The sequence below is a fragment of the Mastigoproctus giganteus genome, chromosome 5 (genome assembly GCF_048544385.1).
Source record: "Mastigoproctus giganteus isolate SK-2022 chromosome 5, ASM4854438v1, whole genome shotgun sequence".
Taxonomy (NCBI): Eukaryota; Metazoa; Arthropoda; class Arachnida; order Uropygi; family Thelyphonidae; genus Mastigoproctus; species Mastigoproctus giganteus.
In genome coordinates this window covers 56636419-56924776 of record NC_143579.1, presented here as the reverse complement: position 1 = coordinate 56924776, position 288358 = coordinate 56636419, and the positions used below count along the sequence as shown (strand labels likewise).

Sequence of the window (288358 nt, the reverse complement as noted above, 5' to 3'; positions counted from 1 at the left end):
ACCGAAACTAGACCCATGGCAAAAGAGTCTGCATCTTTGTTAATGACGCTGGTCTGTATATGATAAAAGTAGCTTTTGCATTAAGCGTTTTCTTTCCAAAACTCATCCACATTATTTCCTTAGTGCGTGTCTTACACAGGCTTTCTGAAACAATTCAAAAGAATTATTTCTTATATAAAAAGGTAGTCGTAAAATCCCCTATTCTACAAAAAAAAGTTGTCGATGCTTTGGATACTGACGCTGTTGGGATGTTTTGGACACTGATGCTTTACTAAGGTCATCTCTCCCTTTCCAATTCTTTGGTTATAAAACACATCCATCGAGACACATTAGTAGCAGAAAATGATGCAAGGAAGCATATACAACATCAACCAAATATATTCGCATCATTTGTCCGTTCCCTCTAATAATTTGTCTAATCTTTCTTTGAATTTATTCAAACTACCCACTTCCACAACATCAAGAAGTTGTTACAGTTTGTTCCAATTACTTATTCTCTCGCCAAGAGAAAATTTTAGCATATCTATCTGCAACCATCTTTTTTTTAAATTTAAATTTACGTTATGTGTGTCGTCAGAGAAGGAATAAAGATGCCATCAGTAAATTTATTCCAAAAATTTCAGAACTGAAGACTTTCTTATTGAGAGCACCCCTTTGTCCCGCTCACCAATCTCGTTGCCCTTCGTTCCAGCAGATCCAGATCCTGCTTAAAATTAGGCCTCTAGACCTGTATGCTCTACTCAAGGTGAGATGTGGCCTAACCATCGCCTTATACAACGGGACAATCACCTTGTTCCTACTGTCTCATTTTTTTATATCTTGTTCCAGTAGCTTATCCTAATTACTGTCATTATTAACTACCCTCCCAAATTGTATCATCAGCAGACTCAGACATTAAACTTAATATTCCTACACCAATATAGTTAATAAATACTGAAAAGAGTAAGGGATCCAGCGTTGAACCCTGAAGGACATCATTAATAATAATCGTCTATGAAGTGCTGTGTATAACCGAACCTGAAACGACGGGACTTTATCTTCGCGCAGTGCAATTGAAGAGGAGAGAAAGTTCATTTAGAAATTTAAACTGCCCAAGAAAACGTAGGAGAGGAAATAAGAAATAAATTTGAAAATATTTTTAAAAAAACCTCCGAAATGGTTATTTTAAGGATAATAGAGGACTTTTTAATGTAAATGAACAGAAACTTTCATTCTCAAGTGGAGTGTCGAAGGTTCGCGTTTTAAAAATTTAACCAAGCCGCAGATTTACACATTTTCTTTTTTTACTCACTTACGTTTATTGATTTGTGCATAATATTTACATAAAGGACCACATTTTTTACTGTAACAAACACTGTCCCACGTGAGAATTGTAAAATAATCCTTATTTTAAAAACTTTTCCTTAACAGTTTTGTTGATTTTAAATATTTAACACAAAGAAACTGTAACTCAATTAACTTTGAACCTTTTGGTGCATATTTTTGTTTATTTATCGCATATTTTGCGTAATTTTAGTACATATTATCCCATGTCCAGTAATTAGCATAAGTCGTTGCATTCATTATTTTATTTATTTATTTATTTTAGTATCTTTCCTTATTTTTAAATATTTGTGGTGTCGCTGCTGTTGTCTTCTGTACTGATTTGCACGCTACGCGTCTGCTCGTTGCTATGGGCTCTGCCATGTTAATAATCAAGAATTTTCTTAATTGCTTTTTCCGTTATTAAAGTTTCAATAAGGAAATGTTCATTAATTGAGATAAAGTTAGAAAAATAAGAGATTCTAATTGAAGCAAAGACTGGAGCTAAAATCCAATTACTTTCTGCAGAAAGGCGCTCTTAATTTATAGCAACAGCGAAAGTGCTAACCAAAACAGAGCCTGCAAATACACGAAAGAGAATGCAAACATACTCTTGAATAATGAATTCCATAATATTCTTTAATAAAATAACATTCTATTATAAGCAAAAATTAACCTAAAAAAAATCTATTAACCCAATTTATATATCGGTTTGTCATTCATTTTTTTTCCTATAAGTTAAAAGCAGGGGCTCACATCTGGTGAGTATGGGCTTGGCACACCCAGGGTCCTGAGCTGGATATCATCATTCTTCTCTTTCTTGGTGATTCCTTTCTACTTCTCTCTCTCTCTCTCTCTCTCTCTCTCTCTCAGGGTAATAGGGAAATTTTTTTTTTGGCCGGTGCAGCATAAGCCTCAGGCTTCCTTGCACCATATGGCTATTAATAATGATAATGATAATGATATTTAAATTCTCTACCGTACATTCAAACACCATAAAGAGTCTACCATGATCTGAAACTGAATTTAATATTATTTATCGATTTATTTGCCTATTAATACGTTCCAATGTAGATTTTTGTTTAAATTTTTAGCATTTTAACTAAATATTAATTAAGAACATAATTTAACAATAACAGCAATAAGGCACATCAAATTAATGCAAACAGAACGAAGCAAATAGACAAAACTTGCATAAAAAATATTTTGTAATGCTAGTTATTATTATTATTATTATTAGCTTATTAGCCACAAAAACAGCGGGTCACCCAGGACGGCAATGTGCCAAGAAGATAGCTGGTAGCAGCTCTTAAGGATTTCCTTTCTGTAGAACTTGTCCTCACAGAACTTATCTGGGTGGATACCCAATTTATTAAAGATCTGGAGGCAATTGGCCTGAAACATGTCCCTCAGGGAATCGATATTTGTAAGCGTAAACCGCAGAGGGAGACAGAAGTCTGTGTTCTCCTCTTGCTTTCTTTGAACCAGAGATTAATGGGGATACAGTTGGAGCATCAATTCGGTCAGTGATGAGCCCTGCTAGCGTGAGGGCATTCCTTGTCGTGATGGAGTCGTAGTTACTGGAACACGTGCCAAGCAAGGCACGCAGAGTGGAGTCTCAATAATCTTAATAAATCCTCCGTAAACAGATTGCCTTAATCCGTGGTGAAATCCTAACACCCAACAAGTTAATGTACTTAGTGCGTTACATTTCAGGTGCATTAGCCAATAGTAATAATTCAAGATTCCTCGAACCAGTTCATGGCAACAAACATATCTAGTGCTTCAGCTACAATATACGGTATCTGGTTAGCCTATGTTGTTTATGAAAAAACTAAATAATATATGTATTTTTATTGGTCTTATTTTGATGAAATTTGGAAACAGAAAAATCTTTCTAAAAGGCGCAAATATAAAATTTCATGAAAACCGCCCACTCAGAGTAGAGTTGTTACAGGTGGACGGACAGACGAGCATGAAGACAACAGGTGTATTATGTATATATGGTAACGCGCCTAAAAACGGAAGTTATACCTATATTATAAAATCGTAATGCTTTTTTAGTCTTTCAAAATTGGGGAAAATTAGGTAGTTTCTCGTCCTCTGTATCGTTTTTGTGACTGGCAAGCATCCAGGGATGCCAGGATCCCCATACAAAGAAATCCATAGGTGTGATATCCGGGAAGGAGGAGGTCATGGAATGGGACTATCCCGGCTGATCCATCGGTTAGGAATTTATTGAGGAAATCGAGCACATGCAAGCTCCAGTGTGGCGGTCTTCCATCTGGCTGATCGAACACATGTGGATGCATATCTTCCAGCTGGGGCGCAGCATACAGTTCGAGTTGTGGAGTTCAGTATTTTTGTAGAAGAAAAATAGCCCAATCACCTGGCTGAATGACAGTGTGCACCACACTTTTACCCTGGAGACTATCACGCTCGCGTTCACGAACTGAGTGGGGATTTTCAGATCCCCATCTGCGATAATTGTGTCTGTTAATTTTACCAGACAGGTGGAATGTCGCTTCATCACTGAAAACCACAGTTCCCAGAAAATGCCCATCTTCATCCATACGTTTGAGAAAGTGAGCAGAGAATTCCTCGCGTTGTGTGGTTTGTCGTGATTTGGTTTGGTTTGGTTTTTAATGGCGCATTGGCAGCTAAGGCCATAATGCGCCAAGACAAATTTAAAATGTTATTAAACATTTTGGTAGCAAAAGCTACCACGTCAAACAAAGAATTATTACGTTAACACGGTATAAAAGTAAAACCATAAAACTTACATCTTTGTATAAACATTAATAGATTGTAAGAAGTTAAAAACGTCAGACATATTGTCTCTGTCACCTATAATCTGACTGAGTGTAAATGGCTCAGTCAAATTATTAAAATCAGTAAAACACAAGCGTCGTGCTTCAGTAATAACAGGACATTCTACAAAAAGATGACTGACGGTTAAAATAACATTACAATTCTCGCACATAGGTGGGTCATCCGCCCTCAGCAAATAGGAATGTGTTAGATGACTATGACCTATGCGGAGCCGAGCAAGAACAACTTCCTCTCTTCGGACCCTGCGTAGACTGGACTGCCATTGCATAATTACAGGCTTAATGCGATGTAATTTATTTGTGGCCTGTCCATGCCAAGAATCTTGCCATTGGGAAAGTAGTTTAGAACGTATTATTTGCCTGTAGTCTGTATAGGGGACTGACAGGCAATAATTATCCAGGGAAATGGCTGATTTGGCAGCGGCATCAGCTGATTCATTTCCCCGGATCCCAATGTGGCTTGGGATCCAGCAAAAACGAATATCGAATTCTAATTTCTTGAGGGAAAAAAGAATCTGCCGGATCCCGGACAGGATCGGATGAGGATTAAAACTCACCGATGCCAGAGCCTGTAACACGCTCGACGAATCACAATAAATCATATACCTCTGGTAGTCGCGATTTTTAATGTGATCTAGGGCTGTTTGAATTGCATGCAACTCTGCAGTATAAATGCTAGTTTCCTGTGGGATCTTATAGGATAATCTTTTGTGAGGGAATACAACAGCAGATCCCACATGACATTCTAACTTTGAGCCATCTGTGTAGACTGGCAGAAAGTCAGAATACTGCTGTCTATGTGATGCAAAGAGTTGCTGGTAGACTGATGGCGGTGTAGTAGCCTTCTCCCAGATCTTAAGGGAGAAGTCGCAAGTTGGAAGATAAGCATGCCAGGGTGGAAAGAATTGCCTTGGTGACTGGGCAACGTTGTCTACCGTCAAGTTTAACTCATTCAGCAGCCCTTGAATGCGAATACCAAAGGGTTTGTTGGCAGTCCGACGGGTGTTGTAGAGGTTGTCCCAGCGCGGCTCAAAAACGGATCGCCACGTGGGATGATCGGGCAGGGATTTTAATTTGAATGCATACTGTAAGGACAACTGCTTACGTCGAAGAGACAGAGATGGTTCATTTGCTTCAACGTAAAGGCTTTGGACAGGAGATGTGCGAAATGCTCCAGTGGCTGTCCGGATGGCTTGATGGTGGATTGGATCTAACCACCGAAGTGCACTATCTCTAGCAGAACCATAAACCTGAGACCCATAGTCAAGTTTGGTGCGGACAAGTGCTCGGTACAGGCGAAGAAGGGTAGAACGATCTGCGCCCCATGAAGTTGACGAAAGGGCACGAAGGATGTTAAGCCCTTTGATACACCTTGTCCTCAGCTGACGAATGTGTTGTAAAAATGTCAGCTTTTTGTCGAAAATAAGTCCAAGGAATTTGAATTCTGCTAAAACTGGGATGTTATTTTGCCCAAGCCTTAATTCTGGGTCAGGATGAAGATTACGTTTGCGACAGAAGTGTACACAAACCGTCTTCTGTGATGAAAATCTGAACCCATTAGCCAAAGACCAAGCTGTAAGATGGTCAATGGTTTTCTGCAGTTGCCTTTCAATGACCCTCATATTGCATGAGTGACAAAATATAGCAAAGTCATCTACATAGAGGGCATTGTTTACAGTGGGTGGAAGTTGTTCTGTGATAGAGTTTATTTTGATTGCGAAAAGCGTGACACTTAGAACGGATCCTTGTGGGACTCCCTCTTCCTGAGAGAAAACTCGAGAGAGGGTGGATCCTAAACGGACTTGAAATTGGCGATTCGAAAGAAAGTTTTTAATGAAAAGAGGAAGGTTACCTCTAAGACCAAAGTTATAAAGGTCTTTCAAAATCCCAAATCGCCAGGCTGTGTCGTACGCTTTTTCAATATCAAAGAAAACTGCTACCAAATGCTCGGATTTAATAAAAGCATCACGAATGGACGTTTCCAATCGGATTAAATGATCCAGAGTGGATCTATTTCTTCGGAAGCCGCACTGTGTCCTGGAAAGCAGACCGTTTGTTTCTAAATACCATACCAGTCGTGCATTAACCATTCTTTCCAGGACTTTGCACAAACAGCTTGTCAGAGCAATAGGCCGATAGTTACTTGGATTGCTAGGATCTTTTCCTGGTTTTGGGAAAGGAAGGACGATAGCCCTTTGCCAGGAATCCGGAAATTGTTTGTAAATAAAAATTCTGTTAAACAGAATTAAAAGGTGATCCTTAGATTGTGGTGAGAGGTGTTTTAGCATTTCATAGTGGATGTCATCGGGCCCTACAGCACTTGCGTGTGTGAGAAAGAGTGCAGCATTTAATTCCTCCCGTGAAAAGGGCTTGTTATATGATTCAAGCCCTTTTGAATAGAAGTTCAGGGGGTTTTTCTCATTTTTCTCTTTCAGGGCCAAAAACTCTGCGGGAAAAGATGTTATTGCAGATATTTTTGCAAATGTTTCCCCTAGAGTATTTGCTACTGCAGTTCGATCTGCAATTGGACATCCGTTATGCTCGAGGATCACAGAAGGGCATGGTGGATATTTTCCCTTCATTTTCCGGATCTTATCCCAGACTACCTTTGAGCTAGCAGCCTGAGTTATGGAAGATGTAAAACGAATCCAAGATTTCCTTTGGCTCTGACGTCGTACATAACGTGCTTTTGCACGTGCACGTTTGAATGATATTAAATTTTCAGTGGTGGGATATCGGCGGAATATCCCCCACGCTTTGTTTTGTGCTTTTTTTGCTGCTGTGCATTCGGAATTCCACCAAGGTTTCGGAAATAGTGGGAACCGGCTGGATGATTTTGGGATTGCAATTGCAGCTGCTTGGACAATTCTTTCTGTGACGTACATGACTGCATCATTGATTGGCTCCTGACTGACTGTAGTGATGTCAAAGTTTGCCAGATATTGAAAGGCATTCCAGTCAGCCTGATCGATCTTCCACCGCGGTAAACTAATTGGCAGACAGGGTCTACCATTAGTTAGGGTTGTTATCACGGGGAAGTGATCGCTTCCATATGGATTTTCTTCTACCTCCCAAGTAAGTGAAGGAAGGAGAGAAGGGGAGCAGATAGAAAGATCAATGGCAGAGAATGTACGGGTAGGCATGTGGAAGAAGGTGTTTGTTCCCACATTTAGGAGGGAGAGATCATTGTCAGTGAGCATATGCTCTATGACTCGTCCCCTTCCATTGATGTCAGCACTACCCCACAGAGTGTTATGTCCATTGAAATCCCCAAGAATTAAACAAGGGGAAGGCAATTGCATGATAAGATCATCAAGGTCTTTCTGGGGGATGTCAATCCCAGGTGGCAAATAAACAGAGCAGACAGTTAATAAGAACCCCACTGTAAGGCGAATTGCTACAGCTTCAATGCTAGTTGTAAGCTGCAAAGCCTGAAATGGGATCTGGTTGCCGACGAGGATTGCGACTCCTCCGTGGGCAGAACCATCCACAATTCTATCCTTACGAATGATGGTAATGTTATGCATGGTGGGGTCATCATTTGCCTTTAAATAAGTCTCCTGTATGCAAAAGCAAACTGGTTTGTGCTTTTGCAGGAGTGCCTTGATGTCGTCAGTATTTTGCCGGAATCCACGACAATTCCACTGTAGGAATTTACCCATTATTTGGGCTTGGTGGGTCCGTCAGGCGGCTTCCGAGGTGCTGAGGGCTTAATTTTGTCAGTCTTGGATTTATCTTTCTTGGGGAAGTATGGACGCTGTCCTGTGTCCATTTCTTCCTCAGCGAAGAGTTCCAAAACTGACTCATCATGTACCTCCTTCTGCTCGACATCCATGTTTTCCTGGGTACTAGGTGTTACTTCCCCTTTCTTATTCTTTTCTTTTGCTTTTGTTACTTGTGGAGCATTAGGAGGTATCGATATAGGAGTGGCAGCTGATTGGTCCCTTTGTGCAGGTTTTTGGGAGCTTAAAAGATAACGTGCAATGGGAGTAAATGATTCTTTAGGAGGGACAGACATGTCCGTCTGAGTCCCAATCGAACATCTCCCTGCTACCTTCTGGGCGTAGGTAGGTTTTTTGATGTTAAGAGGTTTCACTGCTTTTCTTGCCTCCTGGTACGATATGTTTAGCTCTGCCTTCAGCCGTTGAATTTCTTTTTCTTCTTTCCACCTCTGGCATGCCCTTGAATAGGCCGGATGTTCTCCCTCACAGTTAATGCAGGTGGGTTTAGTGGCTGAACATGCTGTTGTTTCGTGGTCCTTTGCACCGCACCGGGCACATGCAAGGACTCCACGGCAGGCCATTTGAGAATGTCCATACTTCTGACATTTAAAACACCGTAAAGGGTTCGGAATGTATGGACGTACTGGACAGTTGATGTATCCAGCTTTAATCTCATCAGGAGGTTTGGGAGAGTTAAAAGTCAGGATAACACTCCTGGTTTTAACAGTTTTCCCATCCCTTCGCGCAGTGATTCTCTTGACGGCAGTAACTCCCTGTGGTTGTAATTCGGAGCAGATTTCCTCCTCGGTGACGTCGAGAAGGTCCCACTCCGAAATGACACCTCTCGATGAATTTAGTGTTCTGTGTGGTGTCACTGTTATGGGTATACCTCCGATTGATGTTACTCGGAGTAGATGTTCAGACTGCCCGTCATTTTTTGTTTCAATCAAGAGGTCCCCAGAACGGAGCCTCTTAACTGACTTGGGTGTACCTGCTAACCCATCCAACCCTTTTTGTATAAAAAAGGGCGACATTTTACCAATCGGTGTTTCATTGGTGGAATGCATTATTAAGAACCTTGGGACAGGCCCTGGTGGTAGTTCGGTTCGCTGCCTCTTTGTAGCAATAATGCTATCTGCCTCTCCGTCGTTATTTTCAGATAGGGACCGGGTTGGGGCCCCTGAAGGAATACGTTTATCAGGATTCATGAAGATTTTTAAATTGTTCAGTGCCCGGGCTCCCCACCCACCACGGAGCCCAAAGGGACGCCCACTGCCCGGCATGCAATAAATGCGCTCGGGAGTGGGACGCCAGGGCTACCCAGACACTATACCCGCACCGCCGCCAGCCTGAATCCTGTCCCTCGGACCATGAGGGTAGGGGCGTGGCATTGACACGGTTGACCCTCGCAGGCGAGCCTACTAGCCGATTGATCCTAGCCGGGCCTTCCAGGACCACCCGTCTTGTCGAAGCAGGGGCCAAAGTGGTGTATTGAAGCTGGGCCCCTCAACCACCAGGATCCCCCTTTCCGAATTTCCACGGGTCGCAGCGCACGGCAAACACGCCGGATTCCATTGATGTAAGCCCGGAACCTAGGCTGTGGGCGTTGGATCCCAGTGATGCTAGTCTGGAAGTCCAGCAGCGTCACTGGGAGGTCCCCTCACCACGTACAGGTGCCCACGTCGAGGGGTGGTTTGTCGCGAGACTTAATTTCCTGGATGATTTGCACTTTGTGAGCATAAAGTTTCAATCTCTTGCGAACCACCTGTGCACATTGTTTGCGCTACTTGGAGCTGCAGGGTTGCCCGGAGGATATATTAGGGTAAACACTTCCTGAATTTCCAAAACTTTATCTGCAAATACACTAAGCCTATCTGGTCCTTTCTGGTGCAGCACATTGCCAGTTTCTTAAAATTATTTCAACATTGCCTCATTGATTGTTCTGTAGGTGGATTTTTTTGGAATTTCGGTTCAAAGCGTCTCTTTACACTCACTGGAGTTTAGTCCTCTATGTAGCGTGACTTGTACTGTTGTTTAGTGATCCCAGCTAGACAACATCATCCTAACTAAAGGCTCCACAGTTCAGTCTTTGAGAGAAGACTCACTGCCACTGTAAATATGCTAATAGGACTTATTTCTTTCAGCTCTTGATCTGTGGGATACTGTTAACTGGAGGATCCTACTCTAACTCTTCGGGCAACTCCTTTCCTAACCACCAATAGAAACAGGTTGGTTGCATATGGCTAATAGATTTCTCCGTTGGCAAATGCTGAAAGTTGCACAGTCACTAGATGTGGATCTTTATGAATTCGCTGCCGAAGTATCGCCGAAAATTCTTAGCCCAAAGACCTGTTCTTTTGCGCTAATTGAGCCAGCTCTATAAATTTAGTCATATTGTAAACAACATAATTGAATGATCTCTTGTAACTTGCTAAATGCAACATTCCCTATTAACAGCACATCGAAGAGAATATAATGTTTCAATTTTCCTAACCAACTAACTTACTATCTCTATTGACACCTAACGGGGAGGCCGCAGAGCTCCCAGTGCGACTCTACGCTGTCTGTCCACCATACTCTGACTGCTCTCCGCCAGGGTGTCTCTTGGGCTTCCTGATGAAAAAGATTTATTTAAATCGCCACAAAGGCAGGCAAGTATTCCCACTGGAATCGGTATATCCCAATAAATGAGTTTCAAAAATCGCCACTCATCTCCTACGATTTCTGCAAATTAACAGCTGGTAATTCCTCGCTGTAATCCATATACCAAAAGATTAATCACGGCAGGAAGAACGCTAATTCAGCAATACCAAAAATATGCAATTCCTAACTCAATGCCAAGCGGAAACATGTTTGAATGATTGAGGAACACTGTTTACATTACAGAAAAGTTGATCTCGATTAACTACTGATTACCTCTTTTGCTACAGCGAGGGGACGAAATCACCTATGGATTGCACTACATATAAAAATAAATCAATTATCTTAATGCGCAATAAAATCCACGTGTTTTGAGTTCAACAATGGCTAAATATATTTCCACATCTCCATGGGCCATTAAATAACATAAAATTTAAATTAGTCTCCAGCATATGTACAATACAAATCCACTCTACTGGAACAAAATTCATGGAGAGCCCATAAATATACAAATATAAAAAAAGAAAACTGCTTTCAACGGTACAGCTGATAATCTCAAAAACAACAAATCCTCTTGATGCAAAGTTCAGCCAGCTGAAGACATTTTTGGAGTTTACACACTAAATAACGTTTCTTTGTTTGCTGTGTATGAATTGGTTATGTCACACGAGTTACATAAAGTACTACAACTCACAAATTGTGCCCTATTTCTAAAGAACATCCTTCTTCCATTATCAGGCAACAAACTGTCTGGCCTATAATAAAATTTGCATTCTCTACTAACTCATTTTACGCTCTCGAAGATCTCTCTCTGTAATAAAATTTTATTAAGTGCTAACTCAATTTCATGCCCCTCTCTCTCTCTCTCTCTCTCTCTCTCTCTCTCTCTCTCTCTCTCTCTCTCTCTCTCTCTCTCTCCAAAATATAAAGACACTATCTTATTTCACGCATTCCAGCTCATCCTCATATTTATTCGAAACCGTTAACGTTCAGGAATTTCAACAATTTTTCTATTTATGGAGCTAATTTAGTAATTTTACTTTTATTTTAATTCTTCTTAGTTTTATACGTTACAGTTCCAACAGCATAGTAAATTATACGTGAGGTTTATAGTAAAATATATGAATTCCTTTGAGGATGCAAATAGCTGTACGCCAAGCGGTATACCAAGTTGTGTGATCAACTTGGTTCCTATATTTGGTCATCCTTACAGTATCAAAGCGCTGCTGTATATAAACAACATTAAACGTAGTAGATGAGCATCATCGGATTGAAACTCTTATGGAAAGGCTTGATAAATGAACGTACCATATCAGCATCATTGACAGCGTTGTTTAACTCCCTATTTAATGAGTAATGTCACGCAATAATTTTGATAATAATGGCAGTAAGAGTGGTATTTTAAACAACGTATGCAATCCACGTATGCCCTCACGAAAATTGCTAAAAGAATCGGTTCATCCTGACCCTCTTTTCCGCATTGACACCAGCTCGTCCCATTTCCAACATCTGCTTCAATAGCAATTCCAATTTCCTATCGGCGTTCTGGGAAATCGAGGATGTAAAACTTGGCTGGAGACCAAATGTCCTGGTTTCAATTTCTTGGCTTCTTTTATTACGATGAGTGTGCAATAAGTTCTGAACTTCTCTTTAATTCAACGCAACTAATATAGAACCATCTAGAATTTTCAACGAGCAAGTCTTCACTGTATTGTACAGAAATTATTTTTTAGGGATTTTTTTTTGGCTCTGGCTGAGCTACTTGGTCTTACGCGACAGTTGTACGAATTTAAATTTTTTTTCTCTCTCTCGAATATCGAATTATTTTATCCTGAAAATAGGATCTGTAGACAGAAAAATTAAATCTATGACCGAGAGAGAAATGATAAACTGAGCGTACTGGTGTGCGTCGGTGATGAGTTGAAAAATTAAACTTCAAAAATTTTAAGCTGGCTGAAGCGATGAAGTAGGATCTGCATGGTGCTGAAAATAAGGGGGTCAGAGGCTATAAGATGGAGAGAGGGACTGCAGAATTATGTGAGGATAGATATCAGAACTGTGTAGTGTATAGTGTAGTTTGTTCGTGTCTAACGGCACCAGGACTTCAGTCAGTGATTCAAAGCTACGTTGTGAGTGGTACTGTACAGTTCTCAAGTTTGTGTCCGTGGAAGCGCCCTACGTCGGATGAACAATTCTTGAGCAAAGTGCACGAAGGCAATATAGTCTTTGGAGTTATCAAGGACGTGCTGTTCCCGGTCTTTTGGAAGATAGTGGATTTTGGTGAATAGAGTACATCTTAAGTTCTCATAGAGCTCGCAGTCATACATTAAGTGGCTCCAGCTTTCCGAAGAACCACAGTACATAGGGGGTCATCAATAATGCCTAGTGCTTGTAATTTCCCTTTGATGGGTCCATGGCCAGTTAAGAAGAACGTGGGATGGAGGCCGGGGGAAAACCATTTCGGCATTTCCGGATAAACCCTAGTAGTGTCTGGAATGAACTTTCTCGTAATCTCTCCTTTAGAGGAATTGGTCCACCTGGATTGCCAGGTTTGTTGTAGGTAGTGGGCTAGGCGTTGTTTCTCTGCTTTAGCTGTGTTAGCTGGGTCTGTTGTGTAATCCATGATTGATACTGCTTTGCCCTTAGAGAGGTGATATAGCAACCCGCATCTGACGACCTCAAGGTCCAGGGGTTGCACGCCGGCCAGCACCTGAATGGCGTGGGTGCTGACCGTACGCTTGCTACTTTCCATGCACTTGGGAAATATCCTACTTGGAGATTCCTGCTGTGTATGTGATTATTGGTACAAAGATGGCTCTGTAGTATATGGAAAGAATTCGTTTCTTCAATCCCCAGTCGCAGCGAGAGACTGTTTACTAGTGAGGTGTAATTACGGTTCTTTTTAGGTAGATACGTCAGATGAGGGGGTAAAGAATAGATTCTTGTCCAAGATTATGCCTACATACTTCATTTCGGTGGCAAGCTTGACAGTTCTGCCCTGTATTTTTAGTTGTGGAGGTCTCCGGATATCCAGCATTCCTTTAAGAAGTATGGAGCAGGTTTTGTCCGGTGAGATCTGGAGGTTGTGCTCATTAGCCCAGTTCTGTAGGGTAGCAAGTGCTCTGTTTCCTATATCTTCAAGCTGGGCTCTGTTATTGGCTTCCAGGGTAAGGACCAGGTCATTTGCATATGCCTGAGTATTGACGTTTGCTAGGTTGGTAGAGACGAATTCGTCTAGGACGACGCTCCAAAAGAGGGGCCCCAGCATGTACCCCTGTGGGCAGCCCCTGTATATTTGTCGGGTTATCTGGTGTTTTCACTGTTATGTTGCGGTTCGAGAGATAGCTGTGGGTGCAAAGATATAGGTTTTGGGGCAGGTTTGTGGCTCGAAGTCTACCCAGGATTCTTGACGACCAGAGTGATTCAAACGCCCTGGCGAAATCAATTGAGATTGCAAGGAAATATTTCTTGGTAGAGCTTTTGGCGGTTGTGACGATGTTATCGAGGGCATCCACAGTTGACCGTCCCTTCCTGAAGCCATACTGGTTTTGTGACTGGAGATTGGCGTTGATATATTGAGTTGTTATTCTGCTATGTAGGAGATGTTCAAAAAGTTTGCTAAGGCAGGAGAGAAGAGCAATTGGGCGGTAGGAGTCTGATCTATTTGGCGGCTTGTTTGGATTTTTTAGGATCAAGCGTACACTTCCTACTTTCCATGCACTTGGGAAATATCCTACTTGGAGACAGTGGTTGAAGAGGTCCAAGATATGGTGTGGGGTATATTCAATTAGTTTAACAATTTCTGGCTCGAGTTTGTCCACACCAGGTGACTTACGTGTCCTAATTCTTGCTGCTGCTAAGTTAAGTTCCTCCAAAGTAAATGGTGGTTCCGTTGTTTTCGTGCTGTAGTCATCATTTCTTCTGCATAGCAAGAGCTGTTGTGGGGTTGTTACCATTGCCTGCTGCTTAAAGATTGCATCGAGAATATTATTTATCGAGCTGGTCTAGGTGTTTGTCATACTTCCCGTTGGTGTTATGGTTGACGGGATAACTTCTCTGGGGAGTTTGTTGGTGGTAACCTTATATACCAGCCCCCCAGGGGTTTTGATTTCCAACTGAGGTGACAAGATCTTTCCATGATTTTTGTTTTCTTTTTCTAATTAGAGCAGTGTACTCATTTCGGATATTCCTGTATTGTTGTCTTAATTCTTCAACCTCATTGGCAGGCCAAGATCTCTTGGCACGCTGGAAGATTTTCCTCTTCTGGTTCACCTCCCGTCGAAGATTCTGTAACTCTGCGGACCACCAGGGGATAGCACCTGGTCTAGGATTTTTCTTCTTTATTGCTGTGTCACACGCACTGGTAATGAGGTTGGTGACAGTCTGCCATTGATCTGGTAGCAAGGGTTACATCTATGGAAGTCTCCCACAGGGTGTTGGAGAATGTAGGAAGATTGTGGGGCAGATTGAAGACTGTAAGAGTGGAATTAGCCAGGAATTCTTCCAGGCGCTGTCCATTCCCTGTTCCCAGTCGGTCTTCAGTGTTGCTATGCCAAAGCCTTGAATGGAAATTGACATCTGCACTAATTAGTAGTCTTGCTGTCGGTAGTTGCGCCAGAGCTGTTTCCAAGTATCTAATGGCTGGCAATACATCTTCTCCGGGTCTGCAATATAGAGAAATGACATAAAAATCCCCAAGGGGGGGTCAAGAGCTGAGCACACGCCGCCCAGGTCGAGCAGAGATGTGCAACCTTCATTACTGGTTTATCGCAACCCAAAATCTTAATATGAGAATGATATGTTGAAAAACATAGCTTAAAAGAATGTAAACAAGGAACAAAAATGAAGGATGATTGGGCATGTGATTCAGAGTGAGTTCAAGATCACGAGCCATTGAAAAAAAAAATATCAAAGGAAATCAGATCTAGGTTTCCAGTATAACCTAAGAAAAAAGAACTCGAGTAAGGATGGAAAACGCACACTTCTCCGTGACCAAGTACAGGAAAGTTAAACAATTGTTGAACTAGAAATAAATTGAAAACACTGTCCAGGTTTTGCTGCATGGATACAGAACCTGAGCAGCGAGTTGTCAAATATCTATTGCACTGCTTTTTATTAATTAAGAATATGCATCCTAATCCTAGCTGAGACAGCTATTATAGATTTTAAGCGACAAATATTTTAAAATTGATCTTTAAATAGTCAATATTTGAAAATTTTCCCCTGGATTCCCTCTTTAAGGACCCGTATACATCTTGACCCTTCAAAATTTAAGTTCGGTCGACATCTAGGGGAAATTTTTATGGGTTCCTTTCCACAGCACTGTGGTCAAGTCAGCTGGTCTCTGGCCACTTTTTTTTTCTTTTTTAACACTCGGAGACTCAGGGGGATCCTCAAGATATGAAAACCCTACTTATAATACACCTATTACTGATATAATACACATGGCAACCATAGCTGATTGGCGCTTAACACGCACTAACTAATAACCGCCCAACTATAGAATGCAATCAGTTTACTCAGAGTGATTACTTTTAATACCTAAAAATATAAATCTACCACCATTGCTTAATAGATTATGGATTACAGCATCCCAATCACAGATTACACACTAAACCTGAAACTTAATTCTACAGTCGATACGTAATTCATAACGTCAGACCACACTTCAGGTTTACCATTCCCAGTACATTCCATTCAATGTTTTTCGCCAAACGTTTGGTGAAATTCAAGCAGTTGCCCTTCACATTTCAAAGGCTTTTTATCGTGTTTAGCATAAAGGTCTTCTAAATAATTGGGTATCCAGTTTTCTCGCTGACCGCTCATTGCGGATGATTGTAGACTGGTATCTATCTTAACTTCTCCCCTAATGCCGGTGTTCCCCAAGGTTCAGTTCTTCTTTCAACTCTTTTCCTGTTGTATATTAATGACCTTCTTCCATTGACCGGAAATCCCATCCATAGTTGTGTTGATGGTAGCACGTTGCATTCTATTTTCCAGTCTGAGAAACTTTCCCAGCACAAACAGCTTCAACTTCTCGAATATCCACTACTAATTCCATAAATGCTGATCTCCAGGTAATTCTACAGTAGGGTTAGTTTTAGGATTCTTCTATTCGTATTCTTTTCTTCGATGACACTTTAGATTTCTAGACAAGATCACATATCTCTATTAGGGATTACCCTGGCTTTTAATCTCTCTTAGCATAAGCACATCACAAATATTGCTTCCTCTACATCTAAAAATCTGCGTTTTCTCTTTCGCTCTCTGCATTACTTTTCTTCCAAACAGCTGTTCACATTGCAAATCCGCCCTACTATGGAATATTGTTCCCACATCTGGGGCGGTGTCCCCCAAAAGCTCTCTCAGGCTTCTAGATTCCATTCAAAGGAAAGCAGTTAGTTTAATTAATGACCCGTCCCTAAAAAAGTCTCTCCAGTCTGTCTCGTAGGGGTTCTTTTTCTGCTGCGTGCTTTTTCTTTAGTTACTTTTATGGGCACTGAACCAGTTCAGTGCCCATAAAACCAGTTCTCCTGAACTGGTTTCTGTAATTCCCGCTCTCTCGCTCTCTCTCTCAAACCAGCACAAACCTGTTAGTATCCTTTCACTGTCCAACTTCTCAAATAGCCACAGAACCAACTTTTCTTTCTCATTTATTCCTTCAACTTCCGTTTTCTGGAACAATCTTCTTTCATACATATTTCCTGAATATTACAATCTACAGAAGTTCAAGCCTAATATCAACAAGTATCTTCTTTCGTCTTCTCGACCTTCAACCCATTCACGGTATTAAGTACTACAGATTCTAAAACCTCTCGTGCTTGGGATTTTATATAAAAAAAATAAGATTATAAAGGAGAGTCCAAGAAAAACGAGTTCTAAAGGTTATAGATGACCCCCCTCTGCTAAAACTTCTGCAAACAAACCGAGGCAATTTCATTAGTTGGATTTTCGATGAGAAGTTTGTTATTCAAGGCATAAAACTTTCTACGCGCTGGATAACACCTTTTATTCAGTTATGGAACTATCTTTAGTCGAAGACAGCTGAATACTTTAATTCTTCTTTGGAAAATTTATAAAATAAACGCTTCGTTAAGAAGACAGTTAATAAAGCGTACTGTTTTTTCACACAGCAGAATAACACTCGCGGAACAGCAACTATCGATGATTTCTCTGATCTTTGCACAACGTCGGCACCATTCATCTCTTACTGCAGTTTCCCTGCGACTCCTTCATTGAAAATCACATCCGCCTGCGCTCGGGGGTTGGAAATACCACGTGCGTGTAGTCTCCCGAGTATTTAATAACTGGTTTCGGTACATTTCCTGGATATGCAACATCCAAGTGTCGATCAGAGGGAGGTCCCATCATCAAACAAAGCCGACGCGCGCCTTGCAGTCCGCAGTCAATTAAACGTTTAATGATTAAACCTTAATGAGCGAAGCCCCATGGACTCGAGTTAATTATATTTACACATCGTTAGGTTGGAAATATTATTTTCCCGGCAACGTCGGCTAACCGCACCATCCACCAAGCGGCACAATCCTAATGGAAACAGGACAATGATGGAACATTACAGTGATTGATATTTGTTAGTCTCCTCTGAATTGTACTGTTTTCAGAAAGATATACACAACTTTGTTTATAAGGGGGTAGGCCAGAAAAGCCAAACCTGATCTTATGAGATGGACAAAATATAACCAAGGTTTCGTTTCCCGCTGTCCAGTTCTTTACTTACAACTTCGTAGTATCTAATCACATTAATCGAACATAATCGGTCCTTCAAAAAGCAATGCTTTGATTCCCTTATAATTCCATACCTGTCCAGATGATACTGTATTTCATCCTTAAATAAGGACTCCATAATCTTCCTTGGCACTTCATCCTTTGAGCTACCTTTGTGAATAGAAGAGACTGCACATTTCTAATCTGTAGGGATAACGCGCGAATCCAGGGTCGCTCTCACTTTAATCTTTGGTCTAAAGCACCTGGATATGCTGCAATGATTTACTGACTGAGTACTTAATTGTCTTTTAGAGATTAGATTTATTACGAAATACCTCAATACAAATAAATCCTTTTGAACCACAGTCTGCACTTGTCCATTCTTTTCCAAGTCTTGAATCGGGAGTGCATCACCAAGCAGGTCACTAGATAGTCGAATCTCTAACGAGTCCTCAGTTGGTTGTCCTTGAAACATCCTCGCTATTTCAGTTATTTAGTTTCATCTAGCAAATGCACCAAAATTTTATTTTAATGTCCATAAATACCTGTTAAATATAGATCTGGTGTTGCTCCAATTTCTTATCCATTCAAAAACAAAGTGTTCCGTTGCTCAGAAAAGGTTTAAAACATCGCGATAGATTTTCATATTTCAAGAGAATCCATATTAGTCTTGAACACAATCGCTCAGTGCCATCATAACCCGGAATGGGGTTTATGACAAAAAAAAATTAAACTCGTTCCATAATAACTGAACATAAAATGGTTCCTTTTGGGTTTGACAGAAACGTCCTTATATCAGCAACATTTATAAAGACATGGAAATTTTGCCTTGCAGGAAAATACCTTAAACTGCTAAATAACTGTGAAAACTTGTTGACGTTACTTATTTGGTTTCTGAGATTAATGACAGCCCAATCGATGAAAATAAAGCTTGATATTCCGGCGCAGATATTTTTGGCTCAACGTGGATTACTCTGACTTCAATATCTCATCCAATACTTCGAAGTTTAACGTTTACAGGCTCTCAGAACTGCCAGCAAACTGGCTGTCATCGTACAAACGGCTTCGCTTACTGCTTGATCAGATTATTTTATTACCACGAACCCCGTGATAAGTTTTTTTATGACTGGTAGTAGTACTGTGGTATGCGTGAGATTTTGTAATGATCAGTGACGTATGTAGGGAAGGATTTCAGCAACTGTGACTTCACTGAAAATGAAGCAAAAAACTTTCGATTTTTTGCCCGTTGAGGGCAAAAAACTGCAAAGGCTTCATTATTGACCTTTTTTGTAACATCCTTTCCCCGACTAACCCTTTATATAAAAGAGCAGAACATTTTAAATAGCTTTTAGTCCAGTCGTCTAAAAGCTAAGCCACTAAAGTCTAAAAGGCCATAAAAGTTTGAATTCATAAAGGTCAAACCGTGAGTTCAGTAGCAGGGATTTAAGTTTCCAGTTGAAGTAATACAAGTGGAATGGGCAGAAGTATGGTCGTCGGTTGAACATATTTGTTGAAAGATCTGGTAGCTTTCAAGAAGAGATTCTTCTTCTTTTCCAGGAGAAACGTTTGCAATCGAGGAGCTTAATTATGCTCTTAAATCACTGTATAAGATGTGCTTCCAGTCTTCTTTCCCTCCACATGAATATAAATCCGTAGAGCGAGAAAGCCTAATGTGAACTGTTTGTTGTTGATCGAGACATGTTCAGTTAAAATAAAAGAAATATATAAACCAAGGTAAAAACAAGATTTTTTCTTTTCGAGAGGAAGATGGCCTGAGGAACAAAAGACCTTTTAACTTGCCCACTGAGTGACGTGTCCCATCTTGTTTGCATCTCCTTTTATAATATTGTTGTCTAAATTAATTCTGATACCAAGAAATTCCGGTGGAATGTTTCCGAACCTGTAACAGAGTTCTCTAAATGCCAGATGTAAATCCAGAGATAATGTACAAAAGAGCACCTGCGGATGAGCCATTGAAACTGTACTGACGGCTCTAACTGAAACCAAGAGCTTTACTACGTTGGAGGGAGAATAGCTTTGACTGAAGTTCGTTATTATCTGCTCGATGAAACCCAGCACCAGCACTCAAGTTGTCACAGAGATGAATACTGTATTATAATACAAAGCTAAATTCTCCTGGGCAAACTCCAATCTTGGTGTGAGATCTTGATGTAGGCACAAATAAAGCTTTAAGTCTTGATAGGCAGATTATTAAGATACGCGTTAAAGTTTTAACTTGTCGTTCAAAGTAATACCTAAATATTTGATCTCGGAAACAAGTCACATTTGCATATTATTTTAATCTGCGGTGGTCTAGCATAATCCAATATTCCTTCGAAAAAGACCATTTGTCTTTGCAGGATTGATATAAAGCTTATTTAATTGTCTTCAAGACATAAAATTAGTAAGAACGGTTGGAGCTCGTTTGTCCAATGCTAATCTAGATTCAACATAAGGTCATCAGCATAAGCTGACTATTTTGAAAGGGGAGTAAATCCAGTCCGCAATAAGAACGGATGGGCTTATTGGGCGTATATGCTTCACACACAGAATAATCCCATTTTGAAACAATAACAGATGTTGAAATTTTACTTTGAACTGTCCATGAAAAGATGCCGCTCTTCTGGATTGTAAATGCTAATTTCCCCATAAAGGCCAATAAAATCAAAACACAAATGGATTCTAGAATTGTATAAAAATGAACATAAATGTTGTCTTTTTCAGTATATGGAAATCTTGTAGCTGGGAACCAGCACGTTCCACTTTAATACATTTGATATAATGTAGTTAGTCTTTGCAATGAAGAGTACTTTGTCCTGCTTTCCAACTAACGCACAGCAAACATTAGGAACCCAAAAATTCTCTTGTCATCCTTAAACATTTCAAAATAGGCTTCATATGCGCTACAAACCTGGAGACAACAACGCTGTTAATTGTTCACCTGCTTCGGACTCATATAATATCCACAATCATATCAGATAGATTCTGGAGGTAACTTAGCCTTCTTTTGGTAGCCCCAAGACCACTACAAACTTTCAAATAGCACAATATCTCTAAAACATTACTGGTATTTGCACAAGAAACAAGAAGTCCATTGAGAAATGAAAAGAACGGTTCTTAATTACTTAAATAAACAAACGTTTCCTTCTGCTGCTTTCTGTAAAGTACAGTTTCTCAGAGTTAGTGCACTTTCGCCTAAAATGTGTTCTTAAACTTCTCCAAAAGAGTGACAAATAGCGAACCCACTTATGGGGAAGACATAGCGGGAAGTCCTGACTACGAATATACCGTTTAACTCAAAGGAGGTCAATATTTCGCCAGGACATTCTGCACGAAAATAAAGACAAAAAATGCAAAGGCATTTTTGGATCTGAAACAGCGTTATCGAGGTATGCAACCTGGAACTGACATTGCCCAGGAACCAGGTATCCCATGAAATCTGTGCTTTCAGTGTACTGTTGAAGTGAAGGATATTTTAAAAGATATTGAGTCAGCTTTAAGTGTTTAGAGAAACTATTAGTTGCAAGAGGATTCGTGGGTTAGACTACTAAAAATGGGGACAACAATACATGTTTTGTAACTTAAGATTAAAAAAGATTTGTAAAGGGATTATACCGGATTCTACTGATAAATAATCCTGCGGTTGAAATTGAAGCTGGAGCTATTGAAGGCATGGAATATGATTTTAATAGTAACATCGACGTAGTCAGAGATTCTCCAGCGAATCACAGAATATAAATTATACCGAAGGCACAAATAGGCAGTAGAGTGAAATTAATATGGCAGAGATTTGAGAAACAGTAATGGGTTTATAATAATCCGCTGGGAATAACTTTAATGGAAAAGTAATCTGCAACAGCGAAGAGAAGACAGTGATAGAACGAACTACGGTTCTAACTGGACGTTTATGGAGAAAGGCTTAGCCGCAGTCGTTATGCTCGTCCTATTAGAGTTGCAAAGAACATAAGCATGCAGACACACGCTAATGAGAGGAACACAGTAAACAAATAAATGCGATAAGTTTAGAACTTAGTGTCATTCTGTTGTTGTATGTACGTGAAGTATTCAAATTGTCCTTCCCTTACAGTGGAATGACACCATGTTTTTAATTTGTTGCATTTATACTTCTGATCGAGGAGCTTAGGTTAGGCAAGTGTTAAGCTCCAAAGCAACTAAGGCTATGAGGAGTCAGTATAATGTGTCTTCCTGTCTGAATCTGTACGAAAACTGTCCAACATTCTAATTCTCCTTCTTGGTCACTCTCCCCACCACTTTCCCTTCAATTATACCTCGTAACAAACTTTTCCTTTCAAACGTTTAAAACTGTGTCCTTCTCAATACTCTTATCATTTTTAACCCTATCTATCCATTTCAACTATTAAAAGTAAAGCTTCTGATATAGCAATATGGGGCAGTAGTAATTTGAGGGTAGTAGTAGTAGTGGCATGTGATGCAAGAAAGCAAATGTATGAGCTTATGCAGCATCAGCCAAAAAAAAAAAAAAAAATCACACCATTCTCTCCAAATGCCTGTCCAGTTCCTCCTTAAATTTATTCAACCTATCAACTTCCACAACGACAGATGGAAGTTTGTTCCAGCAATTAACCACCCGCTGGCTAAAGGCAAATTTCTGCACATCTATTCTACATCTGTCTTTTCTTAATTTGAATTTATGCCCCCTTAGGTTCGTAATCTGAACAAGTGGAAGGATCCCATCAGAATTCAGCGTGCTCAACCCATTCAAGGCCTTATACACCTCAATTAGATCACCATGCAGGTGCCTAGTCTCCAGCTGCTGCAATTTGCAGAACTTAAGCCTCTCCTGGTAAGAGGATCCCTTCGTTCCCCTCACCAATCTTGTTGCCCTTCTCTGCACATGCTCAAGCAAATCCACATCCCTCCCAAAACTAGGCCCCCAGACCCGCATGCAGCACTCAAGGCGCGGCCCGACCATTGCCCCACAAAGAGGGACAATCACCTCCCCCTCCCTGCCAGCAAAACTCCTATATATCACTGACAAAACCCATGACCCGTCCCGGCAGCCCATCCGCACCGCTCAGAAAACCTCATATCTGACTGCACAACCACTCCCAGGTCCTTTTCATTTTCCACCACCCTAAGCGTAGTACCACACAGTTGGCACGTTTCTCTAGGGCCACCTCCACCCATACGCATCACTTTGCACCTGTCAAGGTTAAACTTCAGTTGCCACTTCTTAGGCCATCTGCCCAAATTATCTAGATCCTGTTGCAGTAGCACACTGCCATTACTGTCATTAACAACCCTGCCAACCTTTGTATCATCTGCAAACTTCGACATTAAGCCTGATATACCTTCATCAATATCATTGATAAATATACAAAACAGTGGACCAACACAGAACCCTGTGGGACTCCACTAATAACATTAGTCCACGAAGAGCAGCACCCATTGATTACCACCCTCTGTCTTCTCGCACTTAACCATCCTTTTATCCATTGTAGCAACTTACCCTTAATACCATTCTGCCCCAATTTGTACAATAGTCTTCCATGCGCAACAGTGTCAAAAGCTTTCCTGAAATCCAAGTATATGATATCAAAATTATCAAAAAATTATTAATTATAAGGTCAGTTAGTTTGACTTCAGTGGTAGGGAAAATCTTAGAGATAATGATTGAGTACAATCCAGGGACATTTGGATAAATATGGCATTCTGAAGGACACATAGCATGGTTTTGTTAAGGGAAAATCATGTTTAACTAACTTAGTAAACTATTTTGACACAGTTACTCATGAGCTGGATATAGGGAACAATTTCGACATAGTTTATTTGGATTTTAGCATGGCATTTGACTCAGTCTGTCATAAGAGGTTACTGTATATGCGGAACATGTTCGAAATACTGGAAAGATTCTAAGATGGGTTGTTTGGTGGTTGTAGAGCAGAAGACGATAGTGATTAATGGTATTCTTTAGTTTGGTGTAATGTCAGGAGTGGAGTCCCCTAGGATTGGTTCTTGGATCATTTTTGCTTCTGATTTTCATAAACTACATCGATAAAGGGATAGCATTAGTAGAGGCATTTGATGCAAGAAAGCAAGCTTATGCAGCATCAGCCAAAAAAAAAAAAAAAAAACCACTTCCACTTCAACCCTCTGTTCGTTCAAAATACCTGTCCAGCTGAGCTTTAAACTTATTTAGGCTATCAACTTCCACGACAAGGGATGGAAGTCTGTTCCACCAACCAACCACCCGCTGGCTAAAGGCAAATTTCCACACGTCTATCCTGCATCGGTCTTTCCTCAATTTGAATTTATGCCCTCTCAGGTGATTATTCTGAGCAAGAGGAAGAATCCCATCAGCATTGAGCATGCTTAACCCATTCAAGGCTTTATACACCTCTATCAGATCACCTCGCTGGTGCCTAGTCTCCAGACACTGTAATTTGCAAAACTTAAGCCTTTCTTCGTAAGAGCACCCCTTTGTTCCATTCACTACTCTTGTTGCCCTTCTCTGTACTCGTTCCAGCAGCTCTACATCCTTCTTGAAATGAGGCCTCCACACCTGTATACAGTACTTTAGGTGTGGTCTGACCATTGCCTTATACAAGGGAATAATCACCTCCTTATCCCTGCTGGAAAAATTCCTATATATCATTGATAATACACCATGAGCTACTCTTGCAGCCCGTCTGCACTGCTCAGAGAACTTCATATCTGCCTGCACAACCACCCCCAGGTCCTTTTCATTCTCTACCACTGTCAGTGTAATACCACAGAGTTGATACGTTGCTCTGGGGTTGCTGGGGGCAGCGAAACCTTACAAGTCACGAATATTATTTAGATAATGGGTCACTCGCTAGGAATTAAATTAGACAAGGTTAATAGAAGGGAGCTGTAAGCTGAAAGGCTAGTGGCAATAGGGGTGCACTTCAGTTCCCAGCACGCAGGAATAAACCAAAACAATGGAAACAGGTAGCAACGGCTGTTGGTAATAGGTGTTAACTCTGGAAAACAAAGGCGCGGTGGACCGTACTGTCTGGACATTTCCTTGATCGGTGACACCTGGAGACAGGAAGTAAATACGGGACAAATGCTCGAATTAGAATTAAGACTGGCGTCTGGCTGTCGGTGATGGCAAGTCTTGTAGATCTTGTGAAATAAACCTGCTAAGTATAACCAGGGGTGGCTGACTTCAAAGCGATGGACTGCCTGGGAAAATTACGAATTTATTAAAATGAGGAGTTGGATAGAGCACTGAAGAGACAGCTTGAGAAAAGATAAAATGGGCGAATAGGACAGAGTGTAAGTTTGATAAAATGAGAAGATTGGTTAAGACTCAGAACTAGGGCATCTCTCAATATAGGGGCGGTACGTAATTTAGATGAACAAAGTGAGTGAAAGGGGGGAGCGGGACAGACAGTTGAGTTTTTTTCGTCGGTGTAAGTAAAAAATGAGTTAGTAAGACACTGAGTTTGAGTTTTTGTTGGCGTTTTGTGAAGATGAGTTAGTAAGACAAGAGTTGTGAGTGTTTATGGAAATGAGTTAGGGGAGACACAGTCGAGGGTTTTGTCATGGTAGAAAATATGTGTTAGTAACATTGACAGTTGAATTTTGACGTGTTAGAATATATGGAGTGTAAAGAGAATAAGTCTGTCCGTTATTGGAAGGCAAGGGCAGTGGCTGAATGCAGAAAGTCTAATCCGTCATGGAGGAAGGCAAGAGTAGTGGCCCGTATGCAAACGAGCGCTGTGAAATAATTTTTAGTGAACGAGTTTTAATTAAAAGGTGGAGAGACAAAAGTAACGGAGAAAGTAAAGGAATGGAGTGGTAGAAATCAGCGAAGGCGTAAGTGCCTGGAAAACGAAGAAGCCCGTTTTGATGAAGACATCGAGTTCCGATGTCCCTGACAGTAGGAAGCATCCCCTGTATCGAAACTTGCAGGTGGTGAGGGCAAAGTGCCAGCCCGATCAGACGGAGTGTAGCCGCGGAATTAGTAGCTGATCAGGTGGAGGAAGGACGCCATACCCATGCAGCCAAGAGTTCCGGAAAATTATCTGAAGCAGATTCAGGAGATTCTCAGAAGACAGCCTGGAGAGCCTAAGATGGAAGCTTGAAACCTCCCTGGAAAAGAAAGGAACAAGATAGGAGTAGGTGAGCGATATATTAAGTACAGTAAGTTAACAAGAAGGACTGTTAGTGAAATAGTATAGTAATTAATTAAAAAGGGGGTAGCACTAGAAAGTAAAATGAAAGATAAATTATCTCTGAAGTAAATTAGATATACTAACAGTTTATGTTAAAAAGGGTTAATATTATATAATGCAAGGGAAACGAAGGAATGAGTAATGGATCAAATTGATGTACAAATAGCTATAATGTGTTAGAAGAGTAGTAAAGTTTATAAAGAAGGATTCTGACTATGTTTTAATGATAGATAATTGAGTTATATGAGCAACTCTGAATATAGTGTTTTAATTGATGAAGATTTGTTGGTTTATCTGAAAGTCTAATAACAAATAGAGACTTTAGGAAAGTTAAGATTGGTCTACAAGTATATTGTAATAGTGTGGTGAGAACACAGAGCTGAATGACGAATGCAGCATATTTGATTGTTAATATATGAAACAGAGTTGTATCCAGGAGTAAGAGAAATAGGTATGGTGAATGTATAAGTGTTAGGAGTTAGATAGGGCAAGAAGAATGAATCAGGTGTTTTCATATAATGGTCAACTCAGATTAGCTAGTGAATGGAAACTGTAATCAGAATAATATATGCAAGGTATCTCTGATTTATCTTTGTATGTCATATTACATGCTATCTAATTCAGTTGTATCTCATGTTGTATATTTATATGTAAATAAACATTGTTATTTATTAATTAGAGTTTGTTATTCTTGAACACTCAGCCTTTCCGAAGGGAATTATACATAGTTGAGAAGTTCCCTTGAACCTGAAATTCTCCTGTGAAGCAAAGTCAGATGCGTAAGTGGGGGTGTAAGTAAAAGAGGTCTATATAAATAATAGGGAACAAAATAAAGAATATTTAATAACATATTTAATATTAATATTAAATAAAAACAACAAAATAAGAATCAAAGACTTCCTCTTAATTTTGTCCCCCCACACATTTTCTGTTTTCTCTTTTCATCTGCTTCCTCTTTTAAAATACTATCTTACCTATTGCAGTTCCTGTTATAATTGCTTGGCTACCTCCCTCGTGGTAGTACAATAGTTATTATCACTGTCCCCTCAAACGGGATGTAAAAGACCCGAGTTCAAATTCGGTCAATGACGGTTGGAATTTTTATTGGCTTTTTTTAAGACGTGACTCGTTTAGTCAGTCTCAGGTGAAGGTTGCATAGTTTTCTCCAGGGAACGCGAGTTTTTCATCCCTCCTAACAGGCAAAGTGAACGAAGAACAAGCAATTAGACAATATAGTGATGCCTCATTGCCTTAGTTGCACTCGTTCTAAACACGCACCCAACATAACCTAAACTAACTTGGATACTTTTCCTTTCGCATGTTAGCAAACTGCCGAGATATCTGTACTAATCGACTCGTATCATTCATTTTAATAGTTATTCCTTTCCATCCTTTCATAACTTTAGTCTTATCAAAATTTATTCTCTCATTACATATTCTTCACAGCTTTCTCTTAATCTTTCCAGCAAAATCTTCTGTATCAGTTTTCAGAGCAATTTCATCTGCAAATCCCACTCCCTGTAAATTTTACCCACTATCTTTACACCTTTAAAATACTCTAGCAATTTCCCTTGGATTCATATTGAGTTCCAATTAATCCTTTGCTATCTAAGAACCCAATGTTTGTTGTTTCTGAAGAAAAAACATTGATAAAATGATACAAAACCAGGTCCACCTCTTTCACTTCTCCATTGATTTTGGAGTCTAAATGCCTTGTATTCGACAAGTGTGTGTGTGTGTGTGCCCTTTCTTGGAAAATTTCCTCTTGTACATTGCCATGTTTATTAACTTGACATTTCTACTAAATGCTTATGTATATATGTCTCCACAGTGACTGGCGCTCCTGTTAAACAGCTTTCCAAGTTACCACTCAGGCATTAATGGTGAGCTATAAATAACTGTGTGGACCTTGTCGCTGACAATCGTAATGAACTTAACTAAGTTCCCTGAAATTTCTCTGGCATATCGGGTGAAATTGCATTTGGAACTGACAAGTAAATTTAATTAAAAAACTGCATTCGTTGAAATCAAAACTTACTGCTTCCCCTGTAAAACGCAAAACATAGCTAACGATTATTATTATCCTAATATCGATAACTGCTAATTATTATTACTATGATGTTATTCTATCATTTGCAATTAGCAAAGCAATATAAGGGATGAAAAACCAGCTTTCGTTTTTTCATCCCTAAGTCTCTTAAACAACTGTTTGCGGAAACCGAGTTTTTAAGGGTAAAAATTCAAATTTTTACCCTAAAATAGCAAAAGGAATTTTCCATAATAGATGACACTTCTAATCTCCCATTTATATGTTGATATGAAGGCTCCTCGAGAAATGTTAATGACTGAATATCATAAATCGGGCAGTGAAGTAAAATACGTATACAGTCCTCAACAAGACCACAAAAATCAGAGACGAAGAAGAAAGTTTAAAGGAAGATAATTTGGCGTTAAAGGAACCATGATCTACAAGAAAATAAAATTGTGTTCATACATCTGAGACTGATTTTATTTACAAAACAAACGTCAAGAATAAATTGCTTTGTGTTAAGTCCTTTAACAGAAATAAGTCAACGAGATTGCCACTTGGCCAGATGATTGAGACACCTTAATTTTCCGTCCCTAAGGAAGGTATTAACGATAATACCGTCAGCAGCTGTAGGAACACCTTTTCTGATATAACAACACAGTCCGCGATAAATTAGAAAGAGATCAATGGGCATCAGACTGGTAAGTACTTAAAGCGCTGGAGTAGACAATACGATATTCTCTCAGCAGACAAGAAAGAAACTTGTTTGTATGGAACCTAACTTTTTCTGTATGGTGAGAAGTTTGGCTGGACGGAGTCAAAGTGCTGCACATACGTAACTATGGGAACTATAACGGCTTTATATAAGATAGGAGTGTGTGATGTTCAAGACCCCAGTCTAGTCCAGTGATACAGAAACCCAAAAGGAAAATTTTTACTTTACTGTCTAAGTGCCATAAACGGGAAAAATGCGAGACGATTATCAATAGCAATACCTAAGTATTTAGTTATACAAACCAAAAGGAACAGAAATGCCATTGATCTTAATTAGAGTAAGATGGGTGTTAGATTGATGGCCTTTGAGTAGAATCATTTTAGTTTTAGAATTTGAAAGTCAAAATTCTAAACCCATATTCGTTAAATTGAGAAGCATTGTTTATCCTAATGGAAATTATTGATATGAAATGAGATGAGTCCAGTACCTTAGCCAAATTGGCCAATAAGATCCATGTTCAATAAGAAGGTGTGCAAACTCTGTATTGAGCCACGCAGAAAGATTCCAATTCATTTTGCACAATGGTAAAAGGTATGTGAGGGACAGAAGGAATCGGAGTTTAGATCAGAAATATAAAAGACCAGAGCTCTTATGTTCTGATTGAGTTCCGATAAACACAGAAAAATGGTGAACCAAAGAGAGTATGGAAGATGAGGCTAAGGTTAATATTAGATTGAACAGAAATACAAGAATATGCGAAGCGAAAACCTGGTTGGTTCAAAACAAATAAATTATGTAGTAAAATAAAGTCAACTAAACGGCCACGTGGATCTGTAGTGAGACTATGACAAGATGACGATTTGGAATTAAAATCTGCACAAATCAAAAATCTAGCAGGGTTGAGCTGAACATTGATTGATAACAATAACAGTAGTTCTACGATGTGGGTGATCATATTAAATTACACGTTTAGTCCTATTACTTTACTACGAAGGTAATAGTTTCTGCAATAGAATGTCTGTAGATTTGTCAACAATAAATTGTTCAAGTTCATCAACCACAATTCTGGATTTCTGAGCATTGAGCGGAAAACATTTGATGAAAGAAGAAACATTTGATTATTATTATTATTCAAATTAAGATTAACAGGATTGATTGTATTATCCATAAAAGGTTCTATTTCTTACAATTTCCAAAGCGTTTACGTGTTCTGAACAAGAAGAATCCGGCACAGTTTTCAACAAGAAGGATCCGGTTTTTAAAATCTTATTTTTCTTTTAAATTAGCACAACACGGTAGTTGCTCTTTGTTAGGACAGTTACTGTACAAGTGCCCAGTACGGCCACAATGTCCACAAGCACTATCTTGAGAACATGAAGTAGTGTGCCCGTAACCAAGGCAGGAGCAACAACGAGTTACCACAGTAAAAGATTTACATTTATGCATAGTGTTCAAATATCCTAAATAACTGAGGGCTGAAGCCCAGCATCCAATCTGGAGGAAGTATGAAATCTGAAACAATTCGTTGGTGAACTCAAAAGAAATATGACCTCTGTGGTCTTTATAATATAAATCTTTAGCAGTATCATTTTTACTAAGATTTTTATCAATATTTTTATCAACACTTGAACAGCAGGATTTAAGACTTTTGGGAATTCAGATTTCAAACCAAGATCTGAGAAATCCGAAAGAGAGGAAATTTTATTTACTTCCTCCTTCGAGGCGGTCTTGATGAGAACACCTTTGTTCTTTATAAGTTCAACTGTCATTTTGTCATGTTTAATGTCATACCCCTGATGCCTTTAAGATTAGATTTTAAAAGTTTTGGTAATTTTGTCTCTGATGAGGTTGTGAATAACAGCACAGGTGTTAAAATTGCTGTCATCAGACGACTTAAGAATAACAACATTGGCATTTGTTGACGAGGTACCAGAAGGAATAATCCTGCGTGAAGGAGGGCTAAATGACTCTGCGGAGGCAACAGTAGGATTAACAATGTCTTTAACTGAGGTTGTGATTGTGTCAGCATAGGAGAGAGGCTGAACACCTGAAGGAACATTTAAAGAAGAGCTTGACGACTGAGCCAGACAGTGAATATGAATCAAGTCTTTTGAAACTCTTCAGCCTTTACTGTTTTTTTTCATTGTCAGTAATTAAGTTGTTTATAATAAAAACAAGATCATTGAGTTTACCAAGAAGGAATTAACTATGAAAGAAGGAATTACCTCTATGATGTCCTGTAGAACACTACAATACTAATCCTCTCCGTAGTTGTAATGAGTGTAAAATTAATTTAAATGAATTCTTCCCACTCGAATACAAAACTAATGATCCAGTGCACCCGGAATCAAGGTCCAAGTACCACAGGATAGCCTAGCTGTGACCATAACTAGTCGAAAAGCCCTGTCAGCTTCAGGAAATTAGAAAATTTTAACGAATTTTTAAATATTATTTTAGCATTCGTTTTTTTAAGTATGGACTTAATATCTTCTTGAACTCGTGGATTTTGATGGTTTGATGTATTTGTGGTCGGTGGTGGTTTGATGTATTTGTGGTCGGATTTGGGATTCTTGGACCTTTATTCCGGGTGCATTGGATCATTAGTTTTGTCTTCGAGTGGGAAGAATTCATTTAAATTAATTTTACACTCATTACAAATACGGAGTGAATTGCCATTGAAGTGTACTACAGGACATCATAGAGGTAATTCCTCCTTTCATAGTTAATGAAATATAACGTAGAACTTATTGAGCCGATGCAGCTCTGCTATCTATTAATTACCAAGAAGAAATGTACTAGTATTCTTGTTAATAACGGTTACTCTGAACCCTGTGTTTCGAACATTAAGAAAGTTAAAATTACCAACACAAGAAGCATTTATCAATACAAGCCGGGTACCATTAGAAATTTAAGAAATTTTTTCAACATCTTACTTGGTCGTAGCTGATTCATTTCAACATCTGAATCAGCTGTAGCGTTAAAAACCCTTTTGTGAGTATTATCTGAATTCTTATCACCTCACAAGACTCAAGAATTGTTCAATTAGAGGCTTTCTTGGAAACAGTAGGATTTAACGAAGCTTGATAACTAGAGAGAAGAGGAAAATCCTCAACTGTTACATCTACATCAGCAATAATATCTTTATCCATACTTTACAGATAATAAATACAAATGTTTTCAACATAAGTCATAAAATTACGTATTTCTGAACGTGTCATAATATAAATAAAGAGAACTACAGAAGTTCAGAGCATCAAGGTCCACCTGAAACGGTTAATTTCAAGAAGGTTCAAGGTCCTCTTCATCGGTAAGAGATTTCAATCAGCTGTAAGTCATCAAGCTAGACTTATCTACAACCTAGTAAGACTACATGTCATTTTATACAACAGTATTCAACCGTAATAACCTGTGGCCATGTTAACTGACATGGGACTAATTGAAAGTGCTGAAAATGACAGTTTAAAAGTGGTGAAAATTTAAGAGCTTTAAATTATTAAACAACCCACCAGGGGAGCAGCGAAAATAGCTCGAAGTTAGGTAATTAGGAGGATAATCAACGTAAATTATTTCAAAACTATTCCACTAATAGGCAGGCTGGAACGGAAACTTAAGATTTGCCCAAGTATCAATTTCCTATATACCCTTCTAGAAATAAAAACAGTCTCTCACACATGAGTGGACTATATAGAATGTATTAAGCATAGTAGAAAACACAATAAAAATTCAATATTTAATTGAATTAACCATTCTTTTACAAATTCACAATTAGACCACAAGGAGTCCCAAAATGCTAATGGCGACTTGCAGTAACGATGTTTACCGCCAAAATCTGATGACAAAAAGCTTTTTCCCGCCTAAAAAATTAGAATAAGGGAGTAATGGCTACAGTATCATTTTGTATTTAAACTAAAAATAAAATCCTCCATCACGATAAACAGCCAACTTCAAATATTATAAAAACCCAACGAAGTTGGCTCACTGAAGAGGTCCTTGTGTCCAAAATATCACAAGTAAAAAAAATCGAGCCAGTTTGTCTACCCCAAGGGAAGACACACAAAGTATTTTACAAAATAATCAAACTAGAGGGTAGCCATATTACCAGCAGAAAGCATTATATTATGACAGAGATAAATAACAGGGAAAGATCCCCCCACCACAAAAATACACCATATTTTTGCAACAAACTCATCGCATATTCATAAAACAGATGGTAATAAATATTGACTGGGGGACGGTCAAAATACACCAGAAAAAAGTACGTATCCAGGGGCTAACTATTCAAGCTAATCACTACGTCAACGGGTGAGCCCACTCCATAGAGAGAGAGGATTATTGTTGTGTGAACTATAATCTCTCTCTCTCGATAGTTCACCAACGAAACGGCCAAACTACTCACCACCATCATCGTGGTATTCCGCAACCCATCGGATATTTTTCCACACTCCTTGTGGTTGGGTCGGTGGTTACGACCCAGATTGAGTACTGCGGATTTAAAAACTAGATATCGGTCAAGCTTATCCTTTATTAAAATAAAATCACCTGTGACATCCTTTTTTGCTTACACTATACATTAAATATCTTAGGATTTCCTATGTAGTTAATTTGATTTTAGCTTATATGAATTTAAACATTTAAAGTATATTCAAGTTTCACGGGGCAGTTATTTTTAGACTACAGAAGAGCTAACCTAAAGCTTATATTTTTCAGTTAAGTTGGTGGAATGTTATGTTAAAAATTTTCTTCTGTTCATAACCCAACAGTAATGACCAAGAAACCTGCGGCTCTGTCTAAAGCTAGCCGAAATAATTTCAAAATTACAGAGTACTGCACGTGGACACCATTAACCCTAATGTCAGTTGGTTAACTTTAGCTCTTCACGCATTCCCCGTGTGCAGCTTTTAACAGCAACGTGTTTGCAAATGAAGAGACTTTATTACGTCGCGTTCCTAAACGTCTCTACACTTTGCAGATAACTGCTGAATACATGGACAAGTCTATTGACTTACTTAATCAGGGTGTGTGTCTGGCTGCAAACACTCTTACGTGTCGTAAACAAGAGGGTTGTAAATCTTCGATGGAATTTTCCGCCTAACAACTGTTGTTGTTGATAAGATGGAAGGATGAGGATATAATCTTCGTTGGAGCATTTCGACCTTTTAAAACTGCTGGCAGACGATTGAATAACTTCTGGGCACCGTTCAGACGCCTCTGTTAAGGTACGAATAATGAGATGAGATGGATACAAACGTCACTTTGCTCCTAAGGTTAAGGATGCGCGAACATGCTGCTTCTCACTCTCTCTCCTCTAATCTTTAAATATAATTGCTGCTCATGGGTTCATTGCGATTTCTTTAACAAAAGGATAACAGCTTTCTGGTTTGTTACCATGACGACAGCACGTGTGTATCGAAAAGCTATGAAATTAGAGACATCTATCACACCAATACAGATTTTGGCGTGTCTGTTTGAAGGATCTGAACTGCCTTTGTGATGTCCAATTAGTTGACAGCTGTCACAAACGTCCTGCTTACAAGTAATATTAACGGTAGCAAAAGCAACAGTTAATATGCTCTTTCTTCCATCTTGATATGGATAATGAAAGCTCCAAATAAACTATTTTCTATCCATTCACAGACAGGTTGACTGAAGAGAACAAATTACGCTTTTGAGAAAGACATCTTATTGGACTGGACACATGATGTACTATAAAATCAGAATATATAAAGTATTAAACAACATTATGGGGGCTGAAATAAAGGAGGGCTGAACATGGGTACAAACGAGTCACTGCATTACGGGCTTGGCCGAATTTGGGACAGATTCAAGCAAAAGAAACCATCCCCACAAAGTGGTACCCATGTTTTGGAGTATAACCGAAAGGAGTTTATTTTTTAAATTTAAAAAAAAAAACAACTAATTTTACTAAAGAAAATTATGTTTTACAGTTCTGTAATCATCATCAGCCATTTTCAATCCACTGCAGGATGAAGGCCTTCAGCAACTTTCCATTTCCTTCTGTTGTGAGCAATGGCCATCCATTTACTACCCACGAACTCGTGGATTTCATCTGTCAATCGCCGTTGTTGTCTTCCAGGTTTTCTTCTAGCCCCTCTTGAGTACCATTCTGTTATTTTCTTAGTCCATCTGCCATCATGTCTTCGAACTATGTGCCCTGCCAAAGTCCATTTCAGTTCTTTAGTTTGGATAAGAATGTCCTTTATCTGAGTTTGCTGCCTAAACCATGTTTCTCTTCTTATCTAACGGTCCGATTCCTATTGTTCTGTGATATATGTTTTGTAATACTGATCATAAATTACTTAAAAGAATTAAATTTAAGAACCTAAATCTATACATTTATTTCTTTCTAAGAAAATGGCGGTACCTAACACCATTGCTTTTAAACATTTGTCCATGTTATTCCAAAAAAAAAAAGTGCATGCAGCCTGTTTTATCCACTAAGATTTAGGTTTCAAATAAAATAATTCCCAGAGACATATTCCCTGCCTAGATATCTTTTATTTGTTACATGCCTGTTTGTTTTTTTTTCTTCCTTTACAATACGAAAAACAGATTTACCGCTCGGCTCTGCTTTGAAACGTTTCTTTCCTCCTTTGAGGCTTTCACTCAAAGTGTCTCTGGTTGTTTCTAGTAAATATCCGTGTAGAGTTTAAAAGCGTATCAAAGCTGGAAAGAAAGATAAATATTCCACCTCCGGGTTGTTGTTTAAGAATTCGCCAATGCGCGTTTATTTTGTTCTGTTTGTTGCTAGGACAGCTCCATGCATCTGTATTAAGGAAGCCAAAGAGCTACCATTGCGATCCAGTAATGAAAAACTAAACATTTAAGCCTTACGTTTCTGAACTGGCGTTGTCTAGGCAGCAACTTCTCAATAAATTGTTTCCAGTTACCAAGAGGATGGTAAATGAACGAAAGCGGCCTAGGGGTAAGATGGACTTGTAAACGGACATGGAGTGTACTGTGAAAACTAAGATCGTTTCCTGATATCTGTAATTAAGAATGCGCTACTTTGACGATCGACCTCTTACCTTTGCGTGTTAACAAATAATGAAATTCTTTATTACGTTTAAATTGACTCTTATGGGACATTCAAGACAGCAGTCAAGCATTTATAGTAAAAATTACTGAAGCGAAGGATAGCCGATGAATCGTTTCAAGTTGGTGGAATAAAAACCGTTTAATATTGGAATCGACTCGGGAGGAGACTTTAATGTCAAGTATTTTCTTTCTTCTTTTGTGGTTAAAACCACAGTTTGGCAACGGATTATTAAAGAAATGTTTGTCCCTTTGTAAATCAACTTCAGCGTTTTTATTCGCCCATCTGGGCCATAGCCTAAAATAATTATTTTTATGAATTGCTGATTATTAAAATGCAACTTGGAATAAAAAGTTAGGTATAGATCTCTCTTTTGGAAATGAATATTGCTGTTTCATAGCAAGGAGTACGATTCATTCCATTCAGGATCATGCGATTTTTGAAGGGACTCAAACAGATAACACCGGTATTACTGCTCGAGAGAAATAAAGGTTGGGCACACTTGACCACTTAGAAAAGAACTACGATAGTCACGCACAGGAAGACACGACTATTGAAATTTTAGGGGTGTTCTGCAGCAAAACAATTTTCGACCGATATTTAATATTTTATAGGCACAATTATTTATTCGTCTTCAGGGACAATAACAAGAATGACACTAGCAAATGAAAAAAAATAAAGTGTACTTACTTTTTGTTCCGAGTGTAGTTCATTTTCCAACTTGCACTAGTATCGGAGTGGGCTGAATCGCAATTTAGAGCAACACTAATGTTATCAACGGCCTCATAAAGAAAACTATCAATGTTCCAGTATGTATCTTCAGTTTAAATCACATAATTGCAGCGTATTTTCCATTGAGTTGAGGTATATTGCGAGAAATTCATTTCCCAAACTAATTGAACAGGATTAACGTTGCCATAATATGGAAGAATTCATAAAAAGTCATGTCCACAGGTTGAAATTATCTCGTCTAAGTTGAATGGCTGCAACCGCACGATATTCAAAAGCTCTGGTTTTTCTGAATTTCCGGTAATATGATATTTGTTTGAATAAAATCATATTGTAGACAAGACAGACTTACCAATAAGTTATTTTGGACACACCTAGATCTTCAATCTCTTCCCACCCCCCAACTTACTCTGATAATTTGAACTATTAGTTAGAATTTGCAATCGGGAACCAGCCTTGATTTATTTTTGCGAGATCTCAGTTCACCTTCATCGTACCGAATAATCAAAAATAGTGGTAAAAAATATCGCTCAGAGACAATTCTGTGAACTATAGCACGCGCCACTCGTTAGCACAACGAAAGCGACAAGCAACCACCTTCCTGCGTCGTAATAATCCTTTTCGTTGAGTTTGGCGTCCTGTTAAAATGCCCACCCCTCCTTGACGCGCAGCAAATGATTTTCTAATGATTTTTCAACAAATTTTGATGTCATCAAGCAATTTAACGTGAACAAAAATACTTTACAGTATCATTTTGGTACGGATTCATTTAAATATTTTCGTAAATTATTTCATAAGAACAGTTTTATATAGGTATTATACAGATATTTTCTTTTGATATTGCATTAATAATCTTTATTTTGTGGTGCAATCTTTATATTCACTAGGCATGTGCTGCAGCCTAAAAAAATACAATAATGCACTTCGCTCCTCTCGTAGATGATTATCCAGTTGACCTTTGAATTTCTTAAAACTGTCAGCCTTAATTACCTGAGCAGTTTTGTTGTTGTAGGATTTTAGGAGCATCAGAGACTAAGGCCATGTTGCTCCATGTATACCGATACTGTCTGTAAATTGCGTGTGTTCTGATGTCGATTTTCTGTTTGCTGGATGAAAAACCCGAGTTACCGGGAGGAAACATCATGCTGCCCTCGCGTGAGACCGACTAACAAGCTGCGTTGTGAAAAATGCCCATAAAAATTCCTCACGTCATCGACGAGACTCGAACCCAGGTCTTTTCCACCCGTTGTGGGGAGGACGGCGACCTCGTGGTAGTTACCTCTTGGTTAACACAGTTACCCACGAAGGCACCCTTGGAGACAACGTGTTCCAGTATTGAACGACTCGCTGGCTAAAAGAAAACTTCGTACAATCTTTCTTTGTCATTTGAATTTATGGCCTCTAGTATAAGCAAAAAGGCACAATACTTTATTGAATGGCCTCTGTTCCTGAATTATTTATAACACTGAAATTTCCCCTTCATTCACTTACTTAACCCTTTCAGAGCCTTATAATGCTCAATCAAGTCCTCCTCTAAGGTGTCTGTTGCCAAGCTTATAGCCTATACAATTGGAATCTTTCGTGGTATGGTCACCCTTTTGCCGTCTCACCATGCGAGTTGCCCGTCTTTAGACCCTTTCAATGTCTTTTTCAGATGAGGTCTCCACACTTGGATAGACTACTCCAAATGTGGACTTACAATTACCTTATACACTAGGACTATGACCGCCCTATCTCTTCAGGATATTGTTTGATAAATCATCGATAGGATACCATGGGCTTGTCCGGCTCTCTGTTTACACTGTTCATAAAATTTCATATCGCAACTCTCAGATCCCTTGCTTCCGCTACTGTTTTAATTCAACACCACAACGTGTATAATTTATTCTTGGGTTGTTCTTCCCCAAGTGTAAGACCTTACACTTTGCTGCAATAAAATTAGCGGCCACTTTTCTGACCATTCCTGTAGCCTGTTCAAGTCATCCTGAAAGAGTTCTGCTTTGAAGTGATCATTAACAGCTCTTCCAATCTTTATCTTCGTCTGAAAATTTTGACCTCACGCCCTGTATCCCTTCGTCGATGTCGTTTATGAAAATGAGAAACAACAGTGGTCTAAGAACCGATCCTTGGGGAACCCCACTTCTGACGTTATACCAATCTGAAGCATATCCATTAATCACAATCATCTTCCTTCTGCCCTGTAGCCACCCTGTAATCTATCTTAGAATCTTTTCAGTAATCCCAACATGTTTCAGCTTATAGTAACCTCTCATTACAGACTGAGTCAAATGCCTTGCTAAAATCCAAATAAACTATGTCAAAATTGTTCCCTACGGGTAACTGTTTGAAAATATCTTACTAGATTAATTAAACATGATTTTACCCCTGACAAAACCAGGTTGTATGTTCTTCAGTTTCTATCTAGATATCGATGGACTGCACTCTTGATTATTACCTCTAAGATTTTCCCTACCACTGAAGTCAGAATAACCGGTTTGTATTTACCGACTTCGCTGTTAGAACCGCTTTTATATATTGGGATTAGTTGGCACTTCTCCAACTCAAAGGAATCTATACCTAGTGCAAAGATGCTCTTACAATTAACCTCAATAGTTCAACGTACTCTCTGGCCGCTTTCCTCAAAATTATTGTGTATATTCCATGAACTCCAGGAGTCTTACTTTCCTTTCCTCTATACTTGAATGTTTTTTCCTAATAAATAGTCATCTGTAGTTAACAAATCACTAATTTTATATAACTCAGCCTCAATAGTCCACCCTTTCCTCAGCATGAAGGATATTGCCAGTAAAGACGATGTAAAGTACCTATTCAATTCATCAGCAACGTTAGCTGGGTTATCTAAGACTTTTTCATACCCAGTACACAAGGGTCCGATCTGATTTGTTTTCTTCTTTGTATTCACCTGACTGAAAAACTCCTTGTCCCCATCCTTTGCTCTCTTAGCCAGTATTTTCTCATACTCAGCCTTGGCCTACCTAACTTTATCTGTGATAATATTACAGATCAACATTTTAAGAAACAAAACTTCATACGAATACAACAGGAGCATCAGCGACTAAGGCCATATTGTTCCTTGTATAATCTGTAAATTGTGTGTGTTCTGTGGTCGATTTTCTATTCTTTGTAAGAAAAATCCGAGTTTCCGGGATAAAAAAACCATGTCCCCTCGCCTGAGACAGACTAACTCAGCCACGTTGTGAAAAGGCCCATAAAAATTCCTCCCGTCATCGACGGGACTCGAACTCAAGTCTTTTCCACTCTGTGTGGGGAGGACGAAGATTCTACCAACTGTGCTACCCAAGAGGGCTATAAACCATGTATAGCGAAAATATGTAAATAATAATTGCAAATTGGTGAAATTTTCTCTTAATCAAACACTTCCCTTTCTTTTGTATGTAGTATATTTATAATTGATTATCCGAACAATCGACTGTTTAAAATAAGACTGTTTAGAATAAATTTTTGCGTCGTACAAAATGCTTGGCGGATGAATAAAGGAAAATACGTTTTACTTATGTAACTTAATTCTGACAGCATCATTCGATCCTGTACAGAAAGAGAGAGAATAAGACGTTTGCTGATCGAAGAATTGAGTGCAGATGGAGGTCGTGCGTTATTAACGGTTTGTGCCATCAGAACACAATTAATGGAAGCGTTTGTTTTGGTATATTGGATTTCCTCAACAACATCCGCCTAAATGCATTTACTGTTGTCGTAATAAAGGCTTTGTTAAAATTCTAAATATATAGATACTGGACAAAATATTAGTCGCTTGTGGTGTTTAGAGTATAAGGTTATCCCGTTTTCCCTCTTTACAGGTATAAGAGCTGTGATTGAAGAAGCAACGGTTTCCACCACGAAAGATGGGCTACAGAAAAGGAGTGATGGAATTTGGCAGATCTATAAGACTCGTTGTTCAAGAAATTTCTGAATTTACTGGTATTACAGAAATAACAGTAATAAGAGTTGTAAGGCATGCTATGAGTCAAACTCAAATGAATGATACGAGTCAAATTCAACCAGAAATCAGCGACAGAATTGTGATTGGAAGTCTGTTTAAGTGATCAAGGCGACAAATATTGCATCTAGTAAAGGAAATACATTGCAAATATAATTGTATAGAATGGATACCTGGAGTAGAGTTCCTGCTGAAAGACTAATATTAACAACTGCTCATAAAAAATCTGGCTGATAATGGTTAAAAGGCACAAAAACAGATCCTTTGATGATTGGAAAGCTGTGATGTGGTCTAACGAATACAAATTTTGCCTGTACTCTGGCAAATGATACCAGGTACCGAGTTCAATGGGAAGTAATGAGGCATTTCGTCCAGATTGTCTTCAAGGTATCGTACAAGGTGGTGGTGGTGTATCGTTGCTTTGGAGATGTTTTAACTTTAACGAAGTGAGTTCTCTACTTGAAATACCAACCGGGATGACTCAGGCTAGCATTGTGGGTGATCAGGTTGTTCTTCTTGCTGAAGATTTGAGGGACATTTATTGTTTCGATATTTGAGGATGACGGGTAACCGGTTAACAGGGCTGCAGCTGTTTTAAATTGGCATGAGTAAAGCGAGGGAATGGTTAAAAGATTAATTAGACAGCAGCGTTATGAGATTTCACTCTTTTTCATTTCTTTAAAGTATCCAGAGCAATGGTATCGAAAGTGATGTCTTCATTCACCAAGTGGAAAAACAGAATCTGATAAATCTGAACTGAAAAGGACTGTGGCCCGAAATATAAATCTACTGCCTCAAAAATAACTGTAGAATTTAATCGAAGTCTGAGCAATTCAGTTTCTAGCAAAACAGTCCCGCGAGAACTTCATATAGCTGAAATCTATGGCAGAACCATTATTATCAAGCCACGCATTACTGATGGTAATGCCAAAAAAAGAGGATGCAGTGGTGTAAACAGCACAAAAAGTGGTCACTTGATTAGAAACGTCATATTTTTAGACAAATCATCATTCAGACTTTATCCAACATCAGAGAGAGTTTGCGCTTGGCGAATGCCAAAGGAAGCGCATCACCTTGACTGTCTTGTGTCAATCGACAAACATGGTGGAGGATTCACAATGGTTTGGGCTGCAGTTTCTTGGTATTCTTTCGGTCCTATTATCATCCTGAATGGGCAAATTACTGCTACCGATTGCGTTAATATTCTGAGTGACCAGCTTCATCCCATGATACAAACGTTGTTTTCCACAAACGTTGCCATGTTTGCGATAATGGTTCACTATACACAGTGAAATGTGCTTAATCTTGATTTGAGTAGCATGAAACTGAGACCAAGCATCTCCCATGACCTGCACAATGATCAGACTTAAACGTTATTGAGCCATTGTGGACTCAATAAAGAGGAGAGTAAAAAGCAAATTTCCTCCACCTTCATCACTCAAGGAGCTTGAAACGTTCCTTCATGAAGAATGGTCAAAATTCCTCTTAAGACAAGATTTATTTGAATGTATTCCACGTAGAATACGAGCTGTTTTAACAGAAAATGGTGGCCCAAGACTATATTAGTACAAACATGAAACTCTTATTTCAATTATTTTAATAAATAATCCTGCCTCTTATAATAAGAGGCAGGATGTACCTATGTACCGTGTGCAAGTAACAACGTTGTAGAATAAATAAAACTATGGGGACAGGCAGGTTTTAAAGCAGATAACTGCGTTTATGTATTCATTACGTATTAACCAAATTATATGCTTTTTTAATTTAATTTTTAAGTAAAAAGATGGCTGTAAGACTCCTTTTGAAATATCGATGTGCTTAGTATCTTGTAATAAACCCTTACAACGACTAAAATAAAAACTGCATCATATTATGTAAGCTGAATTAATGCACTCTGATGAGACTCATAACCCACGAGAGCATCGATTCATTAGCAGCAGGTTATCAATAGTGTCAGGTGTTTCTTAATTGGCTAATTCTATGAAGTATGAAAAAATTCTCCTTTAATTAAATGAGCCTTGCGTTCTTTATGTTGTTATTAATTGCTAGATAAAAAAATGGTAATCTCGTTAATCTTGTTAGAACTTTGAATCTCTCTTCTTGGTTTATAGATAGCTTCTGGCGACAAAAATAATAGTTTTCATATAATGAAGAAGCCTTCCTCTTCTCTAAACAACAAAAGTAATTCACCAAAGAAGAAAGTTAGGTTGATAACTAACCAAAGAAGCTTTAGTCAACTTGTGGTTGTAAGAAGAAGTCCTGTTTTCGGCTTATCCTTGATTCGTTAAGGAGAGAATAATTGGATTTAAGTTCTAACAACCGAATTTTGTTTCTTTTGAATTCTATAATTGAATAAAATAAAGTCTACAACAAAAGCTTCAAAGGCTGTCATCGTAATTGAAAATAAACTACTATTATTTAAAAAAAAAAGCAGTGTGAGGATTAAAGTTTATTTTGTGATTCTTAAAATTAAGAAAGAATATATTGAAGAAAGAATTTTAAAGAAAGAATTAAGAAAGAATATTTTAAGCCTACTTTTCCCAAATTAACTTAAATAATTGACACTTTTTTTATAAAAAAAGATTAAGAATAACCTTCTATTTCTCTCTGGTTCCATCTTGATTTTCTGTCTTCAGAAGAGAGAGAGTATCTCCACAGGGATCAGGAAGTGGTTCTCAGCAGTTGGTAAAAGGGATTATTGATGCGTTTCACGTGACCAATATCACTCAATCCATTTCGACGCATGCTTCTAAACATCGGGTTAATAGAAGGAAGATGAATCGGTCCACTTCTGTCAAAGTATTATTGCCGAAGCATTCTCTTCCAAGGACTGTCAACTCGCTGGAAGACGTCATATTTCTTTCAGCGAAGAAGACCAATAGTAAGACGCTCTTAATATGGAGATCTCTTACATTCCCACATGCCCGATCTAAGAAATTGATCGTCAAGGTCAAATCCTTATTTCTGTCGCGACAGTTCATCCAAATGCTGTTTCTCCTCTTATCGAAGTTCCATTTGAAATATTCCACGATGGGTAAATAAGGACAATATTGCTTTATTACTCTTGAAATGAACTCTGAGTTTCGAATTCAGAAACTAATATGAGTTTTCGCTGTGGCTTTTCTCTTCTGCTTTCACTCGGGCCTGATTATTAATGGAAAATTTTTCTTTGCTATATGGTAACAAGGAAATCCAGCATATGAAGTTCAACTGAGTGAATAAATAGATGAAATCAGAGATTAAATTTTTCTCTTTCCACCACATAAAATAACGCAGGTGGCATCGCTAAGATTTCATTTAAATGTATAAGATGTAAATTCGGAAAAATGAGAATAATTTATAACTTACTCGGATGAAATGTGTGATATTACGTTAGAAGTAGGCTGAAAATAATTTCAGATGGATGAAATGTTTCTGAAAACTTTCTTAATAACATGGCAGCTTGTTATTAAGTTCCAAATGATAGATTTAAGCAACAGTGGTGCGAGGGAGAAATACCGGAAAGATAAATGTTATTTCTTGTTATCTTCAAGAACGAAAACTCTTGTCGATAGCGCAGTGGTTATAATCACCGCCCTCCCACACTGGCTGGACAAAGCCCGGGTTCGAATCCCGTCAATGACGCGAAGGGCATGGGCATTTTTCAGAAAATGGCTGAGTTAGTCGGTCTAAAGCGAGGGTCTCGTGGTTTTTCATCACTCTAAACCGGTCCAAGGATACACCTAATTATACACTAATGCCTCATGTCCTTAGTTGCTTCGCACAAGTTCCAAAGACCATTTTGTAAAAGGGATTGCGAGCAAAACAACCCAACAGGAATCGCCCTAAGAGAGAGCTGATTTTAAAATTTTTATACTCCGAAATTAAAAATGTTGCGATTTAAAAGAATCGAAAGCTGTATGGTTTGAGTGAACTTTGACTTCTTCTTCTGCACTTAACGGATGTTGAGAGCGTCTTCCCGCGAAGCTATATGTCATTTTCCCCGCTGACCCCCATTGCCTACGTGCATATTCCCGACTCTCGTTTCCCCCTCGATTTCGTATCCGGTGGGAGTCTCAGAGGGTAATTCTCTATGATTTGTTTTCGCAACCTCCTTACGATTGGACTGATCAGTATTGGCTTTGCTATCTCTAGGGAGATTAGAGGTCGATGGTCTGTTGCTAAATAAAGCCACTCTCCCGCTTCTGTTGTTTTTTTTTTTTTCCTTCCAATGCTGATTCCTAATGAAATTTGACTTCATCATCGAGTCTGCAAATTAACCTTCACCAGTATTGCTAAACGAAATTTAATTTGTGTCTGAAAGTTTCTACTGATTATCACAACTATGTGCATTCACCCACGAAAGAAAAATACGTAACTTTGATCAACTGCGACCCGGATAACGATGTATTACTTAATTTATATAGTGCTCGTTATTTGAGAGTTTAAATAATTGCATTACGTTTATCACCTTCCCTTTGTGCAGTGTAGCAGGGCTGTTCAAAAAGTAGTGGCAACACTGCTGTCTATAAGCACTTATGAACAAGAATCATATCACTTAAGTATATGTGATGGAATATTGTTTCGCTAGACAGACAGGTATAGCTGCGTTCCACTCTGCGCTATTTACGAAGAATGGTTGTAGTGGGATTTTAAGGGCATCAGCAACTTAGACCATATAATGTCTGTAAATTGTGTGTTTCTGGAGGACTGGACGACTTTCCAGGAGATAAAAACTCTGCTACTTCACCTGAGACCGACTAACCCAGGCAAGTTGTGAAAAAGGCCCATAAAAGTTCCTCGCGTCATTGACGGGAATCGAACCCAGTTCTTTTCCACCCAGTGTGGGGCAGACGATGATTATACCAACTGTATACCCAGGAAGGCTACGAAGATTGATCAGTGATGTTGATGGATGGATGGAACGGAACAGCAACTAGCTGCTAATTTGGTTTGTTCTATATCAATATTAACTATATCAGGCTGATGTCATCAGACCCCCACCATATGTTTAATATCGATATTTAAAGGAAGCGGAGAGAAGATACAAAAGCTAAATACCTCTCAGGTGCCACTACTTTCTCAACAGCCCTGGTATTACTTCAGTTTTCCTTAACGTGCATTTTTATTTTGTCTATGAATATTGATTAATTCTTCTGTCAGTTTTCTCTCTCCCTCTCTCAGATTACGATACTTATCTTTCTGCAGTCGTTAATGCAAATACCTTTCCAGAACACAACTTGCTGATGTCTTTGTAATGTTTTCGAAACTGACACGAACTCCTGGTGGATTAGTTCCACACAGGTCGAAACTGATTGACGTATTAGAAGTTCAACGACACGTTTAAGACACACAAATGTAGCTCTTCTAAGTTTAGTATCACATTTGAAGTGGAATGTCCCAGACTAAATAGTTAGGACTAATGAGATTATTAGTGGTCGAAAAAGCCGATAGTTACGATTCTGTTTGAATAAAATAAAAAAAAAAAGAAGAAGATGGCTTTAGAGGACTGTAGATGGAAATGGCCATCATTGAAATTAAAACCGAACGTATATTATATTTTTAAAATGAATTAAAAAGTTTTTGGGCAATTTCTTCCATTGACTATTAATAATGTTGGAGATGAAATAAATTGTTGGCGTTGTTTGGAGATGAAATAAAAGTTGGGCTGGAGAAATATTGTAGCTGAAGCGAATATTTTAGATGTGCCTTACACACGGCAGGGTATGTCGAGCTTCTTCTCTGTGGCCTCAGGGAATTTCCTCGCCGTATAAACACCACTCGAACTCTCTCCAAGCACAGCTGGCAGAGTAGAGGCAACAAGATTATTCACTTGCAAATCCAGATGCGTCCAAGAACGTTACCAGCAAGTCCAGTCAGTGGATATCTATCAGCCAGCCTAAAAAAACCGTTATAAAGTTTTTCTCTGAAAATATTGCGTGGTACTTTTATAAAACAAAGATATTTTTATTCTTTATGTTTGTGAATAATTCTATTTTAAACAATTTTTTGATTTATTAAGATACCTTTCCTTTTTCTTCTAAGACATTGTATATAACCAGGCTAAAAAGGAGGGTTGAATTTTTATCTTTTAGCGCTGTCGCTAATCCTGGTGAAGCAACAAGCCTTAAGATGGCTTCTAAAATGTTGTAGAAACTCAGTTAGAAACTCAGTTATACAAGTTAATCTTCTTCCAAAAGTTATACAAACAAAATGTATAAAAGCCATAGAACTGGTTTAAAAATAACACATTTCGTGTTGATTGATTAGTTCCGATATCCTTGCTAGTAGTGCAATACCAGCAGATTCTGTCCCACACTAGATTCTTGAATACCCTTCCCCATACCTGTGCTCTTTAAAAACTATACCAAACCAAACATTAGGTCCTCTCGAGGGTAGGGAGATTTCATCAGTATCTCCCTGCCCCATCCAGGTGGCAGACTTGGTAGTATCGCGAATTCGCGACTGAATACAGTATTTTCCCAGGAATTGCACTACTCTGCAACAAATGACACGTCGTAATGGTGTGTCTCATTAAAATAAAAAAAAGAAGCCAGATTTATCTTTTGATAATGCAATTTACTTCAAAACGTAGTGCAATATCAAGGTAACTCGAGGTAAAGGTGAAGTACATCCTTTCAAAAATAAGACCATTACATTTACTAGAAAAGAGTCATACTTTTCATAATAAAAAGTTAGTTTTATTTCTATTCTGTTTATTTAAAGTTTATCGACTTAGCATTAGTAGAGGCGTATGACGCAAGAAAGCAAGCTTATAAGCTCACACATCCATTTGCTCTAAAAGTTTGTCCACTTTTTCCTTGAATTTATTTAAGCTATCAACTTCCACAGCGACAGATGAAAGTTTGTTCCAGCAATCAGCTACCCCAGGGCTAAAGGCAAATTTCCGCGCATCTATTCAACTGTCCTTCCTCAATTCGAATTTATGCCCACTCAGGTTCGTAATCTGAGCAACAGGAAGAATCCCATCAGCATTGAGCTTTCTCAAACCATTCAAAGCCTTATACACCTCAATCAGATTACCTCGCAGGTGCTTAGTCTTCAGACGCTGCAATTTGCAGAACTTAAGCCTTTCTTGTTAAGTGCACCCATTCATTCCCCTCCTCAGTACTCGACTTTTCAAGAGTCGCAAATACTCTAGAATATTGGGGATACGCGTAGGTTTGTCTCTTTCCTTTTCTCTTTGTAATTATTTATTTTTTTAACATTTTCTTCTTATTATTATTATTTTTTTAAAATTTTTCTTGGCTGATGCAGCATAAGCTATAAGCTTCCTTGCACCATGCGGCCATTGCTAATACTAATCTCTACCAATCAAAATGCATTAGCCACAAATTGTAAGCGATCAGCTCGACTATTCTGACGTCACGTTAAATTATCACAAGCCATCACATTAGTATTGAAATAAAATAAATGGATAGTCAACTGTGAATTTGTTATAATTTATAAAAATAAGCTGCTACACAATAGCATAATTTTATTATTATCAAAGCTTTTTTGCTCGAGCATTTTCTTCGCGTTGCACGAGTTTTATCAACTTAGCAGAAGCTCAACGGAAGTGACGTTACCACTTTTACCATATAAGGAATTCTGACGTCACGGGAAATTATAACAATACCGTCCAAATACGTTAGTATTGAAATAAGATGAGTAAATTCGATGGTCAGCTGTTCACTTATAATTAAAAATACTGTATTTAAAATAAAAATAATCTGCTGCACAATAACATTTTATATAAAAGGTGTTTGTTTAAACATTTTCTTTTGTTGTTGCAAGAGATTTATGCACATTTTTACTATCTAGTTTAGAATCCATAGCTTTTCTCGCCATTTTCCATATATTTTGCGCGTAATATTTTACCAACTAGTCATGCGGTCTGCATCCAAAGCTCATTTGTTTTGTGCAACACACTTCGTTTTCTCGAATCCCAAAAGCAATTACAGTTGCGTTTTGCTCAGCATATTTACATCACAACGGGGATATCTTCGAGAAAATAGCGTTTGTTTGTGACAGTACAACTGCGAACGATAACTATACATGCCCTCACTAACTGCAACGCGTGGAACAAATCGATAAGTAATGGTGTAGAAAAAGAAAAAAATCGATCTAAGGGACAATATGAAGAAAAAGTAGCTTGGCAAGAAAATAAAATTTTCTTCTTTTGCTTATTTTGACTGGAAGTTGGAAGACAGGCAGAGAACGTCGTAGTTGATTAAATAGAGACTGGAGGATCTTTTCGTGTTCCTCAGTATTAATAATATCCTTCTGAAAGTTTCTCATCTCCAGCTTACCCTAGGGACAAACATATTTTGTTGCATAAGGGAAAACATTTCCCAACAAAAATATTGTCTCTTGGATTTCTAAATGAACCGTGAAGTACTTGTCGCAGTTCTAACTGACAAATGTTAATTCTCTGAGTTGTTTGCAAGCGTATCTAAAGTTTAAACTTTCAGGTTCCATCTTATTCTAGTTTTGAGTTGATGTAATAATTCGCTAATATTTTTTTTGTCCAATGACGATACATTTTTTTAGGATAACCTTGTTAGAATAATTATTTTAATAATTGCACGTCTTGTTAATCTTACTAGATTAATTTATTTTTATTAATATCGTGCCTTGTTAACCTCATTAGACTAATTTATTTTATTAATTTCACGCCTCTCTCCAATTAAACTTTAAAAAAATCAATTCTGTATCATCGCGTGTCTATTCTTAACATTTTGTACTGTGCTTGACGTTAGATGGCGCTTCGAGCTCTTCCTGTCATAAACAAACCAGTGTGGAACTGTAACTGCGAATCTTATTTTGTTAGAAATGTTCAATCCATCTTTGAGGTCGAACAATAATGGATGCCCTTTTTTTTTTCGCTTGACTAAAAAGGCTCTTTTCCGAATTCCCAAAAGCCTGTAGAAGAAAAATTTGATTTTCGTTGAATCGCTTTTTGAAAGTCTTCAGGAAATGAGATAGTTCAATGTACTAAATGGGTGTCTTGCTTACTACGAAGTTTCTGTGGAGGTCAACGGAAAATGAATGTTAAAAGTGCATCCAGAAATAGCACGAGATAGTTTTCTCTCCTATAAGGTGACCTTCTTGACATGATAGAAGTTGAAGCCAATAAAAATGTATACTGTAGTTGTTTATTATTCACTAAAACAGGAAGTAAGGAAATTAGGGAAATATAGGGAGAGTACAGAACTGCGTAGAAAATTTTATTTTTACCGTATCTTACTTAAAAAAAAAAAAACGCTTTTAAGGAACTGTTTTTTTATTTTTATTAGCTATTTATTATTGAATCCACGTGCCATTGTTTTAATGCAAGGAAAACTGTGATCATTATTCAGCTGGATATAAGTTTCAAAATGGCAAAGGATTTTGTGTCTACCATTGGAGCGTGACGCATGTACGCTCAATGATAAACAGAATGGGACAAGGACAATACATTTTTTTAGTGGCATATCGTTTTATTAACTATGTTTATTCCTTATTAAGGTTCTTATTTATAAGTTACAAGACATGGTTAAAACCTAACTTGTCCAATGATGACACACAATGCGTAGGATTCACTTACGATGTGATGGCACTTGGTTGGCTGTTTTGAAAAGTTTCCCAAAGTTCCACTATATGTCCCAGGTCTGAAAATATACTAATCCTAAATTTACTACTACATTCTTATGCATTAGTGGGTGGTGCAGTGTTTACGGTTTCTGTTTTTCCACACCGTATGATTGTTATTGGTATTAGGTTTAAACGACACATGGGCTGCTAAGGCCACATCGTGGCCTCAGTAGCCCTTGTGTTTCATTTCCTGGAGAATGACTGGAAAGGTCTTCAACAGATTGTTAAATAAAGGGGACAATCAACCAGTAAAAGGCCGACCGTAAATTGAGCATGACAGAATGAACATTATAATGAATTAACAAGATCCAATAAGAGGAACAGATATCTAAGATGGGTGTGTGCCTAATTCTGAGCTTTGCTGATACCACTTCCTCTGGTCTGTTTCGTCGGTAGCCAGAGAGACGCAGCTTGTTTTATCTGGTAAAGTTCTTTGTTGGTATTATTTTCCAGCTCTGTGACCAGTTATCGTAGCAGGCTTTGCGGATGAAAGGATTATAGTCAGTGTAAGAAACCAACCATAGAATACTTAGTATTACAGACACAGTATATGATCGCTTAGTGCCCAGTATAAAATTAAAAACAACCAACTTAAAGTACAAACGCTAATTTTATATTAATAATTGTATTTTTATATTACGCGTATTATAAGTTAGAAATCATAATTAAATTATGAGGATGGAGTTAAGTACTTAAAATAATAATAATGATAGCAAAAATAAGAAAAAAATAATTTTCATTCTGTTTCAATTCTATGTCTGTCTCAGTTCGGAGATCTTACTTTGAATTAACAAGATCCTAGAAAACACATTGACGTGAATTTCAAAATCTCTCACAGAACGCGAATTCATAAAAATTGATAAAATTATTTTTAACAATTCCGGTGAAATTTAAATGAATTTTTCTAATCGCTTCTTGATACGATACCACAAAAAATTGAAGTGGAAAAAGAAAATAAATAAGAAGAAGAAAATTCACACCATCCTATAACCACAGTAGCTAGCGCTGATTTCTTAGAATTATTGGTTTGTTAGGCATCGGAGAGCTACGACATTTAAAGAAATGACACTCTGAACCATCTGTTACCAACTTATGAATCAAGCAGCTGGTCAATTTACGATTACTGCTGTACGTGGAATCGCAGGATGGAGAAATGATGGTTACACGTAACAGAAGCTGTCGCATCTGCTATTTCAAAGCGCAAAGAGGATCGGTGTAAGTGCGTGTACGCATCTTCTAACTTTGAGTCTAACAGCTTGCAGAATAAATTATGATTGTCTTCCGATGCCCTGTGGTTGTCCCAGGGTTAGGGCTAAATGAGAACACAGGAAAATAAGAGGTTACGAAAAGTATTATTATCTTCAGAAAGTTGAGGAATTATAACGGCATTATGTCGCGAACCGTAACAACTCTAGAGAGGCAAATAATCATTTTCAATAGAGATTGTCCTTAAAAAATCTAATTGCTCAAACGAGACCATCATTGGAATTGTACAATTATGTAATCATTGGAACAGTTGTAATTTTGTTTTCGAGGGGAATTTTCCAGGAAAATGTTTCCATGGTGATTTTTCTCTTAGAAGTATGGTTTTAAGGTATACTCTGATAATGATTATGTATCAATATTATTCCTTCTCTATACAAATATTTAGATACTTGAAATCGTGTAAAAACTTGAGATTTTTAGGACATTTTTAAGATTTCGCTAGCTATCGTAAAGAAGTTGTGCGCACTTTAGAAAGCACGACCGACCGTATTCAGGAATACACTGACCTACTATTCTGCACAATGTGGAAAAAGAGTCCCCATCTAGCCAGGATGAAAGTAAACGTCTAGACCATCCCACTGATTATTCATCGCCTTGGGTGCCTTGGAGCAAAATGAAGGCAACAACCAAATAAACATTATTTTATCACATGGGAAAATGCTTCTTAAATGATGAAAATTATCCAGCTGGTAAAAATTGTAATATATATTTAAAAATCAAAAATGGATAGTTAGGAACCTAATTTCTTGACCATACTGGGTTCGCCATACGATGCAAAAGTGTGCGGTAGGTAGTCCAGAGTGTATCTTTTGTTGTGGAATACTCAGTCGAAATTTGATGAATACCTGCCTTCTCTGCAATTCCACAGAGCCCAAAATACGCGGTTGTGAGAAACAGAATGTACAAGCAAAAAGTACAACAGAAGAAAGCAGTCATGAAAATTGAAGATTCAGCAAGGGAAAAGGGAGTAGGGGTAAAAATAAGTCATCAAAAGAATCATAATAACATCAAAGAAGCAGAACACCTAGGCCTAATTCCGAAGTATACTTTTCTCTCTTCTAACAATTTTGAAACAAATTATTCTCCATATTCTTGTAACACAGATACTTCCTAAACACCACTGCAAATGCACTTACCCAGACGTTAATATTAAAAAAAAAAAAAGATTCTTGCAGGCCACTGAGTTACATTGATTTACCTGAACATCCTAACAGTTTTTGGTGGATATTCTCACTTCTCACCCTCTGTGAGACGTGCTACCACATCAACAGCGGCAATCTTTCCTTCATGACATATGTTCTCTTAAACAGAATGTTGGATGTCACAATTCGAAGAAGAAATTGCACCCGTAAGCCCATACAGGAGTCCCACATGGAGAGGTACTGTTTAATCTCGTGTTCACCCTTGTTGCACCTCTTTACTGCTCACAGAGAGGACCCTAAGTTCAGCAAATGGGTGAAGATTATAACTCCAATTTGTTCCTTTATTTTTATTATCTAATAAATTACTGAAATAATCAACAGGTAACCAAGAGGTATCGCCACCTAATCATCTATTTATTTACTTAATATTATTTTTATTCAATTTTTATTCCCTTATTATCATTATTTCATTTTTGTTGATTTTTTTTCACTTACCATTTTTATTGACTTAGCTTTTGGTATTTAACTTTTCTTTAATTTTTCTTTCCTTTTATTTTATTTTCTTAACTTTTATGGGCAAAATCATTCTAGAACGTGATGTAGTTTGTGCGGATGATATATTTCGTATTGTGTACGAGATAAGGAGGTATATTTAACTATCTCCAGAATCTTGAGGTGCTTAAAAACAAGTTACGCCTCCTAAGAAATTTTCCGTCTTAAATAAAATTTGAAAGAAATTTGTCCGATCTGGTACAGCTACGAGCTATTTGCCTCACTGGTTCTTGTCTATTATGGAATGTACTCAACTAACTTAATTTGTTAATGGTGTGGTGACAGAAGCAAGTGAGACAGACTCAGTGAAAAATAGGATTCATTAGATTCGTAGGAAAAACAGAGCAAAAGAAGTGGAGTGTAATGAGTGGAAGAAAAAATCTGTTTGTATGAAATGAGCTTTTTTTCTTTTCATCATCCGGATTTAAGTGTTCTTTTGAAGAGTACTTCCGAGAACTCCTTTCCTATTTGAAAGTTTTCTTATTACGGCGAATCTAGAAACTTAGTAGGAGAGGATTTGTTCTCATCGAACTGTAAACATATAAAACGCAAAAGCTTGCTAGAGGATTGTTCCCGTGCATTTGACAAAAAGTAATATCTTCTTATAATCGAGTATATTCCGATCATAAATTTATGAAATCCAAAAAGAAACTTCTAATAGACTTTTATTTCTTGAACTGTGCTTCTTTAGAAAGGTCAGTACACCGAATGGCTTCCACTGGAAAGAGAAAAGAAAATGCAAATGTACCGAAAGGTCGTGAAATTAGTTTCATCATTCAAACGTTCTCCTTTTTTTAAATTCTAAGAAAGAGCAGCTTCAGAACTTTCTTAGCTCATTTCCTTTTACTGACCGGTACGCAAATAATATTAGGAAGGATGTCAGAGAATCGGCAGTAAGTAGGGGACGCATTATTTCTGAATGCTAATGTAATCCCTGAATTTCCTTTTATGTTTTCGGGTACAATTACCATCAACAGTCATCTGAAATTCTGACACGATTATTTCCTTCTTCACTACCTTAAGAACAAAAGAAGCACCCTTACGAGTCTTTTAACATATCTTTGTTTTTAAAACGCAAGAAAGCGTGACGTAAATACAACCCATCGACATTGAATACTTGAGAAAACGTCTTCGAATATTCATATTTTAGAAGATAAAAAGCTATAAACTTGGCCTCGCACACCACCCTTACTGCTAATAAGTAAAAATACTCTTCAGAAGCAGTTTTCAGTACACTCGAAACAAATCTGATGTCTGTTAGCAAAGGAAAATAAACGAGATATGTCATTCGCTTTTAATGTCAACAATTCCGATTATTTGAAAAATGTCATAAACCGACGATAGGTGGCGAATTGTAGTATCTCAAGTAACTTCTGCGTATTTACTCAATATAAAAAATAGTGCCTAGAAACTGCAAATAATATTAATTATTTATTGTTTTTTTAGGCAAGATATCGCTTAAATACAAGAATATTTCGTAAATTGTTTTATATATAGAAATCATTATAATTAGATTTATGTTAATTTAACATAATATAACTTTAAAAAAAATAGAAAAATCTATATTATTATTATTATTATTAGCCATATGGTACAAGGAAGCCTGAGGCTTATGCTGCACCAGCCAAAAAAAAAAAAAAAATTCCCGAGTTACCCTGAGAGAGAGAGAGAGAGAGAGACAGAGAGAGAAGTAGAAAGGAACCACCAAGAAAGAGAAGAATGATGATATCCAGCTCAGGACCCTGGGTTTGCCAAGCCCATACTCACCAGATGTGAGCCCCCGGGGTTAATTAAACATTGAACTTGTAATTGTAATTGGTTACATCTGTAACCAATAACAAAACATAGTGCTAGTGGATACAAATGTAAATGTTAAATGCATGTCTAATACAGTATCAATGAATGTGCTTAAGAAGAAAAATATTTTCACATTAGAGGATAAAAAATTTTGAACAGGCTAAGAATAGAAAATTGGTTTAAACTGTAGTCAAGCATTCTGGTCTCTTGTCAAAAGTACTGGGTGCAATTTCTGCCCATCTGTACATCCACTTCTGTTAAAACTTGAGGTTCTGTTGTCTCCTCAGCTAAAGATGACATCAACATACTAGAATCCTACTTTTCTTCTGTCTTGTATTGATGAGCTTGGTAAACCAATTCCTACCATTCCCAGTAAACTCCACTCAATATGGTTATCATTAAAAGAATGCCAGAAGAATTTTGAACAATCTTGATAACAAGAAACCTCCAAGCCCTGATGGTATTTCTCCACTTGTTCTCAAAACCTGTGTGCCTGAGCTTACTCCTGTTCTATGATACCTTTTTACCCTTTCCTATTCCACTGTTGTTTTTCCTTCAGCTTGGAAATTTGCTCAAATCCAAAAAATGATAAGAGCCTATCATACAATCACCAATTCATAGCTAATATATAGAAGCATATGAATCCCCACTTGCTCTTTGCCAAAAACTTTTTGAATATTTCAAAGATAAGAAGCTTGTGAAATCACCCAATGTGGAAATAACTTAATGAAATGAAATGGGAAAACATTTACCAAAAGACAACATAAATAAATAAACTCATTGGTATTTGACAAAAAGAGATATCCATACACTGGAACCTAACTTTTAATAGACCTAGACACATTTGTTAGCTTATTTTTAAACTAATTAAAGATTTTGTAAGTTACAACTTAATATTCATAGAGCCTTTGTATTGGTGATTTCAACATGAATATTGCATTTCATAACTATTAACTTGTAGTGTGGTAGTTCTAGTGTTTTAATTTTGTTAAATAAGTAACTCAAAGGGTTCTAGTCATAGATTGGCACATTTTTTGATTTTGGCAAAAAGAATATTAATAGTGGCAAATGATGCAAGAAAGCAACTTTATAAAGCATCAGCAAAAAAAAAAAAAAAAACCCCTACCCACTTCACCCATTCATCCCCTCCAAGAATTTGTTTAGTTCTTCCTTGATTTTATTCCAACTACCCACTTCAACAACAACAGATTGAAGTTTGTTCAACAATCAACCAGTCAGTTGTTGGGTGAAGGCAAACTTCCACATATCTGTCCTGAAATCTTCCTTCCCCAATTTGAATTTATAACCCCCCCCATGTGTGTAGTCTCAGCAAGAGGAAAAATGTCATCAATATTGAGCTTACACCAAAGCCTTAAGCATGTCATCACATCTCCTTGTAGGTACCTAGTCCCAGATGCTGCAATTTCCAAAACTGAAGCCTTTCTTGGTTCCCTTCACCAATCTTATTGTTTTCTCTGCACCCATTCCATCAGATTTACATCCTTCCTAGAGCGAGGCCTCCAGACCCGTACAGAGTACTCAAGATCAGCAAACCTAACCATAGTAACACAAAGGGATAATCACCAACTTTTCCCTGCTACAAACGTTTCTGTATATCATGAAAAAACCCCATGAGCTGGATGGGCAGCCTGTCTGCAGTGCTCAGAGAACTTCATATCTGACTGAACAATTACTGCCCCAGGTCTTATTCATTTTTTAGTACCATGAGTGTAGTACCACACAATATGTTAATCTGGGATTACTGCTACCTATATGCAGTACCTTGCATTTGTCAATGTTGAACTTCAACTGCCATTTCTCAGTACATCAGTCTAATTTTTCTAGATGTTGCAGTAGCTCATCCTCAATTACCAGGTTGGCAGGATGGTTAATGACCACCCTGTCAACCTTTGTATCATCTGCAAACCTGGACATTAACCTTGATATGCCTTCATCAATATCATTGATAAATATAGAAAACAAAAATGGGCCCAGCACCAAAAACCTCTGGGGCTCCATTAATAACATTAATCCACAAATAGCAGTGTCCATTGCTAACCATTCTCTTTTTTCTCCCACTCAATCATCCCTTTATCCAGAGCTGTAACTTACTCTTAATGCCACACTGCTCCAATTTGTTCAAGTCTTTTATGTGCAACAGTATCAAAAGCTTTCTTGAAATCCAAGTATACAATATCAAATTTATTTTTTGCATCCAGTTCCTTGGTTATAGCATCACTATATCCAATCAAATTGGTTAGCCAAGAACACTAGTTAACAAATCCATGCTGTAAATATATTATAATTATATTCCTGACTAGACGGTTCTGCATTACTTCTTTATCAAGTGATCCATTTATTTTCCCTGGAATAGAAGTTAAGCTAACAGGTAATTACCCATGTAACCCTTTGATCTCCTTTTGTGAATTGGGGATACATTAATAAATCTCCAGTCCACAGGAGCCCCCTGTGGACTGGAGATATATAATTAAGAAATATTTGAGCATGTGTGTCATTTCCTAAACTTAAGCTTCAAAGATAATGCAGATATTGAATGTTTCGGGATATGCACAAATGAAGAGGAGCTCTTCATTTGTGCTATTCACTCCTCTGAAATTTGTATTGATGAAGATGAGGAACCTACTGTGGTTGAACAAGAAGTGTCAGTGAGAGATGCTCATCAAGGATTAGAACTTGTACAACGATTTTTTTCAAGCACAGCCTAACTGTGAAAGAGTGAAATGACTGCTTCATGCACCTTCATAAATCTCTTTTAAAACATTCTCTACCATCGAAACAATGTTTTGACAGATTATTTTAAAGTATGAAACAATTCTCTTGTTAGGCCTTCATAGGTATGTAGCCTATATAGTTAAATTTACATTTTAATTGCAATCTTACTGCACTCTACAATTAAAACAAAATTTACAATCATAATTTTCTTGTGTAATATTGTAGTATATATTATAAATAAGATTATACTATATTGTATTAGTAGCATTACATTAAATGTTCAGGTATTTATTGTTTTGTTGATGATTTTATGAATGATCGATATAACATCCTTCCCATATTACGACCATTTTTCTCATTCCCCTGGAGGGTTGTTATATAGAGCTTCAACTTACTTCTTAACTAAGAGTATAACCCCTTATCTTTTATTACTATACCACCCCATATGTTTAAGTGGCACTACATTTCCGATATCCTTACAATGTCTGTGTTTGATGACATAACCAGTACTTCAGATTCATAAAATTTTTTTACGAAACATTAGTAGTGTACAAACAAGTATAAATGCACCTGTTTTTGTTTATAATAATCCTAACATGACCCATGTATTTCCTTGCTAGTTGCATTATGACTCCTATCAGTGCTTGTTATCTCCAGCACACTGCTTTCCAGGCTGCCACATGTCCTAGTAGAAGCAGTGAAAAAAATCACCTGCACCTCTGCCTGGAGCTGCTATTAAACTATTAGTCTCAGTATCACCACCCCCTCAAGATAGCAATTTTTCAATCTGCCTACAGCAGTCTAACATCAAAAACAAGTCTCTTCTGTTAACAAGCACAGACCATACTGGCACCTCCGTAGCCAGGTGGGAAGGAGCAGCAGTGCGTAGCACACGCTTCTTGATTAGACCAGGGTTCGAGCCCGTCGCCACCAAATACGGAGGATGTGGAAAGGTCAAGGGAATGACCACTGCATATTCCTGGAGTAATATGGCCTTAGTTGCTAATGCTCCTAAAAACCAAATAACAAACAAACAAACAACCATACTGAGAAAAATTCTATCTCATAAGCCTTGCACAATCGCCGCAGGGCCAAAATGATTAATATGACTCTTAATAATGTATTCCCTCTTTTCACAGTCGGCCAGAATTGCAAACACTTTCAAATATAATACTAACTCATAACTTTTTCTCAACATTTCCCTGCATGTTTGTACCAATACCTTTGGTACCAATGTCCAGAACAACATCAATTCTTGTCCCTGGCAGATATACCCTGGTTCTATACTGTCAATCCTTTTCCCTAACTATAACATCAGTGGCAATATCTACGTACTACAGGACTGTGCATTCTGCTGTGTAGGATGTCATTATGTTTGTATGATGTATAAGTGTAGTGTCCAGCAGCATTGTGATAGGCGGCTGATGGATCCCTCTCTTATTCCTTTGAGGGGAATCAACACTGTGCTTCAAGCCCTCATGTAAGCCCTTCAGAATTGGTGCTTAAGTTTGTCACACTTCCTGCAACGAAACCATACTAAGACACTTCCTCTGACCACATCATGTCCCACTAGAGATAACTCTCCAAAAAGATGGAAAGAAGCACACCATATGTAGCTGTGATTCACAAGGGAACTGCCACTGATAGTGCTCTCTCAAACCAAAGTATTAGTACTACACTGAGATTTTGCTTTGCTACATGAGGCATGATTTTTGTATAGTTTTAATTTAAAAACACCACATACACTAAGAGATAAAAGTATAATAATACTACACTTCCAAATGGTGAATTGTTGAAGAAATTGCAGTCCACAGTGAAATTGAACCCAAGAAATAAACAAGGTAGGAGCAAAAGACATAAGTAAATATAAAAGTAAAGTTGTGTAATTGTCTTGAGACTGCTAATTAGACCCTAGAGAATCTAAATTTGGAGTTGCAAGTGGCAAACCTGTAAGTGTCTCTATGACAGAGAGCTGTACGTCATGAATTTTCACAGAACTATATCCCACATATCTTCGATAACAAAAACAAATGCACATGACTGATTAGCATGGTAACAACATACCAGAACTAAGAATCAATGTAAATTACATACCAATCTGCTGGAAATGTTTGGGTATGGAGATTGATTACTGCCTGAGTGTGTTTTTTTAGTTCTAAGGCAGGAAGGAAAAGATGTCATGGTCTCAGGTGTTTCTCAGGGAATAGACTAGGTTTGCTGATTATAATGTGTATATCTATGAATCCTGTATCTGACACTGATGATCTGGACAATTCTGTGTACTCTACATTGTGGCAATTTTATGGACACTTTATACATATGCTCCGCATCAGAAAACAACAACTGTGGATTGGATGCACGTGGTTTGCAGATAGAACACTGCTGCAACTGCCAGCACACTAACCCTAACTGAGCTAGAATGCAGAATTAGTGCAAAATGAAGTTAGCCCTCTTTTTTATGGAGCTTATAAATGCTTAGAAGCAGAGCCCAATACCACTCTCTTTCTGCCAGAAATTAACAGTCTTTCATGATGTATTGAAGCAGTCATTAAAAACAAAAGTGGACCAATATTCTATTAATTTCTTTGAATAAATGCACATTTTCACGTTTCATGACTTTAGGACTGCTTGTCTGTCTGTTTGTGTTACTTAAAGTAATTTCCAAAAAAATGTGCAAATGTTCATGGGAATAAAAATTTCTTTTGGCACCATAAAATTTAACTTTCCTAATAGCTGCAGTTTCAAAATACTTATTTGATCAATGCAGTATCAGAAAATGATGTTTCCACAACCAAAGAGTTATAAACTGAGTTTTGACAGAAGAGAGTAAGTCAGTGGGAAACATTCACAAAAAGCTAAAGACTATCTGTGGAGTTGATATTGCAGCGAGGAGTGCTATTAATTGCTGGGTGAAGCAAATCAGTACCAGAGAGAAAGTATGAGGAGGAGTTGATCTTCATGATGCACCAACATTGGCTACCACACCACTAACTGCTGCTGCTGCTAACTCTAGGCAACACAATTATTCATCAAATCTTATACACTATGACAAGGAAATTGGCATCCAACTTGATAGAAACAAACAAAGTGTAAACACAATTACCAGGGTTATTCAAAGGTGCATTCAAGATAAATGAACAGCTGGCACATTACTGAGGTGATGCAAGACAAAGTGAAGCATAACTGAATTCTGTATAATATTGCTTGAACCACTCACATAGTGTCATATTTACTATTATCTTTAAAGTGGCCAGTTATATCACCTTGGAATCTAATGATTCAAATGTTTGGTGAATTAATAAATTTCATGTAGCTTTTACTCCAAATTTCCTTCAGCTGATAAATTTCTTAAATACATGGTGGCATTTTGCCATCCTAAAGTAGAAGTAGGTCATTTAGCATTAGTAAAGGCATATGATGCAAGAAAGCAAGCTTATGCAGCATTAGCCAAAAAAAAAAAAAAACCACTCATATTTCACCCCTCCGTTCGTTTGAAATACCTGTCCAGCTGAGCCTTAAATTTATTTAGGCTATCAACTTCAACAACAAGGGATGGAAGTCTGTCGACCAACCAACTACCCGCTGGCTAAAGGCAAATTTCCACACATCTATCTTACACCTGTCTTTCCTCAATTTGAATTTATGCCCTCTCAGGTGATTATTCTGAGAAAGAGGAAGAATCCCATCGGCATTGAGCATGCTCAAACCATTCAAGGCTTTATACACCTCTATCAGATCACCTCCCCAGTGCCTAGTCTCCAGACACTGTAATTTGCAAAATTTAAGCCTTTCTTCCTAAGAGCAACCCTTTGTTCCATTCACTAATCTTGTTGCCCTTCTCTGTATTCGTTCCAGCAGCTCTACATCCTTCTTGAAATGAGGCCTCCAGACCTGTATACAAGGTGTGGCCTAACCATTGCCTTATACAAGGGAAGAAGCACCTCCTTATCCCTGCTAGAAAAATTCCTGTATATCATTGACAAAACACCATGAGCTACTCTTGCAGCCCATCTGCACTGCTCAGAGAACTTCATATCTGCCTGCACAATTACCCCCAGGTCCTTTTCATTCTCTACCACTGTCACTGTAGTAACACAAAGTTGATACATTGCTCTGGGATTACGGTTTCCCATATGTAGTACTTTACATTTGTCAATGTTAAACTTCATTTGCCACCTCTCAGCCCATCTGCTCAACCTTTCCAGATCCTGTTGCAGCAGCATAGTGTCAGTAGTGTCCTTAACAACCCTGCCAACCTTTGTATCATCTGCAAACTTGGACATTAAGCTTGATATACCATCATCAATATCATTTATTGATATCAAGCTTAATGAACCCTGAGGAACACCACTAATAACATTAGTCCACGATGAGCAGTGTCCATTGATTGCCACTCTTTGTCTTCTCCCCCTCAACCATCCCTTTATCCATAGCAGCAATTTGCCTCCAATGCCACACTGCTCCAATTTGTGCAGCAGTCTTCCATGTGCAACAGTATCAAAAGCCTTTCTAAGATCCAAATATATAATATCAAAGTTATTCCCTGCATCCAGTTCTTTTGTGACTGCATCATAGTATCCAATCAAATTGGTCAGGCAAGACTTTCCCATAACAAAACCATGCTGTGTCCGAGCTATAACTGGTCTTGTCTAGATGATCCTGCAGTGCTTCTTTATATAGTGCCTCCATTAATTTTCCTGGAACAGAAGTTAAACTCACAGGTCTATAATTACATGTGTCAGCCTTTGATCCTCTTTTGTGAATTGGGGTCACATTTGCACATCTCCAGCACATCTGCCTTTGGACCCATGGATACCTCCCCTGAGTCCAAAGAAGCTCTCATAATTATGGATAAGAGTTTGCTTACTTCCTTTGCTACCTCCTTTAATATAACTGGATAGATTCCATCCACCCCGGGTGCCTTTTTTATGTTTATCCTCAACAATTTCTCCTCCACTTTCCTCTCAGTTATTATAAAATCATCTAGCTCACTGCCAGAGTTTACTTCACCTCTGGCATTCCCCTTCCTGAATAACTCTTCATGTGTGAATGTAGATGCAAAATACTCGTTTAGTTTGTTAGCCACCTGAGCAGGATCCTCAACTGTTGAACCATCAATATCCAGTGGACCAATCTGATTCATCCCTTTCCTTCTAGAGTTTACATAGGTAAAAGAACTCTTTTCTGTTTTTCTTTGCATCCTTTGCCAAGGATTTCTCATAATCTGCCTTTGCCTGCCTAATCTCCTTTGTAACTTGGTTACAGATCAACTTGTATCTATCATAGGCTTCTGTGTCACGCATTAATTTGTATGTATCCCATGCATTTTTCTTCTCTGTTATATGTCTCATGAGTTCATCTGACATCCATTTAGGCCTAAACCTTGAACAATATTTCTTAGTTGGTATGTAAAGCCTAGTAGCTTCCAAGATAAGTTCTTTGAATGCTTCCCATTTTGAGTTTGCTGTTGGTAACATCATCAGTTGGTCCCACTGTATAGAATTTAAATACTGTCTCAGACCATTGTAGTCGCCTTTACGAAAGCAAAAACCCTTCCCTTTACCCCTGATGGTAGTTACCTCTTTGAGTAAATCCCACTTCAGCACACTGTGATCACTGCCACCTAGTGGTTCCTTTATCTGCAGATTTTTAATGCATGAAGAATCACTACTGATTGTCCATGTCTGTTTTAAGCTAAATAGTTCGTCTCATTTTTTGACAGAAACTTAATATTTGACAGTCTTCAAGCTTTATATATTTCCAGTTACATCTACGTTGAGACTTAATCCGTGTCTATTTATCCAATCCAGAATATTATTAATGTCAATTCCCAGCTCATTAATGACTTATATATTTTTGTATTATCAGCAGTTTTTCTCCACTTAAGAGAAAACAAGTATTTATAACATTGAGAAATATTCCAAAGAATAGTGGTCCAAGGGAAGAACCCTGAGGAACTCCTCTTGTAATAGGAAAATAATTACACTTTGTAAAGATTTCAAGGTGAGTTAGATAAGTGATGAGGTATCATGAGACAAAAATGTCATTATTAGGATTGAATAATAAAAAGACGAGTAAATAACTTCTTTTTAAGTGCAGCTGTGAGTAAAGCGCCTATTAGATAAACAGTGCGTGTCCCCACTTTCACCGGAATTTAAAGATCTTATTTCAACAAAGCTGATTAATACCCGGTCCAAACTTTTTTGATCGTATTATAGGCGATAAGATATAAGTTAAAGTTCTCCTCGAAGAATCATTTCTTTCATAGAATTAGTGATCAATCATCGGACATTTTTCCGTTCGTTAGAGGGATAAGATATCGAACTCGTGCTGTAAGACGATAGAGGGTCAGAAAAATCCGATCTTCGAAAGGTTAATGGAACGTCTTGTTCTTAACTTCCTCCAAACCTCAACACGTAATTGATGATCCCACAAACTCCTGCTGTTTCACTCTTCTATCTCTTCATCGAAGTTTCGTCTGGCTTTCTGTCACTTTGTTTCCTGGTTCAAAAAGCAATAAACAAATACACTCAGAATGATAAATAAAAAGGTCACCGTACGGTTGATAATCCCCTCGGAAAGGTAAATAACGTAACTGGGATTCGATTCTTTCTTTTAAATGGTTGCAATTTCGGAAGTTTCAATAAATCTCTTCACTATTGACAATTGAAAATCTTGCCTTAAACTACTGCAGCAATTTTTTAAAAAATAACTTCCACCATCCCTCTTATCGGAATGCACCGCAAACAATAAATAATACCCAACTTCGAGACGATAAATGTGTTTTTATCTTTAGTGCGTGTCCCCTTTATGTATCCATCCAGTGGCTAGCAAGCCAACTGCATCATTTTGTTTAGATAACAGCATTCATACGCATCCTCTTATGGACATCTTTTATTCGGACGAGACATCTTTTACAAGTCACCGAAAGACAGATAGATAGATTTTTATAAATCTCTCTATCTGTCTCTATCTAAATAGATAGAGAGAATAGGGACAAGGAAGAAATAAGCGAATCAGATTGGACCCTTGTGCGCTAGGTGTGAGGAAGTCTTAGACAATCCAGCTGATGTTGCGGATGAATTGAACAGGTATTTTGTATCTCTTTACTGACGAAAGCCCCTCCATGATGAGAAGAAGCTGTGCGAGTGAAGCTAAGCCATATGAAATTAGTGATGTGGTAATTGCAGGTCACTGTTTATCAGAAAAACTTTTGAGAATAAAGGCAAATAAGGCTCCTGGAGTGAGTTGATGGCACATACCCTGTACTTTTGAAGGAGAAGACGAGGAAGTGTATTGAACCATCGAGGTTAATTATGAAGATATCTTTGGATTCAGGGGAGATTCCTTCGGATTGGAGAAGTGCCAATGTATCGCCAATACATAAAAGCTGTTCTAAGAGTGAAGTTGGTAACTACAGACCGGTTAGTCTGATTTCAATGGTAGGAAAATCTTAGAGTTAATGTAACAGAATAATCACGGATGTAACATCAGGATGGCTAATAAAAGAGAGCCATCATTTAGAGGGCGCATGAAATTTCAAATTTAAATCATTTCTCTGCCAGTTCTGCGTTTCGCCCAATAAGTTTTAATTTTATACAATGTTCTATTGTCGCTGGATATATTGTTGCTAGTTTATCTCGAAAATGGAAAGTTGAGGGTTTCTATAGTGGAAATTTTCATCATACAGAAAATAACACCAGCGAATATTTCCAAAAATAAATTTTAAAAAATGTAGTATTAGAAATAATGAATGAGAACGAAAATTGTTAGTTTAGGTGATGATTGGTTCCTGTAAAAACTGAATTGCCATATGCATTGTAATAAACTAGATTGGTTGCTTGTTGGATTATCTCGCATCTATTTAAACCCACAATAATAATAAATGAGTTGATTTTCTGCTGATGTTATTAGGTTCAATAGTGTATGTTTGGTTAATAATAAAACTTTCCTGGAAATAAAGACAAATAAATACAAAGACAGATAATGGATAGTGGAACTGAAACGTGAAGACAGAAAGAAAAATGTATGAATTAGAAATGGCATCTACTGGCTCCTAGGAGAATATACAGTAGATCTATTTTCATTTGGAGTTTATCCACTGACCCGGTATGATTCCTCAAAAATACATAAAGATCTTAAACGCTCAAAAACACAGTGGCATCATTAGATAACATCTCAAATTGTGAAATCCTTCGCAACCAATTCCCTATCGCATTATACCTCAAATAAGTAACGATAGTCTTTCCCAAATAAAGAAGAAAGACAGAAAATATCAACGTTGAACATGGAGTGAACCAAGGATGTGTACTCCTCATCCCCCATCCCGTTTAACATTTACTTGGACGTTTTGTTCAAGAGAGCATTAGATGGAAGAAATAAAGGAATATCTGTCAATGGTAAAGTGATTAACAACCTTCGCTATGCCGATGGCACTTTACTTTGTACAACTAAGACGCAGCACTTACAGATGCCCCTCAGTCGTGTGAGTGAAGAAAGTGAAAGAATGGACCTCGGGATTAATATCAACAAGACTGAGCTCATGGTCCTTAATGGGACAATGCCAACACGTCCTATTAAACGGAAGGTTGATGGACAGAGTTAAAATCAAATATCTAGGCTTTTGGATCAATGACAACAACGAACCGAATATGGAAATAAAAGCAAAGATTGAAATGTCCAGGCAGTATTTCCTTAAAATGAGATCTGCATTGTGAAATGGAAACCTGGATCGCCATCTTAAAATCCGGATGATGAGATGTTACGTTTGGTCAGTTTTGTTGTATAGTGCCGAGACATGGACCCTGAAAACTAACACCTCAACGAAACTATTTGAAATATGGACGTACAGAAGGATGTTGAAGATACCATGGACAGCAAAAGTGACCAATGAGAAAGTCCTGCAGAGAATTGGAAAAACCCGTGAATTGCTGAAGGACATAAAGAAAAGAAAAATGGCGTATCTTGGACACCTGATGAGGAACAACAAATATGCAATTCCACAGCTAATTATTGAGGGGCAAATGGAAGGAAGACGAAAGCCTGGGGGAAGACGTACATCATGGCTTCATAACATTAAGAATTGAACAGGACTGAGCACACAGAGAAGAAGAATAAAGAACACTGTTATTACTTATTCCTATTTCATAGTATAATAAATAAGTATCAAATAGGAACAATCCTCCCTCCCGCATACCCTCCCTTACATAAAATAATAAAAATGGTAGTTCTAACCTGAACAGTTGTTGTGCTGAAATTACTCAGCCTCCTTCCCCAAAGTTTGGGGAAGGAGGCTGAGTAAACTTTTGTACATTCTTGTAAAGGCAGCTTTCCTTAACATATATCAAGGTTATTACACACATTTATAAAACTCAGCTGTCTACCCTTTCTGAAATCTGTATTTCAGTGATCAGCCAACAGGACGACAAACCCGCTCGTGATATCGAGTTCTTTCTGTCCAATTGAGTGATGCTGTGCGTAGAACCCAAATATTTCCATTCGGTCTGTAAAGAGAATGATTGCTACCTAGCAGGACCACTTGCTGCTAGGATGATAAAGGATCTTTCAATTCCAGGTTTGTCGGTTATTATGAGTTTGGTGCACTGTGTTTGCACTTCATGGAATTTCTACAACATGTACAACGGGCGAAAAGTAGATTACATGCGAGCTCGACCCGAGATATTAAAGCAGAATTTTACTTGGATACAAAAGATTGAAGTAATATACATTAAGTAGAAAATATTCAAGTAAAAAACAGTTTGACAAATTATACACAGAATCTGAAGTTATACAAAATTATTTGTAGAAAGGCATTCATTGGTCGGGCGAAGTTGTCCATCAGAGATTCATCAGCTGATGACAATTCGCTAGGGTTTTACTTCTGTAGAACTTATCTGCCCAGGATTTATCTGGATGGATGCCTAATTTGCTGAATATCTCAAGGTGGGTGGGATTGGTGGGAAAGATCTCTTAGAGACTTCAGATTTGTAGGAATTGCCCGATCGGGAGACAAGAGTCAGGTTGATATCTTCTCGCCTTCTTTGGTCTGGAGATTAAAGATGATACTGTTGGGGCATCTATCCACACCATTTTATATAGCATATATTACGCGCATTCAGGAAAATTTCATTCCAGTTCTACTTTTATTAGAATTTTTAGGTCATTCAAACTCAATATAAATGGCAAATTAATCTTCTATGGTTGCAAAGTCTTTGAAACTAGTAAAATACCAGAGCAACTCATTGGGAAGGCAAAATTTGTTCTCAGCGGCAACACTATTTTATTAATTAGGCAGATTAAATCCTGCTGGCCACAGAAATACATGAAAGGACAAAAACTGGCCTCCCAACTTCTTATATTTTCAATAAAGTTTACGACACCTGCGCAGATAACTGCTGGCACTGAAACAGTGGGAGATTGCTAGCTCCTCTCCTGGACCCCTCCTTGGAGGGCGGGATTTGATGCTAACCCATAGCGAGTAGGATATTGCTGGCACTCGTCAGGGTGCGGGATACAGAGGTCTAGGCCAAATGGCGATCATACAGGGGCACCTTCCCCCTATAACTTTAACTGGTCATAGCAATAGACTTTGCTGGGGCGTTTGACACTTTATGGTGGCCAAGCGTCCTGGCCCGACTCCGGAAAGCCAACCTACCATCAAATCTGTATCAAGTCATCAAATCCTACCTGTCGAATAGGTTCGTGACAGTCAGAGCACCATATTGTTCAGTAACAAGAGAAGTATTCAGAGGATGCCCACAGGGCTCAATCCTGGGCCCACTCCTATGGAACTTGGTTCTAGATGGCTTTTTGAACCTGGAACTCGGCGACGTCGTTCCCCTAGCCTATGCGGATGATGTGGTTCTGATGCTGCCTGGGGGATCTAGGGCGCAACTGGAGAACACCGCCAACAGAGCAATAGAAACTCTAGAGGACTGGGCTAACAACAATAACTTGAACATCTCATCCTCGAAGACAAGATCTATATTATTAAAAGGAGCCCTAGACACCAGACGACCCCCTCAAATCAAGATACAAGGTAACACAATCAAGCTTACCACCGAATTAAAGCACCTTGGAGTCGTACTAGACAAAAACCTGAGCTTTACACCACATATAGTGCACTTACGGAAGAAAATTAGAGGATACTCCGCACTTTTTGCGCGAATCACACGCAAGGAATGGGGTTTGAGGCGGAAAACCCTCAGCCTCTACTATAAAGCTATTTTCCTGCCAGCGATTACATATGCTTCTGGAATATGGTATCGCAAGGCTACCACTGCAGTGAACCGGAAAAAATTGGAGACTACACAGCGACACATACTCTTAACCATCTCGAGAGCATGTAACACTGTAAGTACCCACGCACTCCAGGCTCTAACGGGATCCCTCCCTCTGGACCTGGAGATTGTTAAGCATGGGCTACTCTATCAACTGACCAAAGGCAGAACGGCAACATGCCTCGACTACACCATAGATCTGTCAAATGATCCCAAAGTAGAAAGGAGCCGTCTCTCCGCTTACCTCCAACAAACTTGGCAGGCCCGCTGGGAGACCTCCAGCAAAGGTGCAATAACTAGAAAATTTCTACCCAACATACGGCTGGTATACCCGAATTATCCACCGTGGCTCTCACCAGGACTCTACACCACCTACCTGCTGACGGGACACGGGGCCATTAGAGACAAACTACAAGGATTTGGACTGAGTGATACACCGTTCTGCCTCTGTGGTGAACGTGAAACGTGGGAGCACCTAATGTACAGTTGCCCACTATATGAGGACCTCTATTGCAGGTTCATTACTAGAACACAGCTTAACCTCCGTAATCAAGAAGACCTCGCCATAACTGAAGTTGACACATACAAGGCATTCGCGCAGCTGGCCCAGGACCTCTTCACAAGGAGAAGGACGCTCCCACAGCCTCAACCACTGCAGTAAACAACCATGCCGTGCAGGCCAGCAGAATGTCTACACAACCACGGAAACCTTCCCAGATACTACCATGCAAGGGATCAGAGAAATGATTGCAGCACATTGCTGCCACCTAGCCATATGGCGATCTGGGCTGGCAACCTTGACCAGCCTGCTTTCACTCCTATTCCTTGGCAGGGGGGGGGGAGATGGCTCGCTGTCTTCTCCTCCTCCTGCCATCCCCCTTTCCCTCTGGTGGGGCATGGGCATGCCCCACTGACTGTAGGGGCCATCTACCCTATCGGCCCCTTACTTCTCTTTCTTCCCCCCAGCCTTCAGTCTCCCTACCCTTCTCTTTGACTATTCACCGCGAAAGCCCCACGCATCCAAATTTAAATTAGCACCAAAATTATTGCCCGCCCCATTAGGCCTCTAGAACTTGTCATTTTAGCGTACAATCCCATGGTAATTTCGGGGAACAAACCCCACATACCAACTTAATAGCGATTTTGCAATTATACCACCGCGATTATCTATCTTCTTTTTTTTTTTTTTTTTTTTTTTCTATAGGACCCAGCCGCTGAAATCCCAGGAAATTAGGCGGCGGGACCTGCCAGAGTATAATAAATTTCAAGGTACACCTGGCCAGCCTCCTCGTTGGCATAGTACGGACAACGTCGGGTCTCATCAGGGGCTCGACGGCCAATAGGCCAGAAGAACAATGGGCACAACATACTACACAACACATGATCCACACACTTTTAAATCTCTGGTCTTGACAGAGTACTGTCCCTCGATACAGCGAACACTCGCGGAGATGGGAGAAATTCCTGGTGCCGTTTGACCCTCAACATACTTTGTACTTTGTATAACTTTAACTCCTCAAACCCATCTCCTACTTCACCTTACTCAAGGCGGGCTACCTCCTTACCTAACAGTTCGACTTCTCTTTTCCTTTTTAAAACCCAACTTTTCTATATCCTACAATCATATCTTCCTTTCTTTTTTTAACTTGGTCCCATCAGGAAGCTCAGGCGACCCTCGCGACGGCCAACCAGAGTATGATAGGCAGCCTGGCTAACCTCCCAATGGTGGTGGCGGGCAATACGGGGCTCCACTATTTAAAATTTTCAATAGTGGAGTTTTCAAAACTTTCTTTTGAAAATTCAAGATTTTCAAAAGAAAGCGATTTTCTGCTGATGTCATTCAGTTCAATAGTGTATTTTTGGTTTAAACCATTAAAATGTAAATTATGTCACTTTTCGCTCGAATCGTGCAGTTGGATCCTCTGTCTTTACTCATTTTTAAGTTAAGAATAACTCAATTTTTTTAGTTATTTATTTCAGATTTAAATTAAATTAAATTTATCAAGTATTTATTATAAAAGTCAAAATTCATAAAGTGTATCACGGTTATCAATCTACTTGTTAAGCGTGCTTTGAAAAAAAAAAAAAAAAAAAAAAACCCAATCTTTATATTAAATTCCATCAGTGTCTAGCCATCCTGTGAACCGATAAAGTTATTTATGAAAAGTGATCATAAAACAATTGGACATGAAATAGGTTTGACCTTGAACCTACAAAAATGGATTGAATTTAATTCGGATTCTTTTCAAACGTATGTATTTCTATGTGAATTTCAAAGAGGTCCAATTGTGTCTAGCAATAATTTGTTACTTATTGTTACTATTTCATAGTATAATGATATAATTAACAATAAGTAATAAATAGGAACAACCCTCCCTCCGTCCGGCCACAACACCTGTGCAGTTTAAAAAATAAATAAAAAAGTTATCACGGTTGTATTACAAAGAGGTATTAACTGCAGTAAAATTAACGCATCCGTGTTATAAAGAACTAGAACATAAATTATGCATTTATATTTAATGATATAATGTATAATATATTTTTAAATATGATATTAAAAATATTATATAAAATACAGTAATTTAAAGAAAATAATTTCTTTACAATTAGAAATGGAGAACACCTACAATTCATATTTATAACGCTGATATTTCAAATATTTCTGAAAATGATATCGAAATCGAATGGTTATGGTAACTTCTATTAGTCGTCACTTCTTCATTAACTGTCTCTATTAGATTTATAAATCGGATGGTGAATGTGATTGATACTCTTCAGCCATTAAATGGCGCCCAAAGTTTTGGATTGGAATTCCCCACATGGACCCATAAAGTCTCCTCTGTTGAGTCAAGTGGAGAGATAAGGTTGGCGCTGCATCATTTCATTCAATTCGAGCGTTCCTGTATTGAGCCAATATTCGAATTGAATGAAATTATGCAGTGGCAAACCTATCTCTCACGGGATTAAGATTTTTAGGAGTGAACCAAGTGGAAGGCAAGTGTCAGGTTGATCTCTTCTCGCCTTCTTTGGTCTGGAGATTAAAGATTATACTGTTGGGGAATTTTTCTGCAACGTTGGGAGTCATGTTACAGTGAGCGTATTCATTTTCTTCAGTCATATCAGTATCAGTGGCTTAGCTAGAATATTTAAGCTCCTCCCAGGAATATCAAAACAACTTTTATACAGCATATCACACGCATTCAGGAAAATTTAATTCCAGTTCTACATTTATTAGAAATTTTAGGTTATTCAAGCTCAGCATAAATGGTAAAGTAGTCTTCTAGAGTTGTGAAGTCTCTGAAATAATTGCAATACTAGGGCAACTCGTTGGGAAGGCAAAATTTGTTTTCGGCAATAACAATAATTTTATTAATTAGTCAGCTGAAAATCCTTAAATCCCTGCTTAAATTAAATAGCCACACAGAAACACATGAAAGGACAAAAACTGTCCTCTCAACTTATAATTTCAATAACGATTACGACACCTATGCAGATAAGAAATTTCAGTATAGAAGAGTCCATTTTCGAGCGAATTCTTGACCAGTGAATACGGACAAATTCGTCCACTGGTCCAGCAAATTCTTGACCAGTGAATACGGAGGGTAGGGTTCATATTCCTTTTAGAGCTAATTTTATGAACGAATTTAAGATATGTCTTTTAAGTATTGTATAAATTGATCCCTGGATGTGGGCACCTGTACGGTGTAAGTGTGCCTCCCTGTGATGCTGCTGGACCTCCAAATTAGCATCACTGGAATCCCACAGCCACTTAGGTTCCAGGCTAAGCCCATAGGAATCGTGCGCTGCAACCCGTGGAAATTTAGAAAGGGGGATCCTGGTGATTGAGGGGCTCAGCTTCAACAAGACAGGTGGTCCTGGATGGTTCGGCCAGGTTCAATCTGCTGGCTAGTGAGTTTTCCTGCAAAGATCAACCGTGCCGATGCCATTCCCCTGCTCCCATGGTCCGAGAGACAGTATTCAGGTTAGAGCAGGTGCGGGTATAGTGTCTGGGTAGCCTTGGCGTCCCAGTCCTCAGCGCATTTATTGCTTCCCGGGTGGTGAGCGTCCCATTTGGGCTCCGTGATGGGTGTGGAACCTGGCCACTGAAAAATTATAAAAACCACAATGAATTCTGATAATATTTCTTCTTCTTCGAGGTCCCTACCAGAAAAATATGCCAGAATCGTAGAAAATGGCTGTTCTTCTGAGGAAGGATGTTCTTCCCTTCATATTGCTTATAGTGTCTTGTAATCAGTGGACAGTGAGTAGATTTCTTTCCAAACTCAGGTATACAGGTTCTGCTGATAGGAAAAAAGGAACCGGACGCCGCAAACGAGTCACTACATCAAAACAGGACAGCGTTTTGAAGCACTTATTCCTTAAAAATCGTAAAGCTTTTTCGTCTGTGCTGAAAACAGAATTGGAAGAACATACGGGAGTGGTAGCAAGTGTAGTAACAGTCAGACGACGCTTCTTCAAAAATGGTCTTGTAGCCCGTCGTCTTAAGAAGAAGCCTTCCTCACACAAAAAATGAAAAAGGCCCGATTTATTTGGTGTAAGAAGCATGTCAAATGGGAGACAAACGATCCGCCGTAGAAGTGGTGAAGAATATCATTCACACTGTTTGGTGTCTACAGTGAAATTCCCTATCAGCCAAATGATATGGGGGTGTATTCCATATCGCGGAGTAGGTCACCTGCACTTTATAAAAGGTTCCGTAAATGCCAATGGATACCTGGCTATAGTGGAAGGCAAATTGCTGCCAACCATTAGAGACCATTTCAACCTGCCAAGTAACTGCATCTTTCAGGACGACTCTGCTCCCTGTCATCGGGCGAAAAGTGTAAGTAGGCACTTCTGTAGTTACTTTAACTTCATTTCTGCATTACAGGTTCTACAGTAAAGTGTTTATATTTGTTACAGATAAAAAAAATGGTTGGAAGAATAGTCCATTACAATTTTTAGCTGGACAGGACACAACCCGGACCTGAATCCTAAAGAGAACTGTTGGCATCGTGTGGAATCTGCAGTTGCCAGAAAGAAACCAAAGATCCTTCGTGAACTTCATAATTCGTGTTTGGAACCACGAACTATCAGTTGACTATTTTCAGAAATTGATCTTGTGAATACCTCGACGGTGTGCTGCTGTCATCAGGGCCAGAGGCATTTCAACTAAATATTAGTTTGCACCTGGTGAATTTTTTTTATTTCGTTTTCCATTTAAAATGATAAACTGAAGCAAATTGAGGGCTTCTGATAACATTTCAGCCATAATTGTCGTGTTTACCAAAATGTTGTATAAAGGTTGCAAATGCTTATTTTGGAATATTTTGAGAGCACCTGTCAAATATTACTTAGCCTTGCCTTAACTATTAATAAATATCTTTTGTTTATATTTCTATTTGTGACGCTAGTCATTAATGTAACATACCATCGCGAAAAAGGGTTAGAAATGTGAAATTCCTAGGCGATGCACTTTATTTGAACACCAGTGTAACAACAGAACAAAACACAATACTTCATAAACCAGACTACACTTTTTCTGGCTTTGCAGCAGTCTGCATTCCATCAGAGTACATACGGCGCACATGTGGGAAACCACTGGTGGTGCTTTCCACAGAACACAATGTCGTTGGATATATTATTGCTAGTTTATCTAATATGGCCTTAGTTGCTAATGCTCCTAAAAAAAACCAAATAACAATAATAATAAGCTAGTTTATCTCGAAAAATGGAAAGTCGCGGTCTCTATAACGGAATGTTTCATCATTCAGAAAATAAAATCAGCGAATATTTCCAAAAATAAGTTTTAAAAAAATGCAGTATTAGAAAGAATGAATGAAAACCGAAATTGTTAATTTTGATGTTGATTGGTTCATGTAAAAATTGAATTTCTTCTGATTTCATCCAGTTCAAAAGCGTATGTTTGGTTAATAATAATAAAACTTTCCTGGAAATAAAGAAAAATAAATACAAAGACATGGATAGTGGAACTGAAACGTGAAGATAGAAAGAAAAATGTATGAATTAGAAATGGCAGCTACTGACTCCTAGGAGAATATACAGTAGATCTATTTTCATTTGGAGTTTATCCACTGATCCGGTATGATTCCTCAAAAATACATAAGGGTATTCATTCCCCAAAGAATGTCACTCAAAGCTTTATCTGCTCTAAAAAAAACTTTTTAAACCAACACACTCTCAATCAATAAACCACTTTACTATCAGAGGATTAAAAAAATTCTTTATAAACTTAAAAGAAGCGCAGAGTAGATTTATTCATTAACTGTACTGCGTACTTCTCAATCCTTTAACAAAAAGCAGTAGATTCCATTCAAGGAATTCTTTATTAAGCTTTAGTGAACCTTGGAATTTTTTTCAGACTTTTTTTCTGGATAGTTGTCATAAAAATGCATTCTTCATAAGGACTTGGCTAAGCGATTTTGAAATATTAAACTCATTTTTGAGGGAATTGCAACTTCTAAAGGCAGAGAAAGAGGGAGAAATTTTACGAGCATGTTCTGAAATAATATAATTGCGTTTTATGTGCATTATTTAAGAAATTAGTTTTATTTGTCTACTTGAGAAGAAAAATAGATGAAATATAAAGATAATATAAAGCAAATTATCTATAAATAAATTACTGAATTTTTCAATTATTCATTTATTTAAAATTTTGTTTATTATAGTCATTAACATCTTATTTATTAAAAGATTTATTTCTAATCGATAGTACCAAAATTTTAAGAATTGTCGATAGATAAGGAACAGCTGCTGATTTCTTCGATTCTTTTCAATTGTCTGTACCAGTGGTATTAATAAAATGCTAAATTCTAAACCAATCAGAGGATTTAAAAAATTATTTACAACTTCTCTCGTTCAAAATCAAATACAGACGTAAGAGAGAGAAGGATACTTCGAACAAAAATAAAACAAAACAAACAAAAAAACGTGTTTGCCGTGCACTGCGACCCGTGGAAATTCGGAAAGGAGGATCCTGGTGGCTGAGGGACCCAGCTTCAACACACCACTTTGATCCCTGCTTCAGCAACACTGGTGGTTCTGGATGGCTCGGCATGAAGGGCTTGCCTGCAAGGATCAACCGTGTCGATGCCATGCCCCTACTCCCATGTTCCGAGAGACAGGATTCAAGATGGTGGACGTGCGGGTACAGTGTTTGGGTAGTCCTGGCGTCCCAGTCCATTTATTTTTTGCGGGGTAGTGGGCGTCTCATTTGGGCTCCGTGGTGATTGGGGAACCTGGGCACAGAAAATCATAAAAACTACAATGAATCCTGATAGTCAAAATTCTTCTTCTGGAAACTGTACAAAGTCCCTGCCAGAAAAATGCAACAGAGACCTAGAAAATGCTACATCAGAAGAAATACCCAGAAGTAAAGGTACAACTGGTCCAACACCTGATGTATTCATTCCATCAGTGAAAAGCGCATAGCATAATTATCACCCTTCTTCATACAGAAGGGTTTAGAAGTACTAGCAGGCACACCGAAATCGATAAAACGGCGCCATTCTAGTTGAGACAAAAAAAGTGATAGGCATTCTAAACAACTCCTCCGAGCAACACGTATTGGTGGCATACCAATTTCAGAAATCCTCACACAAGACGCTGAACTCATCCCGAAGCATAATCTTGGAATGGGATCTCGAAATGTCTGAGGAGGAAATCTGTTCGTTACAAAAAAGCCGAACATTGACAGCAAAAAATTGAATGTTCGTAGGTAGGATGGAAACCTAGTCCCAACTAGAAATATCATCTTTACTTTTAACACACCTGACTGTAATCTGTCAAACACGGAGGATGAAATTAAAATGGTTTGGTCAGCAATATCCTGTATAAAGTTCTATTATCGTCCATTCATGGTGATGTTAGAACCTTATACAAGATATTGGGGCTCAAATGATAGAAACCGAAAGAATAATAATATGTTGGTATTCTTTCAATTCCATCATCACCCTGAATGGCAGAATTACTGCCACTGAGTACCTTGAGTGACCAGGTTCGTTCCATGGTTCAAACTTTGTTTCCCACAAACAATGCCATGTTTCAAGGTGATAATGATCCAATACACAAATATGTCCACTCTTGGTTTGAGGAGCTAGAAACTGAAGTTGAGCATCTCTCATGGCTTGCAGATTCGTCAGACTTAAAAGTTATTGAGCTACTGTGGGCATATTTGGAAGTGAGAAGCAGATTCACTAGACCTTCATCATTCAAGGAACTCGAAACATTCCTCCATGAAAAATGGTTCAATATTCATCTCAAGACACTTCAAGGTTTATTTGACTCTATTGCACGTGGTATAGATTCAAATGAATTTCGTCTGGCTTTCAAACGCTTTTTTTCCTGGTTAAAAAAAAAATTAACAATTATACTCAGAATGATAAATGAAAAGGTCATCGTACGGTTGATAAGTCCCTTCAAAGGTTAAAAGTAACTGAATTCGATTCTTCCATTTAAATGGCTGTAATTTTGAAAGTTTCAATAAATCTCTTCACTACCGTTTATTGGCAGTTTAAAAGTTTGCTTAAACTACATTCAGCAGTTTTTTTTAATTTCCATCCCTCTTATCGGAATGCACCAAAAACAACACGCAACATCGAGACAATAAATGTGTTATTCTGTTTAGGTCGTGTCCCCTTTAGGTATCCACCCACTGGCCAGCAAGCCAACTGCATAATTTTGCTTAGCTAACAGTATTCATACGCATCCTCTCATGAATATCTTTTATTCAGATGAGACATTTTTCCTACAATTTGTATTCGCTTGACTAAGTTGTAAAACAGAAGCGATAAATCATTTTAGGGACGCAGTAACCCTCCATCCCAGTCCACGTTTTATGCATAAAACTGCTATTTACGTACACCAAATCCTTTTCTCAGAAATTATTACGCAGAAATAAATTTTTGGTGTTCTTTATTATGCAGAAACAATAGATTAAGTACAAAATTTAAGATTAAAATGAAACAGTGACCTGTGTTTATGGTCTTTTATTACTTTTGGACATAAAATTTCCCTTGTAAGATAAAAAGTAATTCTGAAAACAAAGAAAGAAAGAATACGCCTCGCGGACGTTCACACCGTATCAATCAATCTCAGGCGAGTGTTTCTTGGTGTTTTTTACCCCTCGGAAAGTCTGATTTTTCGTCCAGAAAATCGACCGAAGAATACGCATGAGAGACATGATATACTGACGCCTCACAGCCTTAGGGCATAATACACAGTTATCCCCAGAAAACCGATGACCTAATCCATGCTGTATCTTGAAATTTTCCAGATTTAGAAAGCATATCACCCACATAAAAACTTCAAAAAATTTCAAATTTTATGCTCAATTTATAGTTCGTACTGTATAACTGTTGTCAATGTTGTTTTGAACAAAAGGGTAATATAGTACTATTATTTCCTTTTCCAAAATACTGTGTATGTTTGAAGTAGAAAAGTGAAGAGCGACGGAGGACGTTAGGGAAAGCATCCTCCGCAGGTTGGGTGGAATTTCTTCCAACTAGGCGAAAAGTAGAAGTAGGGAGCCCTCGAAAGGGTGGAAAAAACAGTCAGGTATAAAGGGAAATACGGGAGATCCCCAGGTGGCTTGGAATGGTGGTTCTACCCTAGGTGTATGGTTTTAAACATCCTACCCTGGACTTAACGTGAAACTACCAGGATTAGCAATTCAAACGAAATTAATCAATTCCAGTAGTTAGAAGTGGTCACAATCTAGGTGAAGATGGTCACAGTCTGGTTAAGACAGTCGAATCTGGTGGAAATGTTCAATATCTGAGAAGAGGGTGTCAATCAGTGTGCATTGGTTCCTGTACCAGTGATCTTCTTCTGGTGAACAGATCATGGGCGAAGACAGAGAAAGTGTGGTACTGGTCTTCCTCATTGATCAGAAGATGTTCACTTCCTCGAGGCGAGGCAGGTTTTCATATGAGCAATATTCACAGGCCCTCGAATACAGCGGGAAAACATAGAATAGATGAACCCAGTCTCCGCTTTCACCCAAAGGTGGTGAAGGTCATCCAATATATTCATAGAGGCAAGTTTGTGATTTATTGATCCATGTTCTGTTGTCAGGATTGTGGTATATAAACCAGGTCTGTATCATGCTTGAGTTTTAGGGTAGATCTAGGCTATTTGAGGTAAGAATTTTTTAGTGATGGAGCTTTTGAGAGTGGTATTCCAACCATTTTTCCAGTCATTAGGAAGATTTTCGCAAGGTATTTTTTTCTTTGATGGTGTGTGATGGGTTAGTAGTGAAATTCAGGATGGTGGCAGAGAGCCTCTTGGCAAACCGGTATAAGGTATTGACGGAAATGCAGTGGGTTGATAATGGCTGAAGTTTTATCTTTTTTATCTGGCACAATCCACTAGCTTTCGTAACACGCCAAAAAAAAAAAAAAAAAATTCGGACGATTTTGAGTCAAACCAGTTGTTGACTGCATCCGCCACAGCATCGTCTCTGTCGAATTTCTGTCCTTTCAATATTTAGAAATAGAAAATAGCCCGATGGACCCAAACCCAGTAGGTAGGGCCAATGAAGAAACATCTCGAATCCACAGTCACTCTACTGAAAAAAGAAGTTTGCAACTCTTTGCACGGTAATGTTTTTAGTTTGCTGAAAAATTGGACTTTCCTGCCTCCTCTTTTTTGTGTTAGATGTAATGGTGGAAATTTGTTTTGCTTGTGGTATACTTCCCTACCTACTGTATCTTGCCGAAATAATTTTTGGGGGGAAGGCTGGGAAATTAGTTTTTTATTCTATCTAAGTTTTCTTCTCAAGACAATCTTTATTATTGATTTATAATTTTAATTTCACTTTTTCCGGGGTGTGTGTTACAACATTAACTGCAATAATTATTCTGTGTTCTTACAGAAAAAAATAAATAATAAATAAATAAAATAATATATATATATATATATATATATATATATATTCAATATTTATTTATTTATTTTATTATATTTTAACTTTTGTCATTATTTAAATTATATATATATATATTCAAATTTTACCAGGATTAATGTGACAGAAATGTCACTGATAAAAATCATTTTCTAGATTATAGAAAATAACGGATATTTCGATTGTTGCGCCCTCTAAATCATGGATTTCTTTTATTAGCCATTTATGGCTAATAAAAGAAATCCATGATTTCTTTTATTAGCATTTGGCCTAAAATATTTCATTTCATAGAATGTTCTTTTGTCGCTGGATATTGCTACTTTATATCGAAAAGTGGAAAGACGCTGTTTCTATAATGGAATTTTTTATCAAAAGAAAATAAAACTAGGGAATATTTCCAAAAATAAGTTTTAAAAAAATGCAGTATTAGAATAATAAATGAGAACTGAAATTGTTAGTTTTGATGTTGATTGGTTCTTGGAAAAAGGGAATTTCCATATGAATTGTAATAAACTAGATAGGTTCCTCGTTGGATTATCTTACATCTACGTAAATCTGCAATAATAATAAATAACGGATGGTTTTCAAACTAAAGCGATTTTTTGTTGATGTCATCCAATTCAACAGTGTATGTTTGGTAATAACACAATGGTGGAATTGAAATTAATAAAAAAATCTTAAGTGTTTTTCAGTAGCTTGTATTTTTAAAGGTCACCAGTTTTGGTATCCAGGATTATAGGAAACATCTTCAAAGATTTATTTCTAATCGATGTACCTAAATTTTAAGAATTGCAAATAGATCATTTCTTTGATTCTCTTCAGTTGTTTGTATCAGTGGTATTAAAAAAAACACAGATAAATTACATTGGTGTCTAGCGTCAACTGTGAACCGATAAAATTCTTTATGAAAAGTGATCACAAAACACCTGGACATGAACTAGAAGGGGAACCAAATCTTGAACGCGCAAAAAATGGATTTTAATGAGATTCCTTGCAAAAGTTGAAATAAGTGTTTTTGTTAAGGCGATCAAGTGTGATCACCTTTAGAACAGCTCTAATTTATATTTATAAGAATATTATATCAAATATTTCAGAAAATGGTAAGTGGGTTCAAAGGTTTCGCTGCGCTGAGACTCGTCAGTCATAATTTTCTCCAAAAACCAAACAATAAGTTCTACCTGGATGGTGATAGGCGATGATACTCCTCAGTCACCATATGGCGCCCAAATTTTTGGATGGGAAGGTTCACATATCCTCATAAAGTCTTTTTCATTCTTACGAGTGGACAGATAAGGTTGTCGTTACATCATTTTAGGTCATTCAAATTAACTATAAATGGTAAATTAACCATATATCCTTTCCAAGGCTTAGACCTTAAGGCAATACCAGGGAAACTTGTGAAGGTAAAATTTGTTTTCAGCAATAACAATAATTTCATTAATTAGGCAGCTTAAATCCTTGGGTTAAATTGAATTGAATGACCACAAAATTGAATGTGCTTAAATTGAATTGAATGACCACAAAATTGAATGTGCTTAAATTGAATGGACATAAAAATACACGAAGCGACAAAAAGTCTCGTCCCAACTTAATCAAACAAAGCAAATTTTTAACGCGTAAATACGGAGGGTAGGGTGCATATTCCTTTTAAACTAATTTTATGGGCCAATTTAAGATATGCCTTGATAAGTATTAGATAAATTTATCCCTGTATGCGGGCTGTACGGTTGACGGTACCACCCAGTGACACTGCTGTACCTCCAGATTAGCATCACTAAAATCCAACACCCACAGCCAAGGTTCCAGGCTAAAACCATAGGAATCCGACGTCTTTTCCGTGCTCTGCCACCCGTGAAATTTCGGAAAGGAGAATCCTGGTTGTTGAGGGGCTCAGCTTCAACAAGACTGGTGGTCCTCAATGGCTCGGCCAGGATCAGTCGGCTAGTGGGTTTGTCTGCAAGGATCAACGATGCCGATGTCATGCCTCTGCTCCCATGGTGCGAGAGACAGGATTCAGTCTGGCAGAGGTTCGGGTATAGTGTAAAAAACCAAGCATTGACACCAGCAAAGTGAATGTTCTTAGCAAGGCGGCATTATAAATGAGAAACTCTGGATACCGCACTAAAAACAAACACATTATTCGTAGGTAGGGATGGGAACGTAGTCCCAACTAGAAATGTCATCCTTACTTTTTGTTACCTGACTGCATTCTACCAACTGTCAAACACGGAGGAGGAGGAGGATCAACAATGGTTTGGGCAGCAATATGTTGTTTAAGGTACTATCACATCCTGTTCAGGGTGATGATAGAACCGAAAGAATAGCAATATCTTGATATTCTTTCAGTCCTATCATCACCCTAAACGGCAGAATTACTGCCACTGATTATCTTGAGTGACTAGTTTCGTTCCATGATGCAAACATTGTTTCCCATAAACGAAGGTCATGTTTCAAGGTGATAATGGTCCAATACACAATATGTCCATTCTTGCTTGCAGGAGCGAGTAACTGAGATAGAGCATCTCACATGGCTTGTACAATCACCATACTTAAATATCATCGAGCTATGTGGGCATATTTGGAAAGTAGAAGCAGATTTCTCCACCTTCATCATTTAAGATGCTTGAAACATTCCTCCATGAAAAATGGTCCAATATTCCTCTAGATTTATTTGAATCTATTCCACTTGGTATAGCTTCAAATGAATTTCGTCTGACTTTTAGACCCTTTTTTCCTGGTTAAAAAATAAATAAATACAACAGAATGACAATTGGAAAGGTCACCGTACGATTTATAATCCCCCCCCCGCCAAAGTTAAATAAAGTAATTGGATTTAATTCTTTCTTTTAAATGGCTGTAATTTCGGAAGTTTTGAATAAATTTCTTCACTACCGTTTATTGATAGTTGAAAAGCTTGCCGTAAACTACATCCAGCAGTTTTTTTAAATAATTTCCATCCCTCTCATCGGAATGCACCACCAACAATAAATAATAAATAAAATCTTCCCTGGAAATAAAGACAAATAAAGTCAAAAAGGGTATATACTCCCTAAAGAATACCCCTCAAAGGTTATCTGCTCTAAAAAAAAAAAAAGTTTTTAAACTAAAACATTCTCAATCAACATAGTATCAGAGGATAAAAAAAAAGCTGAACCTTGGAATTTTTTTTTTTTATTTATTTCTCTACCTGACAGAAATTTCAAAAGAATGCAAAGCATCTCATCTAGTAGTATCCGAAATTTTTTCATATATTTATTATAATTTAAATTATTTAGTATTTATTATAAAATTTAAAATTCTTAAAATGTATCTAAGCATCTTGTATTTTTAAAAGAGACTAGTCGCGGTATTAAGGATTATAGAAAATATCTTGAAAGATTTATTTCTAATGGATAGTACCTAAAGTTTAAGAATTGTCAATAGATAAGGAACGTTTGCTCATTACTCTGATTCTCTTCAGTTGTTTGTATCAGTAGTGTTAAGAAAACACTAAATTCTAATCCAATCTAGTTATTAGGCGGGCTTGGCTTCAAAAAAAAAAAAATTTACATCTCTCGTACATATTCAGAATCTGGAAATAGGAAAAAATGATACATTGAATAAAAAAAGAAAAAGAAAATTTCTTTATATTAAATTCCGTAGGTGTCTAGCCATCCACCCTAAACCAATGAATTCTTTATGAAAAGTGGTCATAACACATTTGTATATGAACACATCTGGACAAGTGTATAAAGAAGTATTTTTTTTTGTTGAAGGGACCAAATATTGACATCATACCTAGAAAATTGTTTGTTTGTTGTTTATTTGGTTTTTAGGAGCATTAGCAACTAAGGCCATATTGCTCCGGGATATGCGGTGGTTATTCCCTGACCTTTCCGCATCCTCCGTATTTAGTGGTGACGGGCTCGAACCCCGGTCTAATCAAGAAGCGTGTGCTACGCACTGCTGCTCCTTCCCACCTGGCTACGGAGGCGCCTATACCTAGAAAAGAAAACTAGTAGCTGTTTAGAAGTGTTATTAATGCACATTTGACGCAACGAAAAAACTTAATCGGTCGGATTTTACAGGAAATTTTTTAATAACTTTGCTAAATATTATTTTAGGGATGTTCACCATGTGTTAATTATACGGCTATCTATATATGAGAGTGGGCAAAATAATGGAAACAACTGATATGATAGTCGTCGTATGACGTCTTTATGAACATGCAGTGATGGTTTTCTTTTTGTTTCTTACAAGTAGAAGGGTGAAGTACAGATGATGAAAGCTCTTGTTCATTTAGAGGCGATATAAGGAGGTGCATGAAAAAAAAAAACGCCCGGCCTGGGCCTGTCTGAATTCCAAAGAGGTCGAATTGTAGATGCAATTTTAGCAAGAATTTGTTACTATTTCATGTTTTTTTCAATATATAAATTATTTATTTTTAATATTAAACAATATAAACATTTGGAAATCGAACAAGTTAGTGCCAAGCATCATTTTAGTTCGTTGCAAACCACCGAATTAGATGAAATAGAATCGTTTTTGATATTCATGTATCTCATATTGTGGATGCCTTCACAACGAGTTGCCCTGATATTGCACTACCTCCAATAAACAGTGAGGTGGCTGTATCCACCGAGAATCCATTGATGGATGTGAACAGTTCTGAATTACCTTATTGTAATTGTGACCACCTTTTAAGTTAAGTTGAAACTCCAAAGGAGCCAGTTCTTCCAACTTGGTAATGCATTTAATGAACAGAATGTTAAGCAATAGAAATCCCAAGTTTAAAAATGTTTCTCATAGGCAGAGTAAAATATTTATAAATTCTGAAATAGTACTTAAAAATGATCTTTAACTTACATATATGTATCTTTTCATTTTCATTTGGGAATTAATATTTCATACCCTTCCCGTGTTAGAAGTTTTCTTCGGTCATATCAGTTGATTCGTATCAGTGGAGTAAATAGAATTTTTCAGCCTCTTCCAACAACATCAAAACAAATTACATACATATCATTCAGGAAAATTTAATTCTGCTCCTACTTTTATTAGAAATCTTCGACCATTCAAACTCAGTATAAATGGCAAATTGAGATAAGTTCTAGCATTGCCAAGTCTTTGAAAGTAGTACAACAGCTGAACTCCTTGTGAAGGCAAATTTTGTTCTCGGCGATAACAACATTTTATTAATTAGGCAGATTAAATCCTGCTTGCCACGAAAATACATGACAGGACAAAAACTAGCTTCCTAACTTCTTATAATTTCAATAAAGTTAACAACACCAGCGCAGATAACGAACTTCAGTTTCGAATAGTCCATTTTCGAAAACCGAATAAAGAACATTCTTTATTCGTGATTATGGAGGGTGGGGTGCATATCCCTGCAAGAAACCCACTTCTCAAATTTAGCAGACATCCAGCAGTTTCAAAACAGATAGCGGTTATTAAGATTTTGGAGCTTTAAAAAGAATCGATCGGCAGGGGTGGGAATAGTAGCGGTTGCTCCAATTTTAGGGACTATAAGACTGGAGGGTAAGGATGCAGAAGGTCGGGTTGTGGCAGTGGATTGGAGTTATGGGGTGGGGGCGTACAATTAGACCAATCAGTGTCTATAGTACAAATTCCACTTTAGAAAGGAAAACTCTGTTTCAGGGACTCTTTGAAACTTTTAGGGGAGTGCAGTTCAGCAGATGACAGTTTTCCTTCTGTAGTGATTATCTTCGCAGAATTTAACTGGATGGATGCTTAATTTACAAAATTTCAAGGCTATATGACCTCCTGAACACATTTTATTAATTATAAACATGTCTCTCAGAGGATTAAGATTTTTAGGAGTTCCCCGATCGAGAGGCAAGAGTCAAGTTGATCTCTTCTCTCCTTCTTTGGTCTGGAGATTAAAGATGATACTGTTGGGGCATCTATCCGCACCATTATGAGCCATGCTAAAGTGAGCGTATCCATTTTCTTCAGTCATATCAGCTGATTCGTATCAGTGGCGTAGCGATAATTTTTCATCCTCTTCCAAGAATATCATAACAAATTGTACATAGCATACACATGCATCCAGGAAAATTTAATTCCATTTCTAGTTTTTTAGAAATCTTATGTCATTCAAACTCAGTATAAATGTAAATTAATCTTCTAGCGTGTCCAAGTCTTTGAAAGTAGTACAATACCAGGCAACTCAATGAATGCAAAATTTGTTTCCAGCGATAACAACGTTTTTTTTATAATTAGGCAGCTTAAATCCTACTGGCCACAGGTACACATGAAAGGACAAAAACTCCTCCTAACTTTGCGCAGATAACGAATTTCAGTTTCGAAGAGTCCATTTTGGAGAAGAAAAATAGAGGAAATTTGAAGATAATGAAAAGCATCTCATCTATGTATAACCGATAATTTTTCAGTTATGAATAACTGAAATTTTTTCATTTAGTTATTAAAACTTTTATGTTTATTATAATTTAATTTATTATTGTCTTCATTTAATTGCTATTTACTTCACACTTTTTCTAAATGCAGTATTTTCTAACCTTAACATTTACCATATTCAAAAATTAATTAAAAAATTTTCATTTTTCTCTACCCTAGGTACATTTAATTCAAATAAATAATTTTCATTATATTCGTACTCTTGCAAATCCTCAAACATACGTCAAAGGATATTTACACCTGAAAGAATATCTACAAAGCTTATCTGCTCTAAAAAAACAACTTTTTAAACTAACATATTCTCAATCAACAAACCACTTTAGTATCTGAGGATAAAAAAAAAATCCTTTATAGACTTCGGTGCTCTGAGTAGTTTTTATTCTCTCCCTCCAATTCGTCTTTCCAATTTAACAAAAAAGTAGACTCCATTCATGAAATCCTTTATTATTTAAATTGAGCTTAATAATGGAGGGTTTTTTTTTCAACCCTTTTCTGAATTATTCTCGCGGTTATATATAAAATAATCATACTACATAAGAACTTGGGTAAGGGGTCTTTTTAAATATTAAGTTCAATTTTTAGGAAACTGCAACTTCTAGAGATAGAGACAGAGAGAAATTTTATGAGCATATTCTGAAATAATCTTATTGCGTTTTATGTGTACATTATTTTAAAAATTTAGTTTTTAAAATAATGAATAAATATTATTTTAGGGATGTTCTCCATGTTTCAAATATACGCCTGTCTATATATAAGAGTGGACAAAAAATGGAAACAACTGATATAATAATAGTTCTTTTTATAATGGCTATATGACGTTTTAATTAACATGCAGTGATGATTTTCTTTCTGATTCTTACAAGTACAACTGTGAAGTACAGATGATAAAAGCTGTTATTCATTTAGAAGTGTGCTAAGAAGTATTCATTTATGCTATCGTACGAAACATTATTATATATTATATTAAAAATATAATATAAAATATTATATTAATATAGATTTTGCCATAATATGAAGGACAATAAATTTCTTTATAACAAGAAATTTAGAACGCCTCTATATCATAGGTATATGACTGGTATATCAAGTATCAGTGAAAATATCAATAACGTCGTGAACGGTGGTCATTATCGCCGTTATTGGAGTACTAGGTACGTGTGATTGTCTCATCCATGTCTTGGCATTAAAGTTATGGAAGGAAGTGGCAGTAATCGAGGCATGTGATTCAACCACATGTTCATTAACAACTCTGCCAACCTTTGTTGGAGGTTGCCACATGTCCCCATGAAGTCTTTTCCGTTCTGTCGAGTTCAGAGATAAGGTTGTCGATGCATCATTTCATTCAATTCGACTATCGAGTGTTCCCGTATTGACCCAATATTCGAATTGGTGAAATTATGCAGCGGCAACCTCATCTGTTTTAATGAAAACGGCTTCCTTCCGGTTTGATATCTAGTGACAATGAAACCGATTTCATTTTCTAGTAGGTGCATGAGCTGGTAAAACTTGCCTAAATCATTTCGTGCAGTTCGCAAACAGGATAAGTATATATTCAGGTAGACAGACATAAAATTATGTAAGTAATAGCCGGTTATATACTGCGATAACGAACCTTTCAGTTCCAGGTTTATTGGATATCATGAGTGTGGCGAATTGTTTGCCCTCCATGGAATTCCTGAAACATGTACAACGGGCGACAAGTAGATTACATGCTAGCTCCATCCGAGACTCTACGCAGAATTTTACTTGTATACAAAAGGTTCAAGTAATAGACAAAGTTTCACAAATTGTACACAAACTCTGAAGTTAAACAAAATTACAGTATCTGTAGAAAGGCATTCATTGGTCTGGCGAACATGTCCATCTCAGATTCATCAGCTGATAATACTTCGCTGGGTTTTCCTTCTGTAGAGTTTATCTTCCCAGAAAGCAGAGCTAATTCATTCAAGATCTCAAGGCTCTTGTTGGGAAACATATCTCTCAGGGGGTTGAGATTTGTAGGAGTTTCCCGATCGGGAGGCAAGAGTCAGGTTGATCTCTTCTCGCCTTCTTTGGTCTGGAGATTAAAGATGATACTGTTGGAGCATTCAAACTCAGTATAAATGCAAAATTAATCTTCTAGCGTGCCCAAGTCTTTGAAAGTAGTACAATACTAGAGCAACTCGATATGAATGCAAAATGCGTTTTAGGCGATAACAACATTTTTTTTTAATTAGGCAGCTTAAATTCTACTGGCCACAGAAACACATGAAAGGGGTAAAAACTCCACCTAAATTCTTATAATTTCAATAAAGTTAACGACAACTGCGCAGATAAGGAATTTCAGTTTCGAAGAGTCCATTTTCGAAAACGAAAAAAAAAAAAAAAACAACAACAAATTCTTGACCCATGAATACCGTGTGTAAGGTGCATATTCCTTTAACTGCTCATTGTATGGCGAATTTAAGATTCATCTTGATAAGTGTTGAATAAATTTACCCATGGACATGGACACCACTACGTGGTGAGAAGTCCTCCCAGTGACGCTGATGGACCTCTAGATTAGCATCACTGGAATCCAACGTGCATAGCCTAAGTTCCACGCAAACACCATGGGAATCGTACGCTGCAACCCGTTGAAATTCGAAATGCGGGGGAGGAACCTGATGGTTCAGGGACCCAGTTTCACCACAACACGTTGTCCCCTGCTTTGACAAGTCGCGCTGTCCTCGATGACTAGCCCAGGATCATTCGGCTAGTGGGTTTGCCTGAAGCGATCAACTGTGTCGATGCCATGCCCATACTCTCATGGTCCAAAAGATAGGATTCAAAGCTACGGAGATTCGGGTATAGTGTCTGGGTCGTTCTCGCGTCCTACTTCCGAGCGCATTTATTGCTTGCAAGCAGTAGGCATTTGACCTCCGTATTGGGTGGCAAGCGCAGGCACTGAAAAAACAGAGAAACCACAATGAATCCTAATATTCAAAATTCTTGTTCTGGGAATTACAAGGTAGCTACCAGAAAAATATACCAGAGATCCTGAAAATGATACCTTAGCAAAAAGACCCAGAACTGAAGATACATCAGGTCCAATACTGCCATACCTGATGTATGCAGTCCACAAATGAAAACCCCATTGCAAAAATATCAGCCTCCTTCATACAGAAGGGTTTCGATGGGCTAGCAAGGGCACCCAAATCTGTAAAACGGTTTCGTTCCGGCGACATTCTCGTTGAGACAAAAATTGATAGGCATTCTGAACAACTCCTCTAAGCAACACCTATTGGGGGAATACCAATTTTAGTAACCCCTACACAAGACACTGAACTCATCTTGAGGCGTAATCTCGGAATGAGACCTCGAAATGTCCCAGGAGGAAATCTGTTCGGAACTAAAAAGCCAAGCACTGATAGCAGCAAAGTTAATGTTCGTAGGGAGGAATGGGAACCGTAGTCCCGTCATCCTTACTTTTAACACACCTGACTGTACTCTGACAACTGTCAAAGACAGAGGAGGATCAACAACTGTATGGGCAGCAATATCTTCTATAAGGTTCTATCATCGCTGTTTCAGGATGATGATGATGATAGAACCGAGAGATTATCAATATCTTGATATTCTTTCAGTTCTAGCATCACTTTGAACTGCAGAATTACTGCCTCTAATTAGATTGAGTGACCAGTTTCGTTCCATGGTGCAAACATTGTTTCCCACAAACAGTGCCACTTTTCAAGGTGATAACAGTCCAATGCAGAAAGATGTCTAATCTTGGTTTGAGGAGCGAGAAACTGAGGCTGAACATCTCCCATGGCCTGCACAATCATCAGAATTTAAATTTATTGGGCTATTCTGGGCATATTTCGAAGTGAAAGGCAGATTTACTCCACCTCTTTCATTCAAAAAGCTTGAAATGTTCCTCCATGAAAAATGATCCAATATTCCTCTTAAGATAGTTCAAGATTTGTTTGAATCTATTCCACGTGGCATATTGTTACTTTAGGATATACAATTTTCTTTCTAAGACAAAATAAATTAATTCTGAAAACAAAAAAAAAAAGAAAGAAAAACACAAACTTTATGTTAAATCCCGTCGGTGTCTAGCCATCCAGGATTAACCGATAAAATACTTTGATAAAGTGATCGAAAAACATCTGGACATGAAGTAGAAGGTCAGGAATTAAATGCCCAAAAACGGATTGAATTTAATTCGGATTCTTTACAAAAGTATAAACAAGCATTTTTTGTTGAAGTGACCAAGTGTTGTCGTCATACCTACAAACGAACACTATTAGCTATTTAGAAGTGCTATTAGCGTACATTTGAGTGCAACGAAAACCTTAATCGATCGAGTTTTACAGGTAGTTTTTTTTTTTTAATAACTGAATAAATATGATTTTAGGGATGTTCACCATTTTTCAAGTATACGCCTGATTATATATGAGTGGACAAAATAATGGAAACAACTGATATGATAGTAGTTGTTATTGTAATGGCTGTATGACGTTTTTATGAACATGCAGTGATGAGTTTCTTTTTGTTTCTTATAAGTAGAACTGTGAAGTACAGACGATAAAAGCTGCTGTTCATTTAGAGGTGATATAAGGAGGTACATTGAAAAAAAAAAAAATGCCCGGACTGTCTGAATTCCAATGAGGTCGAATTGTGGGTGCAAGTTTAGCAACAATTTGTTACTTATTGTTACTATTTTCATACCACAATGATATAGTAACAATAAGTAATAAATAGGAACATACAAATACAGTAATATACAAAGCTTGACAAATTACACAGATACTCTGAAGTTATACAAAATTATTTGTAGAAAGAGATTCATTGGTGTGCCTGAGTTGTCCATCACAGATTCATCAGCTGATAACAAGTCACTAGGCTTTTTAATTCTGTGAACTTATCTTAGCAGAATTTATCTGGATGGATGCCTAATTTGTTGAAGATCTGAAGGCTATTTGCAGGAAACAGAACTCTCAGGGGATTATGATTTGAAGGAGTTAGCCGAGCAGAAGGAAAGTGTCAGATTGATCTCACTCGCCTTCTTTGGTCTGGAGAATAAGGTTGATCCTGCTGGAGAATCTATCCTAGCTAGATATTGTTGGGAAATCTATTCTAGCTATCCTAGTGGCGTAGCTAGAATTTTTTTAGTTCTTCCCAAAAATATCAAAACAAATTTTATATAGGAATTAAATTTAATTCTTATTCTACTTTTATTAGAAATCAAAGGTCATTCAAACTCAGTATAAATGGTAAAGTAACCATATATCCTTTCCAAGGCTCAGAAATTAGTGCAATACCAGGGAAACTCGTTGTAAAGGCAAAATTTGTTTTCAGCGATAACAATAATTTTATTAATTAGCCAGCTTGCTTAAATCCTAAAAACCCAGCTTAAATTAAATGGCCACAGAAACACACGAAAAGACAAAGTCTCATCCCAACTTCTTATAATTTCAATAAAGTTTACGACACCTGCGCAGATAACGAATTTCATTACTGAAGAATTTGTTTTCAAAAACCAAAAACAAAGCAAATTTTTAACCTGTGAATACTGAGGGTAGGGTGCTTTTACTGATAATTTCATGGGCTAATTTAAGATATATCTTGATAAGTATTGGATAAATTGATCCCTGGACGTGGGCACATGTACAGGTTGAGGGTAGCTCCCAGTGATACTACTTGACCTTGAGATTAGCAACACTGGAATCCTAGCTGGGCTGACACCATAGGAATCAACGTGCATCTCGTGCGCTGAAACCCGGGTAAATTCGGAAAGGGGGATCCTGGTGGTTGAGAACCCCAATTTCTACAAGTCTGGTAATCTGGGATGACTCGGCCAGGATCAAGAATCAACCGTGTCTGTGCCATGCCGCTAATCCCATGTTCCGAGAGACAGGGTTCAGGCCGGCTGAGGTACGGTACAGTGTCTGGGTAGCACTGGCGTCCCAGTCCCAAGCGCATTTATGGACAGTTGAAAGGTTTGCCTCAAACTACATTTTTAATGTAATTTCCATTTCTCTTATCCGAAAGCACAACAAACAATAAAAAATATACAACGTCGAGATGATAAATGTGTTTTTGTGTTTAGGTCGTGTCCCCTTTAGGTATCCACCCAATTCCCCAGTAAGCCAAGTGCATAATTTTTCTTAGATAACAGTATTCATACGCATCCTCTCATGAATATCTTTTATTCAGAGGAGATAATTATCTTTTCCTACAATTTGTATTCGCTTGACTAAGTTGTAAAACAGAAACGATAAATCATTTTAGGGACGTAGTAACCATCCCACTTTTTATGCATAAAATTACAATTTACGTACAACAAACCCTTTTCTCTGAAATAATTATACAGAAATAAACTTTTGGTGTTCTTTATTATGCAGAAATAATAGATTAAAATGCAAAATATAAGATTAAAATGAATCTATGGTCTATTATTACTTTTGGATATAAAATTTTCCTTCTAAGACAAAAAGTAATTTTAAAAACAAAGGAAGAATAAGCCTCGTGGACGTTCACACCTTATCAATCAATCTCAGTCGAGTGTTTCTTCGTGTTTTTTTTTCCCCTCAGAAAGCCTAATTTTTCGTCCAGAAAATCGACAGAAGAATACACATGAGAGACATGATATATTGAGGCCTCACAGCCTTAGTTGCTTTAGGGCGTAATATACATTTATCCCCAGAAAAGCGAGGACCTGATCTTGGAATCTTTCAGATTTAGAAAGGATATATCACAATCATAAAAAAGTCGCGCAAAATATATGAAATTTTTATTCTCAATTTGTTGTTCATCGTACTGTACAACTGTTGCCAATTTTGTTTTGAACAGAAGGTAACATAGTATCCGGAAAATACACTATATATTTTACAGTAACGTAAATATACAGTACCATAAAAAATATTTTTTCCCTTTCGAAAATATGCCACACTTTGTACGTTTGAAGGAGAAAAGTGGAGAGCGGCGGAGGATATAAGGGAAGGCATCCTTCGCAGGTTTGGGGGGAATTTCTTCCACCTAGGCGAAAAGTAGGAGGAGAGAATGTGAAACTACCAGGGTTAACAATTCAAGCGAAATGAATCAATTCCAGTAGATGGAAGTGGTCACAGTCTAGGTGAAGATAGTCACAGTGTGGTTAAGACAGTCGAATTTAGTGGAGATATTCGATATCTGAGAAGAGAGTATCAATCAGTGTGCATTAGTTCCAGGACGCTCTACCAGTGATTATCTTCTGGAGAACAGATCATGGGTGAAGGCAGAGAAAGCGTGGTACTGGTCTTCCTCATTGGACAGAAAATTGTTCACTTCCTCGAGGCAAGGCAGGTATTTTTGTTATGAGCAATGCTCACAGGCCCTCATAGAGCGGGCAAACATAAAATAGGTGATCCTTCACCACAAAGGCAGTGAGGGTTATCCACTATATTCATAGAGGCATGTTTCAGATTCTTGGATTCATGGCTTGTTGTCAGGATTGGGTGTAGAAACCTGAGCTGCACCATGCTTGAGCTCCAGGGCAGATCTGAGCTATTTGAGGTAAGAGTTTTTTAGTGATTCAGCTTTTGAGGGTGGTATTCCATCTGTTTTTCCAGGCATTAAGAAGATGGACTGCGAGGCGTTTTTTTTTCTTTGATAGTGTTGGCTGGGTTACTACTGAAATCCAATATGGTGGCAGGGACCCCGTTGGCGAACCCCTAGTGCACGCCTTTGAGAATTACTTCCAAGTCCAGGGCAAACTCCCGCCAGGACTTGGAGCGCTAACGCAAGGATGTGAAAGCTCGCAGCAGAACAAACTTTGCCTTTAAAATGATTTGCTCTGGTATTGCATTACTTCCAAACAGATGGACTCGCCATAAGGTGAAAATTTGTTTGAAAGAAAAGCCACTGCTATGGTAGTCTGTCTCGGACCTCACTGGCATCACATCAAATGGTCTTTTAACCTACTGGCAAGGACATTGTTTGAAAGAAATGGTACCCGGGCAACTCGCTATGAAGGCCAAGTTTGTTCTGATATGAGCATTGAGACCATCGCATTGTCCAAGCAGTTTAAATTCCTTGCGGCTGCAAAGCACATGAAAGGATAAGATGGTCCTGCAAGCTCTTTACAATTTCTCTGAATCCACATGATATTAGCTAAATTATAGCTTCGAAATTGTTAAATTTTTAACAAATGCAGTAAACAGCAAACGTGTTTCGTGAATCATTGACTAATATTTCATATCCGAATTGTGAAACTGAAAAACTCCTTCATCCTTTAGCAAATGGCCATTCCTAAAACTAAATTTGCTGATTTTCGGATAATTTGTTGTATTTTCCCTAAATATAGCTGGAATAGTAGAAAACAGTCCTATGGAGCTAAATCTAGAAAGTAGGGCGGCTGCTCAAATATCTCTAATCCACAGTCAGGCAACCGGAAAAAGAGTTTGCAACTAATTGCACGTAATGTAAAGAATGGATGGTTGAAAGTGAAACACGATGATAGAAAATAAATGTATGAATTAGAAATGGAAGCTACTGGCTCCTAGGAGAATATACCTTCGTTTGAAGTTTATCCACTGATCCGGTATAATTCCTCAAAAATACATAAAAGGGTATTCACTCCACAAAGAATACCCCACTCAGAGTTTATCTGCTCTACAAAATACTTCATAAACCAATTTTAAATTCTTAAAAGTGGTATTCCAGTAGCTTATATTTTCAGGATTATAGGGAACATCTCCAAAGATTTATTTCTAACGATGTACGTAAATTTTAAGAATTACAAATAGATCGGCAACAGTTACTCCTTTCTTTGATTCTCTTCAGTTGTTTGTACCAGTGATATTAATAAAACGCTCATTCCAAACCAGTGCAGCAGTTAGACGTTCTTGGCTTGAAAGAAAAAAAAAATGAAAGATTTTTTTTACGTTTCTCGTACATAATAAAAATGCGCAACTAAGAGGAGAAAAGGATTCTGCGAACAAAATAAAATAAAACAAAATCTATATATTAAATTCCGTCGGTGTCTAGCCATCCACAATGAACCAATAAAATTGTTTATTAAAAGTGATCACAAACCAGCTGGACATGAAGGAGAAGGGGGAATGCAAAAATATGGATTCAATTTAATTTGGATTCTTGAGGCGATCAAGAGTGGTCATCATACCTACAAAAGAAGAGTATTTGTTGTTTGGAAATGCAATTAGCACACCTTTGAGTGAATACTGAAGAGAAAAGCTTAATCGATCGAGTTTTATGGAGGTTTTTTATATGATTTTAGGAATAATCACTATGTTTCAGTTATTTTATAGTAGAAACATAGTTCCTGTCTATATATAAGAGTGGACAAATTAATGGAAACAACTGATTTTCGTTTCTTACAAGTAGTGAATTACAGACGATAAATGCAGAACACCACTAGTTTCTAAGAAGGGGATGAAAAAAATGCCCGGCCTGGCCGAAATTGTGGATGCAGTTCGTTACTTATTGTTACTATTTCACAGAATAATGAAAAGTAAAAATAATTAATAAATAGTAGTAGTAGTAGTAGTAGTAGTAGTGGCATGTGATGCAAGAAAGCAAATGTATGAGCTTATGCAGCATCAGCCAAAAAAAAAAAAAAAAAAAAAAAAATCACACCATTCCCTCCAAATGCCTGTTCAGTTCCTCCTTAAATTTATTCAACCTATCAACTTCCACAACGACAGATGGAAGTTTGTTCCAGCAATTAACCACCCGCTGGCTAAAGGCAAATTTCCGCACATCTATTCTGCATCTGTCTTTTCTTAATTTGAATTTATGCCCCCTTAGGTTCGTAATCTGAACAAGTGGAAGGATCCCATTAGAATTCAGCGTGCTCAACCCATTCAAGGCCTTATAGACCTCAATCAGATCACCGCGCAGGTGCCTAGTCTCCAGCCACTGCAATTTGCAGAACTTAAGCCTCTCTTGATAAGAGGATCCCTTCATTCCCCTCACCAATCTTGTTGCCCTTCTCTGTACACGCTCAAGTAAATCTACATCCTTCCTAAAATGAGGCCTCCAGACCTGTACGCAGTACTCAAGGCGTGGCCTGACCATTACCTTATACAGAGGGACAATCACCTCCTTTTCCCTGCTAGCAAAATTCCTATATATCATTGACAAAACCCCATGACCTGCCCTGGCAGCCTGTCTACATTGCTCAGAGTACTTCATATCTGACTGCACAATTACTCCCAGGTCTTTTTCATTTTCTACCACCTTAAGTGTAGTACCACACAGTTGGTACGTTTCTCTGGGGTTACTTCTACCCATATGCAGTACTTTGCATTTGTCAAGGTTAAACTTCAGTTGCCACTTCTTAGCCCATCTGCCCAAATTATCTAGATCCTGTTGCAGTAGCACACTGCCATTACTTTCATTAACAGCCCTGCCAACCTTTGTATCATCTGCAAACTTCGACATTAAGCCTGATATACCTTCATCATATCATTGATAAATATACAAAACAACAGTGGACCTAACACCGAACCCTGTGGGACTCCACTAATAACGTTAGTCCACGAAGAGCAGCACCCATTAATTACCACCCTCTGTCTTCTCCCACTCAACCATCCTTTTATCCATTGTAGCAACTTACCCTTAATACCATTCTGCTCCAATTTGTACAATAGTCTTCCATGCACAACAGTGTCAAAAGCTTTCCTGAAATCCAAATATATGATATCAAAATTATTTTTTGCATCCAGTTCCTTTGTAACCACATCATAATATCCTATCAAATTTGTCAGACAAGACTTTCCCTTAACAAACCCATGCTGTGTCTGAATTATTGCTGCAGTCTTGTCTAGATGATCCTGCAATGCATCTTTAACCAGCGACTCCAATATTTTACCCGGAACAGAAGTTAAACTAACTGGTCTGTAATTACTCGTGTCACCCTTCGATCCCCCTTTGTGAATTGGGGATACATTTGCACTTCTCCAGTCCGTGGGAACCTCCCCTGAGTCCAAGGATGCTCTCATAATTATGGCTAAGGGTTTGCTTAGTTGCTTTGCCGCCTCCTTTAATATAACTGGATAGATCCCATCCACCCCAGGTGCTTTTCTTACGTTTAACTTCAACAGTTTCTCTTCCACTTTGCTCTCAGTTATTACAAGGCTCAACGCTCTGTCCTTCCCTCTAGACAGCAACACCGTATGGTTTTAAAAAAAATAATAATAATGATTAAAACGGCTGTATTACAAATATGTGTTACAATATAACTGCAATAAAAATAAAACATCTGTGTTATAAACAAGGACAGGTATTCGGTATTTATAATGTACGCAATCGTGTATAATATATTACCTCTATATACATTTAAAAAATTTTCCTCATAGTGATATTTATTAGAGCCAATGGAGAAGAGGGCGACGCAATTACGTCACTACAAATGCAATTAATTATTGACAACTGTTCTGGAGATTTACACAGATGTACACAGTTCTGGAGATTTACCGTGATATTTATTCGACCTTGAGAATGCCGCGCACTACAAATGCACATGTAAATAATTACGTAGGTCATTTGCTGATTAGATATCGACCAGTGCGTTTCGACAGGTGTGTCTTTTACGTAGAAATGATTTGACTTACTCCATATACGTCTACATTTTGAGCAGAAAAGCGTGCACGGGGTAAGCGAGCGAAGCGAGCAGGTGGCAAAATCCCCTAGTTATGCATTATAATAAAAATATTATATTAATGGAAATTGTAGTATAAATATCAACGCATGAAGGAAAATAAATTTCCTTATGACTAGAAATTTAGAACACCTCTAATTTGTATTTATAAGACCAATATATCAAGTATTCCTGAAAATAATAATCTTAGTTGAAACGGTCGCTATGCTAATGCTAAGCGATATTTTAAGTGTTAAAAATAGTACTGTATTTCTAACTCAGCTGAATGTTGGCTATGCTGTTACTCCTCAGCCCCAAAATGGCACCCAAAGTTTTGGAAGGGAGGTGGCACAATTCTTCACAATATCTTTTCCATCCTATCCAGTGCAGGGAAAAGGTTGCCCCTACATCATTCCATCCAGTTCGACTATTGAGTATTCCCGTATTGACCCAATATGCGAATTGAATGCATCGGCAACCACATGTCTTTTAATCAAAATGGCTTCCTTCCATTTTGATTTCTAGTGACAATGAAACCTATTTCATTTTGTTTTGTAGTAGGTGCATGCGCTGATACCACTTGCCTAAATCATTTCATTCAGTTCGTCATGTACTAACAGTTCCAAGTTTACCGAATATTATGAGTTTGGCACACACACAGCTTGGGTTTTCCTTCTGTAGATCTTATCTTCGAGGAATTTATCTGGATGGATGCCGAATTTGTTGGTTATCTAAAGGCTATTGTCGGGAAACATCTCTCAGGGGTTAAGATTTGTAGGGATTAGCTGACCTGGGGGAAAGCGTAATTTTGATATCTTCTCGCCTTCTTTGGTCTGGAGATTAAAGTTGATACTGTGAGGACGTCTATCCGCACCGTTATGAGCCATGCTTAAGTGAGTGTATTCATTTTCCTAAATCATATCAGTTGATTAGCATTAGAAGCGTACCTAGAATTTTTGAGCCTCTCCCAAGAATAACAAAACAAATTTTATATAGGAATTAAATTTAATTCTTGTTCTACTGTTATTAGAAATGTCATTTAAACTCAATATAAATGGTAAATTAACTTTCTAGCGTTAGCAAGTCTTCGAAATTAGTACAATACCAGAAAAACCGTTGTGAAGGCAAAATGTATTTATTAATTAGGCAGCTTATACCATACTGGACACAGAAATACATGAAAGGACAAAAATTGTCCTTCCAACTTCTTATAATTTCAATAAAGTTTAAGTAGGGTAAACAGATAACGAATTTCATTATAGAAGAGTCCATTTTCGAAAACCAAGCAAACCAAATTCTTGATCCATGAATACGGAGGGTTGGGTGCATTTTCTGGTAGGCTTTTACTGATAATTTTATGGGCGAATTTAAGATATGTCATGATAAGTATTGGACAAATTGATCCCTCGATTTGGGTACCTGGTGAAGTACGTGGTGAGTGTACTTCCCAGTGACATTGCTGGCCTTCCAGATTAGCATCGGTGGAATCCAACGCCCACAGCCTATGTTTCAGACTAACACCACAGGAAACCGACCTGTTTTCCGTGAGCTGCGACCAGTGGAAATTCGGAAAGGAGGATCCTGCTGGTTGAGGAGCCCAGCTTCAACACACCACTTTGGTTCCTGCTTCAACAAAACTGGTGGTCCTGGATGGCTCAGCTAGGATCAATCGGCTAGTCGGTTTGCCTCCAAGGATCAACTGTGTCGATTCCATACTCCTACTCCCATGGTCGGAGAGACAAGATTCAGGTTGGCGGTGAGGATATAGTGTCTGAGTAGACCTGGCGTCCCAGTACCGAGCGCATTTATTGCTTGCCGGGTAGTGGTCGTTCCATTTGGACTCCGTTGTGGGTGGGCAGCGCAGACACTGAAAAACCATAAAAACCACAATGAATCCTGATAGGCAAAATTCTTCTTTTGGGACCTCTACAACAACCCTACCAGAAAAATGTTCGGGAGGTCCAGAAAATTCTACTTCCTCAAAAATACCCACAACCGAAGATACATCGAGTCCAATACCTCGATACCTGATGTATTCATTCCACTAGTGAAAAGTTCACAGCAAAAATATCACCCTACTTCATACAGGAGGATTTGGAAGGGCTAGCAGGCGCAAATCGGTAAAATTTGCGCCTGCTAGGCGCAAATTTTACCGATTTGCTTCGTTCAGGCGACATTCTAGTTGAGACAAAAACTGGTAAGTATTCTGAACAACTGCTCCGGGAAAAATCTATTGGGGGAATACCAATATTAGTAACACCATATAAGACACTAAACTCATCCCGAGGCGTAATCTCGGAATGGAATCTCGAAATGTCCGAGGAGGAATCTGTTCGTAACTAAAAAGACAAGCATTTAAAGCAGTTCGTAGGTGGGGATGGGAACCTAGTCCCGACTAGAAATGTCATCCTTACTTTTACCACACCGGATTGTATTCTGCCGACTGTCAAACACGGAGGAGGACCAACAATGGTTTGGTTGAACAGCAATATCTTGTATAATGTTCTATCATTGCCAGTTCAGGGTGATCGATATTCGTTGAAACTCGCTCAGACCCTTCGATATTCGGAAAATGGTAGACTTCATTTACGAAATTCTTTATCATGTAAATTAACGTTTAGCAAACCTTTTAATTTTTTTCCTGCATTATTGTCATGGCCATGTACAAAATAAGCAAACTTCATTATTAAGCACATCGGAATGCGGTATTTTTAAACATTAAATTAAATATTTAAACTCATTTTTGAAGAAATTGCAAGTTCTAAAGGCAGAAATTTTAAGAGCATATTCTGGAATACTTTTATTTTGTTTATATATACGTTATTTAAGAAATTAGTAGCTTTTATTTCTCCACTTGAGAAGAAAAATAGAGATAATCTTATCTCATCTATAAATAAATGAAAATTTATTTTATCTATTTTTTTTTAATTTTTATGTTTATTATAATTTAATTTATTTAGTATTTATTAAAAAGTTAAAATTCTTGAAGTGTATCCCGGCAGCTTGTATTCTTAAAGGTCACCAGCTGCGGTACTCAGGTTTATAGCGAACATCTGCAAATATTTATTTTTAATCGATAGTAATTTTAAGAACACGCACTGCTGCTCCTTCCCACCACGTAGCCAGGTGGGCAGGAGCAGGAGTGCGTAGCACACGCTTCTTGATTAGACAGTGGTTCGAGCCCGTGCCCACCAAATACGGAGGATGCGGAAAGGTCAGGGAATGACCACCGCATATCCCCGGAGCAATATGGCCTTAGTTGCTAATGCTCCTAAAAAAAAAAAAAAATAATAACAATAAGCCTTGAATGGATTGAGCAGGCTGAATTTTGATGGGATTCTTCCACTTGTTCAGATTACGAACCTAAGGGGGCATAAATTCAAATTAAGAAAAGATAGATGTAGAATAGATGTGCGGAAATTTGCCTTTAGCCAGCGGGTGGTTAATTGCTGGAACAAACTTCCATCTGTCGTTGTGGAAGTTGATAGGTTGAATAAATTTAAGGAGGAATTGGACAGGCATTTAGAGGGAATGGTGTGATTTTTTTTTTTTTATTTTGGCTGATGCTGCATAAGCTCCTACACTTGCTTTCTTGCATCACATGCCACTGCTGCTACACCGAGCGCCATCATCGTCTGAACATGGAACTAACGCTGGCATCAAAGCCCACAGAGTACTAACACGCATGCCCAATGCTTGATTAGCGTTAGCTTATCATAGGAAATTCCATTTCTTTTTCCTTTTTTTTTTTTTTTTTTTTTTTGTTAAAGAATTATAATTACGGTCGAACCGGGGTAAGAAGGTTTCCGAGGGACTGAGGGTTTAGAACTTCTTACGCGGGAAAACCTCTTAGAAGGGAAAATAACCTAAGGGTAGGAAATATTAACTACACAAATACACATACATAAGTTAAAGATCATTTTTAAGTACTATTTCAGAATTTATAAATATTTTACTCTGCCTATGGAACAATGCATTTTTAAACTGAGGATTTCTAATTACTTAACATTCTGTTCATTAAACTCATTACCAAGTGGGAATTTTCTTTTGTTTCTTACAAGTAGGACTGTGAAGTACAGACAATAAAAGCTGTTGTTCATTTAGAACTGATGACCCAGCCTGTCTGAATTCCAAAAAGATCGAATTGTGGGTGCATGTTTAGCAAGAATTTGTTAATCATTGTTACTATTTCTTAGTACTGTATAATGAAATATTAACAAATAGGAAGGTCATCATCCTTTCGGTCGCAACATCCATTCAGTTAAAAAAAAAAAAAAAAGTTAACACGGCTGTATTACAAAGAGGTATTGTAATATAACTGCAATATAATTAACGCATCCGTGTTATAAACGTCTAGAACATAAATTATGCATTTATATTTTATGCTATCTTGTATAATATTGTATACTATATTAAAAATTTAATATAAAATATTATATTAATTTAAATTTTTCTAAAAATATACAGTAATATGGAGAAAAATAAATTTCCTTATAATTAACATTTTGACCACCTGTAATCTATATTTATAAGTTGAGTATAAAAAATTATTACTGAAAACATTTATTTTATCCAAAATGTCAAATTGGCAAGTAAAGATATGTTGATGGGTCTAACAACAGGACAACATTGCGAATCTCAGTGGTCAGTTACATGCAGCGCCATCATTGTACGAACATGGAACTAAAGTGGGCGTCACAATCCACAGAGTACTAACGCGCATGCCCAATGCTACTAAAGTGTTATCTTATCTTATCCTAGCAAGTTCGATTCTTTTTTTGTTAATAGAATTATAATTACAGTAGAACCCAAATAAGATTTCCAAGGGACTGAATGTTTAGAACTTCTTAGGCAGGAATACTTCTTAGAAGGGAAAATGGCCTATGGTTATGAAATATTAACTACGCAAATAAAAATGAAAGATACACATACATAATTTAAAGATCATTTTTAAGTACTATTTCAGAATTTATAAATATTTTACTCTGCCTATGGGAAATATTTTTAAACTTAGGATTTCAAATTGCTTAACATTCTGTTCATTAAACTCATTACCAAGTGGGAAAGATGAGCTCCTTTGGTGTTTCCCTTTGTATTTTCCTTTTGGATTATCCCTTTGTATAAGGCAATGGTCAGGCCACGTCTTGAGTACTGCGAACAGATCTGGAAGAAATCATTTCAGGAAGGATGCAGAGTTGCTTGAGAGAGTACAGAGAAAGGTAACAAGATTGGTGAGGGGAACGAAGGGGTCCTCTTCCGAAGAAAGGCTTAAGTTCTGCAAATTGTTCGTTTGTTATTTGGTTTTTAGGAGCATTAGCAACTAAGGCCATACTGCTCCGGAGATACGCGGTGGTCATTCCCCTGCAAATTGCAGTGGCTGGAGACGAGGCACCAGAGAGGTCATCTGATTGAGGTGTATAAGGCCTTGAATGGGTTGAGCAGGCTCGATTTTCATGGGATTCTTCCTGTTGCTTAGATTACAAACTTGAGTGGGCATAAATTCAAATTGAGGAAAGACACTTCTAGAATAGATGTGCGGAAATTTGCCTTTAGCCAGTGATAGTTGATTGCTGGAACAAATTTTCATCCGTTGTTGTGGAAGTTGATAGTTTAAATACATTCAAGCAAGAACTAGAAAAACTTTTAGAGGGAATGGATGTGAGTAAGTGTAAAGTGTGTTAGTTGTCAGACGGGACCAGAGGTTTCCCCCCATCTCCGTGCGCTATACATTGTCATGTGAAACAGAACACTATTGAGGTCTGAGATTTAAAGTGTGTGGATATTGTATATGTGTAGTGTTGTGCACCGTTGTTCATCTGACCTTTTCTCCTTTCAACCCCTGTTGGGGCCTACCGTTGTTCACACTTGGTCCCATAAAAGCAGACCAGGCACACCAGTATTTTTATTTAATTTCACTCTGGCAGGCCCTGCCACCTAGTTTCCCGAGATTTCAGTGGCTAGGGCCTAAGGATGTGAGTAATGGTGTTTATCTTTTTTTTGTCTGAAGATACATAAGCTTGTTTTCTTGCATCCCATGCCTCCTCAACTACTACTGCTACTACTTCGCAATATGATTCTCGGCGGATACGACCACCCCACTACCGCCGAGAATAAGTACCATTAGTCTTCTCCATTGGCGAAACGTTGCTTTCTGGAGGTAGTGCAATATCAGGGCAACTCGTTGCGAAGATATCCACAATATTAGATACATGAATGCCTGATTCGGTGGTTTACGACGAACTAAAATGATGCTTGGCACTAACTTGTTCCATTACAAAATGTTTATATTGTTTATTTTTTTTTAATATTAAAAATAAATAATTGCTATATTTAAAAAAACATTAAGTGGGAAAACGTCATTATAATAATACAGTGTATATTCTTTATCACACTTTTTATGCGGGAAAACCTTTTACCCGGGAAACTTCTTAAGCGGGAAAATAACACCTTACAACATACAGAGTTGAAATTGGGACTTAAGAAACCAAACTTAGTACAGCGGAAAATGTCTTATGCGGGAATTTCTTATCCGGGTTCTACTGTACATGGAAGGACTAAAATTTTCTTCCAACCTTATAACTTCAATAAAGAATTCTACCCAATATTAAAAAAACTACCTCACCAAACTGGTTCTCCCCAGATCTACAGGTAACTTACCTCTTAACTGGACACGGAGCGATTAATGCCAAACTGTCTCTACTTGGGATCCAGGATGATCCAACTTGCGCTTGCGGGGGGCTGGAGAGCTGGCAGCTCCTAACGTATGACTGCCAGCTCTATGAAGACCTGCGTGGTGTTTTATTCACCAGGATCCACTACTTACCACAGGGACAAGAACATCACCTTCTAGACACGAAGGAGGAGTATCAAGCCTTCTCGGATTACGCGCAGGCACTGTTCGCGAGGAGGAGGAGGAGAAACCAAACCGCCGCAGCCCGCAACCCACTGCCACTATAACCAAAGAACATCTGTTCTTCAGCTCTCTTGGACTGGGACACCAGAAATGACCCACCCCCAAGAATTAGAAAACTCAGGAAACAAACTATGCCAAAGTAGACTAACATGGACGGGACTCATGTCTTATGAATGACAAATGGGAGTGACTACCAAACTCAGACACCCCACCAGCTGGGTCTATGTGAACAAGACACATTCCTGAAAACTGGAAGGCTTAGGAAATAAACCACACTAAGGTGAAGGACTAACACGGACGGGACCCCGGTCCCACGGATGACAAATAGGACATGACACCAGATTGGACACCACCAGCAGGGTCTATGTATAGTTTTCCTGCAGACGCCTGTTGGCGACCGCACCGGGCTCCCTTGCCCGGTGCCTTTTCGCCGATGGGAGGACTGCAACCCCTCCGGCGCCCCCTACTTTCTCCTGGTGACGCATGGGCTTGCCTCACTGACTTCTGGGGTTGCCTGCACTATCATCCCCACCAGATGAACAAAGGTACATGTCACTACACATATACAATATCCATACACTTTTAAATCTCTGGCATTCCAGCGAACTGGTACACCCACAATGAAAACTACGCGGAGATGGGGGAACCCCTGGTGCCTTCTGACACTAAATACACCATATAGATTGCACAGATAACGAATTTCAGTATCGAAGAGTCCATTTTTGAAAACCAAACAAAATTCTTGATCGGTTAAAATGAAAGGTGGGGTGCATACCCCTTTTACTGATAATTTTGCGGGCGAATTTGAGATACGTCTTAAGTATTGGATAAATTGATCCCTGGACGTGGGCACCTGTACGCAGTGAGAGGAACTCCCAGTGACGCTGCTGGACATCCAGAGTAGCATCATTGGGATCCAACGCTCAGGTTCCAGGCTAACCCCCATAGGATACGCGTTGCTCATTTCTTTGATTGTCTTCAGTTGTTTGTACCAATGATATTAATAAAACACTAAATTATAAACTAATCTAGTTGATAGGCGTGCTTGGTTTGAAAGGGAAAATAAAAAGATTTACAACGTCTCTCATACATATTCGAAATCTGGAAATAGGAGAAAAGTATACGAGGAACGGAAAGAAAAACAAAAAAACAAACAATTCTTTATATTAAATTCTATAGGTGTCTAGCCATCCACTGTGAACAGATAAAATTCTTTATTAAAAGTGGATCATCCTTCTGGTCGCAACATTCGTGTGGTTAAAAAAAAATAAAATAAATAAAAAGTTAACACGGCTGTATTACAAAGAGGTATTGCAATATAACTGCAATACAATTAACGCATCCCTGTAATAAACTACTAGAACATAAATTAAAAGAATTTCAATTATAAAGTGTGATGTTTGCGTTTTTTTGTTGTTGTTATGCAAACTGAAATAAATAGTGATCTAAAAATGAAAGAATGCTAAATTACTTTTGTTTAGGAAAATAACTAACTCAGCAATAAAGCACTCAAAATTTAGTCAATGATAATTGTCTTCCAAATTTTTCATTGATTCCAGTTTTTTTTTTTTTTTTTTTTTGTATTGGAATAACGATTAATTGTGAATATCTCATGCTAATCAGTGAATCGACATATTGTCCATTGCACTTACAAAACTGGGAAATTCTCTAAGAACTCTGCTCAATGTTCCAGCCTTTTCTATGTTCATTGATTGGTGGCACCAATTTCTATGCTTTTAACATGTAATAGGAATTAACATTATCGCCCATAATAATAGAGGCATGTGATTCCAGAAAGCAAGCGTATGAGCTTAAGCAGCATCAGCTCATACGCTTGAAAGTTTGTCCATTTCCTCCTTGAATTTATTTAAGCTATCAACTTCCACAACGACAGATGGAAGTTTGTTGCAGCAATTAACCACCCGCTGGCTAAAGGCAAATTTCCGCACATCTATTCTACATCTGTCCTTCCTCAATTTGAATTTACACCCCCTTAGGTTCGTAATCTGACCAAGCGGAAGAATCCCATCAGAATTCAGCGTGCTCAACCCGTTCAAGGCCTTATACACCTCAATCAGATCACCTCGCAGGTGCCTAGTCTTCAGACGCTGTAATTTGCAAAATTTAAGCCTTTCTTCGTAAGAGTATCCCTTCATTCCCCTCACCAATCTTGTTGCCTTTCTCTGTACACGCTCAAGCAAATCTACATCCCTCCTAAAATGAGGACTCCGGACCTGTATGCAGTACTCAAGGCGTGGCCTGACCATTGCGTTATACAGACGGACAATCACCTCCTTTTCCCTGCTAGCAAAATTCCTATATATCAATGACAAAACCCCATGACCTGCTCTGGCACATGTCTGCATTGCATATCTGGCTGCACAATTACATATCTGGCATTGCATATCTGGCACATGTCTGCACTTCGTATTTGGCTGCACAATTACTCCCAGATCTTTTTCATTTTCTACCACCCTAAGTGTAGTACTACACAGTTGACACGTTTCTCTGGGGTTACTTCTACCCATATGCAGTACTTTGTTTTTGTCAATGTTAAACTTCAGTTGCCACTTCTTAGCCCATCTGCCCAGATTTTCTAGATCCTGTTGCAGTAGCACACTGCCATTACTGTCATTAACAACCCTGCCAACTTTTATATCATCTGCAAACTTCGACACTAAGCCTGATATACCTTCATCAATATCATTGATAAATATACAAAACAACAGTGGACCCAAAACCGAACCTTGTGGGACTCCACTAATAACATTAGTCCACGAAGAACAGCACTCATTGATTACCACCCTCTGTCTTCTCCCACTCAATAATCCTTTTATCAATTGTAGCAACTTACCCTTAATACCATTCTGCTCCAATTTGTACAATAGTCTTTCATGTGCAACGTGTCAAAAGCTTTCCTGAAATCCAAGAATATGATATTAAAATTATTTTTTGCATCCAGTTCCTTTGTAACCATATCATAGTATCCAGTCAAATTTGTCAGATAAGATTTCCCGTTAACAAACTCATGCTGTGTTTGAATTATTACTGCAGTCTTGTCTAGATGATCCTGCAATGCATCATTAACCAGTGACTCCATTATTTTACCCGGAACAGAAGTTAAACTAACTGGACTGTAGTTACTCGTGTCACCCTTAGATCCCCTTTGTGAATTGAGGATACATTTGCACTTCTCCAGTCAGTAGGGACTGGAGATGTGCAAATGTATGTACTGGACATGTGGACTTACCCTGAGTCCAAGAATTCTCTCATAATTATGGCTAAGGGTTTGCTTACTTCCTTTGCCACCTCTTTTAATATAACTAGATAGATCCCATCCACCCCAGGTGCCTTTCTTATGTTTAATTTCAACAATTTTCCCTCCAATTTGCTCTCAGTTAATTCAAAATCACCAAACATTGTTATAAACTTCTGGCATTTTCCTCCCTTAATAACTCCTCCTGTGTGAATGTAGAAGCAAAATACTCATTCAGATTATCAGCTATCTGAGCAGGATCATCAACATTCGAACCATCAATATGAAATGGACCAACCTGATTCAACTCCACTGTTCTAGAGTTTATATAAGTAAAGAAGTCCTTGATGCTTTTCTTAGCATCCTTTGCCAAAGATTTCTTGTAGTGTACCTTTCACTTGCCTAACCTCCTTTGTGAATTGATTACAGACCAGCTTATATCTGCCATAGGCTTCTGTGTCACCTGATAACTTATATGCATCGCATGCATTTTCTTCTCTGCAATGACTCTCATTAATTCACCAGACATCCATTTAGGGCAAAACCTTGAATAATATTTCTCAGTTGGTATGAAAATCCTAGTAGTTTCCAAGGTTAATTCTTTGAATGATTCCCATCTTGAATTTTCTGTTGTTGACACCATAATTTTGTCCCACTGTACAGAATTTAAAAACTGTCTGAGACCAGTGTAATCACCTTTACGAAAGCAAAAACCCTTCCCTTTACTCCTGATGGTAATTATATCTTTAAGTAAATCCCACATCAGTACACTGTGATCACTGCCACCTAGTGGTTCCTTTATCTGAAAATTCTTTATACACGAATAATCACTGCTGTTAATAAGATCAAGAGTATTATCCTCTCTGGTTGCCTCTCGAACATGCTGTAGAAAACAATCATCCAATAAATCCACAAAAGTATTGCCAGTGTGCGAGTGACCAACGCACAAGGTCCAGTCAATATCTGGAAAGTTAAAATCCTCCATTATAACACAATCTGATTTATTGGCTCGTTCTATTTCTCTGTACAATTGTTCGTTGTACTCATCACAGCCAATTAGTCCTATAATACACTCCCACTCATTTTTTCTTCTGCAAATATGCAAAGATGCATATTTAGCAAGAATTTCTTCCTTATTGTTATTATTTCATAATATAATGAAATCATAACAATAAGTAATAAATAGGAACTCCCTCCCTCCGTATAAAAAAAAAAAAAAAAAACAGAAAAAAACAGAAAAAAAAAAAGAAAGAAAGTTAACTCCGATGCATTACAATATAACTGTAGTAAAATTAACGCATGCGTGTTATAAACTCGAAGAACATAAATTATGCATTTATATTTTATGCTATCGCGTATAATATATTATTATACTTTATATTAAAAATATAATATAAAATATTATATTAATTTAAATTATACTATAAATATCCAGTAACGTAAAGGAAAATAAATTTCCTTATAATTAGAAATTTAAAACACTTCTAGTCTATATTTATACCTCAGATATATGAAATATTTCTTCAAATTCATTTGAATCTAACCAATCGCTACGCTGATACTTCTCAGCTATAGAACCAGTTTCCTCCTTTGCACATATTCGTTTAGAAAAAATTACTGTGCCAATTATGGCCCAGTTCTTTTTTTTGAGAAAGAACCTGGATGCTGATACCCATCATCACCAAATGGCGCCCAAAGTTTTGGCAGGGAGGGTGCTACATATCCCCATAAAGCCTTTTCCATAATCTCGAAAGGAGACATGATTGCTGCTGCTCTCTTTTCATCCAATATTCGAATTGAATGAAATTATGCGGTGGCAACCTTATCTATTTTATTCAAAATGGCTTCTTCTGGTTTGATTTCTAGTAACCTAAATCATTTCATGCAGTTCGCAAATAGGACTATTATATGTTCACGTGGACAGACATAAAATTATATAAGTAATAGCCGGTTATATACTGTGATAAAGGACCTTTCAATTCCATGTTTGTCTCATATCATGAGTTTGGTGCATTGTTTGCCCTTCATGGAATTTCTGTAACATGTACAACGGGTGACAAGTAGATTACATGCGAGCTCGACCCGAGACATTTACGCAGAATTTTACTTGTATACAAAAGGCTGAAGTAATAGACAAAGTTTGACAAATTATACACATACTCTGAAATTAAACAAAATTACAGTATTTGTAGAAAGGCATTCATTGGTCTGGCGAAGATGTCCATCTCAGATTCATCAGCTGATAAAACTTCGCTGGGTTTTCCTTCTGTAGAGATGATATTGTTGGGGCATCTATCAGCACCGTTAGGAGCCATGCTAATTGAGCGTATTCATTGATTTTTTTTTTTCAGTCATTTGACTGTTCCAAGAATACCAAAGCGAATTGTATATAGCATACACACGGATTCAGGAAAATTTAATTCCATTTCTAGTTTTATTAGAAATCTTAGGTCATTCAAACTCAGTATAAATGGCAAATTAATCTTCTAGCGTATCCAAGTGTCTGAAAGTATTACAATACCAAGGCAACTCAATGAATGCAACATTTGTTTTCAGCGATAACAACGTTTTTTATAATTAGGCAGCTTAAATCCTACTGGCCACAGAAACACATGAAAGGACAAAAACTCCTAACTTCTTATAATTTCAATAAAGTTAACATGCGCAGATAACGAATTTCAGATTCGAAGATCTCATTTTAAAAAAAATCAAGCAAAGGAAATTCTTGACCCGTGAATACAGTGGGTAGGGTACATATTCCTTTTACTGCTCGTTTTATGCGCGAATTTAAGATGCATCTTGAGAAGTATTTGATAAATTTACCCCTGGACGTGGGCACCTATACTGGTGAGAGGACCTCCCAGTGACGCTGATGGACAGATTAGCATCACTGGAATCCAGCGCCCACAGCCTAGGTTCCTTGCAATCCGACGCGTTTGCAACGCTGCGACAAGTGGAAATTCGGAAAGGGGGGGGGATCCTGGTGGTTGAGGAGCCCAGCTTCACCATGACACCTTGTCCCCTGCTTTGACAAGAGGGGTGGTCCTGAATGGCTAGGCCAGGATCAATCGGCTAGTGGGTTCGCCTGCTGGGATTAAGCTTGTCGATGCCATGCCTCTACTCTCGTGGTCCAAGAAACAGGATTCAGACTGCGGAGATGCGGGCATTGTGTGTGGGTAGTCCGCGTCCCAACTCCGACAGCATTTATTGCTTGCAGGTAGTGGGCGTCCCATTTGGCCTCCGTGGTGGGTGGAGAGCGCGGCACTGAAAAAACACAGAAACCACAATGAATCCTGATATTCAAAATTATTTTGGGAACTACAAGGTCGCAACCAGAAAAATGTACCAAAGACCCAGAAAATGCTACCTCAGCAAAAAGACCCAGAACCGAAGATACATCAGGTCCAATACCTCGATACGGGATGTATTCCTTCCATCAATGAAAATCTCATAGCAAAAATATCCCCCTTCTTCATCCTGAAGGGCTAGCAGGCGCACCCAAATCTCTAAAACGGCTTCGTTCTGGCGACATTCTAGTTGAAACAAAAACTGGAAGGTACTCTGAACAACTCCTCTTAGAAACATCAATATGGGGGAATACCAATTTTAGTAACCCCAGGCAAGACACTAAACTCATCCCGAGGCGTAATCTCGGAATGGGATCTGCTCGAAGTGTCTGAGGAGGAAATCTGTTCGGAACTAAATTTCTCTTAAGATTATTCCTCTTAAGACAGTTCCAGACTGATTTGAACCTATTCCACGTGGAATAAAAGCCGTTTTAAAAGCAAAGGGCGGGTCAAAACCATAGCAGTTTATACCTGTAACCCTCATCACAGGTGTTTCCATTATTTTGTTCACCTCCTGTATGTATCTGTATGCTTACGCATTGTACCGGAGACAGATTAATTAAAATGGTGGCTTCTTAGTAACCTCATCTGAATGGAGAGAGCGTCTTCTCTTTCTTCTTTCATTCACAGTTTCGCGGTCTATATTTGTCCACACCTGTTCTACCAAACGCTGCTCTTTCCTCACTAAAACCTTTCACAATGCCTTAGAAAAGTTTGTTTCTAGAAAGAAAATAAAATAAAAAAGGTGTCAACCGAAGATAAATTCTTAACTACGAAAGGATGGTTCGCTGCGCGAACGATTACACTCAGTGTCTGGAAATGTTCTATCCAGCATTACGAAAGAGCAAGTGATTGATGGTGATAATCGTAAACTCTGACACAAGGTGTTTCTCCATTCTCCAGAATATTAAAGTTGCCCGTCCCTGCGCAACTTTCCCACACTGTGGTTCTTCGAAAGAGCACCTTTACAACTTTGTCTTCTACGCTTAAGAATCGCAACCGTTTTTTGAATGAACATTCTGAATAAAAAATGTCTTCTTCATATTTATTTTTGGATTTTAACTTACCAAGCTTCCAGACCACATACTCCAAGAATTTCTGTATGACTTTGGCCTATTTATTTACTGAAAGAAAAGCTTATGGGTAATTAAGTATTCTTTCATGAGAACAAAGACATTATCGAAATGCCCTCGCCATTTTCTGCTTGTATTTTATCCCACAATTACTCCTCAACTGGAGGACTTATCACAGAAAGGCAAACATTCACTCGCATTTAAATTGGTAATTATTTGAATCCTACTGGACAATTTTCTACAATGGCATCCTTTGTAACATTAATTTGGGTGTTTAAAATAGCTTCGGCTACAAGACAGCCGAGATAGTTTAAAAGGTGTAAATTATTCGGTGGATGCTTTGGTGTGTTTCAAATGTACAATCTAGAAGCACAGCTGCCTCTTGAACAAAGATAGCGCCATCAGAACCTAAATGCATAGTCTCCAAGAGAATGAAATGAGCTTTAAGGACAGGAAATGTTGCAGCCATCATCAGAGAACAAAAATCCCCATTCTTAAAACGAGTTCATGACCTCAAAGAAATATTTAACAATTTCAAATATTAATCTACAGTCGAATTCGCAAGATAAGAAAGACAATCCTTTCTACTTTCTTCCTAAAATATTTAGATCTTAAAGGAAAAGAAGTCCGCGTGTTTCCCACGATTCGAGAGAATCCTAAGGAATTTATATTTCACCTTTCCATTTCTTTCATCTTTAAGTTCACTTTGAGATATGATGGACCTTACTTTGGGCAAATACCATGCGAAATAACCTCATATTTCTTTGGTAGAGTAATCAAAAGAGCACTTCCTTGGCCAGGTTTCATGCCCTGAATGGAATTTCCGGATTTTATTAAGTATTTTTAAATCAGATAAAGATTTCAAGGTTCACTTATAACTGTAAACTGACAATAGGAGGTCGGGCAAGAGAGAAGAATCTAAGATCCAGAGAAATGATGACAGCTGAATATATATCTTAGTTTATCTTGGAGTGAGCAGATGTCTAAACTAATATCTATCCCGAGACATATGGATTTTCAAAGTTAATCCACTCTCTCCATCTTTGTTATTTATGTCAGGACAAAGATAAGGTTTGTTGAAAATATTGATGGACGCTAATTCCAAGAGACAAAAGACAGAGGACTGAAAAACATTTTGAGTCAACAGACGAAAAGCAAAATTGCTTATTGCAAATATTATTTTATCAATATATATATTAAAAACAAAAATTGGCATTTTAAGATTTCCTGAAAAGAAAATCAAAGAAAAGTGAGCTGAAAGGGCACCTGAAAGGGTACCATGCCATTCTTAATTAAAAATCCTAATAGTTGCAAAAATGGTGGAGGGGAACCTGACAGGTTCTCGCGTCCAGTTTCTGCATGAAAACCACTTAAACTATTCTAGTAATAGTTTAACTCTATTTAGGCATTAGAGAATTTTCAGAATTTTAATCATCGATTAACGGTTAACGCGGAACGCTATTTTTAAAGAGCACCTGTCAGGTGTCCTGCCACCACCACCACCCGGTTATTAATAAGATTTAAGTGAATATAGGTTGAATGAGCTTTGTTTTTCTTTTCTAGAATGATAATGCATTTAAATTTCGTAATATTTGTATGTTCAGGAGAACTTTTAAATGTTATGTGAGACTCATTAAAATATTTTAGATTGGACGCTTTCAGATGAGTGTTAGATTCAATAGTTTTCTGCAACAGTTCAAAACGAGCATTATTATTATCTTTGTTATATTATTTCTCCCTGATGAGGATCGGGGGGTCCACACCGTGATGGGTACTGCTACCAAGTACACAGGGTGGGTGTTGTCTGGTGTTGGTTGAGAAACTCTCCTGTCCTACTTGACTATATTACAGGTGTTCAGGACTGCGACTTTCTGGAGTTCCTTGTAGGTGTTCGCTGGGAGACCTGTTGCTGCTAGGCTGTCATGTGGGGTCTTTGGCACCATATCGGTGGTTGACAATGATAGGGATGGTCGTTACTTGTTGCATATGTCACATCTCTTTGATCTCCTGTCTTAGGTCCATGTACTTCCTGAACTTTTCCTCGTAGGATTTCTGGAGGTTCCCTGTGTTGGGCACTGCTATGTCAATCAAATAGGTGACTTTTCTTTCTTGTCCACAAGGATTATGTCTGTTCGGTTGTGCAGGATTGTCTTATCTGTTATTATGGCGCGGTCCCAGGACAGGTTGTCGGTTGGGGTCTCTGGTACTGCCTGGGGTTCATACTTGTAGTATGGTACACTTCCTTTGATCAACTGGTATTTCCTCGCTAGCTTCTGATATATTAACCTGGCTACCTAGTCGTGTCTACGAGTGTACTTAGTCTGGGTGATCACCTTGCATCCCGCGGTGATGTGTTGGATCGTTCCTGAGGTCAGATGACATCGTCGACATGTCATATGACATTTAGGGCTGCTTGGCGATGTATTTTCTATAGTTTCAGGTGTTGATTACCTGGACTTGGATGGGGCGCATAAATCCTTCAGTCTAGGGGAAGAGCGTCTCGCTCGTGAGCCATGCATTGGAAGCAATTTTATCTATATGATCTTGATGGAGATCATTGTAGTGTTTGCCATGGAGTGTCTTCTCTGCCCATCTTTCTAGATTCGTTTGTGCCTCCTGGTTGGGGGGACTGCTCGCTTAGGTTGAGTGGGATATACCGCTTGTATATCTTCCTTATGGCCTGGTAAAGTGCTGCTGCGTTTTCCTGGAGGTAATCCTTCATGTTAGCTATCGCTGTTTCCTATTGCTCCACGAGGTCTATCAGGCCCTTCCTCCCTCTTTTCGAATTATTGTCAGTCACTCGACGACTGACTTCAGGTGCCGTTGGCGACTCTTGGTCATCATTGTCCTTGTCTTTCTCATGATATCCTCCAGCTTGGTGTTAGTTCAATCTATGATCCCGAAGGAAGTGTTGGCACTGAGACTGTATAGGTGTTTATGGATTAATTGTGTTCTCTTCATTCAGCTTTGCTTTGAGCAGGCTTCTGAGTCTCTGATGGTATTTTTCGGTCAGGCAAGCGTTCATCTCTTTGTGCTCTAACTGCTGATCCTGTATGATACCCAAAGTATTTGCATCTCTCTCCCCTGTCATGACTTCGATCTCTTTACCAGTCTGCAGCTGGTAGTTTAACGGCTGGCTAATTTCTCTTGATGCAATCCCTAGGTCTTGCATTTGTCTAGACCAAATTCCATCCTGATATCATTGCTAAATTCTTCAGTAATAATGGAGTATTGCTGCAGTTCTTGCTCTGTTACTGCATAGAGCTTGATGTCATCCATGTTCATCGGGTGGAGAAATGTGTATACGTTTTTCCCTCCTTCTTTGAGTTTATATCCACACTTGTTGTTGATGATTATGGCTGATAGTGGGTTGAGTGCTAGACAGAACCACAGTGGGCTCAGGGCATCTCCCTGAAAGAGTCCTCTCTGATGAGGATCGGTTTGGTTGTGAAGTTCTCGATCTTGATGGTGGTACTCCATTTCGCCATCGTTGCTTCTAGGAAGTTTGTTACTGTCGAATTGACTCTGTAGATCTTCAGCGTCTCTATTAGCCAGCTATGAGGCACGGAGTCGAAGACTTTGCGGTAATGATGTAGGCGGTGCAGGGGTTGTGGCTTTTTGTAGGCTTACTCTATAACTGTGGCATCTATGGTTAATTGTTCCTTGAATTCTTTGGTAATCCGCTTGCATTCCTTCTTCTGCTCAGCCATTATGTTCTAGCTCTCCAAGTGGTCTGATATCTTCTTGGTTATGCAGCTGGTCAGGATCCGCACTCGGGCTGAATTTAGGACTGTATTTCGCTGGGTTTCTTGTATCTTGGTCTATAGCCTTTAGATATGTGATTCCTCAAGTAAGAAACTCTCAGACTTTCTCTGGGTGCCTTATAATTCCGGTGAACTGCTCTGCTAGGCGCTTATGTGTGCAAATGAGCTTCTTGTACCAGTAATTGGACGATACCTATTACTGGGTTTCGCCAGTTGTGGGACTATCTGATCGACTGTTGTACTTTCTCCTCCCGAATCTCTCATCTCTTGTACGTACTTGGTTTTCTTCTGTTCTAGTTCTATCCAGGGAGGTTCGGCTGTTATGTCTTACTTCACTGCTGCATGTATTGCCTCAGAACTCCTCGATCGTCTTCTGCTCGGGTGGTCCGTTTCCGTCTTTCCCGTCTTACACGAGACTCCTTTAGAAGGCTCTTTGGTTCTCATCGAAGATTCGGTTGTTTATTTTCCTCTTGGAGCTCTGTTTGTATCGGCGTAGTTTCTTGTTGAGTGCGAGGAGGTTCTGCTTCAGTGTTTCTAAGTCTTCTCTCTCTCTGATTTTTTGGTCTAGTGTTTCCTGTGGACGCTATCTCTCTCTTGAGGATGCTTTCACTTTTCCAATAAATTTCTTACTCTTATTACCCCGTTGGTACTGGGTCAATTGGCCTATCTTGACTCTTAATTCTTCTATCTTCTGCTGAAGTCTTCTTTCCCAAAGTGGAGCTTCCTTGTTTTTTTTCAGTTCTTCTGCTTTATGTTTCTTTATCTTCCATTAATCCTAGTGGCTTCTATGGCAGCATAGTACACGTCTGTGTGGATAGGCTCCAGTGTTCCAACATTGTTGTGGAGATAATATAGTATTATTTGCCGATTGAGGCGGTCTGTGACTCTCCACAAAATTATGATTTTGGTTTCCCCGTAAATGATTACATCTACGCATATATTTATTTTGTCTGTAAATTGCGTATGTTCTCTGGTCGATTTGCCTGTTTATTGAACGAAAAAAACCCCAGTTTCTGGTAGGGTAACCTTGCTATCTACGCCTGAGACCGACTAACTCAGCCACGGAGTGAAAAAAGCCCACTAAAGTTCCTCGCGTCATCGACGGGATTCGAATCGTGGAACTCTGTGGGGTCGATTTCCTTGAATTCTGTTACACCGTCATTCCACTCGTCTTCTACTCTGAATGTCATGATGACCTCGTCTCTTTCCACTTCAGCTGCTCTGGGTTATATTTCATATTGCACTTCGACCTCTGTTGTCCATATTCTTTGTAGTTGGTCGCTCAAGTCCTGCTTGTTTTTTTCCAAGATTACAAGAGCTATCAGATTCTTCGTGACTATGGTCCTTATCTGGTCCGCCATTCGCTGACCTGTATATCTGGGAATCGTTCCAACCACTCGGTATGTAATATCGACTTGTACATTGTCATATCAGTCTAGCTTAGTTATTTAGTTGTATGCTCGCATGATGAAAACGTATTCATTTCGATGCTCCACTTCATACGTTGGTATTTTCTTCCTTCCTAGGTGGTCACTAGAGCAGGAAGCCCGTCCAGTAGTCTTGTCCTTCTCTTGTGGTAGCCATGTGGAGGACAGTGCCACTTACTCAATTGCCTTCCTTGGGAGACAGTCTCCAACTTTTCGACCAACCACTCTGCCTTAGGCCTGAAAGGAAGTTACTTTATCCTGCGCTACACTTGATGCACGTGATTACTTGTCTTCTTCGACATCATCATCCATCTCTGAAAATGGACCTGTTCAGCTTCGGCTTATATCCAGTGGTAGTGTTAGTTCTTGAGCGCGACACCATATGGCGCTACTATCTCCATCGGCCGTCATTTCCACCTTGGGGGAAGTTGGTGTCCTCTGAAGCGACTTTCGCGATATTCTTTTATTATTATTATTATTGTCGTTATGCTGGTCTTTTTGCGTGATGGAAACATTCGCTTCCTTCAATGCGGACGCGAACCCAGGTCTGTCACTCTGGTAGTCCACTGTCTTAAATCATGGACCATTGCTCCCCTTTTATTATTATTGTTGGTTACAGTAGGGAAGAAAGGGAGCTTCGTCACTACTCGTAATTGGAACTCCAAAAAGCCATTTAATAAACGAAGTAGAAAATTGCTACAAGGGAAGGGGCAGAGAGAGAGAGAGAATAAGATGTAATACTGAAACAGAAAGCGATTTAGTTTTATCGTACTCTCGGGGTTTCTTTGTTATGAATTTCAGATGTTCCCATCACGTATGTGAATCGCGATGCGTGACAGTTGTATAAATACGTGCTTCGCGTGAACAGAATCTAAAACGTCTTTTCAATTGAAACACCATCCATTCGTTACCCATAAGTAAAGTTACGATGTCCTTGAACTGCTTTTGCGACTGTGAAAAATACATTGCTTAAACTGCATCTGCACCTACTTCTAAAATCTCATTGGTATTCGCTGAATTATTCACGAATAATTCGAGGAAAGATCAGCTCTCAGGTTCACTGAATCAAGCAATGGGCCAAAGCGAAATGAAAGTACTTCAACTGACAGTAATAAATGAACACGTCCAGATATCCATCATATTCTCAGCGTACATGGAAGATCTCAACCAAAAACGAGCTCGAGTAGCTAGAGACAACACATGCGTCATTTAATCAAATTAAAATAAAAGATTTAATTTTTGGAGTTTTATTATCAATGGACTGCACAGTGTCCCTGAGCGAATTTGATTGCCATCGACTTCTTTGGGAAGTCAACATTATACGAAACTAAAGCGATATATACCCTCTATGTTTACTTTTATATTAGCTGATATTCAGGAAGACTGGCAACCCATCGCATTAGAAGATATCAAGTTTCGTTCTATATTAGCTGCATCGTGGATGCAGTGGCAAAAGAATGCGAAGAATCACCAAAAGAAAATAGAATAGACACTATTGCTTCTTTGGTCAAGAGGACAGTAGCCGCTTACTCAGTATACGAAGTTATGAGAGAACAGAAGTTGGAGTAATATCCCAGGCAGGCAGCAACTTCAATATTATTTCTGTCTTCTGGATGGGGAGGGGTGTAAGCATACCACCTTTTCCTAAGCGAGAATAAAAACGGGTTCTAAGGAGCCGCTTTTATCAAAAGAGTACAAAAATAAAAGATTCTTTTTGAGTTCTGCCGCTGGGCCTACACACGTACACTGATGTCAAAAAGTTAAGTTCACCCTTAACATCGGAGACGTCAAATTGCCATTATGAGCTGCTTGGCTGTCATCTTCCTATTGGGATCGCGTGGTGCTTATCTTGCACCTTGTAACTTTTTATCGACCTTGAACTTGCCTTCGAGACACTTTTTGTTGTTGTTGTTGTAGGGTTTTAGGAGCATCAGCGATTAAGACCATTTGTATATTGTCTGTAAATTACGTGTGTTCTCTGGTCGATTTTCTGTTTGCTGGATGAAAACCCCGAGTTCCCGGGATAAAAAATCAGACTACCCTCGCTTGAAACCGACTAACTCAACTCAGCCACGTTGTGGAAAAGGCCCATAAAAATTCCTCACGCCATCGACTGGACTCGAACTCAAGTCTTTTCCACTCGGTGCGAGGTGGACGGCGATCCTATCTGCTGATGTACTTCTGATGTACTTCCATAACCACGAAATTACCATTCTTGACACGTTCGTGGATCTGACTACTTCCGCTTTTGACTATCCGGCAAAAGGCGCTACTGGGAATCTTCCCGGCATCTAATTGATTTATACGGAAGGAGGAATCCCAATCAAAAGGACGAATTTTTCAACCCGGTGGTGTGTGAAGATGGTGATTACAACCACTATATTACGCGAAGTCAAAAGATCATTGTAACTTACATTTTGGAGACCAGTATACATCTCTCAATTATCATCACTATTCTAAATTCCTCCTGCCTCTAACGTGGGAATCCAGTAATGAGAACTTTGTCTTTATTTTAAGATCTACCTAATTATGCAGGTTATGGAAAAAGTATTGACAATGACGCCAAGGATTTTTACGGCCTTTTTCACAACGTAGCTGAGTTAACAGGTCCGAAGTGAAGCTTTCATCCTTTTTTTTTTTCCTCCCCAAAAGTCCGGTTTTTCATCCAGCAAGCAGGCAAATCAGCCAGAGAACACACGCAATTTAGAGATACAATATATACGGCTCAATGTGATGTAAGTCGCTGATACGCCTAAAACAATACAATCAATTAATCATTAACAGGGTGTCCCTCGGGGCTCTGCACTGGTCTCACTTTCCTTTCCCATAACCAATAACGAATTTCCACAGTACTGAACTAGTTATGGAGTGCGTTAAGTTCCCTTTTTATGAAAATTTGTTTCAATGCTTAGTGGTTCTGGGTTATCCTGTCTTCAGTTTTGCCCCAGCCAGATGCACTTCGAACCCCGCCGCTTCTGTGACCTCTGAAATATACATTGAAGCATACCGAGATCAATTCCGCTTCCACAAAACGGTCTTTATTGATGGATGTATTTGACAAAGCGTAGAGTAATTATGCGCTATTTTGTTTCAGAGTATTGCTAACCCTAATGATGTTGGCACGAAGTTAATTATCAATCTGGTTATTCGGCTAATCACGCGGTTCCATTATTCCTCCGCGAATGTCTTTAAATGATAACACCATTGTCTGAAGCGCGTTCAGTTTAAATGCATTCGGTACGTATTTACTAACTAATAATACTTCTGATAATTTGCTAATAGTCTCTGAGTTTGAGTTTTAATAAATGGGTTATGTTCGTATTTATAGATATCAGTTGTATTTTAAATTACTCGGTTTTCGCAGTCAGTTATATCTAATTGTTTCGTTCCGATGTCTTGCTGATAATTATATACAGGATTTCTGCTAAACGTTTTGATGAGCTGGCGCACTGTCGTGGTGAAGCAACCATTCATGTAGCCAAAGACCTTTTCTTCTGTGTTAAATAGTCCTTTAACAGTTTAAAAACATCAGAATTATAACTATTTCACCTCTGAATGACAATTATCGTTTATATCCAATATATCAATACCGTTGGTCAAACCATATTAAAGTCCATGATCAGCCGTTCCACGTTTTCCGTCTATTGGCCCAGCCACTACTGCTTTGTTTAAATTCCATCCACTCTTGGAACACCTTGACTACAGCACTCCGCGAACAAAACCGACAATCATCCCTTTTGCGAAGTCCGACAGATTACTTTCCTTGCCCATGTCGATCAAATATTTAGGATCAACTACATGGACCGCATTCCATGAACCTACAGTATCATACTTAACAGGTCTCACTGCGGCACGTGTGCCACAGGTGGAGAGGAACGATAGACAGCTGAAACCCAGAGATTGTCATAATGTTTTCATTGGATACGTTTCATAGCATAATTCTCTACCACTTCTTCAGTGTCTTGTTGCTGCCTTTTCGCTTAAGCTTTTATTCAGCCTGTTTGCCTGTAAGTGAATAGAGGTAGCAAAAAAGACACAGAAGAGGTGGTAAATAATAATAATACCAAGAAACGTATGTTTTATATACACTGAGTGATCACTGAATTATGACCACCCCATTCGCGCAATGGACTGTGCCGTTTTGCTAACAGTACAAAAGGCCGAGCAGCTTCTTAGCTAGACGTTATGTCCTTAGCGAGCTAGCAATGGACATTAATCCTTGTTTTAAAAAACAATTATTGATTTTCAAGACACAAAGTAAAAGTGACTTCCAAATCTCAGTCAACACGCCTAATCACTCTGGAGAAACCGCACGATGAAACCAGACTTTGATTTATTTTCACATTTCGCATAGAAGGGCTGTTTGGAAAATAGGGAACAAGATGTTTTGATGGAAAGTTTCTTTTCTCCTTGTTATAGGACGCTGTACACGTTCCTTGACATTAGCTGAATAATCCAAAATGGCTACCCTACTAGAAACATGGAAAAATGAAGAGCTTGCAGTTATCAGATTTCTATGTGCCAAAAGGATATAGAATGCATGGTTTTCTCTGCCACGCCTGAGACCGACTAACTCGGCCACGTTGTGAAAAAGGCCCATAAAAATTCTTCAAATCATCGACGGGACTCGAACTCGGGTCTTAAATACATTTGCATAAATATTGTCAACAGAATGCAATGGAAATGCCAAGGTCCAATTCATTAAACTCTTTTCTCCAGAAGCATATATCCCGATTTCCCTTTACTATTACAGTAAGCAAGGATCTCTATCTGCATAACTGCTACCACATGTCAATGCTCATTCTCACAGACCTACTCACGAATGTATAACTTAGGAAATCTCTGACAGGAACTGCGTAATCAACATCGAGGAACAAACTACACGTTAAGCCCCCTCTGTAATTGATGACGGATTTCCGGGTCGAAGCGTGTATTACCAAAATAAGTTCTCCTACGCTGTGCACATTCTCTCACTCTCACTCTCTCTCTCTCTCTCTCTCTCTGCAGCAATCAATCCAATCGATATGAAAGCCCTATTCAGTTTCACCTCACTGAACAGCAGCTTGCATTTCCGCTTGTATAAGAGGAAACACCACACACTCTCTCAATATCCATCTATCTGGAAACAGATGACAGCTTTACTCCAAGAACCTTTCTGTACGCGTCTCTTCCTTTAAGGGATTCTCTTCATAATATCCGACCCTTGAAAAGCGAATAATGTCCACAAATTCACCATCGAATATCACTTTTAGTCATAAACATCTTCAGCATACGATTAAGGGAACACGAGCCACTTAATTGTCTCTTGTTAGTGGAATAACAAGATCTCAATAACTTCTATTGTTGGTAACCTGTGGGTGGATTGATCTTCTCTTCGGCCCAGTCTATATCCATTACAGCAAATAACAATTTCTCAAGTTATCAGTAAGTGGAGTAAATAAACAGACATTCGATAATACTGTTTATTCCTTTTGGGGGTGTTTAATTAACGATATTCCAAGGAGGAGAAGAAGAAGGGTAGGGGGTTAGGAAGAAAGAAAGATGGTCCTGATAGCATAAACACCATATTTGAAATACTTGTTCGTGACCATCTTATAAAACTAAAAGCCAGATTAGATGGCAGTGCCATCTTGTGACAATATATGGAACGAAAATTATATAATCCCGAATATTTGTAAAACCTAAAAGTAAGGGGTTTATGTCGATGCTGGTTGTTAAAACGGATATTAATGACAGAGCTTATTCATTTACTATATATGAACATTTTTAATACAGTGCTGGACAAAAAAATCTTACTTAATAAAGGCAGGGGGTGGTAAAGGGACATGGGGGTAAATTATCCCCCATGAAGTCCTCAAATGTCGTTTTCCAGGTAATTCTTCAGAGGGGCAAAAGAAAATGAATTTACTGTAATCCCCCTAAAATTCAATCCAATCTCATTTGTCGGAAAAGAGAGAGAGTACTGTTAGTTTTCTCCTAAACAGCTACTCAATGCCAGAGGTTTAAAAGTGTATGGGTTTTGTATATGTGTAGTGTCGTGTACCGTTGTTCCTCTGGTCATTTAGCCGCTGGGTCCCTAATGGGATCCAACGTTTTCCACACTTCGCCCCATGGAGGAGATCTTTGTAAAGCGGGCAGTAGTAGTACATAAGGTGGTCCCAGGTTTCCTGGGATCCACAGTTACACACAGGGTTGTCTGTTATATGGAAATAAGTCAGTTTTGAACGAATGGAACCGTGCCCTGTGAGAAGGAAGGTGGTTTGTAGGCCTGGGAAGAACCATGTCGGGCATTTGGGATAAACTGTTTGGACTTCTGGAAGAAATTTTCCGGTTATGGCCCCCTTTGTAGACTCCTTCCACCTAGTCTGCTAGACTTGCGTTAAATGGGTGATAAGTCTCTTTTCTTCTGCAGTCCTGTTGTTGAGTGGATCAGAGGTGAAGTCTAATATAATCTGTATGTGGTCACTGGTCGATTTGCCCGTTTTTATGGGGCACAAAACCTTGATCTTTCGGGTGAGAAAGTTTGCCACTCTCGTTATAAACCGCCATCTTGGCCACGTTTCAAAAAACCCACAAGAATTCCTCGCATCTTTGACACGATTCAAACCCTCACCATTTCTACGTAATGCGGGAGGACGGTGGTTATAACTACTGTGCAAACCTAGAGGGCAACTTTTAGGGAGGTGTTGCTTTTGTAAGGCGACATCTAAGGATTACTTTATGTATTCTTAACTTCAACTGCGTCATGGGACACTTTTGTGATTATCGCAAATTGCAAATCGAAATTTGCAAATGTTTTGCCCGATAAAAAGCGATCATCAGTTAGCCCACAATTCCTTTCAAACGCGTACGCAGAAAGATAAGTACACGGAAAGAGATAACAGAGTTTCAGAGGGGTGGAATGGTAACCCTAGCAAACAAAAAAAATTTTTATTACACCTCCTCAATGAAAACGTGTGACTGTGGAGGAATAAACGCGCTGATTCCTAAAATCACCATAAAAAGTCTACATAAAAAGATATACCAACGTTTAATGTTAAAATAAAGGGATATATATTTTTTTTACAATTCAAGTTTGTAATACAAGTGTAAAAAAATATTATACGCTCTCTATAACTCACTTAAATTTGAAAAAAAATATCATAAATCATTGCGAAATAGTTCATATTTCAATAATATATAATCAGCATACCTGTAATTGTCCTTAAAAATGTTTGCTTCTCCCTTACAAGGAACCAGCAATCCCCCATCATTACAGGATCACACGACCTTGGTAGCGCTTTCCCATCGTGGAAATATCTTGATGAAACCGACCCCTTGGTCATCGCTCACATCTCCCAGATTTTCGAGGGGAAATTCGAGATGGGAATGAATTTTCAATGACAGCCCATGTTTTTGTAGCACTCGAGTAAATTAGACACCAACATTTCAGTTTTCTCCTTTCCTATTACCCAAGAAACCATGTACCACCTCCTTAAATGATCGCCAAGCCGCCAGTTCAACCTCTTTTAACTAGGTTTCAAACACATCGTCTTTTAGGAGTTTCCTCATTTAAGGTCCTACGAAAATTCCCTCCTTAAGTTTGGCATATGTTAAATTCGGAAACACACTTCTCAAGTATGCAAATCCGTTACCTTCTTTATCTAGACCCTTCACGAAATTTTTCATCAATCCAAGTTCAGGGGTGGAAGAAGAACTTCATTTGGTTGCACTAAAGGAATATATTTTACATTACATTGTTCTGGTGTGAACCCGTCTCGCATGCCCCAGTGTTGCACAACATAATGTTCTTTTGTCGCACGGCTATCCTCCCACAAACACAAAAAAAACCAGCAATATTTTATGAACCCCCCCCCCTCCCTGAAAACCTTAAGATCACTGCATATGTCCCAACCATAATCCTGGTATTTTATAGCATGTAGAGCCTTAGACAGGCTTTAATGACTTTCTTAAAGTCCAACTGAATGAAACAGGAACTGATGGACGTTCGTTGCAATTATGAAGCTAAACTTTTTTTAAACTTGTTTGGAGAATAGATTTACATTAATACTTGGAAAACCTTGGCACAGCCTACAAAAATCCTCACCAAAAACGCTAAGTGTGCTCTCTTCAAATTGTAAATTGTCGCATCGGAAGTCGAACCCAAGAACCCAAGTCTGATTATGTTTATCACAAGAAAACAGAGGCCAGAATTTGCTAAAATTAAAAGAATTAGTTTATATCTGTTAAAATAAATCAGTATGTCATGCATTACTGGTTAGATTATTCGAAACTGGGGTTAAAACGTAACTCACTCTATATTTAATAACTGTGACGCGAGGTGAAACTATCATGGTGAATCTACGCATAAAAATGCGTTAAAACAGCATTTAAAACCTTGGAGGTAAAAATCCTGTTGGCTCGTGTAATTAGGTGTCCTATGGGGAGGGGGGGAATGTATATGCGTTCTTGTTTCCACGATCCGAGACTTGCATACCATGAACTTCCACGAAAGGGCTGCAGCCCACAAGCCTTTGATAACAAAAACAAGTACGCACCGAACCTGGAACTGTGGATGAATAGAAATCGGTCTTGTGGAGGGGTGATTCAAGCTACATTCTCTTACAGTCTAGTGTATGTGTTTAATATGGAGGATAAATGGAGAATGCTTGCAACCTGATTGTGTTGTCCCAATTTTGAAGGTTGGGATGATGAGGAGGGAATGATGGGCTTGAAATATTTCTCATTGTATGGACTAGTCATAGTCCTATATTGATATTCTGGACTATTCCATGGGCTCTAGATTATTTACAGCTTCCACCCGACGACGCTCCTTGTGACAGCAAGATTGCGAAAGCTCAGTTTGAAGAGAACAATTGGACTTGGAACATTGCAGTGGCCAGCATAGAGTAATGATCTAAACCCAACTGAACAATCTTTGGAATGAATTGGAATCCAGAATTAAGGCAAGGACACGAGGAACCTTTTCATTAGTTGCACACGTCAATGCTTTAAAGGGGGCGTAGAGCGTAATACCACCAGATTACTACTAGAAATTAGTGGAAAGTCTTCCATGAAGCATTGAAGCAGTCATTTGGACAAAGGTGAGCCAATACGCTATTAATTTAATATCTTTGAATAAATAGGTTTTGTCCATACCTGCAAGTGTTCCTTGACTTTTGATATGACAGTGTATATTGCTGAAATTATTGATAAGTGTTGATTGATAGAGAAAAAAACAAGAAAGAGGAGGTGAAATGGAAAAAAAAATAAAACAAAGAAAGATTTCTGATAGTAGGTAGACCTTATTTAGAAAACTGCTCGTGATCAGCGTAGAAAACAGATAGATTGTATCGTGGTGCCATCTAGTGAAAATATTAGACAATGCAGTGTATTTTTAGCTGTTCTTTGGATATTTAATAGTCGTTGACAGTTTACTTTCCAATATATATTTCCAAATGAATTCATTCAAATAGTGGACAAATCTTAAAAATCCCTTTAAATGCGTGAACTCAGATCTCGGAATTTTTTACCAAAGAATTTATTCTGGATTCACAACACGCAAATAGTCTTTCGAACATACAGTTGCCCAACTAAAACACAACCACATCTAATACTGTATGAATTGGCTCACTATAAACAAACACCAAGCACTCTTTCTGGATGATCCCACGCGTTCTTTGTTGGACTCGAATTCGGAAACTTCCAGGCTTTAGAGCCTTGAAGGATTATAAGATACTGGTACCATTGCATGTAAACATTTCCAGCCAAAACTAAACAAAAGACACGATGCAGCCTGGATAGCCCTCGAGGGAGCAGAATGAATACGCTCACCATACTTCGCACACCAGCTGGAAAAAGTCAGATTTCGAGTCCCTTCAATGACGAGATGAATTTCGTGAGTCCCTAGTTCATACAACTTGCCCTTCAAGGATCCGTGACCAGTTAATAAGTAAGAAGTCTCCATTCTCAAATTAAACCACTCGTTCTTCTTATAATCTACATTAAAAAAGTTACATCAGGAATAAACCTCCTGGTCACAGCTCGGTCACACTGGAATTCCATCTTTCCTGCCAAATTTCTATTAGTTTTGACATAATATTCTTATTAGATATCTTTCGATCAACCTTATTAATTAAGAAACACATAAAAACCAAGGAAGTGAAGCTAGTCGACATCGCTGGACAGTGCAGTGTGGAGTCAGTTTGGTGTGACATAAACATTGGGAGATCAAAATTGAGAGTAGGAGTGTGCTATAGGCCTAATGACTCTGATGAGTATAATAAGGAACTGTACAGGGAAATAGAGTGGGCCAGTAAATCAGAGAGTCTTATAATGGGAGATTTTAATTTCCCAGATATTGACTGGATTTTGGGGGCTGGTTACTCACACACTAGCAGGGCTTTTGTAGATTTATTGGATGATTGTTTTCTACATCAGCATGTTCGGGAGGCAACTAGAGGGAGTAATACTCTTGATTTGATTATCGGTAGTGATTCTTCATGCATTAAGAATCTGCAGATAAATGAACCACTAGGTGGCAGTGATCACAGTGTGCTGAAGTGGGATTTACTCAAAGAGGTAACTACCATTAGGGGTAAAGGGAAGGGTTATTGCTTCCGTAAAGGCGACTACGATGGACTGAGACAGTATTTAAATTCTATACAGTGGGACCAACTGATGATGTTACCAACAGCAAATTCAAAATGGGAAGCATTCAAAGAACTTATCTTGGAAGCTACTAGGCTTTACATACCAACTAAGAAATATTGTTCAAGGTTTAGGCCAAAATGGATGTCAGATGAACTAATGAGGCATATGGCAGAGAAGAAAAATGCATGGGATACATACAAATTAACACGTGACACAGAAGCCTATGATAGATACAAGTTGATCTGTAACCAAGTTACAAAGGAGGTTAGGCAGGCGAAGGCAGATTACGAGAAATCTTTGGCAAGGGATGCAAAGAAAAACAACAAAGAGTTCTTTACTTATGTAAACTCTACAAGGAAGGGGATGAATCAGATTGGTCCACTTGATATTAATGGGTCAAGTGTTGATGATCCTGCTCAGGTAGCTAACAAACTAAATGAATATTTTGTATCGACATTCACACATGAGGAGTTATTCAGCGAGGGGAATGCCAGAGGTGTATTCAACTCTAGCAGTAAGCTACAGAATCTTGAAATAACTGGGAGTAAAGTGGAGGAGAAACTGTTGAAGATAAACACAAGAAAGGCACCCGGGGTGGATGGGATCTATCCAGTTATATTAAAGGAGGCAGCAAAGGAAGTAAGCAAACCCTTAGCCGTAATTATGAGAGCTTCCTTGGACTCAGGGGAGGTACCCATGGACTGGAAATGTGAAAATGTGACCCCAATTCACAAAGGAGGATCAAAGGCTGACACAAGTAATTATAGACCTGTGAGCTTAACTTCTGTTCCAGGAAAATTAATGGAGGCACTGGTTAAAGAAGCACTGCAGGATCATCTAAAGAAGACTTCAGTTATAGCTCGGACACAGCATGGTTTTGTTAAGGGGAAGTCTTGCCTGACCAACTTGATTGGATACTATGATGTAGTCACAAAAGAACTGGATGCAGGGAATAACTTTGATATTATATACTTGGATCTTAGAAAGGCTTTTGATACTGTTGCACATGGAAGACTGCTACACAAATTGGAGCAGTGTGACATTGGAGGCAAATTGCTGCTATGGATAAAGGGGTGGTTGAGGGGGAGAAGACAGAGAGTGGTAATCAATGGACACTGCTCATCGTGGACTGATGTTATTAGTGGAGTCCCTCAGGGCTCAGTGTTGGGTCCATTGTTGTTTTCTGTATTTATAAATGATATTGATGATGGTATATCGGGCTTAATGTCCAAGTTTGCAGACGATACAAAGGTTGGCAGGGTTGTCAAGGACACTACTGACACTATGCTGCTGCAACAGGATCTGGAAAGGTTGAGCAGATGGGCTGAGAGGTGGCAAATGAAGTTTAACATTGACAAATGTAAAGTACTACATATGGGGAACAGCAACCCCAGAGCAACGTATCAACTCTGTGGTACTACACTGACAGTGGTAGAGAATGAAAGGGACCTGGGGGTGGTTGTGCAGGCAGATGTGAAGTTCTCTGAGCAGTGCAGACGGGCTGCAAGAGTAGCTCATGGAGTATTGTCAATGATATACAGGAATTTTTCCAGCAGGGATAAGGAGGTGATTATTCCCTTGTATAAGGCAATGGTCAGGCCACACCTAGAGTACTGTATACAGGTCTGGAGGCCTCATTTCAAGAAGGATGTAGAGCTGCTGGAAGGAGTACAGAGAAGGGCAACAAGATTAGTGAATGGAACAAAGGGGTGCTCTTACGAAGAAAGGCTTAATTTTTGCAAATTACAGTGTCTGGAGACTAGGCACCAGCAAGGTGATCTGATAGAGGTGTATAAATCCTTGAATAGTGTGAGCATGCTCAATGCTGATGGGATTCTTCCTCTCGCTCAGAATAATCACCTGAGAGGGCATAAATTCAAATTGAGGAAAGACAGATGTAGGATAGACGTGCGGAAATTTGCCTTTAGCCAGCGGGTGGTTGGTTGGTGGAACAGACTTCCATCCCTTGTGGTGGAGGTTGATAGCCTAAATAAGTTTAAGGCTCAGCTGGACAGGTATTTTGAACGAACAGAGGGGTGAAGTGGAAGTGGTTTATTTTATTTTATTTTATTTTTTTTTTTTGGCTGATGCTGCATAAGCTTGCTTTCTTGCATCAAATGCCTCTACTAATGCTAATGCTAAAACCTGAATATCATTACTAATACCAATAATAGTAAGTGGCCTACACTTCCTGGTAAAATAACAAAATGCCTTAAAAATTATAAACAAATCCAATGGAAGAGCACCCGCAATAACCTGTATTTCTATCCAAAAACAAAGATTCCAATCTTAATAGTATTAATTTCTCAATTTTTTTTCTTAAATTTGCTAGTAATGAGATTGGGCGAAATCCCTTGGGATCAGTTAAAGGCTTTCCCGGTTTCTGAATCAACTTCAATAAAGCAATCTTCCAAAATGAGGGAAAAATCCCCTCAAGAAAACATTTATTAAATACATTTAATGACACATCAGGACACCACTGTGTGACTCTAATAATGCAATTATTTTCAATTTCATTCAACCCTGGGGTCTTATTTATATTTAACGTAGAACACAAAGCCATTAACGCACTTAAATTGAACAAGTCTGTGTCGTTAGAACCCTGATAGGGTCTGTTCCCCCACCCCCTAACCATAGCTTGATACGCAGTATCCTGTGCTTCTACTTAATTGGTAAGAAGCCAAGGTTATATCAATATTACTCCCACAATATATCGAACCTGTTTTCAATCATGACTACCCTGGCTTCATCCATAACAATTCTAGCTCTCTGTCCATTTAATTGTATACATTTCAAATATTCTCCTGGAATATCAAAGCTAACATTTACTGAATTCAAACTCTCATTACAGATACGAGTACTTGCAACTTCCATAGCTATGAGAAACTCAGGACATTCTGGATCTCTAAAAGAATGATCACTTATCCTTCCACGTCTTTTACAATTAATGCAATTTGCCGGCTGATCCTTACTCTGGCAATCCTCGTAAATGTGCCCTGATTGGGCACAATGCCTACAAGTCACAGTTTTATGAGAACAAAATGCAGAAGAGTGTCCATAACCTAAACAGTTAAAGCACTTTGTAACAACTATGAACTTCCGGAACTTATGAGAATTATAACCAAGATAGATTCCATCATTGCAAAATAAATACTTATACATTTTTGATGGTAAACTAATGACACAATTGGTTACTTTAGGTTTTAACCCAGTGTTAAACCTAAAGATTATTCCTTCTTTCACCTCCTGCTCACTAAAACCATAGGCAACTGAATTCTTGTAATACAGATCCTGGAGCATTTCCTCTTTACTGATTTCTTTGGGTACATCAAAAATTAATATAGTTGGGTCTGTCAGCTTTACCTTATCTGCTTTAATACCTTTATCATGAAATTGCTCCAGACTTGCTATTCTGTTTAAATCCTCCAATTTCTCTGTCTCTAACAGAACCCCTTTATTTTTAACAGTACGTAGGTTCCTAACTTTAACTTCCTTAAAGTTCTGTCTCAGGGACTCCACCACAACTTCCTGACTAGTACCATATGATGAGCCTTCGTCAGCTCTCAATATCAAAGTATTATTAATTTTAGACTTCACAACCTTTGGTTTCATATTGTTTATTCTAACCTGTCCTCCATAGCAAAGATTTCCCTTATCATCGACAAACATCTCCTGGACGACATCAGATTTAAGTTTATCTGCGTAAGAGATCTTCTATTCACTACCCCCCACTCAACACAGCTTGACCCCTGACTAAATCCTCAAACAAACCTGCCCTAACGTGTAGCTCATCAATCTTTGCCTTTAAATTTTCGTTGTCTATCAACAGCGCCATAGTGATGGTCTCCATATCCACCCATTTGTTGTGTAATCAACATTAACTTCTTCAGTTTAGACACCAATTCATAAAGAGAGTTAACGTCCACATCCAAACAACGCTGTTCGTGAATTTTTGAAACAATAATGTCACTTTCCTTGACGTTTGTGCCAATGTTTCTCCTGCCAACATCTCCAAAAAAACTATCTTCATTTACACCCAAAAATTCTGGGTGTATGTCTGGAATCTTTGTTTTCTGTATTTATAAATGATATTGATGATGGTATATCAAGCTTAATTTCCAAGTTTGCAGACAACACGAAGGTTATCAGGGTTGTTAATGACATTAATGACAGTACACTGCTGCAACAGGATCTAGAAAAGTTGAGCAGATGGGCTGAGAGGTGGCAAATGAAGTTTAACATTGACAAATGTAAAGTACTACATTTGGGAAACAGCAACCCCAGAGCAATGTATCAACTCTGTGGTACTACACTGACAGTGGTAGAGAATGAAAAGGACCTGGGGGTAATTGTTCAGGCAGATATAACGTTTTCTGAGCAGTGCAGACGGTCTGCAAGAGTAGTTCATGGTGTCTTGTCAATGATATACAGGAATTTTTCTGGCGGCGATAAGGAGGTGATTATCCTCTTGTATAAGGCAATGGTCAGGCCACACCTTGAGTACTGTATACAGGTCTGGAGGCCTCATTTTAGGAAGAATGTAGAGCTGTTGGAACGAGTACAGAGAAGGGCAACAAGATTAGTGAATGGAACAAAGGGTTCCATTAATGGAAGAGAAACGAGAGACCAGCAGCAGAAGAACGGAAAACAGAAGTAGCCGCCAGCTTGGGAAAGAAGACTTCAGCAGAAGATAGAAGAATTAAGAGTTAAGATAGACCAATTGACCCGGTACCAACGGGCAATAGGAGTAAGAAATTAATTGGAAAAGTGAAGAGCATCCTCAAGAGACAGCGTCCATAGCAAAACATCAGACAAAAAATCAGAGAATAGGAGAGTACTTGGACACATTGAAGCAGAACCTCCTTGCACTCAGCAAGAGACTACGCCGATACAAAGAGAGCTCTCAGAGGAAAATAAACAACCGAATTTTCGATGAGGACCAAAGAGGCTTCTACAGGAATCTTGGAGAAGACGGGAAAGAAGGGAACGCACCACCCGAGAAGAAGACGATTGAGGAGTTCTGGGGAAACATATGGAGCAGGGAAGTAAGACATAACAGCCGAGCCACCTGGATAGAACTAGAACGCAAGAAAATCAAGGACGTACAAGAAAGGAGAGGAAGAGAAATTCGGGAAGAAGAAGAAGTAAAACAGACGATCAAGAACTCTCACAACTGGCAAACTCCAGGAATAGATAACGTCCACAACTACTGGTACAAGAAGTTCACTTGCACACATAAGCACCTGGCACAGCAGTTCACCTGAATGATAAGGCACCCAGAGACAGTCCCGAAATTTCTCACTCAAAGAATCACATATCTGAAGCCTAAAGATGAAGATACAAGAAACCCGGCGAAATATAGCCCAGTCACCTGCCTCCCAACAATGTACAAGATCTTGACCAGCTGCATAACTAGGAAGATATTGGACCATTTGGAGAGCCAGAACATAATGGCCGAACAGCAGAAAGGATGCAAGCGGCTGAGCAAAGGATGCAAGGAGTAATTAACCATAGATACCAGGGTTATGGAGCAAGCCTACAAGAAGCGCCGCAACATGTATACAGCCTACATCGATTACCGCAAGGCCTTCGACTCCGTGCTCATAGCTGGCTAATAGAGGCGCTGAACATCTACAAAGTCAATACGATAGTGAGAAACTTCCTAGGAGAAACCATTGCGAAATGGAGTACCACCATTAAGATCGAAAACATGAGAACCAGGCCAATCCCCATCAGGAGTGGAATCTTTCAGGGAGATGCCCTGAGCCCATTGTGGTTTTGTCTAACACTTAACCCGCTATCTACCATGCTCAACAGTAGTAAGTACGGATATAACCTAAAGAAGGAAGGAAGATCCTGTACACCCTCACTCACATGATGTACACGGATGACATCAAGCTCTACGCAGGAACTGAGAAGCACTTCCAGCAACTACTCCAGATCACCGAAGAATTCAGCAATGATATTAGGATGAAATTTGGTCTAGACAAATGCAATACCCACGGATTTGCACCAGGGAAAATTAGTCAACCGAAACTACCAGCTGCAGACTGGTAAAGAGATCGAACGGTGGCAGAGGGAGAGGCCTACAAATATATGGGGATGATGCAGGCTCAGCAATTACAGCACAAGGAAATCAAGGCCTGCCCGTCCGAAAAATACCATCAGAGACTCAGAAGCCTGTTGAAAGCAAAGCTGAACAGAGGGAACACATTAAAGCCATAAACATCTATGCAGTCCCAGTGCTAATCTACTCCTTTGGGGTCATATATTGGACTAACACCGAGCTGGAGGATATCATGAGAAAGACAAGGACAACGATGACCAAGAGCCGCCAACACCACCTGAAATCTGCCGTGGAGAGACTGACAATTACCTGGGAAGAAGGGGGAAGGGGCCTGATAGACCTCATTGAGCAACAGAAGAGAGCGATAGTTAACCTCAAGGATTACTTCCAGAAACACACAGCAGCACTGCACCAGGCCATAAAGAAGATAGACAAGTGGTATACCCCACTCAACCTAAGCAAAGAGTCCCCCCAAGCAGGAGGTACAATCGAAGCTAGAAAGATGTGCAGAGAAGACACTCCATGGCAGACACTACAATGATCTCCATAAAGATCACATAGATAAAATTGCTTCCAATGTATGGCTCACGAGGTATGAGGTATATTGAGGATCTAGCAGGTCCTGGGATTTCTCCCATCTCTGCGAATGTTCTATGTATCGGTGACAGTACCCTGTCAAAGCCAGAGATTTAGAAGTGTGCGGGTCATGAGTAGTGTTATATGTTGTATCCATTGTTTATCTGGCTTATTGGCCGCCAGGCCCCTAATGGGACCCAACGTTGCCCATACTTCGCCACATGGAGGTTAGCCGGGTGTTACCAGTGAGTCAATTGTACTCTGGCAGGTCCTGCCCCTTACTTTCCTGGGATTTTAGTGGCTAGGACCTAAAATAAAATTGGAACGAGCGCGGTTGATTTTTAGATAATTTGCATTAAAGCACTAATATGGGTTATGAAGTTGAAGGCCTGTTTCTGAAGTGCCTAAAAGGTTGGGCGAAATTTTTTTTGGTGTATTTTAAATTTGGACATGTAGGGCTATACATCATGCAAGAGAAAGTGCTGGGAGGGGAGAGCGAAGGCTGAGGGGATGAAATAGGAAGAAGAGGGTCGACAGAGTGGGTAACCCACCATTATTCAGTGAGGCACGACCATGCCCCACCAGAGAGAAGGAATGGTGTGGCAGGGGAGAGAGAGGAGACAGCAAGCCGTCACTTCCCCCCTGCCGGGTGTGGGAAAAAAGGGTTGCACCGCACAAGAGAGTGCAGAGCTTTGAGCCAACATGGCTCCGTCAAGGTGGCAACTTGTCATCGGTAGCTTTTAGTATTCAGGTTTGTCCTCCTCAGCTATGAACACTGGTCAGGTCCGTTATCAATGGCTGTGGTTCTCTTCATCATGGGAAGATCTGCATCTCCATGGGATTATTCTTGCATTCGTAGGTATTAGATTATTAGTAGTGAGCAGGTTCTGAGGGAGGTTCTCCCTGAGTCCTCTCCACGCGTGTTCCGTGTCTCATTTTTTTTTTTTTTGTCTGTTTCTTCTGTTGATGGCTATCAGTGTTTTACGCCTAGCAAATAGTTTTTGTGCATATTCCTTTAACGCCCTATATTCCTCTAGTGATTCCAATAGATGTGATTTCAGGTTCTTGGAGAGGTAGTGCACCTGAGGTCCTCATAATGTGTGCAATCCTACATAATGTGCTCCCAGCACTCAAGCTCCCCACAGGAGCAGCTCGGATCCTCCTCAATTCCCAGCGCTGTTAGCTTGGCTTTAAAGGATGAGACTCTTTAAAGGATGAGACTGCTATGACAGCATGTAGGGGCCAGACGTGTTTAAAGCCGCTAAGTGGATTTTTCTTATTTATTGATTTGAAATTATTGTTTTACTAAAACTTTTGATTTACATTTAGTAGTATAGCATTATTTTGGGATTTTCTGACTAATTTGGTGTATTTATTCTTTACTCGGCCTTGCAATTGTATCGGCAATTGCATAAAAGTATCGGTAAGGGTATCCACGTGTTGCAAGTCGCAACTCCTCTGAACGAGAAATTTTTTAGCCATATTTAGCCGCTTATTGAATATTTTTACATCAAATTATTTTTTGTATGTAGTTTATAGACCTAGTAAGGATCGTTAGTTTATTCTGAATTGAGACAGCGAGATTTGAAAGTTAATTAATACTTAAGTGTCCATAGATTTACCGTCGTAACTTCCCGCCGTTGTCTTTGTCATACGATCGTTATATATCGAACCTAGATAGCGTTAGTATAATATTTTCAGTGATCGGTAAAATCTATTAAACTTGTTGAACTTCGTTGGCATTTAAATTGTACTTTTAACTAAATACATATACCGACTTAGATTACAAACGTCACATAATTAATTAATACATAACTGATACGGAAGTTCCGGGCGCATAGATTCTGGGACCGCAAGTGGCTGGAAAGTCTGTGGATTGGATCCTCTGGTAACAATAGCATAAACAGAGACAGGGGAGTTAGGCTTCACCCCCTTTTTGAGGCGGTGGTTTTGACAAGAGATAAACGTTTTAATTTTCCACGTGTCCAGACCACTTCCGGTTCTGGTACAAGTGAAAGGAATGCTGAGTATGCGCCTGGTCATCCACGTGTGCCGTGAATCTGGTATTTAAGGATGTGTCTTTTAAGTCTCACTATTACTGAGGAAGGAGGCAGACACCTCCGAAAGCTTCAATAGTGTTTTTTATCGTCTTTTTATCGCTTTTATATTTATATTTTAATGCATTTTAACTTATTTACTTATTTTATTTTTGTTATAGTTTAGTTTTTTGTAAATAATTAAAAGTTTTTTGTAAATATTATTTTACAGTCTTTTCTATCATTTTATATTATTTTTTCATTATTCAATCAGTCATAAACGGTTGGTGTGTGTGTTTAAAATTGGTGATACGGAAGTTATATAAAGGGAACTCGGAGATAATTAATACTTGACACTAAAAAATATATATCCCGTTATAACTGTGTTGTTGGGAGATAAGTTAGGTTATAAACTGAAATTGAAATTTTATTTAAATTAAAATAAAACATGACTCAGACCAGAGCAGCAAAACAAAAGGCTCAAGCTAATGGAAGTGCTGTGGCTCAGAGGAGAACTGAGGGGGGCAGTTGCCTTCTGAATCACAGCTTTCTAAAATGCACAGCTTGCATGATGTTTGTGGAGCATTCAGGTACGGGACATGATATTGCCATGGGGGATGTCTTTGTGTGTGCGCGATGCAAGGAGTGTATCGAAATCAGGCAACAACTCAGCGTTCTTATGGGCCTATATGAGAGCTTGAAGGACAAGGTGGATGCCCTCGAAGGAACTAAATTGAGGGGCCCATCAAGCTCTCAGCTGCCCACATCAACGCCAGAGCTTGCACTTGGTCGTCGCGCAACACCGCGGCAACCCCCAAGGCAGAATGCGCTGGTCCCAAAGGAACTAGTAGTTGTTGGTGACTCTATTGTCAGGAAAACGGGGAACATGCTTTGTAAAAAGGATAGGTGGAACAGGACCAGGGTATGTCTGCCAGGGGCAAAGGTTGATGACGTTGTAGAGCAGATATCATCTTTTACGGGCACAAAAGGTGATATAGTTGTACACGTTGGCACTAATGATATCAAGAGTAGGAGACCGGCAGAATTGCTTAACAAAAGCCGTGAAATAGGGTTGAATTTGAAAGTGTCTGCAATTCTGCCCAGACACGATAGGAGGGAGTATATGATGAGAGCCTTGTCGATCAATTCGGCCCTGGAAAGATTGTGCAAGGCTCAAGGGGTAGAATTTTTCTCAGCCTGGACTGTACTTGTTAACAGGAGAGATTGCTTCTACAGGGATGGGATACACTTAAATAGAAAGGGTGCAAGAATATTTGCTGATGCTGTCGCGGCAGAGTTAGGTGGGTCGGAAAACTGCTAGCTTGGGGGGAGACAAAGACGAATAGATTAACAGTAGCCACTGGCAGAGGTGAAAGAGATTCTTGCACTGCTTCTATTGGAATGAGCAGAAGCCTGAAAAACAAGATTCAGGATATTTCAGAGACTGCCGGGAGTCATTGCGGTACAAGTAAACACATGGGTTGTGTCAGGGTAGCTAAGAATAGAAATAGGTGCATGTATACTTGCGTGTACACCAATGCTAGGAGTTTAGTAAATAAATTTGATGAATTTGAGGTATTGCTCAAAACATCAAAGGCAGATATTGTTGGGATATCAGAGACGTGGTGTCACACAGATATAAGGAATGCAGAACTGGAATTTGAGGAGTACGACGTCTACAGAAAGGATAGACTGGATAGGAAGGGAGGAGGGATTATGCTATTAGTTAAGAAATACATAAAATCCAAGGAAGTGAAGCCAGTGGACATCGCTGGACAGTGCAGTGTCGAGTCAGTTTGGTGTGACATAAGCATTGGGTGATCAAAATTGAGAGTAGGAGGGTGCTATAGGCCTAATGACTCTGATGAGTATAATAAGATACTGTACAGGGAGAGAGAGTGGGCCAGTAAATCAGAGAGTCTTATAATGGGAGATTTTAATTTCCCAGATATTGACTGGAATTTTATTGGATGATTGTTTTCTACATCAGCTTGTTCAGGAGGCAACTAGAGGGAAGAATACTCTTGATTTGATTATCAGCAGTGATTCTTCATGCATTAAGAATCTGCAGATAAATGAACCACTAGGTGGCAGTGATCACAGTGTGCTGAAGTGGGATTTACTCAAAGAGGTAACTACCATTAGGGGTAAAGGGAAGGGTTATTGCTTTCGTTAAGGCGACTACGATGGTCTGAGACAGTATTTAAATTCTATACAGTGGGACCAACTGATGATGTTACCAACACAAATTCAAAATGGGAAGCATTCAAAGAACTTATCTTGGAAGCTACTAGGCTTTACATACCAAAGGAATATTGTTCAAGGTTTAGGCCTAAATGGATGTCAGATGAACTGATGAGGCATATGGAAGAGAAGAAACATGCATGGGATACATACAAATTGACACAGGACACAGAAGCCTATGATAGATACAAGTTGATCTGTAACCAAGTTACAAAGGAGGTTAGGCAGGCGAAGGCAGATTACGAGAAATCTTTGGCAAGCGATGCAAAGAAAAACAGCAAAGAGTTCTTTACTTATGTAAACTCTAGAAGGAAGGGGATGAATCAGATTGGTCCACTTGATATCGATGGGTCAACTGTTGATGATCCTGCTCAGGTAGCTAACAAACTAAATGAATATTTTGCATCCACATTCACACATGAGGAGTTATTTAGCGAGGGGAAAGCCAGAGGTGTATTCAACTCTAGCAGTAAGCTAGAGAATCTTGTAATAACTAAGAGTAAAGTGGAGGAGAAATTGTTGAAGATAAACACAAGAAAGGCACCCGGGGTGGATGGGATCTATCCAGTTATATTAAAGGAGGCAGCAAAGGAAGTAAGCAAACCCTTAGCCATAATTATGAGAGCTTCCTTGGACTCAGGGGAGGTACCCACAGACTGGAGATGTGCAAATGTGACCCCAATTCCCAAAGGAGGATCAAAGGCTGACACAAGTAATTATAGACCTGTGAGTTTAACTTCTGTTCCAGGAAAATTATTGGAGGCACTAGTTAAAGAAGCACTGCAGGATCATTTAGACAAGACTTCAGTTATAGCTCGGACACAGCATGGTTTTGTTAAGGGGGAGTCTTGCCTGACCAATTTGATTGGATACTATGATGCAGTCACAAAGGAACTGGATGCAGGGAATAACTTTGATATTATATACTTGGATCTTAGAAAGGCTTTTGATACTGTTGCACATGGAAGACTGCTGCACAAATTGGAGCAGTGTGACATTGGAGGCAAATTGCTGTTGTGGATAAAGGGGTGGCTGAGGGCGAGAAGACAGAGAGTGGTAATCAATGGACACTGCTCGTCGTGGACTAATGTTATTAGTGGAGTCCCTCAGGGATCAGTGTTGGGTCCATTATTGTTTTCTGTATTTATAAATGATATTGATGATGGTATATCAAGCTTAATGTCGAAGTTTGCAGACGATACAAAGGTAGGCAGGGTTGTCAAGGACACTACTGACACTATGCTACTGCAACAGGATCTGGAAAGGTTGAGCAGATGGGCTGAGAGGTGGCAAATGAAGTTTAACATTGACAAATGTAAAGTACTACACATGGGAAACAGCAACCCCAGAGCAACATATCAACTCTGTGGTACTACACTGACAGGGGTAGAGAACGAAAGGGACCTGGGGGTAGTTGTGCAGGCAGATATGAAGTTCTCTAAGCAGTGCAGACGAGCTGCAAGAGTAGCTCATTGTGTATTGTCAATGATATATAGGAATTTTTCTAGCAGGGATAAGGAGGTGATTATTCCCTTGTATAAGGCAATGGTCAGGCCACAACTACAGTACTGTATACAGGTCTGGAGGCTTCATTTCAAGAAGGATGTAGAGCTGCTGGAACGAGTACAGAGAAGGGCAACAAGATTAGTGAATGGAACAAAGGGGTGCTCTTACGAAGAAAGGCTTCAGTTTTGCAAATTACAGTGTCTGGAGACTAGGCACCAGCGAGGTGATCTGATAGAGGTGTATAAAGCCTTGAATGGTTTGAGCATGCTCAATGCTGATGGGATTCTTCCTCTCGCTCAGAATAATCACCTGAGAGGGCATAAATTCAAATCGAGGAAAGACAGATGTAGGATAGACGTGCGGAAATTTGCCTTTAGCCAGCGGGTGGTTGGTTGGTGGAACAGAATTCCATCCCTTGTCGTGGAAGTTGATAGCCTAAATAAGTTTAAGGCTCAGCTGGACAGGTATTTTGAACGAACAGAGGGGTGAAGTGGAAGTGGTTTTTTTTTTTTTTTTGGCTGATGCTGCATAAGCTTGCTTTCTTGCATCAAATGCCTCTACTAATGCTAATGCTAAAGGCCCCGTGTCCAGTCAGTAAATAGGTAGTGTATAAGTCAGGTTGAAACCAAGTTGGGGGACTGGGGTACATCCTGTCGATGTTCGGAATGAATTTCCTGGTGATATTTCCCTTATTTGAGTTTGCCCAGCGCTCCTGTCAATCTTGCAGCAGGTGTTTTTTAAGTGTTATCTTTTCATTTTTGCGTGGTGCATTAATGTCCACAGTATAGCCATGGTATGTACAGCGTATTCCTTTCTCTATGTGGTAGTTCATTCCCCTGCACGTGATCTCTAAGTCAAGGGAGAGAGCCCCAGCCAAGATCTGTAGTGCGTGTGTACTGGTTGTTCTACAAGCACATGTAACTGTCAGTAGGATGGTTCTTTGTGTTGCATCGATTTACTACAGTTGCTGTTTTGGGAAACCATATCCCTGAGGTGTAAGTGATGATCGGTAGAAAGGTTGTTTTATAAAACAATGACAGGGTGCGTTGGTTTAACCCCCAATCCCGCCTGGCAATTCTAACCACCAATCCAGAGTATCTTTTAATTTTGGCTCTGATGTAAGTTAGATAGTGTTTAAAATAAAGATTACCATCCAGTATAACCCCTAAATGTTTTAACCGGGTCACTAGTTTTATTGTGGTAAGTCCCACCTTTATTTGTGGCGGCCTACGTATATCAATCTTGCCTTTTAGCAGGCTCACGAGCGGACGCTCTTCCGCGAGAATGAAGGATTCATGTTCACCATCCAAGACCAGGTAATCAATACCAGGAACTATAGAAAATACATCGCCAAGGAGACCGGAGTGTTCGATGACACATGTCGACAATGCCACTTGGCCTCAGAAACGATCCACCACATCACAACGGGGTGCAAGGTGATCAGACCAGACTGAGTACACTCATAGACACGACCAGGAAGCCAGGATAATACATCAGAAGCTAGCAAGGAAATACCAGTTGATCGAGGAAAGTGTATGTCCAGAATCGCTGCTGAGACTGAATCTACTCTCATCAGTAAAGAGTACCTTAAGTAAAGATTTTGTGGTTGAACCTTTAGAAACAGTGTTGGTCCTTAAGTTTTGCACACGAGTTTACTACCACACAGTTGAAATGTCATTCTGGGGTTACTGCTACCCATATGGAGTACTTTACCTTTGTCAATGTTAAAATTCAGTTGCCACCTTTCAGCACATCTGCTCAATTTTTCTAGATACTGTTGCAGTAGTGTACCATCATTAGTGTCATTAACAACCCTGTCAACCTTCATATCGTCTGCAAACTTGGACATTAAACTTGATATACCTTCTCGGTGTAGTCTCAGAAAGAGGAAGAATGCTATCAACATTGAACAATCAATGTTGATAGCATTCTCAATCTATCAAGGCCTTAAACACCTTAATCAGAACGCCTGAAGTAACCGAGTGGTCAGGAGCGTGAGTGCAGCCCACACGCTCTTCGAGTGGACTGGGATTCAAGCTCATGAAGGCTAAATACGATTAACGTTTCTATTGATGATTTATTGTAAACTCCACTGACCTGGTGGTCGTGCAGGAGTATATACAAGGTGATTCACTACCAGTGCGACAAACTTTCAGGAGGTGTAGGGGGCACAAAGACGAATCGGAATCACATAGCATTGCAGGGTCCGAAATGCCTTCGTCATGCGGTAGAGGACGTTGAACGGGAGGTTGCGTGAACAGCGATCCCCCTGGAAGTCAGCATTTGCAAACCGGTTTCTGAGGCAGTAGGATGGATGAGTATTCAAACGTTGAACTGGCTGACATGCACCTCGCGTATGGAGTGCGGACTGTAACGGACACGCCGCTCTGTGCTTGTACCAGGAACGTTTCACGCACAGGCGTGCTCCTCATCATACGATTTTCTCACGTGTGCACAGAAGGTTAAGTGAGACTCGTTGTTTCACAAGAGGTACCATGAATCGAGAGCGAACGACGAGGACGCCAGACAATGAGGAGAATGTCCTACGTCTTGCAGAAGGCAATCCGAATACGAGTACTCGAGCGATAGGCCAACGATTGGGTATTTCCCCCAATCCACTGTATGGAGGATACTGTCAACAAACCAAATGAGTTCATACCATCTGCAACGCGTCCAATCATTGGAGTCTGAGAATGAACATTGTGCAAATCTAGAATCCAATTTCGTAAAAGTTTACAACAGACCTCAGGTATTATACACTGTCTGACAAAATTAACAGAACAAAATGTTTTTCTGAATAGTTTATTGTGAACAATGTTGCTGAAGGCAATATTTGATATAATCGGCATCCTGGCATGCAAATTCCCAGTATTCAATAGAAATCTATCTACCACCTTACAGAACCGCACATTATGCGAATTATTCATGCCCATAAAAATACAGGTTGTGACATCGCTTCATTACCGTTTTTGGCCTCCTAAGTCACAACTCCAGTACTCAGGATGGCAAGCCATGATCGTTTAGACGATTCTGAGATGGCAGTCTGCTGGACTTGAAGCAGGGAAACTCGTCCCACTGTACTTAATTCTACTCTTTTTTTAAAAATAATGGAGAAATTCATTAGGTGCCAACTCAAACTATCTGGAAACATTCCATCTGATCAATGATCGCCAATATGGATTCCATTGTCATTCCACTGGTGTTCAAATAAAGTGCCTTACCCCTTAAAAATGTAATTGTCATCTGAATAACGTAAATATATGGCAATATTTCTTACAGATTGCATCAGATAAGGTTGACATGCATGTGATGACGTAATATTACATCAGCTGTTCCTTTCAGCTACATAAGCATGCTCTGCAAGAGTCCCAGTCATTCCTTGCTTGTGTCAGGATGGCGAGTTACAAGCAGTTGACGCCACAAAGAAAGAGTGCTATTGGTGCTTTACGTGAGGAAGGATGTTCTTCCCATTCATATTGCTTATAGAGTGTCTTGTAATCAGTCGACAGTGAGTAGATTTCTTTCCACTTCGTGATAATTCGTGTTTGGAACCATGAACTATCAGTTGATTATCTTCAGAAATTGATCTTGTCAATGCCTCAACAGTGTGCTGCTGTCATCAGGGCCAGAGGTGGTTCAACTAAATATTAGTTTGCACCTGGTGAACTTTTCATTTTGTTTTCCATTTAAAATGATAAACTGAAACAAATTGATGGCTTCTGATAACATTTCAACCATAACTGTCGTGTTTACCAAAACTGTTGTGTAAAGGTTGGAAATGCTCATTTTGGGATATTTCGAGAGCACCTGTCAAATATACTTAGCTCTGCCTTAACTATTAATAAATATCTTTTGTTTATATTTCTATTTGTGATGCTAGTCATTAATGTAACATACCATTGCCAAAAAGGGTTAGAAACGTGAAATTCATAGTTGATGCAATTTATTTGAACACCAGTGTATGTTTTGTTATCCATAAGGTTATGGCTTAAGTTACCCATCTATGGATAAATTCAGTGGAGAAGTTCGATGTAATTCAAGCAGTTGCTCTTGACATTTAGGAGACAAAGGTCTTCTTAGCAATAAGCTTATTGCTGACTGTTTTCTTAATTGGGTGTCATTTTCTCTCTAACTACACATTGCAGATGATTGGAAGACAGCTCTGTATTTTAACTTCTCCACTAATGCTGTGTTCTTTTTCCTCACTCTTTTCCTCTTGTATAATAATGACCTTTCATTCTATCTAGTTTTGCTGATAGTATATTGCACCCCACCTTCCAGTTTGAGAAACCTTTCCTGCACAGCTTTAACTTCTAAAATATCCACCACCATTAATGATCTCCAGTGAGGAAAAAATAACAGTTAATTTCAATCTTTCTAAAACTGTCATCTTATATCTCACAAAAAGCATTCATCTGCTCCTGTGCTTATCTTTAATGGCACTTAGATTTCTAGACCAGTTCACATATCTGTCAGCAGTAGTGGAACCAGGATTTTTTGTCAGCAGGTGCTTTCACAAAAAAGACACCAATTGCGTAATGCTAAAAAGTGTCACAATACCAGATTTAAGCATCAGGGGGGGTACAATGTACCTGCTGACCCTACCTTGGCTACATATCTGTTAGAATACCCCGACCATAATCTCCCTTGGCATAAGCACATCAAATTTGCTTACTCCGCATAGAAAAAAACTGGATTTTCTTTCTCTTGGATTATTTCTTCTAAGCAGTGACTATACATACCTCAAATCTGGCCCACCGTGATTGTATAATCAGTAAATTGTGTTCTCTGGACGAAAAATCTGAGTTTCCAGCAGGGAAAAACCATGTTACCCCTGCTCAGCCACATTGTGAAAAAGACCCACAAAAATTGGTATCATTGCATGGAATTGAACTCGGGTCTTTTCCATCTGGCATGGGGAGGGCGCAATGATTCTACCAACTGTGCTACCCAAAAGGGCCTCAAGCATGAAATACTGTTCAAGTACCTCTCAACCTCCAGGCTTCTATACTCCACCCAAAATAGGGCAATTTAGGTTAATGACCTCTTACAGCCTCTCCACTGTCTCAGATGCTGTTTCTGTCGCACCTTTTCTATAAATAGTCGAACTTGTTTACAACGAGCATCAAGGGACCAACAAAATTTCCTTGTTATAACCATTACTCACTATATCAGTGATGAGTTAAATTTACCTATTTTTTTTTAATTCTCAATAACTTGATAAAAAAGCGATTAAAAAAAAAAGAATTAGAGAGAAAAAAATATTAGTACAATAAGTCCTGGTTATAGTGATCACGTTTGTAATTGAATTTTGATTCTAAACGGCAATTCTAATAAGCGAAAATGGACAAATATTATCCAGAGGCTATAAAAATAAAGATATAAAGCACAAATTTACTTTATTACCAATTAAATGATATGTAAAAATCGGAAGAATATTCCGATTTTTATGTATCATTTAATTGGTAAACAAAATAAATTTATCCACAGGTAAGCAAAATAAAAATAAATTTATACTTACGTACATAGCTTAATTAATATACATATTGATTAAACATAATTTGTAATATGATTATAATTTAAAATAGTCACTTATTTCAGATTGCCTTAAATTATCGCGTCTATAAAATCTATTTATAGATTTTTCAATATTGTATGAAGTCTATATTCACAATCACTTGCACCAGTTTCTTCCAACGCCCTCCTCAGGATGGCTATATCTTTAAGAGTTTGCTGTTTTGCAACTAGAATTCGTTCGGGTTCATCTTCATTTTCCCCCTCAGCAAAATTATCGGCAACAGACTGGGCAATTTCTTCATCTGTTAAAGCTGTAGTAACTTGTAGATCACCATGTCCACCCAATCATTAAACTCCTGTTCATCCATGTCTTCGGGCTTTTCAACACGATCAGTTCGTGACTTAGTTGTCCATCATGAATAATTAATCGTTTTTTGAAACAGTTGCTAATGCAGGTTTCAGAAACTTCATTCCAGGCACTCATTGTCATATGAAGTGAATCTAGAACAGTTATCTGCTTTGCAACATTGGATGATGTTCCCAAACCATCTGTAGACTGGATGATTCTTCGCCTCATATCCGATTTATAAAAGGTCTTAGAAAGGTTTTTTACGAAGATAATCTTCAAATAAAGCTGTCATCCAAGCATTGGTATTATTGGCATATTCAACATGTAGCTGTTTTACTCCTTTAAAACATCTAGGCGATTTACTCTTGCTGATAACTAGCGACTTCATCTTGATTGTTCCCATCATGTTGCATTTAAAAGAACTGTAATCCTGTCCTTGATCTTCTTTCTGCAGACGCAGAGGAATTTTTAAAAATTCCTGTGTCTGCAGTGTCTGGGGTAGCCCTGTAGTACACCCCATTTCATCTGTATTAAAAATGTCTTCAGGATTATAAGGGCTTAACACAGTTTGCCAAGAGGTTTTCAACCAGGTGTCAGCTGCAGAACCATCGAATCCTGTTTTTCTGTGAAATTTTTGTAAACAATATCATGCCTCTCCTTTCATCTTGTCAGCCATAAGTCCGTCACCCTAAACCCTTTGTTTTTCAGCAGAATCATTTGCCTTTTGAAGAATGCTACAATTGATTGGTGCATTAAATGTGCTGGCATGTTTGAACCAAACGAACAGAGCTTCTACTGTTTGGCATTTCTCTTCACACTTCCTTTTTCTGGGTACACTAATCACACTAGTGTGTGACGTGATTTTTAACAATTTTGATAAAGATGACCGAAGCACTCCTAATTTTACTGCCGCCTCCCTTTGAGACATATTGCCCAAGTTTAATTTATCGTACGTTTCTAAAATTCGTGACTTACTTTTACACTCAAAATTCACTGACTTTTTTTTTTTGGTAGTAAAAAAGATAAGCTTCAATCAATAACAAAGCGCACACAGATTGGAACTAACACGACACACTCGTGAGATGAAGTTTAGATATAGAAATGAAGAGCAGATTTCAGCGAAGGGGAAACGCATTTCACCACGCGAAAAAACAGAATTCAAGCTATCGGTATTATCGCAAACGAATAAGATAGAGTTTACTACCCATTTATTGCACTAACAGTAAAGCCCAATAAACCAGAAACTGCAAATTGTTTGTTACCTGCCCGTGATTAATTGGTCATGGCCATTATCAGTCCCAGACGATTCGTCTGTTACCAGTCTGTGAGATTTGAATTTTACAAAAGCACCGGTCCGCAAATGATTGGAAATAAAAGAAATTGGTCCATCACCAGATATTGTAGTTTGAGAACTGTTGTAACTCATGAATGATTGACTTTTTCACAAATCAAGACACTTTTTGTTAGTAGACGTTTCTGAAGGAAGGGTTCATATCTGATTTTGCTTTAAAATGAGAGTAAAGTAATCTGCATACAAAGTTCTTAGAAGTCTAGAAATAAATTTATGGTTCTGTGAATACAAAATCCATCAATAGGGTAATGAGACAAGTGGAATGCCAATGAACTATTGTATAGCTGCCATCCTCAAAAGGACAAGGTTGTAAACAGGCCACTAATCCAATGCAAGTGGTCATAAAAGTTAAGTTGCGCTTTTCGTTGTCTATTCCAAGAATTGGGCTTTTTCGACTACCTGAGAAATTAATGTTTGCAGTTACCAAATTTGTATGGTATATCCGTGTAGTATGCTCATAACAGTGAGCAATTGTATGGAAATATGCATAAATTAAAATCATTATGGCTTTTTGCTCGTTACAGCCGTGATCTTGTTATAAGTTATAACCAGGTTTGACTGTAATTTCGTGGGCACTGTTGTTCTGAATTGGCATCTATAATTTTCCGACTTCCAAAACAGTTTGAACACATGCTGTGAGCAGTCAACATCCTTTTTCTATCAAACTTCAAACTCATAGAAGCGAATTTTCTTCATTTATCCATATAATTTCTGTTTTCTGGAATCTTGGACCCACACATGGTACTAAGTACAATAGGTTCTAATATATTTTGTATTTTTCATGAAAAAAAAAAAATAAATAAAAATAAACTGTTAAAAGCCTACCAAGTATTTAACCACTTGCATATATTGGTATATGTGCCAAACGAAAATATTTTTGCAACTATTGTGTCATAATGAAATTTTCCCATAAAATGTATTTTCAGTCAAGTCTAATATACAATAGTGGCTCTGGTTTCAACAATTCAATAACACTATTTTTCACATGAATGTACACGTAAAATTTTGATATTTAGAGGTGTTTGCTTTTTATCAGTCAAATATAATAAATATAATAATAAAAACCGTGTTTTACTATTTCTTCAAGTATTATTTTGTATTGCACCAATTTCCATTATAAAAAGTAGGGGAATAACTGATTCAGAAATTAAACTTTATTTTGGCACATCTAGGTCTGGTCAATAGAAATTTCAATTTATTAGAAAATACCAGTTTAAAAGAAGACAAATGTGGGCATACATAATTTTGATATCCACAGCTATAAGCTAATTCAACAGAAACCAGCAACTGCAAAATGGCAATCACTAAACATTTTTCCAGTAGTGGTTAACTTGAATCATTTAGCCTGTGTTAACTATAACTGTGATTATAGAAAACTGCATATTAATCTGCTCCTTAAAAATAGCTGACAAGAGAAAATCAAGTGCTAGAGATATTTCTGGTTCTAAGAAACACAACCACAACAAACACAAAGATTAACAGAAGTAAGTGTCCTGAAAAAGTTGAGATAACTGCAACATCATTCAAGCCTTGGATATTCCTTGCAGACTCATAACAATCATGAGAGACAAGGTTAGAATTAAGTGGCTGAATGGGTCATTAAATAAAAATAATCACTAGAACAGAATGCAACTCAAATTTTTAACAGCAGTGTGCATGTTCAAATTTTATTGGTCATAATAGTGCACACAGATCAGAGAAGGAATATGAAGAATCTTCTCCGATCCAACATATTTACTTAAAATCAAATGTATACAACAGAGGGGAAAAAATCAAAATGCAAATTACATTAGGAATAAGTCTGCTTTCAATTAGGGTACATGCATTCACTGAAGAGGAACTGCATTTCAGGGTTCATCTGTCATCCTGTCACAGAATTTCTGGAGTAGCTGAGATTCCTCGTTTGTTTGCTTGATATCTAGTTTAAGAAGAGAAATCTATAAAGTAGCTTCTAGTCTTGTGAGTACTGACAGAACATGAAAATCTGTAGAAAATGAGGTTTCAGAAGGCAAGATATCTGATGAATTATAAGGTTGTGGACTCAAATATAACATTTTAATGAATTACACACTATGTAAGTGGCCTCCGTAGCCAAGTGGTCAGGAGGAGTATAGTAGCACACACTCCAAGCCCCATCAACGTCAAATATGGTCAATCTGCCAACCCACACTGGACCAGCGTGGCAGATTATGGTCCATTTCCCTCACCATGAATCGTTGTGGCTTCCATCCTGCAGTGGATTGATAATGGCTGCAGTTTACTTTTATTTATACTATGTGGTAGTGGCAAACCTTTAATGAAATGTTTCAAAATAAAAAATATAACTAGAACTCCTACTGATATTCAGGTCTTGTGCCCCATTATCAGTGTTACATGATACCTATAATCAACATGTAATTAATCTACTAAATACATGTGTGAAAGCTATTTTGAAGTTTTTTTTTTTTTTTTATCCTTCCACGTTCAAATGAGAGTAAAGAATTTTTTTAAGATAACACAAAAAATTTCATAATTTAATACAGTACAAGTATTAAAAATTATAAAATTTTTCAATTATTGTAAGTATAGGCACCCAGTACCCAAATCAGCATTGCATGTAGAAGTTCTGCAACCCAGCACCAATGGGAGCATTAGAATGTCCCCCCACCCCAGGAATGCTTCTGGCAGGATGAAATCATCTAGGCCATAATTCTTAAAATCGTCTACAAAGTACACTCAGTAATTTACAATGTTTAAGGTGTACATACTATATTTGTCTCCGTAGCCGAGTGGGCAGGAGCGGGAGTGCAGCAGCACACGCTCTTTGAGTAGACTGGGGTTCAAGCCCCTGACTGCTGAATACGGTCGATCTGCCAACCCGCACTGGACCAGCGTGGCAGATTATGGTCCATTTCCCTCAGCATGAATTGTTGAGGAGGCTTCCATCCTGCAGTGGGTTGATAATGGCTGCACTTTACTTTTTACTATATTTGTCAAGGGGAAGTTTGTTAGAAATTCAGGAGACACTATTTGTGAGCAAGGTTAGTGAATAATTAAAAATTAAAGATAGAAACTACCTTCTTGCTCGCTCCCCACAGGTTCTTACAATTAGACTGAATTCTTGGAGCACCAAAAAATTTTTTAAAACTTTTGCAGAAGACTACCATATTTATAAACATTAATGTATAAACTTTCACTCACTTATATGCAACTGAGAGAATTGTCTTGCCCTTTTTGCATGTTTCTGTGGCCAGCAGAATTTAAACTGTCTAGTTAATGCAATACTCTTATTGCAAACATCTGTCTTCAAGAAGTGCCCTAGTATTGCACTACTTTCACACAAATGGCATTGCAAATCTCATTTTGAATGACCAGTGACTACCTAATATCTAATGAAGAACCAATAACTCCTAAAACAGGCAGTCATTGTTTAAATAAATGACACCTTATTTGTTGCCAATGCTACTTGTTTGAAAGTAGCACATCAGAACAACTTGCTGTGAAGGAAAAGTTTGTTCTGCAAAACAGATCAAAAGATAAAACAATACTCAACTTAATTTAAGGGCAATCAGTGTTAACAATTTTATAAATTTGTAGGTTAAACTAGGTATAGAAAGTTAATTTTCATTTGCATAAAATATCCAAAAGTAAAAATTCGCTTTGTGAGATGTCTTTTGAACAAGTTATGAGCTTGTGACAAGGTGCAAGGGAGTTATAGCTCAAATGAATTTCAGTATTAAACTATTAAAAGAAAATTTCAGATTCACAAATATGGAGGGTAGGGTGTATTCCTTTTGATAAATCCATACTCTCTGATTAGGCAGTGGTCAGTATTTTACTCAACCTAAATAACATGCAAAAATATTCCTTTAATACAAGGGTATAGGCAGTTGGCCAGAGAATACTTTTTTTTTCTTCCTCCCACCACCCTTTTTTAATACCTACAGTTAACAAATATACAATTTACAACACAATACTCTGATAAATCACAGCCACAGATATTTTCGCACAAAAAAAAAAAAAACCCAATAATATGCAATTATATTAGCTATTCTTATAATGCTGCAGTGTCTAATGCATTTGTAAAAAAACAGAACTATGTACAGTGAAACTTCTAACGGACATTTTCAAATTCCCCAACTCACCTCCATTGGTTTTAACGTGTTTGCAGCTTCTGTCTAGCGGACATTCTCTGTAACGGACGCAGACAGGCAATCTGCACGGACAGCGGGCGAGCTCACGGCCCTTTTTCTAGGAACGTTTCTTCCACGTATTGCCTCAACCGTGTGTTTATTTTCTATTTCCGATTCTCTGAATTTTATCAAGGTTTACGTCGCGGTTCTAAACCCTTTTTCAAGAATTTTAAGGTACATGTAAAACTTCTGATGAATTCGGTGTGTGCAGGGAGGGGGGTAATATGATCAGCCTTTCGTCTTTTCAGTTTCAGTTTTGTTCAGTGTAGTGTGTAGTGCACAATGTCTTCTCGTAAACATTTAACTTTAAAAGATAAAGTCGAACTCATTAATGCGTATGATCGGCAAAAAAATAGTGTTCGCAATCTCGCTGCAAAATTCAAATTCGGGAAGACGCAGGTAAGCGACATCCTAAATAAAAAATGAACTGCTCAAACAATTTTGGCAACACGGAAATGATCAGGTTCAAAAATCATTCCCGAAAACTGTTGGACTTCAAATTTGTCGTGCACGTGCTAAAAAAATTCCCATTAATGGGCCTATTATTAGGGAAAAGGCTTTGGAGGTTGCGAAATCTATGGGAGTAAATGAGTTCAAAGCTTCTGTGGGATGGCTAGACAAGTTCAAAACTCGGCATAAAATTTCTTGGAAAACCGTAAGTGGTGAAGGTGGATCTGTTGATACTGGGGTTGTAACAGAGTGGACCATCAAATTGGAAGATTTATGTCGTGATTTTGAAGCTAAGGATATTTACAACTGTGACGAAACAGGGTTGTTTTTTTAAAGCTCTTCCTGAAAAAACGAGTCTAAAAAACGAAAAGTGCCAGGGCAGAAAAATTTCTAAGGAACGCTTGACTCTACTATTGTGTACAAATATGCTGGGAGACTTTGAATAACCTCTTGTTATAGGAAACCCACAAAATCCTCGTTGTTTCAAGGGCATAAAGTTGAATCTTTTGGATGTTGACTGGAAGTCTAATAAAAAAGCGTGGATGACACGAGATATCATGAGCGAATGGATAAGTCACTTTAACCAAAACATGATTCGTCAAAACAGAAAAATTATTCTTTTCATGGATAATGCTGGATCTCACCCGCACACTGAATTGTCCAACATCCAAATCATTTTTCTGCCACCAAACACATCTGCAGAGTGTCAGCCCTTGGATCAAGGGATAATAAAAAATTTTAAACTTCACTACAGAAAACGTGTTTAAGACATCTCATTGCAAACATGAATGATGTAAAATGTGCGAGTGACCTTGCAAAGAAAATCAGCATCCTAGATGCGATTCAATGGATTTCCTCTTCAGTAAACGCAATTAGAAAACAAACTGTCGTGAACTGTTTTGTAAAGTCTGGCTTCTCAAACGCAAAAATTGAAGTTGTGAACAGCAATGTGGAGCACCAAGAAGAACAAGAACTTCAACATCTATTGATAATGTACAATACTTCCGCTACAAGTGACCCTGGCTACAAAGATATAGACTCAAACCTCACTACAGAAGATGGTGCTCTAGATATCAACGACATTTTTCAAGAAGTTCCTCATGAGGATGAAGAAATGGAAGGAGGTCATTCTGTCGAAGAACATATTAACGACGAACCACCGATGAAAATAGAAGAAGCGCTCATACAAATCAATCGTTTAAAAATGTTTTTCGCCGCTGAAGAAGATACTGAAGGACTTTCGATGGTTTCTTCACTCCAAACAAATGTTGAAAACAAGATTATCAGCCGGAAGAAGGTGCAGAAGAAAATAAGTGATTACTGTATGCATTTTTCTTAAGATAAAGTCATAATATGCATAGCACAATTGTATGTATATTATTTACAAAAATATTGTGCAAAATCTATATATATTTTAATTTAATTTTACATTAAACGTTTAACGATTTTTCTTTTTTTTTTTTTTTCTCCCTCAGACTTCTTGTTAGCGGACACTTCTCTCTAACGGACACATTTTCGTTCCCCATGGCTGTCCGTTAAAGGGAAGTTTCACTGTATTTGAATAAGTATGTGTTCATGTTTCCCATTGCAAGCAATACCAAGCACACTGATTTTTAAGCATTAAAGAGTATTATTTTGTACGTTCAGAAGGCTATGATAAATGTTCTATTAATAATTACCAAAACCAGGGTAAGGACAAAATGTTTATTTTTTAAATGTATAACAAAAGACTATGACACAAACAGTGCAGAAGTTGTAGCTACAAAGATGTGGGATGGTTAATTTACAGTTTTGGCAAGAATACTACTAAAAACTGCCACTCTGGCTTTAAAAAATATATATATATAGATTTCACAGCTAAACAAAAGAAAAAACATCTTAATCACTAACACCATCCATAACTGATTTTGCTGGGGAATAGTAATATCTCTTTCCTGAATGATCCTTACTATATTCAAAATGATGTGAAGGGCTACATGAATGTGATCTGGAATATGACCTGCAAGAAATAAATTGTTTAGAATCAATTTATTTCACATACACATTAATAACAAAACCATTGTGAAAAGTTAACTTATTACAGTAAGTTATACTACATAATTACACTAAAAATTATAATTATAATAATACTAAAAAAATATATTCTAAACAGCAAATTTTAAAATATCAATAAAGGACCTAACTTATTTTTTAAGAAAAAGTGAAGGATGTTTGATCAAGTTGCAAAGAATATAGGTTTTCATACAACAAAAAAAAAAAAAAAAAAAAAGAAATCTAACATTGGGCTCTTTATAAACCCATGGCCCCCAAGTTTTTGTACAGCCTGCTTGAAATAACAAACACTGTATTAAGAGGACACCTAGCTTCTAATAGCATCAGCAGTGCTTGCTAAGCAAGGACACAGGCTACAAGCCTTAGACCTATTGTACAAGGGGTGTTCAAAAAGTTTGTTCTCTAACCTAGTGGATGATCATACAGTACTTTTTTCAGCATGTAGTACATCCTTTTTTGTACATCACTGTATCAAATCTCAGTTGAATGCATCCAATTTTGTGAAGCCATCAAGGAAAACCAGGGCGGAAAACAGCAAAAAGGTATCTTTCTCCTTTATGACAATGAACCTAGTCACACCTGCCAGATTACAATGACAACTATACAGACTGCAGGATTTGAGATGCTTCAGAAATCATCCTATTCTCCATATCTTGCCCCTAGTGGCTTTCTTTTTTTTTGTTCCCCAAGCTGAAGGATAACACCCTCTAACTCTGAGGTGGTCATAGCTATGGATGCATGGTTGAAGGACCAAGATAGATTTCCTCCCACTAATGGGATCAAGGCACTAGGGTAGGAGAAGTACAATGCAGTGGCCAGGGACTAAGTCAAAAAATAAAAATAAAACCATAATGGTACAGCTTTCCTGTATGATAGAACATATTTGAACCACCCTTGTACACTGTATTATTTCTACCAGCTTGTGTTCACAGGGAAAAATCAACTCCTTCCTTCTCCAGTCTGCAAATAACAGTTTCGGCTGAAGCACTTTAGGAATTCCTTCAGCTGTCAATGACCCCAGACTACTCCAAATGAATGTGTGAGGAAGGAAGGGACACAAAGTTACCTTTGCTTATAAGCCAAAACAAAGATATCAAAGATGATAAAAAAAAAAAAGTTCTGATCCTAAAACAGGAGGCAGCTATTAAGCAATAATGAAAATAATTTTATTTCTCAATATAATCCTCTCAACCATTTATTTCCATCATGCATCACATTACTGTCATTCTGAAATTTGAATAAGCCTGATCCTTTGAATAAACAAATAAGTCACTGGATGACCAGACTTGGCGAACAGGATGAACAATTTCAAATCCAGCTTCACAAATGGAAACTATTGCAATACAAGTTATATTACTGGTGCACTGTCCTAATGGAATAGCAAATCAGGCCTGACATAGGTGAGTGGTCAGGAGCACACTCTGTGAGTGGACTGGGGTTCAAGCTCATGACTGCTAAATACGATTAAATTTGTATTGATTGAATTTTTGTAAACTCCACTGACCTGGTGGTTGTGCCGGAGTATAAACAAGAACAAATGTTAACAAAACTTCCATTTCATAGCATAACATAGCTGTGTCACCTAAAATATCATTAACCATGCCTCTGTAGCTGGAATTAAGTTTTAAGCAATAAGACTTAATTGTATTTTAAAGCTTAGTTTAAATGTACAATAATATAGGAGGACTACAAGTATTAACCACACTGTGGGCTTCTTCAGTAGAAACTGCAGGCAAAATAAATTTGAATTCAAATGACTTACAGAGGAAATACAGATAACACTAGTCCAGATCTCAGAAAAAATTCTGATAACACCTTCTCTTTGTCAAAAAATGAAACCAACATAGAGGTAATTCCTCCTTTTGGTCTGCTAATGGTATATTTTTTCACGAGCATTGACCCTTGGTTTCTGAGTCATATTACACACCTAAGGACAAATAGCATGCTTCAAAGGTTTTTACTCAGACAAAAAAAAAAAAAATTCTCTGCACTGCTGGTCTACGGGAACTGGGAATACTGGGTCAAAATCCTGCATTCATTGCATCTTGAAGGGAAATCTTAAGTCAATGGAATTTTTTTTTTTTTTTGGGTAGTTGTTGGCGCATTGGCTTCTGTGGCCATAATGCACCTCCCAAGGTTTTTTTGCAGTACTTTGATCCAAGCCCGAGGCAGGATTCGAACCCGCGACCTTTGGGTTGCCAGGCAGGCACTTTACCCACCCGAGAGAGAAGTGTGATGTACCGAGCACACATGCGGAAGTTAAACGAAACTTCTTTAGGCGAACACTTCTCACATGGCCAAGAATCCCATATTGACTGTACAAATGCTAGCCCGGTCAGCAATGGAATCCTTAAAAACCGCAAATTTTGCAGATACTGAATTAGGGTGATTCTGGCTAACACAAAGCTCCGTAATGGGCATTTTGCTAACTGGAAGAAAATCCTGGTTTCAGAACAATGGTGCTTTTCAGTAGCCAAGATATGGTCTCTGGAAGAAACAAATACGAGGATTGGTCAAAGCATTCTATTCTCAGAATAAGTTATATAAAATGTATTAATAAACTAAGAATCTGTTATTTTGAAGCTTAATGTCTTATAAGAAAGTCTACAATGTTTGAGGAAATATGACCCCGTTATTCTACTGTTGCAAGATGGTTGGCAGGGTTCAACAGTGGACAGGAATCAGTTGAAGTTGATCCAGTCTGGATGGGCAATTGCCATTGCTGAAGAAAAAATTTTAGAAAAACAGAAGAATTAAACTGTCTGAACTTGAGAAAAAATATTTAACATTTCCCATGGAAGCATTTCAACAATAACACATAGGCATCTAGGAATGTCCAAGGTTTGTGAAAGATGGGTTCCCAGAAACCTTTCCATTCATAAATAAGGGCAGAGTCTTCAAAAGAGAATTCAAAATTTATTATTGATAATCCAAATAGATTTTTATCCCATCTGGTGACAAAACTTGGCTACATTTTTATGAATCTGAAGCAAAAAAAATAAAATAAAAACACGACGTGAAAGCAAATGGGACCTTCAACCCCAGAAAATTAGAACCCAACCATCAACTAGAAAAGTGTTGGTATCGATTTTCTGGGTTTCAAAAGGATTGCTGTTTGCTTACCTTGCACCTAAAACCATGATAACAAGGGAATATTATGCCACCTTTATGTCAAAGTTAAAAGATGCAATTATGGGAAAAAAAAAGACAAGGAAAAGTTCAGCCATCAAGTTTTTCTTATTGATGACAATGCACCTGTACACAAAGTCTGGTTTGCAGAAGATAAAAATTCATGCATGTGCATTTAAACAATTACCACCCCAACTCTGTACAACCAGATATGGCCTCAAGTGACTATCATTACACCAGTTATCAAATTTCATCTTGATAGAGCTAATTTTAAAGCTTGAAGAGAAACATAACTGCAGAAGCCAGGTTTAATGTTTAAACCTGAATTCTTTTTTTTTTTTTTTTGGAAGATTAAATTCTTTGCAAATTAAATACAATAATGTACTGAACTTCAGGAAATAAACACAGAATTTTGTACCTGTCTTTTATACCCTATCCATTCTCAGAACTTTTTGACCATCCCTTGTAACTAGCCCATTCTTTTGTCAAAGCACTGAGACAGGAGGCATATTTTGATATACTGCAGAACGAAGCATGTGAACATGTTTGTTACAGTCAGAGAATGGCCAGATGAAGTTTCCATCAAAACCAGATTAGAAAGAGAGAGAGCAGTAGAATGGTCATCACAATCCTCAGACTTTTGGACTTGTTAAAATCAAAGTTATGTTGCAAAAATGCCCAATGCTTGCCATTGTACATTTTTGCAACAATGAAAGAAATCAAGTAAAGAATGTAATCAGTGCACACGGTGAAATTATACCTCAAACAATTCATGACTTCCTCTCAGAATGGAAAAATTGTGCTTGTGCAATGGAATATTTATAAAACATTCTGTAACATTTCCTTCAGTACAAGACTTATGGGGCACATGTAAAGTAATATTATGCCTATCATGGCTCTGCAGTGAGAAAACTTGATTTACAAATTCTATTTTCAGTGAAAATACAGGTATTCCTCAAGTAAACAAAAGCATTAGTAGAGACACATAATGCAAGAAAGCAAGCTTATACATAATCAGCAAAAAAAAAAAAAAAAAAAAAAACTCTTCCCATTTCACCCATCCATTTGCTCCAAAAATTTGTCTCAGAAATCAATCATCTGCTGGCTAAATGCTAATTTTCACACTTCTATTCTACAACTGTCTTTCCTCAATCTGAATTTATGCCCCCTTAAGTGCATAATCTAAGAATCCCGTCAGCATCAAGCTTGCTCAAACCATTCAAGGCCTTATACAAAGGGATAATTACAGGCAGTTCTCGCTTTACGAGTTCCCAAGGTTTATGAGGTTTTTTTTTTTTTTAAGTATCAAGTACAGTCAGTCCTCGTATAACATGTGTTTACATTACACAAATTAGATCATACACGATTTATAAATAGGGGAACGATATCATATATAACATGAACTGAATTCGCTTATGCACGATTCGCCTTTCTGTTTACAAGAAATGGCAGTCGAATGCAGAATCACCCCAACTGAACGCAACATGATAGGAATGAAGAGGACATTCTGAAAATGTATGTTTTTTATATCAGTGAAGGGGAAACATTTCACCATAATAACATAAAAACACACACTATTCCAGCTATCGGTATTATCACAAATGCAATTAGATCGAGTTTACTACCAGTTTATAACAGATTCCACTAGCAGAAACGCAACTGGAAATCGCTTTTATTGTTTTATGGCAGTAACCCCCAGAAATGTGCTTTAGTAAAATGTGAGCTAGTGAGGTGTTAATAGTGTGTCTGCCTTTACGGTGTTGTTTAATCAGTTGCTACACACATGCAGCTTTGTTTATGTGTAATCAAGCGTGCCTCCTCATTTTGTAATTGTGCTTTATTCCCTAAAAATGAGTAAAATACTTAAAAGATGTGAAAAGGGAGCATCCTGGAGAAGACACTACAGATTCAGAGACAGAGGCGGACTGGGTCAAAAATTCTTACCTGGGAAAATTTGTAGCGGCCTCATACTAGCGTTTATGGCCAAAATCACACTTCTGGCATCTGGCCCATTGGGGTTTCTCCGGTAAGACCTATGGCCAGACCACCCCTGTTAGAGAAAAAATATGAAATTGTGAAACACTTTGAGCAAAATGAAAGAACATGTGATATTGAACGTGCTACAGGCCTAAATGAGCCAACTCTGAGAATTAGAAAGAATGCAGAGAAAATAAACTTTCATAGCAGGAACAACTCAAAGTGTAACAAAATCCATTAGATCAAGACACAAAGAATTGTAAGAGATGGAGTGGCTGTCATCTGTTTGGATTGAAAATCAAACAAAGAACAAGTTTGCTTACGACAGAAGCAAAAGCATTAGCAATATTTTATTACATAATAAAATACTTATGTATTTTATTATGATTATTTATTGTGTTTGGTAATGTTTTGGTTACAAATGTGGGTCGGCACCAAACCTTATTTTTCCCATAGGGTCTGTAATTTCATTGTTGATAACGTAACCCCTATTTTTAACATTATGTCTATGGGAAATAAATTCCTGATTTGTGAGTTTTCGCTTTACGAGCGCACACTAGGAACAAATTAGCTCGTAAAGTCGAGAACTACTTGTACTTCCTTTTCCCTTACTAGCAAAATTTCTGTATATCATTGACAAGATCCCATGACCTGCTCTGGCAGTCTGCACTGCTCATAATCTGACTGCACAATTACCCCTAGATCATTTTCATTCTCCACTACGCTTAGTGTAGTACCGCACAGTTGGTACATTACCCTGGTGCTACTGCTACCTATATGCAGTACTTTGCATTTGTCAATTTTCAACATCAGCTGCCACCTCTTAAGCCCATCTGCCCAACTTTTCTAGATCCTGTTGCAGCAGCATACCGTCATTAACAACCCTGCCAACCTTCGTATTGTCTGCAATCATGGACATTAAGCTTGATGTACCTTCAATTAATATCATTGATAAATATAGAAAACCACAATGGGCTCAACACTGAACCCTGGGGTCTCCGCTAATAACGTTAGTCCACGACGAGCAGTGTCCACTGATTACCACTATCTGTCTTCTCTCACTCAATCATCCCTTTATCTGTGGTAGCAACATGCCCTTAATGCCATACTAGTCCAATTACAGTCATCTACCATGTGCAACAGTATCAAAAACTTTTGTGAAATCCAAGTAGATGATATCAAAATTATTTTTTGCATCCAGTTCCTTTGTGACCACATCGTAGTATCCAATCAAATTGGTCAGACAAATTCCTCTTTAATCCCTGCTGTGTCTGAACTATAATTGCAGTCTTGTGTAGTTCTGCAATGGTTATTTAACCAATGACTCCAATACTTCCCCCGGAACAGAGGTTAAATGAACAGGTCTGTAATTACTCTTGTTACCCTTTGTGAATTGGAGATATATTTGCACTTCTCCACTCTGTGGGGACCTCTCTCCTGAATCCAAGGATGCTCTCATAATTATGGCTATGGTTTGCTTACTTCCTTTGCTGCCTCCTTTAATATAACTGGATAGATCCCATCCACCCCAGGTGCCTTTCTTATGTTTAACTTCAATAATTTCTCTTCCACTTTGCTCTCTGTTATCATAAAATTATTTAGCATTTTTGAACATTTTTTTTGCAGACAAGTTTCTGGTACTTCTTGATGTTATTAAAGATAAAGAAACAGATAAAGCAATAGATGTTTTGCAGCATTCTTTTGAATTTTGTGAGATATTTTAAGTTAACATAAATCTGTAATAAACATTCTGTTTGGACTTGAAAGAATTATTAAAACTGCACAAACGATACTATACATATGCAAATAAAACTGTTTAGAACTCTAGAAATCATTTTTTTTAAAACTAAATCTATGTGAGCATTAAAAAAATGCATTTTGCTCCTTGTAACTTAATTTGGTAATTAACTTGCTGTCTAAATGAAAACTACCCAAAATCCAGTCAATACCTCTTCCCTAAAATTTTGAATTTGTAGCCCTGATTCTGTTCTCTGTAACTATGAAAATTTCACTGTCATTCATTTTACTCCTCCCTTTAAGGCACCTGGTTACCAAATTCTCTAGCCCACACATTAGTCTGTTCATATAGGTGGCCATTTTGCTGATCTTACCAGGAACTGCCAACTATTGAACCTTTTCGTGATGTTCCCCACCTTTTTTTTCAGGTGTGGTCTCCATTCTGGACAAAATATTCCAAGTCTGGTTTTACAATTACATTATACAGTGGGATAAAAATGTTTACTAAATCATCCAAAAGAAACCATGAATGCTCCTTACTGCCTGTTTATACCATAAAGAGAACCTCCTGTCTGTCTGTGTATTTTAATATTCAAATTCCTTTCTTCCTCTACAATTTTTAATTCAACTTCTCCAAATATATTTGTTATTTTGGAGTTATTTCTAAAGAATAAGGCCTTGCATTTTGCAGTGTTAACACAGATGTCAGTTTTCTTTTTCTGACCACCCCTGAGTCGTCCCAAAGGAACACTACTTGGCACTGATGACTAACACCACTTCCAATCTTGACACCTGCAAAATTTTTACATCATGGCCTGTATTCATTCCTTTGTCAATATCATTTAATGAAATCAGAAATAGCAGTGGCCCCATACATCCATAGGATTGTTCAAAAGAGGAGATTGCTTTCAAACATTACCTTACCTATTGTTTGTCTGTGGATTTGACTGCTCGTTAGACATCAAATGATTGTTGCTACTTAATGAATGATACTATTATAAACTTTGTCCTCTTCAGAAATGTTAAGTCAAAGTTTTGAACAATGGCACTGCTGTTTAGATATGGCTATTGAGGGCATTTCTATATATATATATATATTTTTTTTTTCTTTTAATGTGGCTGCACATTCTCTTATACTTAGCACTGTTATAAGAAACTTAAAATTCCAAGCATGGCCTGGGTTAATTTTGTTATATTTCAAGCTTATTTGTTTACTTGTAGATCCCACAACCAAGGGCAACTGTACATCAATTCTTTCCTTTCTTTAAAAATAAGCATCTGGTAGGTTCTCACACTGAAATTAACAGAACTGATACTGCAAAATAGTTATTTAATTTTTAAAAAAATCTTTGCTGATGTTGAGAAATGCTGGAAACTGCGTGAACTTCTTAATTGAACAGCACTATTGGAAGATGGACTGTTTCTCCAAATACCATTTAAGTTACATACTATTTAACTTGATGCTACCCAAAATTCATTTCACAAGCTGCTATCTATAAATTCTGACTTGAGCCAGTAGACTTTCAATTGCCACATAGAACCATAATTTAGTATTAAGGATTCACTATAGAAAGTTAGCTGGACAGAGAAATTACCCAATGGCACAGTATTGGTAGAACTGAACTAGAGCCATTTCTTCAGACATTGGCACGAATATCATGGCATACTACATCAGTTCATCTTCAAACTGATGTGATGTTCATGATGCAATTCTCTGTTCTCATCTCTTGTTTGACTTTATAATGGTGAATGACAAAGAAGGCAGCCATTACTAATTTACTGACAGTTGTTGTTATTTGGTTTTCAGGAGCATTAGCAACCAAGGCCATATTGCTCCGGGAATATGTGGTGGTCATTCTCTGACCTTTCCACATCCTCCGTATTTGGTGGTGACGGGCTCGAACCCCAGTCTATCAAAAAGTGTGTGCTACACACTGCTGCTCCTTCCCACCTGGCTACGGAGGCACCAATTTACTGACAGGGAAGAGTGATGTTCTAGATCATAATACTAGACTGGTGGCAATTCAAGTTAAAGGAGTTGGCATCCAGAGCATTTATTATTTTTCTTTGAAAATACATCTTTTTAAGAATTTGTAAGTTTACTTTTTTATGGCTAACTGAACAATTAAGAGAAACTATTCTTAGGTGTTTATTACAGCTGTATTTGTTAATGAAAATAAAAATAAATTCACAATTTTTTTTTTAAAAAAAGAGATTTTAATGTACTTTTACTATTTTTCTGTGAAAGAAAAAGCCTGAGGACAACATTACAAACTATTACAATGGTCAGAAGAAAGGTTTAAAAATTGAGAGAAAAAGATGAATTTTCTGACTTTGACTTGATTTGACCAGGAGAGTTAGCAAATACATGTATATATTTATTTTTCAGGACTGAAGGAAAAGTGAACAGACTTTTAATGGTTTAGATGCCGAATATTCATTAGATGTTCCACAGCAGTAGACACAGGGACAGCCTTCATTTTATACGGAAAATCAGAACTAAAGTCTGTTACAGAAACAAAATTTTATACATTTTAAAACCATAACAGACTGATGCAGTACAGTGGGTTTCTGGTCTACAACTTTTAACAATATTACTAAAGACAAATTACTAAAGCGTTGTTTGATATACAAACTCATACCACCATCTTATGAACTTTTTTTTAAACATAAAGCATTAACTTTTGAAAGTAAAATGGATAAAAATTAAATTGTTTGTTTTAGGTACTGTATTTTATCTTTTTTATAATCTAACATATATTGTATATGCAGTTAAATGTACTATCAAGCACATGTTATGAAAGTACAAATTACCAATAGTATCCCATTACATAATTGATTTTTGTTTAGAATGATAAAATATTTTTTAGCTGTAAGCTTAAATTTTTGTAAAAATATTAGTCTACATTTACTGCAGCCCACATATGCATTACAAAAATCACATATCAAATGTAATCTGCATCTTACTGTTATACTGAGTGGACAGAAATCATGGGTTACCTACCTAGTAATGGGTAGGTCCACCTTTCGCCCAGATAAGGGTAGTCACACAGTGAGGCATTGAGTCCACTAGTTCACAAAAGCGTTCCACAGCTACTTCCATCCATGCCTGCTGCACTGCTGTCCATAATTCCATCCCATTCCTAGGTGGAGGAATCCAAAGCTCGAATGGACGTTTAGCATCCCAAAGGTGCTCCACAGGGTTCCTGTCCGGTGAACGGGGAGGCCAGTCCATGGTATAAAATCTGTGGAACGCTCTTCGAACCACGTTCTAGTCACTATGGCTCTGTGGGGAGGCACACTGTCCTTCTGGAAGTCCATAGCAATGTGAGTGCACAATGACCATGAAGGGATGCAGATAGTCTGCAAGGATGGACACTTAACTTAATAACCGGATATGGGACTCATCGGACCAGAGACCATCTTCAATCATCCAAGGTCCAATGCCAATGTTCTTTCGCCCAGTTGAGGGATCGAGTCCTGTGTCGTGGTGTCAGCAATGGGACCCGGGCAAGTCAGCCAGCCAGAGTCCCATTGCTAACACCACATTCATCCGCCACCTTTCTCTGCCCACAGCACTGTCCACGATGAGATGTTATTCCGGAAATGGCGTATTCCCAATACACTCATGATACTGTTAAATGGAGATAGTGAAATTTCTGTACCACTTCTGCGATAGAGTGACCCATGTGACAGGCACCTATTATCATCCCTCTTTCAAAATCGGTTAAAGCACGTTTATCCATACTGACATCGAATTACTGTCTATGTGAATGCAGTTTACCTATATACCTGCCAAGCGATGGATTCATCCACTAGCTAGAGGGGAATGAAAGCATTGTGTTGCCCAGGAACCAGGTATCCCATGAATTCTGGCCTTTCAGTGTTCATATCTCTACTTTATATAATTATGTTTAGAATGGTTTAATTAATCACCTGGAGCAAAAATGTTTGCTATGAATTCTTTCTGAATTGTTAAACTTTTTAACAATTTTATTTGAGCTGTATAAAGGTGTGAAGAGTTTCCATTAGGTTAGTCATGCTGCACTTTGGCTTGAATAAAGGCACCGAGGGCTGACCAATTATGAGCATGAAGTACAAAAGTGTTACTTTTGTAATGATTATTTCTATTTAAACTACAGAGTAATGACTGTTCCCTATGTACAAATCTAAAGCAGCTGTGCTAAACTGAAGTACTGTAATAATTTCTTAGAAGTGAAATTATCCTTGTCTGCTGATATACTCTAACTCACAAATATGGCTCCTCAAATGCAATCCACCTCTACTGTATATTACAATAAAAACGGACTTAGCAAACTCCTAATTCTGTTCTTTCCATCTGCTCCAAGATCAATGGCTAATGTAGTCCATTTTGCATCAAATTATCCTGTTGCAGTAATAGCTGAAATAACATTCATCTGAAGAATTGCAACCTGCTCATCAACTCCATGCATGAATGAGATTTTTTTTTTTTTTTTTTTATTTCAGTGCCACCCAGTACACAAAGAAAACAAATCAATTCTCAGGTAAACCAGTGTTCCTAATACCTTTTTAAAGGGCAAATTACTAGAAGGTACTGTAAAGCATTTCAGAAAAACTAGACGTATACTAAGGCATAAATCAGAAAACTTTGAATATGCACTAATATTCAATATTAAAAAAATAAATTAAACCACACTGCACCTAACAACAGTTGCACCTACAGCAGCTTTGAAGTCTATATATATAAAAAGAAATAAAGAATTTCCTTTGATAAAAAAATAACACTTCCTGGGTATAAGACACATAGAATATTAAACACACAAAACTATAGCATGCTGGATAATACAACTAAGCTAAACCCCGAACTAGTTGTTCAGTGATGTAACAAAATAAATTTACACTTCGTAATTTTAAAATTCCATGTGACATTGCCATCATATTATGAGATTTTTTATCTGAGAAATATGAATAAACTAACAAGCCACTGACTTTAAATTAAGAAAGAAAAACAATTTCATTACCCAGACATTCACCTTCGTGGGGATATGCTCCGATGATATCTATCTCGAGAATGAGATCTTGATCTTGGTGTATGAGATCTGGATCTACTATAAGAATATCGACTTCTTCTAATAATGAAGAAAAAAAAAAAATCATAATGCCTTATTAAACAAAATATTTTCATTCTTGAGATGATAATACAGAGCTACATATTGTCAACTCAGGAAAAGACATTTATAGTATGTGCTCAAATAAGCAAGAATGGAATGCGAAAATATTTTGCAACTCCGCAGATTAATTTTACAACTAAATGGGAGAATTTAGCAATTGAATAGTACTAATAAAGAATAAATCTGCAACAATTTCCCCCCAAATTACTTTTTATGTAATTACAAAAAAAAAAAAAAGTTATGATATCATTCAAAATATTACACAAAATACCAAACCCCAACATTTAAAGGACATGATTAAAATTACATACAACTGAATTCACTAAACTATTATGAAATTTTTATAATCATTACCCTCTAATTCAATTATTTAAGCTGTCATTTCTGAAATAATCATCAAAAAATTATAATTGAGAGAGATAGTTTGTAAAAATAACTAAAGATAACTCTTTCTCAATCATAATTTTTCTAGAATGATTATCAGGGGCAAACAACTGTTGGCTCAGTCCAACAGTTAGACACTTCTTCCACAAAAGAAACGGTCTTCTAACACAAACGTACACAACACAAAATAAAATAACATAAATACTGTCTCTTATATAGATAAGATGTAAATACACTACCTGGCATAAAGTATCTGGATCCACGTCGGTTTCATATTGACATCAATGCCACACTTCAATAACGTATCAATTCCCTTTTGGCTGCTATGACACATTCTACCCTCCTATGTAAGTTTTCCACCAATGAACAATAGAATGCAGAAGGTACAGCCCTCCATTCCTGTTGCATAACAATGACCAGCTGAACTACTAATGTAGGAAGTAATGGTCTGGAAATGCACCTGACTTTCCAGTTCATTCTATAGGTATTCAAAGAGTTCCACAAGGTTCAAATCAGGAATCTGAACCAGCCAATCCAGCAATATGATATCCAACATATTGTAAGGAGCATGGAATTTAGCTCTCTCTCTGAGCCAACAGCCAAGCTCTATATGTAACTATTAGCAATTGGTAATATATTAAATTCTAATGGTTTTCAACACCTACCAATATGTTCCCCACACAAACACCAAAGATCATAGACCATGAAGCAGCACCACTCCATAACCCCACCTCCTTGACAAGTTCTCTATATATATCCCTTTGTGACCACCCATCTTGGAATAGGATGTAGTAAGATTCATTACTCCACAGACCTGATTTCCAATGCTTAATGGGCAATTATAGCAGTCACTGCACCATACAAGATGAAAATGCTGATTGTCGTTGATGTTTTTATGTGCTGTTGCTCTCCCACGAAAACTGAGGATGTGGGGCTCTTTAAATTGTGTTGCACAGACCGCAATGCCTGCTGAAGCCTAAAACTCCTAGTTGATGTTTGCAGGGATGTGTAATAAGACTGCTACACTATCCTTCCAGTAACCAATCAAATGAAGGCTCACTCCATCTGACCATGGGTTCCTTGCTGATAGTCATTTTATGCATTTTAGGACAGTGGTGGTACCTTCAAGCTTCCAGTTTGTGCTACCACATCACAGACAGTCAACTATGGATGGTGTGGGCTGTTAGCAATTGCACAAATCAACAAGCCAGCAATGTCACAGGTGACAAATATCCCTCTTAAAATCAGTCAGCTCAGCTCTAAAGTGCTATGATGAGAACAATCAACTTGTGTAACTCATATGCTTTCCTTATCAACAAAGATTCAATGACTATGAAAACAGGGGTTAAATAAAATTCTGTCTTATCTATATAAGAGACAGTATTTTGCTTGTATATGTATATATATATATATATATATATATATATATATATTTATGTGGACACTTTTCTCGGAGGGAAGTGTATTATACTGTATAACACACGAGTGTCACACTAACAAGGCTTTCACACTAATGCCAATTACAAATTTACTATTTTGCATCTGTGGAGAAATTAAAAGGAGAGATGTTCAATAAAGAATGATCAAAATTTTTCTACGAAAAACTGTACTGCTTGCTATTTTCTAGCTGCGCTGCGGAATTTAAGACCAAACAAAGCTGCATCACATAGCATCAGCACAATTGACTTGTGCACATGGTGTGACCTTGGTAGTCAGTCAAGTTTATGCCTGTTCAGTTTTGCCTATGTAACAATGGACATGACAAGCAAGGAACAGTATGCCACTCTCAAATTTTGTTTCCATTTCAGCACACAGCTCACAGATGATTTAGAATGTTTAAAGACGAACACAAGCCAATCACAAAAATCAGTGCTCCTGGAGCTCCAACCATTGCTATCACCACAGAACCCAAACTGTTTCTGTAATGAGAGAGCTGTCGTATAACAGTAAGGAAACTGGCAGAGGTGTTTAGAATATCAGTGGAAAGCATGCACAGCGCATACGACACACATTTGTGCACACTCTGTTCCAAGACTACTCAGACCTGAGTAACAAGCAAGTTCACAAGGAGGTTTGTCAGTAATTGCAATGGATGGTTATTGAAGATCATGACGTTCTGCACAAGGTGATAACAGCGGGTGAGACATGGTTTCATCATACTGACAACCAGAAAGTAAGCAGCAAAGCTCTGCTTGGGCATCTACATCATTGCTAATGCAAAAAAAAAAAAAGTTGTGGCTTCTGCAGGAAAGGTTATGGTCATCTCTTTATTTGATGCAAGGAATAGCTTACCAACATGTTGTGCTACCTCATATGATTGTTATGGGACTTTGTGGGCTAAACAATAGTCACAAACAACCACACATAGGTGGGTGGATGCTGCATCATGACAATCTGAGTATTTAGCCAGCATTAATGTCAAATGTGTTCTTCGTCCACCCTACAGCCCTGACCCTGCACCCTGTGATTTCTTTTTTATTTGTAAAGTCAAAGGAGCTGCAAGGGAAACCATTTCCATCTGTCAGAAGAATTTATAAAGAAACTGAAAGCAATTCTAAAGCATGTTTTGAAGAATGGAAGAAATGTTGAAGTCGTGCATTTTCATCAAATGGAGACTATTTTGAAAAGCACCACCAAAATATGGATTAACAAATGTACGTTGTGAAAAAAATATTATGATCATTCTTTAAGGAAGTCCTCACAATAAAAAAAAATATATTTTTTTTTCACTTGACAGTGCTGATTTTTAATGATGAATGAGCAGATAAGTAGTTTTATGAATTGTGTGATTATTATGAAATGGTTGTCAAAACATATAGTACTCTAATATTCTGAATGGATTGAAAGCTAAGAAGCAAGAAGAAACATTACATTGGATTTGATGACTGTAAGTTACATTTTAAGAAATACATATGGGAGTTTGTTCCAAACAACAAGTGTAGAATAAAGAAACAAAGAAAAGTTAGTTTGGTGAGCTTTTCATGACCCAAAAATGGTAATAACTGATTTTGAAGTCAGTGTGTAATTACAGGTGTCAGGCTTGTGACAGAAAAAGAACATCTGTGTGGAAAGGACTTGGTCTCCAGGTGTGGAGACCTCAAGATGTTCTTGCCTTCCTTATATCACAGATATAGCATATTTTTTATATATATAAAATATAAGACAGGACTGGGTTTTCCAAAGATTGACAGAAACTGAGTTCTCTAATGACAAAGAAAAAATATTTCCAAATCAGCATTTAGGATACTGGTTACTTAAGTATATTTAGCTAAGTTATGTGAGAGTGTGGTAAACTAGAAAGCAGAATGTGTTGCACAAAAAAATATCTCTACTGGTACCTACACTATAAGATTTCAATTTTGGGATTCAGCAGATTCCCAAAATTGAAACAAAACTTCACAATACTTAAAGCTAATGGATAACTCTAACCTAAAGGATATTATTTATTTTTTTGAAAATAACATTATTAAAGTGTATCTTTTCAATGTTCTTGGCAAAAAGCAGAAATCTCAATTAGCTATAATACTAAATGCATAAAAATACAAACCTTTAAATTAATTACAAAAGTTTTTTTTTTTTTTAATAAAAAAAATATTCAATTATATGATATTGTAGTATTATGGAGAGATTTTCAATAGGAAGTAGTCATAAATGTGGATATAAGCTGCAGATTATTTTCTTTTAGGTGCATGGTAGGCAGACTCCAGCACATTTGCTGATGTCACAAAATTTTAAGCAACTGTTAATGAGTTCAAACCTTGAAGCAATAGGGAGAAGTTTTTTAAGAACAGGGGGAGAGTTTGCATGCATAATACTGTACTGATAACAAACTTTTGTAATTTCAACGGTTACTTCATGTAAAACACTTTTAAGCAAATTATAATTGTAATTAACACAAATATTAACATTTATTCGAATTATCAAGGTCATAATGCTGGAACAAGCACAATGACATGCTACTTCAAGAAATAGCAGTGACCTGTAAATTGACATGGGTGTTTTAAGAATGTTTTAATTCTGAATTAAATAGATCATTTGTAGTGAATAACTTTTTATATGCACTGTGCTTAGAAATCCATTTACACTGAAGCACAAAACACTCCACACCAACTAAAGAACACACACATCTGTCACGTCCAACTTCTCTCAGCTACTCCTCTTTCCCTCATTACAATGGATTAACTCTTGGCGATGTGTGCATGAGCGATAGAATCTTTTGTTTCACTTCAGCATAACTTTTTACTGTAGCCAATATGACATCACAACAATTAACAATGGACCATGCATTTTTCATGAAATGTATACAAGCTTGATCTTGCATACCCATGTATATTACCCCAGAACCACAGCCTAGCCCTCTATATAACTATTAGAATTTTCTAGCATATTAATCCTAAGCAAATCTATGTTCAATCCCAGTCTACAGTACAGTTACTTTATTATCAGTATCAGCCATGTGGCACAGCAAAGCTAGCTACTTATGCTGCAATGGCAAAAAAAGTAAAATAAAATTAACTATCTATTTGATTCCCTCCTTACAGTAACTTATTCCCGTAATTAATAATTCACTGGATAAAAGAAAACTTCCTACAATCCAGTCAAAACTTCTCATGTAATTTAAATTTATAGCCCCCTAGTTCTGGAATCATTAATAACAGTGAAAATTCCACCCTCATTCATTTTACTTTCACCTCATACAACTTAATCAAATCCCCTCCATAGCCCACATATTCATTGCCAGTCTTTGGACTCTTTCAAGAAGTCTGATCTATTTTTTTTTTTAGGTACAATCTCTATACTTTGAACACAATATTTGAAGAGTGGCCCATACAATTGCATTATACAGTAGGATCGTGACCTCCCTATCTCTACAAATAAATGTACCATAAATCATCAATAAAACACTGGGTCTTCCACACCACCTGTGCACTGTTCAGAGAAGTCATGTCTGACTGCATTATGCATGTTATTTTGGGTTGCTGTTCCATAAGTATAAGAACTTGCATTTTTCTGCTTATAAGATAGCTGCCACTTTTCAGACCATTACTGAAGTCTAAGTCATTCCAAAGAAGAATCATCCCTTGTATCTGTTTGTTGATGTCATTTAGGAAAATCAAAAACAACAGTGGTCCCAACACTGATCATTGGGGAACCCACTTATGTGAGCCCAATCTGAAGAATAACCATTAATCACAACCATTTGCTGCATGGCAGCCATTCTTCAATCCATCTAAGGAATTTCTCCTGATTCTAACATGCAGCTTGCAGTAATCTATTATACAGGAACTGAGTGATATGCTTTGCTGAAATCCAATAAGCAATGTTGAAGGTATTTCCTAAATCTAATTCATAAGTGACTCCATCAAATTAGTATTAATAGTGACAAATGAAGCAAGAGAGCAAGCTTATATAGCATCAGCAGCAGAAATAAAACAAAATCATTTCACCTATCCATTCCTAGCAAGTTTGTCTAGTTCTTCCTCGAATTTGTTCAAAATTTCTCTAACCAGATTAGTTAGATATGATTTTCCTTTTACAAAAACAAGCCATGTTTCATTCAAATTTTCATTTCTATCCAAATGATTCTGTATTACACTCTTGATCACTGCCTCCATGTTTTTTCTACCACTGAAGTCAGACTGACTGGTCAGTGGTTATCCACTTCACTCTTTAACTGTCTTATGTATTAGCATTTTTAAATCCTAAGTATTTTCTTTTTCTTATTACTGCAAAATATTACTCTGAGAAGTCTTTTATTTAGTCAAGAATAAAAGTCGAGGTTTTTAACTGGATTGTTATAATACATTTTTCATAGGATCTCAGTTGTTATAACATGCCAAATGTCAGTTAAAACTAAACATATTTCCATCCATATATAGGGAATCTAATACTTGTGATTTGTGTCACAAAAAAATAAAAGCTGGGATCCTCTAATTTAATCCACTCTGACAATGGCATATGGCTCTTCATTAAGGCTCATAAATTATAGTCCAAGCAATAACTATCTACAAGTCATTAAATATAAAAACTACTGTATTAGTCAACATCATGTTTTCTGCGCTAACATGTATACTAAGTAATATTCATAAAACCTATTGAATTTTTGCAAACTTATACAACACAAAACACTGCATTTATCCAAAACTAATTTGGCCCTAATTCTCCTCTCAATTTTTAAATGTTTTAGTATAATTAAATTATGAAATTAATGTTCTGCAATGCTTACCTGAAATTGAATTGACATGCCATCTAGATAAATACCTCGCTGTATTTCACCTCTGCTGGCAATTTATCTTCTGGGATGTATCCAGTATCAGAATTTATTTTTATTTGACAAGGTCCTTTGATTCACATTACAGCTATAACCCATCTCCCATCAACTTCATACCCATTTTTGCTTTTGCTTCACTATTAATTCATTTCCTGTCTGACAATTTTTTCTGCCATAACTGCTGTAATATTTTCTAGTATATTACTAGATAGATCTGACTTCCAGTATAACTCAAAAACGTTTTCATGGCTATGACTTATTTTGTTACAGCTGAATGAAGAATGCACTTTCTCAGTATATGTGAGTTTCCTTTTAAGGAGGATAGCTGAAGTGGTAGGATGTCTGGAAACCAAAATATCTGTGAATAGAGGAAATGGACCTTCATATTCAAGCTGTTTATTTAGAAGCAGAGAAATTACCGTTGTGAAGCTGAGATCAGAAGAATACCTAATCATGTACATAATTGTTGCTTTACAAGCAATTAAGCACGGCTTTATTAGGAATCTTCTTGCCAAGTCTGCACCTCTGAAGTTACCTTATTCTGAGACCAATACCCTTGTAACAGTCTTAACCTATTGAAATGCAGTGACTTCAATCTATTTCAAAACAGGAGCCAAATTCTATTCTTAGGCATCCTGATTTCTGGACAACTTACCTCCAACTATTTCATTTATAGAAGACGCACTGATACCTGGAAAATGTTGCATTTTATGAGAGCAAGCTGAAAAGTAATGCCTCTTACTGTGTATAAGATTTGAAGGAAGAGAGATAAATCAGTAGTTAAAAAAAAAAAAAAAAAAAAAAACGGTACTTGTAGAAAAAGTTTGTAATTTGATGTATCGCATTTCAATATACACCCCACATAACTCAATATATATCACATCTAGCACTAAACAGTTTTTGCAGGCCATTCGAATAAAATTTCTACCGGAGAGGTCAACCACCTATTAACAATAGACTTAACTACTTTATTGGAGTTACATCTGTTGCCTCAGAGATCTTTTAATTTGGGTGGAGGGGGATTGTTTGTCAATGAATAAAGAGGATGCAGAACTTTAAATACCAGCAAAAAAATTCCCGATGCTGCATAACTGCAGTGAGATTGCATATTGCTAGTAATTGTCAATGTATTGGGAGGCTAACATTTTCAGTATTCAAACTCAATAACTGCATGTTCCAAGATATCTATACTAATTTTCTGCTTATGAAGTGTCTCTACAGGCATTCCTTCTATTGGAAAGTCAGATGGCAAGGAAAAATTTATAATCACAAATATTACATTTCCCACACCTCACTGAATGTGAAGGTAAAACATTAACTTATTAGAGTAACTTCTTGTTAACTCAGTATCAGAGTAATCAGTAAATGGTCCTAATCAAGAGGCTACAGTTTTGCATAGCCTGCTTTGGAATGTGGATAATTCAAGATGTCAATTAACTTTTAATTTAAAGCCAGAATTATCTCCCTCTCTTTTGCAGTGATAACCACTGCATCACATAAATGCACATATGGAAATTGCACGGGAAGACAATTTCACAGAAGCCACAAATAACCAATAAAGTTGATAAAAGTAAGAATGAAGCTGAAAATTCTATTGGCACTACTCACATCTTAAAAAGTAAGTTGCAGAAGGTTAATAGATCAGAAAAGAAAAGAACCCAAGGAGCCACACATGAAGATTTAAAAAAATATACTCAATAACATTTAAAAAAATAATAATAAACATCAAGTAATGAAATGCTCCACATAAAAAAAAAAAAAAAAAAAAAAAAAAAAATAGAAATTACCCATTTGAGAAATTTTTATCAAACTTAACTCCAATACACTGAACCTAATAACTGCTACCTAATAACTTTTCAAATCCAATTTTAGCATCCATTATCAAGTCTACCCAGCGGCTCACATCTGGTATGGGCTTGGCACACCCAGGGTCCTGAGCTGGATATCATCATTCTTCTTTTTCTTGGTGATTCCCTTCTACCGCTCTCTCTCTCAGGGTAATTCAGAATTTTTTTTTTTTTTTTTGGCTGGTGCAGCATAAGCGTCAGGCTTCCTTGCACCATATGGCTAATAATAACAATGCATCAGAAAATAATTAGCAATAGCTAATTACAATATAATCCTAGGAATAACACCTATACTGATTTAAATGAAAATATGGCATATGTTTGTTTCCCCTAACAAGTTATTCCAGGCCTCCCCCTTCTTGATAAGTAGTTATCAAGAAGATTGAAGCAGAGAGCTTGTTTGTTTTTTGGTGTTTAGGAGCATTAGCAACTAAGGCCATATTGCTCCGGGGATATGCGGTGGTCATTCCCTGACCTTTCCGCATCCTCCGTATTTGGTGGCTCATGGGCTCGAACCCCGGTCTAATCAAGAAGCGTGTGCTACACACTGCTGCTCCTGCCCACCTGGCTATGAAGGTGCCTTGAAGCAGAGAGGCATGGAAAGAAATAGAAATGGCTGCAATGGCACATACAAAACTCCTATTACAGAACTGCCCCTGGGTAAAACACTTATCTATAAATGTAGTACATATCAATGAGGGATGTGGGGTAGGGAAATGCTGCATGTATTTTTCTCAGACAGATGTCATGAATAAACCTAGCAATGAACAATGTCACCTATTATAACAAAAGTGGTCATGCTACACCTGACAGGGAAAATTTGTTTCATTATCTGATTTTGATTCTCAAGTATTCTGGATTTGCATGAAACTGGCCAAGGAAGTATGAATTTGCCTTGGGAATTTAAGATATTGTAAGTTCCACATAACAGCAGGATGGATAAATAATAACAGACATTTTAAACTTAACTAAATTCTAAAAAAAATACTAATGTTAATATTTTTCTTTCTAATTAAATATCTCTTTAAGATTTAACAATATGGTGAAATACACAAATATGAGAGGGACATCAAGTCCCAATTTTTGTATGCAGAATACCCTTTCTCCCCCAACTGTTGTCAGCAGTAAAGGTAAGAGTTTCACTTAGTCTGCTTCTGTCATTCAGGATCAAACACGTCAACATAAAAAAAAAAAAAAAAAAAAAGTTAATGTATGCAGTGCATTACATTTAAGATGTATTAGCAAATACTAATAATTCATGATTTATATATATAAAAAAATAACAACTTACTAGCTGACTGAGGACACTGTTTTGCACAGTTATCATATTTACCATTCATTCCTCCAATCAGTGTGCAGCAACAAACATATCTAGATCTACAGTATATGATATATAGATAGTCTATATGTCATTAAAAAAATAATGAAATAATGATAATAGCAGTAATAATCACCGGATTTCTACTGGTATTATTTTAATGAAATTTTAGAGGGCTCAACAAATTGTTCTAAAAGATCCAAATATAAAATTTATATGAAATCCATGGATTGGATACCAAATTATTATATTATGTAGCCAGAAGGACAAAAATTATAACAGCCAGATTTCTATTGGTTTGACACACCTTTCTACAAGAGAAAAAACAAATACACTGGTATGGAAAATTTAAGGACCAGTCAGGTTTTCACCTGTAGCTTCTCATAGGAGTGGCCTGGATATGGGAAAGCATACCAAAGGAACCTCATCAGGTACAGAAATGATAAAAACAACATCGACATAACAATGGAAACAAAACAGTAAAGAGGGACTTTATTCCAAAATGGCAACATAGCACTGGCTGCCATGATACAGATGTATCACTACCAAAGATGGAACAAAGGGAAGAGGCAGTCCTCAGTAGGAGATATGGCCACCCCTAATGTCGACGCAGGCTTTGCACTGCCTGTCCATACCTAGAACAATGTTGTCGGTAAGTTCTTGTGGTAAGAGTGTCCATTTCTGTCAGCACCATCTTCAGCTGGTGAACATTTTCTGGTGGGTGTGGACGTGCTGCTAGGAGCGTCCCATATGTGTTTGATGGGATTTAGATCAATGGAACGGGCAGGCCAATCCATATGAACAATATCCTCACTTCCCAAAAGCATATCAACAGTTGCAGTGCAATGGGGTGTGGCGTTATCATCCATAAACACGAACTTGGGGCCAATGGCACCTCGGAACAGATGCACATGGGGAAGGATTACCTCACTACAGTAGCATGCACTGGTTACAGTACCGCCTTCCAGTATCTGGAGTTGTGTATGTCCATCCAAGATAACGCCTCCCCAGACGAGAACACCTCGACTGCCATATTGATTCCTTTCAGTGATGTTTGTGGGGTGATACTGTGTGCCAACCTCTCTCCGGATTAGATGATGTCCAGAATCGCTGCTGAGACTGAATCTACTCTCATCAGTAAAGAGTACCTTAAGATTTTGTGGCTGTAACCTTTAGAAATAGTGTTGGTCTTAAGTTTTGCACACCAGTGTATAAAAATTTTATTAAAATCCATCCACTAAGAGTCAATTTATTCATGACAGACAACAAGTGCTTTATGCATATATGCAAACATAAAAAAAAAAAAAAAGTTGTAATGGATAAACTAGAGAATACAAAAGTTGTTTGAATATGGGTCATTTACAAATAATATCATTTTGAATTTAGAGATTCCTTGGTCCCTAGCCAGAATACTGGATTTACAGCACCCAGTTACTCCTTACTGATGTACCTAAAGTCAAGGACAATTCAAAATGAACATCAAAACAGCCGACCTTGTCCTTGAGAATTTTTGGTGTATTGGCTACTCAGGATACTGTGGACTAGTTAGTTTGGGGGTCATGTATTAAACTAAACTGCAGCCATCATCAATCCACTGAAGGATGGAAGCCTCCTCAATGATTCATGTTGAGGGAAATGGACCATAATCTGCCACGCTGGTCCAGTGCAGGTTGGGAGATTGACCCATATTTAGCAGTCAGGGGCTTGAACCCAGGTCTACTCAAAGAGAGTGTGCTACTGCACTCCCGCCCCCGACCACTTGGCTATGGAGGCCTACTTGTCATGTATTACATCTGTACAAGTGCATGTTCATGCGCTAATCTACATGATGTGACAGAGAAATGCTTTCCCTTTGCAACTCTGTGTCTTTAATATCTCTTGAATACATACATCAAAAGCATCATACATTACATAAAGCACTGGTTGACAAATTAATTCTTTATTATAATAAAATTTTACCTATAATATATGGCCTCTTATAGTGTAGAATCAAAGACAAAATTTCCTTTGACAGAAGAGATAAATGCTCATTAACCAATTACTGGAAATCAAATTTCAACAAGTTATGTAATGAAATAACACATGCAGTGGTAATTAATGAAAACAGTCATTAAAAAAAGATGCAACAATTTTGAATACCTATATTTTTCATGTAGTAAGTTACTATTGATGAGTTTGGCGTCAGTAAACATGCAAGCCACTGGAGTTTATTATTCAGACAAAAATATATTAAATGTCGTCACTGTGTACCCAGTGTTTCTTCAGAAATGCCTTCCACAGTGGATGTGATTTCACTTTTCAATTCTTTGATGGTATGTGGAGTGATTTTGTACAGTTAGCAAGTGATGCAAGAAGGCAAGCTTATACATCAGTCAAAAAAAAACACTTCCACATAACCTGTCAATTGGTAATGGTAATAGTCTAATTCTTCCTTGCATTCCTTCAGGGTACCACTTTTCACAACCCCAGACAGTAGCCTGTTCCAACAATCAACTACCCAGTAGCTGCCTTGCACACATCCATCCCTCCTTAGTTTGAATTTATGCCTCCCCATATGTGTAGTCTGTGCAAGAATGCCCTCAGCATTCAGCAAAATCAATCCACTTAAAGCCTTAAAATAATACCTCTCAATCAGATCTTGCAGGTGCTTAGTCTCCAGATGCTGCATAAGCTTGTTTTTTTTGCATCACTTGCTACTACTAATACTTTCTTAGTAAGAGTACCCTTTTGTTCCCCATGGTCCACAAAATCTGCTAGCAAGCTATAATTTTTAAATAAAGGCTTTTGACAATATTTACACTGAAAAATTGTATACTGTATGGCTATCCTGGGATATAAACAGAAAATTATTTAAATTAATTCAATCAGAAAGTTGGCCAGAAAAGACCTCTGGCTGGCAAGTGCTTTATGGCAATGCAAGAGTGCACACAGGCTCACTTGTTGAGGAAACACCACAAGTTAAGCATAAAGTTTCCCACTCTTCCTAAAATTCAGATTTTGTCCTTTGTGATTTTTTTTTTTTTTAGCATAAATAGATATCTTAGCTCAAGTATGAACTAAAAGGTTGCCACTATCCAGATTTTTAAGATAATAAATGTCACTCAGGGTATTGTAAATCTTTTCTCAAACAATAGCTACTCAGAAGTATTTAAAAAATGGGAGTAAATCAGCACTCCTGACTAGTACTAAATCAACACTCCTCATGCAATACAAAATTCAAAACTGTTTCATCTTTTCTTAAAGTGACTCTGTACCTTCTTAAAGTAATGCCATTAATATTTTAATTATTGGTAACTTGAGTATATTTATAAAAGGATAAAACGTTGAAAATATTTGAGGGATACATCAACACTTCTAAGGGAACATTAATGTGGCATTAAAAGAAATATATTAAATATCTTAGCATAATGGCCCTTGAACAAAAATAGACAACCTGGCTAGTATATGGTACAGGTAATAATTTAAATTTTATTAAAGAATTATGGCTTTAAGTACCTACACTAAATGCTATGTTGCAGATATAGCATTATCTCAAAAAACTTGACACCTACACCACACTGGCTTTACAGCTATACATGGCCCCTACAATTTTTTTTTTATTAGAGTGTAACGTTAGTCAAGCCCCTAAACAGAATGAAGTTTCTGTATGGTTCATTCAGATTCATATTTTTTTTATTCATGAAAATTAGACCTTGAGCATTTATACTGAAACGGAAAGTGCATTTTCCTAACTGAGTTACATAATTCACTCTGTTTGTCAAAGGCTGTGGTGCTAATCCTAGCACATGCAATATTCTGAACAGCACATGATTGAGAGAACGAGCCAACGTTTTGCTGAAGAGGCTCTGCCCCTATTCATCCACCCTTTGTGGTAGGTGAGTAAATAAATTATGGGGGGCAAATGAAGGATGTTTGTACATTCTAATTACAAAAATAATCTAGATGGCACCTCTTATAACATCCACTACAACCAGAAATAAACATTTAACCTCTCATAATTCTACTGTAGGTCAAAAACAAAACAGCAAATACTGTATTGCCATTTAGAGTAAACTGGTGGGGAAAAGTATACAGTAAACCCTCGCTATTCGCAGTATCTGTATGCGTGGTTTAGCGTATTTGCGATTGCTGATTTAATATAAAATGAAACCTAAAAAAAAAAAAATGTGAATTTTAAAGTGCCATGAATATTTTCTGCCATAAAAAAAACATGGGCATGGCTAAAATTATCTTTCCCGTTCAAAACAGCACTCAGTGGGTGGGGGGAGAGGTGTGACAAAATCGCGAGCGTGGATGTTTCTCGCTAATCCTTGTTCAGTATGTGTTATGCGCTTGTCATGGAAGGTTTCGTTGTTTGCTTTTAATTTATATGCTTATAAATTGAATAAATTTATCAATTTATAAATTGATATGCTTACAAAAGTGATAAATCTACATTTTGCAGTGTAAAACAGACTTTTTCGAGTATGTTAACGGAAGAAAGTGACTTTATTGTGGACAAGTTCTTTCTAACCCGTACAAAAATATGGCTACGAATAACAAGGGAAATGTGAAAAGATCAAAGGAGGTGATGACATTAGCGAATAAAATTGAGTTATTAGACAAAATTTCTAATGGTGAAAGTGTCTCCTCAGTGGTAAAACATTATAAAATCAATGATACGATCAATCAAAAAATCGGAAGAAAAAATCCGCCGTAGTGTCCGTGAAAACACGCTAATTACTTCAAAAATTTGCTCTGTAACTCGTGATGTTAAATTAGAAAAAGCTTTAAATCTGTGGATAGAAGACCAAACTCAAAATAAAATTCCGTTAAGTTCACTCATCATTCGTGAAAAAGCAAAACTCCTTTATCAACACTTTAGCGAAAGTGGTGATAGCACTGGCGGGATAAGTTTTTTAGCTAGCAAAGGCGCTGGTTTGAAAGATTTGTTTGAAATTTCTAATAAATATTACATTTAATATTAAATTGTTTCTTATTTTCATTTCGATGCCATATGCTTACATTTCACTATGTACTATCTATGTACATAGTCATATTATGAAGGTACATATAATACATACATAGACAAAATTTTAGACTAGTTTTTCTTATATATTACTTACTTTGGAATGGAACCCCTTTATTACTATGGGAGCCATAACTCAGTATTCGCGACATTTCTCAGGAACGTAACCCCCACAAACAGCAGGGGTTTACTGTACAGAAGGTGTTCCCATTCCCAAATCTCTATCTTATTTATAACTATAATAGAAGCACTGATATATTTTACAGACTTAGATAAACTTAAAATATGTTAGAAATACATCAGCATCCATTTTAGTATTCTTCTAATTTAGTATTGTTTCATTCTGCATAATAGATTTAATTTTTTTTTTATTGCAGATGTATAGCTAAAAGAAAAGTTATTTACAGTTTAATGTTTGTGTACAATATGCACCTGCTTCTGTGTTAATTTTCTGCAGTAGTTTTAACCTCTGATTTCTCTCACTATTGCTGTACACTGGAAATGAAGAAAGTTAGAAATTCTTTTTTTTTGGATAGCAGCAGTTGTTATAAAAAAAACTCTACCAGACATCTGTTCTTATAAACAAGATGGTGTCAGAATAAACAAAATTACAAAAAGTGCATCTATTTTAAACAATTTCTTGCCTTATAATAAGTCCCAAGATTGAACTAATATTTGAAAAACAATGAAGCTTACTGGCTATTTGGATGGATTCCCTTTGAAATGGTTTCCTGGACATTGTATACAATGGTCTCAATGCTCCTGCAACTTCTGGATATAACTTCATTAGTCATTTCAAATCTGTGACTGTTTAGTGGGGCTTTATAGCTTGGGAATGGGGGGGAACCATAGGTCTTTGCCAAGATGTAAGTACCAAACAATGCCTCATTAGAAATAACAGTTTCATTAGCAAATTCATGGAGAGTTAAACATCAATTTTAAATTCCTGATTAGATCACAATCACAAGTGATTGAATCATTAGTTTTTGAAGTTGAGGGGTGGTCAGAGCAAAGATCACCCACTTTCAACAGAGAAGCAACCTTCTGAACTTTGCAAACCAATGAAGTCTTCAAATGACATACAGCATCTTCTCTGCTCATTTCATAGGTTTCTGTTGCACTTTCTCTAATTTTAAATAAAACTTGCAATTTTGCAGATCATTAAAATCACTCATTTTAAATGCAAAAAATGCCTTCTATTCAACATATGCTAATTTAGAGTGACAGCAGATAAACAGGTGATTCACTCATTGCTATGTCCACATTAGTCATAAAATATATTGCAAAAGGGCAAGATCACTCCTCAAACTTTCTGATTATGCCTCGTATGTATAAAACCAAGCAGATGTGACATACAGTGACTGTCTGTGTTTATATGCTTAAACAGGTGTAAAAAAAATGCCACAACTATGGAAGATTAATTCATTAAGACAGTTGTCTTCAGTGCTGCTGTCAAAAAGTTTGTTTCTAAGACAACAAACCACAGTTTTACATCAAGAAAAAAAAAAACCCCTTTACAAGGACTCATATTGAGAGACTTATCTTTATGAATTGTCTCTGTCACACTACAAATAAACAGCATCTCAAATACAATTACAAATTATAAACACTAGTATGATAAGTGAAGAGACATAGGTGGAAGTTAAGTATTATTAATTTGATCTAATTTTAATAAGATAAGACCTGTTTATTTGCATTGCAATATTTCACACAAATAACATTTTAACAGCAAACTGACTTGCAGTAGTTGACTTTAATATAATTATTTTTGAAGTGCAATAAGTCACTCATAATAGATAACAAATATTATTTACAGGATTTAATTTTAGAGTTTCAAAAATGAAACTGAAATTCAATGTTTGTGTTCACAAAGTCATATACTTACATGTCATTATGGATTACTAGATTACTAGTCATTCGTTTATTTAATTAACTGCTGGCAAAAATTTTTGGATAGGATGGAAAAAAAAAAAAAAAGTGAATGAAACCCACAATTTGTGAGAAATCTCTACAAGTAATATCTATTACAACTGATTAAACCACTTACATTGTTATGCAGAGGGTAGGAGATTTATGTACATTAAGAAAACTATATTTACTCATGCATCTTTTGCCAGAAGTAAAGCTGTGCTTTTTTGACAGAAATTTATTTTGTAAACAGAAAGATATTTTAACACAACAGATGAGAAAAAATGTTTTCTAGCATGATGCCAAAATGTAGATATGCCAGGAGGAAGAATTACATGGGTGCTATACACACACTTACTGACTGACACTGCTTTCTGGAAACAAAGATTAGATTAATGGAAATTGCCTATACCTTTTCCTTGCAATTTGGCAATGCATTCATTGTTATTGATTATATATTACTGCAGAATGCCCACAGCAAACTAAATAATTATATAAAGATGCACCACTTTTATACTGTGAATAATAACTGTGTTCTGATGAACATCTGAATTTAATATTGCATTTGAGCATCTGCAATACAAACAGCATCACTCACAAAGTGAAAATATATCTCCCTGACGTCACTGAAGTATTAATGAGGAAATGGAGCAGATTCAAACCAAATATTGCCAACTGGACAAAACTTTCAAACATTATACTCTTTCATGTGCAAAGCAGACTTGGGGAAAATAACTTTTTTTTTAAAAATTGAATTTATTACCTTTACTTGCAAGATGATTTAAGGCCTGTGCTAGTACCAAACAAGTTATGCAAGTCAGATCTAGACAGAACACTGTGATTTTGCTGCCTTCACCACTACATGGTGAAGGCAGCAAAAGAGCAGCATCAGTCCCCACCATTACCACTGAAGAGTCTTCAAATGACAAGAGCCATTTCCAATGTTATGCTATAATTTGAGCATTTGCAAAAAAGTGACCGTAGTACACACCAGATTCTTCAGTACACAATCATGTTGGCTAGACACTTATCACATGTTAGTAGTGTTGACTACTGCAAGTCACACAAAATTTATCAGCTGTCGTGGCAAACAGACTGCAGTGAGTCTGTTTGCCAAGTATTAAAACTAAGTATTTTTTGCATAGGGTGAATTTCTCCAGAATGAAGGGAAAGACCAATCAATGGTATGTTGCTATAAATTAGAGCTCTGCAAGGATCTTGAAAAAACATGAGATTTAGGAGAGGTAGATTTAATTTGGTTCAGACAAACCTTTTACCTTTATTCGCCTTAGCAGTCTTGTGGGCAAGAGTGCTTACATCTCAATTTCAATGGAATTGAACTGTTTGCTTCTTTTCAACAAACCTAACAATGTTTTCTTTCCATCTCTTCTAAAGTCACTGTTTTTCCTTTCAACTACCATCTTAAAACAAAAGGCCGAGTGCATTTTTAAATATATTTTAAAATATAAAATCAAACAATTCAACATTACATAAAAAGCTACTGTTTCAAGAAACAGGGGTAATGATTTATTCAAAAAAAAGAATACCAAATCAAATGTTTTCATTTTATCTTCAGAAAGAATTGGTATACTGAATGGACAGAAATCATAGATACCTACCTAGTAATGCCTGGATAAGGGTAGTCACACGGTGAGGCATGAGTCCACTAGTTCACAAAAGCATTCAACAGGTATTTCCATCCATGCTTGCTGCACCAGTGTCCATAATTCTGCCACATTCCTGGGTGGAGGATCCATAGCTCGAACAACCCTTCCACAGCATCTCTAAGGTGCTCCACAGGGTTCAATGTCTAGTGAATGGGGAGGCCATTCCATGGTGGTAAAATCTACGGAATGCTCTATGAACCATGTTCTAGTCACCATGGCTCTGTGGGGAGGTGCACTGTCCTGCTGGAAGAGTCCATTGCCCTGTGGGTGCACGATGGGATGAAGATGGTCTGCAAGGATGGACACGTAACTTGGACAGTTCAGAGATGCATTTAGATGTACAAGAGGTATTAACTTGTGCCAGTTGAACATGCCCCAGACCATTACTGGTCATCCACCTGACTGAGCAGTGCAGTTCTTTGTTGATATGACGGGTGCATAGTTTCATGCGGTTTGCATCCTCCCACTCAAAATAACTAGAAACGGGACTCCTCAGACCAGGAGAGTCTCCAATCATCCAAGATCCAGTACTGATGTTCTTTTGCCCAGTTGAGGTGTAGAGTCCTGTGTCGTGGTGTTAGCAATGGGACTCTGGTGGGTCAGCAGTTCCCATAACCTATTGCAGCTAATGAGTGCCTGATGGTCTTTGAAGTCAACAGTGATTTGTGCCACTGTTGCTCTCCAGTTGGCTGAAACAATGCAAGACAGACATCGAAGGCCACGTTCATCTACCACCTTTCTATGCCCACAGGCTGTCCACGTTGAGATGTTATTCCGGGGAAATGCCGTATTCCCGATACACTCTTGATACTGTCAAATGGGGGTAGTGCAATTTCTGTACTACCTCTGCAATAAGAGTGCCCATGCGACGGGGACCCACTATCATCCCTCTTTGAAAGTCAGTTACTCACATTTATCCATACTGACATTGAATTAACGTTTACGTGAATGCAGTGTACCTATATTCCTGCCAAGTTTGTCTACTAGCAAGAGGGGGTAACACAGTCATGTTGCTCAGGAACCAGGTATTCCATGAATTCTGTCCTTTCAGTGTATATATGATTGGCATCAATAATTAAATGTGACCTACTTATCTTGTGGAAGTATAGAGAGAATCATTTGTCTCCCTTGTAAGCTAAGTTCGAGTAATATCAATTATGCATTTTCTGAAAATTCTCCCCTCTCTCGAACTGTTTATTTTTACGTCAGTAAAACTACAGGGATCCCATTACTGGTATTAAAATACATGACAAAAACTTTCTGCATTCTCAGATGTCATTTATACACATCTGAGAATGCAAAAAATAATTTTTATATCAATTATAATCAAGTGATATTCTGCACATGGTAGATTTAAGGCACATTTCTCAAGGTAATGACCAAAAAACATTTGCACTTTCCAGTTTATTGGGCTTTTCTGTTAGCGCATCTAATTATAAACGGGTAGTAAACTCGATCTTATTGCATTTGCAATAAAACCAATAACTGCAATTGTGTGGGTCTTTATGCTATTAAGTTGAAATGTGTTCCCCTTCACTGAAATCTTCAATCATATAAAAAACAAATTTTCAGAAACTTTTCTTCATTCCTATTTATGTATTACAATGATGAAAACAAAGTGCTAATGGTGGTAGTGCCAGGAAACGAAACAAAAAATTGATTCAGAAGTGATGATGAAAACGATTAAGAAGTATGAAACAGGACAAAGTTTGTTATCTATTGCAAGGGAATTAGGTCTCGCTGCTTCAACAGTGAATGCTATTTTAAAAGACAAGTGCGCATATGAAAGAATATGTCAAAAGGATCAACAGTGGTCACAAAACAGCATACAGGTGCTATATCGAAGATGGAAAAGCTGTTAATAATACGGATGGAAAATCAGATTCAGAAGAGAGTGCCCCTGAGTCTAATGACCATTCAAGCAAAAGCAACAAGTATTCATAAAGATATTAAGGATAATTACGGTGAACCCTAACCCAAGTTCGTGGCAAGCAAAGGGTGGTTTAATAGATTCAAGCATCAAGCTGGTTTCCACAATGTTAAAGTATGCGGTGAAGTCGCCAGTGCCGATTCTGCAGCTGCTGAGAAAGTTTGTGATGTGTTGGAAAAAATTATTGATGAAGGCGGCTATTCAACGCAGCAAATTTTTAATGTTGATGAGACTGCTCTGTATTAGAAAAAAATGCCGGATCGAACATACATTGCCAAAGAGGAAATGCCAGGTTTCAAGACGTCAAAAAGACAGGACCACGCTCTTGCTTGGGGCTACTGCAGCAGGAGATTACAGATTAAAACCATTGCTTGAGTACCATTCTAGAAATCCTTGTGCAGTTAAGGGCATCAATAAAGCCACCCTACCCATGCATTTCCGATCGACACCAGAGAGCACGAATAACAATACCTCTCCTTGAGGATTCAAGATTCATCCAACCTATGGATCAGGATGTTATTTCAAATTTAAATGCATACTATTTACATACATTTGCTCAGGCATTGCCTGCAGTATATGATGAGAAAAATTTTACATTAAGAGACTTGGAAATCTTACAGTATCTACCACACCATCTTAAACATTAAGGTCTAAGCGGAAATTACTAAAAGTTGTTTAAATGGCACATTGGAAGAAAATGTGCCCACGGCATGTAAAAGACTTCAAAAAAGACGAATCATATGAAGAGGTTACAGATCTACTTCAGTTGAAGGTTGATGCCAAAGACGTGGAGGAGTTAACAGAGGAAGAAGAGAAGGAATTGTCTAACGAAGCTCAAGATGAACCAAATGGAGCCGAAATGCTTCATCACCAGAGAGACAAAGATGGCAATGGCATTTCGTGAAATTGCATCGCAATGGTGAGGTTTGAGAAGATGGATCCTGACAGCGAACGATTCTTAAAAGTTAACAGAGGGGTGAATGATATGTTTGCTTGCTACAAAGAAATCTACGATGAAAAGAAAAAAGCCACCACCAACCCCTTCTAAATCTCCACAGCCCTCAACCTCCGCAGTGGTGTACTTATCAGCTGAAGACAGCGATTCTGGCAACGATGCTCGAGAGGCAAAAACTTACTGACGTTATGCCTGTCTCCTCTTTTTTTAAAAATTACGTAATATTCTGCGGAATGTAATCCTTACGTAAGTTGGGGAGTTCCTGTACTATTAAATGTTGCTTAAATCTATCACTTGCAGAATATCACTTTATTATAATTCCCTCAGTAGCATAACTATATCAGTAAAGACGCCAGTCTTTCTGCTGCAGGAGCAGAAATCAGTATATGCTCCTAACTCTTCCATTTCCAGAAGATACTGCGATCCAGATGCATATTAATGCATCTGTATATCAACCCAACCATCCAGGGAGGCAAATTATTCTAGCACTCAACAATATTATCCAAATGTAAATTTCTTGAGTGTCATCTATTCTATTAGTTTACCCAATAGTTCACATTTGTCCCTTTTTAACAAGAACCTCCTTTCCCCCGCCCCAAGTACTTTATATATCTCAATCAAATTTCACACTGAGATGCCTAGTTTATTTATTCATATAGCCACATCTGGACCATAGGAATAACTCATAGGAATGGTTGCTGTTTTTAGCAAGCAAATCCCCTATCTTTTGGTACTTTCAATGTCATTTTGTCTTTATTTAGATGTGACCTCCAGATATAAGTACAATTTTCAAATGCAGTCTCATTACAGAATTATAGCATCTATTTTTTCTAGGTGCAAGGGCATGATAATCACTAAGAGTACACTATCTTTTTAGTTTACATGGTATGATATATATAATTTTGCAAATATCTTCTTAAATAGTAAATTAGCTTTGTAAATTTAAATTTCTATGAGCCCAGTATTAATACCAAATGCATCCTTAAAAAAAAAATCCCAGTCCTCCGGAAATCAGCTGAAGCTTTACACATTATTCTAGTCTCTATTAAACACTCCTTCTTTAATTCTCGCAGAATTACTGCTTCTCACACTACAACTTTAGAAGCATTATGGCCAAAGTAGCCTATGCGCCATGAAACCTCCATATCAACAACTTTAGAAATTTCTTCTGAATCTAATAATGTAGTCTTCAAGTCTGAATGGATTAACTGTACAGAAGCTGGTTCAGAATATCTTCATCTAGAAATGGTTGGAGGCTGTCACAAAAATCTCATTTCTATAACAAATGGATTCTTGGAGGAAACACAAATCATCTTGCTTACTGGAGTGGAAGAAAGTCTCGCTAATGAATACTGCTCAGAATTATTTTAAAAACAACCATAACTCATTCAAAGTGATTGTACTGCACTTTTCCTAAGAGAGAATTCTTGTTTACTCCTGGCACTATCGCTAATCAGACTAGTTCACAAAATGATTAATCTGATGAATAAAATCATTACATTTTATGTCAAATCTTAAGCTGTAGTATACTTTTAAAAGCAGTCTGCAGGCTTGAATTATCATCTGCTCTCAAATGTATGTGCATTACTGCACTCTTGCTCTTGACCACACAGCTATGTTTTGCACTTTAAAATTATTAATAAATTAATAAAGCATATGTACTACAAGGATAAAATGTATAAAGATAATTCATTCCCATTCGTTTAAAAATCATTTTAAAAGTGAATTTTATTTCTAAGAATTACATTATAAACCTCCAGTTTTCCTTTCAAAAAATAATATGCATGCAATAAATTTTATGCCAAATTTTCTTAGGCTGTAGCATACTTTCATAAATAAATTTCTTTTTTTTTTTTTTTCATTTTGCAAATTATAAAGAAAGACTTGTTTCCCAACAGGCCCAGATAACCAGGAGTCTACTTTATGTGCTCTCCTTTGGTATACTTCAGCAGGAATTCCACCAAGTGATCAGCCTCAACCCCACCCATAGACGTTGACTTATTCCAATGCTTAACTTGTTGGCTAAAGGAAATCTACAAACTGGCCTATAACCCTTCCCTTTCATATACATTCATTTTACTATCTCCATCCTCAGAGCCCTTCCACAGTACCTAGTTACCAACTGCTGTAGACTACATATACTTTGTTTTTAATCCAATCACTCCAAATGTATACTATTTTGGAGTTACAGTAGACTCTCGATTTTCAGGGATAGATGATAAAAAACAAATCACGGATAATCCAAAAATACAGAAGTCCTCAACATACGTTCCAGGACTTCTTACTTTGTCGAGTTTTATGTAACTCAGGAATGGCTAGTAACATATTGCTGCTATATTATAATTGACAAATCTGAATTCAGCGCGGTACCTGTTAATGTTTGACCATTTTCATACATTCTTATTAGTTTAATTTTCTGATCCAAATCGATCGCTTTCCTTTTGTTGGTAGATTTACTAGTACCGCTGTCAGTTATTCTCTTAGTCAGCACAAATGATAACGGTCAAAATAAAAATTTTCTGCAAAGAACTTCACATGGTTAAGGCAAAAACTCACTATTATCACCCCGTGCGAGCTTTTACTAAAGCACAATTCTGGAGGTGAACAAAAAATAATTTGCACTTTCCATTTTATTGGGCGTTTCTGTTAGCACAATCTATTATAAATGGGTAGTAAACTATCTTCTTCCATTTGCTATAATACCAATAGCTGGGATTCTGTGGGTTCTTACAATATTATGGTGAAGTGTGTGTCCCCTTCATTCACTGAAATCTACAGTCATAAAAAAAATAAAATAAAATAAATAAATAATTGTAAGAATCTTCTCTTCTTTCCTATTTTTTTTGCTTGTTACTCCGATCTCACTTGTGCAATTTGTGCATGCCGTGATCGTCGTTATTATTAATTTTTTTGTTGTTTTAAATTTTACAATCCTAAAAAAAACAAATAAAATAAAATTTAATAAAATTGAGTGAAAACAAATTTACGTAAATCTGTAGTTGCGTAAGTCGGGGACTTACTGTATCAAAAAATGTTCAGCAACCTATGTAAAAAATATGGCAACAGATAAAAAAAAAAAAAAAACTTACCACGTACTACTCATGTGTCCAATGCGATGCTTCCCTTTATTTTTTAAAATGATGTGTATGGTTTGGTCACCAACATTATAATGGTTCATTAGAGATTTAACGGATGCACTGTTTTCAAACTTTTGAATAATTTCAAGTTTTTGTTTAACTGAAAGTGAAACTCCTTTGCGTTCACTTACCATTTTCACGATTTATAAACAAAAAAATATATATATATTTATTATAAAAAAAAAATTTCCACATCCCTGACATAAATAACGAAACAAAATTTGTCTTTTTGTGTTGCGACTGAACACAACAATCGACGCGATGCACTAAAACAAACTAAACATTTGGTCTTTTTTTTTTTTTTTTTTGGAGCGGCAGATGTGAAGACAGCGGGGGTTGCAAGATAATAGGCACATTAATCTCCCAATGACGACTTATAATGCTGTTTATTGTCGCTTATTTACAACTTGCAAAATATCTGTTTATACCTATTCTAGTCATTACTTGAATTTTATGATTTCTAGTTGATTTTTTAATTTTTTATTTATTTGGAGTCTTGAAGTGTCCCGGTTAATCCAATCCCGGTATATTGAGTCTGCTGTATTTCTCAAATTTAAAATCTTACATTTTGCAAAATTAAAGTAGTTCATACTTATCTAAACATTCCTGAAGCTTACCAAGTTGCTTGGAGTGCCATTAACCACTCTCCCAATCTTCACATTACACTCTGCATATCTTTGTCAATGGCAATTTAAGGAAATCACATAAGCAACAGCAATCCCTGATGGACAATACTTTTAACCATAGCCTATTCTGAAGTCTGAGTATTAATTATAACCAACTGCCTACTGTTGTGTAGTCCCCTTATGATCCAGGAGAATTCAACCTTTTTTGGCTAGGGGCAAAACCATATAAAATGCTGAAGGCTGTGGGCCAGAAGAACAGTTCCTTACCGTCAATTATGCATTTTTCAGAACAGGATTTCTTTCGTTGTTGAAAATTTTGTTGATCAATATTTATATTTAGTTTAATTTTTTACATATAAAAAAAATATTTAGCACTACTGTTATAACATGACATAAATAGAATTTACACAGTTGTAATAATATTGCTAAATACTGAGGAACATACAAAAAATATTATAATAAAAGAAATGCAATAAAATGAAATATTACTAAAAATGGATATTTTAAAGTCGGTGTAAAACTACATTTCACGACATGCTATTTTTAACTTGGAGAGGGTGGGATAACACTTAGATCTGCTACACAGACAGGGACTACACACAACCTGTAGGCTGGACAAGTCTATTGTAATCCACCCGAGATCATGCCTGTAATCCGAATATGTTCCAATTTATAGAGCAGTTTTGTGTGTGAAACTAAGTCATATGCTTTGCTAAACTACAAATAAATAATGCCAAAATTATTTCCAACATCCAACCCACAAATGACACTGTTGTGGTAGCTTATCAGGTTAATTAAACGAGATTTCCCCTTTACAAAACTCTGTCACATTCCCTCGAAAATATTTCCTGCAATGGTCCTGCCAAGCAAAGATTTAAATAAAATCTGCCTATTGAACACCAGAAAAAGTCCCTAAAAGCCCACGATTACTTTCACTCAAGCAATGATGGCCAGGAGACTGACATGTTAGTTTCACAAGCAACAAGTAAAATTCACTATGGGTGAAGCCAATATGTCAGTCCCCTGGGCATCACTGCCTAAGTGAAAGTGAAGATTTGCTTTTAGGGCCTTTTTTTCTGAGGTCTGATAATCATACATTGAGGAGTCAGAGTTGCTCCAATGTATACCAGTATAACTGTGCCAAGATGATACTAACTACATGAGGTTTTGCACTGTCACAGTGTTTCACCACAATGCTCTGATCTATTGTGACACAAGGGAACCACCCAGTCAATGAATAGTGGTTGAATTCAGCCAAAGAATGTCAATACAATCTTCCCAGCAATGTGAATGGAACAAAGCTCCTTTCGGGCAGAAGAGAGCTTGCAGCCGTTATAGTAATTCACCGTTACAGACTGGAACATTCCAAAAGTCTGTCCCTTGCATCATCCCTCCATAATTTTCCATACTGATGAAGTAAGCCTTACTTATAATTATCCAGTTGATTTAAAATTCTAATTCCATAATGGTGAATTTCCCTTCCAAGCTATATGTGGCAGATTGAAATTCCCCATTGGGTAATTGTTTTACCCATTTCATCTGCACCTAGAGGCTTTTGCCACACTCAGTCTTCTAGTCTGCTGAACACCTTCACTCTTATTTTCCCTTTGCTTCCTACTATCCCACACCAATACTGAATACTGGTATGCACTAGTTCCAAATCAAGAAGAGCTAAGGTGTGGAACTGTCACATCATTGATTGCATTGTAAAATATCTATTTCTTTAGATATTTCACTGTAAAATAACAAGAATTAACAGAAACTTGTCCACAAAGAAATCTAAAGTCTGAGGCAGTGCCAACCAATAAAATTTATGCTATCTCAGCATTTACAACAATCCCCTTTGGTAAGAACTTCTACAGGTGGCAGTGTTGCTATTTTGTGTATTTATCAATGATACTGATAAAGGTATATCAGGCTTAATGTGCAAGTTTGCAGATGATATGAAGATTGGTAGGGTTGTTAATGACAGTATGCTACTGCAACATGATCTAGAAAAGATGAGCAGATGGGCCGAGAGGTGGCAACTGAAGTTTAACATTGACAAATGCAAAGTGCTGCATATGGGTAGCAGTAACCCCAGAGTAACATAACAACTGTGTGGTACCACACTCAGGGTAGTGGATAATGAAAAAGACCTGGGGGTAATTTTGTAGTCAGATATGAAGTTTTCAGAGTAGTGCAAAAAGGCTGCAAGAGTAGCTCATTGGGTCTTGTCAATGACATAGGAATTTTGCTAGAAGGGATGAGGAGGTGATTATTTCCTTGTATAAGGCAATGGTGAGACCACACCTTGAGTACTGCATACAAGTCTGGAGGCCTCATTTTAGGAAAGATGTAGAGCTGCTGGAATGAGTACAGATAAGGGCTGGTTGTTATTTGGTTTTTAGGAGCATTAGCAACTAAGGCCATATTGCTCTGGAATATGCAGTGGTCATTCCCTGACCTTTTCGCATCCTCCGTATTTGGTGGTGACGGGCTTGAACCCACAGATAAGGGCAATGAGATTAATGAGTGGAACAAAGGGTTGCTGTCATCAAGAAAGGCTTATGTTCTGCAAATTGCAGTCTGGAGACTATGCACAGCATGGTGATCTGACTGAGGTATATAAGGCTTGAATGGTTTGAGCAAGCTCAATGCTGATGGGATTCTTCCTCTTGCTCAGATTCTGCACCTGAAGGGGCATAAATTCAAATTGAGGAAAGACAGATGTAGAATAAATGCGCAGAAATTTGCCTTTAGCCAGTGGGTGGTTGATTGCTGGAGCAAGCTTCCATCTGTCATTGTGGAGGTTGACAGCTTAAATAAAAGCTGAACTAGACAAACTTTGAGTGAATGAATGGATGAAATGGGAAGTTTTTTCCTTCAGCTAATGCTATATACACTTGCTAACATGCAGTAAAAGCATTACCTTGCTCAACAAAATAATCTCGTGTTATTCTCCATGACCTTGGTAGTAAAGGTGCCTATGATTAAATCAGAATCATTCTTCTGTTTATTACCATAGTGGAAGACCTTTGTGAGTTTATTGTGAAAGACATTTGGGAGTTGATTACCATACAAAAGTGGAAGACCAGTGAAAAACTGCTGGTCTAAAAACTTCACACATTTTTAAAATATCAGGCAGCAAAAGAGATGTGGGACATATCTAATTGAAGAACTATGTTCTGAATTTCGAACCTTCGTATAACATTTAAAAAGAACAAGCAAGGCTTTGTTCTGGCTCAAATAAAAATTATTCAAGCCAGAAGATAAGAATATGAACAGTTTTCCCTGCATGTATGGGGATATCCCACATAGAGCTATCAGATTGTTTTGCACCTTTCGCCTTGAGTTCATAAACTTAGTATTTTTTTGAGACTTCTTCAGGATCATGAATTACATTTGGACATGATAGTGCAGGCCACTAATGACTGCTTGCTGCATTTTTCAATTTTGAAACGTGCTCACATGGCTTTCTCAGCAACTCTAACCACTTCTTTAACAAGCTATCCAAAAATAGAAGTGGGAGATTTAAAAACTGTTGGTATAATAAAAAACTTCTGGATCAGTCACTTTTAATTAAGCCAAGTACCAAAAGAAAAGGAAACCTGACTTTTCAGAAGAATTTGTATCACCATGGTAAGCAGTCACATCACATCCCTTTCAATAAGTTAAGCAATCCATTTTAAAAAAAATATTGTATAAATCAAAACATTCCAGATGAAGCTACCTTAAAGAAAAATTATCTTAATGCTGTTTATGAAGGTATTATTCAGGAAACTCAACAAATATACTGGAGAAAAGTGCACCTGAAAGTCCAACAATGAAATGGAAGATGCTTGTGACCATTACATTGCACACTTAGCATATGAAAAATCAGACGAAGCTTCTTGTCCAGGTTTGGTTGTTTACAAGGTTCTTGAAAACATGAATCATCCCACAGGTGCAAGATCTGCGAATGATTATTTGCAGTTATTATGGCCAAACCAAGAACTGACCCATGCCAAAATAAGTCTGCATTTTTGTTAACTACCATAGTCCATATATGGTAAAAGCAACTTATGCATTACTGGTTTTCGATTCAAACCTAATTATCCACATTACTTGCTTAACCAAAGACTTATTTCTTTGCAGAAATAACTTGGGAGAATTTTGGCAAAGTTATTTTTTGTAGAAAAAAGATCTTTGCAAAACCTCCTACATACATAGCTATTTAAAGACATATGCTACATGACCACCCCTCCCAACAAGGTGAAGGATGTGTTCATGTGCAGCATTGTCTTATGCTAGGACAGTTCATTAGACATTTTAAACCATTCCTAGATACATAGGAGAGAAAATATGAATAAATTTTGATAATGTTTTTTTAAAAAAAAAAACTCCAAATTTCCTATTGTAAGGAAAATTGGATATATTTTAATAGAAATAACCAGAGGCTCCAAAGGATCATTTTTAAATTTATCCCATTCACTTTCACTGATGTAGAAAGGTTGTTTTCTGCTTTTAAAATGAATTTGACAATAAATGCCACAGATCACGTTAAAAAATAGTCTGTTGTAAAATGATACTAACTGTAAACATTCATTAACAGTTTTGTTACTTTCAAATGGTGAATACCAAAAAATTGTAATTCAGTTAATTGTGACAAAGTGGTAATAAATATGTGTTACTGCATATAATGGTATTTTGGCACATATTAACAGATATTTATTAATAATAACAAAGGAACTTTCATGCATCTTGTTACAGATGCTGCTTATTTTACAATATGAGTGATGGCAAACTTCTTATAACATGGCTAATATCATCCTGCTTCCCTACAGTTCAACAGCTGACACTTTCTTCCCTCCGTTTTTATTTTTTCCATTCCACATTTATTTTCCCTATTTATGATTAGCCCTCCCCCCAACCCCGCACCTTGTCTTTCTGCAGTTGTAACAATTCATGATACACATTGGTTTATTGTCACATTTTCCAATTGCATGATTCTTTTATAATATAACGATGGTATGCCACACTTTTCCTTAATTCTGTACCAGGTGTGGTATCTAAGAGACTCCAAGGGATTTCTTCAGGAGGAAAGAGTTATTTAGAAGGAATTTTCAAAACAGTGGGTAAAAATTATTTATTTTACCTTAAAGAACAATTCTTTGCCCAGTCCTCCTAATAATTAGGCCAACTTCTTGTTTACTGGACTTTGATTGATTAAGGGTTAAAGTTGTTAAAGGAGCATATTGTTCCAAAAGCTTCTTTGTTTTGTTTTTATCACCTTTAGTGCTATATACTTTTATTTCTGTTCACACATTTCAGCTGTTATCCTATAATTTTTTTTTTTTTTGTTATACTGCAGTTTATTTTACTAACACATTTTAATAGTTTTATTTATTGCTGTTTATTACAAGTTTTTTGTAACACAAAAGGTGTGATTCCCCAATGCAGAGGTGCTGTATAAATGCCTTAAAGTCACTGCACATATATGCTTAATACAAGAGAGAATAACAATGAATGTATTTTAGAAGTGGGGGGGGGGGAACCTTTCACATTCGTAGATAAAAAAAAAAATAACTATTGTTAAGAGTTCACAACAAGGTATGCGAAATCTTTCTCAACTTATTGCATATAATACAATAACAAAGACAGTTGTTTTTCTGCCATACTAGTTATATAGCTCGATGTTGGTGCTATTCTGTTTATTAAGAATAATTGTAAATATCTATTAAAGAGAGTATCCATATTTTAGGATATTATTTGTGCTGTTTAATAGTTGTAACCCATGCAAAAAAAAAAAAAAAAAAAAGAGGTAGCATCTCTTTTAGTGTGAACAGTTTCGCAACTTTGCTAGCACACAGAATATCACATATATATTTCATGTCACCTTTAAATTTTACATTACTATTTACTTTTCAAGAACTGCATACAGAATCACATGAATTTCACATACTTTGCACTAACAGCTATGCAAGCTGGTCAAAAAATGCTTGTATGAACCAGTGACAAGTTTTATGTTACTTCAGAGTAGCCGAGAATGAAGAGAGAATAGAACATATACAGATAGGGACAACTTGAAAAATGTATGTTTGATTACAAATGTATAATTAATTTTATTTTTATGCATAAATTAGATTGCTATTCATGGAGGAGATTAACAATGGAAACTGCTTCAGAAGCTTCCCTTTAATGTATGTGCAAATACTAGTTTGCCAAGCATATTAAAATACAAAAAATATAAAATTATCATGCATACTTCCAACATTTGAAGCAGACAATTTCTAATGTCCTGAAAGTTGGTGTGTTTGTTTTATGCTTTATTTTGAATGAATTGCATTTTGTGTAATCTTTTCTTTCCAAGCAGCTTCCATGGTTATTATATATTCTGGAATATAAGTCAAACTTTGGAGTACTCAAAAGTTATTTAAAATTTTAAGGTCCAATTATATACAGGGTATTGTTTGTTATTTGGTTTTTAGGAGCATTAGCAACTAAGGCCATATTGCTCCGGGATATGCGGTGGTCATTCCCTGACCTTTCCGCATTCTCCGTATTTGGTGGTGACGGGCTCGAACCCCGGTCTAATCAAGAAGCGTGTGCTATGCACTGCTGCTCCTTCCCACCTGGCTACGGAGGCGCCTATGCAGGGTAGAAAAATGTGAAGCTTGAATTAATGGCATGCACTTAGGGTTTTAGAAAACCAAATTAATACCAATATATTCATAATTTATTACAATGTCTTTAGACAACTATATTGTTTCTCACATTTTAACATTCAAGATATTGTTCAGCTGCTTCAGAAGAAAACAGTGCATAGATTTTGTCAAGAGTCTTGTTTTCAGGTTTACTTTTTGAGTCCTTCAAAAGTAACTTTCGAGGCTTTCAATTTCTTGTAGTGAATATATTTCTGTATTGGGGCATTGTTTACAGAGAATCAATAATCAAAGCATTCCGGGTCCACATACAGCATCAATAAGAACACTGTCACGTCATCACTAATGCCTGTAGGACTACTTTCTTTACAGTTTACTATGCTGTGTAATAAAATAACACAAAAATTTTTAAAGGAAGAGGAAAAATATTTGAATTAATGAGCATACAGGGGGTTTCTTAACATAGATTTTATTGTAATACACCATGTGACATGCAAAAGGAGGCTGGGCAACTTATACACCAGAATACATGATAATTTCTTCTGCAAACAGCAATTCATTTATGCACCAATTGAGAAGAGAGGAGGAAGAGGGAAAAAAAAAAAAAAAAAAACACTAAATAAAAATCTGGTACTGGTCTGACTTCTCATTCTGGGGCAATGCTTGAACATCCAAGACTAATAAGTTTTTACATGTGTGGGCAGAAGAAATTGCTGAATCAGAATTGATCCTAAAACCTTCCCAGACACTAACAGAGCATGCATTGAAAATCTGTATTAAGTACCAACCAAAACACCCACAACATACTGACATTTCTGCAAAGAGAACTCAAAATATTATGGGGGAGGAGGAAAAGCAGACTTGTTTGTCCAATTTTAACAAAATTTTGGATAGCTTAGCAAATCTTTCTAAAAGTCCCAAATATAAAATTTCATCAAAATCCATCCACTGGGAATTGTGCTGTTGCATCATGTAGACCAGGGGTGGCCAACGAGTCGATTGCGGATTTAATTTCGGTCAATCACAACGAATTTTAAATATACGGTCGTCCCTCGATTTGTGCACCTTGTGCGATGTAATTTTTGAGATGGTAGATCACAGCACATTTTGAAGGAAAAAAGTAGATCACATCACAAATTAAGCAGGCCATGCCTGATGTAGCCGAATAGATGTGAAGATAATAGGCACTTTATGAATTTGCAAATTCACCTTAAAAAAAAAAAAAAAAAAAAAAAAGAAACCCTTAATTTTTGAATGGTGACTTGATGTCCAGTGTGATTATGTTTTATACTTATTGAAATTAAGTATATAATAACATACCTCTTAATTTCAATAAGCAAGCTTATAAAACACTACTGTTAAGAGGCATTACATACAACTAAAGAGTGTGTTGGTTGGCTCTTGATTTTTTGGTGTATTAAGTACTTTGGTCAAAGACTGACAGCTGATATAGTATTACAGTTCATATGGTTTACCATGTATTATGTTTCTAGAAGCATGCTCTTGAGCCAATCTGCATGCTGTGTTAAGTTCAGAAACTGGAATGAGGAAGGACTTACTCTCTTTGCCTAACAGTAACTACAACTCCAATTTATTTATTCATACTGTTTTAACTCTTGCAGTAAGAATAAATAAGATTTTTTCATGTTTATCTGAAAACTGAAATTAATTCAGAAATGGTTAATTCACTAAAGAGACAGCACTGTCTCCACTTTGCCTCTCTACTCAATAGAATTACATTAAGAAAAAATTATTCCATCTTGCATTTTTCACATATTAAATGAGAATTTTTCTTTTCAGTTGCTACATTTCAAAAGAAATGTAAAGGTTGTTCGTAAACCATATGTTGCTCAGGATGGAGCAAAAAGTAATGCAGCTGTTGTTGTAAATTTGAAATAACATGCCAAATTGCTAGCCCATAGAGAAACAACAATTGAAATTAGTTTGCCTTCCCCTACATACAAGAAGTGCGTGGTGAGTTACGCACTATCCAAAGAATGCCATCTGTATGTGGTTTGACACTCACAGTACAAAAAACTTTCAACCATAAATACAACTTCATTCTAAGAAACTAAAAATTTCAGCCATTGTAAAAATGCCATATTTTGATTAATGGATTTCTAGGAAAAGCACATTTTTTCTAACGTTACCATCGACTGATCCCCAAGTAACAATCTCTTCATTTCAGATTATGCTGCGTGTGCATGGGAGATATGTGTCTAAGTGCCAACAACTTGGAAATGATTTGATAAGAACAATAGCTATCACATTCTTGGTTGTATGGGGATTTCCAATACCACTTATAATTTTAAATTATAAGTTACATGTTCATGCTTTCTTGTCACTCATCTTTAAATTAAGTGCTTGACATTTCCACAGGAGTTGAAAAAGATGCACGTCACAAAAAAACCGAAATACTTCAGCATTTTCTCTAAATAAAACAGCAAACATGATTTGCAAAACACTGAATCTTTATTCTACAGTTTCTTGAGAACTCGTTTTTTAATGGTAAAAGTGAAAAATAAAATTAAAATTGAAATAAAAATATTTCAATTTTAATTATTTACTACTGACTGTAATAATATGGAATGAACACACACATGTGTAAAACTCCCATTATAACACCTCCCCCCAGTTGAGCCTTTAAACATTTTCATCAGTATTTCGGTAGTTAACACCAATTTCTCAGTTTTTCTGCATTGTTTTTGAAGCAATGGTTGATATGTTAGTTGAAATGGTGAATACTTTGTACTATGCTTTTTTTAACACCTTCAACCTCCTTTTTGCATGCTATTAAAAAAAGAATGAATAATGTAGTATTAGCAAAATAATATTGCTATCACTAATGAAATTTATTGACATCATGTTAAACACACATACATAAAATGGCACTGATAACGGAACCTGCAAGAAAAGCAGATGAACAACTTTGAGTTAAACACTAAGAAGAGAGCATGCAGATGCAATAGTAAATGACCAGACACTGACTTAAACAACAGCCTGTATCTTCAGAGCTTTGAGTAAAGTATGAATGAAATAAACAAATGTGGAAACAATTTCTATGAAGTAAATAAATCGCACCGTATTCCTAGAATTCAGCCTCTATCATCTTTCCCAAAACAAAATTCAAGAGGATGGAGGGTCCTATCTTGAGACCCATAGAATGATATAAGCGATAAAAGTTTTAAATGGAGTGCAACAGACATACGATGCTTGGCACTTGACAGGATTGACCATGGAGTCAAGAAACGAGTGTTAAAAGTGGGAGAGCACTATAAGCAAATTTGATATAATGAGCATGTACTATGTTAAAATAAAACAGTTTAAACTATTAAAGTAGTTTGAAATAAACACAGCATGACATACACAAAGTTACAAAATAACATACAAAGTAGCTTTCAATAGTCTAGGCTTTCTTTATTATATGCCAATGCAGTATGAACATTGGCAAAGTTCTGCAATTCATGCATATCTTCTGATGATGCAAATATGACACAGCACATTCCAATGCTTATATGCCAAATAGAAGCATGCTCTGCACCCATAATGAACACAGATCTACAAGTCTGTCACCTGCTGTGCACTTAAGTTAACTGATATTTTTAAAAATTACCTGCATTTCAACTTTGTAACCAGCTGTATTTATACTAGATGATATATCTTACACTTTTCACAGCACCCTCTAAACTGTTTGTCCTCCCACAATGCTATTTGGTAATTTCTTTAGGAACATCCAAAAGTGCATTATTTCAAGAGCATCTGGACTCTGAGGAGGCCAATCAAGCAATACCAATGAATAAAATGATCTTCACATTCACCTACCTGAAGACACTTCATTCAACATACAATATTCATGGACACACATGCATATATAGCAGCCACAGTGCTATCTTGCCGAAACCATACCTGTCTGTCAAGATTTAACTCTTAAGTTGGAGGATAAATCAATCCTCCAACATAGCTAAATAAGAGTTGTGGTTCACGAAAGCCATTATGCATATTGTGTCTATGCAGTGGTAATGGAATATGAAGTTTCGCTGACCTTTTTACGGAGCAAATTTCTGCAAGGAAATTATTGCTGTCACCTATTAGGGAGTATTCCAGCTCAAAACAGAATATATGTTTCCAGCATGGGATGCTCATTTCTGGTGGAGCCTCTGTACAGTGGTACCTTGGATTACGAGTAACTTGGTATGCGAGTGTTTTGCAAGACGAGCAAAAATTTTTAATAAATTTTAACTTGATAAACGAGCGAGGTCTTGCAATACGAGTACAGTCAGTCCTCGTATAACACGTGTTTACACTACACGAATGCGATCATACACGATTTATAAATACGGGAACGATATCTTATATAACACGAACCGAATTCGCCTATGCACGATTCGCCTTTATGTGTTTACAAGAAATGGCAGTCGAACGCAGAATCACCGCAACCCGATAGCAATGAAGAAAAGATTTTGAAAATGTATTTATAGTTTTTTATATCCGTGAAGGGGAAACACATTTCACCATAATAACGTGAAAACCAACAATTCCAGCTAGTATAATCGCAAATGCAATTAGATCGAGTTTACTACCAGTTTATAACAGATTCCACTAGCAGGAACGCAACTGGAAATTGTTTTTATTGTTTTATGGTAGGAACCCCTAGAAATGTGCTTTAGTAAAATGTGAGGTGTTAATTAATAGTGTATCTCTGCCTTTACGGTGTTTATTCAGTTGCTACACGCGCGCAGCTTTGTTTATGTGTATCAAGCGTGCCTCCTCATTTTGTAATAGTGCGAGCGATGAATCTGATTTCTGAAATCCTCAAAAGGAGGCAAAAGCAAGTGTCATTGGAAAGATTCCTTGTTAAAGTCGCACAAAAAGAAAAAGTCAACAGATTGCAGTGATTCCGTTAGAGACAGTGAAAGTCGTCCTACCCAATAATTAATAAATTCGATTGCTTTATGTATATTAAATTTAAATATCAAAAATATAAAAAGGTATGTATTTTGTATTAATCATTTTTACAGTATATGAATATTTTTGAGTTTTGGAACAAATCATCTGGGTTTCCATTATTTCTTATGGGGAAATTTGCTTTGATATACGAGTGCTTTGGATTACGAGCACGTTTCCGGAATGAATTATGCTCGCAAACCAAGGTACCACTGTACTATATTTTTTACAGAAACCACTTTGGACATCTTGTATCCTGGCTGTGTTCCCCTCTTCCCAAGCCTATGTACGTATTAAAGAAAAATAAGTATTTTAGAAAGGTCTAGATTAAAGATGTGAGAAATGAGCCACCTGGAACATCACATATTTTCACATAACTTATTACAGTCAGTAATAAAGAATTTAATTTTTCCATTTTCGAATTTTACTGCTTAGTAAGGACTATCAAGAATCTGTTTCCTTTATTTACCTCCAAGGATTCTTTTATCACAAATATTAGCTATTGTATAATTATAAATGTGATCCATAAACACTTAAAAAAAAAAAAAACTTGTTTAAGATTTTTTTTTTATTTGGCTCGTTGTTTGGACAGTTGAAACAAACTACCACATGGTGGTAGTGCCCAACTAATAGACTATACTTAAATTTTCAGCACAAATTACATAAAAAGTATCAAAAGTTCAAAGAACATTTTGTTTAAAAAATGTTTTAGTTCTTTATATACCTAACAGTCTTTTATATTCAGCACAGTTGAAATAGTTCTTGATCTAATTTTTTTCCCTCCAAGAGAAATCAGTTAAAGTTGCGTCTACAAGGCAAAGAAAACAAAGCATGAGAATGTAGAAAATATGCTTCTAAAGAAACTTGGAACTACTGTTTCTTCTTGATTTTATTATGTATTTCAATTAACATACAGCCAGTAAATAAGGTTATAACATATACTGAAACTAACAAATGTCAACAAAACTGCTAAAACAGTTATCTATTAATGCAGCTAAGTAGTCTTTTATTTCAGCAATAGCATACTTATAAAAATAGAGCAGAGGTCATTCAACTGACTACTACTTATGCATAAAACAACCAACAGTAAAAGCTTTCGTTCTCAAGTATGTAGACATGCGTTTAGTTATTAAAAATGTAGTTTTTAATAAAATTAAGGCCGTATAAAACTATATTATTATGTCAAAAATATTAAAAACCAAGTTTAACTTGACATAAGACAAGCATTGAAATCAGCATATTCTCACCGAGAATAGCCAGGACTTCTATCTCTGTAGTATGGAGATCGACTGCGAGATCGTCGGCGGCTACTTCTATAGTCATCATACCTTCCTCCATAGTATGGAGAACGTGGTCGACGAGTTCGTTCCTTTGACCTCATTTCTGAAGGAGCTAAAAAGATAAGAGGGAGACATAAAAAAGCATGTTCAGAGTCAAAAAATTGATTTAAGTAAAACTTCTGTATTGGTAATGTGATGTGTATAATGAATAAAAATCAAACTTATGAAGCAATAATAAATTAAAAATTTAAAAGCAAAAGAGCTTCAGGTCAGAGGTTTATAAAACTTGGTTTTGTAGCAAACCTAGGTTCCTTTCTTAGCACCATACAAAATAATGCATCTGCATTAAGAGTACAGTTTTATAAACTATTAAGTTCTCTTTAGATCTTAATTTTTATTTATGGTATTATCACCTTTTCACATTCTCATACTGTAGTATATCATCATTGGGTTATCAGGTCCTCCTGTAGACACCTAGTTTCCCATCAAAGAAATAACACTAAACATCAAAACCATCTAGGTAATGGCATGCAATACAAAATAAACAGCAATATATACTTCTTCCCTGAGAGCAGTGCTACTTATTTACAATGGTTTTGATGTACTGGCACTAAACAGTAATAATTATAAATATTCTACTGTTAATTTGTACTCTGTGTATTGATTAACTATTTATTTTTATAATATACACATAACATCTATTAAAAAATAAAAATAAAATAAATTCAAGCCCACATATGCTATTCATTTAACTTTTTCTTGCATAAAAGTAGCAATGTGAGTGGAGAATATTCTTTTGAGAATTTTCTAGAGTAATGATTAAACTCTTAAGCTAATTTATTTAACAAATTTTTGGATTTAATTTAACTACATATATCAAAAGTTGTAGAAATTTTAAAACATAATGGGTTGGTATTCTTTAGAGCATGACAGAATGTTCTCTATTTCATATGAATTTATGAACTCATTCTCTCAGTAATACTTAATCCTCACGCAAGTTACCAGCAAAACCAAGCAACTGATTATTTCTATTACAAGTTACTTATCTGAAGTCCAGTTTATGTAGTTTTATTCCAACAATTCAGCAGAAAAAAAACATCTAGGCATTATATACAGGATCATTTCTCTCTGAGGAAGAATATACTAAATATTACACACTAAAGAGACTTAAAATAGTTACAGAACTTCTGTAAAGAAATAAATGCCTTGTATTGATTTTATTTTCATCTAATTCCAAGTGTCTCTTGAGAAAACAAGCACCACTTTTGGTATTCAGATGCCACACCATTTTGGTGTGCCCTTTTCTACTTTCATATCTCTTCTTCACAAAAAAATGTAAAAGATTACTTTTTTTGTGAAGGCATCTGTAATTAGCAGGTGTAGCTTTTTTTTAATTTTTAGCAGAGCTATTTTTTTTTTTCAGGAACACCATTGTTCCCAAAGAAAAGATGGTCAAAAAATGATCACTAGATCACATACTTCCAAAGAACTAATTAAACCATCTTATAAAATGCCATCTAGATTTTTGCTTTCAAACAAATTGCTCAATGACAAGTGTGAACATGTGGCACATTTTGATTAGCAGTTAAATACTAGATGGAGACAAATTCTATTTTGTTTAAGGGACTTGTTATACCCGAAACAAGTTCTTAAAATTCTTGCTGGGAAATAAGGTTCAATATTTTCCTCACCCAGTTAATGAAATTCCTGGATCCAGAAGACCTCACCTTTTTATTGCTGCTGCTACCAGTGGGCATGTGTAGCAGTGAAGTGAACCTTTTTGAACTTGTTTGCCCATCAGATCTGTTATCATTTCCACAAATCTTGTAATTACCACATACATAACAAATGTGAAAATTTTCTATTAAAATGCTCTTCTGACATATCTTATTCATTTTCTCATTGTAAAAGTGATCTTGTTATAAAAGTTAAATGTGCTATTGGTGTACTAGTTTTAGTTTTGTAGTTTCAGTATTAAGTACAGCTCATACTGCCATAACTCACCATCTTGTTTCAAGCTACATGCACATTTGACACCTTGCCTACCATTATCAAATATGAAAATTCAAGGTTGAACCCACACCCCGCCACGTTACTTTCTCCCACTAGCATAATTTATGGCTGTCCATAGGCACATGGGTCATATTCTGATTTGTTATATATTTTAAGTTTAAAAATTAGTGTACGGTTCCTATGTATTACATATTCTTACTACCCTTCCTATGAGGAAGGAGTGGGAGGGGAAACCACCGGCCAGAAAGCAAAAAAAAAAAAAAAAAAAAAAGAAAAAAAAGTGGAAGTTAAAGGTTTGGTGAAAATGAGAACATAAATCCAGATATCAAAAGAAGATAAAAAAGAACAGCAAGCTAGGTAACCAACCTCACATTCAAATGCATAAAATGCAAAGTTGATTGAAAAATTAGCCATGTATTATTTTATTTCAATAGCCTTTCAGTTTTAACATGATATTTACCATTCTAGATGGTAGATGACTTTCATCAACCGGTGAAATACCACCACTTTGCTCATTGGAGGCTTGAAGTGGTGAAACCCATGTTTAGTCTCTAGAGCAAAGTTTCTGGCATTCCCCCCCCCCCATACTTCTCCTTCAACCCATGCACGGTACTAAGTACTATAGGTTTTGATACCTTTCGTGTTTGGGGTTTTCATAAAAAAAAAAAAAAAAAATCACAGGTTAATATGTAGTGATATGTCTGAAAAAGTGTATACTACTGCATGCATTACAAGCAGGATAATGCTGTACTCATTTTATCTTTAGCTGTGTCCTCAACTATTTTTTTTATTTTAATATCGGTATCTTTATACAAAAAAGAACTAAAACAGGGGGGAAAAAAACAAAAAAAAAAAACACTAAAATAATGAACTTACTTTTACGATCTCCCTGAGCAAATTCAATTTCTAGCTCTCTTCCAAAAAATCGAGTACGATCCAAAGCATATAAAGCATCTTCTGCATCTCTAATATCTTCAAATGTGAACAGAAGTTAAGGTACAAGAAATAGCTAAATCATTTACTAACAAGCATCCATGTAATTTCCAATTTCCATCTCTTTCCTAATTCACTTACTATGACAGTATACTGACATTTTATGCACTAATTTATTTATTAAAATTATAATCACATACAAAACAGCAAACTTTAATCAAGAGTTTGTGAATTAAAAAAAATATTACATAAATAATTATATTAAATATTAGCAGAATGAATAAACCTCAAAGTACATAATTTAAAAGTGAAAAAATTATAATGCTTCAGGTACTTACGTCTGGGAATTGCAATTTTGAGAAAGGGAATGAGATCAGAGTTATATTTTTTTAACCTGATATTGAGCATGAAACTCTTCATCATATTCAACAAAAGGAGGACACAAATTAACATATACAAGTCATAAGCATTTAGTGTAAATATCATTCAGGCATCACTAATGAAGATGTTCAAAATTTAATGGAATAAAATTTTTATACTTATGATGGTTAACTTCTAATTTGGATTTGGCCTACTTAGGCAAATTTCTGTAACAAAAGCTAATATATATATGAATAAAAAAAAAACAAAAAAACTGACCATCCATGGGCAACTACAGTGACTGATAGGAATAAGTCGTGGTGGGAGTAGCAAGCAAATGTCACTGAGTAGGCAGTACAAGCCATTCAACAATAAACCACAGAATGCTGTACCCTGGCAATCAACCAAATATCATCCTCTCTTCATTTTAGATTTTTTACAACACTAAAATATATTAGAATGCCTTAAATTTATGCAGCTTATTAATGTCCCTTAATCACTTCTGTATCACTAATCAGGTCCTGAATATTTGCATTTTACAGTATACCCCAGCCAATCATTACTAAAGTATTCTGATACCACTATATCCAAATGAAATTTGTGCATGCAGCAGCCCTATTCATTCTAATGCTGGTCTAAGTATATAACAGCCCAAGTCAGTACCTGTTTCATAGTGCCTCACTGTACACTTATTAAACATGTAACCCCAGTAAAGTCCACTACACCAGTAACTCCCCAACATTGCAAACTGAAAAGAATGCCTAAAGACCCCTTCAATCAAGGCTACAGTTGATCAATCATGGGAAGGGGGGATGAGTTTTTCAGCTCAGGAGCACACATTTACAGACATAAAACAATGGCACAATAAGACCAAAGATGTCGATGTGCTGTAAAACCAAAAAACTACCCCCACAATGCCCATGAACAATCCAATTCCTGTACTAGATACAGATATGGAAATGAATGCAGAAGGAAGACAAGATATTTTTTAGAACCTACAGTAATCTTCATCACTATTTTAAGTAAATTGCATTTTACCTTAAATCAATGATCTCCTAGACCAGGGGTGACGAACCTTTTTAAGAGTGCATGCCAAAACTGGCTAAACCTTTTAAAAAACTACCCTTGTGTCCAGAACACAAAAGTGGCTAAATCTTTTAGAAAACTACCCTAGTGTTTCAGAATACAAAATGTATAATGCTTTATTATCCTTCTTAATCATACCAAATCTTTCACTTCAAGATTCTAGAAATTCTCTGCTACTCCCCTCTTCATTTGACCGTTTTTGTTTCTTTGCTGGTTGAGCTGACATTCTGAACAATCTGTAAAGGGCAAATAGCAATTAAAATATTTATGGGAATTAGTGAAGAATAATCTCCAATCTCCATGCCATATACAAACCATAATTGATAATGAAGGATGCTACACTAAATACTGAATGTGGATAATATATCTCATAACTTTACCAATAACTCATGGATAAATGTGTGAAATATACGAATTTTTTTCTTAATTTCATTTCAAAATTTTGCCAGTATGTTTCACCACTCAGACTTCAAACAAATCACTACATGAAGTTTGGATTTTTTTTGGGACTCTATTCTGTGTGCCCAAAATATTTGTATGTGTGCCACGGGTTCGCCACCCTTGTTCTAGAATTTGTCTAAAGTAACATTTTTGTTATTTCACACAAAGAGTGTAAAAAAAAAAAAAAAAAACCCTCTCCGAGCAACTTCCAGCCTAGACTCAATGGTCCGATAAAAATAAAATAAATAGTGTTGGTTAATTTGTACACTGATCTTGAAAACAACTTCATTAGACCCCAAGATTTCGCTAGCCAAATTTTCATTATATTCACATGTCTGGATAAACTTTTTTTGCAGATTCAACTCTGCTTCTAGGGAGATTAATGCTTAGACTATGCTTAGACTATTCTCGGATGATTGTCACACTTGAATGCTTTTAATAAAGTTTTCCTATGGGAATTTTATCTTGGTTTATTTCAGCCATGCTGCATGTAAAATTTTACTACACGTGACAACAACAAAAAAGTGAAATGTCAGTATAATTGAATTAGCACAAGCAACAAAATTATATTCATTATAATGAAATTTTGTTACAATGAAACAGCAATAAGTTAGATTACAAAATAATTAAATAGTACATTCAAAAAGTTCCTAGAATCGCACGCTGGTATTTAAATAGTTTGCACTACAGCCATAAGATTTTGTGGGGCATTGACACTCACGCATACCAAGTAGGAACTGGCTCGACCACTTTCCATATGTCACAGCTGATTGTGGAATGTTGCAGTTTGATCAGTGCTAACATAAAGTTCTTTACACTTGGAAAAATGCTATAGAGATGTTGCAAGCATTACAGAAAATTTATGGAGATGCTTTGAAACAGCAGTTTACAAGTGGTTTAACTGATTTAAAAGTGGACAGGAAACACTGGCAGATGAACCTGCAGGTGTATGGCCTTTGGCATCATTAAATGACAGAAACGTCATGAAAGTGAAGAACCAGTGTGAAATGATATGCAAATAACTTTTTGAAATTACTCATGAAGTTGGACATGTGCAATAAGCCTACACACAATACTGAGGCAATACAGTTGTGCCCCTGTATTGCTGATTCAGTTACCCGCGATTAACCACAAAAAAAAAAACTTAACACATATTACTTGCATGTCCAATACGATGCTGCACTTTATTTTTTACAATGTCGATTTTATATCTAATAGCTTCCCTTTATTTTTTACAATGTCGCATATGGTTTGGTCACCAACATTAATGGTTCTTTAGAGATTTTGCGGATACACCGTTTTAAAACTTTTGAATAATTTCAAGTTTTTGTTTAATTTGAAAGCACAACTCTTGCTTTTGCCCATCATTTTTGTGATTTCTAAACAAAAAAAAAAAAAAAAAAAACCCAACATCTCGACATGAAACAAAATTTGTCCTTTTGCAGTGCAACAATCGACGCAACGCATTAAATCAAACTAAAACATTTGGTCTCTCTCTCTTTTTTTTTTTTTTTTTTTTTTGTTTGTTTTGAGCGGTAGGTGTGAAGACAGAGGAGTTGCAAGATAATAAGGTGTACCAATCTCCCAATGACGAGAGCTCTTGTCACTTATTTACAACTTGCAAAATATGTTTATACCTATTCTAGTTATTATTTGAATTTTATGATTTCTGGTTGATTTTTTTTTTTTATTTGGAGTTTTGAAGCATCCCAGTTAATTTGCTTCCTGGTTAACCCAACACAGTAAATCAAGTGTCTGCAGTACTTTATTATTACCATATTTCAATGTTGGTAATGTCTTACTGTGTGTTTAATTTATCAATTAAACTTTATTAAACATATGTATGTACAAGAAAATCACGTTGTATATGGGGTCAGCAGGTGTTTGCTTATATCTGCGGTTTCAGCCATCCATGGTAGGTCTTGGAACATATCCCCCGTGGATATGGGGGGGGGTGTCCTTACTGTATTTAGGAATACATTGCATGTGTACAGCTTGTTCCATACTTGATGTTGGACGATCAGGACTGCAGGTGATTTGTTCGAAACATCTACGCATGATCCAAGCAGGTCATTGGGAATGAGGGTTGTACATTTGCTTACGACACCAAGACCACAATGGAATCATCCAAATGGCACACAAAAATGTCCCTGCAGCACAAGAAGTCCCATACAACCCAACCAAATCCAATGCCAAAGTAATGCTGATCATTTTTTTGGGCAATGAGGGCATAGTACACCACTAATTTGTGATGAGGTGGGAGAGAAAAGCATTATTGCTGCCTACCACATTGAGGTTTTGACACATTTGCATGAGAATGTGAAGTGAAGACTTCAAAAATGGAAGGACAGCCAGATCCTGTTCCATGACAACACATCCAGCAATACAATGGCAGTTCAGCAGTTCTTAGTTGCAAAAAAAAAAAAAAAAAAAAAAAGTCACTCAGCAGCCGCCCCACACCCTAAAAATGGGGCTTCGGGGGGTCGTTGTTTTGCTACAGTAGATAACATTGAAGAAAACAGCAAAGCAACCCTTCATGTGTTAAAAAATATATATATGATTTTAAAGAATGTTTCAAAGCTTGCAAAGACCAATGGATCAAGAGTGTGTGTATGTAGAAGGAAGGTACTTGGAAGGAGATTAGGTTAGAAAGCCCAACTCAAACTTTTATGGTAAAATTCCGGAAACTTATTGAATGTATCTTGTATAATGAAACTTATTAAATGCAATTTCATATTTTTAATGAAAAACTATAAAATGGAAAAACATTAAAACTGTTTTTACGCTTATTTTTGAAATTTTTTTAAAAATTCTAAATGGGGAGAAGAAAAACATAACTGCTGATGAGGTATCTGGATGCACACCATTTTCAGGAGTTGCTAAGTGCAGCTTTCTTTATTGTTTAAAAATAGGTTTATATTTTAATAACTTTTGATTTAAAATTGGTAGTTCGGTTATTATTTGTGATTCTCTGATCAAGTTGGTGAATTTGTTATTTGGCTTTTGTAATTGCTTAAGAAACTACAGCCGATGTCTGCTGCCATTGTATTGTAGTACATTCTAAGAATGTTTGAATATACAGTACTTTAACAATGGCAGCAAGACTGTTCAAATTTTTCTGCCATTGTTAAAGTACTGCATAGGCAATACTTTGAGTTTTCTAGATAGTTTTGTAGCAGTGTAATCAGTATCAGAAGAGGCCTATAAACTATAATTTATAACAATACAAATGTTTTAACAGTGACTTATCACACAATATACAATGTACTACATTAATATCCATAGAGCATGGAATATTGTATCAACTTACTAGTAGTGCACAGTAGGAATTGTAGGGTTTTAATCGTTGTAAATAAGTGGCTTTAAAGTTCTAATCACATAGGTTGGTGTATACTTTTTGTTTTAGCTAAGAAATTTTATTTCTAGTAAGGCTATAACTAGTTTAAAACTCTAAGAACATAATGATATCGCAAAATGGGTATTATTGCATTTAGATACCTATCAATTTAGTGTAGTTTTTTTCAAGTTGAATTTAAATGGAAATCATGCCCCAGACTAGAGCAGCAAAGCAATGAGCTCAAAGTAACGTTGTTGTTTGTTTGTTTGTTATTTGGTTTTTAGGAGCATTAGCAACTAAGGCCATATTGCTCCGGGATATGCGGTGGTCATTCCCTGACCTTTCCGCATCCTCCGTATTTGGTGGTGACGGGCTCGAACCCCGGTCTAATCAAGAAGCGTGTTCTACGCACTGCCGCTCCTTCCCACCTGGCTACGGAGGCGCCTCAAAGTAACGGAAGTGCTGTGGATCGAGGGGAGAACCGAAGGGGCAATTCTACATATCACAGCCTTATGAAATGGTCTACTTATGCGATGTTTGCAGACCTACCTGGAACAAGACATAATACAGCAAGGGAGGGTCTTTTCATGTGTTCAGTGAAAGGAGTATAAGGAAATCAGGCAAACTCAGTATTCTGATGAAACATTTATGAGAGCCTGAAGAACAGGTAGATGCCCCCAAAGAAATTAAAATGGGGCCCATCAAGTTCTCAGCTGCTCAACTCAATGCCAGAGATCTCACTTGTGCATCAGGCAACACAGTGGCAATCCCCAAAGCAGAACGTGCTGATCCTACAGGAGGTAGTTATTGGCAATGACTATTTTCAGGGAAATGGAGAAATATATTGTGTAAATAGGACAGGTGGAATAAGACCAAGGTGTCTTGCAAAAGCAAAAGTAGATGAAATAGAACAGATATTAGGGGGTCTAGGTGCAAAACTCAAAGTATATTTCTCTTTTGAGTTATGAGTGCCAAATGAATCTTTGGTTAAAGTTTATCAAATGTTACTTGAAAAAGCAGCAAAATCCATCAATTCTTGTATAAAATTTAATGTAAAATCTCAGTTTAGATACAAAACCGTCTGAGCCCAACACTAGCTGAGGTTCAAAATTTGTCAAGTCGTCCATTACAAAAGAAATGTACTTGGCAAGTTTTGTGCCTAGATCCCTCAATCATCATCTTTCAAGGGCACACAAGGTAATATTGTTGTATATGTGGGAACTAATGATATTAAGAGTAGGAGATCTGAATACTTACTTGAGAACTTATAAGAACAGGGCGATGTTCATAACAAGTAGTGCATTAGCAGTAAATTTGAAGATGTCTGCAATCCTGCCCAGACAGGATGGGAGGGAATACATGTCAAGAGTCTTGTCAATCAATGCTCTTTTGGCAAGACTCGTGGGATAGAATTTTTCTCAACATAGTTTTCTGTGCTCGTTAATAGGAGAGACTGTTTTGAGAGGGACGGGATACACTTAAATAGAAGGAGAGTAAGAATATTCACTGATGATATGAAGGCAGTGTTAGGTGGGTAGGAAAACTGTTAGCTTGAAGGGGGTGTATACAGAGACTAACAGATTAACTAGAGCTGCAGACAGAGGTAAAAGTGACACTTGCACTGCTTCTATTGGAAAACACAGTAGCCTGGAAAGCAAGGTGTCATGGAATGAGTAAATACATGGACTTTTAGGGTAACTGTGGGTAAGAACAGGTGCATGTATACTTGTGCACACACACTAATCTAGGAGCATAGTAAATAAATTTGATGAATTTGAAGTACTGATTAAGTCATCAAATGTGGACATTGTGGGGATATTGGAAAGAGTGTCACTCAGACATAAGGGAGTACTATTTGTATACAAAGGACAGCAGGGGGAGTAGAGTTATGCTCTTTGTTAAGAAGCATATTAAATCTCAGGCAGTGCATCCAGTTGACAGTGCAATGCTTAGTCAGTTTAGTGAGGCATAAGCACTGGGAAAACAGAGGAGCATGTTACAAGCATACTGACTGTGATGAGTATATAAACTATACAGAGCAAGAGTGGTAAATCAGAATGTCTTATAATGGAGTATTTTAACTTTCCATATACTGACTGGAACTTGTGGATTGGTCACTCGCACACTAGAAAGACTTGTCGATTTATTGGATGACTCTTTTCTACAGCAGCATGTTAGAGAAGCACTAGGAGAAAGAAATACTCTTGATCTGATTATCAGCAGTCATTCTTCATACACTGAGAACTTGCAACTCTCTGAGTAGCAGTGATGATGTGGGATTTACTCAAAGCCATAAGTAACTACTGTCAAGGGAAGGGCTTTTGCTTTCATAAGGGTGACTAGAGGTCTCAGAGTTTTTAAATTCTATACCAACGGTGGACAAATGCGGCTCCCATTGAAAATTTAAATCCGTTTTTTTATGATAATTTCAGAACTTTTTTCACTGAATCTTGTTAAATTAAGTAAGTAACTAATATTTTGTTATACAGATTTTAAGTTGTGTGTTTTTTTTTTATGTCTAGATATTTTGCTATTTTTATTTTGATTATAAATAAATCTGTGCACATTTACACTGCTGGCACCATCAGTGGACTTGTGCAATACTACACCGGGAGTGGGTAGAAAATGTGACCAAACCTCCAATAAGAGTTTCAATTTCAGACTTTGGAATTAAATTTAAATTTTTTGATAACATGACCTCAGAAAATATCAAAAAACGAAAATACAAACAAGAAAATAAAATCTTTCAAGAAGAACGGGTAGAAAATTTTGCTTTTATTGACAATAATGGAAAGTCGTGTCTTATTTGTAAAGTTACAATTGCAAACTACAAAGTAAGCAATTTATGTCGACATTACGAAGCAAGTCATCCCCACTTTTCAACTCAATATCCACTCAATTCAAAATTGCGAACAGAGAAACTTAAGTCCTTGCAATCTGGTCTTCATAAACAACAAGGACTCGTCTTCTTTTAGTCGCAAAGATGACAGAGCAAACGAAGCTAGTTTTTTGACAGCTTGGAATATTGCTCGTGCCAAATGTCCATATGAAGGAGAATTTATTAAAAGAAACTTGGAAGAAGTGGTTAAAGTTTTGGATCCAGATAATACAAAACTGCATAAACTGATCGCACAGGTTCCTATGTCACGCTGTACAACTATTTTCAACAAAAATAGTTTGATGTGTGATTTGAAAAATTGTACAGCAGTTTAGCTCTCGGCGAGTCTACAGACATTTAAGGTGTTTCACAATTGGCTGTTTTTGTCCGATATGTATCTGCAGATGTAAATGTTAGACCTAGTAGCTGTTATCGAAACAACCCGTGGTATCGATGTTAGAAATGCGCTTGATGAAGTAATGAATTGCCTCGTGATAAACTTGTAAGTGTTGCGACTGACGGAGCGCCTGCAATGATAGGGAAAAACCAAGGTCTCATTGGTCTTTTAAACAACGATCCTAAAATTCCACGTTTCTTACCTCTTCACTGCATAATTCACCAAGTATCTCATAGCGCAGTACTTCAAATACGAAAATGTGTGGAAGATTGTTTTGTAGATTGTGAATTTAATTAGAACAAATGCCAAAACACAACGTCATTTTAAGAACTTTTTAGAAGAGTTGCCAGTGAATGACGAAACAGATGAATTGCCCAGTGATTTATTTCTATGGTGTGTTGTAAGATGGCTGTCAACTTACAATGTTTTGAGCCATTTTGTGGAACTCCTAAATTCTATCATAACATTTACAAAAGAAAAAGGAAAAAAATACCCAGAATTAGAAAATGAAACTTGGCTTTCTGACCTAATGTTCCTTACAAACATTATAACATTTGCAAACACTTAATTTGGCTTTACAAGGAAAGGAAAAAATTATTGATTTGTCAAACTGTATTTAGTTTTGAAGATAAACTTCGGCTTTTTGTGTACGATCTTAACAAAATATTTAATCATTTTCCACGAGTAAAAGCAAATATAATTAATATCAAAGAAGAAAAGTTAGACGAATACAAAGAAAAATTGGAAGAATTGCAAGCAGATTTCAAACATAGATTGGAAGATTTGAAAAGTTTGAAATCTACATTTGCATATTTTGTGAACCCATTTATTTGTGATATTATTGAAGAATGGATTTTCAATTTCTGAAATAATACTTGTTGAAAAAGCGGCTGGGGAATTGGAGTTATTAGAGATGAAAGAGGATCAGGCATTGCAAATGCAGCACAAATCTACTTCTATAATTGAATTTTGGAAACTCATGCCAGAATCAAAATATCCACATTTAAAGAAAGCTGCTTGCCGTCTAATTTCAATTTTTGGTACAACATATTGCTGTGAACCCTTGTACTCCACAATGAAGTTCGTGAAGTCGAAATATCGTTCAAAGTTGACCAATCATCATCTCACTGAATTGCTGCGAACGGCTTTAACAAATTTTACGCCAAATTTCAAAGATTTGACCAAAGGTCTTCGTTAAATGTTATATTTTTTATTCATGAATTTTTATTTTATTTTTATTATTAAAATTTTGAAATAATTATTTTGTATTTTCTTTCTCTTAACTATATTTTCTTATATATGTATACTTTACATAACACTTAAGACTTGTGTAGAATTGTAATCATATTAAATTAAATTACATTTGAATTGGTGTATTTAATACTATGTAACTATGGTGTGGCTCTTTATAATATATGAAAAACCGGAATGCAGTTCTCATTGGCCTCATGTGTGCCCACCCCTGTTCTATACAGTGGGACCCTCCGATGCTGTTACCAACAGTAAATTCTAAATGGTAAATTCAAGTAAATTCAAGCATTCAGGGAAGTAATTTTAAAAGCTATTAGAATTTTCATGCCCCGGTAAGAAATACCATTCTAGGCTAAGATATAAATGAATGTCATATGAACTTGTGACCATAGTGGCAGAAATGGTAAATGAATGGGATGCATAAAAATTAAAATACAAAAGCCTACAGTATACTTAAACTAGTCTGTAATCAAGTCACAAAGGAGGTTAGGCAAGTTACAGCAGATTATGAGAGAGAAGTCTCTGGCAAAGAATGCCAAGAAAAGCAGCAAAAACTTTTAATTATATTAACAATAGAAGGAAGGGGTTGAATCACATTAGTACATTTGATGTTGATGGTTTTAACTGTTGATGATCCTACTCAGGTTGCTAACAAAACTGAATAGGTATTTTGCATCTACCTTCACACAAGTTCTTTAGGAAGGGGAATGCTGGAAGTTCATAAAAATAATCTAGCAAGGAGCAAAATGATTTTGTGATAACTGAGAGGGAAGTGGAGGAGAGGTTGTTGAAAGTTAACAAAAAAAACAAACAAAAGGACCTAGAGTGGGTGGGATCCTTCCAATTATATTAAGGGAGGCAAGCAAACCCCCAGTCATAATTACAGGAGCATTTTGGATTCAAGGAAGGTCTTTATAAAATGGTCGGTAGGGTTGTTAATAACAGTAATCAGGGTATGCTACTGCAACAAGATTCAGAAAAATTAGCCAGATGGGCTGAGAAATAGCAGTTGAAGTTAACACTGACAAATGTTAATATGTTAATACTGCATAATGGCAGCAGTAATCCCAGATCAAAACACCAACTGCATAGTAACTTTCATTTCTGACTCAGGGTAGTGGGAAACGAAAAAGAGCTGAGGTAATCGTGCAATCAGATATGAAGTTCTCAGAGAAATGCAGACAAGCTGCAAGGGCAGCTCATAGGTTTTGTCAACGATATACAGGAACTTTGCTAGCAGGTGGTTGATTGTCAAACAAACTTCTCTGTTGTTGCGGAAGTGGTTAGTTTGAATAAATTCAAAAAAGAACTAGAGAAATTATTAGAGATGGAGAGGTGATATGGGAGGTTTTTTATTTTTTGGCTGATGCTTCACAAGCTTGCTTTTCTGCATCATATGTGACTACTACTACTACTAATAACAATTATAAAGACGAAGCCATAGTTTCACCCATTTTCAAATTCATAAAACTGTAATAAGTGCAACCAACCGATGATATGAGGTAAACTGTATTTCTTCACATAAAACAGTAAATAAAGTTTCAAAGCTGGCACTTTGTCTAACAGCATGTTGCACTAAACATGTTAACACTACATAAACAGCTCGTTACTTTCAAAATTACTGAAGATCTTAGGAAGGGATTACTGATAAAAAGCCACTAATCTCAAACAAAAAATTAACTGCTCAATTAATTTATCATTGCAGCACTGCTAGATAATAAACATCGGTCAAAAATTATACATTATATTGTTTATGGATTTTTTGTACAAATTTCATTTAACGATTATTTTTTGTGGCAGTATGAATTTTTATTGTGCTGAACTGATAGTTTCATTACTTCTTAAAAAAACCAGTGCACAAATCATGTATTTCAAAATCTCCCCGCTTTTTGATTAATAGCATTAATCATGCTCCTCCCTTGCCCTGCTTCACAGTGAAACCATCTAGAAGGAAGGGTCTATTAGTTGCCTTGAAATGCTGCAGTTCTTTTTAATGACACTCAAAAAATGCCCCTACCTGCTGATCTTGCATGCTTTGAGTTTCTCCAACCCCAGTTAAGCTGTATTAGTATTTTTCTGGAGAAATGGTGTTTTAGTTCTTTGCTTCAAATTTTCTGCCCTAATTTAAACTTATTAAATGAAAGAAAAATCCCATAAGGCTAGTTATTAGTCATTCGTGATAAATATAAATCAGTCATATACAAATGCTTAAAAATGGATGAATAGTTGTCTACTAAAACACAGATTATGAATAAACAATTAACACTGGTCTAATTTTTTCTTTTAGTACCAGAAGAACGTCATCAGAATCATGATAAGCTATTAAAGATGTTTCCCAGAAAGTGATTAGAAAATACAGGTTATAGAGTTTGGTATTTCATAAAGCATGCATAACTTGGTAAATGTAGATATACACATACATAAAATTTTTACAACAGAGAAATGCCACTATATCTCTGATATTATATCACTATTGATAAATGATATTATATCCAGGAAAAAACATGAGGCATTTAAGTAAGAATATTCATAAACATACGAGAGTTCAAAGTTTATGGATTGATTAAGAAAAAATATAGCATATGAATAGTTTTCATTTTGGTTTTCAGGATAACCTCCATCCCCCAAATTGTAAAGTACTTTCAAACAGCACTCAAATTCTTTCATACCACAAAAAAGTATTCACTGTCCTATGAATCCAGTCTTTTATACCAGGCATTACCTTTGAGTGAAATCTTTGTCCATAAAAGTTCTCCAAGTTTTGGAGATAGGAAGTCACTAGTAACCAAGTAGCCAAGCCTGAGGAATAAGGGAGGTAATGAAGAGTTCTAACCCAACATCTGCAATAGAAGATACTCCAAAAGCGGTGTTCCAGTAGTAAAGGATATCATGATGCAACTTACCACACTACTCCAGCTGAATGGTCAAGCAGTTTCACTTAATTGTGACAAATGATTGCTACTGCACATCCAAGGTAATCACAACAATCTCCATTTCCTGAACATTGCAGGCATCACAAGATTTCTTCGGCAGCCAGGACAAAATCTTTACAGGTCACAATTTGATGCTTGGTGTTCTACTACCTTCATGCAATTAAGCTATCCAGTCATTAGTTAATAAGTATGGAAACCTTTCTTGCCTTAAAGTATTTGACCAAAAAAATACATATACTGCCGTTAGATATGCCAAAAGATTTAGCAATAAGTTTAACAGTATTCAGCAATTTTTTTTGCACCATTTCTTCCATCACTGCTGCTGTTTTTGAATTGACAGATGTTGACAAGCAATCCAAACAGTACTGATCTTTACACAACTTTGATACATGGCTAAAATTTACAAACTGCCTTGCAATAGTGGAATATGCTGGTGCAATCCCCTGGTACTCTCAGTATGGCGAACCATTTAGCCATTCTAATTAAAAATCGGCATAGACCTCTGTAGCAATGCTATTCAAGTGTAACCACTTAATAATAGTACTAACAGATTTGACTTTTTTTTTGACAGGCATGGCTTTAATAAAAATTCCTACATAAAACTTCAGCTTAAAGCACATTATAACTGCTGTTATAGTACACTGATACCACTACACAAGGATACAGGTGATTAACAATTCGTACACAAAACTTCAGCATTACCTGAAAACACAGCTTGGCCACTCAACAAACTCTTTGAGCCATCCTGTATTAAACACTCAGAGCAGTGAGATTCAGCATTCAGCCACGCAAACAGAAAGGATGCAAAATAGCAAGAAAAAGCTAAGCCATTTAATTTCTTTGATATTAATTTTTTTTAATTAAAAATGTATAGTGGGCCATTAAATTCAGAAATAATTTTTGTACAGCGTAAATCTTTAAGTCAATTCCATGCTCATATTTATGACATTTAAATTGAACTGTTTCTGGTAATTTATTTCTCAGTAAATTGAATCTGAGCTTGTGAAATTGACATAAGTCCACCCTGCACATCAACTGTTTTAAGGAAAAGGAACTATTAATGTAGCTAGTGATTCATAACATTATTAATGATCATATTAAATACTAATCAATTCAAGTAGTACGACACCTCAGTTAATTTGGAGCAGTCCTCAAAATAATTCTAAACTGGAAGAAAACTCGTTTAAATACATGCTACTATTTTATCCTAATTCTCTGGCCATTTCTTTTTACTGTCAAATCTTCTGAATCAATATACACTACAGTGAGTCCTCAATATCTATCACTAATTGGTTCCTTAAGTCATAAATTTGAGCACAAAACTCACTTTTCAGGAAAATAAAACCAATAGACTATTTTAACAACAGTTAAAATATAGTCTATTCAACTCTCCCCCCTCCCCCCCCCCCAATTTTTCTGAATTCTGTTTGAGTACATTAGTGATTGATCATTTGCTAACGGATTTATAATATTTTTAAATGAGCTTTTTTTAATGAAACATTTGAAATTTTTATAGTATTTTCAACAAAAATATGTGCAAAAATTTTGGATAAAAAGTGCTACAATTACAATCATAAAATAATTATAGCACAAAAAAAAAAAAAAAAAAAAAAAAAAGGAGGCTGAAGGCCACTCATTGATTAAGCCTTCTCGTCCACATTACCACAGAGTAAATTAAGCTGCCTGTTGTTTTTCTCTAAACATCAGTTATTTATTTATTTGGTTTTTAGGACCATTAGCAACTAAGGCCATACTGCTCCAGGGATATGCAGTGGTCATTCCCCGACCTTTCCGCATCCTCCGTATTTGGTGGTCACGGGCTCTAACCCCGGTCTAATCAAGAAGTGTGTGTGCTATGCACTGCTGCTCCTGCCCACCTGGCTACGGAGGCACCTAAACACCAGTCTTCTATTTTCCAGTTCAGAAAACCATTAAAATGTGTGATAATGTAAACCTATAGATATGCATTCATGTACTAATGTTTCGCCAAATATAAATAGATGAATAACAAATAGAGACAAGAAACTATTTTACATCAATAATAATAACAAAAAAACATCATATGCAATAATGTATCGGCCATTAGGTAAGAAATACATCTGTTTGCGTTACACTGAAACTGAAAGCAGCAAGTTAAAGTAGTAGACAAAAATTGTAACAAAGTAGTGCACCATACAACAGGTCTCCTTTACATAAACAATTCTAAGTAAACAATAATTGCTAACTTCCAGAACTGCTAAAATACAACTATGGACCTGTCAAGGTGCTGTGTGACCAATGCCAAGATAACATGAAATGTACACATTAATTTAACTCTTGAAGGAGAAAGTTTATATGAACATACTAGGAACTTGAATAGAGAAGTTGAGGTGTTGATTCCTGTAGAATTATCATTCTTGCAAAATGAATCTAGAACTAACTATATCCTAGTCTTCTTTCCCTCAGAACTCCCTTACAGCAATGAAGATGGGCAGAAACCAATCTTCATTACTAAAAGGAAGATCTCCCAAATTCAGAGAGAGAGAGATTGTCCAAGGTTGTTGGATGATCTTTCTGCATTCGGGTTCTCATCTAAAAGCTCCCTTGTCCCTAATGCTTGGAAAAAAACCTGTAAATATCAAAGCTATTAGTTTCTTCTCTATTTCCTTGTCAAGTGATTCCTCTGAAGCCTCAAATATATACAACCTGAACCAAGTCATGAGCTTTTCACCATTTGTAGCCAACAGTTCATCAACAGAGAGCTTTAATTCCTAATTCAACACAGTTCCTGTGGTCTACTTAACTTTTCTGCATTTTTTTGTCTCATCTGTCCATTTCCTTTTTAACAAAGTTCCATGAAATCCAGAGAATCATTTATACATTTCGGCAATAGTAGTCCATGTGGCATTCATGGAGCTGACTTCATTAGAAGTAAATGAAATGTTGCCCATTTCAATCTGGGCACAAAGCCCAACAAAAGTTTACTTAAAATTGGCATTTTTCCTCCATCACTAACCCTTAAGAATCTAGCATATCTAATCATACAATCATATCACTTTAAATTAGTGATCTCCCAAATGCAGACAGAGAGAGAGAGAGAGAGAGAGAGATTGAGACTACACATTGAGATTGCCAATTTCAATAATTTCACCACAGTTCAATTTGTCCCTCACCCAATCTATACTTGTGGCAAACCTAACCGTATACTGGAGAGCATGTCAATACGTTTCTCTGAACCAGAGAAACTGCATCATGCCAACAACGTATCACTCACAATGCAACCAGCCACCAGAAACTTGTTTTCCAGGCAATATTCGTTGGATGCTAAGTCAGAGACATTTTGATTTAAGCAAAATCTTAATTTGTAATAAAAATGTGTAGAATGATAGATTTAGCAACTGTTATTTCACTTTATATGTAATATTATTTTGCTCAGAGAATTATATCTTTTTTGGCTCTTAAAAGAGATGTTTTTAGTGTTCATAAGGTGAAATGCCACTAAGGTTATCATCTGCATAATCAGAAGCGTTGGATTCTCCAATATAAATTTCCATGTGTTCAACAGCACCCTGCCAACCTGTCTAATTTCCCATATTGTTTTCCTCTTATTACATTCCGAACATAGTTTGCCCACTGCATAGCTATGACACAATTTATTTCTTCTGTTGTAAGCCATTCTACTTCAGCCTTTGAAAGTGCGGTTTTCACATGCAATGAATCCTTTAATCTGGCTACATACATTTTCAATTGGGTTTAATGTCACTGGGATTTTCTATACAACCACTCTGATATGAAGCATTATCTAAAACGATAATGCTCTTGGCTGAATGTTTGGTAAGAGTTTGTTGACAAACCAATCTTCATAACGTGGACCATTCATTTCTCCATGGCACCTACAGCTCCTTTGGTTCAAAAAATATGACATGCATTGGAGACAAACCCTTTACAACTACCAAGCATGTAATTATTAGTCATAAGCCTTTCCCAGAAGGAGCTTTCAAACCAATAGATAAGCCACTCAAAAATACTTGCTTACCAAACCTTTTCTTTTGTATGCCAATAATTTATCTGGGTTTCATCAGTATAATAAATTGGCCTACCTTCAGAATAATAATGGCAAATATCTCTTAAACTTGTTGACATCACTGTAGAATATTCTCTCAATCGATCAACGGTAACAGCCATTTGAGTTTACAAATTTTAAATCCCAGGTCGTTTATGTTTCGTACTGTGTGTTCATATATATTTGGCAATTTCATTCCAAAAGAAAAATTCATGCATTTTTTCCAAATAGCTGTCAGTGTAATATCACCATACTTTTGCTTTCTTGTCTGGGTTCAGTCTCTGATGGTTGCTTCTTTCCAAGCATTGAGGATGATACTGCTGAAATTCAGCCTTCAATCTTTTTAATAGCACAATCAGAAACACCAGTTTCAAATCTGCAGCCAAAGCAAATATCTCGCTGTGATTTATCACAGATGTCTGATTTTTAACTTGCAGAATACATTCTAGATGGTAACCTTGGCAGAACTTCTTAAAGGTCACATGCTTTCAAAAACTAGTCAACTGAATAGAAGACACCATATTGCTATAACTAGTGAGGAAGTGAATAGCTGATTGGGTAATAAACTATACAGGAAAGCTATAAACATGGATAAGACAAAAGCATTCAGGTCCAATATTTTTAGCACATAATTAATTTTTGATTTAACTTGTATTGAAAGCAGAATTTTGAATCAATATGTTAAAAAACTTTTAGTGGAACTATATTGTTTGCAGATGTATATTTTCTTCCACACCTCTCCAATATAAGATTAGGTTTGCTGCAAGTATAGTTTCCAAGCTCTGTATCCCATATCTTCTCAATTTCTATTCATACGGACAACCTTTTTCTCACTGGATTATTCACTTTTCTTCTTACTCTTTGAAGAAGCTTCATATCTTTAGATGAAATCAGATCAGAGTACAATATTGAGGTCTCATTAGTTCTTAATTCAAATTTCTTGAACCAGATCTTGTGAAAAATTCAAGCTGTAGTTTTTTTCAATTGTCTTGAGATTATCGAAAATACTTTTGCACTTTCTTCCCAAGTAAAGTTAATTTGTTGATCAGAAATTAAAATCCATATAATATCTATATTTTCAATACAATTTCTCTCATTCTCAAACATCCATGTTTGGCACTGCTAATTTTGCAACATCATTATATTTTTATTTATCAGCTACAATTGCTCTTATTGTTGTAGGGTCAAATTGTCATTTGCCCATTTAAAAATGAGCAATGATTTTCAATTTTGTTTCTAAAGTGGATAACACTCTCGGTCTTTCTTATTTAGTTGGGCACTGACTTGGTTGTAAAAATAAAGTTAATAAGAAAAATTTGGTAGAGAACTGGTTCAATGCCATATGCAGCCATAAAGTACTTCCTTACTGAGCAAAAGAACAGAATCTTCTCTTGTTTTAGACTATGACCTTTGCAGAATAAATGCCCATGACAAAGTAAGAATCAAACATCTGATTTAGCCTGTTATAGTAATCAATTTCCAAAATGGAAGTGGAAATTACGAAAACTGTTAGTAAAATAAATTTGCACAATGTTTTTCAACATATTAGCATTCACCCAAAAGTTTTAGTTCGGCCTTGAATTTATTTAAGCTGTCAATTTGCACAACGACAGATGGAGGTTTGTTCCAGCTGCTGGCTAAAGGCAAATTTCCACACATCTATTCTACAACTGTCTTTCCTCAGTTTGAATTTATGCCTCCTCAGGTGTGGAATATGAGCAAGAGGAAGAATTCCATCAGCATTGAGCTTACTCAAACAATTCAAAGCCTTATACATCTCAATCAGATCACATCATAGGTGCCTAATCTTCAGACACTGCAATTTGCAGAACTTAAGCCTTTCTTGGTAACAGCAACCCTTTGGTCCATTCACTAATCTCTTTTCCCTTCTTTGTACTCTTTCTGGCAGCTCTACATCTTGCCTACAATGAGGCCTCCAGACCTGTATGCAGTACTTAAGGTGTGGCCTGACCATTGCCTTATACAAGGGGATAATCACCTCCTCATCCCTGCTAGCAAAGTTCCGATATATCATTGACAAGACCCCACGAGCTACTCTTGCAATTCTCTCAGTACAGAGAGGGGAGCAATTATCTCAGTACAGAGATGTGAAGTACACTGGACTGAAAAGTTTTCAAATGTTGGCATAGCATTTAAAAGAAACAAGAAATCTAAAACAGATTTCTTGTTTCAAGCCAGAAGAGAGAAACAGATTTTCTGTTTGAGCAAGAATAAATGCCTAGAATCAGCAGCTTGCCTGGTATATTTAGAATTGCTTTTACCAGACATTTGCAATTCAGTTCTTTTTCTTGATTTCATAAATTTGTCTTTCAAAACTTTTTGGATCGTGAACAGGATTTGAATGAGGCAGTACCACTCATTGGTGATTGCTTGTTGTACTTTTCAATTTTGTAACTAAAAAAGCTCATATTCCTTTCACCATTTATAACATCTTTAAACGTTCTGAATGACTTGTTGAAGGTTGCGACAGTTCTACCAGCCTAGTTACACATTTAAGCAGACAGCCAACAACTATATACATGCTTCAAAATCTTTTTTATTTCAGTGAAATTCACAAGTTGAAATTATTTAATATCTTTCCCTTTAGCACTTCTTTCTAAATAGTAAATTTCCATTAACCCTAATAACACCAAATGCAACATTTTCATAACGTTTGGTTATAACGTATCTGACACAGAAAACAGAAAGTTTATGGAGCCGCCATCGATATCGACGAAATTGTCACACTTTACTAGTACAAATGCAGACCAGCATTTGGACATTTTAGCAGCAAGTAGCTGACTAATAGCATGTGTTTCACAGATTGTGCGTTTGAGGTTAAGTGGTCATTTGGCGCTTAGTATTTTTTACGATTACTATTAATCCAGCAAAACTGTAGTGTTGATATTTTTTGTATATATCCACAAAACAGTGGTTTCCATAGTGAGGATGTAATATTCGTTGAAAAACATTATATTTCTTGTATATTTCCCCATATATTCTCTATATGTAACAAAATCGTCACGTTCATCTTTAGAACCTACTGAGGCAAATCTACACACGTTGGAGTGTGCTACGTTTTACGGAAAACGGCAGACTTATGAGATAGATGAAAGCAGTACAGACTCAGACAAGGGACTAAATGCTAATTTGGATGAAATTGGTAATTATACATATTTATTCTGATAATTTTGATATGTTACAGTGTAAAGTTTTTATTATATTGATAGTCAGTCAAGCTATTTTGATAACAATATTTATTTTCCCTCTATTATAGGAATTGAGTATATGTCAAATGATTCTGATTTAGATGAATTAGAAGACCTTGTGGTTAGTAATGATAGTGTGAGTGAAGAGGAGCTATAAACTTCAGTTCTTGAAGGTGAAGGAACTAATGAAGCAGCAGTTCTAACACTTACAAGCTCAAAGCCAAATACATCATATAATCAAAGGGAAATTCCTCTCTGGAGACACATTTCAGCAGAGGGCAAAGCTAGACCTACGCCTGAGTGGTTAGGACAAATATAACCTTCTGGGGTAACGAAACGTCCTGTTGAATATTTTAGACATTTTTTCTTGGAAGATATTATTGCCCATATTGTGGACCAATCAAATCTATATGCAATCCAGCAAAATTCAAATAAGAGTCTGGCACTGAGTAGACAGGAGCTTGAGCAATTTTTAGGTACACTGCTTGCGATGTCTATGGTGAAGCTCTCAAATTCACGTTTGTATTGGAAAGGCAAACTAAACTGTCCTATTGTCTCGGAAGTGATGAGCAGAGATAGATGGGAAAATATAAAGTCCAAGATTCACTTCAATGACAATACACAAATACCATTACCTAATGAGGAAACTGATAAATTATTCAAGATCCTTTGATAGATCATTTACAAAAAAAGTTTCAGGAAATTCCAATGTCCCAAATGCTATGAGTGGATGAACAAATAGTTCCATTCAAAGGCAGATCCGGCATAAAAAAGTATGTTCCCAGCAAACCACATAAGTGGGGAACAAATTGTTTGTTCTTTGCAATGAAAAAGGCATCATGTACAACCTTTTCATTTATTCAGAAAAAATTGAACTGGTATCTGGTGAACCCGACTTGGGAGCTAGTTCAAATGTGATACTGAAATTGGCCCAATCAATTCCTGTGGGATTGACTCATTTATTATATTATGACAACTGGTTTACTTCACTTCCATCGATGGTTAATTTAGCAAAGAAAAAAAATATATAGCTTAGGTACCGTAAGAATCAATTGTATGCCTGACATCCCACTAATCAACGACAAAGATTTGATGAAAAGGATCCCATCAAGGAGTGACTGTTCTAGTTGAACACGTTGAAGTACAGCTGGTGAAATGGGCAGATAATCGAGTTGAAAATCTTGTAACTTTTGCATCGGCAGAACCAATGAACAACTGTAAACAATATGACAAAAATGCAAAAAGAATCACAATCTTTTGTGAAAACAATAGTTGGGCAAGAAATTATGGATGTAATCAGTTTATGGATGGATTCACTGATTTCACACTACAGAATTCACACCATGTCAAAGAAATATTACCACAAACTATTTTTTCACTTTATAGATGCGACTGTTGTGAACTCTTGGTTACTTTACCGTAGAGATTGCGAGTCTACAGGTACCAAAAAAGATCACTGTTAATCTGCAAGAATTCAAAATGAGCATTGCTGAAGCCCTTCTTCATGAAGGAAAAAGTAATAAGCCAAGAAAAAGAGGGCTAAGCTCTACTGATGTGGAATTTTCAAAAAAAAAAAAAAAAAGAGGTCCCGGCACCAAAAGTATCCCTGGAGCAGTTATCCGTTTGGATGGTCTTCACCACTATCCTGAGGTCGCAGACAGAGGCAGGTGTAAAAATGTTAATTGCAAGAGTGCCCCAGTATTTTTCTGCAGCAAGTGCAAAGTCCATCTTTGTATCACAATAGCAAATTGATGACTTTTGAGGTTATGATGAATGTCGTGGCGAGATCCAATATTCCTTACATTTCGAGGGTACAGCTCTAAAATGGTGTTCGCAGGCCGGCCGCTAGTTAGTACACCGGACCGAACCTATTGGTAACTCTCTAGGAGGCTTCCGGATCAGCTATAATCTTGCTACCTCTACTCTGCCAGATAGTGACTGGAGGGAGTCCGAGTAGTGTGTAAGGGGGAGCATTGTTGAGGCCACGTTATGTCAAGGATCTGGGTATATTCTTACCATGTGTATGCCATATCCAAAAATTTCATTACTTCATACAGCATGTCCCACCCACTTTTTCTTACTATTGAATACACCATGAATTGTCAAAATAATAGAGCAAGCTTATCTGCGAAAAGATCTAAACCTCCCAAGCACTTCCTAATTAATTTCACAAATATACGTGGTCTCAATTCTAATCTCAATGATGTCCATTTCCACTTGCAGTCTGCCAAACCCCATGTACTTTTTCTGACAGAATCTCAGTTATCGGCTGATTCAACTACTGCTCATCTCAGATGCTCAAATTATTCGCTGTATGATTCCTTTCGCTTCAAAGGTGGTACTTGTGCATATGTCCGTTCTGATATTCCCTGTCAGAGACTTGGAAATTTGGAATCTTCTCTCTTTGATCTTCTCTGGCTTAAAATCTCTCTACCTCATTGTGTCAAATTCATCTGTTGTCTCTACCGTTCTCCCAACTCCACTAATCACTTGAAGCTCTTTGACTTCCTCTCTTTGCAACTTGACTTTCTCCAGTCCAACTTTCCTAACAGTGAGGTAATTTTCCTTGGTGATTTTAATGTTCACAACTCCAGCTGGCTTCCGTTTTCTAGTCACACCGACCCAGCAGGTCGAGATGCTGAGGCTTTTGCAATTACTAATGACCTAGCACAGATTATTCATTTACCTACAAGAATTCCGGACAATCCTAATCATACAGCCAATACGCTTGATCTTTTTCTCACAAACAACCCTTCTAAGTACACAGTTGAAGTGAGAGGTCCTTTAGGCACTTCAGATCACAACTTGGTGATTGTTTCTTCTCCAATGGAGTCTTTATCTCATGGCTATTCCCAACCTTCTGTTGTTTGGCATTACAAGAATGCAAAATGGGATGACCTGCGAGATTTCTTTTCCTTGGTCGGATTACTGTTTCGAAACTTCTGATGTCAACGTTTGTTCAGATCGTGTCAGTGAAATTATTCTTGCAGGAATGGAATCCTTTATCCCACACTCCACTCTAAAATGTCGTCCTTTATCTAAACCTTGGTTTTCCAATAAATGTGCTAAGGCTGTTCAAGAGAAGAATGTTGCATATCGTAATTGGCTTGTTTCTAATTGTTCAGTTTCATTTTCTGCCTAAACCAAAGCTCGCAACAATTGTAAAGCAGTTATTAATCAGTCCAAACTAGAGTTTGAACAGGCTAAGAGTAGAAAACTTGCTTCTTGCCCTAATGGTAGCCGAGCATTCTGGTCTCTTGCCAAAGCTATTGGCCACAACTTTTGCCCATCTCTGCTCCCACCTCTGTCCAAACCAGATGGTTCTGTTGTCACTTCAGCCAAGGATAAAGCTGACCTGCTAGCATCCCATTTTTCTTCCAGCTCACATATTAATGATCTTGGTAAAACACCTCCCACCATTCCCAACACACTCCATTCAATGCCTCCTGTGGTCTTCCGTCAAAAGGATATCAGAAGGATTTTGATGAATCTCGATGCTAAGAAAGCTCCAGGTCCTGATGGTATTTCTCCACTTGTTCTCAAAACCCGTGCTCCTGAACTTACTCCTATTCTTTGCCGCCTTTTTTCACTTTCTTATTCCAAAGGTGTTTTTCCTTCTGCTTGGAAATTTGCTCATATCCAGCCAGTTCCTAAAAAGGGTGACAAATCCCTCCCATTGCAATTACTTCTACTCTTTCTAAAGTAATGGAGAAATCAATTAACCGCCAACTCTTAAACCACCTAGAAACCTTCCATCTGATCAACGATCGCCAGTATGGATTCCGTCAGTGTCGATCCACAGGTGATATTCTGGCTTATGTTACCCATTTATGGACTAATTCAATGGAAAGGTTCGGTGAAACACAGGTAGTTGCTCTTGACATCTCAAAGGCTTTTGATCGTGTTTGGCATAAAGGTCTTCTAAACAAGCTTCCATCTAATGGTTTGCCAACTGTTTTTAGTAATTGGTTATCCAGTTTTCTCTCTGATCGCTCACTGAGGGTGATGGTAGATGGCTCTCTGTCTTCTAACTTCTCCACTAATGCCAGTGTCCTCCAAGGTTCAGTTTTTTCCCCCACTCTTTTCCTCTTGTATATTAATGACCTTCTTCCATTAACTGGAAATCCAATCCATAGTTTTGCCGATGATAGCACATTGCATTCCACTTTCAATTTTGAGAAACCTTGTCCTGCTCAATCAGCTTCAACTTCTCGAAAATCTGCTACCAATTCCTTAAATGCCAATCTTCAGGTAATTCTCCAGTGGGGCAAAGACAACTTAGTTGATTTCAACCCTTCTAAAACTCAGTCTTGTCTTATATCTCGCAAAAAGGATTCTTCTGCTCCTATGCTTATCTTTAGTGACACTCCGATTTCAAAATGATATATCTCTTTTGGGGATTACTCTGACTTCTAATCTCTCTTGGCACAAGCACATTACAAACATTGCTTCCTCTGCATCTAAAAAACTTGGTTTTCTCTTTCGCTCTCGCCGCTGCTTTTCTTCCAAACAGCTGCTCACTCTGTATAAATCGCAAATCCGCCCTGCCATGGAATATTGTTCCCACATCTGGGGTGGTGCCCCCAAAACCTCTCTCAAGCTTCTTGATTCCATTCAGAAGAGGGCAGTTAGGTTAATTAATGATACATCTCTAACAGTCTCTCCACTCGCTTTCTCATAGATGTACTGTTTCTGCTGCATGCCTCTTCTACAGATACTTCCATGGGCACTGTTCTTCTGAATTGGCTTCTATAATTCCTGCTCTCTCTTTCAAAACAGTCCGAACACGTGCCGCCACCAGCCAACATCCATTTACTGTCCAACTTCAAACCCACAGAACCAACTTTTCATCTTCCTCATTTATTCATGCAACTGCTGTTTTCTGGAACAACCTTCCTTCATATGTATTTCCTGAAAATTACAATCTACAGAAGTTCAAGTCCAATGTCAACAAATATCTTCTTTCGTCTTCTCAACCTCCAACCCAAGCACAGTACTAAGTACTATAGGTTCTAATACCTCTCGTGTTTGGGGTTCACATAAAAAAAAAAAAAAAAATTGCTTTGCAAATTTCATAAAAAATAATTATAAATAATAATCATATTTTGTATTACATTATAATTATTTGTAAATAAATTAATTTTTCAGTCCGTTGTTTTTTTTATTAAAAAATTAATGAAATAAGATTAAAAATAATATAGAAATGAACATGCATTTAATTTTTCTATATGCATGTATTATGAATCCAAGGACAAATGTGACGATTTAGTAACAAGAAAAAATTGCAAATTTGACATTTTTTAAATATATTTTAGTTTTTATATGTTAATAACTTGGAAATAAAGAATAAAAAAGTGAAAATTTTTCTTTTTCTTAAAATAAAAATTTAGTTGTTATAGGGATGAATTAAGTATTCATCCACTGTCACAGGAAGGCATGTAGCTTTTCAGAACACTAATAAGATGATAAGCTGATTACCACCAAGTGCTCAATCTTTTCATTTAATACAGTACAATTTCATTTTACAATAACATATGCATTATCAACACTTAAGTGCAAGACAGTTTTCTTGAAGGAATCTCGGATGCTTTCAAGTTGTTCAAAAGATGATGCCCTGTGTCATAACTTGCAGAGTTAATTTCCAATAAAGGCACTAAGAGCAAGCTACTTTTTCTTTTTATTCCTTATTACAAAAGGCCTCTACAACAGGATATAGCTTAGAATCTGATTAGTAACATCTGTAGTGATCAAAAATGGCCCATTTTTCAGAACCATCACTATCTCTTCTTTCTGTTTGTATAATTATGTGTGAATGGCAATTTTGCTTGATTGCAGATCTCTAGTCTGTGTTTCTGCATCTTGGTGTATGTATGGGTAATGAGTGAAAATATGTATGGCATTGTGTGCTTGCTAATGGCTCTCTGTCATGTCCGTGCTGCTGGACATGAGAGATAGCTCTAGTCTGTTTTTGTACACCTTGGAGTATGTATGAATAGTGAGTGAGTGAAAATATGTATGGTAGTGTGTGCTTGTTAATAGCTGTCTGTCACATCTGCATTGCCAGATATGATGGAGATCTCTAGTCTTGTGTTTCTAAATCTTAGTGTATATACGAGTAGTGAGTGAAAAATGTGTGTGACAGTGTGCTTGCTGGCAGGTTTCAATCGCATCCACATTGTTGCACTTGATTGACATGGATTTGCCAAAATATATCCCCTTCCCCCTAATGCATAGAAACAAATGAATGTTTTAATTAAAATTGATTAAATTAAAAGTTTTAATTTTAATTAAAATGGATTAAATATCAAAATTAATCATGTAAACAAAGTGGTATCTGTGATAGTCTAAGTATGCATGGGTGATTGACTATCTCTGATTACATAAGTGTGAGAAAGCATATAGAAGAATGTTTTGCTTGTGTTTGTGATTGTGCATGTATGTGTAAGTAACAAAGTAATTATAAATATTGTTATTATGATCTCATGTGTATATCTATTCAAGTGCAGGGTGAGAAATGTGTCTGCTCAACCTGCAGGGGAAAAAAAATAAAATAAAGGTGATTGTCTAACAAATGCTGTTTAGGTGGCAACTGCATTCTATCTGGCTGAATGATGATGACAAGTTAAAAAAAAAAAAAAAAAAAAAAAAAAATGTACTTATGGGCCAAATATGTGGTGTGTGTGACAGGCCCCCAAATTAGACTGCAGTGGGGGCAACCTATTTGGAGCCCCTGCCATACTGACATCTTGCTCCTTCCCACAACTTTAAGGAAGAAGCACATGTTCTGTGAAAAGGCAAATAAATATTCTGTATGTATGAAAATATCATCACTATGAAATGCAACATCTATTTTTTCATTTCTTTCTATGCACTGCAGATTGTTGTCATGCTTATTTTTTTGCAAACGTCTGATTCTGATTATATTAGGTTTCATGCTGCTTGAAATATCACATCTATATACATTATACAAGTCAAATATGTTACCCTTTTCAGGTTTTACAATACATGGAAAATCTTGCGTATGTCGTTGGAAATTATTCATATTTCTCTGCCACCTTACCGAAAGACCACCACAGACAGCTAGTTTGATAAAAAAGAAGCAGAAATTTGCGAACAAAAAAAAAAAAAAAAATCAATTTTTTTTTTTTGTGAAAAGAACAGATGGAAGAACTTTGTCACCAACTATATTATGATGGTGAGAGATTCAGATGATTTGATAAAGAATAATGGCTAGAGTATTAAAGTAAATAAGTAAAAAACTAAATGGGTTTTATACTACTTAGGCTGGCAATATTCATTCTGCACGCACAATTTTTTGCAAAGTGCTGATCTCGCAATTGATCAGCACTTTGCATGAAAAATTCAATGATTCGTCACTCGCATAACTGGCTTTGTGCATACTCTTAATCATCACAGTGAAAGCTTTCAGTGAGCAAATCATTCAACATCGCAAGTCTTTCAAACTGGTTTGTTTTTGATTGTGCTAAAGGTTGACAGAGGAAATTGCCCAAGGCAACCTAGTGAATGCTTTTGAGCTGCCAACTATTGCTTACAGTGCTATCACTTCAAATGCAATCAATGCTGCCACTTTAGCATGATCAGCACATTGCACAAAGCCATGCAAGTGTGAGTGCAGCCTTAGAATTTGATAGTTAATGTACCATTTTTCAAATTTTAAAATTCCGAATGGTAGTACGAGTTTATTAAATCTAAATATGCATGCAAAAATCCTACACACCAAAATATTAAATGCACAAAAGTAAAATTCACAGCAGAACTATTTTTTAATTCGACATATTTCAATTTCTAAAACACTGAAGTACTAAATTGTTTGGAAGTATATGCCAATCTTAGTTTTCTTTCATTTTTTTTATTATTATGACAAGTGTATGCTTTAAACAACAATTTGCAGCATAAAAAACTAAATTCAAAATTATTGCTATATTATATATCTGTAGCACAACACTAGTACACTGTATACTGCTAATGGTATAATGATTTTAAAGTACTGTTAATCACCATAGTCAGGAAAAGTGTATATTTCTAGTCAAAAAAACCACAATGCAGTTTGCTGTTGAAGATTCAAAAGCAATATTAAGTGCATCTCAAATAATCTGGCACCAAAAGTTTTTCAGCTTTAATAGTTCAATAGGTTAAGTAACAGATTAAATGCTCACACACCCACCCACAAGAACTCTAGACTTGGTTTAAAAGTGCAAAAATGAGTAATATTTCAAGTACAAATATAATTAGCAAAGCAAATCCATTTTATAGGGAAGGATATCTTATGCACTTTTCATCATCTCAAACTCCAAATAAATGAAGTTTAAGATGGAAAGATTAAAATAATGTTAACCACAAGGAATTCTGGATACGTATCATTTAGTGATATTTCATAATTAGCCAATAAGAAATACAAATTCAATTTAATGGCACAGAGAAAACTTTTGACATGCATGCATTGGGAAAGTTCTGGGTGAAGGAGAAGACACACCAAATATTTTATTGTTAAATATCTCACTAATGCTTGCTGTTTTAATGAGTACAGAATATATCAAACAATGTATTCCAAAATAAAAAAGGAGGGCTTCAAGTATAGTGAAAAAAAGTATGTATCCTATAAGGATAAATAGAGAAGTCTTAACTATAATTTAATTTTAAGGAGGGTGGCCAATAATATATTTTTTAATCTATAAATTTACAAAAATCAATATTTTATATTGAGCACTTCTGTTTCTGATAGCGCACAGCGGAAGAGAAAAACACAAACTGTTGGTAAAACTTGAATGGTAATATTCAGTGATAGTTTAAGCCCATCATAAAAGGGAAATTAGTGATAATTTATCAAGACAATAATGCAACATGCTAGAGCTGGATTTAAAACCAGATACAAAAAATTGCATATATCTGCCTTCTACAAACTTCCTTTAACTATCTTTATTTCTTAATTAAAAAATAAAAATATGGTATAATTATTAGAAGTACAGAATTGGTAGATAAATGACCACTAAAAATTGTGATTAAATCTGGTTTTTCTTTCAAGGAACCCACAACAAAATTGAAATTGAAAATAATTACTTTGGAAAATTAACATGGTTGGAAAGGCGTGGCACTTAGTGCTATATATTGTATTTGATGTGTAAATCATATTTTAGTCACTTTAACGGTTCATGTAATGTTTTGAACGATACCTGAATACTTGTCTGTTCTGTCATCCAGCAGGATGCTTGATTACTTGACAACCATGTTTCAAATGAATGAAGCTGTGTCTTGACTTGTCTATTTTTACTCTGTATCGGGACTTGAACACAAAAAAATATGCTTTAGCTGACAACTTGATACCAAAGAAGATGTATAATCAACCTGTACTATACTCAAGGTGTACTTGACCGGTCCCTTTTAACATGGAACTGGCACTTGCTTGAATATCTATAGAAGTTCGAAGGACTTGTATATGACTTCTATCGCTTGCACTCTTTGCTTGGACCTTTAACTTTTTGATTACTGTATATCCACTATTAACTTGCCACTTGTAATCTTGGCTCTCAAGTCTAACAAAATTAGAAATAACACTGTTAATATTATTTATTACTTATCACTTAGAAAATAGCAAAAGAATGTGCACTATGATCACTACCAGTTACTGACAATAAGTATGCACTACTTGTTTCGAAGAAGCATTCGAATCAATTCCTGCTTCTCAAATTATTTCCCAAGAAATCCATCAGTTTATATAATATTTTGTCCACTATCCATAACAGTTCTTAAATAGCAGAGTGCTTATATAAATTATTTTTTAAGCTAAATTTACCTCAACTTATATCAAGAACAACTATTGTTTTGCAGTACTTAAGTGATATATATCACATAAAATTTAAACTGGAAAAGTTGTTTTAACCTTTAGGAATTCGTGTATCATGCACTGAATAGCATAAAATCAATAAGAAAATTTGTAATTACTAAACAGCAAGGCACATAAAATATCACATTTGTGTATACTTTTTTGAGCTCCAAAACACTGACATTACCCAGAGTATGCAATCATGAAAAAATGGAGTTTTGTCACGGAAAGGAGAATATTTCTTCAGTAATGTCAGTGATTATTATTCTGTACATTTTAGTATTCTATTGCATTTAGAACATTTGATTTTGCATAAACTATGCAAATATACTGCACCAGATTAATGTGGGAAGTTATAGTCCATTTCCATTTTCAAAATTAATTACTCAAAAAAATAGGTCACAACAAAACATGTTTATTGCACTGTAATCAGTATATGTAGGGTTTTTTTTTTTTTTAACAATAAGCAAATAGTTAAAATCTAGGCCACTTGAAGTGCAATGTTATTTAGAAAAAAAATATATATATATTTTTTAAATTAAAATTTATAGCACGAATATATTCATTGACTATTAGTAAAAATACAATACTGGTAGGGAACGATCTGTGCAAATGCAAGATAACAATGATCCACGATCATCTGTGTATTAAGTAATAATTACTTATCTGAATGACATTTTTAATTGTGAGATCAGCACCAGGAGAGTGTTCTTGAGAAACAAGATCATTCCTAGTGATGACTTACAGGCTAATGATCAATTTACATGTATGACTGAATGTTTTCCTTCAATGCGGAAAAGGGCTGCACTGAAGGTTATTCTCAAGAACTCAAAGAAGCCAGTAGAGCCCAGTTGATACATTGCTTTGTTGCCTATTATGGGTAAGATCCTTGAGAGATGTAGTCATTCACTTTATACAGAATTACGATGTTAGTAATCTCAGATCTAATAAGCAATATGACGTTAAAAAAGGTAGTTCAACAAAGGATGCTGAACAGCCTTTTTAAAGTTTTATATGCAAGGCGATAAGCCTTGTCCACAAATATTCAGAACAGTATATGCTGGGCTTGTTCACAGATCTTAAAGGTACACTCGTTACTCGTGCTGGTTCTACTACCAATGCAGAATATCCTCTGCAGTGGTAGCAGAACCAGCCTTTGTCCAAGGAATTTCTAATCTCTATCTTGAAAAGTTATTTCTCAAACAATTATGATTAGGACCAGTAATGCTGAGGAAACACACCATGGAGTTCAAGTGTTCAGGGTCAATCCTGGTGCAATTTCATACAACACATAGTTCTAGATTAATTTTTGGCACATGACATAAGACAACAGACGCAACTGGAAGGATGTGCTTCTGCTGTGTTGGCATAGCTTGGGTGGGCTGTCTACATAAGCTGGCCCTATCTAAATCTAAAAATCCTGTAATGTTACTTAAACATCAAATGTAGTTTTTCATGGAGATTTTTCTATTAAGTATGTGTAAAATCAAGTATGACCTCACACACATATCACCAGCGCTTGTGCTTGGAAGAATGCCTTTTTCATTGAGCATGTCAAATTGAAGAATAAAATCAAGACCTTGTATGCTGGACTCCACAGTGTTATTAGGTAGAGTTGAAGTATTAGAGACAGAGCCCTTAATTTATTATGTGAATGCATTTTTGTACTGCTGTATGACTCTAGAGACTGGTCTCAAGAATTTCTAATCATTATTAAGAGATTTGATGTCTGCTCAGAGGTTTGCTCTTCTGGCATAACTTGGGCTTTCTGTAGGGTTTTGACTGCTGTGTTAACATAATATCTGGGAAGTTGCCAGCAGACCTTGTCCTGTGCTGGCTTCATATATGGTGTCAGAAGAAGTCTGCAATGAATGCCCAGTTGATGGGGCAGTTTATCTAGGTAATTTTACAACTGAGCAGAGGCATATCAGTGGCAAATTATCAAACCTACAGTAAAAATGCTTGCTGCAATAAATTTGAGAAAGGAAAAGAAAGGAATGTGTTCAAGAATTGATTGGCATATGGCCTTTGGCTCAGGTTGTCACTTGTGATAAAGTCAATTCAAATGATGTGCTCTAGGAAATACAAGTCACACGAGATATATGGTAAGCACTAGATAATCTCAACAAATCCGATAGAATTGTTATTGTTGAAACTCATCAATTCTTTACATCACTTCTGATGCTGATGGATGACCACTTCCAAGCTTAAGAGGTAGATAGCCTTTCAAAATGCCCTACAATATTAAATACAGTTCTTGAACAGGTAAACCTTCACACATTTTCTCCTTTTCAACACTCTAAGGCCTGAAATAATTATTGCCATTTTTGTAATGAACTTCAAATAAGTGTTTTATTTAAATAAAATTTTAAAAACACTGAAAATATATTTATCTTTAGGCAACATTTTCTTGATGACAAAAGAATAAGATATGTTGAGCAAATGCTCATTCCCCAATTCCAAAATATTTTTACCATTTAAAAAGCATCCTACATATATTGATTACAATGTAAAGAAACAATTTTTCAACATGACTATAATATAAGTTTTGAGTTTGGTTATATTTAAAGGTGGAAAAGGACTTTATAACCACCCTGTGTTATTCTGTATGCTTTCATATGTTCTGATTAAATTAACCATTGCAAGTGAAAGGAGACTGCAGTGCCCAAAAAGTTCCTCCTACTACTCATTTATCCCACAGATTATGTAGCATGCCTATAATTCCCACTCATCAGATTTGGCAATGGAACTATTTTAGGTAATTTTATAAATGAGCAATGCTTTAGGCTATGAGGTGGGGTTAGTTTTCAAGGATATAATGCTCTACAATATCATTTGGCATGGAATTTCAGTCAAAAGGACAATGATTGCTTGAGAATTGTGTCCATAATACTATAAACTGTTAAAGAGTTAGTAGTATGGATTACTGCTGAAGCAATAATCATATCAAATCACACTAATAACTAAGCCACAAGGTAAAATATTATATGCTGCTTATGTTTTAAGACAAGTTTATTTACAGAATGAAAAACAAAGATCTCTACAACTCCAAAGACTAATTAATTTAGCCCCACCTGAAAAGGTCTCATGAGTTCTGCCTATCATTGAGATTCAAACCAGTACCTTTGTAAACAGATGACAAGTGATAAACTGACTATTTTTGTCTATTAATGTTCAATTACAAGTTCCACATTTAAATGTGAGTCTACCTCAAATGCCTCATAACAGTACTATTACTGCAGGATAATTTAAAAAATCATAATTCAAAACTGTAGACATCTACTTAATAAATAAGGCTTATTTGCAAAACAAGTCGGGCATAATTTTATATCTAACTTTCTCAACATTTACAAAAAACAAACTGGAAGTCATTTTAAGCTGAAAGTGACTTGTCACTCATACCTCAAACTGCTTATGGATGATGTGGATTTGTGAGAGTTTGGAAATTACCAAAGTAAATGTTTGCAATTCATACATACAGTCTTGTTAATGCAAATGCTAAAATATTCCATTTCATGCAATCACTGGAAACTGCCTGAAGAGATAAACACTAAGTACAACCTGTTTTAAAGAAATTTCTTCACGCAGGATTTCTCAATCATTTGCAGAAGGGTTTGGAAAAGTTCAGAAACCCTGTCTTAAAGAATCCACCAAACTTTGATTTGCCAAAGAGTCTCATTAAAATTTAAAGAAAATCTCCAACTTGCAAATGCCCCATGATCCTAAAGTGAATGCTTGTCAAAAATTAAATCAAATTTTTGAAATATTAGAGCTGAAAGACAATGTCATTAAAAATGCAGGTATTGGTCACTGGGATAAATGACCACTTTAAAGCTGCATAGTTTATACGGTTGAGGTAAAAATTAAACTTCTAAATTTACTAAACTTTAAACATAACCAACCAAGCCCAATAAACACAAGATTAATAAAGTAGTTGAAGTGTTCTATCTAGCTCAGCATTAGAAATGTTTTCAACATGGCTTCTACAAACTTATAAAAGCAAATATTAACTTCTAAAAAAAAGATATAGAGGTAACCCTTGTATAACATGGTTATTAGGTTCTTGTAAAATGTCATGCTGCCAGGCAGGCACTTGACTCACCCGGCTAGCCCGGTCGGCTCGTGTATCTTCTGCTCTCTTTAAAAAATCAGTAATCTGGGTTTGTTTGCTTTTGTTTGATAAATCTTTGTGAATTTTATCGTATGGAATTAAGCATTTCTGAAGCTCCCTTTTGAACTTTGGGCTCCTTTCATTCAAGAATCTGCATTCAAAAAATAAGATTCTAGTTGCTCAGCTAATTTTAAAAGCAAATATTAACGCAAATATAAGGCAAAGATTATGCCTTCCCCTATACTTTTTAGTGTACAATTTGGAAGTTTAGAACTTTCATTTGCGATATCATCATCAGAATTGATCTGATTTTACCCGATGCCATTTGCACCAAATCCACTATGCAGGCTTCGTTTTCTACCAGTAATTCTTGAACGTCTTCAATAATCATATCTTTTTTTAATTTTTTTATGAGCATCTATAAATTGTGTGTCCTGAGGTCGATTTTCTGTTTTTCTGGACAAAAAACCATGCTACCCTCACCCGATTAACTCAGCCATTTTGTGAAAAAGACCCATAAAAATTCCTCCCTTCATCGATGGGATTCAAACTCTGGTCTTTTCCAGCCGGTGTTTGGTTGGAGGGAGATTCTATCAACTGTGCTACAGTGCCACAAGGCTTCAGTAGTCATATCATCAAACCTTCCCCTCCTACCGACATAGCAAGTTCTACTATCGCACTGATTCCGTTTTCTGCCCGTTCAATCATTTCCTGAATGAACTGACTCTGGCCATACATTTTTCCACACGCATTTAACATTGATGGTTTTACTACTTTCTGCGATAAAGCTACGATTCTGATACAGTCCACAATTGAAAAATGTTCCCATGCCTCCATTACTTCAATAGATTCGGAATCAATTTTTTACAAAATCCATTGTAAAAATTTTCTGATGGAATGAGTTTTAAAAGTGGATATAATGCCTTGATCTAACAGTTGAATGAAAGAAGTTGTATTAACCCAGTACAACTGTGGCGGTAGGAACATAACCTAACACGGCAATTCCCTATAAAATAAAATAATAAAATACAGGGATTTCTCATAAATTTTTTTTCTAACTAGCGAGTCAACAGAGGGGATTCAAAAAGAGTGGAAACATTGAAAAATTACGCCCAACATAATAGCAGGGTTTTCCCAGCACAAAAGCTCAAAAATACCCCATTATACAAGGTTTACCGAAATTCTCTAATCATGTTAGAGCAAAACCGTGTATATAAGTACCGTGTTGTGCGAGGATTGCTGTAATTTATCAATCGTGCCAGAGTGAAACCATGTTGTAGAAAGTACCAGGTTATACGGGGGTTGCCTGTATATATAATCTTTCAATTTTATTCTTTCAGACCCTGATTAGAAAATCACACACACAATAAGTTAGGAAAATTAAAATTACTGCCTTCAGATATTTTAATGTAGTACAAGCTTTTAAAAAAAATGTGTATTTGCAAGTAAAAAATTTCAATATGTATTATTTTTGATGTCAGAAGTGACTTACATTTGGAAGTCATTTAGATTTATATATTAATTTAGAGAGATTGTTACCATCACTGGATGTATTTGAATTCAATATTACATTTCAAAGAACTTGTTTTCATCAGCATAACAACATGAGCTATCAATGCATATTTTATTCAAAGGGCACCATTCAAAAACTTCAGACTGAGGTCTCATAAGCAAAACATTCTTTAATCACTGACTTGAAGTATTTCAGACTGCAGAAAGTTTTTAAATTAGTTTTCACTTTTTTCCCCATTTGATAGGTGGGCCTTTCAGTATCTTCAAGTCAGATTATGGGCTACATCTGGTAGTAATGACCAATAAAATTAGAGAAAAATGTAATTGCAGCTAAGTATTTTTTTTTTTTTTGTTTTCAATAGAAGAAAGATGCAGGACATCTTTCTTCAATGGAAGAAAGATGTCCTGCAATTAAAAGTAACCACACAATAGTAAGACCAACTATGAAATGGTTATCTTCGAGAAGCTTTTTGATAGTGGAAAACTTACTATCGTAAAAATATTAAGTTTTTAGAAAAGCAATGTTTCACTACACTGCAAATTGTACTTGGCCTAACACAATGGGGTAATGTGAGGGATATCACAAACTCTCCCATGTCACCTGTTTAAACAAACTGAACATAAAAAAATATATATATATATATATTAAAAAAAAAGAAAAGAAAAGAAAAAAGCAACATGCATGACATCCCCCCCCCCTCATACTATAGTCACATTTTACTAAATCATGTATTAGTGAATCATTTAAATATTTTCCAAATTAAATGTGTAGGTTTTTCATATGTAATGCACAATATACTTGTAAAATGCTTATAAAATAATACAGAAAACTGACACTTACTAACCAAAAATGCCAGTGAGATTGCACAACCTGCAAGTCCAAAAAATGTCAGTGATTAAGAATACAGTTTGCAAAAGAGAACTGGCCTCTTGCAACACTTCATTATGAAAGTTTCAAATTCAGCTACTAACAAGCTTAACAATAATCATAATAAATAAAAGATATATTATAATGTTAGTATTTATATGTGCAAAATTTTTTTAATAAAATCTAATCTAATAACACATAATGCTAAGTATACTTCAAAAACACTTTTGAATTGAGGCTACTGAATAACAAATTCAGTCACAATCTAAAATCAAAATTTGTTATATATTAACACAATCTGTTCTGCAAAATTTTACTTCTTTATTTTCAAATTTAAGAATCTGCTTTTCCGACTAATAAAATGAAAACTTGCCCCAATTTCAAATAAATAAAATTGTGATTTCCAAACTTAAATGAGAATTTTTCTTTTCATAGCTTCACAACTATTTTTCATATCGGTTAAGTTCAAACAGCAATTTATCCTGTAAATCATGCTTGCTACCCCTGGTAGCAAGCATTCACAACTTAATGACTGGCAAACACCTTTACAACTATGTCTTGACCCTCCAACAATGCCTTCCCCTCCATGTGGGAAAGTCTTGGTACTCACCTCAGCTTTGTACTTCCTGTACACATCCACACAACGTTTCATTTTTATTTTAAATTTAATCTAATAACCAGAGCTCATGGCTAAAATTACACACTGGAACCGATATCTTCCTATTTATACAGAATTAAAGACAAATAAACAAATATGAACATACTAACCTCAAAAAGCACCTCTTTAAAACAAGACTTTTCATTTGTTTATATAACTTTTTTTTTGTCAAATCATTATAACAGCCTGGAGCATTTTCTGATAACTCGTGGAAAAAAACAGAATTTGATCTTTAGGGCCCCAAAGTTATGCACAAATAAAATGTCTTGCAGATAGATGTTTGAAGGACCACAGACTACATCTCTGAGGCTTTAACGGAAGTCAACATCTACTAACAAACCAAAAGTTAATATTTGCTATGAATCACATTCTGATCTATTATGAGAAAGAACCCTCCCCAGAAAAAATAAAATAAAAATAGCCACCCCAGAAGGAATAAGTTCAAAACCCAGCCCCACATAGGTAAGAATTTCTGTCTGCAATGCTAGAAGATTGAAAGACACCAAACTCCATGTGCCTGAACGAAGATCTCTCAATACTTTTTAGGTACGGGAAAAAGATCACATGATACAAGACAATATTTTCTTGCACTAATTTTGGAGGAAGGGAGAGATAAATATTAACTTTCCCCCCCAAGGTACCATTATGCAACTATTAGTACACAGGTTGGGAATCACTACTTATGAAAGTGAGTTACATTAATTCACCAATATACAAAAACTACATGTAGAGAGATCTGATGAAGTACCTTTTCAGATAAGAAATAATGCTGTGATGTATGCGTAGCACTGAGTGCTATTAGAATGCATTACAACCACCAGCATTGGAATTCATTAAGACCAAACCATTTTAATTCACTAAAACAATTAGTATTTAATTTTTAATACTCTACAAAATTGTTCAAGGAATCACAACAAAATATGACAAGGCAAACTTTAGAAATAGTGAATATCCACTGTTTTGGCTTAATTTTGGGTATAGTAAAAATATATATATATTTTTTATTCTACACATAACAGTCTGAATACCTCAGAGAAAGAACACTAATAACCAATTAGGAAAACAAAATAAGGTTCAATTGAAATTTCAAAATATTACGTGCACATTATGATACTTAATTTATATTGTGTAAACTTAAAATAATCCCTTCAAATACTAACCTTAAATTTTTCACCCCAATATGTAGACAGCATGTACAGAAAACTATTATGTAGTGTAATACTCAGTAAATAAAATTTTATTGAGGTATAAAATAACATTAACAAAAAAAAAAAGGATATTGAACATAAGCAAAACCTCGGGATCTATGGGTATAGTAGTCCAAGGGTATGTAGACATCACTTAAAGGACCATATTTACCAAAAAGGCTTCTCATTTCCTCGGGTCTAAACCAAATACAATACTTGTGTTATACAAATACGCCCACACTACTTTAGCATGCACCCATGCACGCGTGCACACACACACACACACACACACACACATCACAGTAACATTTTTTTATCCCATTATTAGTCAACATTAAGTAAATATTCTGTTCCTAAAAGTTATGCAAAAAACATTTCATGAAAACTGAATTTTACTCAGAAACGAAACTCATATTCGCCATTCAGTAGATCAGAGATAATCATAATTTTAATACCTACAAAACTGTCTTTGTTATAAGTTCCTAACCTATTTATTTTGTTAAAATTAGAGCTCATGAGCATTCATTAAAGAAATAACTTGTAAATATTACTGATTAATTTGCTTAATATTAATAAAGCAAAAGTTTAAAGAAAGGAAACTATAACCATTAAGTTTGGAAAGAAAAGGATCTCTTTAATCCTACAGATGTAAAGCATATAGAAATCATTCCACTAATCATTTACACAGAACACGGCTGTGATTACTTCCATCCCACCTGCTACCATTTGCCTTCACTTCTAAACAATCAATGCATATTTAGTTCAAGGAGTAAGTCATATTGCTATTTTAGACATATAAAAGTCATTGTTTCACCTTGTGTTATTTTAGTGGTGAATTTCATGGTTATTTATACCAATGTCAGAGATAATGCAAGGGATACTAATATCCTTGACCTGGTCCTCACCAAGGGCAAGTTGTATCAAAACTATTGCAGAATATCAACCAATAACAGGTCATAAAATGGGTTGTGCTGAAATAAATTATGGGTCAAATTGTGAAAGCTGTGGCTTAATTTGGTGCTTCCCCCTCCATGACAGATTAAAGATTTCCTGGACTCTGTGGGATGACATCTTTATGGATACAAGTTCATTATTGGAAAATCTTTAAGGAAATTATCCTAGACACAATAAACACAATTCCAGCAGAAGTACACCACTCCCCGGTTATATTGCTGGGTTTAGGGAGACGGGTTGTGACCCATGTTATAAGACAAACGCGCTTATAACCAATGCCTACAAAATGTTCTCTAATTCATTGATTCTCACTCCAAATGTAAACCGAATATATATGCGAGTGAAATCCAACCATATTTGCGATGTTAACCGTGCTCTATTCTGTGCATTAATTTTTTTTTAATCCCACCTGCAAAAGACCAAAAAAATCCACTTGGGAAAGGTTAATACTAATGTGTGAACATACAAATTTTTAAAAAATTATTTATTTTCACAAAAAACATGTAGCGATAGATAATTATAAAAAATTCAAGGAATTTATCTGATCACTTCTTTAAAGTCTAATTTTTTTTGTTGCTTTTTACGGGAGAATCACTTTTGCAAGATCATATTTTATATACATTAAGTCACTGGCTCTGCCATCAAATCCCCCAATTGTTTTTTCAGTCACTTCTAATAGAGATAGAAGACTGAAATTTTGTATATATTCCTAACTCACATGACAATGCATTCTACCAAATTTGAACCAAATCTTTCAAGCGGTGCACCATGCAGCCATTGCATGTCATATATTGGCTACCTGGATTTCGGACCTTTTCCCCACTTCTTCTAATCTTATATGATTAGAAGGGTGTAATTTTGTAAACAATCTCTTTTGACGTAATCATACTTTATTATTTATAAAAAAAATGTATTAAAATTTCTATTCATAAAAAATAATATAAAAAACAAGTTTTTCAAAAATATACCTTAATTCCGATAAAAAGTTGTGGTCTTTACCCTGCAACATAAAATGCCTCATTTTAAAAAACAGTAAAGGCCACAACTTATAATTTATCGGAATTAAGGTATATTTTTGAAAAACTTTTTTTATATATTTTGTAAAGACACTAATTGCAAAATCTTTACTTGCTCAACCTCCTGCTGTGCCTCTAACCACCTAATCACAGTCTCTAAGCCTTGTACTGCTTCCTGATCTGTGGGAACTTCAACAGGCTGCTCTTCTAGTTCTTCTGCTTCCCCATCACTTCCATCAGCCCTTTTCGCGTTCGGTGATGTTTTCAACGATGTTTTCGTCAGTTAATAAGTTACACACTAATTCTTCATTGTCATTGTCAACCCACTGATCGTGAGTTCCTGTTCCTCATGAGTATCTTTAACTGCCTGTATATCACAATGCACAGCAATTTGTCCAATGTTTTGCTCTTTATCAGTCAGTTTGATTCACAGCTTGAGCTGTTCACAGTTTGAGAACAGCTGATCTCCATCAGCTGTTCTCAGAAAACCACTTTTTCTCCAACAATTTTTGAATTGTATCTTCCGAAATACTCTCCCAAGCAAGACCAATTTTGTATGCTACTTCCTTTAAATTTAACATCATGATGGAGGACAGCAAATATAAAAGTAGTTCATGCCTGTAATTTACCTTAAAATTATAAATGATTCTTTGATCAAAGGGGCTGTATTAATGCTGTGGTATTTTTTGGTAAATACATGGCCTGAATCTTTCCATCTTTGGAAATAAGACTGTCAGCAGGTGGGTGTGCTAGACAATTATCTAAAAACAGCAATGTTTTTGGTTCAATGCATATTTTTCTCAAATGCTGTTGCACTGATGGCATAAATGTTTCGGGGAACCAGGTCAAAAATAAATTTCAGTCATCCATGTTTTTGAGCTGCTCACGTATTCTACAGGGAGATGTTTTCGGTTGATGGATTTAAAACATCGCAGATTCTGACTTTTCCCAATTACCACAGGAGGCAGCTTATGGGTTCCTGTTTTATTCAAGCACAACAATAGTGACACAATCCTTACTTAACTTCAATCCTGCTTTGTTCTGAGCTGACTTTAAATCCAAATATTTCGTTGGTAACATTCTGTAAAACAGTACAGACTCATCACAATTGTAGTTGCTCATCACATAAACCTTCACACAAATTAAGACACTAATAAATTGTTTTGCACTATCTGTATCTGATGATTTTGCTTCAATGCTAATTGTTCTTTCCCCAATTCCACGACGTTTCTGCCGACACCATAGCTATCCATCACTGGCAGAAAATTCACCATCAAGCTCCAAGTCTTGAAAAACCTTCTCCACTTGCATCTTCAGAATGGGACCCAACAGTGGAAATCCTAAACTGTGTTTCTGAATGAACCACGTGTATAAACAATTATCCACTGCCTCGTTTTTGCAGTCTTGATTTCTTCCTTTCCAGTCCTGGGGTTTTGTCCAACTTATCCAAGAAGGAACATAGTCTTCCTTCTCCTGCAATCCATCCTCGTATGTTCCCTCCGGAATACCCGACTCCCGTTTTATTTGTGCTTTCAAGACCCCACTTTTTACTCGTTCGATTACAGTCAGCTTTTCCTTGGTGTACAACTTTCTTTTATTAAAGTTTGCCATAACCCTGAAATCAATTTTAATTTGTTATGAACAATAGCTACATCTGTAAAGCTCGCAAAAATGTAAAAAAAAAAAAAAAAAAAAAAAAAAAAAATCACCAATACATACCGAACAGTCGCAAAAAACAACTGGCACAGGTAGGTCTCGAACTACGGAAAGACGATTGATACTAACTGCAAAGGCTGAAACAACCTCATCTTTCGAATGCACTGCTCCCACCTGACTCATTTTTGGGAGAACCGTTCTTTTGTATTGAAGGAGATGAGCAAATCGTGCGACTCAAGTTATGGGTGTAATGGTTAGTGACCGTGAAGATTAGCAAATCCTGCCACTCAAGGAAAGGGTAAGGTAGGACAGGATACCATCGCAAGAACTCGAACTGAGCAGGAATTTCTTTGTTCAATAAACATCCTTTTTGCTTCTTAATTCGGCGGGAGGGTAAAGGTCCCTGGGATTTCCGAGAACCCCCACTTTTTCACTGTCTCACACACACTGGGCCATTTGAGTGGGGGAGCCTCCTGCAGTGCAAGGTTTGCAAAAGAACGTTAATATTTTTCTCGGAATTTTTTTCCAATAGCAATAAGACATGCTGTATAAACGATGGAGTTATATCCAGGGAGCGGTGTACTGCAAAAGACTGTCACCAAAACCAATGACAAGGCTAACTGAGCAAAACAAACAGCATAGGATAGTTAAGAGGCTATCATGTGACCAATTCATATGTAAATTTTAAGAAAATACAAAACAAATCACCTAATAGTGAAACCAGAGTATGAGAAATCATCACCTAACAGAGCTAAATGAAGAAAAGGAGTTCTGCTTATATGTAAATACAAAAAAAGGAGAGGGAATCAGGTAAGTCACTCATAAGATGAAAGCAGTAGAATCTAAAGTGACAGATAAAGTACTAAATTTACAACATCTTTACAATTGAAAGCACAGTCCAATCAACAAAATCAATAATGGGCCCTGACTGATGTTAAATAACTGATATGATCCCTGAGAAGCTTCTTTCAAAAATATTACCAAGAATGAAAGATACCAGTGGATGAATATCCATCTATATTGAAAAAGGCAACATTTAAATGCAACAAACCACCAGAAACATTATTGAAATAATCACTGGACTCTGGGATGTTTTCCCGTCCTCTAGAAACTGAGAACATTAGCGATTCTCAATCATAATAAGACAACTGAGGAAACTGTCACAGAATCTAATGATGAAGCATTGATACAGGGTGAGTCAAAAATAACTTAACATATATAACCTGCCTCTGGAACAGTGGCCACCCAGATACCAAAAATGTGATTTCATGTGATTTCTTCTTGTAAGGATACATCAAGGATCTCATGTTTGTATGACCAATGAAACAATGTATGAAATGTTTGTATGAAACAATGCATCGTGGCTGCCATTTCAACCATCAACAGTAATATGCTACAAAGGGTTTGGTATGAATTAGATTACAAGATTGATGTGTGCTGTGTGACACAAGGGGTGCATATTGAGCATTTGTAAGATAAAAGAAATAACTGTGATAGTTCCTTTACAAATTGGTTTTGTCTACATGTTCACATATAACCTAGTTACTGAATAATAAATTTTTAAGTGTTCAATTCTTTTTGAATCACCCTTTATTTTCCCAATTAATAAGGAGCTAAAGAAAAGATGAGCAATTACAGACAAGAGAGTTTGACATCTGGGGTGGACAACATCACAGTCTGTGATTAAGAACAATACAAACCCATCTCAATAAGGATGGAAACCTATAAGGTTCACAGCACAGGATATAAGAAGTAACTAACACTATATGCTTGGATTCTTCAGCATGAGAGGCCATATAATATATGTACCGGACTGACTTGCCTGGGGACAAATGTCTCTCTCTTAGAAACAACTAGGTTTGTCTAGGAGTCAACCCAAAATACCTAATTTCATTTTTAATTGCATAACATTACACATAGGTGAATCCATTATTCATTAAAAACTCAAAGGCACTGTTGTGACCAGTTTCAGAACTATTTGGTTCTACCATAGACAACGGATCGCTTCAATGAGCAACCTTTTGTCAAATGGTGATCAGCAAGGTCACTAATCAGAGCAGAGGCTGGCTGAATGACAACAGGATGATTAAAGGTGCATTAATAAAATAACTGTCACTTCCATAACCATCTGCGATGCCCAAGTCATCCTGAATAAGTGCTGATTGGCTTTGATCACTAAATCCTTTCCCAATCTTAATATAATATCATCTGCAAATTTTGACATCATGCTCTCTATCCAGTCATCGATGTCATTTAAGAAAATTAAGTGGTCCCAGTACAAATTCTTGTGGGATGCCACTTAAAACTAGCTAAATCTGAAGTTTAACCACAATGCACTGTCCTGTGCTTTACAGCCACCTTGAGATCCAACTAAGGATCTCTGTGATCTCAACGCAGTTACAAAGCCTCTCACAAAAGACTAGCAAATGCTTTGCTAAAACCCAAATAAATAAGCCTCAAGATTTTCTGCATCCAGCATATGAGTGACTTTTAAAAATAGTCAACCAAGTTAGTTAAACATTTTTTCTTCACAAAACCCGAATTCCATTTCTATATAAATATTACATGCTTGATCATTCCTCAATGATTTTCCCTACTGAGTCAGAATGACCAGTTGACAGTCAGTCACTTTGCTTCTAAAACCACTTTTATGTATTGGCAAAAACGTTAGCACTGGTGCAGTCAAAGGAATCTCCCAAGTCCAATGATGCTCTCAAAATTAATCTTAATCATTCAATGCACTCTCTGGCTGTTTCCCTGAAAATTAATAGCTAAATGCCACCAACTCCAAAAGCATTAATCTTCTTTAGGCTCAAAGGTTTTACTGATACTATATTCCATATTTTCAATACCACTTTTCATGCTTTCTAGCTTCATTCACACAACCTCTCCCGACATGGTCTTTTATCTGTAAATATAAAGTACTTGTTGCGTGCAGGCATTTGCATGCAACACCTGCTGATTATCTGTCTTTCCCATATCCATTGCACAAGAGTGAGACTAGATTTAAACAAAAAACTCCTTATCACCTGTCTTTGCTCTCCTTAGCAAGCACTCTCATAATTAGCCTTTGCTAACATAACCTTTTCTGTAGTACTATAGGCTTCAGTACTTTCCCATACCATCTTTTCTGCTGTATTAAATTGACTGGCTCATTATTCATCCACCTTGTGCTATTTTCTTAATGGTGTATGCATTTGTGACGTCTGACTAAAGATAAATTATATCTTTAGGTATTCATATTTATTTACTCTGTGGGCTATTCCCCCACAGAAGGCATATAGCACTAAGCTGCTATAGTCCCCTTCCCTGAAATTGAAACCAATTCCTTTGCCTTCAATAACTCCTACCTCTCCTCAAACTTAACTCTGCAATCACTCCCTGATAATGGTTCCTTTATTTTCAGCCCCTTCATTGCCATGAAGCCATCTGGGTCTGTGGGCGATGATCAGGTCTAGAACATTTTTATGCTGATACAAATAGTAATCATCAGGTTGATTTTAAAAGTATTCCCCAGGGTAGGTTTCCCTCCCACCTGTTCCATTCAATAAGGGTCAAATCACCCATAATAAGAAATTCATCCTTGCTCACCCTTTTGATCTGCACATAGAGGCTCTTGTGGTCTCCTGGTCTATGTATTACTCCCATTCTTATTAAACCTTTTCTTCCAACTAACTCACAGCACACAGATTCTATATCATCATGTGTAACTTCCAAATCTGTGAAAGCTTTTATTGCTTTCAGGCTGCTTTTGATAAGAAGCATGACCCCATCATCCTATCCCTCCAAAATAAATATGAATACCTACTACCCCATATTTCTGGGTGATACTACATTTTCATTAGTCCTACTATGTCAGCATTAGTTGTTCTAAACAGGAGTTCAAATTTTTAAATAACCCAGGAAGATAATTACTCATTTTAAGTCATGATTAAGAAAACCTATTCCCTTTACCCTTGAGAGTAATTATTTTTTAATAAATCCCACATCAATAGACATATAAAATGATCAGTCACCTAACTGTTCCTTTACTTGAACACTCCCTAATACACAGCTGATAACCAGATTGTATTTTTATTATTTTTTTTATTGTTTCTATATATGTTATCGTACAAAACGTCATCCAGTAAATCAAGGAATATTCTGGTATTAAGTGAGCTGCCAACCCACAAGTTCCAAATGATACATGGAAAATTAAAATCCCCACAAGACATTTTGATTTGTCAGCCTCCTTTATCTGTTAGCTATTCATTATTCTTCAATCACTTGGCCTATGAAATACTCCTGCCCTTCTTTCTGTAAATACTGTAACCATCATATTGAAATACAGGCAACCCCCCTGTAATACGGTACTTCTACAACATGGTTTCGCTGTAACACGATTGATAAAGTGCACAATCCTCGCACAACACGGTACTTATATAACACAATTAGAGAATTGCAGCAAACCTCGCATAAAACAGTATTTTTGATCTTTTGTGCAGGGAAACACTGCTATTATGTTGGATGTAATTTTTAAACATTTCCATTCTTTTTTGTGAATCCCTGCTTTTGGCTCGATAATCGTTATGCAAAAAAAAAAAAAATAAATAAATAAATAAGGGGAAATCCCCGTGTTAGGTTCTGTTCTACTGACCTTGTGGAAAATTCTAGATTTAAGTTATCGAAACGTTGAAGTAATGTTCCTGCCACCCAGTAAAACTTCTTTCATTATATCTGCCTTTGAAACATTACATCAGAAAATTGTTACAATGGATTTTGGAAAAAATTTATTCCGAATTGAACTGATTGAAAATTGAAGTGATGGAGGCATGGAAACATTTTTCAATTGTGGACTGTATTGGAATCATAGCTTTATCGCCAAAAGAAGTAAATCCATCAATATTAAATGAGTGTTGGAGAAATGTATGACCGAGTCAGTTCATTAAGGAAATATGATCAAACTGGCCGAAACTGAATCGGTATTATGGTAGAACTTGCTAAGTCGGTAGGATGGGAAGGTTTTGATGATATGACTTACTGAAGCCCTCGTGGGTAGCACAGTTGGTAGAATCGTTTTCATCCCCATACCGGGTGGAAAAGACCTAAGTTCAAATCCCATCAATGAGAGGAGGAATTTTTATAGGTCTTTTTCACATGGCGGAATAATTCGGTCTCAGGCAAGGGTAGCGTGGCTTTATCTCCCGTAAACTGGTTTTTTGTCCAGAAAAATAGAAAATCACCTCAGGACACACAGAGCAACACAGCCTTAGCTGCAGAAGCTCCTCGAAAAAAAAATAAATAATAAATAAAATAATAATAAAAAATAAATAAAAATAAGATATGATTCCTAAAGACGTTCAAGAATTACTGGTAGAAAAAGAGGCTGGAGAAGCGGATTTGGTGGAAATGGTATCGGAAGTAAATCAAATTAATTCAGAGGATGATGAAATCTAGAATGGTGTATTTTTGTCAGTTTTGTTAACTAAATGGTGTATTTTTGTTAGATCTTGGAACATAACCACCCTTTTTGTACTGGTTCTTATAACAAGTAAAAAAAAAATAAATAAAATAATAATAAAAAATAAATAAAAATAAGATATGATTCCTAAAGACGTTCAAGAATTACTGGTAGAAAAAGAGGCTGGAGAAGCGGATTTGGTGGAAATGGTATCGGAAGTAAATCAAATTAATTCAGAGGATGATAGCACAAATGAAAATTCTGAACTTCCAAATTTTACTCTAAAAAGTATATGGTAAGGCATAAAGTGAGCTGGGCAACTAGAATCTTATTTTTTGAATTCAGATTCTTTGACTGAAAGGAGCCCAAAGTTCAAAAGGGAGCTTCAGAAAGTATTTTTTTTTTTTTTTTTTTTTTTTTTGATTTGGTAGTTGTTGGCGCATCGGCTTCTGTGGCCATATTGCACCTCCCAAGGTTTTTGCAGTACTTTGATCCAAGCCCGAAGCGAGAATCGAACCCGCGACCTTTGGGTTGCCGGGCAGGTACTTTACCCACTCGGCTAGCCCGGTCGGCTCAGAAAGTATTAGTTTCATATGATGAAATTACAAATATCTACCAAGTAAAAGCAAGCAAACCCAGATTAACAATTTTTTAAATAGAGTAGAAGATATACGAAATCTAGAATGGTGTATTTTTGTCAGTTTTGTTAACTAAATGGTGTATTTTTGTTAGATCTTGGAACATAACCACCCTTTTTGTACTGGTTCTTATAACAAGATTTTGCACTATACAAGATTTTATAGGAACCTAACTACCATGTATGGGAGGATTACCTGTACTGCTTCCCAAATATTGGAGTAACACCATGTTTCTGTTATACCCACAATTCAACATTTGAAGACAACCAATAGTTCGAACATTTAACTTAGTTTCTAAGTTAAATTTATTAACATATACTCCTAGCATTAGTGTGTAAGGCAAATAAATCAGGGACTGTTTTTGTGTTTTTAGTAACTTTTACACAGCACATGTAATTGCTACTTCCATACAAATCCCAAACAGGCTTTGAAATGTCTTCTCCCCTGATTTTCAGGGTACTGAATATCACTACAGAAGCAATACAAGAATCAATTCTACTTTTGCTTATGACTGTCATTAAGGTGACAGTCATAAGCAAAAACTTCTGTGTTGAAGTTATGCTTTATTTAATTTTTATAAAAAATTAACTTGCTAAAGGGTAGGGATAGCTAGCAGTATTCCATGCAGTCCTGTAACCAAGCAGGGTCCTCTCTTTCTCAGAATGAGGTTCTGCTTTGTTGTTATCATATTGGATAAAAATAACCATAGTAAAGTCAACTAATAATGAAAATAAAATCATAAATGAACCAAAATGAAATGAATATAAAGGACTAATTAGAAACACACTTAGAAACTCAAGTTAAAAAAAAACAAAAAAAAAACCATTAGTTATCAGTTTGAAAAAGAAATGAAATAAAATTGAAAAAAATTACAATAAAAGCACACATGTTTATAAATTATGCATGTCTGTTTCTGTTCTTTCCTCATTTTTATATTTTTTATTCATTACTGCACTATAAAGCTTCTCATATGCAATCAAGTTTTATGTTTTGACAGTTTTTAATTTTAATCAGTTTCGTTTAATCTAATTACAATTTCACTATTTTTTTTTTTTCATGCTTCTTGGTTTATTTTACTGAGTTCATTTTTATCTAGATTTGTGGTTTTACAAATTTCCTTATGTACTGCTTTTTATTTAATTGTCATTCATTTAATCCAATTGGTTTTATTTGAATACTTCAAAATTATCTTTATTTAATGTAAAGTATGCTCATTGACAAGTATTAAGGAAGGGGTGGGGGATAAAAATAATTACAGTGGAGGTTATTTGGTAAGGTGTGACTTCATCTAACCTCATAATACAGGTCATCTGCTAACTAAGAAGCAACTTGTTATCTCCTTCCTAAAGTCACTCAATCAATCGGAAGGGAGTGGAAAAGAATGACAACTGTTATAGTCTGCAAAGTAAAAAAAAAAAATACTTTAAAAATTAAAATAATTGTATCAGATAATTTATGTGTAGCCCCATGTTCTGTGGGTACAGGTCCAAGTCATAGCTAGCTACCAAGCAGTCTTCTTGTCTCCTCTCATGGCAACAGTGACTCCCAATAGGAGGATGAGAGACAGAAACCATGATTTTCAAAATTAACGGCAAGCACCAAAATAGATAAACTGTAAAAAACAAAATGAAAATGTTTTTAATTATTTAATATGAATTTCATGACCTATGGAGAACATTTCAGGTTACCAGCTAACAACTAGTAATGTGTTGCTTCCACTCCCCCTCACATCAAAATTAAAATCAAAAATAAATTTTTCCCAAACAAATACATACAATACCTTAATTTTTTTCACTTATATTTTTTAGGTTGTTTTAAGTAAACCTAAAATACAGCTCTTTTCAAAGCAACACTTTCTTTCATTTAAGAAATCTTTATAAGTTGCTGAAACATCATGCCTCAATTATGCCATATCAGTAAAGAGAAACTGCCAAGAAATGCCTACATTTTGTACGTTACATCTAATTCCAAGTTTACACAACTCAAGAGTTCAGTATGAACACAAATGTAAAATTTGAAAAAAATTTTGGGAATCACTGATTACCCCACACTCATAGATCAAAACAGTGGGACTAAATTAGGGGCAGGCAGGTGACTCAGAGCAATTTTTCATGCTAAGGTTTACTGGCAATACCGCTTAACCAGTCTGCTGCTCCCCATATCCTCCCTAAAATAAAAAAAATAACATCCAACAGATACAATTTAGGCCCTTTGTGACCAAACCAAAATTTCAACGATTCTGTATCTGTATGCTGAAGTTCTGTGCCCCAATAGGTAAGTTTGTGACAGCTTCAAGGAGAGTTATTATGACTATGCCATCATGGGTCACCCTAAATAGTATCCAATTTGCCTTCCCTTGTCCATAAACACACTCACTAACTTAAATCATCTGGCTTGAACTAAAAATTTTGTTCCTCTTTTCCCAAGTATAAAACTAGAAATGCCTGTCAACGTAGAAAAAAAAAATGTCAACCTTCCTCACTGGCTGAAAAGTTTGACAACCTCTACAAGTTTATTTTTTATGTACACCTGTATAACTTCTGAAATTTGAGGCCTTAGATCTCTCAAAGTAATTGTTGGTAAGAATTAAATATTCCTAGGCTGGTGCCCAAGACATTAACATCTGCATAATTGCAGAGCTAAAATCTGTGCCAGCAAGTGCAAAATAATGAATGGTTCCCCAAGAGCAATGCAATCATTTATCCACAATGATACTGACAAGCACACAACATGGTAATTGTACAATGCCTCCCTGCATTGGTACATGTGTAGGGATACAATGCTGAAGCAGTAGTAGGGGGAACACTGATGTGAATATAATCTTCCCTGTAGTCTTCGTTCCAGTAAAGCTGTGACCAAGTATGACAGTGTAAAGAATGACCTTTTACAATTGCAGAAACTTGCTTACATCTTCATTACAGTAGAGGGACAGAAATCCAAATGGCACTACCAGTAAACATATATGAAAGCTCTTTGTAAAACTGTTTGATCTCCACAGTTCAAGTAGACAATTCTGGAAAGCATGTTTTTTCAAAATTTTTTGCCAGGCTGGAAGTGGATACAGAAAGGCACAACAGTACTGTTAAACAGATAAAGCATATTTCAGCATATCTATCTGGTAGTATGAGTAAACAAAATGTGTATATCAACTTTCTGCTCATTTCAACACTAGTTCATTCACATTCTCTCTCTCTCTCAAGAATAACAGATCAGGCACCATCATGAAAAGGCAGCACTGTAGCCACATTACTCTAAAAGAGCAGTGTGACCTTTGTAGATAACATTCCATAAAAGATTTGACTTATAATCTTAGATTATAAATCAAATCTTTGATAAAATGCAGAGGTTCCAAAATGTAAAGCACACTTCATTTTTTGGAGAAAGGTGGGATGTGTATTGTTTTTAAGCATTTTAACAAAATATAGACAATTTTTTTTTAAAAATCCTCTGTTGGGTTCAGTTGTTTTGTTTAATGTACTGAAGTGTGTATTAATTTATGAAAGTGTACATACTCATTGCTAAATAACATCAAATCAATTTATTTGCCATTGTTCTGGAGGATGGAATGTGAAAATTAAGAAATATTTTAAGGAAACACAAGCTATTAAGGTAGGGAACCTCTGGATTAAATTAATTACAATTATGTCCTTATATGAAGGAGGGGAAAAAACATTAAAGTAATAAAAATTGATTTTGTACCTTCTTATGCTGCCCTTTTCAACAGAATCATTCTTTTATCAAGCATCAGAATTATCTATAAAACAAAGGCTATACTCTTGGAATACATTACTCTCAAGTCTAATCACATCAGAATTTTATCTCAACACAGCTTTTGGAATTCATCTTTTTTGGTCAGCATAAAGCTAATGCATATGCTTGCAGGTCTTATCACCTGGTTTATATACAAATACACTAAAAGACTGTACTTAAATTTAATAAGAAAGTAGCTAATTTTGATGGGCAATAGACTTATTTTATCTTTAATATTATGATCATGGAATAAAAAGCTTAGGTGGCACCACATATACCACTATAGGTTGAAAAAAAAAAAAAAAAAAAAAAAATTCACTTGAGAGGTACCTTCAACCATAGTTTGAACTATGTACATGTAAACAAAAACATTTTTCAAATGTGCAAATGACAAAGTTCAAATCCAAGGAAACAAATGATGTCAAATATAACACACTTTAACTCATTTTTGGTAATATTATAACAGCCTAAGTATACAAGTTTAAAATGTCTTTGGTAAACTGAATGATTCTAAGAGTACTAATGAGATTAGCTATGTTCTGCCATGCAAGCAGAACAAAAGCTAACTCATTAGGATCTAAGGCATGAGCTATTTGTGAAATACTGTTGTTAGATTTCAAGAGCTACTCATTAATACATCTGGATAATACAGATATATTGAATAAAATAAATTTTCTGTTTATACTCCAGGATCATCACTGTGTTAACATTAATTTCATTATTGATATAATAGCAGGGTAAATTACCGCAATAAATACAATTCTCGCCACACACAGATTTTGCCAAGTTAACTAAGAATGGCAATCTTATGCCAAATTTAAAGATCAGCTTTAACTTAGCAAACAAATATACACAGAAGTATCTTGATTAGAGAATAAACAGGTATTATAAAAAATTTATAAATCAGAAATGTTAGCCATAATTATTTTTTCTCTTGCAATTTATAATTAAATACCTCTTACAAAATTAGCAAATCTACAATTAATTGGTGATTACTGTTTAGTCCCTGTTCCCTTCAAGCTAAGAACATTCAGTGTGCTCACAGCACACCACATGCATGTTGTGAAAGCAGTTGGACACAAACATATGCTTCACTTGTCAGCATTACCATTATTTTTTTTCTCTAATAAATATTCTAAAGAAAAAATATTCAATGACATGTGAGGGAGAATTTGATGTTTATTTGTGTAAACTGTAGACATGTCACATAGCTGGTATGATGGGGATTAATTTAATCCAGTATTAAAAATATAATAAAGTCTGATATCTGAACACAAAAATTGGTGCCAGACTTGAGTTCTTTATAAATCATGAAGGGCTGGCACAGCCAAAGTCAAAATACAAAATGGACAAATATACAAGGAAACAAACACACTCAGAACAACTGACTTTCAATGCATATATCATTAGGAATAGCCATTTTATTTTATTATTAGGAGTTATACAGTAGGAGCTGATTTGAAAACAGGAATTGGTTACCATTAATTTCTAATGTAACATGCAGAATCTAAACAAAATATCAATACATTGACTTTTCTGCCTCACTCCAACTAAACACTCTGTAACCATATGTACAGTAGCTTCATTTGAATTGTATAAAAGACCTCTGTGGTTGAGAATCATGATGAAGGAAAATAAAACTTGGATATTATACAAAAGAGAATCAAATTATAAACACAAGCTTTTTCCTATTGAATATGAGAATGGAAGAGAAGATTTATTAATTTCCCAAAAGCTTCATATGTATATTTTTATAAGTACTGGTGGCAAAACAGCCTAATCATGTTTTCTTAACTTCAATTTAGATGAACACAGTTAACACTACTATTACACTGATTAAAGCTGTTTACTGCAAACATGTTTCAGACAGTTTGCAACAGTCCTTCAATCAGATCAGCACCAATACCTGCTTTTGTGCAGCACCCATTAATTTGTGATTTTAAGTTACATTAGTCAATTTTAAGTTATGAAGGACTGGTGCAAACTTTTAATGTGAGAACAAGATCACAACTAACAATTCTTATAAGTCCACTAAACAGAATAAGAGAAACACTTCACCATGTGTAATTAAAAGATATTCATTAAATTTAGAATATCTAAACAGAATAGCAACAATAGAATTAAATTATAGCATAACCATACATTATGAACTATTGAGATATTTAATTATGATGAATAAACTGGAAAATTAACATGCTGACTTGCATGCAACCTACATTCCCTAACACAAGCACTTACATCAGTAACTTATTACTTTTTCAATTTATTCACTATAACCTAAATTCTCTATCATTACTCTGTGTTTAGACCTCTAAAATTTATTAAACATCTGTTAACACACAGTGACGTATTTCTCTTATCTTATTTGGTGTAAACTGTCCGAAACAAATGACTGTTATAATAAAGTTTTAATAAATGTAGTTATAGTGCTAATCCTGTGCTCATCCATATATATAGCCTTTACAGCAACCTGCAAATAATCCATTAGCTTTATACATTTTAAGCTCTTTAAATAAGTTTTTTTATATTTAAAAGTTTCCCCCTGGTTTGATAATAACTGCGACTAAATTATATTTCTACTCACTGAAAAAATTTATGAATATGCATATCTTTCAAATAATTGCCAAATAAGACATTAACATTACAAGACTGACTAACTTAATTATATTTATAAAGCTCCTATAAAAATATTCAACATATACACTCCACCTTATTCAAAACACTCAAGAAAGCTTAAAACTTGTAATTTCCCATTTTAATCAAACAAAATTCCCAGTTATTTCATATTACTTTATGCACATTAATATTCATTCTTCTGAATGAATATTAATAAGATACTCAAATAAGAAAAGTGAACTTAAAGTGTGTGCTACTTTTGTCACACACTGCAGAAAAGCTAGGCAAAACATACGAAAATCTGAAAAGTGTTCATCTGTAAATGAAAGTGTTACTAATATAAAAAAAAAGGATATTGAACGTAAGCAAAACCTCGAGGTCTATGGTTATAGTAATCCAAGGGTACGTAGACATCTGTTATGGGGCCATATTTATCAAAAAGGCTTCTCAGTTCCTCTGGTCTAAACCAAATGGGGAAAATGTATGTAATATGATTTCAGAATTCTTTCAGTATAGGAATCATACATGGGGATGAGAGAAATTGTTATATATCGATAAAAGGTTAGTTATGGGGGAACCTCTTTCTCCCAGATAAAAAAAAAAAAAAGTCAGCAAATATTAATATTTCATGTGAACATTAGTTTTTATGGATAAAATTTCTTAGATTAACATGAATAAATGCATTAATAATAATGAATTCAAAGCACCAAATTATATGCCCAGATTAAGTTACAAAATATTTTGCATTCTTTCGTTTCGCTACACAGTATATTGATTTTTATCCTTTTTATCCATTATAAATAAATGCTATTACTGAGTAAAACAATATTCTTTTATCACAATACAGTAGAACGTCAGTTATCCAGAATAATTTATGTCAGACCTCTTCCAGATAGCAAAATTTTCCAGATAATCGAACGCTAGGTAAAATTAAATAAATTCTGTTATAATGTATTAAGGTAAAAGAAAGACTTTAAATAGCATGAAAAAAACAAATTTATTTAATTTAAAATAATAATAACTTATGCATAAAAATTTGCACATTTGCATACATATGTATATTTGGATAGGCATTGTACTGCAAATTTTATGTGGGAAAAATTTTAATTTTTTTAAAATGTTCGATCAGTTTTTGTTTCGTTTGTTGTAACTTTTTTTTTTTTTTTTTTTGCTGCAAAATCTCTCAAGTTCCTTAATAACATCAATTTGATTATATCACATTTTTCCTGGTTTTCTGCCAATTTCAGTGCTGTTTCTTTTTGTTGACATTTTACCATAAAAAAAAACTGAGAAAAATAATAAACTGCACAGTTCTGGGCCGATATTATTCTTACTGAATCTGGAGCAATGCAACATGGCAGGGGCACAATCTCCTGAGAGTTGCCGGTAGACATCACTAGTGAAACAGGGTGCCTCCGCAGTCAGGTGGGCAGGAGCAGCAGTGCATAGCACACGCTTCTTGATTAGACCGGGATTCGAGCCCATGACCACCAAATACGGAGAGGATGCAGATAGGTCAGGGAATGACCACCGCATATCCCCAGAGCAATATGGCCTTAGTTGCTAATGCTCCTAAAAACCAAAAATAACAAACATAACAACCAGTGAAACATTGGTCCATCTGCACCAGGGGCCCTAATTCTTGCCAGCAAAACATGTCCCATATTAAGCAACCATCGCAAATAAACATAATATGAAATGAAGAGAACAAAATATATTGTGGAAAATTGGGTTAACTTTAGTGAATATTTCCATTTAGTGAATGACTAAATTCTATCACTCATGGTTTCCAAGAAAACCCATTAGTCCTAACCCAACATTTCACCAGATATACGGTGTAAAAAACAGAAATACTCTCGTAGTATAATAAATATTTGTCTCAAATACAACCATTAATTAAAAAAAAGAAAAATCAGCCTTTCAAATTATTTTGGACAGCTGACATTCTACTATAATTTATGTCAACTCAAGTAGCTGAGGGAAGTAACTACAAATTATTCATAAATATTTTTGTGATAACTACACTTCTGATGTAGGTGACCACAATATGTATGAATAAATAAAATCTGAAAAGTGAAGCATACAAAAATTAACATTTTAAGTGGTTTTAAAACTTATGTAAAATTCTGCAGTTCAGCTGCACAAGATGCCCTTAATTTCTCTGTCCACTAAAACAAGAATCATTTCCATTATTCATTGGGTCAATGAGCTGGACAATATAGTAACATGTCATAATCATTTCACCACAGGTTCATAACTGCTCACAAACACTGAACTATTGTTATTAATTATTAGTTTCATTCTGATAAAGGAAAATTCAAAACCTAAGCATAAAATTTAAAGTTTTAAATATGCATTTATATATTAATAACTGCATATCAATTAAAGAAAAAGTTTATCAATTAGAGTGAAAAATGCTTCAATGGAACAGAAAAAAATAATAAAAGCAAAAACACATTTACTTTAAGAAATGTAAACATTCACATTAAGAAATCATGTTTACTGTTCCACAGAAAAAGAAATCAAGCATTGTAAACATGGGGAAACTGCAACTCAGTTACTTGCCTAAAAAAACACCACATCCATTTTAATCTGAAATAACATTCCTGAGATATAGGTAACACCAAAAAAGAATATATATTTAGCAAGAATAAATGAACAAGCATTTTAATACTATAACCTGTTTCTTTTAGTTTATTCCTATTATAAACAAGTCATGATAGCTGAGCAAATGAGATGCTGTGACTGCATCCTTGATAGATTTAAAGTATATAAGACAACTACTTTCTAAGTGTCTACTTTCAAGCCTTAGTGAGGAGAGAAACTCCCACTTGTTTGTATTAGGAAAAACTTAAAATAAGGTGTCTATACAGGCACCATTTTGTCAAAAAAGTGTTAATACAATAATTACATGTAATTCGCTATGGTAGGTATGAGAATTGAATATATGATGACTTTAATACGTAGTTGTTTTAAAACTCAAACTGATTTATTTAATATTAAACATGGGATGTTGGTTCATATAATACTACATTCATCCATGATTGGGTGTTGAGGGAATTACAGTCCTACAAAAATATGAGTTCCTCTTATAATTTAAGATTAGTAATTACACGTATATTTGATGCCATCTCTTCACAATTAGTATTGGCCACATGGTGAAGGGAAGCCTAAAGTTTTTGCTACACCAGCCAAATAAAATAAAAAAAAATAAAAAAAAACTTTCCTTAACTCCCTTCTCATGTAGGTATCTATCCAGTTGACCTTCCAATCTCCAAACTATCACCTCAACCACCAATGGAGGCAACTTAATCCATTCTTAAACTTCTCCCCCCACAATTTGAATATGCTCCCCCTAGTTCTGGAATAATTTATATGGGTGAAAATATCTCCCTCTCAGAGCCTTATAACGAAATCTGTAGCCCACATATTCAAAATCTTTCATCGCATGCATGTCCTTTTGTTGATATCACCAAGCACATTGTCCACCTTTGATCCTTTCATGGGGGGCTCAATGTTTTTTTTTTTTTTTTTAGGTGCAATCTCCATACTTAAACAGAGTATTCCAAAGGCAGTCTTACAATTACCTTACAGACAGATTATAACCACTATCCCTACAAGCAAATTTCAATAAATCACTAATAGGATACCATGGCCTTCCTTGGTGCCTCTCTATACTGCTCGGCAAATTTCATATCCAACCATATAACTCCTGAACCTTTTTCTTCCTCTATTGTTTTTAATTCAATCCCACCAAGTGGGCAAGTTGGTACTATTCCACAAGTATAAGATGCATTCTGCTGCATTAAAACTTAGCTGGCACTTTTCTGACCATTCCCCCCTCAAGTCTATCTAACCCGAAGAAGCACTGTTTGGCACTGATCACATACTCTACTTATCCTGACAGCTGCAAATTTTGATATCATGTCCCATATCCCTTTCATTGATATCATTACAAAAATTAGAAACAACAGTGGCCACCCAATACGGATCCTTGGGGAACTACAATTGTCAGACCAATCTGAAGAATAACCATTAATTGCAGGTCTCTGCCTCCTACTCTGCAGCCACCCTGCAATCCAACTAACGACTTTTCTTATTCAACTAAAGATTTTTCTCATCGCTGTCCACAATGAGATGTTATTGTGGAAATATTCCCAATATACACGATACTGTTGAATGGGGACAGTGCAATTTCTGTACCACCTCCGCGACAGAGTAGCCCACGCGTCGGGTACCTACTATCATCCCTCTTTCAAAATCGGTTAACTCACATTTATCCCTACTGACAATGAATTACCAACTATGTGAATGCAGTGTACCTATATACCTGTGAGAGCATCACATTGCCCAAGAACCACATATCCCCCAAATTTTGTCCTTTCAGTGTATATACCATCAACTCCAAGAGTTTTCACTTTTAAGGCTCTAGTTTTTCTAAAAAATTAACTTTTGAAATTTCAATATTGCTAATTTCATGGCTCCCAGCTTCACTCGCACAGTTTCTCCTCAATACAAAGGGTCTTTATTCTGCAAATATTGATACAAAGTACCTGTTCAACATCAGCTGGGTTAAGACTTTCCAGCATCCATACAGGAAACATCTAATTCATTTTTCTCTTTTGTATTCACACATCAAAACCTCCGTCCCTATTCTTCACACATTCATTCTCTCTCTTCCCCCCCCCCCTCTCTCAGTCAGCAATTTTTCATAATGTGCTTTAGCCAGCCTAACCTTTTGTGATACTATTACAAAAAAATATTAAAACATGTTTACACATTGAAAACTGTAGCTGTTATAAACTTCAGTAATTTATTGCTTATAACTTTCCTATGCCATCTTTTTCTGTTCTATTAAACCAGCTAACTCATCATTCATCCATCCATCTCAGCATCCTACTCATTATTTTTTTCTTAATGGTATATATGTATTCATAGCTTCTGTGACTATTGCTTTAAAGGTATACCTTTATTCTAATATATTTGTGCTCTCTCCCCAGTTGATAGAGACCATGTAGCAGCTTTGGCTATCATAATCTCCATTCCTAAAATTAAACCCATTCTTTTGCCTTCAACAACTGCTACCTCTCTCTCCTCATCGTCCAACTTAGAATTCCTTAAGTCCCTGCAAATGGTTTCTGTTCTGTCAGCCCTGTGACGTCATCTGATTCATAGGTGATGATTAAGTCTAAAATATTCTTTTATATTTTTACTAACACGTTAATATAAAATAGCATTCATCTAGTTGGTTTAAAAATTGTTTCACATGGTGAGTTTCGTTTCCACTTACTCTAATCAATTATGGACAAACTGAAATCATCACACTTGCTTGCCCATTCCACCTACATATAGGGATTTCCACTACAATCTGCTGGTCAGTAGCATAATTAACTTCACTCTCATTTTACCTTTGCATCATTTTACTTTGTGCCACACAAATTCTATGCTGACAAGCTTAATTCTTGACCCTGGGAAAGCCTGCACTGAATTTGTTTAACGAAACATCCATAATGAAACATCCCCTTTTTCATAGTGATACCATCTTTCCACTGGCTCTATTATGCCAGTGTTAGTTGTCTTAACTGGGAGTTTGAATTTACTCATTTTATCGACCCCTCACGTTACTGTAGACACAGTTAAAGTGTTCTTGTATAGCTTACACCCCTTAAAATTATTTAAATAAATTTCACTAGAATTAGCCTCCTATTCATTTGAAACACTGCTAATGTCAATACATTTTGCCAATAACAGCTGTAGCAGTAACAAACTCCTGGGATGTATGTTCAAGCAAAACTCTGATTCATATCTTTCCACAGTTTCCTTTTTGTGTCAAATCACTATCGCAAGATTTGACAATACAGTTAATTGGGGTTTTTGGATAACAAGCATTGTTTCTAATGACATTTTATGATATTATTATACAAAATATGTCAGAATTAAGAATATAATTCTGACTGGATATTACATTGTTTGGTACTATGTGGTCACAAAGAAACTGGATGCAAAAATAATTTCGATATCATATACTTTGATTTCAGGAAAGATTTTCATACTGCTGCAGTTGGAAGACTACTGTACAAGTTGGAGCAGTATGGCATTAAGGGCGGGTTGTTGATATGGTAAAGGGATGGTTGAGTGGGAGAAGAGAGAGTGGTAAAAAAAAAAATCAATGGAAACTGCTCTTTGTGGGCTAATATTATTAGTGGTGTCCCCCAGGGGTGTGTTGGGCCCATTGCTATTATCTGTATTTATCAATGATATTGATAAAGGTACATTAGGCTTAATGTCCAGGTTTGCAAATGATACGAAAGTTGGTAGAGTTGTTAATGACAGTAAGGACAGTATGCTACTGCAACAGGATCTGGAAAAGTTGAGCAGATGGGCTGAGAGGTGGCAACTGAAGTTTAACATTGACAAATCCAAAGTGGTGCATATGGGTAGCATTAACCCCAGAGTAACATGCCAACTGCGTGGTACTACACTCAGGGTAGTAGAGAATGAAAAATACCCGGGGGCAATTGTGCAGTCATATATGAAGTTTCCTAAGCAGTGCAAAAAAGGCTGCAAGAGTAGCTCATGAGGTCTTGTCAATTATACATAAGAATTTTGCTAACAGGGATAAGAAGGTTTGATCCCTTGTATAAGGCAATGGTCAGGCCACACCTTGAATACTGCATACAGGTCTGGAGGCCTCATTTTAGGAAAGTTGTAGAGCTGCTTGAATGAGTACAGAGAAGAGCAACAAGGTTAGTGAGTGGAATAAAGGGTTACTGTTACCAAAGAAGGCTTAAGTTCTGCAAATTGCAGTCTGGAGACGAGGCACCTACAAGGTGATGTGATTGAGGTGTATAAGGCCTTGAATGGTTTGAATCAAGCTCAACGCTGATGGGATTCTTCCTCAGATTCTGAGAATCTGAATCTGAGAATCTTCCTCAGATTCTCAGATTCAAATTGAGGAAAGACAGTTGTAGAATAGATGTGCAGAAATATGCCTTTAGCCAACAAGTGGTTGATTGCTAGAATAAACTTCCATCCGTTGTTGTGGAAGTTGACAGTTTAAATAAATTCAAGGCTGAACTAGACAAACTTTTGAAGTGGATGGGTGAAATGGGAAGGTTTTTTTTTTTTTTTTTTTTGGCTGATGCTATATAAGCTTGCTTTCTTGGATCATATGCCTGTGCTAATGCTAATAATGTTTCTCATTTTAATTTGGTGCCTTTTTTTTTTTTAATCCAAAAAACTATTGCTGAACTACACATTATTACGGTGCTTTGCAAGCTTGTTAGGTAGTTTAAGTAAATAGCAATCAAACAAAACTGAAACTTGCTAAATCAGTTACAATTTAATGGATGGATACCATTAGGTGATCCCTCTCCCTGCAAGGTAAGATAACAATTTCTATTAATGACTATTGTAATCATTCTAAATTGGCTCAAGATGCACACTGCATAACCAGCTCAAACTGAAATCCTGAATGACTTATTATGACCGTCCAGAGCTTTTTTGACAGTGAAGAAACTATTTATCAGGAATTTGTTCCAATATGACAAAATGCTTATTAACAATACTACAAGAGGCTGCAAAAATTTAAACTATGCTTACTTGTACAACAATAATTTGGGCTTCTGCCCTAAATTTATTTGCCGATTGAACAGTCAACAGCTGACTGCAGCCACATGGCAAAACTGATAAATAGTTTATTACTATTTAACAGCAAGAGCTTGTTAGTCCCATCTGTACAGTAATTTGTGAAGGCTAAAAAACAAAAAGGATCAGCTAGCTACTTTTCACTCACATCTATATAGTACATTTGCAAGCTGAAAAACATGGAATAACTCACAAAGGGAACCCTACTTCAACCTGGATGAGCTGGCCTTCAGAAATCCCCACCCCCCAATCATTGATGGGAATCAAATCTGGACCTCTCCAAAATGGCAGACAGTATTGTATTGGGCTGACTAAGCTGCCAAGGATTATTCATATTGTCACTCACATCTGTATGAATATTTTTCTTATAGTAGTATGCTTACAGAATGATTTGCATGTTGTACAGGCTGAGAAACCTTATTCCCCTCACCTGATATTGGCTGACTACAGCCTTTATTGAAGAGGACTTTAGAAATCAAAAACAAAAAGGATCAGCTAGCTACTTTTCACTCACATCTATATAGTACATTTGCAAGCTGAAAAACATGGAATAACTCACAAAGGGAACCCTACTTCAACCTGGATGAGCTGGCCTTCAGAAATCCCCACCCCCCAATCATTGATGGGAATCAAATCTGGACCTCTCCAAAATGGCAGACAGTATTGTATTGGGCTGACTAAGCTGCCAAGGATTATTCATATTGTCACTCACATCTGTATGAATATTTTTCTTATAGTAGTATGCTTACAGAATGATTTGCATGTTGTACAGGCTGAGAAACCTTATTCCCCTCACCTGATATTGGCTGACTACAGCCTTTATTGAAGAGGACTTTAGAAATCCTCTAGTTTTTGACAGGAATCAAACCTAGCCCTCTACAACAAATGGCAGACAGTGATGCATCATACCACAGAGGACATACAAAACTGGTAAAAAAAAAAAAAAAAAGATTTAAATGGCAGTGAAGCTTGTCACTCATTCATATTATCTATTTTGCTCGCAGGTCAATTTGCATGTTAGGTAGCTTAAAACCCCAAAATTAATTCAAGAGGGAAGGTGGCTTAAAAAACCTAAAATTAACTCAAGAGGGAACCCTACTCCATCCACCTGTGACTGGCTATCTACATAGATTATCTAAAGAGGACTTTAGAAATTCTTCCAATCATCGATAGGGGATTTACTAAATGCAAACCTCTCTAAATGAGCAGAAATGGTGATGTATCATATATGTTGCCAGAGGATATAAGTGCAGTTATTCACAAAGCCAACTGATGTACTGTTAATGATGTAGCTGGTGGTTTAGGCATCTCATACAGAACATATTTAGACTTTTTACAAGTTTTGAATGTTCAGATCACCATGAAGCTTATGTAGCATCTTCTCAACTATGAGCAGAACAAAATTCACATCTGCCAGATCACATCAGAAATAATGTTTCCTTTTCATGGTCATAGGCTGTAAAGAGATGAAAGCTGAGTTTGTGGTCATAAAATATACAAAGCAAGGCATGTCAATTCGGAAAAACACAGCCCATGCAGGTAGTATATACTTTTAATGAAAAATTCGAAAAATGAAAGTTAATAGAACCTATACTTCCTAGTACCATGCATGGGCTGAAGGCTGAGAAGGCAGAAGATACTTAAAATTTCAATAGATTGAAATTTTTGAGAAATACATGTGAAGGAAGGTTTTTCCAGAAAACAGAAGTAGAAAGAATAAATGATATAAATAAAACTGGTTCTGTGAGATTTGAAAAGTGGATGGTTGTGGCACATGTTCAGAATGGTGTGGAAGAGAATGGATAAATTACAGCAGCCAGGTTCAGAAGAAGAATTCTTGTGGAAGTATCTACAGAAAAAGCATGCAGCAGAAACAATGCCTATAAGACAAGTTCTGAGGGAAGCAGCCCACATGTGGAAACAATATTCCATGGTAGGGAGATTTCAATGAGTAATATTTGGAAGAAAAGTAATGCCAATAGTGGAAAAGAAAACTCAGTTTTTTTTATGTAGAAGCAGCACAATTTGTGATGCATTTATGCCAAGAGAGATAGATGAAATGGTAATCTCCAACAAAGACAGATTTTAATATATACACTAGTGTTCAAAGAAAGTGCATCACCTAGGAATTTCATATCTAACCCTTTTTTGCAATGGTATGTTACATTAATAACTAGAATCACAAATAGAAATATAAACAAAAGATATTTATTAATAGTTAAGGCAAAGCTAAGTAATATTTGACAGGTGCTCTCAAAATATTCCAAAACAAGCATTTGCAACCTTTATACAACAGTTTTGATAAACATGACAATTATGGCTGAAATGTTATCAGAACCCCTCGATTTGCTTCATTTTATCATTTTAAATGGAAAACAAAATAAAAAATTCACCAGGTGCAAACTAATATTTAGTTGAAATGCCTCTGGCCCTGATGACAGCAGCACACTGTTGAGGCATTGACAAGATCAGTTTCTGAAGATAATCAACTGATAGTTCATGGTTCCAAACACGAATTATGGATGCCTGAAGTTGACGAAGGGTCTTTGGTTTCCTTCTGGCAACTGCAGATTCTACACGATGCCAACAGTTCTCTATAGGATTCAGGTCCGCCCAGGCTGTTTCCTGGCCAGCTAACAGTTGTAATGGACCTTTCTTTCAACCATTTTTTCACCTGTAACAAATGTAAATACATTACTGTCGCACCTCTGATGCAGAAATGAAGCTAAACTACAGAAGTGCCTATTTACACTTTTTGCTCGATTTTTTCAGTTGTCCTGAAAGATGCAGTTACTTGGCAGGTTGAAATGGTCTCTAATGATTGGCAGCAATTTGTCTTCCAATATAGCCCGATATCCACCGGCATTTATGGAACCTTTTATAAACTGCAGGTGACCTACTCCACGATATGAAATGCACCCCCATATCATTTGGCTGGTAGGGAATTTCACTGTAAACACCATAGTCTGGATGGTATTCTTCACCATGTCTACAGTGAATCGTTTGTCTCCCATCAGAGCCATGCGGGTTGAATTTCTTCTCATCCGAGAAAATAACTGACTTCTACTGCTCTGGGGTCCATTTGACATGCTACTTATACCAAATTAATTGGACCTTTTTCATTATTTGTGAGGAGGGGATTCTTAGGATGATGGGCTACAAGTCCATTTTTGAAGAGGCATCTTTTGACTGTTACTGCACTTGCTACCACTCCTGTATGTTCTTCCCATTCTCTTTTCAGCTCAAATGAAGAAACTTTACAGTTTTTAAGGCATAAGCGCTTCAAAACACAGTCCTGTTTTGGTGCAGAGTTGTTTGCATCCGGTTCCTTTTTTCCTATCAGTAAAACCAGTATTCTTGAGTTTGGAAAGAAATCTACTCACTGTCGAGTGATTACAAGACACACTATAAGCTATATGACAGAAACAACATCCTTCCTCATGTAAAGAAACAATAGAACTCTTTCTTCGTGGCATCAACAACTCGCTATCCTGATACAAGCAAGGAATGACTGCAACTCCTGCAGTGTGCTTATATAGCTGAAAGTAACAGCTGATGCAATATTACATCACCTATGTGTGTCAATCTTATCTGATGCAATCTGTAAGAAATATTGCCATATACTTACTTATTTGGATGACAATTACAATTTTAAGGGGTGATGCACTTTCTTTGAACACCACAGTGTATTTTTTTTTTTTTTTTTATGTATAAGCAGTTCAATTCAATCAAACAAGATAACTGTCAGATAACAAGATTTATCTGACAGTTATTGTTTCCAATTTCTGTAAATCACATTGGTAGGTCTAAGAGCAATGTCATATTTAAGCCATCTAGGATACTGGATCAATACTAATTGCATTGTTCTTCTAGGGTCTCCCATAACTTTAGGGATGCTGGAACCATGCCCCTGCACACTTGGTAAACCAGCCTTGCTAATGCATGGTGCAATTTATGTCCCATCATCTTAATAACAGAGTTGTCAGTGGCATATGTACCCAGAGTCAGTATAATTTTTTTTTCATGGTGCATATTAGAAAATATGTAACTCACCACTTATTAGTAAAACTATAACTCACCATGGCTCACATTCCTCTTGGTATGAAATCAATAAAATGTTAAGTAAATATTTGAACATTTTTATTCCTTTTATTATAGAACACAAAGAAAGGGGCATTCAATATAAAGATTGTTTTTTTTTGTTTTAATTTTATACATCAAATTAAGGAAACTTACAAAAATGCAAGACCAAAATAATTTAGGTGCAAATTACACTGAGTTAGGAGGTTCAACATATTCACGGTCCAGATGCAGACTGGTCTGCCAATTGGTTTTCCCTGATATTGTGCATGGACATGTTACTACCTTTCCATGGATATGTTTCTGACTAAAGTTTCCATTTTTCCTGAATATATTTGGGATTTGTTTATATAATGCTTTGCTGGTTACATGCCATTAATACAAATTAACTATTATTTTACCATTTATTATGTACTATAAATGTTTGACAAATGCTAGAAGTCAATGCATAAACACTTATTTTCTATAGGACTTAGTCTTGCAAACCACAGCTTGCCAAATGCAGTACTTTTTACAGGAACAGGGTTTTTTTTTTTTTTTTAATGAAAAACTCAAACAAAAGGTATTAGAATCTACAATACATAGTACTGTGTGTGGGTTGAAGGTGGTAAGTTGAAAAAAAATCTTCTCCACCTTCAACATTGACATTAGATTTGAATTTCTGCACACTTTATTTTCAGGAAATACATGTGAAGGGAGGTTGCAATAATAAATGAGGAAGAAGAAAAGTTCTGCGAGTTTGAAACGAGATAGCAAGAGGATGCTGACTGGTTGCAGCACGTGTTCAGACTGGTTTCAAAGACAGGTGGGAGAATTAAGCCAATTCAGAAGATCAGTGCCCATGGAAGTATGCATAGAAAAGGCATACAGCAGAAACAGAATGTCTATGATACAGAGACTGAAGAGACTTTGTAAGAGATGGTTCATTAAAGAAAGTCTAGAAGCCTAAAACAGGTTATGAGGGCACTGCCCTGGATGTGCATACAACATTCTAAGGTAGGACAGATGAGATTTGTACAGGTGAGTAGCTGTTCAGAAGAAAAGTAACATGGAGAGCAAAGGAGAAAACCTAGTTTTTTAGATGCAGAGGAAGCAATATCTTTGATGTGGTCATGCCAAGAAAGAGAAGTCAGGGTAATCCCTAATAGACATGTGATCTTGTCTAGAAATCTTGGTGTCATCGAAGATAAGCAGAAGAATACTTTTTTGCGAGATATAAGACATAACTGAGTTTTAGAAGGAGAATTACCTGAAGATCAGCATTTAAGAATTTGGTAGTGGATATTCGAGAAGTTGAAGCAGCTATTGCAAGGCAAGGTTTCCCAAACTGGAAGATGGAATGCAATGTGCCATCATCAGCAAAACTATGGATAGGATATCTAGTCAATGGAAAAAGGTCATTAATATACAAAGGGAAAAGAGTGGGAGAAATTAATCTTGAGGAGTGCCAGCTTTAGTGGAGAAGTTGGAAAACAGTCTACCATCACCTGCAGCAAGCAGTCAGAGAGATAACTGGATACCCAATTATAAAAACAGTCTGCAATCCATAAGATGGAAACATATTCAGAAGACCTTTACTTATTAAAAGCCTCTGAAATGTCAAGAGCAACTTCTTGGGTTTTACCAAACTCAAGATGGATAAAATAAGCCAGTATATCATCAATGGATGATATACACTGGCCATCTATAATGGATGATTTACTACCATCCCAATGGAATGCACAATGGCAATCATTAACCAGTGGGTGCTACTATAGTGTGTGGTCTACTGCCACTATAGCATACAGACTACTGGCAATATATCATGCAGTCTAAAGGACACTATAGTGTATGCTAAAAATATGATATATGAAAAATATGAATGGGCTAAAAACACAAAATTATGTGCTAAACGATTTTTAATAAAGACTAAATATTAGCTTAAGTGATATCCTTTATGAATTATACACAAACGGGTTAAACAGTACACTTAAATTAATTACTTACACATCTTATACTTTTTAACAATATACACTTCAAATATCATTTAAAAATGTCACAAATAAATCATCTGCATCTTTTCTTAGCACTTTCCAGCAGAAGTAATCAAGGTGAGATTGAAAAAGCTTACTGTTAACAGCTCTCGTTTTCTTTAGAATACGTGTTTTGGAATCCAACTCTGACCATTCAATCACTTGAGCGTTTGCTCCTGTCATTGGATTCACATAATTTTCTTGAAGATTCACCATAAAATTGCAGTAACCCATGACATTTAGACTGCCATGCACAGGGCATTCATCAGAATGGATCACTGAACCAGATTTACATTCCCATTCAATGATGGGGAACAAGGTGCCTCAGTTATGCAGTTGCACATAAAAATACCGACACTAGTGCGTTGCTTGATAGCAAAAACCCAAGGCCCATCAATTCTTCATCCATAGTGCCTGTTGTTTTGTGCAACTGCATTACTATCTTCGGAGAGAGGACCTTGGTCACCATTTAGCATTCTCTCATGATTATATTTCCCCACGATTATATTTCAAAAAAGAACACCAGTTCTAAAATTTCACACAAGCTCAGATTGCAGTGTAATTTGCTGTTCACGAACGTATAATGGAGGAATGCATTGCCTTTCCAGACTGAACATGAAGTTTGGCACCATTTTACGTGGACAACGAAGTATAGACCTATATTATCCACCTCAGTCACATTATTTTTTCTTGCATAACACTACCACATCAATAGCAAAGCCCTACATCTTGGTGTACACCAGTAGATGGTGTTCAGATAGAATGTAACTGCAGTGTCTTCTGTCAAGGTGACACTTCTGTAGAAATCTTTTGACAGCATTGCATAAGGTAAAATTTTTAGACTTTATTCTCAAACTTCAGGTTTCTTATTTTTAGCTGAAGACAGACCCAGGGCTGGATTAAGGATGAAATGCCTATATTTAACTTTGAGGCCCCTTTAATATATATATATAAAAACTATTATTATTGTTAGAAATTTTTAGCACTACTTTAGAAAATATTTACACTGAAAATGAGGCCCCCAGTCATGGCCAGTTTGGCCATAGTGTTAACGTGGCCCTGGGTAGACCGCATGCGATAGTGTAAATGTTGCATCAAAAATCATTCAGCACATGACTGTTTTTATTATAATACTGCACTACATAAAATTAGAGTAGCTAATATTTAGTAAAAATCATTAAGCACATAAATTTGTGTTTTTATCACATTCATATTTTTAGCATCCACTATAGCCTCCAGTAGACCACATGCTATAGTGCACGTAGACCGCAAGCTATAGTGCCGATAGTATATTCTCACACTCTAGCATCCAGTAGACAGCATGCTATAATAGCACCAATTGGTGTCTCCTGTGGTCTTCTGTCAAAAGGATGTGAGAAGAATTTTGAGCAATATTGATCCTAAGAAAGCTCCAGGTCCTGAAGATATTTCTCCACTTGTTCTCAAAACCTGTGCTCCTAATCTTAGCCTGTTCTCTTTCACCTTTTTACACTTTCTTATTCTGCTGGTGATTTTCCTTCTGCTTAGAAATTTACTCATATCCAGCCAGTTCCTAAAAAGGGTGACAAATCACTCCCATCCAATTATCATCCCACTGTACTTCTACTCTTTCTAAAGTAATGGACAACTCCATTAACCACCAAGTTGATCTTATGCTTTGTTATGAATCAATCCAGGAACTTTTGGCTTACCTCAGATAATGAGTACAGATTATATCTTCAGTAACAGAAGCCTTATTTTCTATAAAAATTATTTCCCAACTACCCCATTTCCAACACTTAGCAGTGAACTTAATCTCTGTCAATAACCAACACAGGAGCAGGGGTAGAACATGTGGAACTAAAAACTTTTTTTATGGCTTCCTTGATTCAAAATTATGCTGAACGAAAATTAACAACCTACTTGACAGTTGCTAAAATCGAAGACTTATTTCGGACATATTTAAAATTAAGTTTTTTTTGTGTTTGATCTACAAACTGCATAACGCTATCCTCCAGAGCAGTGTCACTCAAACTTTTTGGATATCAATCCCAAGTTTTATTGACAGACCCAAAAAACAAAATATTTTGGTTTCTGTTTTATTTTCCCCCTCAATAATAAAACATTGTGATTGACAAAAATATTTCTTACCCACTTTCAAAAATTTGTCCTTCAAGATTTCAAAGTATGCAGATTTAAAAATCAACCCAACTATACATCTGTAGGCAGTCTGTTTGACACATAATTGCTTATATCTCAGCTTCTAGAAATGCTAAAGCAGTAGTTTCCACCCGGGGTGCCACGTAATTTGGGTTTAAGTTACTTAAACTTTTTTTTTTTTAGTTTATATGTTTATTTCATTATAAAAAGGTGTACAGTATATTTTTAATTTTGTGATCTATAATTGAAATGTAATTATATATATATATACAGGTTTGTTAAAATTAAAGTACTGTATCCCTATGTAGAAGGCTCTGGAGCGAGTTCTAAGGCTCGTACTGAAGAGAAATTTGGACAACAGGTACAATAAAGAATGTGCTCACTATTTATTGGAAAAAAAATATATATATATATTAGTTACAAGATTTGTCACTATATGGCACTGTGGCAATACAAATCACTCGGACAGCGCTACAATTATCCAATGTGTCCTCCATTTTGGTCAACAACGGCTTCCATTAGAACAGCATTTTCTATAGCAGAACATAACATGTCAACTGGAATAGCCAGTACATGATATCTAATGCTGTCCTTCAGATCTGCCAGTTTGACATCCTTCCCAATACACCTGGTTCTTCAAAAAACCTCACAAGAAGTCACATGGGGTGAGGTCTGGTGATCGGGGTGGCCAAGATGTCTGGAAACAACGGCTGATGACCCATTCGTCTGTAAAGTGTTGCTTTAGTTGATGTAGCATGTGCATCTTGTAAGGATAGTACCGCAACACCTGACGCATTACTAGCCTTACAGTGGAATACGGCATGTCCACTTCATGAGAAACAGCTGGCACACTTGTGCTACCACATGGAGATTGACTTGATAAATCCACGACAGCCATAGCCACATCTTCAACACGAGAGGAGTCCACTCATTTTCGACCTCTACCTGGTTGAACACAAAGATGTCCCGTCGCTTCAAATTTTGCAATTATTTTGTGGACAGCACAAACAGTCACAGGTCCACACCTTATGCACTTCTGATGCTGGAATTCTTTGATAGCTGCAGCTACATTGTTGCTGTTCTGATAGTACAGCTTCACTAATAGTGCCTTTTCCTGCAATGTCAACAACATTGCAGGAAAACATCTACTGTATGATTTTGAAGAGACTGCTTTTATACAGTACAGTAGAGCTCAGTAGTGGCACTGTGGCAATAACTTCAGTAGTAGTAGCATCACATGCCACTACTACTACACACCATACAGTGACAAATTTTGTAACTGATTTTTTTTCCCCAATAAATGACAAGCACATTCTTTATTGTACCTGTTGTCCAAATTTCTCTTCAGTACGAGCCTTAGAACTCACTCCAGAGCCCTCTACATAGGGATAGAATCGGATCTAACAGGCAGAAAATTGAGTAGGGGTGCCACAAAATAAAATAATTTAATTAGGGGTGCCGTTATTAAAAAAAGGTTGAAAACTACTGTGCTAAAGGAAAAAAGGTCTCATAACTTGCCTCTGAATTAGTGTGATGAGTAATCTTCCTCGTAACTCTCATTCATGGTGCACATGAGCCGAGAGTTTGCCTTCTCATGAGCCCCTAAGGGTTCCTGTACTGTTGGTCTCTGTACTGAAACAGACTTATGGAACAGTCCCATAACTACTAATGCCATCCGAGAAATGGTTTGTAACTCTTAAGATTATTTAATTACTATATATAAAGCAGCTGACAGAAACTGATCCGTCTGAAGGTATGAGACTTAGAGCCACAGTAGTGAGTGGAAGTTCAATCTCATTATTCAGTCTATATCCTCTTGCAATGGGCATTAGTGGTTAAGAGATTATGGAGAAGTCTACTAAGCACCAACTTTTACAATTCCATCACTTGATAACTGTTAACAGTTTTAGAGTGTCAGCATTAATCTCAGCTACAGACAATAAGAGTACAGTGCTATTCTAATGTTGCATCTGCTTATTGCACCAACACCTAAATATACTTTATCAACCAAATTAAAGTATAATTTATGATCAGTATAGGTAACTATTTAAGCTACCAATCAATCTAGATCTTAGTGGCCTCAATTTATTATGGATTTTCTTGTAGCTGCCCAATTCAATGGCAAAACTGGGAGAAATCAGAGCAGCTGTTCTTGGAATTTCAAAGTAATTTGCGTGATCTTCATGAGAACCATAATACTTCCACATTTTTGCCTGACTACTGTTGAGGAGGAAAGAAAAATACAGCACATTGCTTTTAATTTAACATGTGCATGTTGTAGTTTATTATGAAGACCTTTCACTGCACAGCAAGTAGTTAAATCACTTTATAAGGGAAAAAAAGTGAAAGGCTAGGCCACTACACCACGAGCCAAATGTAGCATGCAGGGCAATTGTTTTTTTCAGCAAAAACAAACTGAAGAATTAAATTGTCAACACATTCAACATATGACTCAGTGGTTATACTCGATTTTATGGGTACACCTTGTCACTGCATTGCAAGCATGGCCGAAGAATGGAATGATTGTCCAGTTGAGTTCTGTGATTGGCTGATTACTGTGAATGCATAATTTGACTTTGACTCTTTGATTGGATGCAAATTTGCTTCTGATTTTAGCAGTAAATGCAAAATTATCTTTACCTTTGTTTCGTTCAGTTGTTTAATCATTATTGTGCTATCATTTATTGTTTAGTCATTGTCATCATGCTGCTCTCAGATATTTTTTCTGCTACAATCACTTATTCTTTTCCTTTTTTATTTTTTTATTTTTGGCAAGTGGCTTTTTTTTTTTTTTTTTTTTTGTTATTTCTTGTTCAATGCCAATGAAGCGAGCACCTGCAAAAATGTTGTATAGTTTGTGAAAAGGATGGATGTAACAGTGACTGAATGGTGAGAGCATGAATTTGATTGCTTCTGAGTACAAGTGTTTTCAGTGTGAAAATAAACGGGCCGATCCTAGTCACAATAAAAGGTCTGTGCGAAAGAGATTTTCTGAAAGTAGGTTAAGTATTGCAATTATTGTATTAGTTGTTAGTGTAAGATTCTCTTGATAGCAGCGGGAGTGGGGGAGGCATCCCACAGAATCGAGGGTCAGGGCAACAACCCCCAGAAAAAAAAATATATATATATAGCATTTTTGTAGATATGCATGAGCAAATTCTCATTGTTAATGCATGTGGAATCATGTAGTAATATACGGTGACAAAAGTAGTGGTTTGCATCCCCCAAAAAAGCATTTTTGTAGTGGTATACATGAGCAATTCTCATTGTCAATGCACATGGAATCGTCTAGTAAATTATGGTCACAAAAGCTGAGTTTGCAGCCTCCAAAAATTTTTTTAAAAAAAGCATTTTTGTAGACATGCATGAGCAATTCTCATTGTTAATGCACTCGAAATTGTCTAGTAATGTACAGACAAGAAGTATCATCAGTGGTTGTGTCTGGTGTTAATTTCTGCTACTTGTTTTATAAAATTCTGCTTTTATATTCCAACATATGTCACATGACATCCACCTGTAACGTGTGGGCAAGGAGAGGGGAGGGGGGAAAGCATTGAGTGGGAGGTGCCCTCACCTGCCAATCACTTACCCATAATAGGAGTATTATGAGGAGTATAATAGGAGTACCCATAATAGGAGTATTACCCAGAAATTATTTTCACAAACAAGACTATCTTCTATTAAGTTCAACACCCAAAATCTAATTACAAACTAAATTACCAAATAAATACAGGATGTATACTGCAGTCGCAATATTATGTTATTTTGCACTCACATAATACTACATCTTTCATTACGACTCCTCTACTCACTCATAATAATGTCCCAGGCACAATTTAAATCAATTTATTTATTTTGAAACATGTCATGTTTGCAGTAAACTTGCTTTGTCTGTAACAAACAAAAAATTGTCTGGCAACAATAAAAAATAAATTTTGGGTAATTCTACATTATAATATTCCAAATTCCCAGTGCACTGGCTCTGACTGAACTTGATTGCTCCAGTGAACTGATGCCAGAAACCTGCTATCAGTTGACATGTCACTGACTTTGTTTGCCAATCTCAATGGCAACCATTATAATTAGTGTGAGGTGCAACAAATCAGACAGGCGAATGATGACAAACAAGGACAGTCCCAGGTTAGTGCTAAAGGGGCTATAGCCTCCCACACGATCAAAATAATGCAGATTTGTAATAATGCTACATGATGATGAAAGCTTAATTTCCCAGAACTGTTTTAACCCTCTCTACCTTCTGGAACCAACACGGGTGACCGATATTTTTCGTAAAGATACTAACTGTAAAAAAATATGGAAATTAAAAATAAAAAAGGAACTACTGTGTAAAAATCCGCTATACTCCAATATACGGTGCACCCTTGTAACTGGCTGTCAGAACGTGGGAAAGAAGTGATTGACAGGTTGTGACTCCGCCCACTTACTGAATCCCCCTCTTCATTTCAGGCGGACGTCACTGGAGCACTGAATGCGAAATCCAGTGCATAGTTAGTACCGTACTTTCATTTGAATGCTGGTTTCTGTTCTGTTCGGTGCTCTGCTGTTCGTTTGCTGGTGTTAATGTTACTTTGCTGCTTGCCACACGGTCCTGAGTTTGTGTGTCGTTATCCCGTCCTGCAGATAAACTTTTTGTTTGTTTTTTTGCTTTATTTTTTTTTTTTATTTATTATTTAGGTTCTTTGTGTGTTTTTTTTTTTGCCTTTGTTCAGTCCTAATGGAGCGAGTGAGTGCAAGAATGTTGCATATTAACCTAGTATCGTGTAAAAAAAAATTATGTTGCTGTTTTGCGGTTATGCAAAGAGCAATTTTATTGTTCGCTGCACGTGTTAATTGACTTTCGTTTCTGTTTAGCGACAAAAGGTTAGGTTTTTATAACTTTGGCAGGGATTGAAGCTAAAATTGGTCGTTGGACAAAAAACAATTATAACAGGCACCATGTTTTTAATCGGCTTTCATTTGTGTTTAGAAAATAGTTCGGTTTTTACGCAACTTCGGGAGAAATTCATGCGAAAACCAGTCGTTGAATGAAAAAAAAAAATTACAATGGGTGTCATATTTTTCATCGACTTTCATTTGTGCTTAGTGAAAAATGGTTAGGTTTTTAGGTTACCTTTTTACGTGACTTCGGGAGTTTAGTGAAAATTGGTTGTTTACTGCGTCTCATTAGTTGGTTTTGTTTTGAAAACGAAACAAACTAATGAGAGGCAGTAAACGTCTCATTAGTTTGTTTTTATGTATAATTATTTTATTTGTGTTTAGAAAAATGGTTAGGTTTTTATGAAACTTTGGGAGGAATCCAAGCAAAAACAGTCGTTGGACGAAAAAAATAATATAATGGGAGTCATGTTTTTCATCGACTTTCATTTGTGTTTTTTAGGTTCCTTTTACAGGACTTCGGAGTTTAGTGAAAATTCGTCGTTTACTGCATCTCATTACTTTGTTTCGTTCTGAAAAAAAAATTACTGTATTATTTTTATGTATAATTAATTTAGTTGCTGCTCCGAAAAAATTTCCGTATTGCCGTTAATTTCGTTGTTTTTTAGATCCGCCATACTTATATCGCGTGACATTTGCCACGTGCAGTCGTCAGGAAGAGGGGGAACGCAGTGAGTGGACGGAGTTACGACCGTACGTCACTGCTTTCCCCCCTCTTCTTCTCGATGTGATTTTCAAAGCGGCACCGTGTTCTGGACTATTACCTAAAAGTCAGTGTAAAAAGTCACTGTGGAATATCACTAAAATAAATTAGTTAAAAAAGTACTGTTCTTCCATTTTTAAAAACGGAAATGTATCCTAGCTATAAGCGCAGGAAATTATGGTTTATGCGTGTGTATATATATACATAAACTGTTTATCCTTTCTGAATTAGTGTAAATACGATAAAGTAGAAATCAGGTTTGGTCAGTTGGGGATGATAAGCTAGGAATGCTGGGATGTTAAATTATAAAATTACCAAATTTCGAAACGAAAACGAAGAACAGCAACCTACCACGTTAATTAATCCATATTTAGCCAACCGAGTCACAAGACATCGCATGATATCGGGAATTGGAACTAAACCTTGCTATAAAGGAGAAATGAGTGGAGAGAGCCAAATCACAATATATTAATAAAAAGAATTATTTATATTACCTGGTACCATCGGGAACATTACGGACGAACAGAGAAGAATTTGGTGGTCTTGAATAACGAGACATTTTTCTATATCAACTTTCAGGCAATACTTTCTTTTAAAAATAATGGCGTTCGAATGAACAAACGAACCTTCGCGTAGCGCTTACACAAAGAACTGACGCGAGAGTTCGAACGTTTAGTTACTAAACTGACTACCAGTCGGCAACAATTCGCACAAGATAAACATAACGATTATTTTGAATTCATTTCGTTTCAAAAATCAACCAAACCAAACACGGTTGTTTTTAAATATTTGGAAGAAAAATATTTCCAAAACTTTTGGAAAAGTTATTAAGTTAATTAGAAAGATAAGCAGCTGTAATAAATTTTAAGATACTCTCACTGACTAATATTTCACTGACATCTCACTGACTCTCATTGATGGCTAATAATGGCTAGAAAAAGAATGTCGCCTATCGTTACTATCACAATAAGCACGGCTTGTTGTTTTGCTGGCGCCAAGAAACTAAGAGTCGTCAATGATTGGTGTCAGTGCAGTGCGTGTATTCTGGAGTCAAACTGCGTGTTTGCTGGATTTAAAACAAGGAATACTGATGAACAGGCAATCGCGCGTTAAGATTTGAGATTTTCGGTGGAAAATTGTTTAAAGACCCTCCACAACTACTTATATTCTTACAGTAATACGCAGCAGTCTACTCATTATTTATACAAAGGGTACTAGGAAAGTTTTGCAATATGACGCAACAATGAATCACAGGAAGCTGCTTGTTGCTGCATGTTGAGACATGTTCATACGTGCATAGTAGCCGCCGCGCCAAGTCGATGGGCTTAGTTATTCATTAGTAGTGAGAGTGTAAAGTGCTTGCGATGGTATCGTGGTCACGAAATGAGATAAGGACAATTTTGCGGTATAATTTCGTGCGTGGTTAGACCAGTGGTTAGACCGTGGTTAGACCAGTGCTTAGAAGAAATGACTCTTGCACTAGATGATGATTTTCCACATCGTACAACGATATTCAGGTGGTATAGAGAATTCCAAAGGGGAAATTTCACTCTGGAGGATTCTGAGAGGCCGGGAAGGCCACGAACGTCAGTTACGGAGGAAAACGTTACTGCTGTGCGGAAAATACTTGACGAAAACAGGCGAGTGACCTACCAACAGATAGAGGATACTTTGGGCCTAAATGCACCAGCAATTCGTTCGATTCTGCAAGATCATTTGCACGTGAGGAAACTATGTTCTCTCTGGGTGCCGCATCAACTGACTGAAGAGCAGATGACACGACGTATGACTTGGTGCCGGGAGATGTTAAAAAAGTTTGATAAGGGACAATCTCGGTATGTGAACAACATCGTGACAGGTGACGAGACTTGGCTGTACTATTACGATCTGCCGACCAAGGCTCAAAACAAAGTTTGGGTCTTTGATGATGACGACACACCCGTAATTGTCAGAAAATCCCGATCTGTGAAGAAGAAAATGATAGCTGTATTTTTCAAATCGAGTGGAATTGTGGAACGTGTCGTTTTGGACACAGAAGACAGTCACAGCTAAGTGGTATACTGAACAATGCCTGCCTAAAGTCATTGGATCTATGAAGAACCTGCAGCCAAAGTCAAGAATGGACACCTGGTACCTCCATCACGAAAATGCTCCAGCTCATCGCGCCAAAGCCTGCACCGAATATTTGACCACGACAGGACTGAAACTTCTCGAGCACCCTCCCTACAGTCAGACCTTGCTCCCTGTCACTTTGCACTGTTCCCGCATGTGAAAATGAAGCTAAAAGGGAGGCGGTTTTCCAGTGATGAGGACCTTCTACGGGCTTGGGACAACGAGTGTGCTTTACTCCCTAGTGAAACTTGGCAGAACTGGTTTAAAGATTGGTTTCGGAGGATGGAGAGGTGTATTGAATGTAGAGGAAATTACTTTGAAAAAATTAAATAAACAAAGCTGTATTTCTAAACTTTCCTAGTACCCTTTGTATATTTTTAAAATACCTTGAAGTGTATGTGTCTGTCTGTTAAGCCTTAAAGCTTGGTTTGCTTGTCCGTTTATTGTAGGAAGTTAGGCACATCAATGACTTAGGGCATATTGCATGCATGCTAAATATTATTATGTAAAATTAAGTGTCCTGTAGTCAACTCGCCTCTTTGCTGGATGAAAAGCCGGTATGCCGAAGAAAATCCTTGCTACCCACACCTCAGACCAACTAACTCAGCCACAATTTTTAATTGTGGTAACCAGGTAGCTCAATGTAGTAGTAGTAGTAGTGGCATGTGATGCAAGAAAGCAAGTGTATGAGTTTATGCAGCATCAGCCAAAAAAAAAAAAAATTACACCATTTCCTCCAAATGCCTGTCCAGTTCCTCCTTATATTTATTTAACCTATCAACCACCACAACGACAGATGGAAGTTTGTTCCAGCAATTACCCACCCGCTGGCTAAAGGCAAATTGCCGCACATCTATTCTACATCTGTCTTTTCTTAATTTGAATTTATGCGCCCTTAGGTTCGTAATCTGAACAAGTGGAAGGATCCCATCAGAATTCAGCGTGCTCAATCCATTCAAGGCGTTATACACCTCAATCAGATCACCGCACAGGTGACTAGTCTCCAGCCACTGCAATTTTCAGAACTTATGCCTCTCTTGGTAAGAGGATCTCTTCATTCCCCTCACCAATCTTGTTGCCGTTCTCTGTACACGCTCAAGCAAATCTACATCCTTCCTAAAATGAGGCCTCCAGACCTGTACGCAGTACTCAAGGCGTGGCCTGACCATTGCCTTATACAGAGCGACAATCGCCTCCTTTTCCCTGCTAGCAAAATTCCTATATATCATTGACAAAACCCCATGACCTGCCCTGGCAGCCTGTCTGCATTGCTCAGAAAACTATATCTGACTGCACAATTACTCCCAGGTTTTTTTCATTTTATACCACCTTAAGTGTAGTACCACATAGTTGGTACGTTTCTCTGGGGTTACTTCTACCCATATGCAGTACTTTGCATTTGTCAAGGTTAAACTTCAGTTGCCACTTCTCAGCCCATCTGCCCAAATTATCTAGATCCTGTTGCAGTAGCACACTGCCATTACTGTCCTTAACAACCCTGCCAACCTTTGTATCATCTGCAAACTTCGACACTAAGCCTGATATATTTTCATCCATATCATTGATAAATATACAAAACAACAGTGGACCCAACACCGAACCCTGTGGGACTCCACTAATAACATTAGTCCACGAAGAGCAGCGCCCATTGATTACCACCCTCTGTCTTCTCTCACTCAATCATCCTTTTATTTATTGTAGCAATTTACCTTAAAAACCATTCTGCTCCAATTTGTACAGTAGTCTTCCATGCGCAACAGTGTCAAAAGCTTTCCTGAATTCCAAGTATATGTTATCAAATTTATTTTGATACCATATACTTGGCCTTATTTGACCTACTTTGCTGGGCGGAAAAAACCACAGCTTTTCCGGGAAAAAAACATGCATACCGACTAACTCAACCACGGAGTGAAAAAGTCCATAAACGTTCCTCGGTCATCCACGGGATTCGAAGCCGGGCCTTTTTCATCCGTGAGGATAACGGTGACGATGCCACTGTGCTACTGCACAGACAGTACAATGAGTCTAAACTAAATAATTTAGACAGTTTTATTTGGGTCACGTGGACTATAGTGTGCATAGTGTTAGGTTCCGGCGCCATCTGTGGTTTCCCACATCTGCGCCATATATACGCTGTGAGGAAATACAGAACACTGTAAATGCCCGAAAAGTGTTGTGTTGAATGCGTAATATTATGTTGGGTTCCGTTGTGTGTCCTGGCATTTGGCTACAGGGCCCCTAATGGGACCCCAGGTTCCCGCACACTTACCACTTGGAGGTAGCCAGGCTGCCCATTATTATGTGGCAGGTCTCCGTCAGGGTTGCCTGAGCTTCCCGAACGGAGACCAATTTTCAAAAAAATATATAATAAATAAGGTAGAGTGCAGTAGTACAGGGTGCACCGAAGAAGGTGGACGCGATGAAAGTAAGAGTAAGCGGATGTAGATGAAGGCATACCCTAAGTTGACAGTGGAGCATATGCCCCACCAGGCATAAAGGGGGAGGGGATAACCCCAGGAAGTGTAGAAAAGCCACTCAGTGAGAGTGCTGGTGTGACCGATATTTGGCAGTGAAGTGGTAAATGATAAAGACCCCTAGACCTACTCAACCATGTGTCTGAGTAAGCATATGTCCTGTTTATGGCACTAATTGCACCATAGATATCATCCAGAGATAGTATGGAAAGTATATAGTGCAGATAGTATATAGTGTAGATA

The 288358-nt window shown here is 36.9% G+C and overlaps 1 protein-coding gene across 4 annotated transcripts; it reads right to left on the bottom strand.

Annotated features, from left to right (window-relative positions):
- Nucleotides 1-154699: 154699 nt before the first annotated feature.
- Nucleotides 154700-284244, bottom strand: LOC150085413 (serine/arginine-rich splicing factor 10-like). 4 transcript variants are annotated; one of them, XM_090373211.1, is made up of 6 exons: nt 284024-284244; nt 246019-246123; nt 207758-207861; nt 204836-204980; nt 166833-166928; nt 154700-154921 (listed from the first exon to the last, which is right to left on the bottom strand). In XM_090373211.1, the coding sequence occupies exons 1-6, from the start codon at nt 284086-284088 to the stop codon at nt 154801-154803; spliced, it is 636 nt and encodes a 211-aa protein (XP_090229337.1). In that variant the 5' UTR covers nt 284089-284244; the 3' UTR covers nt 154700-154800. The 4 variants fall into 4 exon arrangements, with proteins under 4 accessions (XP_090229337.1, XP_090229336.1, XP_090229339.1 ...); XM_090373210.1 differs by lacking the exon at nt 246019-246123 and adding an exon at nt 262352-262456 and having other exon boundaries at nt 284024-284243; XM_090373212.1 differs by lacking the exon at nt 246019-246123 and adding an exon at nt 262352-262456 and having other exon boundaries at nt 154801-154921; nt 166821-166928; nt 284024-284238.
- Nucleotides 284245-288358: the final 4114 nt, after the last annotated feature.

Coding starts and splice junctions, on each gene's coding strand:
- LOC150085413 (XM_090373211.1), bottom strand. CDS start 284,088: ATGTCTCGTTATTCAAGACCACCAAATTCTTCTCTGTTCGTCCGTAAT. Junction 207,862..246,018: donor CGAGGTTTTGCTTATGTTCA/ATATCCTTTTTT, acceptor ACTTCTGTTCAC/ATTTGAAGATATTAGAGATG. Junction 204,981..207,757: donor TGCTCAGGGAGATCGTAAAA/GTAAGTTCATTA, acceptor TTATCTTTTTAG/CTCCTTCAGAAATGAGGTCA.